General features: G+C 49.0%; 2 protein-coding genes and 1 non-coding gene across 4 annotated transcripts; 2 read left to right on the top strand and 1 right to left on the bottom strand.

Annotated features, from left to right (window-relative positions):
• Window positions 1-17,982: 17,982 nt before the first annotated feature.
• LOC144162783 (uncharacterized) lies at window positions 17,983-19,221 on the bottom strand. Its single transcript, XM_077693446.1, has 3 exons — window positions 18,666-19,221; window positions 18,185-18,440; window positions 17,983-18,115 (listed from the first exon to the last, which is right to left on the bottom strand). Exons 1-3 carry the CDS (start codon window positions 19,219-19,221, stop codon window positions 17,983-17,985), a joined length of 945 nt encoding a protein of 314 aa, XP_077549572.1.
• Window positions 19,222-65,282: 46,061 nt separating this feature from the next.
• Window positions 65,283-284,988, top strand: LOC144156309 (protein Skeletor, isoforms B/C-like). 2 transcript variants are annotated; one of them, XM_077688286.1, is made up of 22 exons: window positions 65,283-65,686; window positions 118,074-118,211; window positions 121,124-121,196; window positions 131,870-131,978; window positions 155,806-155,968; window positions 175,359-175,431; window positions 175,482-175,657; window positions 197,577-197,711; window positions 199,859-199,931; window positions 205,714-205,822; window positions 230,515-230,680; window positions 246,527-246,599; window positions 253,804-253,984; window positions 254,040-254,154; window positions 260,627-260,769; window positions 260,928-261,051; window positions 266,285-266,404; window positions 273,655-273,843; window positions 273,906-274,105; window positions 277,697-277,757; window positions 284,281-284,450; window positions 284,508-284,988. In XM_077688286.1, the coding sequence occupies exons 1-22, from the start codon at window positions 65,644-65,646 to the stop codon at window positions 284,664-284,666; spliced, it is 2,793 nt and encodes a 930-aa protein (XP_077544412.1). In that variant the 5' UTR covers window positions 65,283-65,643; the 3' UTR covers window positions 284,667-284,988. The 2 variants fall into 2 exon arrangements, with proteins under 2 accessions (XP_077544412.1, XP_077544411.1); XM_077688285.1 differs by having other exon boundaries at window positions 65,493-65,686; window positions 254,046-254,154.
• Window positions 229,080-229,152, top strand: Trnan-guu (transfer RNA asparagine (anticodon GUU)). Its single transcript has one exon. It is a non-coding gene; the product is annotated as a tRNA-Asn (tRNA).
• Window positions 284,989-288,358: the final 3,370 nt, after the last annotated feature.

Genomic DNA, 288,358 nt, shown 5'->3' with positions numbered 1-288,358 from the left:
CGACGAGACTTGCGGCTGAGATGGAGGAGGAAGAAATACTTCTGTTCAAATTTCTGAACGGCCCAGAGTGCAGCCTTGGGGAGTGATTCCTTCTTCTGTGGGGCCCATATGCACTCCGCGCGGCCTCTGTTCCGTCCACCCGCTGAAGTTGGGTAGGTAGAGAGGGGGTGGACAGCAGCATCTCCCATTGCTCTTGTTGGGTAGTTGACAGAAAGAGAGGAGGGTGCTTAGGGCTAAAGTCGCACACCCCGATTACGGGGCAGAGTGTTCCTACTTCTGAGCAAAATTTACATTCCGCGTCGTAGCGATTCGGATGCATTAAGTGAAGACGCGTAGGATGTGGGAAGGAGCCCCGATTGTATGAGTCGTTGGGTAGTTTGTTGTTCTTTGGAAAGGTCACGGTAAGGCGAAGGTACGGTCTGTCTCAGAAGGCGATAATGTTGGGTTATCTCCCTGAACGTGACAAGCGGGTGACTGTCCTCGCGCAGCTCCATAGCACGGGAGGTAAAAGCGCAGGCCTGTTGGTTGGGCGTATTTGTTGCCCATCCATTGAAGCGTGAGGGGGTGTCCAGATGAGCTGAATGTAACCGTTTGGGGAGGGGTTTTTTAGCACGCGCAGTGCAGGTCAGGACACCCAACCCGACTGGTAATTCCAGTAGGCTTGCTGGAAATCGGTGACTACCCTCCGAACCCCTGGTTGAGTGAGAGCCAAAGTGATGGCTGCCTCTTCTGCTGCCGTCATTTCTTGGGTCCTAAGCGAGGTACACGCAAGGAGGTTGGTTCTGGAGGTAGCCACGATGATGGTGTATTGCTACCCTAGATATTTGCAGGCGTCTGTGTAAATAACTGCGTTATCCCCACCGAGGGTGGTGTTTAGCGCTTGACCCCGTGCTTTTCGGTGACCCTCGTCATGTGAGGGGTTCATATTTCTAAGCAAAGGGAGCATCTTTATTTTAGTCACCAAGAGTCTGGGAGTACGTCAAGCGGAGTGACATTCTGGGCTGCCCAGCCAATCTGGTGAAGCATGCGGCTGAGTCGGACCTTCTGGTTTGAAAGATGGCCTTCTATCAGCTCTTCCACAGTGTTGTGGAGTCCCGTGCTAAGCAGCCTTTGTGTGGACGCACTCATGAGAAGACTAATGGCCTGCTCGACCGCCTTTCTAATCATTATATAAGGCATCTCTATGTCTTCCTTGTCGAGAAGAAGACATGGGGTTGACGTAAGTGACTCTCGAGAGGACAAAATTTTCAATTAATCGAAAGGTACCGGATTCCTTTAGGCCTCGCTTCTTGGTGGCAAGTCGCCTGATCATGTGTATGATTTGATTAATGCTGTTTTTGAGGCGATGCAAGGAGGCGTCCCTCTTGGTGTTAGCCTCGAGATGTAGTCCCAGGATCTTGATGCTGGGGCTTGGAGTGATGGTCTGGCCATCAAGGAGTATTTGAATGTATTCCTTGATTTGGCGTGAGGGCGGACGACAAGGAGCTGTGATTTTTTACGTAAACACTGGAGGCCACAGGCTTTAGCACATTGGCGTACTAGAAAAGAGATGCCATGCATTGGTGTGAGCTTCCTTTAATTTTTGTAACTCTTAGCACATGAGCAAGGTGCGCACAGGGCCGCTAGACGGGCATGAGTGGTCGCGTGACGCTTTCACGTGGCATTCAGCGAGAACGAAGGGGTGCTTAGTGAGTACTTGGGGTACTTAGTGAGTCCTTACTTAGTGAGTACACCACCTGTCTTCCCTCTCTTCGTGTGGGCTCGTAGCTAAATCGGTAAGACGACGGGCTCTCGCTTTGTTAGTCTGTTAGTTCCAGGTTCGATTCCCGGCGGTGGCAGTAAATTCTTTTATTTGTTCGCTGGAGTTTTCTGGTGACACCAACGGTCGCGAAAGAACCCTTGGGGGGTAGAGGTAAAAAGCTTTGCTTTGAAAAATGCCATATCACGCCGTTCGGTTGGCTGAGACGTGAAATGACGTCATTCTTCAAAGTTATTATGACAGTTGCAGGGGTGAGACAGCTGCGGATATTGCGCAGATTTTATACAAATTTGTTTTCCTGCGCCAGCCTGCTCCAAAAGCTTGAAAATTGGTAAAATTGCTCTAAACTGCTCCAAAACATACTGAGACCCAACGATTTTAACACTCCCATCAGTTTCAGTGGGGAAAAATGCTTACTGACCGCATAATGTTTCAGCACCCTCAAGGTAATGCTGTTTGTAAAAATTAATTGATTGATCATTCAATAAAAAATCCCCATAAATGGTCCCCGAAATAGTTTTTTCGGAAGCCACAATGTCGGGTTGCACATGTTATATTCTGTACGTTATATTCTGTACATGTTATATTATGCACATGTTATATTCTGTTTAAAGCTTTCCCATCGAAAATCATTGCAAAGTCCTGTATAAAAATACTAATGTTTACTGAGGTGAGAAAACGTGTTGAAGTTAATGACAAAACGGCAATATTCTGAGCGCCGTATCTCCGGAACGACATTACGTACGTATGCGGGGCGCCACCATCTTGGTATGGTGAAGATCGCAAAACATGGCCAGCGGGCGAAGCAGTTGCTCGTAGTTCAGGCTAGTTCACTCTAGTTCAAGCAGACCGCTCTTCGCAGATTTCTACCGGGCTTTTGGTTATGGGGGTGGCTAGGTTTACATTTAGTTTTTGATCTGTTACGGGAAGTTGCGCCACTCGAAAGGTGGAGTTCATAAAAAACAACGCGGTGCCCGCGAATTCGCCGCGTTTCGTGTGAGGCGCGGTGCGCGCTTGAAGTGAAATTTCGGACTCATTGCGTTATTATAAAACGCGGAGTTATTGCTGCCTTTGACAGCGAGCTTGCGAGCTGCGGGAATGGGACGGTCGACACTTCAAAAGGGTCCGGCGCAGGCTACATCGTTCATCTATCTGAAGTGAAATTTAATGCCAAAAGGGAGGTGGCTAAACATATCAACGTCACTCAAATTACGATCGATCGTAGTGAACGTGCACCTTAGTGTTTAAAATGGGAAAGCTGGTGGGGTGCGACGACTGTCACCTCGCTTTGCGCAACTTTTGCCGTGGCTCTACACTTGCGCTCAAAGCCGAGTCTGGGATTACAAAAATAATAATTTCGACATTCCCATGATAATAAAAATTCCTTACGATTGCTTAGTTTTTCAATTCGATATTTTCAACGGAACTCCATGCTATCTATACATAGAGCCTAAGAATTTAAAAATGGTTTGTTAAAAGGTACTGCAGATCGTACCTCGTGATACTCTGGTAGAAAAACTTTATTAAGAGGCTGTTCCGGTGTTATATACGTTCAAAACCGATTAAAAAGTGTTCTTTCCCTCCGAGTTGCCGAAAATTTGATTTTTTGGGCACCTAAGGTGACATAATAAATGTCGTTAACTGCTCCAAACCAAGGTTCTTCTGCTCCGAAATCGAGATTTCGCTGCTACAAAAACTTCTCCCAAACTTGATTCAGCTGTCTCACCCCTGCAGTTGCCGCGACAGTCTGAACCCGGCCTTACACAACAGTGAGATGCTTACGACGCGAGAGGGACACAGGCAGTTCCATGTTTATCGGCAAGAACAATGCTTGGATCCGCCAGAGATTAATTTAGCTAATTGGCTAGGACATATGCTCTATCGCAAATTACGATAAACGTGCTTTGTTTTGTGCACTCCGTGGACTGCATCCAGCTTTGCAGGTCATCCTTCTTCACCGAGTGGAAGGGCACTAATTTTTTGTGTGCCTTTTAAGCCACAAAGTGAGCCGCTTTTTAGAAAATGCCCGCGACGGGCCACGTTTTTTATATCGGAGCTCGCTGTCTCCCTGGAGGTCTGCCGGGATCTTGGCGACTGCCCTCTCGTTTGCGCCGATCTCGCGAGAGGCTCGTCCTTTAACGCCGCTCATAGACGGAGCATTTCCCGGCATGAGCTTGGAGGTTATGAGCTTGATCCCGCCGTCGGTCCCAGTAATTCTGTGTTATCACATCGTATTTACACCGTCACTTGCTTGACGGAGTGTTTAAGCGTTTACTGCTTCATGCACTCCGCAGTGCGGAGTAAACGCTGTGCTGCTGAAGGATTTACGGGACCATACGCCCAATGGAACTCCCCACCCGGCTTGTTTTTGTTTGCTGTGCTATTGCGACCGGTGCGTTGCCTCCAGGCCGCTGACACAGGGCCTGTAGGCATAGCTATTGCTTCGTCTTTCCCTAAAAATCCCCCTACCACCCCTAGGCTCAACCGTAGCTGTTCCCAAGCGCAGTAAAATGGAATAAACGTGTTTTCACTCACTCACCGCTGGGCCAGCAAGAAATACGCACAATAAATCTTTTTGAGCGGGTGGCTGCAGATGAATTCAGACCCGGGACTCGGGCATCTGCAACGCGTGCCGAAATTTCGGAACCGGGCCGGGCTTGCCAGTTTTTCGCCTCCGTCAAAAACACAGCCGCCACCGTCGAGGTCGCACCCGCGTCCTGTGCCTGAGCCACTGAGTGACCGCGGCAGGTGGGCGTTACGGTTGTAGCCTCTGTACAGGTCATTTTAAATTTTATCGAAACACCAAGTGTTTTGCGTTTGACGCAATGGTTCGGTCCAGCGCTCCGCAGGCCTGGCTGGTTTTATGGTTATGTTTTACGTGTGCGCTCAGGTTTTCTGCTGTAACGCAGTTTGAGTGACTGCCTGGATGGTCATTACTCATGCCGCTGATATCTAGGTACACCTCTCGCTATCGTTTTACTTTTTTTAAAGCAAAGCTTTTTACCTCTACCCCCCAAGGGTTCTTTCGCGACCGTTGCAGTGTCACCAGAAAACTCCAGCGAACAAATAAAAGAATTTACTGGCACCGCCGGGAATAGAACCTGGAACTAACAGACTAACAAAGCGAGAGCCCGTCGTCTTACCGATTTAGCTACGAGCCCACACGAAGAGAGGGAAGACAGGTGGTGTACTCACTAAGTACATCTACGGGTTTACCCCCTTCGTTCTCGCTGAATGCCACGTGAAAGCGTCACGCGACCACTCATGCCCGTCTAGCGGCCCTGTGCGCACCTTGCTCATGTGCTAAGAGTTACAAAATTAAAGGAAGCTCACACCAATGCATGGCATCTCATTTCTAGTACGCCAATGTGCTAAAGCCTGTGGCCTCCAGTGTTTACGTAAAAAATCACAGCTCCTTGTCGTCCGCCCTCACGCCAAATCAAGGAATACATTCAAATACTCCTTGATGGCCAGACCATCACTCCAAGCCCCAGCATCAAGATCCTGGGACTACATCTCGAGGCTAACACCAAAAGGGACGTCTCCTTGCATCGCCTCAAAAACAGCATTAATCAAATCATACACATGATCAGGCGACTTGCCACCAAGAAGCGAGGCCTAAAGGAATCCGGTACCTTTCGATTAATTGAAAACTTTGTCCTCTCGAGAGTCACTTACGTCAACCCCATGTCTTCTTCTCGACAAGGAAGACATAGTGATGCCTTATATAATGATTAGAAAGGCGGTCGAGCAGGCCATTGGTCTTCTCATGAGTGCGTCCACACAGAGGCTGCTTAGCACGGGACTCCACAACACTGTGGAAGAGCTGATAGAAGGCCATCTTTCAAACCAGAAGGTCCGACTCAGCCGCATGCTTCACCAGATTGGCTGGGCAGCCCAGAATGTCACTCCGCTTGACGTACTCCCAGACTCTTGGCGACTAAAATAAAGATGCTCCCTTTGCTTAGAAATATGAACCCCTCACATGACGAGGGTCACCGAAAAGCACGGGGTCAAGCGCTAAACACCACCCTCGGTGGGGATAACGCAGTTATTTACACAGACGCCTGCAAATCTAGGGTAGCAATACGCCATCATCGTGGCTACCTCCAGAACCAACCTCCTTGCGTGTACCTCGCTTAGGACCCAAGAAATGACGGCAGCAGAAGAGGCAGCCATCACTTTGGCTCTCACTCAACCAGGGGTTCGGAGGGTAGTCACCGATTTCCAGCAAGACTACTGGAATTACCAGTCGGGTTGGGTGTCCTGACCTGCACTGCGCGTGCTAAAAAACCCCTCCCCAAACGGTTACATTCAGCTCATCTGGACACCCCCTCACGCTTCAATGGAGGGCAACAAATACGCCCAACCAACAAGCCTGCGCTTTTACCTCCCGTGCTATGGAGCTGCGCGAGGACAGTCACCCGCTTGTCACGTTCAAGGAGATAACCCAGCATTATCGCCGTCTGAGACAGACCGTACCTTCGCCTTACCGTGACCTTTCCAAAGAACAACAAACTACCCAACGACTCATACAATTGGGGCTCCTTCCCACATCCTACGCGTCTTCACTTAATGAATCCGAATCGCTACGACGCTGAATGTAAATTTTGCTCAGAAGTAGGAACACTCCGCCCCGTAATCGGGGTGTGCGACTTTAGCCCTAAGCACCCTCCTTTCTTTCTGTCAACTACCCAACAAGAGCAATGGGAGATGCTGCTGTCCACCCCCTCTCTACCTACCCAACTTCAGCGGGTGGACGGAACAGAGGCCGCGCGGAGTGCATATGGGCCCCACAGAAGAAGGAATCACTCCCCAAGGCTGCACTCTGGGCCGTTCAGAAATTTGAACAGAAGTATTTCTTCCTCTTCCATCTCAGCCGCAAGTCTCGTCGCCTCCGTCCGCGGCGCAGAGGCGGAGAAGTCAGATCGTCTAACACCTGGTTGGAGCTCACTTTGATTTTATAAAAAAAAGTTTCCACTCTTGCTACACCAATACAACTCAACCAAACACCGTTCATGCATCATGCATTGATTTAACCTTACCAAGAAGATCTCTTTGAAGTAATAAATGGTGTGGTTAAGTGCATTTCACTTCTCTCTGGTTTTACTATTTGTAGAGTGATGCGAGTGATTTTAAGTGACGTCGCTTGAGTAATCGTTATGGGTGTCGTTTACAGCTTTGCTTTCCAACCACATTCACAGGATGGATTGGCGCGATTTTTTTTTGCGGCAGATTGCTTTTGCATCGCAATCTTGAATGACGCTTCGAACATGCTTGCGTTCCGGCCGAAAATGGATGTTGGCAGTTTTCTCCCTGGAAGTTTATAGCTAGAAGTCTGCTTGGCCAATGGGCCGTTGTGAATTTGTTCGGCTAACGATGACTGGCAGCAAAATTCGCATCTCCCTGCGAGTGGTATGTTTTTACCACAGCGGTGAAACGCCGCTCATAACAGCAAGAATCTCCATGTTCATCGACCTAGGCGTGCGCCAAAATGAGGGTCGCTGAACTCGCGGTACGTGACCGCTGCGTTTAAAAGGCACGCACTTTATTTAATGAACAGCGCGCCCTCCTGAAGCATGGGAGGGGCCCACTGAAACGTGCCACGCGGCCACACTGGCCCGAAGCTGTTGCTGAGCCGGTTAAAAACAAAAACTGCAATACTCCAATTGTCCAGCACCGCTAGAGCCATTTGTCATCAACTCTGCTGCTGCGACACGTGGAATCTCGAGTGGAAGCCGACGCCAGGAGGCTTTCATCGACCCAACTCCTTTTCTCGTGGGGGCGCGACGGTTTCCCCAACACCCATACGGTTAGGTGGTTAGGACACCCGGACTCGATCCCCGGCGTTGGAACGTTCGGCTCCAAATTTGGGCCGCTGCCTGGTCTAGTTAGAAGATATTACACCATTGGATATATCAGTGATGCTATGCTGAAAGGGTGCAACCGTTCTGGGACAGTTACCCGGAAAATTGATAGCCCTTCTTCACCACAACAGGGTTTGGGCGACCGTGGTGTAGTTATTGAGACAGTATTCTCGTGAAGCTTCGAACAAGAAGAGAACGATGAGAAACGATAGCGGCAAACGGACAGGGTAGAATTCTAATAATTATTTATTTATTCTATTTTATAGTGCTCCTAAAGGACACCAATGGAGGGCATTACATAGGGGCGGGGCGCATACAGAGACTGTGAACGTTCACACATGTTTAACGGCAGTACTAGAGAAGTCACAATAAAATAAACAGGGAAGAACAAATGTCACTGATACAATAAAATATGTAGCGAATGGAAAATATTTTTACAAAAAAGAATTGCGAATTTTTACAGAAACAAATTTTACAAAAACAAAACCACTCACGAAGAGCACTCTAGATAAACACAATAGAAAAGGAAGAAAGGGCGGGTGCAGTTAAATTTCTCCTCTCCATCTTCTTGGCGAACTGATGGAGACGAAATAGTGATGTTCTTTTGATGCGCGAGCCGAGAGGACGATCTCGACTCGCTCCGATGACCGACGACCGATGCTTGGAGCGGGTGAGGGATGAGGACTGCCTTCCTTGCTAGATATTAGGTTTATTTACATTATTTACAAAAACTCCAACTTTACATCAGGTCAGAGTGACGGTTACATTGTCACTCTGACAGCAGCAGCCTGTTCGGCCGAGATCTATACTGAACTAGATCTCTCGACCGACCCTCGACAAAACCCAACACTCCGGTTTTGATAGCAGAAACCCCGCCTCCAAAAAGGGGGTGTTCAAGAAAGAGAGAAAAACCTTTCAAAACAATTACAAACCATTGATTGGCCACAGGAACCAGCCAATCACACACATGTCCCCACCTGCGGTCACGTGACCTAACACTCTCTCTTACACACTCATAGTGCGTTTCCCACGAACGCCATAGCACCCGACAAGCAAATACAGGATATCTGTGGCCTAAGTGGACACACATTACGTTCAGCGGGCGGCATCTGCACAAAAGCCAAGCCGAGGGCCCGGAGCGGTCCTCGCGCGGCTGACCTCCCTCCGCGCGGCGCCTCCCGCGACGCCGTGCGTCTGCGCACGCGGCGGGACAATGAGGGTTGCTAATTCCCTCCCAGACGAAAGGCGCCGCCGCCTGCCGCCAGTCCCACCGGAAGACGCGCTCCAGGCCCACTCGGTGGTCTCCGAGGCGATTGACCTGTCAATGACCAACGCCGCCGCCGGAGTCGAAGATTTTCCAAACTTACACCGCGCGCGCTTTCAACACTAAGAGATACGATAATCTGGCTTCCCGTCAGCTTGTTATGCCGAATGACCCAGTCACCTCCGACGCGACAGAGATACTCAGGCTAATCGCCCCCGTCCTTTGACACACAAAAGGACGGGCACAACACACGCTCTCCGCGACTCCGAACTTGGCGTCCGTGCGGCTACATGAAAGGGACACGGGAAAACAGCTACCCGCGGAGGCGACGCGGATACATGATCCCCCGGCGGCCTTAATTAATTACATGCGGAGCCCGAACTTAACACCTCCGCACTAAGAATGTTGTCCGTACACTAGCTGTACGTACAACATTAACTCTCCTGCACGTTATGTCTTACTGCAGAGCCAGAACTAAAAAAAAACACTCAACCCCTTACGCGAGTACAATACAAAGTACAATACAGTACAACAATACAAAATTAACCCGGTACACACCAACCTAACCAGCACAACGCGCCGGCCAACTGCACCAGAAGCGGATACAACACGGCATGCTTACTGCCCTGGCCTGGCCGTGCCTTCCGCAACCTCAAACAATAAACAAAAGCGCTCAACTACCGGGCCCGTGAGAACAAACTCGTGAAACCCTCTACCATTAAAGGCAACCAACCCCACGAAGGGTGTAAATGTTCAAACTTGACCACTGAATGAATGACACCAGCCACTCTTAAACGTTAAGCGCATGCAGGAACATTCTTTCACTCTAAGGAAAGAAAAAAAACACCCGGACAAACCCAAACGTACCAAATGAGGCTACTCCTGTACCAATAACAAAACGTTAAAGAAAGTTCAGCGTTTCTTCACGCACTCGCGGACGCCGGTTCTTTCGGAATGCGACACAGATTGTTCGTCCTGGTTGCAGTTCACTTGCTGTCCACATGCGATGTACTGAAAGTTCACTCTTCAGTACCTCAGACACTAGTTCGCACACAAGCGCCACAAGTGGGCCCTACCTGCACATTCCATGGCCCACCATGACCACATGCCAACGAGCGCAAATAAAGGAAGGCACTCGCCATTGTACCCAGAGGTAAACTCCCTACCGTGCTGTAACCGCTGCTCGGCTCTACTTCTCAAGGAGACAGTTAAAACCGCCAAGCTGCGCTACTCGTAAATCACACGCCTAAAGACAGCTGAACACAACCAACCCATGCACAAACACACCAAAAAATACTAACTACAAGGGGAAGAACGACAGTACAGGTAAAACTAACAGTAATCCTCATCTGAGCGATCCCTGCACACCTAGAGAAAAAAAATACGCTAACAACTAAGTGTGTGACAAACAACACTGACCCGTTCTGCCTAGCACTGCACACTATTCAGCGCTAACACCCCTTTCCACGGCGGCACACACCGACCGTCGCACGGAAGCTGATTCCGTTTCATGCACCACCAGCTGATTCCGAACAAACCCTGGTGTGGCTCGCGGTGTCCCGTGCTCCGGGGAGAAAAGGAACACCCTACGCGGCGGTAACGCGTACGACGTTGTCGCACCTGCGCCGTCACACCTGCCGCCGCCTTCCGCGTTCTCGGGCCCGTCGGAATCGACCTACGCGAAAGACGCCGCGGACCCCCTGCGCATTCATGCTTTGCACACGGAAGCTCAACGATTAGGCGCGCCGTTCCGCTGCCCTTGCATGACCCTTGCGCTTCCTCTGCCTCCTCTGAGATGACCATGCTTTCTACAGCTACGCTCGATCTTTGCACCATCTCATCTAAGAGGGGCTCCTCGCGATCAGCCGCGGACTCTATGCCGGCGCATGGGGCGATGATACTCTGAACACTTCCCTGCGCGGCCACGGCAACATTGCCCGCCGCCACAGAAAGAATTGCTGCAGCTAAGACATCTGTCTCACGAGATTCCATGATCTCATCTGCAGCAGTGGAAACGTTATGGGGTTGCTCTACAACTAGAGTGGCTTCAGCCACCCCAACTGCATTCCCACTCTCCTCATCCTGTGGCGTTCGAAGCGCCCACGAGGGAACAAACACTGTGAAGACACCGGTGTCCTCTGCGAGTTTACCAATTCTGCGAAGCTTCGCTTTTTCGTAAGCGATCTCCGCTCTTCCTTGGGCTAATTGAGCACTGAGCTCCTCAGCCGTCCATCCGATCGGGCTATCCGCGCCCCGACTACCCACTAGCCTTGCTTTTTCTAAAGCGTGCTGGGCATTTTTGAGAGCTAATTCAGCTCTCAACTCCTCAGTTTCGAGCACAATGGCACTAACCTTGCGGTCGGTGCCGCGACATCCCGTTAGCATAGTGGCCATGGTAAACCTGGAGAAAGCAAGTCAGGGCCCACCTGTGCCCGCTCCAGGTTCGGCCGGGTCGCAGTGTCGCTGATGCAGCAGCTCGTCGACCCGATGCGCCGCTCTCGCCGCTGGGATGGGTCCGTGCTCCCTGGGCCGGAGCCCACGAGGCCTCCCGCTGAGGTGTCGCCCCGTTGAACTGCGGCTTACGCCGCCCTGGGCCAGAGCCCACGAGGCCTCCCGCTGAGGTGTCGCCCCGGCCCCGTTGAACCGCGGCTTACGCCGCCCTGGGCCGGAGCCCACGAGGCCTCCCGCTGAGGTGTCGCCCCGTTGAACTGCGGCTTACGCCGCCCTGGGCCGAAGCCCACGAGGCCTCCCGCTGAGGTGTCGCCCCGTTGAACTGCGGCTTACGCCGCCCTGGGCCAGAGCCCACGAGGTCGCCCGCTGAGGTGTCGCCCCGTTGCCGTTGAATCGCAGCTGCTGCCGCACTGAGCCGAAGCTCACGAGGCCTCCCGCTGAGGTGGCGCCCCGTCGATGCTTGGAGTCTGGCTCGTCGTTGGTCGGAGCCGAACCTTGCGTTGAAGGAGTCTCTCCGCAATGCCCCACCAGCTCCAGCCCATGGTCGTGGTCATCCTGTCGACTGCGCCAGTTAAATTTCGCCTCTCCATCTTCTTGGCGAACTGATGGAGACGAAATAGTGATGTTCTTTTGATGCGCGAGCCGAGAGGACGATCTCGACTCGCTCCGATGACCGACGACCGATGCTTGGAGCGGGTGAGGGATGAGGACTGCCTTCCTTGCTAGATATTAGGTTTATTTACAATATTTACAAAACTCCAACTTTACATCAGGTCAGAGTGACGGTTACATTGTCACTCTGACAGCAGCAGCCTGTTCGGCCGAGATCTATACTGAACTAGATCTCCTCTCGACCGACCCTCGACAAAACCCAACACTCCGGTTTTGATAGCAAAAACCCCGCCTCCAAAAAGGGGGTTGTCGGGCGCTTCGACGCACGAAGTGGCGCGGGCCGTGGGACGAGCAGCGCACAAATGAAACGCACGTGTCGCGCGCCGCTTTGAAACGCCGTGCATTCCGATGAAGGTCGCGCCTGCTACCACCGGATGCGCTAATGGCCACCACATGGGGTTGGACCCCCACGAAGGACTCGCTTTTCCCTCTTCCCTAGCCCCCAGCGTCAGGGTGGAGGGAGGAGGAAGACAAGGAGACGGCATCGAGAGACGCGGTCCGGGCGCAGGAGAGCTCGGCCCGCCGTCTTCGAGCTCCGCGTGAGTCCTGTTTTTTAGTCGCCCGCCGGGCTGTAAATAAATGTATACAGTTTTGATCGGAGGCTGAGTCTGTCGGTTGAGGATACCCGGGGTCAGATCCTCAGCGCTGCTGCGGCTTGGAGGAGAAGCCCCGGGGAAAAGAACATCACAAAGATAACTGGCGCAGTCGGCAGGATCTTCAACAGTGACGACTCAGCCGGCCGGCGGGCGAGACGGGCCCTCGACGGACGGGGCACGCGGAGAAATCACCGTCTGCTGAACGAGATCGGCAGGAGCAGCGTGCTCGCCACCCAGGTGGAGAAGCGGCTCGACCGGCGCTCTGCGAACTTCTCATCGGAGACCGAGGCAGTGTCTGCGGCCTGCTGAGCGGGGGAGAAGCAGCTTGACCAGCGGTCAGTGGAGGCATCAGCAGCCCACTGAACGAGGAGCGGCAGGAGCAGCGAGCTGTCGGCAGGCGAAAAGTCAGCGGGCGATTGTTTGGTGGACACCTCGGCGGAGAGAGCGGCGCACAAATGGATACCCCATCTGCACCGGTGCGGCATCTCTACAGGCGCCGAGCTAGGCAGGTCAGTGTCTCGTTTGATGCTGGGTCTGCGGTTCACCATGACATCTGGCGGCTATCTAGGTGTAGCCGCGAGATAATGATGAGGATTAGGAAGCGTGCATGAACGTTGCAGGGACAGCAAGCATTGCAATGTCGTTCGCTGAGCAGAAGGCGCTATTGCAGGCGAAATTGAGAATCGCTGAGGCAGAGTTAGCAGCGGAACGTTCGAAGAGTGAACGTTTCAAGAGAGCTAACAATGTTCCTGCCTCACCGATTGCTCAACGAGTAATGTTCGGCGCTGAGGGAGAGAGTGGACTGGGGTGCGCCAGTACGCCGAAAGATGTGCGGTGTGGAGTCCATTCACTGGGCGTGCGTGAGCCTCTTGTTTCGCGGGATTCGGCACTATCAGAGTCACGCGGGATAGGCGAAGAGAGGATAGTGGCGCGCGTTCCTTCGTGGGCGTTCAGTTTTCCTGCAACCGTGGAGCAGGATACTGAAGCATCCCGCGTAGTAAACTTCACCCACATGAAGAGGGAGGTCAAGGAAAGTGTTACGCGCGAGGCTGCATTGGGAGATGACAGGCAGTCAAAGGTGAATGAGAGTGTGCGCATGCCGGTGAAAAAGCTGGTAGCAAGAGAAACAGCCTCAGCTGCGTCGCATGTTCCCGTTCATGTGGCCGATGAGCCCTTCTCTACTCCTTGCGTCACACAACGGTGTGTGATAGAGAACGGCGCTTCGTGCGCGCACGGTGGTGTAGTAGCGGCCGAACACGAGGGTTCGCACAGGAAGGAGCGGAAGAACTGTGAAGTTCGTAAATCTGCCGTTGTGAAGGGGCTGGCTTCAGTCGAGTGTGAGCCCGTCGTCGCACCGTGCGGAGACGGAGAACATTCTGGGAGCGTGGGCGAGCGGCCCGTTGCTTTGCAGAATGCAGCAGAACGGGAATCGCGCGAGGATGCAGTTGGTGTCACGCACACTGCATCTCGTGTTTCTCGAGATACCCAGATGTCATGTCGCGGAAATGTGATTGCCATGGGAAACTCGAGCGAACTGACAGAGGAAACTGAAATAAGGGTACGGCTGCTTATGTAATGCAGCCGCAGGCCGTTGCAGGTAGGACTGTAGCCGTAGCTGAAGGGACAGCCAATGTGAGCGTTGATGTGGCCGCTAAGCAGCCCTTTGCTGCTTACGCTGACCAGCGGTGCGTAGTGGAGCACGGCGCTCCGAGCTCAGGATTGGCTGAACTTGGGTGTTCGGACAAAAAGGGGAGGAAGCGTCAGCCAGCTTCACCGCAGTGCAGCGTGGCTGCAACGCAGGCCGACGAGGCAGCAGCGGTCCCTTCACGAGCGAGAAAGCGGGGAGGAGAGGGGGCCCTGTTACTGTTGTGCGATGGGGTGCGCCGCATGGCAAGGGTCTTTTCGGACGACGACGGCCGGTGCGTACCGCCTTCTAAAGGCCGCTCGCTCTGAATGAGCTATGTGAGGATCGTGGCTACTTTGTCATGGTGACCTGCAGCCAGTGTCAAGGGGCACTGGCCGTGCTATTGTTCTGTCGTCAACTGAAGGAACGATGGTGCGCGTGCCAAAAGGGTGTGTGATGTGCGTGTGTTGTGTGTGAAACATTCCGAAAGTTATGTTTCACAGTGGCGGTGGAGGTGTCGGGCATTTCGGCACACCAACTGGTGCGGTAATGAAACGCACGTGTCGCGCGGCGCCTTGAAACGTCGCGCATTCCGAGGAAGGTCCCGCCTGCCCGCACCGGATGCGCTAAATGGCCACCACATGGGGTTGGACCCCCACGAAGGACTCGCTCTTCCCCCTTCCCCGGCCCCAGCGGCAAGACGAGGGGATGAAGACGAGAGACGCGGTCCGGGCGCGGGAGAGCTCGGTCCGCCGTCTTCGAGCTCCGCGCGAGTACTGTTTTTTAATCGCCCGCCGGGCTGTAAATAAATGTGCAGTTTTGTATCGGAGGCTGAGTTTGTCGGTTGAAGATACCCGGTGTGAGATCCTCAGCGCTACTGCGGCTTGGAGGAGAAGCCCCGGGGAAAAGAACATCACGAAGATAACTGGCGCAGTGTCGGGCGCTTCGACGCACGAAGTGGCGCGGGCCGTGGGACGAGCAGCGCACAAATGAAACGCACGTGTCGCGCGCCGCTTTGAAACGCCGTGCATTCCGATGAAGGTCGCGCCTGCTACCACCGGATGCGCTAATGGCCACCACATCGGGTTGGACCCCCACGAAGGACTCGCTTTTCCCTCTTCCCTAGCCCCCAGCGTCAGGGTGGAGGGAGGAGGAAGACAAGGAGACGGCATCGAGAGACGCGGTCCGGGCGCAGGAGAGCTCGGCCCGCCGTCTTCGAGCTCCGCGTGAGTCCTGTTTTTTAGTCGCCCGCCGGGCTGTAAATAAATGTATACAGTTTTGATCGGAGGCTGAGTCTGTCGGTTGAGGATACCCGGGGTCAGATCCTCAGCGCTGCTGCGGCTTGGAGGAGAAGCCCCGGGGAAAAGAACATCACAAAGATAACTGGGGTGTTCAAGAAAGAGAGAAAAACCTTTCAAAACAATTATTACAAACCATTGATTGGCCACAGGAACCAGCCAATCACACACATGTCCCCACCTGCGGTCACGTGACCTAACACTCTCTCTTACACACTCATAGTGCGTTTCCCACGAACGCCATAGCACCCGACAAGCAAATACAGGACATCTGTGGCCTAAGTGGACACACATTACGTTCAGCGGGCGGCATCTGCACAAAAGCCAAGCCGAGGGCCCGGAGCGGTCCTCGCACTGCTGACCTCCCTCCGCGCGGCGCCTCCCGCGATGCCGTGCGTCTGCGCACGCGGCGGGACAATGAGGGTTGCTAATTCCCTCCCAGACGAAGGGCGCCGCCGCCTGCCTCCAGTCCCACCGGAAGACGCGCTCCAGGCACACTCGGTGGTCTCCGAGGCGATTGACCCATCAACGACCAACGCCGCCGCCGGAGTCGAAGATTTTCCAAACTTACACCGCGCGCGCTTTCAACACTAAGAGATACGATAATCTGGCTTCCCGTCAGCTTGTTATGCCGAATGACCCAGCCGCCTCCGACGCGACAGAGATACTCAGGCTAATCGCCCCCGTCCTTTGACACACAAAAGGACGGGCACAACACACGCTCTCCGCGTCTCCGAACTTGGCGTCCGTGCGGCTACATGAAAGGGACACGGGAAAACAGCTACCCACGGAGGCGACGCGGATTGATGAGCCCCCAGCGGCCTTAATTAATTACATGCGGAGCCCGAACTTAACAGGTGCACAGCTAGCAATGCAATTAAACAAGCAGGGCAGTGAAGGCATCACAATGGCATGAAGCAGCGCTTGAGATTTAGTGATGTTGGTTTGCGTCGCGACAAGTGAAGGCCAGTGGTTCGGGGGATGGGGCAGGAATGAGTGCCATACAACGACGAGCAGCCTACGGGGCGTTTCACTTTGTGTCCCTGCGCAGGAAAATAGCTGATGGAGGCCGGCAAAAATCGAGTGCTGTGTTTTAATAGATTTAGTGGAATAGTGGTGGGCGGAGCTGTGCGCGACGAAGCGACAACTTATCCAGTGCTGAGCACGCTGTTTTCATGCTGCGACGCTTGAAAATGTTGAATAGATGGAACAAGGGAAGCGAACAGCACGGTTAGGCAATGACTGCTTGGTACAAGAGGTGTATGCTTGATGACATGTAGCAGCAGCTTCAGCGACATCGCTGGATCGAGCACCACTCCTCGCGCAGCAGCCCGATCGACATGGTCACAGGCTGCGCGGCCGCGCGAGCGCACGAGGACACGGGGGTCTCGCTGGTGACTGACTTTATACGCACGACGTTGTGCAGTCCGGCGGAAGCCATTATACGCACGACTAAGGTCCCTAGGGACCTACGCACGACGCGACTGACGCGCCAATGCGGCAGCCAAAACAACCAGCGGCGCGCCGTTGCTCCGGCCGTCCCAATCGCCCGGGGAGAGCGTTTTGCAGAATTCCGAAGCAGCCGTTTCGTCGTTTTCCGTCGCTCCAGGGGGCGCGGAGCCGATGATTGAAATGAGAACCGTAAAACGCTCCTCAAAATGGCTTTTCGTCAACATTCGCGCTCCGTGTGGCAATAAAAAGAAAGCGTAGCTGATGTTATGGGTGCAAAGCAAGACATAGAACCGGATAAAGCTTTTTTTTTTTACCTACGATTGCTGCTACCTGTGAACATGCGGTATGCCACATTACGCCCTTACCAGCCTTACCATTTCCCTTACCACCGATGGGAAATTTCGAGCGGCTAAAGAGCGTTCAGCTGTATATATATAAAAAAAACCTAGGTTATATTTTTCACGTATTTTTTATCCCGGCTTACGTACTCTAAACAATGTGCATAGCCAACCCAGTTCAGATGCGCGCGAGTTGCGATCGCATCAAACCCACCATGGATGGCGGTGCTCTTATATAGCCTTCCAATTAATGCTGTTGGATGTAAGCACCCGACCTATTTTTAGAATTAACACGTTTATGGAGGGCTACGTTGACTGATAGCCTAAACCAGTGGTTCTCAAATGGGGGCCGCAAACCCAAGGGGGTCCGCGAGAGCATTTCAGGGGTCCGCGAAGCCTCCCCCAAAACTCACCCCGTCATTCTTTTCTCGATTTTGTCAGCACTTGCTTACTATGCAAAAAGGTGGCTTTGCCACATTACATGTACGTTTAGGGTTCGCAAGCCTGACCCGACATGACGAAATGACGCCGACACACAAGAAATGGAAATCACCAGTTTTATTCTTTATGTGTGGCAGGGCGATGTCAGCATCTTTTTCACACCTACCAGATCAGAAACAAATTCCGGCTTTAACAAGTGTAAGCCTCCTAGCTCGGGTCTTCAAACTAAGGAGTCCCACACAGTCTGAATGAAAGTGTTGGTTCGCCCGAAATGAAATGAAGGAAGTATCCATGTGTGAGCAATGCAGAACCAGTGACGCTTTATGTCTTCCTTCTTCACTTTAACACACGGCCTGTAATAAAATGTAGAAGAGAAAAACATATAGAACGTAAATTATCAACTTACACAACCCCATACTTACCAGTGAAACCATTCCAAGCACTGATCACATGAGATCATTTTTATTTCCCCATCATCCTTCTTCTTGCACTGTGCGCAGAGCAACCGCCATGCTTCCGCGGTGAAGTATTTCTTCACCTTTCGCAATGGTACCCGGTGGTCTAGGAGAGCGCTTGGCAACTCCTCAGGTCGCACTACAATATCACTCCCGTCGAGGATTCCCCCTTCATTTAAAACACGTGCTGCAGCCTCCTTGTCAGCAATACCAGTTAGGAGCACTGAAAAAAAAATATCCAGAACATAATGTACAAACATGACAAGCCATGGCACTAAAAAACATTTCGCCAGATTAATCTTCCTGAGTAACGTAGCTAGTGCAAGTTTAAAAGAAGTTCTTAAAAATTATGCGTCTGACAAAAAGTAAGCTACAAATGTTTTTTTGCATTCCTTGTAAGTAATGATTGTGCACTTCCAGAAAACTTGCAAAAGTCATATTGTCTTACATATTTCTTGAGACTTTGTTGATAAGTCCTGGAAAGGCATAGGACCTTCCTGTTCTCTCTTCTTGTTCATTTTTCGTTGGCGAATGCGCTTGGGAGGACGTCCTCTGCTTTTCACCTCTGGAAGCTTTATCGCACAGTATTTCCCTGTTTCTTCAGCTTTCTCCTGTACGATTTCGACCGCAATGGCTTGACCAGGATTGTTAGGTTCCTGAGCGTTCTCCAGCACGTTTTCGACCACAACTGCTTGACCCGGATTTTCAGGTTCCTCAGCTTTCTCCTGCAGGTTTCCAACTTCAACGGCTTGAACATGAGGATTTTGAGCTGCTCGTGTGTCGCACTCACTGTCACTGCTGGTGGCTAAATATGTGGAGTTGTCCCTCTCTTTCTCTTCACCTCCTTTGAGCCAAGTGCTGTCCAAGTCTCCCAAGAGCCGAAGGCGTTGTGCAAAGATGTCAGGTTGACAATCGGGCAATGTGTCAGCGAGAGACTGAAGTGTTCGCATTGCGAAATTGTATTTCTGGTTACGGTTCATTCTTTTAAAATTTGGGCCAGGCATTGAAAGTATTCGCAGTTGTTCTGCGGGGGTGCTGTTCTCAGCAACGGCTTGCTGATTTGGCAAGGATGTGGTGTGGTACCAGCATGAACCCTGCCAAGTGAGGTTTTCCGGGCCACTGTCAAGCTCTCTTCAGCAGCTTTTAGCCCGGACGATCTTCCAGTTTCTTCTGGAGAAAATAAAGATTATCTTATCTTATCTTATCTTATCTTATCTTAGTTTATCTTACCATATGGGTCCGTGCCCACGCCCCATTCAAACAAGAAAAGAGAACTGCGGAACCAATAGCCAAGTCAAGATATCAGTGTATGTTGTGTCCCATGTTATGGTATGTAGGCTGTTTCTTGTTGAAAAGGCATGCTCCAGAGGATGTTAAAAACTTCTCTATCAGGCGACCTCGGGCATCCGGGAGAGATGAGCCCCAGAGAGAATTGTGCGCATTCAGGTCGCCTGTGAGGATGTATGGTTCTGGCAGCTGGTCAACCAGCGCCTTGAAGTCAGAGCTGGAAAGTGCAAGATCGGGAGAAATGGAAATGGAGCACACCGTTATCAACCTATTAAATATTGTGCCCATGGCTGCAGCTTTAAGGACAGTATTCAAAGTGCCAGAGTGGCATTCTAAGGATTTCCGGGCCACAATGGCCACACCACCCGAAGAGTGTGTGCAGCCAACCCTGTCCTTTCTGAATACCATGTACCTATTTAAGAAATTCGTTTGTTTGGAATTGCGGTGTGTTTCTTGGAGACACATGACACTTGGCTGATTAGCATGCAGCATCTCATTCACATCATCAAGATTTTGAAGGAGGCCTCTGCAGTTCCATTGAATGATGTTTTCTGAAAGGAGGTTGTATTTATACAACCTCCTTGGTTTTCTGTACACATTATTTACATTTTAAGGGGCACTGAAAGGCGTTTTGAGCACATTAAATGAACTAGCGCAATCGTTAGATTGGGTCGTCAACGTCAGCTGTGCCAAGTATTACTCTTTTACATGCAGCGGAAAGCTCACACTTTTGTTGCAAAGTTTGTCGCCCTTTTCTCACCCTTCCCTGCGTGTTTTTGGACGCCGCCATCTTCGCATGTCTACGTCATCGATTCCCAGATGTTCGTCATGAGGTAGACATCCTCCTATTGGGTGTCTTTTTCATGCACTTCCGGCAAAGAGATGTGTCGTCTGCTCAGCGTCGGCTCGCCGGCTGCTTGGACAGTTTACGACAAACGAAACGAGTGCTTGGACAGTTTACGACAAACGAAACAAGTGTAAACAAACGCTTAACCGTTTGTATTGAATGACGGCCATAACACGACATTGATATTATCTTACGTGAGTACGTACCATAAAGAAAGCGTCGAAGCCCCGTGGCACTTCTTTCGTGCAATCGCAGAGAACGCCCTGAGCCGAATGCCCGGGTTTGACGCATACATTTTATTCAACTTCAAAACAATCCAGAGATGCGTTTCGAACGAACACAACGTCACAACAAGCGTTGCAAGACTGAACCGCGATTGACAGACGATCGGTTGCTTCCTCCTGCCCGTCGTAAATTCGGCACTCACCTCGCACCCGGTTTGCGGGGACGAACAGCAAGTCACTTAACTCTAGCGCGCAAGCCGAGAAGGCCGAGAAGGTACGTGCCAGGCACACTGCACGTATCCCATGCGAGGTTGAGTAGTACGTCGCTCGAGAAAGATAATCCAGACCATGGGAAGCAATATCCACCCGCAGAAGTACGACGTCGCATTTTATCGCGAAACGAACGCGTCCACAACACAGCAGGCGATGTACACACACAGCTTCGGTCGCTGCCTTGGCTTAGCTACAAGCTTCGTTCGGACAGTCAGCGATGTTACGAAGATACAGAGCTGCGTGAGGGCGACGTGCTATCCACTTGACGTATTTAAAAAAATCGCGCCAATCCATCCTGTGAATGTGGTTGGAAAGCAAAGCTGTAAACGGCACCCATAACGATTACTCAAGCGACGTCACTTAAAATCACTCACATCGCCCTACAAATAGTAAAACCAGAGAGAAGTGAAATGCACTTAACCACACCATTTATTACTTCAAAGAGATCTTCTTGGTAAGGTTAAATCAATGCATGATGCATGAACGGTGTTTGGTTGAGTTGTATTGGTGTAGCAAGAGTGGAAACTTTGCTTTTATAAAATCAAAGTAAGCTCCAACCAGGTGTTAGACGATCTGACTTCTCCGTCTCTGCGCCGCGGACGGAGGCGACGAGACTTGCGGCTGAGATGGAAGAGGAAGAAATACTTCTGTTCAAATTTCTGAACGGCCCAGAGTGCAGCCTTGGGGAGTGATTCCTTCTTCTGTGGGGCCCATATGCACTCCGCGCGGCCTGTGTTCCGTCCACCCGCTGAAGTTGGGTAGGTAGAGAGGGGGTGGACAGCAGCATCTCCCATTGCTCTTGTTGGGTAGTTGACAGAAAGAAAGGAGGGTGCTTAGGGCTAAAGTCGCACACCCCGATTACGGGGCGGAGTGTTCCTACTTCTGAGCAAAATTTACATTCAGCGTCGTAGCGATTCGGATGCATTAAGTGAAGACGCGTAGGATGTGGGAAGGAGCCCTGATTGTATGAGTCGTTGGGTAGTTTGTTGTTCTTTGGAAAGGTCACGGTAAGGCGAAGGTACGGTCTGTCTCAGACGGCGATAATGCTGGGTTATCTCCTTGAACGTGACAAGCGGGTGACTGTCCTCGCGCAGCTCCATAGCACGGGAGGTAAAAGCGCAGGCTTGTTGGTTGGGCTAATTTGTTGCCCTTCATTGAAGCGTGAGGGGGTGTCCAGATGAGCTGAATGTAACCGTTTGGGGAGGGGTTTTTTAGCACGCGCAGTGCAGGTCAGGACACCCAACCCGACTGGTAATTCCAGTAGTCTTGCTGGAAATCGGTGACTACCCTCCGAACCCCTGGTTGAGTGAGAGCCAAAGTGATGGCTGCCTCTTCTGCTGCCGTCATTTCTTGGGTCCTAAGCGAGGTACACGCAAGGAGGTTGGTTCTGGAGGTAGCCACGATGATTGCGTATTGCTACCCTAGATTTGCAGGCGTCTGTGTAAATAACTGCGTTATCCCCACCGAGGGTGGTGTTTAGCGCTTGAGCCCGTGCTTTTCGGTGAACCTCGTCATGTGAGGGGTTCATATTTCTAAGCAAAGGGAGCATCTTTATTTTAGTCGCCAAGAGTCTGGGAGTACGTCAAGCGGAGTGACATTCTGGGCTGCCCAGCCAATCTGGTGAAGCATGCGGCTGAGTTGGACCTTCTGGTTTGAAAGATGGCCTTCTATCAGCTCTTCCACAGTGTTGTGGAGTCCCGTGCTAAGCAGCCTCTGTGTGGACGCACTCATGAGAAGACCAATGGCCTGCTCGACCACCTTTCTAATCATTATATAAGGCATCTCTATGTCTTCCTTGTCGAGAAGAAGACATGGGGTTGACGTAAGTGACTCTCGAGAGGACAAAATTTTCAATTAATCGAAAGGTACCGGATTCCTTTAGGCCTCGCTTCTTGGTGGCAAGTCGCCTGATCATGTGTATGATTTGATTAATGCTGTTTTTGAGGCGATGCAAGGAGACGTCCCTTTTGGTGTTAGCCTCGAGATGTAGTCCCAGGATCTTGATGCTGGGGCTTCGAGTGATGGTCTGGCCATCAAGGAGTATTTGAATGTATTCCTTGATTTGGCGTGAGGGCGGACGACAAGGAGCTGTGATTTTTTGCGTAAACACTGGAGGCCACAGGCTTTAGCACATTGGCGTACTAGAAATGAGATGCCATGCATTGGTGTGAGCTTCCTTTAATTTTTGTGACTCTTAGCACATGAGCAAGGTGCGCACAGGGCCGCTAGGCGGGCATGAGTGGTCGCGTGACGCTTTTACGTGGCATTCAGCGAGAACGAAGAGGGTAAACCCGTAGATGTACTTAGTGAGTACACCACCTGTCTTCCCTCTCTTCGTGTGGGCTCGTAGCTAAATCGGTAAGACGACGGGCTCTCGCTTTGTTAGTCTGTTAGTTCCAGGTTCGATTCCCGGCAGTGCCAGTAAATTCTTTTATTTGTTCGCTGGAGTTTTCTGGTGACACCAACGGTCGCGAAAGAACCCTTGGGGGGTAGAGGTAAAAAGCTTTGCTTTAAAAGACAGGGACAAAGAACTTGGTTCATCGGAAGCAAAAAATCTTTCCTCCATCTCGCGCTACTTGCCGCCATATTACGGCCTCACGTACGCACGCTATTTTGCTGCTAATAGACAGTTTTAGTACAGTGTTTGTTGGCTTTGCATGCGCTAAACGCTAAATTTTTGCGTCCCGCTACGTAAACACCGCGAGGGGAATTTTAGTACAGCGTCTCATCAGTTTTCCGTAGCGACACGCTAATGCATACGGCGCCATCTGTCGAATGTTTTGCGAAATGACTCGCCGGCTGATCTGCTAGCAGAGTGCCAGAGTGCTTGGACATATTACGACTATCCAAACGAGTGCAAACAAACGCTTTCCCGTCAGTGTTGAATGCAACACATGGGTGCAGCTTGTCAGAACACGGGTGCTTGCTGCTCGAGTGCGCCGCTGGTTTGCTCTGCGCCTTCCCGTTGATTGCCACTGATAAAGCGATCCGACCCGGCGCGTTTTGTGCACGGGTTCTGTGTCGGTTAAAAATGTCTTTTTCACACCGCCGGTAGGAATTACCACCGCCGCAAAATAAGACCCGGCACCAGCGGGGCCACATCTGAGGCGGCTTTTTGAATAAACAGTCCGCGGTGCATCAAAGGGAACGAGCGCACGATTCTCCCCGTGCGGCTGCGAGTTCGCCGCCGATAAAAAGTCACGCGCCACCGATAGCAACTGCAGCAACGTACACCGCGAAAGGGCAAGGCCAGGCCGCACACATGTGGCTAGGTCTTTCGTTCGCTTTCCCAGACTTGAGAGGAGTGCGGGATCCATGTCCATGGTGTCAAGAAAGACGAAAAGGCCGAAAGAGCTTGCCCGTAGCAGACGGCAGTCTGAGGAGCGCAATAGCGGAAGTACGTCACCGCTGAGGAGCGCAGCATCTTGGGAGGGAAGGCAATTGCGCCGACAACAGCGAAGAAAAAGTTGAAAGGAGGAGGAAATACGGCGTGACTACAATGCGTTGTTTTTTATTTACGATTTCTCAGCTAATACTCATCGATTTAACAAAATTCTTGCAGGAGGAAATTGCTAATACATTGCTTTATTTGGTTACATGTACAGTCGCCAGCAAACGTTTGCGGGATGTGCAGCGCGTGGCCGATCGGCGCAAAACTGCTTTGCTGCGCCATCTGCAGCCAGCGCGTGCCGCGTCGAGGCTCAAGGAACTGGCGTGGTAGGCGCGCTTTGCGCATGCCTGTCCTTTATTGGTTACCGGACATCTCTGATCACTCGCTTGCCCGTGATATGCTTTCGATATCCCCGGCAGCCGCTGTGGCGCCGCGTGACCATCGCCGTCGTTCTGCTATCACTGGTGCTACGAAATACGTAGCCCGCGCCCGCCGTTTGCGGGGCGGGCAAGGTTGAATAAATTGATGGAGTGATTGATTGTAGGGTTTAACGCGTTGACGGACGGAACGCAGGCCATGAGGCGCGCCGTAGTGTAGGGCTCCGGATTAATTTTGCCCACCTGAGTATCTTTAACGTGCGCCGAAATCGCGGACACGTGGGTATTTTTGCTTTTCGCCTCCACCAGAAAAGCGGCCGCCGCGGCCTGGAATCGAATGCGTCCCGTTAAATAAATGTTATCTTCCAAGTGTTGTAATGGTCGACGACTAAATTTATTTTACATGAGATATTTAGGCTACCTGTCGGAAACTGCGTCCGTCGATGGGGTGGATAGAAAGCATTCGTGTCGCCAAATTTAATCTTGCGGTAAAGGAAATTTTCCGGTACGATCTAGTTCTCAGTCTAATATTGGCATCATGTAAAAATATCATACTGAAATTGACCGCGAGGACGACGTTATAGCATTACGCCTAGTCACATGTACTTGCCATAGTTTATAGGGAAAGCGGTAAACGATACGGAATTCCTGTGTGCTGTCAATAGATGACAGTTTAAGGAGGAGGTATGGTTACAGAAAACGGCTGTAACTCTTGTTTTGTCAAAACTACCTGAAAACAAATTTTGTGATAATTAGCCGCTGAGACGACTGCAACGTTTTGCGAGCGAGGTTCAGCCCCGTTTTTGTCCTATAGAATAAAACATTAGTCCGTCTTACTTCCATTAAGCTGAATAATTAGGAATTAAGCGCAACTCTTGCACACAACCTCCTTCTTTCGTGACCTTCTTTGATTCCGCCCAGCTCGGCATGTCATCCTTCATCACAGGCTGGAATGGCTCTGAATTTTTAAAGCAAAGCTTTTTACCTCTACCCCCCAAGGGTTCTTTCGCGACCGTTGGTGTCACCAGAAAACTCCAGCGAACAAATAAAAGAATTTACTGGCACCGCCGGGAATCGAACCTGGAACTAACAGACTAACAAAGAGAGAGCCCGTCGTCTTACCAATTTAGCTACGAGCCCACACGAAGAGAGGGAAGACAGGTGGTGTACTCACTAAGTACATCTACGGGTTTACCCCCTTCGTTCTCGCTGAATGCCACGTGAAAGCGTCACGCGACCACTCATGCCCGTCTAGCGGCCCTGTGCGCACCTTGCTCATGTGCTAAGAGTTACAAAAATTAAAGGAAGCTCACACCAATGCATAGCATCTCATTTCTAGTACGCCAATGTGCTAAAGCCTGTGGCCTCCAGTGTTTACGTAAAAAATCACAGCTCCTTGTCGTCCGCCCTCACGCCAAATCAAGGAATACATTGAAATACTCCTTGATGGCCAGACCATCACTCGAAGCCCCAGCATCAAGATCCTGGAACTACATCTCGAGGCTAACACCAAAAGGGACGTCTGCTTGCATCGCCTCAAAAACAGCATTAATCAAATCATACACATGATCAGGCGACTTGCCACCAAGAAGCGAGGCCTAAAGGAATCCGGTACCTTTCGATTAATTGAAAATTTTGTCCTCTCGAGAGTCACTTACGTCAACCCCATGTCTTCTTCTCGACAAGGAAGACATAGAGATGCCTTATATAATGATTAGAAAGGCGGTCGAGCAGGCCATTGGTCTTCTCATGAGTGCGTCCACACAGAGGCTGCTTAGCACGGGACTCCACAACACTGTGGAAGAGCTGATAGAAGGCCATCTTTCAAATCTTAAGGTCCGACTCAGCCGCATGCTTCACCAGATTGGCTGGGCAGCCCAGAATGTCACTCCGCTTGACGTACTCCCAGACTCTTGGCGACTAAAATAAAGATGCTCCCTTTGCTTAGAAATATGAACCCCTCACATGACGAGGGTCACCGAAAAGCACGGGCTCAAGCGCTAAACACCACCCTCGGTGGGGATAACGCAGTTATTTACACAGACGCCTGCAAATCTAGGGTAGCAATACGCCATCATCGTGGCTACCTCCAGAACCAACCTCCTTGCGTGTACCTCGCTTAGGACCCAAGAAATGACGGCAGCAGAAGAGGCAGCCATCACTTTGGCTCTCACTCAACCAGGGGTTCGGAGGGTAGTCACCGATTTCCAGCAAGACTACTGGAATTACCAGTCGGGTCGGGTGTCCTGACCTGCACTGCGCGTTCTAAAAAACCCCTCCCCAAACGGTTACATTCAGCTCATCTGGACACCCCCTCACGCTTCAATGGAGGGCAACAAATACGCCCAACCAACAAGCCTGCGCTTTTACCTCCCGTGCTGTGGAGCTGCGCGAGGACAGTCACCCGCTTGTCACGTTCAGGGAGATAACCCAGCATTATCGCCGTCTGAGACAGACCGTACCTTCGCCTTACCGTGACCTTTCCAAAGAACAACAAACTACCCAACGACTCATACAATCGGGGCTCCTTCCCACATCCTACGCGTCTTCACTTAATGCATCCGAATCGCTACGACGCTGAATGTAAATTTTGCTCAGAAGTAGGAACACTCCGCCCCGTAATCGGGGTGTGCGACTTTAGCCCTAAGCACCCTCCTTTCTTTCTGTCAACTACCCAACAAGAGCAATGGGAGATGCTGCTGTCCACCCCCTCTCTACCTACCCAACTTCAGCGGGTGGACGGAACACAGGCCGCGCGGAGTGCATATGGGCCCCACAGAAGAAGGAATCACTCCCCAAGGCTGCACTCTGGGCCGTTCAGAAATTTGAACAGAAGTATTTCTTCCTCTTCCATCTCAGCCGCAAGTCTCGTCGCCTCCGTCCGCGGCGCAGAGACGGAGAAGTCAGATCGTCTAACACCTGGTTGGAGCTCACTTTGATTTTATAAAAAAAAGTTTCCACTCTTGCTACACCAATACAACTCAACCAAACACCGTTCATGCATCATGCATTGATTTAACCTTACCAAGAAGATCTCTTTGAAGTAATAAATGGTGTGGTTAAGTGCATTTCACTTCGCTCTGGTTTTACTATTTGTAAAGCGATGTGAGTGATTTTAAGTGACGTCGCTTGAGTAATCGTTATGGGTGCCGTTTACAGCTTTGCTTTCCAACCACATTCACAGGATGGATTGGCGCGATTTTTTTTGTTTAAGCCCAAGCCCGGGCCGGGCCCGAGAAAATGCGTGCTGCCCGGCCCGAGCACGGCCCACGGGCCGGGCACGGCTGGGGCTTTCGGGCCGTCCCGGGCCTGTGCAGGGCCCTAACTAGAGCACTACACGAGCCGCAATATCTAGGCCTCGCCCGAAACTGCCCGATAGAGACAAGGCCCGGGCCAGGCAAACTTCTAAAATTTGAGCCCAAGCCAGGCCCGAGCCCGGCAGAATTCAATAAAATAAGGCCGAGCCCGCCAGACTGTTGTTAAATGTCATCCTTAGTCCTACAGGCTATAAACATGAACTCGAAGAAGTTTGCTGTTAGCTTAGAAAGCATAAGCGCAAAATGAATACGACTAATTTGGAATTAAATTTCTGCTAAACTTGAACCGAACTTTGTACAACTTAAATATCCTCACCTAGAAACCGTGTTTTCAGTAGTCATAGAACTTCATTTGCCACTCTTCAAAATCAAGGCACACCGAGGATACTTTAAATGATTCCAAGCCAGAGGATAATTTTTTTTTAATATTGCAATTCTTCAGCAGATACTGCAGTTTTCGCTGTTCCATTACTTGCTGAAACTTGAGCAGACGATGGGGCCGGTTTCACCACTTCATTTTAGGTGCGGAGTACCTTAGGACCGCACAATGTCCGTCCGCGTCTGTGCGCAGAGCATTTACAATCGCAAAAAATCACACAGGCACCGGCAGGATTCGAGCCTGTGTCTGGTAGACCAGACAGAGTTAGTGTCATTCGTCTTACCCATTGGGCTACGACCGCGAGTTAGTACACTAGAGTCAAACGGCTTACTCCCTCACCTGTCACGGTGCGGAGTACCTTAGGACTCCCAATGTCCGTCCGCGTCCATCCGTGCGCACACCACCATCAAGCGAAAATCAAGCGAAATTCGATTTGAGCCGTGAGTTGCAGTTTAATTTAGGGAATAATCAAGGTGCAACTCACGGTTCAAATCGAATGACGGTCGGGGCGCAAATCGGATGTCACTCTAGGCGCAACTTGGATGACATTTCGAGTCCCCATACTCCGCACCCTCGCCATCATTCACGGAGTGGAGATGCTGTCATTTTTGTCTTTTCCTCTAGTTACGTTGGCAGCAGTATTTTATCTGCGCTTCTGTTCTTTCTTGCCTTCCATTATGGTTATAAAAAAATTCTTCCCCGAGGAAATCATGGGCTCTGCTTCGAAAATTGGTCCTTCAAACTCTGCACACCGTGCAAAGTCCACGTCACGTTTGTTCTGTTTGTTTTTGTTTGAAAAGCAAAGTGAAAAGACAATCATGTTGTACTATGTGGCTGGAGTGCCGTCGTTTTCTGACCCACTCTCTCCCACTATGGTGGTGCCCAGACACTATGCCCAGACATTAATTTTTATTGATGTAATGGCTTTCTAAGTGCAATCGTCGTTTTATCATATCTTTTAACAGCGCCTTAATGAATTTATACTTCACTTCTTTTTGTTGTCACTTAACCCGAAAGATCAACACAAATTTTTTTGTTGTCATCAATTTATAATCTGCTGCACATGATTGCCGGGCCTCAGGGACGGCCCGGGTGGCGCGGGGTGGGACGGCCAGAGAAAAATTTGGTTCTAGCCCGAGCCCGGCCCGGCTCCGAGAAAATGCGTGCTACGAAGCCCGAGCCCACACCGCCAGTGAACTATCCCAAGCTACCAATAGCTACGCCACCGAACCCCACTGTTTCAGTGCTCTGCCCTTGCGCTGTGCTGTTTTGTCGTGTGTTGTTTTGTCGCTGTGCTCTTCTGTCGCGTGCGCCTTTGTCGCTGGGCTATTCTGTCGCTGTGCTTTTTGGTCGTGTGCACTTCTGACGCTGTGCTCTTCTGACGCTGTGCTTTTCTGTCGCGTGGTGTTTTTTTGCGTGCCCTTTTGATGCCGTGTTGTTATGTCGGTGCTCTTATGTCGCACGCCCTTTCGTCGCGTGCTGTTTTGTCTGTATACCCCGGCTGGTCCCGACGAAGATGTTTATAGTTCATACCACAAGCTACGTGCAGTACTGTGGAGGCTACACTGTTTTCAACTGTCCGCCCACTGAGGGCGCCAAACTCACCATGAAGAGGGCCCTGAAAAGATATTTTCTTCTCCCGTCTCGGGGTCCTGAGTTCGCGGACTGTTGACAACAATGTAGCCTTCACAGCGCTGCACGTAGTTTGTGGTATGAATTGTAGGCTTACCACGTGGCGGATATTGGCGCTATCCCTAGCGGTGCGGACGATGCTTTATAGTGTCGTTTTCGAGGCATCGTCCCACTACCACGGACAGTCGCGTTACGGCGAAGAGTGCATTACGGCTGAGCATTGCATCACGGCGGCGAGTCTTGCTACGGCGAAAAGTGCGTCACGGCAGAACGCCGCAACACGGCGGAGAGTCTCTCTACGGCGAAAAGTGCGTCACGGCTGAATGTCGCAGCACGGCGGAAGGGGAACAGTTTCAGTCGTTCAGCCGTTCGAATAATCTGCAGCTAGTTTCATTCGGCATTGCCGCAGCTGTGCGTTATGTGCAAAGGCCTGCATATATATGTGGACAATGCCGGGCCACTTGTTTCAAACTGGGGCGTTACCACTGAGTCAATTGCAAGTTATGGGAAAATCGTAATGAACCAGAATGAACGGTACCTTTCGGTTTCAAGAGACGATCGTTGTTTATCCAAAGCACTATAAAAAAGAAACTTACGACTGAAGCTGTTGTGTACCACCGTCTAGTCTATTGTTCTCCAATCTTGCTGAATTCCATGCAGCTGGAAATTTTTAAATGCGTTTTTTTCGCCTGTCTTCAGTGACGCAAGCACGCTTTCTAATTCACAGAGTTCCATAACAAGGGTTTTGTTGTAACAAATATCACCTCAGTAAATTCACTTACAACGAGATTACACGACCTTTTGGAGTTAAAATACATAATGGCAGAGCTGCAGTCTACATTGAAATCAGCTTTTCTAAATTTCTGGGCCATATATGACCTGAACAGTATCTTGTTTAGTTTCAAACAAAAAATGCCGGAATTGACATCATTTTGGTCGCAGTTCCCTGCACGTGTTTTTAGCGTATTAAACGTGTGTCACACGCTATAATCTACAACATCGTTGATACACAAATTGTACCTGTGGCTTTAAAAAAGCTCCCGGCATTTCATTGTACAAAAATGGTAGGAAAAATTGCAATATGAAATACTGAAAAATTTCCATTCTTCTCACCATAGCCATTATATTAGAATAGCAGATTGCACAGTGATGCGGAGTTTTCTTGATGCGCATGATGTGATCTCGCCCAACCCATTCGCCTTCGTCCGCGGGCTCGGAACACAAAAAGCTTTCGAAGAACGTTCTGATTTTCTCAATAATGCTTTCACAATTACTGACATTAGTCTAAGTGTAGAAAAAGGAGATAATGCCAAGCGGAAGCAATCAATTCTCTGTTCTTGTCTGCCGTCTAACCCCATTTGAGGTAAAAAAAAACTGGCATGTCGGCCTTCAGAGAGGAAGTGACAGGGGGAGGGGTGGGGCTTGTTACGACGTGCTGGCGGTCGCATAATACTGCCCCGCATGCGGCCCGCGGGCTGTAGGTTTGGTTCTATCTCACTACGGCGGACCGTCGCATTACGGCGAAGGGTGCCTTACGTCTGAGCGTCGCAACACGGCGGAGAGTCTCACTACGGCGAAAAGTGCGTTACGGCTGAACGTCGCAACACGGCGGAAGTGGGACAGTTTCAGCCGCTCACCCGTTCAAATGATCTGCAGCTAGTTTCATTCGGCATTGTCGCAGCTGTGCGTTACGTGCAAGAGCCTGCATATATATTTTGACGCGTCTTTCCCGCAATTTCATTGTTTTCGGCCACTTGCTTTCTTTTTTGGCGTGTTTTGCCTGCTCATTTTTTAAGGCTGAAGTTGGTGATACGGCTAAATGTGCATTACGGCTGAACGTTGCTGTAACAAATCACCAAGAGCCCACCGGAAATGTAGAACCAAGAACAGCAAAGCGAACCTCCAAGAGAAACTCGAAACCCGAGCCAAACCGAGGAGAACCAGCGGGGGCGGAGCCAGACAGGGAGACAGCCTCTCCCTCACCTCCATGGCCCGTCGCGGCGGCCGCTTTATCGGATGGAGGCAAAATGCGAAAGGCCCGTGTGTGAGATTTCGGCACACGTTAAGATCCCCAGGTGGTCGCGCCCTCCACTGCGGCGAGCCTCATCGACTGCATAGCGTCCGCACGTTAAACCTCATAATCAATCCCTCAAGCTTCGCCCTCACCCGTGAAGCTGTTGTAGGTGAGCATGGTGTCATTGTTCATTTGCATAGTTGCGGTGTTCATAATCGTCGTCATACGCATCGGCGAGGTCGTCGTCTTCTTCGCGGTGGGTGGTGGATGCAAAGTCATGCTCGACATTGTAGACTTCATCGACTCGAGGCAGCGGTGGCGGGATCTGCAAGTCGTCTCAGGAAGGAGTGGTGCACTGTAGCCATGTCCCCAATTATCCATAACGAATTCTCGAGGACGCGGCGGGCTCGGTGGCCTCTCCCAAGCAGCATGGCTCTTCAACTTTAGCATTAGCACTGGAGCTTTTTTACAGGTGCGGTAGCGCTTGACGACAGCGCTGATTTGTCGTTTTTTTCCTGAAGCCACTGCGTGAGCAGGAGACTGGGCGGTCGCCGCGAGGTACGCGCTCAGGAGCGCTCGGCATTTTCTCGCTCCCTGGGGTTTTTGCCTGTTTTCTTACTAACGGCGGGCGCTACGAGAGAGAGAAAGAGATAGAGAGAGAGGGGGAAAACAATCTTTTTATACTATCAAAGTTACGAGGCATTCGCTAACGCGCACTCGGCCTTTCCCCGATATTTTTAGCTGCAACGGCGAATTGCCGGTTGTTAGTGAAACAGCTCCGCTGTCAAAGAGCAGAAAGCCGCGAGCAACCAATCTTTGATTGTGAAAAATGCATTAACATTGTATCAAAAGTGGACTGGTCCAGCATATTCATTAACGAATCATGATATCGCTTACAGCTATCATCTGATGCGATTATTAATTCTGTTCATTACTGCACAACATTAATGACTTCAAATAGGCGTACACCGGCCCTCGCGGCCCTTTGCTTACGAACTCCCTTCTTGTAGCCTCGCTAAAAAAGATAACAGACATAACAAATGAAGCGTAAACTTTTAAATTCCGCAATCTTGGAGCATGTTGTGAACATTACTTCCAGGCTCTGTCTTGGCTTCTCAAAGCAGCCAAACGCCGCTACAGGGACTAAATTGAATACGTCTGGTAACAACATAAAAAAATGAAATTAGTTCATGAATTCCAGAATAATTCTAACCAGCATAAGCCCCTTATATCAATTGCTCAAGGGGACTCATTGTTTACTGACTTTCAGATATTACCAATGCTTTGAGCGATCACTTTTGGACTTTCTGCGCACAGCATCCCTGGCGCCCATTTTCCTGTGAACTTTTGCCCAGCCCCCAATCTTTTCTACTGAATCCCACTTGTTGTGAATAAATCGAGGCTATTATTAAAGGATCACAGGCTACCGGACCTGGCTTAGAAGGTATTCATGGGTATTCACGCGTCGCAAGCCGGGGATCACGCGCCGGAAAAGGGAAAAAGATGGGTGGGCTGATCTTGCACGTGCCCTTGGTGCCCGGGCGGAAAGCGCTGTACTTCAGACTGGCCGAGTGGTTCAGCGGGATGCTGAACGCGGCTTTAAACAGAAATTTCAACTAGGCTATCTCCATCACATTGTTTGAAAGTTCGCAGCATCCTCCGTAATTTATTCTATTACGTTGTATTGTGCATTTTTGAACAGTGCAAGTTTGCGTTACTCAAGTGTTCGCAAGAAAAATTGCTCAACCTCCGTCATAATTTCTAACGCTCCCCTTATGGTTCGGCACTCACGCCGGGCAGCGTTTGCCCTTGTGCGTTGGTGCTTGGCTTCACACGGAAGTTGATGAAACCCGTCGGCTTTGACGAAGAGTTCGTGTGCCATTCCCACCACCCGTCACGCAGCGGCTCGCTCTCCGCCCAAATGACAAAATAACGACGCCGAGGAAACAGCGGAGAGCTGACAGACTGGGCTGCTGCCTGAGACGCCGCGTAACGCAGCAGCGGAGATCGCAGCCGCCGCGCGGTACAGCTGGAGGGGCGCTGAACTCAGTAGAGAGGGGCAAATAAATAACCGCTCCCCTACTTGCACGAGTTCTGCGGAGGAGGTGATAACCATGCCGGGGTGTGCGCGTATGCGGAGTAACCCGCTTGCGCACAAATCACTTAGCGACAAATTGGTTCTTGGCGCCCTTTAGGCGGTGCAACGGCTGACCCAAGCCCGCATTTCTGCCGGTCGTAACACGTTTACGACCTCGCACAAGTGCGATGCTTAAAAAAACAAAAAGAATTACACCATCTTCCCGTAGGGGAACCCTGAGTAGTATGCGAAGCAGGCATGGGGTCGATTCAAGTGCCCATTAGTTTTCAGTTCGTCGTCTCCGTTAGGTTGAGGTACGTAGCCACCGTTATATTTACCGTTTGGTTTCCATACCACACTTTTCACTTACCGGATCTACGAAATGGGAAATTGCGTTGACCCCATGGCTGCTGCGCATACTACTCAGGGTTCCCCTACGGGAAGATGGTGTAATTTTATTGGAGGGTGGTGGGGGATGTTAGATTGGAGAGGCATTAAAGAGAGAGAGACGTTGTACGTGGTATGACTTTGTCTTTATTTAGGCATTATCATCATCATGTTCAACGTAGGTGACATCGAGCTGTGGTCGGCGTTCCGCTTTGATTATGACCGCCTTATGGTCTGTGAAATGTAAAGTCAAGGGCTGTTGTAGTGGAGGAACCCTGAAGTTACTGAAGATGAGGTCGATGCACGTTCCCCAGATGGTTGTGAGCTGCTTGTAATCACGGCCCGCCGAGACTCGCTGACGCACGCCGCTGCCGACGACGGTGAAACGTCGAAGGCGCGTGAAGCGTGCTCGTCTCGTGCCGGCCCAGGAAGACACCGGCAACACTGTCGCTCCAGGAGCCATAGAAGGGACCGGGCGTTCAGCAAGCCGAGCATGCGCAGAAGGGGGTGTGGACGGCGCAACAAAAATGACAACGACAAGAGAGGGACATAGCCCCGGCCACTAGATGCTTCGCATCTAAATTAAGAAGCTGAGGACCTCGTGTGTGTGGGGGGGAGAGGCGATCGCCCCTTAGCCCCCCCCCCCCCCCCCCCCCGGGACCGCCACTGGCTGACCTTGGAACTTTTCCAGCGGGAAAAGAACTCCGACGAACGACGACGAAGAGGAGAAGTGTGCACAAATCAGCGCAAATGGCGCATGCCAATAAATGTGCAGAGCACCCTAAAGCATTGTGGTTGATCCCTCTTTCATTGGAATCGGTAAAAAACGAATGTGAAAAGTGCCTTCACAGGAGCGGTTGAATGTTAAAGGAACCTCCTTCATGTGGGAAGGGTTCGCGAGCCTGACCACGACAGACGAGGGGACGCCGACACGCAAGAAACTAACAAAAAATGGCTGCATCTCCACTCCGTTGATGATGGTAAGGGTGCGGAGTACGGGGGCTTGAAATGACATCCAAGTTACGCCCCGACCGTCATTCGATCTGAGCCGTGAGTAGCACCTTGATTATTCCCTAAATGAAACTGCAGCTCGCGGCTCAAATCGAATTTTGCTTGATTTTCGCTTGGTGGTGGTGGGCGCACGGATGGACGCGGACGGACATTGGGAGGTCCTAAGGTATTCCGCACCATTACAGGCGAAGGAGTAAGCCGTTTGACTCTCGTACACTAACTCGCGGTCGTAGCCCAGACACAGGCTCGAATCCAGACACAGGCTCGAATCCTGCCGGTGCCCGTGTGATTTTTTGCGATTGTAAATGCTCTGCGCACGGACGCGGACGACATTGTGCGGTCCTAAGGTACTCCGCGCCTAAAAAAAATTAGCCCCATCTTCCCGAAGGGAACGCTGAGTACATGCGGAGCATCTCGGGGTCCCGTTGTGTTCCCGTTGTGTTGTTTTTGGGGTGGTGCTGACGCTTGCTTGCGCCAACCCACTAACTGACGGGACTGTTGCTTCCATCACACTTCATCGGAAGAACAGAGTGAAGTGGAGTCAAGCGCTGAACTGAACGCGCGCAGCGCGCTACCCGATTTACATTCAAGGTTGAAGGAGAGGAGACGAGAGGAGGAGAGATGCGCAAGCGCCGAGCATGCGCCGCGTAAGCAGAAGCGAGAATGCGGGAGAAGCGAAAGCAAAGTGCACGCAGCTGGTACGAGAGAAGAAGTGGCGGGAGTATCGCGCAGCTGTGGGAGAGAGGGAAGGAGGAGAGTTGCGCATGCGCAGTGTGAGTGCGGACGCCGACGCGGGATATACCCAGACTATAAGATGCTCCGCATCTAAACAAAAAAAAACCGTTCATTCCGGGACAACAAAACTAAAAATGACATGCACTGAAACAGCAGTTTGAAACACAACAGTGATGGGAACAACGCCACAGCGGAGCCTTGCCTCGATTCATGCGCGTCCCACGTACACGGAGGCGCTGGCATCGAGACGCCAACTGTCGGCGCTCTTAGCGTCATGATGCGCTACTTCGCTTCGCTTCTGCTAGTCAGCAGCATCATCTCAATGAGTCACAGGGAAGGACATAAGGTGCGTTCGTAGAGCTGCTCATGTCGCTATTCATAGCGCAGTGGATAGAGCGCCACGTACCTCCCGTTGCGGCGAGAGGGCTCTGCAGAGCATGGGCTCAGATTCGGGCGCCGCAGCGTCAATGTAACTTTTTGTGGTGACGTCACTTCTGTGACGGATATGACGTGAGTAAGATCTTGGTGTACCCGGGCATAAAACACTTTCGTGTTAAAATCCCGGGCCATCACCTCTAACGTGAAACCTCGGGAGGGGTGAAGCATGCAGCGTATAAGCGTATTCTTGGGGCCTCGGCGTTTTTGCCCACCGAGATGAAACCCTTGAAGGGTAGAGGTATACAGCTCTGCTGTAAGTCTCGTGTCTTTAAAGCACAAAGCGTTCTAGCGCGAAGCACTGGAAAACGATTGTACCGGTGTGTTCTTTTAGTACGCGTTTCGTTCTAGCGCGAGGCGTTGGAAAACAAGTGTACCGGCGTTTTAGTACCGTGACCATGTAATACTACGACATGAGACGCCGAAAGCCCGAGCACTTAAGGGGCTTCGTACCTAAAATCCACGTAGGAAAGAAAAGCAGTTAACCTACCGATTCCGCCCGGCCTCAACCCAGTATATATAAATCATATCATTTCAATCATATCATACCCGTATATCAATCGAACTGGTGCACTTGAAAGAATCAAAAGACACGAAGAAACTGATATATTTATTTGTGCCAGCGTCACTCCATTCGTTGTCAGCATAGCCTGGACGTCCAGATCTGTCATTGCATCCCACATGCAGTTCCCGCTTGTGGCCTGGAGGTTAAACGAGACGGAAGATCCACCGAGTGAGAAGGCCCAATCAGTCACGCGTGGCCAGCGAGACGAACGATCAACCGAGACAGAAGATCCAATCGAGCCTGAATATCCAACGAGATGAAAGATCCACCGAGATGGAAGTTTCACTGTTGGATATTTCGTCATGTTGGATCGTTCGTCTCGTTAGATCTCTAGGCACTGAATCTGCTACCACGACTGAAGCAGATATTTAGCGATAACCCACGCGTTGTATTTCCTCACGTACGGCGCGAATCCGTGCCATACCCCATTCATTCGAAGCAGTGGAAACCATCAAAAGTGCCCACAAACCCACTTGCCCACAGTATCATTCACTAGATGACCGCGCTCCACCAGAACGGCTCGGACGCACGCCGCCTCTTCACCGCCGATTCGGGCAGCTCGTGCAGCTGCGTAGGGCAGTATGCGCGTCTCCGCTGTGCCCCCCTGGTCTTGGCACGATTATGCAAATCGTGGCTCTAAAACAAACAGAAAAAAAAAAAAACTGGCTGGAGTGGTCTTAAGCGCGAGGCTCAATTAGTCTGCCAAAGGTTCTTTCCTTCCTCGTGACTTATCCCTAACGCATTACTATCACCAAAGTTTTGCTGTTTTGTAAGCACGGTATCATTCACGTAATTTCATGCACTATGCCGATGTCGATTGTACCTCGCGTGAAGGTGCACAGTGCATGCAGTGCCACGCAGAGGGCAAGATTGCTCTCCCTAACCGAACACATAACTAATTATTACAATGTATAGGATGTTTGAAGTGCGTAAAGAGCTGTTAATCATAATTAGTATTTTGTTCAAGATTCAGTTCGAAAAGCCAGACCTCTCTAACAAAGCTATACATTAAAAGGGGGCGAAAAAAAGCGCGCTCTAGTTTCTACAACCACAGGATCATCATCGTCGTCATCATTTATTTGCTTTCTTTGGAGGAACATCCAGGCACCGTATTGGCCTCGAGGACATACCGTGGCGCCACCTACAAGTGACGTCACATGTAGGACGCCGAATCGTGTTGTCTGCTACAACACATTTCCCGTTCGTATGCGGAAGCGTGTTTTTTTTTTTTTGTTGTTGCTGTTGTGGCCACCGTCTCGCCCCCTCCTTGCGGATTTGATGCAAATTACCATAAAAGTTGTCTGTAAACCAAATAATTCGGACAAGCAATCAGCGACTCGCTTGTTCCCGGCGACACCACCCGCGTTTAGGTAGTTGCTACCATCGCAACCCACAGCTCTTACATACGCAGCCAGCTAACCCCACGGACGATGCAACTGATGCCGAAAAAAGTACGCTGTAAATTCATTATGAAATACTTGCGACGGGACATGTGTGTGCAAGGAAACACCTTGTAACAGCGACGGAAACGCGTCGCTCACTTATGATCTCACCGCGCGAACTGCTCGTATTGCCTGGTAAATGAATGACTACGCGAGAACGGTGATCAGATTTCTTCGCCGCACATGCTTAAAAGTATTGTTATGGTCTGCAGTTTGGCTTAATCAGCGCCTATTTCCCCTACTTTTTTTTTTTGTAGTCATGCCCGGATTTGATTAACGATCACTGCCGTAGCCTGTACTCTGCACGGCTGGTGTTTACTTTTCGCGACTTGTCCGCAATTATATATGAACGGTATGAACGGGAGTTTTTAATGCCTTCGAGCGGGTTTGGACAAGGCTATATTTAGTTTTCATTAGGTGCTCGGCGTGGTAATTTATAATTGCAGCGTGTTTTGTATGTTTACAGTGAGCCGGCCTTTCTCAAGCATCAATTTCGAAACTCACTACTGCTCACAGAAGGCGAGGCTGCGTACGAGGCGAAACACGTCGTTAATGATTTCGGATAATGGGGAGATTTAGAATAGGAGAACCGAACGTTGGGGGCCCCCAAGAAGTTAGAGGAACCCAAACGCAACACGCGCGTGCGCGACGGGAGGGCCTTCTGCAACAGCTCGCAGCCGGCATCGGATGCACGTAATCGGATGTTGGGAACTTTAGGCTTGGCGTCGCAGCAGATATTTCATCGCCGTTAGAGTTGCGAGGGGCAGTCCCTAACAGAACGTTTCACCGCTCTGGGAACTCTGTAAGCGCGGTGATTTCCGTTGAAGCGATCGACGATCAAGATACCTGCACAGCCTCGGCCGATTCTTGCGCGAAAGTATAGCCATCCTTCGGCTGCTCGCCGCACCGTGCGTGAACGGGCCGGATCTGCCGGGACCGACCTCCGCGGCCGGTCGGCGTAAATCGCGGCAGATATTTGAGCATCGCTTTGAAAACCACAGCTGATGACACTACCTATCAGAATTTTTCATCACACTAACATTAACTTTCACCAATCTGGAACTTCTTTTCCACGACTTGTAAGATTTTAAAAAGCGGCGACAAGTTGTTGCTGCCGTGACCTGCGCCGGTTCGAGCCGCACCGTCGGCCGTGCGGGCAGGCACGGCGGGTGCGTGTGCTAAGCGAGGAGTTAACGCTTCACGATTTCCTGCTTTATACATTTCTTGCAAACAACGGAAATCTAGAAACTTCCCTCGGCGATCGTCGAAGTCCACATTGTTGATCGGGGAAACAAGCCGCTGCTTACGCTTCGGTCGCATAAGTAATACATCACCACGCTCATGGTGTTTGCGGATAATCTACCACAGTTGATACGGTTATGAAGTCCCCATGAGGTCGAACTGCGCTTGACGCACTCAGAATTAACTTCAAACGAAGGAAATTAACACGAAAATACTTTTAGTGCGCGCTTCCTAAGCGAAGTGTCACGCGCTGCAAGCCAACTACGCAGCAAGATAAGAACGGTGATCCTTCAAATGACGTCAAAACGATCACAGCGCTGGCCTCTCCAGTGGTGGGCCTCGCAGCCAATGCCCTCTCTGGGAGTACGCGGGGGCTGCCGCCGCTTTGGCACGTGCTTTTTGCTCTGCGCGCGTGCTGCATTTCTCGCGCTAAGAGGAGGTCTGGGTAAAATCTTCTTTCGGCTTATGAATAGAGCTCACCAATTAATTCAACAATATTTGTAAGGCAGGAATCATACCTGAGGAATGGAAGACCGCGGAAGTCCGGCTGATCCCGAAACCAGGCAAGCCACCCAGTATAGAGAACCTCCGGCCCATATCTCTTACTTCGTGCGTAGGAAAACTCCTGGAGCACATCATCCTCAAAAGACTTCAATCCTTTCTGGACGATACGGGAAAACTGCCCCGAGAAATGGTGGGTTTCCGACCCCATTTATCAACGCAGGATTTTCTGCTCCAGCTAAAAGAGGAAGCAGTGAGACCCGCAGCCCGTAATTCCCCTACGGCTATATTGGCGCTGGATCTAAAGGGTGCTTTCGACAATGTGAAACACACGGCCATCCTGGAAAAGCTGAACACCCTAGACTGCGGAGTCAAGACCTACCAGTATGTCAAGTCTTTCCTCACAGATAGGAAAGCCACACTAAAAGTAGGGGACCACACCACGGAGCCCTTTCCAATCGGAGGACGTGGAACTCCACACGGTGCTGTACTATCTCCCCTCCTGTTTAACATCGCTCTCATAGGACTCCCTGCACTACTTAATTCTATTCAGTGTATAAATCATGGCCTCTACGCGGACGAAATTACCATCTGGTCCACCACGGGTTCACTAGGAGCAATGGAGGAGCGCCTGCAGGAAGCAGCCGACGTAGTAAATGGCTAACCAAGGTCATGCGGACTGAGCTGCGCCCCTCAAAAATTTGAACTATTACTCGCGTCTTCAACTAAAAAGCAACCTTCAGGGACACCCACCATCAACATACGCATGGATGGGCACGTTATCACCCCTGCTCAAAGTATCAAGATACTCGGTGTCACCTTTCAGGCTGACAAGAAAAATATCACGACAATCAACAAGATCAAGACTATGACGGAGCAAGTCACATACATGCTCAAGCGCATAACAACAAAGACAAGGGGCATGGTCGAATCTGATACACTCCGACTTGTACAGGTCTTCGTCATCTCGCGGATCACTTACGCAATACCCTATGCTTTGCTTTCAGCAACGTAACTGAAGAAACTGGACACCATTATAAGAAAGCGTACAAACAGGCTCAGGGTCTACCGATAAGCACTTCAGCAGACAAACTGCTTCGTCTCAGAGTCAACAACACAGCTGATGAACTCATCGATGCAGATCTATCCCACCAGGGGGCAAGCTTAGGCACTACAGAAACCGGCAGATCCATCCTTTCGAGACTAGGACTGTCGATTCCGCTTCAACACCCAACACCCCAAGTGACAGATATTCCGCATGATATCAGGAGACACAGTAAAGTGCCTGTACTCCCGCGAAACATGCACCCGGTGCACCACGCCGACCGGAGAGAAGCAGGAGATCTCAAAGCAGTATGGAAACCGTGGAATACACGGACGCGGCCCTCTATCCCGGAATGCGGGCCTCAGTAGCGACAGCTATCATCAGCCAACAGCACCGCCCCAGCGTATCGCTGGACCGAACCAACCCCTTACTCGCTGAGGAAGCGGCCATTGCCTTGGCGCTTACCCAAACTCAAGTTGAGACCGTAATTACCGACTCTCAACGGGGTTGTCGCAGCTTTTCCTGCGGTCAAATACACAAGATTGTGCTTAAAATACTGCAACAGAAGCCACTAGCGAGACCCGTTAAGATAATCTGGGCGCCTGCGCATATTGGAGTCTCAGGGAATGAGATTGCCCATCTCACAGCTCCAGAATTGACCGGCCGAGCACCTGAAGACCAAGATCTGCGTCCGCTTCCTCTGGTCTCGCATCATGAGATTACCGCGCACTATCGTCTACAGCGACAAACGTACGCCCCACCGCACAAATAACTACCCAATGGCCATGACAACATACTTCACGCCCTGCAAACTAATACTTGAACTCAATACCCTGAAGAAGGACCATATTTTATTTATTTTTCACTACTACTACTCTCCTTTTCTTCTCTACACCTGCTACCTTTTTCCCTTTCCTCCTTTCCCCGCAGAGTAGCATGCCGGCGAACTGATGTCGGCAAACCTCTCTGCACTTTCCTCTTTAATAAAGAGTTTCTCTCTCTCTCTCTCTACCCCCACCCGACCAGATTCAACTACATAGCCCCCACCGTGTATCCCCGTTCGTGCCGCTTCTGTGGGCAATCCGAGACACTCTTTCATGTGGTCGGCGGCTGTACACGAAGCCCACTTGACCCGCCCAATCCCTTCCGCACTTATGAGCTTTGGGAGAGCGCCTTGGCCAGCTCTTCCCTCGACGTCCAGCGCAAGTTGGTGGAGAGGGCAGAAGACGCGGCCCGTGCCAACGGACTCCTGGAATGAGGAGGCCACCCGAAAGACTCTTTACTAGGAAACAATAAATATGTTTAGTCTCTCTCTCGGCTTATGAAACCATATACGCGTCAGCACGTGTCCAGCAAGTTCGGTTTACGGGGGACTCACCTGTTACACTCCTGTGGGATTTAGAACTTCATGACGTAGAGCAGTTACTGAGTTGCATTTTTGTCGGCGTTTTTCCTGTCGTTTGCCCCGGCGATTTCAAGGGAGGAAACCCGCTGTTCGGCGGTCGTCGGCTGCCATCGGTTCGTCGCAAGGCGACAGCTGGTCAGCTTGTCACAGCGTATATTTCTCTTGTTTCTCACTTCCTTCGCGTATTCGCGCTTCGGACATCCGGAAATTATAGACTGCAGAAACACTGAGGCTTCCATGTAAGAAATGTGACATAAACGTGATTGATTATGGTTATGTTATTTCTGACTCTTGAAACAATCAGCTGTCTCTTATAAAAAACGCATTTAAAAGGCACACGCTATGAAATGGGTGTCGCTGACAAAACCACATTACCATTTTGCTTGTCCTTGAATGAATGTTTGTTGGCAACGTTTGTCAGAGATTGACCTGCTATGGGTTCGAGTGACAGTTCGCGGAAACAACAAAACAGCTTGTGGTGCATAACTTTTAATTACTATTAATACACCGAATGTGGTGTATAACTCTTTTATTTACCAGTATTTGTAAATGTGAAGAAAAAACGAACAAAGAGCAATCAGATCGCTTTAATTCCTCCCAGAACCCAACTTGCAATAACAAGAATGAATGCAGCTAATACAGCCAGGCAGATTGGTAGTAAATATTTTTTTATCCATACAGAATGTGAACCTATTGTGTTATATATGGACGTTGTCGAACGGCACCAGCTAAGAAACTCCCAAGTTCGTTTATCATAGCGGAAAACAATCATTGGAAGCATGCATTTTTAAGAAAATGCATGCATTTTTTAAGAAAATAATTTAGAACACTACTTCCCATTTCGAAAGACGGGGAATGTAAATTGAAAGTGCACAAATAAAAACCAAAATGTGCCAGCTTATTTCATCTTTCGAAGCGCAATGAGCCATGCTTGCCATCTTTCCTTTTGGTGCGCTTTTATAGGAATCTGCAGATGGATTCACGGATAGATTCTTTTCTTTCGCCTTCTTGTTACTATTGTGCCAGCCGACGGCGCAACAGTACTGGGGGCCCTTGGCTTCCGGTTTTACCACCTTAAGCCCGAGCCACATGGACGCGAAATCACGCGTCGCGCGAGCGTCGTTCGGACACGCTTGAGAGGGCGAATAACCGCATGAGACCGGCCAAGTCCCGCGTCAGCCGCTGCGTCGACGTGCGTTGGTGGACACGTTTGCATGAACTCTGTCTTCCCCCTAAAGTTATTTTTGACCATTTATGAGCAGTTATTTTCGATTGCTTAAACGGGGTAATCAGGACCCTAGGTTTGCCATAAAAAATACAATTGCCTGAATTCATTCATTGCTACGAATGCTTGCGGGCCAATATTTAAATCCTGCAAAATGTATTTGAAGTTATTACCGTCCAATCTGAACAAAATAAGGAAGATTGATAAACCCAAACCATTTCGAACAGTTTATTTTCTTGCAATTTGGTGTTATACCTTTATGTTATATACGGACTTCTTCATAACCGTAAGCAAAACAAATTTCAGCGCTGCCTTGCTACTGAGGTTTGAGTCGAGCGTCAGTTGTAGATTAAAAGGGAAGGTACTCTGGCACCTTTCATTTACTCTGTAAAAAAAGCTGATCAAACCCTCACCGAAAAAAAAAAAGAACCAGGTATGATCTGCCAAGATCGAACCATGGACTTTTAAAACAGAAGCCGAACTCTCAACATCTCGACCACGCCAGGATGTTTTTTTCTTTATTGCCGGTCATTTTTAAACAAACACACACGGTACAGACAAGAAAAAGTACCACCAATGAAAACTGGTACGACTCGGGCATGGCCTTGTCCTTGTTTTCACAACTGTCGTACACAACCGTTACTCTCACATTTTGTTTTTTCAGCCTGGCTTGGCCTCAGACCACACCAAAAGCCTTCAGCTTGGCACAACACCGCTGCCGAACCTTTAGTTGGCGTTTAACATTTGTGAGCTTTAATTTCGCTTAATGCAGTCATAAGTGAAAAAACCTCATCACCATATTCTTGTTTGGCGTGCACTTCCTTCAGTTTGCTAAATTTTTCTGCAAAGTAAGAATCCACTGGCCTGGTATTCTCGTCAGCCATTCTGCTACGACATATAGCATGGAGGCGAAGGAGAAAGAATACATCGTAAGGAACCTCGTCACATTCAATTTCGAGGAAACGTGTGCCTTTCGGTGTCAGAGGAAGGTCCTTTTTTAGAGTCCTCTGGAGGACGTCCCAGAAGAAGACGGCGTCCCAGCAATCGACAAAACCATGTTCCACGCTTTCTGGTTTTTTACAAAGTCGGCAATTTTTTCCCCAAGGCAAAAACAACCCCCTCTCGTCAAACCACGTTAGGACTGGTAAGGTCTCAGTGTGCAATTTAAAAAAGAATGTTTTCACTCCTGCAGGTATGATCATTTTCTTGACGCGTTTAAGCACGTCATGCTTATGACCTCCGAGATATTTCGTTCGGTTCGGGACACAGGAGTTCTACTACATCAAAGGATAACCGTTTACGCGTAACGTTTGACAAGTACTGCATTGAAAATCGCTCGCTTAAAAACCTGAAAGACATTACCACTTCGCGCAAAAACCCACTCACTGCGCATCTCATCATACTTCTCGTAGTTACAATAAAATTTGACATGGCAGAACCCAATCTGATCTACATGTACGCTCGAAGAGATGGGTCTGTCTCGTCGCGCAAATATAAGAAACTCGACACCAATTGTCTAACAAACAGGTTCGACAACCCCGGCCCCCTTTTAACCTGCGAAACAAGTTGCTGCGTTACGTTCGCTCGAAGCATGATTGCCACAGGAACATGGCAAGCAACCTATGAAACTTTTGAATGTTAGCGCTTGCATGACATACCATAACTTTGCTGTCAGAAGCGTGTTGCAAATCGTCGCTCGGGCGAAGATCAATGCATGCCGGCCGGTCCACACTTCCGTTTCCCCCTTCATTTCTCGGGCTCTCCCTTGCCAATAAAGCGTGTTCTCACGGTACCTATCAAGCGGTACTCCCAGATACTTCGTGGGCGTGGTTGTCCACTCGACCTCTTCGTACACGCCGGGCGTATTTTGCCATTCGTCATGCCACGTCCCTATGCATTTATTCAAATTTACGTTACTGCCTGCGGTTTCGCAAAATTCTTTCGTGACCGATAGCACATTCCACACACTCTCCCGAACGGCACAAAATACAGCCACATCATCCGCATACGACAAAACCTTCACCTCACATGCGCCTAGCCGGAATCCACGTATTTGCTCGCTCTGAATAATTTTTGCACACAGTGGTTCTAAGGTATAACGTGAACAACAGGGGAGAAATGGGACAACCCTGTCTGACCGACGACTTAAAGTGTGTTCGTTCTGATAACTGCTTATTAACTATGACATTCGTTGTGCAATGCTTATACGCTACTCTGATTCCCTCTGTTATTACGGACCCCAATTTCACGTATTCCAAAACCGAAAAAAGGATGTTGTGGTTAACTTTGTCAAATGCTTTTTCCATGTCGATTTGTAACATTGCCACATTCCGGTCATCAGCATCGCAACACTCGAGAACGCTCCGGGCTGTGTTAATGTTCATGTAAATACTTCTTCCTTCTATGCCACACGTTTGATGCGGGCCTACCAACTCTTGAGCGCCCGACTGCACTCGTTTTACCAAGACTTTCATTAGCCTCTTATAATCGATATTCAACAATGTTATGGGGCGATACCCCGTCACCTTTATCAGTTGTTCTTGCTCTTTGCTTTTTGGTATGAGGACCGTGTGCGCTCGATAAACAGACGGTGCCTCTCTGTGAACTGCCTTCAAAAACTACTTGCCGCAGCCCCGAAAGTTCTTTTTTGAACATTTTACAGAAAGGAGCGTTCAATCCGTCTGGTCTACGCGATTTTCCGTCATTTAGTTCGTCTGTCGCTTGCTCGATCTCAGCCTGACTGATTTGTACTTGTAGTCTTTCCGTAGTCTCATCGTTCAGTTTAGGTAAAAACTTCAACAATTCCATCTCTAATTCAACCTTCGGTGGCTCTTTGTTCCCAAAAAGTTCATTGAATGCATTCATAATAGCGTTTGGTTCTTTCTTTATCGCACCACAATATAGACGGTATTCGTTGAAAAGCTTAGCGGTCAATTTCTTTGCTTGGCAACACTGGAAACGGCCACAGACATGGCCGATGCGCCACGGACATGGACAAGTACCGTCATTCCGCGGAGCCCGACGTAACGAGTGACGGCGCACTTACACGGTTGCATGGAGGAGAAGAGGGGTGCCTGATCTGGGGGCCGTGCGCACAACGTCGCCTAGCAACAGACGCTTGGCCACAGATATGGCGTCGCACTCGCATGGTTGCCTGCATGCATTCCACGCCATTGAATACCGGCCATACTATTTGGCTAATCTCTTGCTTGCATGCGTAACTCTCCTCATCTGCCAGTGCTCGTTTAGTGGGCTGCTCCCCGGCCAATAACTTTTCCCCTCTCGCGCTCCCTTATTGCCGCTCCTTTGTACTTCTCGGCATCCTTGGCTTCTATCTCGATATTAACACTTTTGATATCCGAAGTGAAACTTCCGGGCATCTTATTTTCTTCCTTGGTGAGCTGGGCCAAGAGGTTTCGGAGCTCATTTTCCTCCTTTCTCTCTTCGCGGCAAACCTGACTAGAGCGTTCGATAGCTATCATCTTGACGTTCTGCTTAACGCGTTCCCACGCTTTGAAACAATTTTCGCTACCCTTATCATTATTGTCGAGCATCAAACATTCCTTCACTCTCTCTACAAATAAACCACCCTGAAGCAGTTTGGCATTCAGTTTCCACAGCTCCCAATTAAAATTTGACTTTTGTTTTCTTTCAGAATCCATCGACATCGTAACCAGACAATGGTCGCTGAATGACTGTGGTTCTACATCATAATTATGACATACTGGTACAAGTTCTGACGACACACTGGTACAGACGCGCATGGCTGGACCCCCAAAGTGTGTGAAAGCCAAGGTCCCTGGACCGCTCAGAATACTGTTTGCATCGTGTAGGCTCTGCTCAGCGATCCGCGGATCTGCTCCGCACTTGCATCTGTTGGTGCGTTCGAATTGGCCCTGTCACACGTACGATATACACCATTAAAGTCACCCATTACTATAATGCTTCTTTTACACTCAAAAAGCTTTGACACTTCAGCAATGAAGTCCTTGCGGGACTTAGACTTTGTTGGGGCGTACACACAAATCGCTCCGAACTCTTTTTCTCCCAACAAAAAATCACACACGACAAAGCGCCCCAATACACAAGACACAAAAGATTGAACTTTCATGTTAACAGACTTACGCAACAATAAACAACAGCCAGCGGAATGCCCTACCGCGTGACTCACGCACACTTCGAACCTATCGCAAAAAATTTGCACCATGCTATCTGTCGCCCCTTCACTTTCAATTTTTGTTTTGTGCAGAGCCACCAAATCAAGACCTCTTTCGAGCAAGAGGCGTCACACTTGGCATTCTCGGCGCCTGTTGGCTACACCTCTGACGTTGAGGGTGGCTACGCGTAATTTTGATCTGAACGTAGCGGCGCCAAAAGGAAGAAGAAGAGAGTGTTTATTGAAACTGAAAATATTTACAAGGCGAATTGGGTGAGGAGCATGCTACTCCGGGAACACCCTCACTCATTCACAGTCGGTGGTTGCCCGCCGTGTCCACCGTCCGTTTTCCGTTCGCGCGGAGACCCTGGAGACCCTGACAGCTTTCTTTTTTCTCCCCGTCACCACCTTCCAGTCACTTTCCAACCGCCGCAGCCGCTGGGCCGCAACGGCGTCGTCTCCCGCGTCGTGGGGCCGTTTCCCAGAAACCTGTGTGGCGTCCATGGCCACCTCCTGGGACATGGCGGAGGCCAAGAATTCCGTGTACCAACGCACTAGGCTGCCAACGAATACTGTGGGGCGTGTTTTGTTTTGGCCGCATTTAAGACATTTGGACAGTGATACCGCTTGCTTCTTACGCTCCGATCTCCGACGCGGGCCAATTATCTTAGTACAACAAGCGATGTAACCAAAGCACCCTTATTTAAGTCAAGAAAAGGTATCGCACATCCCCGGTCTCCCCTAGGCAAGCCATGGTAGCCGCGAATGGAATGTAATACGCCGCTATAATTCTAGCGTTGATAACGCTTGCTCCACGCACCGATCTTGCAGACAAGCCCCATTATGCTAATACTACGAGCGATGCAGCCAGAGATCCCTTATTTAACTCGCAAAAAGCTATCGGAAACCCCCGATCTCCCCGATGAAAGCCAAACAAGCCACGAATGAATGAGCGCTTTAGAACAGAAATAGCTTGCAATTTGTCTCAAGGCAACCGATTAGCGCAGGTTAAAAAGAAATTTATGGTTTTCTGTTGAAAGGAATGTCCCCAAACCATGAGACGGACAGGAAACCCGGGCGCTGCCACCAGCTTTCCGTCGCCATGCATTTTTGACGACGCGCGCTGACGCGCGTCGACGCGGGACGACGTCGACGCTTGAAAACGTCGAAAGTACGCTGCATGTGGTTGACATCACGAACCGTTTACGGGAGCGTCCGCTCGTTCCCCCTCTCCCAAACCGAGGAAGACCAACGCGTTGGGAAGACGCCCGCCGGCCCGTCTGACAACCGCACGTGCAGCTCGGTATGCGCGCTGTCGCACTCCCCCGCACCTCCTGAGGCGCCCGCCCCCTCCCACTACTCACGAATGCGAACAGAGCGGCCGCCGGCTGCACGAGCCACTTAACCGAGCACGCGGAAAGCGCCCTGACTCCCGTGAAGCGAAAAGGACGCCCCTTCGCGATACAATCAGCGCTGAACCTCGCCCCGCACGCTCTTTACAGCGACGCTGGTGACATCGGAGTGCCGGTAACGGCTCTAGCCACCCCGGCTAGAGCCGTTTGAACTACCTTTCTTTTTTTCTCTCCCCTTTTTAACTACTTTTAACTCTTTTCTTTCCTTTCTCTGAAAATAAATGTCCTCCCACCCCCTCCCCCTCTCACCAAGTTGAATGCAGGTGTGCCTAGAACAACAAAATAAGCTACGTTTAAGAGTAACGACACTGCCGCACCACGGCATCCATTTTGGTGCCTGACGCCAGGGTGCCCAGCTTTATGCGTCCTATTGCGGCTGACATTGACGGGTGGAATTGGTCCGGGCGCCGCTTGGGAACCTTGACAGCTGTGTTATAGTGCACTTATAGTGCCTAGAATATACTGGCAGTATATTCTAGGCACTGTAGTACACTAGACCCTATCGCACCGGCGCGCTGTCTCTGAATCTGCGTAAAGTAAACAGCTGTGTTTACTTTACGCAGATTCAGAGGCAGCGCGCCGATAGGGTCAGGCTCGTTTACGCTAGCGTAGTTTGTTTAGTGGCTCTAGGCTATGCTTTAAGCCACGCTTTTTAAGTGGCTATAGGTTACGCTAGGCCATTGTCGTTCTTTCCCAGCGGCAAGCCATGCAGGCGTTCTTCACCTTCCCGCCGGTTGAAACAGCCCAGTACAGAGCAGCACTGCATCGCTACTCTGTCTGGGGGCTTAAAAACTCACTCTAAACGTGTCATACAGCTGCACTGTGCTCTGCAAACCACGACTTACCGAAGAGCGCGCGGGCGGCAACACAGAGGCACCAAAATGTCAGCGCCCATGTGTCTTCCGGGGTAAACAAATGTCACGTGACGCGGTTCGACCAATGACCGCTGTCGGCGACATACAACAATGATACAAAAGAGTACCGATACTGTGAAACCTGATGTAGTGGCTCTAGGTGCGCCCTTATATGGACACAATAATATCATTGCTTGAACTTTCCGTTTCCTATTTCCGAATAAAATCACTTACTAATGCTACCGGTCGCTCCGGCGAAGGCGGCCGGCGGCATCCGTGCGGTTATGGTGGCTTGACAAAGTTCGGCCTCGCAGAAGCAATAGGACAATTTTAATCGCAGGTATACATAGTTTTCACGCACGTCACGTCCGGTACTTGCGGCTTCCGGCGGTGCCATACTGGGTAACCTGGTTTACCCATGTTAACCTGCGTGCGGGCGTCTTGCAACCTCCTCGATACGCAGGTGCGCTTCGTAAGCTGCAGTTATGACGATCTGTACAGTTTTCTGGTGCCGAAGCAGAAAAAAATCGTCAGCGAAACCGATGAACATGGCATCATGTTTAGGAATGTTCCATTTGCCGAAGGTGATTGAGAATCAGTGCGAGTGAACGAAGCTGCTATCCGAAAAGCGCCAGCATGTGTGGCTCTCCCGCATAAACCGCAATGATTTGAAGAATCTGGACCACATTCGTGTCTGCGGTCGTCACTTCATTTCAGGTAAGATTCATTTCTTCATTTCTCGTCACTTCATTTCTTCGTTCTTCGTTCTTCATTCGTCACTTCATTTCTTCGAGCAAAGGATGTTGCGAGGGATCATAACGAAATGCGGGAAATCACACGAGACCTCCCGCCGCTCGCTATCGCCGAGGCAGCCAGGAGCGGATTCGCTGTTAGTCCGTCGCTGGCTGCCGAAGTGTGGTTTGGGCAGAAGGCCTTGTTCACATTTCACTTGTATTCACAGTGTGTTTTGCTATGCCTTTTTCGCAGTAGAACTATCAGGCGCGGCTTTTGGGTTTGACTAAAATGATGCCTTTAGAGTGCGGCGAGTTTCAAGGAACGTCCTTCGGTTTGCAGGTAAACCTTCGGGTTCAGTGGATGAGGGAAACCTCGACTGGGCGCCCACCCAGCATCTCGGCTACCGACGCGGGGAGCCGCCAGCAGCGAAGCTGTCTGCTCGCTATCAGCGCAACAAAGAGCGTGGACGAGCGACGGCCAGCACCGTTGCTGCGAGAACGACCCCCAGCAATGACCCAGCGCAGCGATGTTGATGCCGAGTCGCCAACTGTGCCTAGCGTCTCTGGTGATCTTCCGAAAGGACCTTTTCGAGTTTTATGGGTGCGGTACTTCTTGCCTCTCCACTGGACCCAATAAGTGTTGTTTTCTCTCCCTCCTCTTCTACTGTTTTGTTTCATATTTATGCACGAAGAATACGTTGTTCCATTTCCTGCAGGTGCTGCCGTTCAGACTGAGCTGACGAGGCATGACTTGTAGAAAGCCGAAATCAACTGCCAGAGCCTTGTCTCCAAACTGGAAGCATCCCAACAAAACAGGAGAAGCTACAAACAGCATTGCAAGCCGTCAACTCTGACAGCCAGCAGCTCTCATTGGACATCCAGGCACTGGAAAAACAGAAGCAGCAGCTTGAAGGGACGGGGACTCACTACTAAACAATGATGCGAAAGTGTTGTTTTATGCTGGAATCACAAACTTTGCTTTACTGACGGCAATTTTTCAGTTGACTAAGGTTGTTGTGAAGCTCACGTCGCAGAATGGTCTGGCCGAATTTCAAGAATTTCTTGTTTTTTGTTAAAGTTAAAGTGGAACTTCCCTCTCCAGGATCTTTTTTTCAGGTTTGGTATCTCCGTCTCGACTGTAAGTAGGATCCTGAAGAAGTGGTTGCACGCGTCATTCTAGAGGTTGCAGTCGCAGGTTGTGTGGCCATCTAGATGCGATAGTCAGCGTATACAATGCGGCAGGCATACGTTGATTCTTTTGGAACGAAGGTAGCTGTTGTAATAAACTGTTTTGAGGTCAAGATTGAGCGGCCATCATCTTCGTTCCCAAGATGTGAGACTTGGTCGCAATACAAAGGCAGCAACACTGCCAAATTTTTAATCGGAATTTCACCCCAGGGCGTGATAACGTTTATATCTGAACGCTGGGGTGACAGGAGTAGTGACCCGCACATAAACGAGCAGTGTGGAATTCTTGACAAGTTGACGCATGGAGATGTAGTCCTTGCGGATAGGGGCTTCAACATTGCCGACAGTGTAGGTTTGTACTGTGCCACACTGCCTATTACCGAGTTTACCAAAGGGAAAGCACAGCTGTCGGCACTTGATGTGGCCCGCACCCGAAAGCTGGGTAATGCGTGCGTCCACGTTGAACGAGTAATAGGGTTAGTGCGCAACAAGTTTATCGTCACGAAGTCGGCCCAGCCGATAGACTTCTGCACTTGCACGCCGGGAGATGTGCACCCAACACTGGATAAGATGGTTGCCGCTGGTTGTGCACTGACCAACTTGTGCCCTTCTGTAGTTCATGAAAACCCAGGCATGACAGCTACACCTGCTGCTCAGATGGCAAACAATTCATAGCTACACTAGCTCTGTGCTTCTTGTCCGCCTTTTATTTTCCCATGGTTGTTTTAAGTAATTTTTTGCATATTCCCTCATTATTGTTTGTCGTGCGTTTTTGTTACCATTTTTTTATTTTTTATTACTGTACGTTGTCTGTGCCATGCTGTAAATAATGTGCATTATCTCAATTTCATTTGTTTCTGGTTTAAAAGTTTCGTATGTGTTTAACTCTAGAAAATTCACCATTTCATGCTTTGGTACTGGCACCTGGTAATAGTTTTTGTTATTAGCTTGATAAATTGCCACGAAGGCGAATTTGTAAGGCCCTTTTCTCAGCAAAATAATTTTCCATATTCCTTCATGTTTACCCTTGTTTCATATTTCTTCATTACTGCGTGTTTTATGTGCCGTGCTGCAAATAGTCTGTGCTTGTGCTCGTTTATTTATCTTCTCTGTTACCCATATCATATTTTTAATACTGTATCGTATATGCGGTGCTGTAAATAATGTGCATTAACCCAATTTTATTTGTTTCTGGTTTAAAACTTTTTTAGTATTTTGCGTGTGTTTGGCTGAAAAAAAATCACCTTGTCACGATTCAGAAGTGGCACCTGCTGCAGAGTTTTTGTATTGGCTCTTTCTTCAACAAAATTGGTTCGAGTTTTTTGCGGCCTAATTATCTGTTTTAGTCCTTGCGTGCCACTTTGTATGAATTGTAAACTGCACAGTTTCTTTTGGCGTGTTTTTATTGTTGCACAGATGGGCACAAACACTGCTGCTCTCCTTGCACGCGGTCTATATATAAGTCACAAATATTTAGAATGGTACCACAATCATAATTTTGGGTGTGTTGTCAGTTCATTGTTGGCGCCTGTTTTGTGCCGCACAATCTCGACAAAGCCACCCCTTTTGCTTTGGTGCTGGCTTGATTTCAAAACGTGTAGTGAAACCCCTTGTAGTTGCACTGATCTCCATCACAAGCTAGCATTTTCCCCGATTCTGGACCCTGGCAGCAGCAGAAGTACTCTTTGTCACTGTCACTTGTAGGCTTCACGGTATATTTCATGGTAAAACACTCTGTGAATAGTTCAGGCAGAGTCACATGGGTGAAGAACTTTCTCGGTGATGCTAGCATCTTCTGAACAAAAGTATCATCCTTAATTAAACACTGGCGTCCAGACGACAAAGTCACAGTGCGCAACACCACACACCCTCATCTAGGTTTGCACTTCGTAGAAGTGCACGTGTGCCCGTTTTAAGCGCAGGCTCCCATTAATGAACTCAAGACAAAAGTCCGAGGTTTCGCTTGCTGCTAGCATTCCTTTATTAGTAGCATAATGGGGACATTTGACTTCAAGCGTGCCTTTACCACAGCACGCGCATTGGACAGAAGTACCTGGGATCGCTGCAATGTGCGGGTGGTCACTGCAGAGCCACAAGCCAGATTTCGAGGGATCGAAACCGGCATGCTGCTTTTTCATTTCTGCGATGTAGCCTTTTATTTAATCAGCTTCGTGATCTACACCCCACGTTGTGGCAGGAGTTCAGAACGTGCATTTCTGGGTGGCAGATTTTCTTCAGCAAAGAAATGGAAGGTGTTTCAGTACTAGTGCAGCACACGCTTTTTATGACGGAAACAGTGATGCACTGAGCCCGGTACGCGACCACATTGTACAGCCACGATCAAAAGTTTACGGACCAGGGAAATCGCAATTTTAGGTTATTTATCTTCCTATAGCAGCCCGAGAAACTGTCCAATGAATGCGAGATGTCGTATAAGTACTGAACTAATAAAAAATAGCGCACATGCTACTCCGGGCGGCCGGGCGGCAGATAAAGAACTCAAAATTGCTACTTTCGTAGTCCATAAACTTCTGCTCTTGGGTGCATATTTCGACTGCTGTCGCGTGCTGCTTTCAGCATGCTGTACCATCTCTTGGCTGATTATCATTTCTTCTAGAAACTTCTCGGCACGGTGAATGAGGGAACCTAAATCTTCAGAAGACGCTTCTTGGCGCGACAAGTTGCGAAGAATCTGCGGTTCCTTGTTTTGCGGTGCCTGAATTAGCGCACGTAGTGTGGTGCACCATAAGAATTGCCGGATTTACGCCTGAGGCAGCAACTCTCAAGGGAAAAAGGTTTAGTTCCTCTTCTGTAGGAGCAGGAGGTATAGGCAGTACGGCCTGTGGCATGCTTTCACTTCTATCTTGGCCATTGGCCTCTGGCTTCATTTGGTCCATCCGTTTTTTCTTCCTTTTTGAGGAAGAACAGTCGATTTCTCTGAAGCACTTGAATTGGGCACGAGGGTTAAAGGCTGGCAGCCACATATTAGTGCGTTCCGTGCCCGTCCTGACATCCCGGATTCTTACTGCACTCTCAACAGCGAACAGCGTTGCTCCTACGTGCGAGCAAGCTTCACCCTGCCCTGACATGCACGTGCAGTGGGCTATGATGATCGTTCCGTCGGCGATTGCCAGGATCCGTGCTTTCAGTGGCGGATCTCAAAGCCGCTGTGAATGCTTCACCTGAAAAAAATAAAAATAAAAAAGTTTGAAGTGAAGTCATAGTAATAGTTTTTTTTGCAGAAAGAGTCTGCCCACCCAGAGGTGTGCACGGCTAAGCAGAAAAGTGGCTACCATTGTGCTATAGCTCCTGCTAGCCCGCCACTGGGTTGGCTATTTACATGGAATGCTTAAAATTCAAAATGCAGCACGAATAAAGGAGGCTGCTCACTTCATTAACAAATCGACTGCACGCCGATGAGACACGCTGCCACATTGTGATTGTTTGGCGGTACTGACAACAAACAAATGAGCGAGTGCAGTCGCGATGATGCTGCGCCAGTCTGCCGACACCGGCTTGCGCTACGGCCACCAGTTTGTGCACCTGTCATGAAGGTACAGCTTCGCATGCAAGAACGAGACAAGCACGCATTTTCAGTGTTCTTACCTCACTCGACATGATGACACGTTTCGACGGTAGCTGCGGCGCTGCCAGTACTTTCGCAAAGAAGCTGTGGGCCTCGAGGGACTTGAACCTTCTCATATCCTCCTGAGTTGCAGTTTGTGGTGAGGACAAGGTAGTTATAGATGTCTGGGTACACAGTGGACGAGCAGCTCCGCATCCGCGACGGCATCTTTCCCGATGCGCAGCGCGTACGGGTCAACACCCTCGCATATCTCAATCTTTGATTTGTAACGCGCACGGGCAGGGCCCACTAGGTCTGCGAAGTACGATGGATGAAAGCCAGCCATCGTGCTGCACAGGCGACTATTGCGTGCAGCCTGAGAGCAAAAGCAGCAGCAACACGCTCGGAAGTTCTTGCCGGTTGCACTGCCGCGTTTGCGTGTAGGTTCTCCAACATGGCGGGCGGCACCGGAAACCACAAGAAAACGGCGGACGTGACGTCACATTGAAACTGTGTATATAGTAATGACAATGCCGCATAAATAATAAGAAAATATGGGCTAAACAAGCGTTCATATTTTTCAACTATGTTGAAGCTATAGAAGATGCAGGTAAACGAAAGGATCTCATCGGTGCCTCCGGCAAAAAAAAAACAAAAAAAAACGCGTCTTTTGGGAACACCCATGCGTTCGAAGTGCTTAAATTATTCTCTACCGAATTACGGCTGCCACAATTAATAGTGTTTTGCTGTGAGGGCACCGCTTTTGTGGGCTTTTTAGTCTGATTTTGTGATCGTCTTCTTGAGAAACTATTTACATACATTTCCGCATGTGTCAACCTATCTTGGCTTATGTGTTGCTAAATTGGCTCAATTTCATTTTTTTCGAACATATGAGCAGCAGAGGCTGTTCTACCCGCTTTTTTATTTTCAATAAAGAAACAAATAAAATCTTTTTGCACGCGAAGGCGAGAAGCAAATGTGTTGATGCGGGTATTGATTAATGACTGAATAGTATCAATTATTGTGTTGGAACAGCATGTTTTACCAAAACAATAAATTTGCGTCTGGTAGCTCAAACGCAAGCTCTCGAATTCGTTTGTTAACCTCCATTTTTGATTTGGTGACAAGCATTGACGCACATACAAATCTTACCGGCAGTGAAATCAACATGACGTAATTTTAGCCAGGAAATTTCTCTTAGGTTAATTATCACGAGCCGCACTTGTTATCTAATGTCTATATTTTCATGTACGCTCCAGCATCACATGCCAGTGTATGCTACATGCGCGCGTAAATACGGAGGCCCATATTATATATTTTTCCTACAATGCTAACATATTGGTTTGTTTACCACTTGATACGACGTAATGGGAGCCTCGTCTTCGCGTTTTACCGCCCAAAGTCACAACCACATTTTACTACAGCCAAACAAAACACCGCAATGCGCACATAGCGCCCGCGCACGGTGCGCATGGTCTTCCGCTTAGCAGGCACACATGAAAAACATTAACTCGCCTGAAGTATAACGTACACTGCAATAATGTCCCAAAACTTAGCGTTTTACGTTTTATGGTAGTTTGTTTGCCCAGTCAGGCGGGATTATTCTCAAACCACTTCCGCGCGGCCCGAGCCGTGTACAGCGGATTTCGTCGCACGCGGCTCCTTTTACACCGCACCAGACACCCTAAAACGAACCGAATGTTGTCGCACGTTCAGAAACGTATGCCTGTGTTTATTTCTCAAGAATGCAATTGTTTCTAGCGGAACTACAGGCTTTGAGGCCGCTACTGAAGCTGGCGTGCATGTTGCTACGGGGGCCCGACCACCGTTTGGTCCGCCATTGCCGTTTTCCGCAGCGCCACCTCTAGGGGCTGGAAAGAGCGGCCCTTGTCCAAAGTCGGACTGCTGCCATGAACCAGCGTTGACCCATAACCGCTCATCTTAACGAACGCGCCGCGCCTTCAAGGCCATTGACAGGCAATCCCCGCAGAAACCACACAGTACGCGCGGATGCCGCAGTCGTCGCGATCCCGTACTACCCCGGGTTGCCAGAGGTAGGGTGCCTAGGGGTTCGGACGAGGAGGAACACCCAGGCACCCTACCAAAGGAACATCTTCGCATCTCCATTACGGTGCGCTTGGACGAACAAAGACAAACCCACCGCCCTTAGTCGGCCGCCATACAAGCACAGTTGACAGCCCCATGCTCCACCGTTTTCAGAAGCGTGTCGGGCCACTTAGTTATGCAACCGTGGCTACACGCCCACGCAGGCGGCCCCCCATGCACCACGTCCACGGAAAGCGCGCGATCGAGCATCCGACTGACGCTTTCCCACGCGCGGACTGCGCGTTGCAACACGCCGTTCGAAACAGCGTCACGACCCAGTTGAGACAATTCGTCTCCCAGAGGCCGCTTGCTCTTGCTGACAGGCTGGCTGCCGTCATTCATTCCCTATTTTGGGAACCGCCGCTTTGCACGCGCCCGACCTTGCAGCGTCGCCGCTGCTGGCGCCCGGGGGACCTCTGGAGGCACGCTCCACTTTGCTAGAACTCCGCAGGCCTAGCGTTCGGGTTTGGGGCGCCTGCTGCTTGACGTTCGCTTCGACCATGTCGAAATCGGATAGACGCCGGCTTTATAAAGCGAGCGACCCTGCTAGTTCGATTCCGGCCACAGGAAGCGTTTCTTCCTTTCACTTCACCCACGGTAATTCATCCTCCCCGTAAGGGAAAGTTGGCTTTCCTGCAGGGCGTACAAGGGCATCAGCGAGGACACAGAAGCGTCGCCCTAAAACAAGGTTGGCGGCCTACCACATTGGATGCTATCGAGTCGTGCTGGACGGGGCAGATTTTTTACGCTGGGTGGAGCAGGGAAGCACACGAAACAGCGCTTGTTAGGTGGGCTTCTCTGTTTCGCCCTGCGTCAAAGATGTGAGCTGTCTGCAGTTTCGTGGGGCGCCACCAGGTGGCCTACAGCGAACGGACGTGTTCTGCATGGGCTCCAGAGTTTTACTCAGAAGTGCTGTAATTTCGTTCCTTGGGCCAAAGCGGATATCACGGTCATCGACAGCTAGGCTTCGTGCACCGGAGGACACTATTTCACTTCCCCGTGAGTGCGAATTCAGCCAACTTACAGCAGCTTTGAACCACGGCAAGCTAGGCCTCCTCCCAGCGGGACTAGGCTTAACAACGGGTACGACCAATGCCGGGTGCGACCGCCGATGCAGGGGACCGCCCCGCCGTGCTCCCGAGCACAGACGCAAGTGAGACAGAGGACAACTTAATGCATCAAGACCCAACTGAAGGCGAATGTGATGAAACTGCGACAGATTCAAGCTCGAACGCCGATTGGATCGAAGTCGTCACCCGAGCCCAGCGGCGACGCGAGCGGAAGCCCAACCCAGCGGCAGGCCTAACGGCCGAGCCAACAACCACGACGCCCTCGCTTACACGCAAATTTGCTCCACGGCCAGCACACCTTCCCAGGGACGATTACAAGCTCGTGTTGCGACCACAGGGTGGCCTCAAGATAGCGGAATTAGACCTAGCCGAGGTCTCGCTCGCCTTGCTGAGCGCAATTCAGTCAACCTGGCGCCAAACCAACCTGCGAGTCCGCTATGACATGGTGCAGTACACCGCTACAATCAGCACCCCCCGTCGGCAGAAGCAGCAAAAGCCTTAAGTCAGGTGAAGCAGATCCGAATCAATAACATGACCTACCCAGTGCAGCTCTACGGACTCGCCCCAGATCACTCCGTCAAGGGCATCATAAGAGGGGCACCCCTCCGTTTCTCGGAGCGGGAATTGTTAGACAATATGTACGTACCCAACCACGAGATCTATGCATGCAGAAGACTAGGAAATTCAAATATCGTCGTAGTCACGTTTGCTGGTAACAAGGTCCCCTATTACGTTAACCTCTTCGGCTCGGAGTACCCGTGCTCCTTGTACAAGAAGACTGTGCCTGTGTGCGACGCATGCCATGAACTCGGACATACAGCGGCGGCATGTCCTCAGCCCAACACACGTGTGTGCCACCAGTGTGGGGTCAAAGACCCGAAACCCGGACATGACTGCAAGGCCCTCTGCTCGCTATGCGGGGGGCCCACCTTACGGCTACCAAGGGCTGCCCGAAACGCTTCCGGGAGCCTTTCGTCCTTCGTCAACGGCAGTTTGAGCGGAAGAGGACGGAAGAGCGCGCCTCTCGACCAACTAGCCCTCCAAGTGGACCAGCAAGCATCGCAGCAGGGCCATCCAGCCTCACAAGCAGACCAGCGGGGGCGGCCCCGTGACCGATCCAGAACCCCATCCGCGAGAAGGAGAGGAAATTCAAGCACCAGGTCAAAATCCGGGTCCCGCAACCTTGCACTGAAGACCGGGAACGACGAGAAACAGGTGAGCTGGGCTTGCGTTGTGTCTCCCACTGCTCGACGCGACCCCACACCCACACCAGCAAAAAACACAGATTCCCACCCATGTCCAGAATGTTCAACCTTTAAGGCACAGTTGGCGCAACAACAGATCATAATTGCGTCATTAGAAAAAAGGCTAGCAGAACTAGAAAGCTCCCATGACGATTCGCTCCCAGACAAACGCAAACGCCCTTCACGCATCGCCGGAACAAATTCGAATGCCATGGCTCTCCACAAGCTGAAGTCGAAGCGATAGGTCAAAACAACACTCCGTCGGAGCACACCACAGACCCCTTCTCGCAACAAACCCAGTCTCAAGGAGGCACAACCTCCCTCGACGACCTACTCAAGGCACTCCAGACCCAGATACAGACCCAAACTGACCAAATTAACCGACAAATACAGGCGCTATCCGCTCAGGCAGCCAAGAACGGCGTCCAAATCAATCAAGTCGTAGGTCGGGTCGACCAACTCGGAACTCGCATCGACCGGCTAGAAGGCAGAATGGAGACGGTTGAAAGCAACAGTCTCCGCAGAAGGCAAGCTCCGTATTCCCGCCCTCCAGAATCCGAAAGCAAGGATTTGGTTTCATTCCCCGATGAGTATGCTACCAAATAGGCAGGACTCCACCACAGTGCTCCAATGGAATTGCCGCGGAATCAAAGACAAGTCGGCAGCTCTACAACAGTATCTCGGCACACTCTCTCCCCCACCTGGTATCATTGCAGTCCAAGAGACGAATGGTACAACCAAGCTCCCAGGATACGTTACTTACACGGATCCTTCTGGACGATCTACGGCAACCTTGATCAAGAACAACATAGCAGCAATGCAGCACCTTACCCCCCAAAGGGAATGTGAGCACACTCTAGTGGAACTCATTCCTCGCACAGCAAAATGTAAAGAGACCATCTTTATCCTCAACGTCTACTGCCGACCCTCGAAAAAACGACCAGGTATAGAAGATACTGTGTGCGACGCCCTCCATTTCGTTGGTAGCTCTCCTCTCCTCATTTTGGGGGACCTTAATGCAGCGCACAAACTTTGGGGATACACATACAACAGTAAGAGGGGGAAAGATCTGCTCAGTGTTATAGAATCGCACAACCTCACGCTCCTAAACGATCCGCACACCCCAACTCGCACAGGGAACAGCGTTTCTCGAGACACAAGCCCAGACTTATCTCTACTGCGACGCTCACTCGACATCACGTGGACCAACACCATGGAGAATTTAGGATCCGATCATGATATCATACAAGTCCTCATCAAAGGCTTGAGCTACAGGTCATACATTGGTACAGCCAAATTAACTGATTGGGACAAATTCAGAAAAGAAAGGAAAGATCGTGATCATTCGAAGGGACAATCTTACGACCAGTGGGCGGAGAGTGTTATACAAGATGTAAAGGCCAACACAAAAACAATAGCCATAACATACCAAACACCGCATGTCGATTCCAAACTCCTGCACATCTTGGAAGCCAGACACAGCCTGACCAGACGCTGGAAGAACCAGAGGCACAACCACCGACTTAAGAAACGTATAGCACAACTAAGTAAGCAGGCGGCGGAGTACGCGGCCCACCTGTGCAAGGAGAATTGGCTTACGTTATGCGATGGCCTCCAGGGAATACTATCTACTCGCAAAACGTGGCACCTGCTTCGACACCTTATCGACCCCCTCAAGAACAAGGGAGAGACCAGTAGAAGCCTAGCACGCACTATTATGCACTTGTACCAGGGAACCACGGATGACCTCATTCAAGACTTGAAGAACAAATACCTACGTCCGGGAAAAGGAGGTGCTCCTCCCCCTTATGAAGGTGCACCCAATCTCGGGCTAGACAGAGACATTGAAGTCTACGAGGTCCGAGCCGCCATTGCAGCCTGCAAGCGCTCCAGCTCACCTGGGCAAGACCAAATCACCAACAAAGCGTTGGCTAACTTGGATGACAGGGCTGTAGAAGACCTCACAGAGCATTTCAACGTCTTCTCGCGCACAGGCAAGCTTCCCATCTCCTGGAAGACAGCCGAGGTGCGACTGATCCCGAAACCAGGCAAATCACCACATATAGATAATCTTCGGCCGATTTCGTTAACATCCTGCGTGGGGGAAATCATGGCGAGGGTAATTTTTCTACGACTTCAGCAATACCTCGATGAAACCCAGCAAATTCCCAACTCGATGTTTGGATTCAGAAAGCACCTGAGCACCCAAGACATCTCGATTCAAATCAAGGAGGACATACTCGTTCCGGCCACGAGACACTGTCCCCGGGCCATACTGACCCTTGACCTAAAGGCAGCGTTTGATAACGTGGCACACAACGCAATCCTCAATAACCTGGCAAGAACAGGCTGCGGAGAGAGGACGTACAACTATATTGCCGATTTCCTCTCCAACCGCCAAGCTGTCATAAAGATAGGGGATGTCTCCTCTGATCCAATTACTCTTGGGGACAGGGGAACTCCTCAGTGGTCTGTTCTATCCCCCCTGCTTTTTAATATAGCGCTGATAGAGCTGCCGAAACGACTAGAGAAGATCCCCAACATAAAGCATGGCCTTTACGCCGACGATATTACTATCTGGACGGGCACAGATTCGATCGGCGGCCTCCAAGACACACTCCAACAGGCAACTGATACCGTCAATCAGTATGCCAAAGAGTGCGGACTAATATGCGCTCCGCAAAAATCTGAACTTCTGGTCGTACGCAGACGACGCACAAAAAAAGACAAAGACGACATCCAAGTCACATTGGAAGGCCATCCCATCAGGCCTACAAAGGCGATACGAATACTTGGACTTGATATCCAGGCGGACACAAGGAACAACGGACTGATTCAGAAACTAAAGACTACCGCCGAACAGGTCACCCAGATGTTACGCAGGGTGCAGAACAGACAAAGAGGGATGAAAGAGGAGGACACCACCAGATTGGTCCAGGCCTTCATTCTATCGCGCATTATCTACGTGGCCCCGTATGTAACTCTGGCCAAAACTGAGGAGGAGCAGCTCAACGTCATTATACGGAAAGCCTACAAACAAGCACTGGGTATCCCCACGAGCGCTTCGACTGCTCGACTACTCAAATTAGGCATTCACAACACCGCATCAGAATTAATCGAAGGACACCTCTCCAGCCAAAAATTAAGACTCGAACTCACACTTGCAGGCAGAAAGCTCTCGACGAAACTTCAATGGACGCCTCAAGGGCAGCTACAACCCCGAACTCTTGCGCCAGATGTGAGGCAGCACATACACATTAAACCAATTCCCCGAAATATGCACCCGGAGCATCATGCAGGCAGGAGACAGGCCAGGGCCGAAGCTCTAGAGAAAATTTACGGTAAAGACGAAGGGACGGTTTACACCGACGCAGCAAGCAGTAACCATAAGGGAGCAATGGTGGCAGTAGTAACATCGAGAGACAAATGCCTCACCAGCGCAACCATCCCCAAAACTACCCCTCAAGAAGCAGAAGAAGTGGCCATAGCGCTTGCCATAACCCAGACCAAGGCAACGACGATAATTTCTGACTCGCAGCAGGCCTGCAGAAGATTTACTTTTGGATCGGTGACCATCGCAGCATACCGCATCCTGAGCACAAACCCCCCGAAACGGCACGTCGCGATAGTCTGGGCGCCGGCACACTCCTCCCTCGCGGGCAACGAATTCGCCCACGCGACGGCCTGCGCATTCGCCCACCAGGCCCTGGAAGGAGAACCTGACCCCACCCCTGTTGTGACTTACCGTAACATTACCCAGCATTACCGGCTGGGTAATGCTGGGTAAAAAACAAGGCTCGACACTTCGCTTACTTCAAACAAACACGTACCCTCACCCAGTCCGGCTCCATATGCAATTCCCCAATCAGCATCCAGCTCAATGCAAGTTCTGTGGAAAATCAGGCTCCCTATATCACGTAGTCTGGGAATGTAGCCAAAACCCGGACTTGCCACCCCCTTTCCCTAGCCCCAACCTCGAGCAGTGGGAGACAGCGCTGTCCAGCGCACACCTCGCCGACCAGGTCATGCTGACGGAGAGGGCGGAACGTGCGAAGACGACGCTTGGACTTCTGGACTAAGAAGCCATCCCCACGCATATAACTGCTCAATAAAGTTTTCCTCTCTCTCTGCAGTTTCGTACTTTGTCACCGACTAGCCCAACGTGGCATGCGCTCGTTACTTTTAGGGGCGAAGCTCCTCAGGGGCTGGGGCTGTTGGCGTCTCCTGTCGTCGTCGTCCTAATCGTCACCTCATGTAGTCACGGCGCTAAAATACCGGGAAAGTCATTTAGGTCTCGCGCTAGAACGTAACACGTACTAAAAAAAAACACCGGGACACCCGTTACGCCTCGCACTGGAGCGCTTCGTAACGCGCACTAAAAAAAAAAAAAAAAAACACCGGGACACACGTTTACGCCTCGCGCTAGAGAGCTTCGTGCTCCAAAGACAAGAGCCTTTTACAGCAAAGCTGTGTACCTCTACCCCCAACGGTTTCATCTCCTTTGGCAAAAACGCCAAGGCGCCAAGAATACACTTACACACTGCATGCTTCGCCCTCCCCATGTTTCACGTTAGTGCCCGGGATTTGTTGGTGTATAGGAGTCATTCCATCCGGCGGGGGCGCTCCCGTCGTTGCCTATTTGTGTGGCAAGCGCGTCGTTTTGAGGGGTGACCAGCCAATGGGTACAACAAACCGACGCTAGTGTGGGCGACAGCGACAAGCGAAAAAAATAATACACTGCCGCTTTCCGTCGTGGTCGCTCGTCCCTGCCGCTCGCTTGTGGGCTGTTTCTGGCCGGCAAAAAACGAGTGGCGGCGCCGGCCTGAGTAACAATTTTTTCGCTTGTCGCTGCGACCCAAACTACCTGTTCGCTGTACGTCCCGCGGTGACATACTCTATCGCTAAGATGAGCGCGTGCCCAAGCGAGCATTCACGGGAGCTGAGGGAGCCAGACTACGTTCGGCTCTGGTGTTTTTGACCCGCGCAGCTTCCGACGGCAGCCTCGTTTTCCGCGGCGACCTTAGCGACATCAAAGACGGCGTCGCTGGAACCTTTGTGACGTGGTCAGTGGCGCTTGGTGCCAGCGACCAACGTTCGAGCGGAGGCGGCGGCAGGGCACGGCTGCCGGATGCGTTCGGCATAATCTCCGGTTTTCCCTGCGGGGCAACCCGGAGTGCCGCTCATCCGGCAGAGTGCTTCGCTCCCGTGCCGTCGGCGGCGCGCACGTTTTCCGTCCGCCGCTGGTGCCTCGGAGCGGCCCGACCGCATTCGTGGTGGCGCCTGGACATGGCTCGGATACACGTGCTCTTCGCCGCCCTCGTCGTGCAAGGTAAGCCGGTCTCGTGGCGGCGGCGGCGGCGGCCAGCAGCCCACTGCCGCCGCCGCCGCCTCCTTCCCAGGCCGGAGTGCTTTTGTTTCGGCCCCAGCACCGACTCGTTTCCAATGTGTGCCGGTGCATTTCTCGTGTCTCACAGCGGCCACGGTTAAATATGTGTGCAGAGGGAAATCAGGGTTGTCCGTCCGCGAACGAGTGCGTTTCTTGAATGTTGTTGCCATCACATGCGTGATGGATCCCGCCGATGTATCGCCCAGTTCGGTGAAGCAACGCTCCTGCTTCAACATTCCGGCTGGAAAGTCGCCTTCCGCGCCTTCATTCGCGCGGCCAAGGGCGCGCATAGCTGCGCTGTCAACCAGCGGTTTTCGACTGTGAACACCCGTGAGCGCCTCGAAGCCCAAGCAAGTGTTTCAGAACCTTCCGGTTCTTGCCGCACCTTTTTCCCCTGTCAAAGGACAGTGTTTTTTAGCAGAACGCACCGCTTTTCCGGGACGTGTCCGGTTGTGAATACTTGCATCACGTGCCGTCGTCTTAATAAAGCGGTTTCTTTGTTTCTCCAAATTGCAGCTCTAGCAACTCTTAACGAGCTGTGCTGTGCCATCGAAAATTTTCATCGTCACAAACTTCTGGGGTAGTGAGAATGTTGTGTTTACAACGCTAGAGCTGCTGGCGTTTCAAGCGGCAAAGCTGCCGCGAATGTGCTGTCCCGTAACCAAGTCCGCGGGCGAAGTATCCATTCACGCGACCGCAGCCAGCAACTATAATTTTACTCTATTTATAATGAGTAAAATTACACTTGTTCTAGACAAAAATAAGTGTGTTCTAGAGGGATGTCTACCTGTTCTTGTCGCGCTAGTGTAACATATTTTTCTTTGGGTGCAAATGGTGGAAGCACCAATGAAGTCGTACAGGTCGGGTAACAGCTCCGCTCAACGCAGTCGTATCATCGGCCGTCGCAAGTACGAACACGTTTTCAAATCCCCCTCGGTCAACTCAATAGGGTTTAATTAAACGTACCTTTATTAACCCCAATTTTCAGGTCAACAAACCAGTACGATGAAAATGATATATGCGTTCTTTCACCGAGCGCTCCTCGATTCATTTCCGTCGCCGCATTACATCAAGCTTGTTGCCGAAGTCTTGTCCAGATATAGTGGAAAACATGCTGCATTTGTCACGTAGCCTTTTGCGACTCGAAGGGGGAGTGATTCGAATAGAAACTGGAAAACAAGTGCACTGGGGATATTTTGAACTCACCTGGGAGTTCAGCAGCATATTCAACTAACCTGTCTAACTAACTAGTAAATAACTAACCTGGTTGAACTGGTTCAAAACAGCTGCGCGCTTCATAACATCGTTATACACGCGTTATGAAAACCTAAATGCCTTAAGAAATAGCTTAACATGCCCTCCCTTGCGCGTCTGTCATTTTTTTACTCACTGTACCCTAGCAACTCTCCGTTTCCGCACAGTCGTACATCCTCCCTCCATCTTACATTTCAGCCCGTGTGGATCACCCTTCCAAGAACAAAAAAAGAGCCAAAACTCGCCTTTAGCCCTGTCGATAGCAGAATGGAATTCCTTGCCGATAATATTGCAACTATAACAATAATCATCCATTCTTAAAGCAGTAAATGTGTTCTTAGAAATTTCCATTGATGAGCGCCGCAATGCGGGGATGTTGCTGATGTTATTTAATTAGTTTTCGGGTGTTTGCCCCGGCATTTTGCTACCTAGGGCATATTCAGGTGTTTTGAACGTACCCGCTCTTGTGCATAGTCTGCATACATGCCTCTTTTCCCCCTATCTTTTCCGTTGTGTGAGGCTTGCCTTCGCTTTTACATTTTACGCTTTATATAATGATGCCTGGCAACATTAAGTGCGCATAATTCACTGGTTTGATATCCTCTAAATCCCCTCTCCCTTTATAGTGCCTCTCGGATCCTTACGGTATGACAATAAATTAAAAAATTGGCCGCGTATCTGCTCCTTTAGGTGCAAATGTCGTCAAAAGACGATAGTCTTTATCGACTTTTGCCAAGTGAATGCCTCCCTTTGCTTTACGGCTCACCCCTCATGTTGTTCCTCTTGCGTCGCGCTCCTCCCAAGGTAAAGACGCCAAAGGTTTGCTTAAATCATTTTAAATTTCCCGCGTTCCACTGCTCCAAACCGGGTGTCTCGATGCCAACGCTGCCGTGCGGCGAAGACGCGCGTTAATCGAGGCGCCCTACTTCAACGTTTATAGAACCGCGTTTCCCTACTCCACGTGCGTTGCAAGCAGAACGTGGAACCTCTCTAGTGGAACCTTTCGTAACTGTTGCCGGTTGATTTCTTAAAATGGCGCCAGAAGCTATAGTGGCGCGGGCGACAGCAGGCGACGGCGGTGTGAATTTTTTTTCTGCAGTGGATGGAGTATTTAATTTCGCAAAAGTCAAGCATGTATGATTTTTTATAAAGGAACACTGCAAATATCATTTCTGTACTAATTTGTTGTCTTATGATTGCGCAGTGTCTTGTTCTTCTTCAACAATGTTGACAAGTATGAACATTACACTGGACTTAGACGGGTAGATTTAGCTGTGACTATATAAGACTATTGCGCAGGCATTGTTTAACTTTGGCCGGGTGGCTGAATCGAGTCACAGACAGACAGACGGACAGACATACAGACAGACCAAAATTTCTGGGTTTGAGGAGCCCAAGAAAGACTATCGTCTTTAAAAAATTAGACCATCTTCTCGTGGGGAACCCTGATGAGGATGCGAAGCATCGTGGCGGTTCCGTGTGGTTCCATTGTGTTGCCGTTATGTTGAGTGATCTGGTTTTTACTAGCGCCAGAGGGAATTCCGCGTCCGGGTCCACACCGGTGGCAAAGGCACGCAAGTACTGTTGTGTTACGGTGAGTAGGCGGTGGTTCTCGAGGCGCCGAAACTCGTCCATCATGTTCTTCTCGTCGATGTTGTCTCAGTGGTAGAATCGGTAGTCTCGGTCAGCGTTGGTGAGGTAAAGGTTGTTGACATTGGTGCACCGGCTGAGAGCAATGTACACGCCCTCCTCTTCGCAGCTGTTGTTGTGATTGTTGTTGCGCCTTTAGGTATGGCATATACCCAATCAGGGGATCGGCCAATCAACAGAGGATGGTTAAAATGAATGGAAGTCTTATCTAATCACGAGACGCTTAAGAAAATAATTTAGACCGGTTGGAAAAAGTTTTGAAAAAAGAAATCCTGAAAAATCAAAGCGAGGGTGACCAATCGCAATCTTTGTCTTCTCCTTCTTCTTCGGCGGTTCCGACGGTGGTTGAACGCGAACCTATCTCGTGATGGATTCTTTGGTTGGCCAATCCCTAGGGGCATCCTGCCACAATCAGCATCAGAGGAGCTGCGGACGGGGCTGGTTGAGCTGCAAGGCGCGTGGCGCTTCCCGCCACAGCTTTCCCACGGGAAATTCAACATCCTCCTCTAAAGTTTTCAGTTTGTCGTTTCCGTTGACGTTCAGCTTCGCGTGCCTTCGTTGTATCAGTAGCTTCTTGACGTAGTTTGAATGAGTCAAGGACATAAGGCGCGTTCGTAGCACTTGCGCCTGTCCCGGATTTGTAGCGTAGTGGGAAGAGCACCGCGTACCTCCCGTTGCGGCCAGAGAGTCGTGGGATCGAAACCGGGCGCCGCCAACTATTTCTATTTTTTATAGTGTAGTATCGCGCAGCTGTGTGTGTAAGGAGGAGAGTTGCGCATGCGCAGTGTGAGTGCGGACGCCGACGCGGGACATGCCGAGACCATAAGATGCTCAGTATCTAAAAATATAAATAAATACAGCCCAGTCCGATAGCTCCAGGACTGAATTCCCTCGTCACGCGACGTCATCTCAAAGGAGTCTGCCAATCACGCGGCCGCAGAGTCCGCTGACGTTAGCTCGAAACAAAACGCTTGTTTACGTGCAGCTTTTCAAATGGCGGGAAGTTGCCTGCCCACGCACGGGGCCGGCACACAACTCCCTGTGCATTTCGGTGCTTTGGTCAGTGGCTTTAGCGTACACACTACAAATCAACGAACAGCGTAGGACTCACCAGTTCGGAGAAACGTGTTTGTATTGTAAACTCAAGAAATCCTCGTTTAAAGCTAGGTAGATGGATAGCGCCACGGTAGGCGGATTTGCAGCCTTGTCGTACCTCTTTTGGCAATTAGTAAACACCGTGGAATTCAAAAGCGCCAGAACTGTGTCTGTGATAAGAAGCGAACTTTGCGGGCTGGGATGCGAGTAGTGTGGTGTGAAAACAAACGCGTGTATTCCTTCCTGCAATAATATGTTCAAAAGAGTCGGCTTGAAGTCGTTATTTTCGTCTCCTCGCGCAACCCGCAATGTCTTTAGCACTGTTCCAGGTTAGTAGAGGGATTTCTACCCGTTCTTGTCACGCTGGTGTAACATATTTTTCTTTGAGTGCAAATGGTGGAAGCACCAAGGAAGTCGTACAGGCCGGGTTACAGCTTAGCTAAATGTAGTCGCAATATCGCTCGTCGCAAATGTGAACACTGCCTCATCGAGCGACACCTGTCAGGCCGATGTCACTTCTATAGTTTCAGTTCTGTTATTCTGCTCGCAAACGTAGCGGCCCTGGGGAAACAAGCCTCCTCTCACATTTTATTTCTCCCCTCACCCTGGCGCGGCTGCAGGTGCGCATACGCGATAACCATCTCCATGGCGATAACCAGGGGGGTAGAGCGAGCTCCGAGACCGTACGAATCGTGGGCGCTGACATGATACAATTTTCATGGTTGCCAGATCAATTGTATTCAGTTTTCTAAAAAGTTGTTCCGTAATTATTTAACTAAAACAAAAAACTGAGGCAAAATAGTTACAAATAATTGCTTCAGTAATTAAAACTAGCTTTATAAAAAACTTTTAGTGTAATTAAGCTCTTATTAGCGGAGAAAGAGTAAGTGTGTAGTTCAGTTTTGGTTTCGATTTTCGATGTGCTAGGAAGTGGCGAGGCCCTTGCGCCTGACTTGCGTAGTGTGTGTGTGTGTGCAGTCTTCAGCTCAGATCTGCGTGCGTGCAAAACGTGTACAACTGGTACAACTCGGATGCACGCGCTGAGCAAGTGCCTCCCCGGGCGCTTGCGATGCTGTCATTCTTTCTTCACGTTAAGCACCCTATCTGAACTGGCGCCGGAACAGCGATTCTGATCTGACCTTGACTACCGCAAGTTCACTACAGGCTACGGAGTGGCAGCCAGCGATCGTTCCCGTTGGAAAAGAAATAAAAGGAGCTTTTATAATCGTTCGGTTGCAGTTGTTTTATTCATGGAACTTCTTACAGCTCTTCGTGATTCGAACTTTCTCGCAAACGTTCGAGAAGGTAGAACGAAAAAATAGGTAACGAAATGCGGTTTCTTTTTTAATCAGTAAATGTTCTCTCCTCGCGCGCTCTGTGCGGTAAATTACTGCCCATTCAATACTGCGCATTCAGTCCCGCAAGCTTTCCCTTTGAAGTGGTGGAAAGCAGCTAGAACTTGACGAATACAGACGGAAAGGAAAACGGGACACGCCGCGGACTGTATTTCGCATACTCCCTTGGCATGCATTCTTCCACTCCGTTGGCCTGCGATCGACCGCGCTCTTTCGTTCCTGTGCTTCAAAGGGCCGCGACTCACCGGTAATATCAGCGTTGGCCCATGCGATGTCTTTTTTGTGTGTGTCAATAAAGGTTTTACATTGAGCTAAAGCCACAGTCAGTTCACTACACTTCGTTTGAAAAGCATTGAGCGACTCACAAAATGTCACAGAATGGCAAATAAAGCGGCACAGCGCAAAAATGCACGGAGATCATACGGAGATTCATTATTCTGTGCACCCAGTACGGATCAGCTGACTCCTTGGCGTCCTCGCGCATACGATCAGTCGCATTGGAGCTTGCGCGCAAGTGTTGCGTGAGCGTTGCCACATCTTGCTCAAATAGTCTCAGTACATACAAGTCGCACGTACGCTAAATCGAAAACACGTCGGTTACCTACCCACAGGAGATAAACTACGCAATGCTGTCGATGCCGCCTACACAAAATCCGCCTGGCCAGCGGTCCGCCATGTTACAATTTCTCCCGGCATGCTTCGCTAGCCGGACGCGGAAACGCCACAGTAGCACGTTGTCAGATTACAACGCATCGCTTTCGCCGTTTTTAGTAAGCAAAAGCTCAGCTGGCAACCTTCAAATCGTTGTATCATGTCTGCCACCGTGTGTCGTACGGTTCCAATGCATTGGCTCAGCGGCGCGCTTTCCCTCTAGAGTCAGTATATTATCTCTATGGCGATAACGGTCACCGGTGCTGTAAGGCAATGCGAACGCGCGGGTCTGACGTTGTGGACGCTTTCTCGTGTGTGCTTGCTCGGACATTACGGTGCAGAAAAAGAGACGCGAGAACACCAGGGCACAACGAGAAGCCTTTTTACATCGTGGTAGCGAAAGTTGAGAAACGGGTTCGTATGCCGTGAAACTGAGCTGAAGAATAGGGCTTGTGTCGTGCGTGCGCTGCGCTTGACGACAACTCTATTTTGTATTGGCGGTGAGCGCGACCACGGGCGGCACTGAGAAGCGCGTCTCCGTGACGTCGGCTTAAGGCACATTCCCACTGGCGATTTCTCTCGTCGCGCGACGGCGCGCGTCGCGCGATGAGGCGTTGAGGTGGTGTTCGCACTTGCGATGAGCGATGATGCGACTGCGTTCAGCGCAGCTGCTTCCCGACTTGTACATACGACCTCGTTGGTGCGTCAACCATTCGAAGTCAAAGAATACGGGACAAAAGCAGGTAGAAATCAAACTAAAACACATGCTACTAACCTGGAGCAATGCCGAAAGCATTTGCGGGTTGCGGGAGGAGCAGAAAATAACAAACTCACGAAGGCTCTTTTCAACATATTATTGCACGAAGAAATGCACACGCTTGCTTTCACGCCACAACACCCGCATCACGGCCCACAAATGTCGCTTCTTTTCACATGCGCAACGTTCTGACGCCTCCGAACTGTACGCGTGTTTACCAGTCGCCGATAGACGAAGAGGCTGCAAGTCAACCTACCGTCTCGCTGTCCACCTAGCTCCATTTACAATCCATACACGCTTCTCCACACTGATGAGTTCCACGCTATTCGTTGATTAGTACACGCGCACGCTGAAGCCACTGACCAAAGAACCGATGCACACGGGAAGTTGCTTGCCGGCCCGACCCGGCGGGTACAGCGATAGCGGGCCAAGCGCCTGGCCGCCTGGCCGAGCCAGCCGAGCGAGCCAGCGGCGGTGGCGGCGGCGGCTCGTCCTCGCCCGCCCGCAGCGTTTGCATACCGGATGTAAAGAAACGTTTCGTTTCCGGCTACGTCAGCCTACTCCGCGGCCATGATTGGCTTACCGGTTTTGCGGGGCCGTCGCGCGACGAGGGAATTCGGACCGAGACCGATCGGCTCCGCCGTCGCAAAACTCCGAAAAGCGACGGCCGGCTCGTCGCTTTGCGACGTCGCTTTTAGTCGCGCGACGAGGCGCATCGCCAGTGGGAATGTGCCTTTAGAGATTCTGGGATTTGTCGTCTGCTTCACTCGGGCTCGCTCTCCCGGTTGTTTTATTGCGCTCAGTTGACTTTTGATGCATGTCCGCACCAGATTTCGCGCATGCGTAACTTTTTATCATAATAAGACTGAAAATCGCATACACTAGCTCAAGGCGTGTTTTAAAGCATAGTTATTGATACCACTCCGAAAGAAACATTGCCGGCGTCGGTCCATTCCTTGCGAAGCCGGTCCTAGCTGTGCGGAGCGCGAATATATCGGAGCTAGGCGTCAGCTTCGGTATTCAGAAATCTTTCGATTAAAGGGAAAAGCCCTAGTCTAATTACCGACAACAGGGGAAAGGCAAGACCAAAACAAATTCCACGCCTTCGTGGCTGTCGGCTTTGGGAGAAGACATTACGATTTCCGGTAATCGTATGTAAGGTAAAACAGTTTTTGCAACCTACCGAACGCTCATCACATCACTTTACTTTGTCATAGCATTAAAGTATGCCGACATGCACTGGGGCTCAAAAAAATGTAGGTTGAGTTCCAAATAACCTACTGCGTGTATTGGTGCGTGCTGGTTTTAATTTATACCAGGCTTCTAAGCAGTATGGAGGCTTATTTAGCGAAACGTATAACGTGTGCGGTAAAATACAGTAAGCCTATGTTTGTTCAGACCAGGAAGGATATTTCTGTACATTTCACGCAGCCATATCTTCACAATATTCAGATATGTGTCATAGTACAAGTGCACTCAAGAGCAGGGGCAGCGGGAGGAGCAGAAAACTTTAGTTAACAGTAAAATTGAGCTGGTTGGTGGGCGGGCTCTTCAGTCCAGGGCAAGAAAGTAATAATAATTTTCTTCAATTCATGGAACGCCATCCCGAGTAGGCCAGGATGTGTTTTTTTACACCTTAAAGGTGTTGGAAAACAATAAAATGCTGCTTCGACATATTCATCGGTTTCGATTCTTGGTATACTGAAAAGAAGCACGTTTAATATTTATTGCGTTAGGTAGCGAGTATATCAAGCTTTCAACATTTTAATCATGTCATAACTGTTCAGGTTGAGAGTCGGTTCGTTACAATAACGATGCTTTCGAAAAGCCGCCTTCGAGTACTTTGGACGACGCTGTCTCCACCGTTTCGCGGGGGCATCCCCATACCTCCTAATAAGGCGATTGTGACGCTGCAGAAAAATTAAAGCGTTGGGCACAGAAAAAAAAAAACGTTCATCTGTCGCAAGTCAACAACAACGAAAGAAATATATGACAGCCATTTTATTTCCTGCTTCGCGATGCCCGCTGCTTGGTGAGCAGCATAGACTGTTGAGTCTTCATCACAGCATCTCAAAAAATACTTTAGCGAAGCCTGCGCATTTTTAATACTTACCGAGGAACTCTGAACACTGAACCTCGCAAATAACCAGAAGAGACGAGCTCCACGCCATCATCTGACCGGTGCTCTGAAGAAAGTTGGTCTCTCGCTCCTCATGTGTTGCAAACGTGTGCGCGATACAGCTTGAACTTATTCGGGGAGGTGTGACATGTTGGCAGAATAACTGAATTTCTGGAAAGACGCATTGTAATGCCATAAAGCGTCAAAGTGGTCGATTTGTAGCACAGGCACTGCTGCCCCTCGCAATCGGGAAAGAGCGGCCCGAGTACTTAAGCTGACGTCAGATCCAGGGGGCGCCACTCAAACATCTCACCGCCAATTATGCATCAGTGTTTCTCGCCGCACGTTGCGTTCGCGTACTTAGCGCGAATAAAGGGCTCAAGTGCGATTTGAGCTGGCGTCTTTACTGCCCAAGCGGGGCGTACACTGGCCTGGCCTGGCTGTGTAAGCGCAACGGAGCCCAACGGAGGCGGCGCTGGCCAAGCGTGGAGGGGGGCAGAATCAAAGGTGCCAGGAGGGCGAGAACTTCACCTTCCCCCCCATCCGCTGTGCCTCGTCGGGTGGTTGTCATGACAATTTTAACGCTTCCAAGACCAACATGGCGGTGGCATTGCTATGGAAATTACTACACGCTGTTTCCCCAGGCTCACCAGAGGAGAATGTGGCTCTAGTACCGGAATTATCCCGACCTCTGGGTTGAACTCCTGCACATGTCGCTCGCCGTCGCGCGGCGTGCCCGAACCGCAAGTGGGAATGCGCCTTTAAAGGGAATACAAATATACTAATCACAGCAATAGCAGTTCCTTATTAACGCAGAAAATGCCGATAGCGCGGAAACATGTGTCACACACTTTCCTGCACTACAATTTGTGACACATGCACAAACTGCGAACGCACGATGAAACGGGATGGAGCTTGCTTGAGCGTTCCCCTGAAACAAACGCTGATGCAGCAGGCACACGTAAAAGAGAAATAAACGTATGCGGGTGCTTTTTTTTCTCATGCCCCTTTTAAAAGGCAAACATTAGCTAGCCAACATTATAAAATGTGATGCGTCAGCCCGGCTTTGTTTCAATTTTGATTTCGTTGAAATGTTTCGCCTTGCATCTAGTGCAGTAAAAAAATATGTGCATCCGTGGGAACTAATTACTTGCGCACATACAAGCAACAGCCTTTGGTAAAAGCAGAGGCTGTTATATCTGGCTAAAAGTTAAGAACAAGTATAGCTCATGTATTGTATCACTCCGCCGAAAGCGTCGGAACAGGGACATCAACGCGCACGCGTAATGAAGGGAGATCGCGGCTCGACATCGTCTGCGCTACCCTAGTTTGTTTGTCGTCGCGGCAGTAATCTACACTCTTAACTTTTCTAACCCTTTTTGGCCGAAAAGGGTGTAAAAATCTTGTCCCATGGCGCACACCTTTGAACTATTTTGGCAAAAAAAAAGGGTTTAAGGATTAAAGGGTGTTCTTGTGAACACCCTAGAAAAGGTGTAAGGTTGTTTAACACCCTAATAAAGGGTGTGGGCAGCGCAGCTACGCGTGACAATGTGCATCGGCTGAGCACGCAGCATGACTACAGACACGTTCAACACACAAAAGTCACGCTTCCACCACAAATGATGTGAGCAAGGAAACCAACGGGATGTACAGGGAAACGAGCGCATACTTACTTCAAAATACATATGCTCCTCTTGCTTTTATAGCCAGCAGAAAGTCCTCCGATAGTCGGTGAGCGTGTTGCAAAATCAGATATTTTAGCCCCAATTTTGGAATTATGCATTTTAATGTGCGCATATACAGGTCACGCATGCGGATTCGCAAAAACTTCTTAATGATGTGGTGGTTTTATGTTCAATAAGTCATGGAATTTTATTAAATACCAAACAAATATTACACCATTTCAACACCCACCAAGAAGGGTATTCATTATTTCTACTCCCGCTTTCCCACAAGGGTGTAGAGCTACAAATTAGGGCGTTGGAAACTAAGAAAAAGGGTGTAAAAAAACTCAAACTCTACAGGTATTTTGTACACGGGTGGACGGAACATTTTCTACAAGCGGGGGATGTTTTATACCTCATAATGTTTAAAAGAATATGAATTGGCGTAATTTATTACCGGCGGAGCTGTTTAAAGTTCAGCAAGGTTCGGTGGCGTTAGCAATAAAATACCAAGAAAAAACTGCACCGCCTGTAAAGAGTGCACCACAGCAGGTATGAAACCGGCTTTCGAGCCTGTTCGAGTGCGAGCACAAGAAGCGCATGCGTATGCGCACCTGTTTAAAGGTACTAGTCTTTTTGTGGAAATAAAACGCCAAAAAACTGGCGCAGCTTGCACTAGTGGTGCAAGGCTGGAGAAACAGTGGACGTGGCGGGGTCGGCGTAGCTTGTTTCCTCCCTTGTGTCCGCTGTCAGTGTGGGGGACAGCCTAGTAACATCCGGCTAAACTTGGCCTCACCCTCAGCACTTCCTAGCAAGAACATCGCAAAACCTAACAAAACTTAGCAAAGCCTAGCAAAACTTAGCAACACCTGAGGAAGCTGCGTCGACCCCAAGCTTCGCTGTTGTTTTGCAACTGCACAGCTATTTCATACCGTTCCAACACCCTACAGAAAACCAAGGGTGTTGCAGTCGGTCGACAACCTATTCGCCACACAAAAGAGTGTAAAGCTACAAATTAGAGTGCTGGAACTTAAGAAAAAGGGTGTAATGACTTCCTAACACCCTTATTCCACTTATACTACACCTTTTTTAGGCAATAAGCGTGTAAAAAGGTTTACTGTGTATATATAGTCTTTTTAATTTTAATACTTTAAATTTACTTTTCATGTGCCAAAGCTAAACTTCGGCCATGAGGCGCACCGTATATGGAAACGAGGGATCATTGCAGACAAATTTTTCTTGCTTATGACCATTTCTTACAAGATGGAGAGGAGGGTATGAGGGGGTGTCTTGTACTTCGCAGTGCAATTATACATGCATGCATGGTCTTAATCAATCACCGTTGAGCTGAGCACCGTTTCCACACCCTTTCAACACCTAAAAACCAAGGGTGTTGAAGTTGGTCGACACCCTTTTATCCCCACAAAAAGGGTGTATAGCTACGAATAAGGGTGTTGAGATTCAAGAAAAAGGGGTAATGACCTCCCAACGCCCTTTTTCCCCTTATACTACACCCTTTATGGCCAAAAAGGGTGTAAAAAAGTTTTGTGCGTATATCTATAAAAGTCATGAAAACAACTCGGGTTAGGTCTGGTTATTGTGCGCGCGCATTGACGATGATTTCCGTTCAGTTGCGTAACTAGGGGGGTGCAAGTGACAACTTTGGATGGGCCGCCAAGCCGAGCCATTGAACATGTGTCTGTGAGTGCAAAACGGCAGCGGACCGTCGCTAAACTATGAGGGTGCAAGTGCCTCCTTGGGAGCGGGCGCCAAGCCGAGTCCGTTCAACATGTGCCTGGGGTAACAAAATTTCAGCGAGCCGGCGCTAAACTAGGGGGGGGGGGGAATGAACATGCACTCTAAGAAGGAGTTGAAATGCTTGTTCCGTATACAATTCCTTTTTCGAGCATCAGGTAACTCCCCTTACACCAGCACAACCGTACCCTTTCACCGGGAGACGCCGTACTCTCGTGGGGACTATTTTTAGAGGAATGGCGAGGTGCCGTCTGAAACAGCTAGCATCGAACTCCACACACGAGTCGGGGAATTCCACCGGCCATGGAGTTGTGGACCGCTGGACCACAGTCCTGCTGTACCTTCCCAAGGAGGGTTACCTTATTCTTTCTCAGCATCATAGTATCCCTTCAAAGCAGCATTGCTGAACTCACGGCCAGGGTTCGGAAACTATTTCTTCCTGCTTCCACTGGCAGTACGATATGGCGCATAAGGGTTCCCGCCACTGCATGCGCCTCATGGCCCAAAATCCGGGCAGGCCCGCGCGGAAAAAGGCGCCAACGTTTGCGGCATGCTGCTTGGCCGAGGGGCGGGGCGCAAAACGTGTCGCGTGAGTGGGCTCCGCAGGCCCGGAAAACACATTTTCGCTGCGGGGTGAAGGGATGGAAGCTTTAGCCTAATATACCATATGTTTCTCACGGTCACCACGAGGCCTTTTACAGTTCGGCAGTGAGCATGAAATGCAGGCGAAAATGCCATTACGAATGAAAACACGGGTATCTTTAAATAGAAGCATAAAACAGATAACGGAATGAGAAAAAAGACAGACTATAGTAATGTGCTATGTACATAAATTTGGATGAAGACCTAGAAATACAGATTACTATGCATATTTCAGGAAAAACAATGCCTGTATGGGCACATAAGGTGCGACACAGTCAAAAGCAAATAGTTGCCCGGGTAATTAGACCCAGCACATGTGGCAGGAACACAGTGGCACTGAAAATAAGTTTTCGACATGGTGCAATACATGACAAACAACGAGGAAATCTTTAAATCAAAATATGATTGATTGATTGATTTATTGCTTGATTTCGGGGTGTAACGCGCCTACGCTTCACAGGCGATGAGGTGCGCCGTAGTGGAGGGCTCCGGATTAAATTTGACCACCTGGGGTTCTTTAACGTGCGAGAAAATCTGAAACAGAAAGGCGTTTTCGCTTCTCGCCTCCATCAGAAAAGCGGCCGCCGCGGCCGGGAATCAAACCCGCATGCTTGGGCTCAGCAGCAAAACGCCGTAGCCACTAAATCAAAATTCACCTATTCCAACAATTCTAACAACGTTATCTAACAAAATGTCTAGAAAATACAGTAGTGACTTGTTTTATGATCCGCCATCTGTACATGGTTGGTATACGTTATCGGAAGCGCCGCTATAAAAAAAAATTCCGGATGGAGGGTTCTTGACACTCGGATTCCGACAGATTTGATAAAGTTCGTTCAATAAAATTTATTTAAGTTTATTTAATACTCCTCCTCTTCGGAACAACAGTGGCTGTGGTGAGTGAACAATTTGAATGCGCCAGAAACAGCACGACAGATACGAAAACACGTTGCAAGACCTTAAGAGATGTTTGGCCTCCATTCGTGCAACGTGTCAGACGCTTTGCTGCAGTGAGGAAATTGAGCACTCTTGCAGGTGGCGAGCACACGGCTGCTCGCGTCATTTAGAACCGAGAAATACTAAACTGGTACAGGTCGGACAGGCCCAATGTCATGTTTATTTAGGCAAATTGCAAAGTTTAGTTTTGCCTCTGGGTGACCAATAAACCCTTTCTCGAAAACCCTCGAACATGCGGCCAAGGGCAAAATAGTTTAAGCTTCCCGACTGTGCAAGTAGAAAGGGGGACCTGTTTTTATCATGTGGCAGAGGGCCTCTACGTACCGGTCTTAATATGTGAGACGCAGTAGGCTTACTTCGTCGTCGAGGGAGCGTTTTGGGACATTTCCCATTCATACTGTCGAGGCGATGAAGGTCAGCTTGGAGATAGACTAGGTTTTGTAGCCGCAGTGCACTGTGCAGAGAGCAGCACTTCTTTTCTTCTGAAGCGGCCTGCAGTGCGCGGAAGGCCCATGCAGCGTATTTTCATCCATTTCACGCGTCCGCGTCGCCCGGCGTTTATGCGCGCCAGCGGTAGTCGTCAAAATGCATGGAAACTCTTGCGCTTGCGGGCGATATACCAAATTTTCTTATCGACAAATACTTCGTAGCCACCGGAAGTGATGCGATCAGAAAGAAAACATCCCTAGTACGACAGCGCCTGGGTTTCCAATTCATCTCGAGATTCGGGGTCGTGTATTAAAACCTAACTTAAAGGAACAGTGAACGCAAATAGAAAGTTGCGCTCAGATGAACGTTCAACTGCCCCAAGGCCCTGTCTGCGTTTATTCAGCGGCAAAAGATGCTTTAAGTGCCGAGAAATTACCAAATGAAAAACAGTCTTCATTTCATGACGTTTTGCGTGACGTCAACGGTTTCCGGAAGCGAGTAAGGCAGCCGTGCGGCCTAGCAGGAAAACTAAAACCTACCGAGCGAACCATCGCGGCCGCAGGAGCCTGGTCGCGCACTCGGCGCATACAACAAAACAACTTGCCCGCATACACAAAGTGCGCCAATCTTGGTGCCGCACGGGATGTGAGATGGTGTTTAAACAGTGTGCATGAGTCTCGCGGCCTTTTACTTTGCCGACAAAACGTCTAGCGGACAGCGCAACCGCAGCGCGAACGAGGACAGGGCTCCTCTTTTGATTTGCATTCTCGTTATGGATAGTCGGGTTTCATCGCTTCGATGCATTCGGCATAACAGTGTGGCGCCATCTGTTAGTTTAGCTTGTAACAGTGTGCAACGCTAAATTTGTGCGGCCCGCTACGTCGGTACCGGGACGTGAGGTTTAGTGGAGCGTTTCGTCAGTTTTCCGTCGCGATATTGTAACCCTTATTGCGGCACCTGTTGAATGTTTTTGCGAAGCGAATTGCCTATTATCATATCTGCCAGAAGTGCGCCTAGAGCTTTTACAAGCGCCCAAACCACTACTAACAAACGCCTTGACTGTAGTATAGAATGAAAAACGTGCATAACATGATTAAAATGTCATTTTACCGAAGTACGCCCCGTAGTGGAAGCATAGCAGCACACAGTGCCCTGAATCGAAAGATCCGGTTTGACGCACACATTTTATTCAACTTGAAGACAAGAAAAAAGCGTGCCAATCCACCCTGTGAAGGTGGTTGGAAAGCGAAGCTGTTAACGACACTCGCAACGATTACCCATGCCACGTCACTTGAATTCACACACACGGCTCTACAAAGAGTAAAACCAGAGACAAGTGAAATGCACTTGAGTTGGTTGAATTGTATTGGTGAAGCACATGAGGGGAAGCTTTTTTATAAAATTAAAGGTCCAAACCAGGTGTTAGACGATCTCACTTCTCCTCTGTCTCTGCCGCCGCCGACGGAGGCGACGAGATCGGCGGCAGAGACGGAGAAGGGCGATGCCATGTGATGGTATGAGCTTCCTTTAATTTTTATTACTCCTAGCGCATGCGCAAGGTGCGCACATGGCCACTACCCGTGCCGTGAGTGTAGCGCACAGCGCCTCGAGAGGTCGCGTGACGCTATCACGTGCCATTCAGCGAGAAAGCAAGGGGTAAACCCGCAGATGTGCTTGGTGAGTGCACCGTCGGTCTCCCCCGTCTCCGCGTGGGCTCGTAGCTCAATGGGTAAGTCAACGGGCTCTCGCTCCGTTTCGCTATTCGTTCCCGGTTAGATTCCTGGCGGTGCCAGTTACTTTTATTTGTTTGCGGGAGTTTTCTGTTAACACCAACGGTCGCGATAGAACCCGTGGAGGGTAAAGGTTTTTAACCCTTCCAAATTGTTTTTGTCTGCGTCCAAAACTCCTAAAATATGAGTACATTTCTCTTTTTGGTCATATCACCTTCAGGCCTAACACCTTTAATGTCTTTGCGTATTGGCTTGTAGCACGACCCACCCGAATAATGGCATTCGGTTTGTCATTGTGCGTGCATGCGGGCCACGGGTATCATTCTGCTCCTTTTCCGACACTTACTAAGGTCTGCCTTATGGAATAAGTTGAGTTTGCTTTCTGAAACGGGGTAGCATGCAGAAGAGCCGCTCCATTCTTTAGAAAGAGACTTTTACTTGCCGCAATGGGCTACCTTGAACCGAATCAAGGTAAGCTATTTCTGTTGGCAAGCGCACATTCCATTCCATTCGTGGTTATTTTAGCCTGAATTGGAGAGATCGGAAATATGGGATAGCTTTTTATGAGTTACATGATTAAAGAAGCCTGGCTACATCGCTTGTAGCATGGGCATAGTGGACCTCGTCTGCAAGATAGCTGCGTGGGAAGAGACGTTACCACTGCCAGAATTTCTTAAATACGGAAAGAATTAGACACACCTAACAATATTCCTTCGCTATCTAACTTGTTGTGCTTAATTGTTGGTAGCTCTACTGTGTGCTGAACTAGTACGGTGGCTGCCCATTAGACCACAGATGTCCATCGAACATCCCCGTACATCGTGTGATGCACGTTCGGAGATCCGTCGGACCCCTGCAAAATGCCGGAAGGCGTAGCACGGATGTCCGTAGGTTGGTCCGGTGCAAAGGAATTGCTCCTCCTACGAACACCCGACGGACGTCCGCGCAGGATTTTCAGACATCCTACTGATGTTTTTAATGTGCCATTTCAGCACAGAAATGTACAGGGAACGTTCAGGGGAAAGCACGGATTTCGGACGTCCGTCCGCTTAATATTACCAAATTCGGCTCATCGCGGAGTTTTTTAGCCACCTTAGGGCATGTATTTGTGGCAAACTTATCTGTTTTGACAACAGCCCTTCAAGTACCACTCTAAATTGAAAAATGTTGATACAAAGGTCCCTTGTGTAGCTTGTTTCAGCACAACATGAATTATAAATGCTTGAAGCATGCACTGTATACAGGTAAACTACTACCATAGTGAACTGTAGCTTCAACCCCATTCATGGGGTTGAAGCTACCATACATTGAAGTGCCATACCAGGTTAAAGTGCCATACATGGCACTTCGTGAAAAGTTGTGGCTAGAATGGGCTTGCAACTTTGCACAGTACCATATTACCAACGATCGCCCCCTTGCCAATATAAATATCAGTGGGTTGACAGCTGCAGTTGTCTGCCCACAAAGTAATGGCGCAACTGCCAGCGCCGTGCTGGCCGTTCGCTGAGCCGGCCATGTGAGGTGACGTCACGACTTCCTGCCAAAAATGGGAGAATATCGGCCATGTCGCCCAGTTTCCCTACCACTGGGTGGCGACACGCCGATGCTGATTTGCTGCGCGCCGCTCCTCTACCAGTTGCGTGGGCGTGATAAATAACCTCAAATTAAAATATGTTCACGTCGCAGTCATTCATACTTCAGCCAGGGTATTCTGTTGAGTTAAGGAAGCGAACTGTGTAATAATATTATCGCTGAAAATTGTCAGTAGCCCTGTAAAAGAAGGGTCGGAGCACGTCTCTGATCTCGCAACACCAGTGGCGAGCTGGGCGCTGTGCCATCATTTTTTCTCATCTCGGTGCACGCTGGTTTTGCATCTTCAGTTGAACCAACTAGCCCAACTTGCAATCCTCCCAAAGAAATACTTGGCCCATTTGCGTATGCCACGTCGGTGAGCCCGGGGAATATTTGCAGATAATTTTTAAGAAACTGGAGAGGAAACGGACAGTCGCGCTCGGAAAGACAGATACGAAGAAATTGAAGCAGTGAACTATTAGCGGTGAGATGTTTGAGTGGCGCCCCCTGGCTCTGACGTCGGCTTAGGGACTCGCGCCGATGTCGTTTGCTACACTCCGCTTGTGAGGGGCAGCAGTGCCTGTGCTCGAAATCGCCCGTTTTGATGCTTTAGGGCATTAAAAAGCGTATTTTTAGTAATTCAGTAATTTTTGCAAGCTTCTGACACATCTGAATAAGTTCATGCTGTATCCCCCACAAGTTTGTAACACACGAGGAGAGAAAGAATAACCTTCTTCAGAGCATCGGTCGGAATCTCGTGTTAAACCCGTCCCTTCTAACTTATTCGCGAGGTTCAGCGCACAGATAAGTATTCAAAATGCGTTGGCTTCCCTACAGTATTTTTGAGATGCTCTTATGACGACTCAACAGTCTAGTGCTACGTACACGCGCATCGCACAGCAAGAAATAAAGCGGCTGTCTTCTATTTTTTTCGTTGTTGTTGTCTTGTATCAGGTGAATGTTTTTTGAGCCCAACGTAATAATTTTAATATTAATTAATTAATAATTAACTATTTAATAACAGCCACAAACGTCCTATTAGTAGGTTTGGGGATGTTTTGGAGGGTCACATAGATCGTGAGGATACTTTCTTCAGGCTGTATGCATGGCATACATTCCCTTCTTCCCAAATTGGCTTCTGTTATGGCAAGAAAGTGCATAACCGCAGCGTGCGTTGTTTACACACATGGAAATACAATGAGAAGGCTTTTGCTACGCCAGCGCGATCGTGCCCCAGGCATCGGTGTTCAGAGTACTCGAAGGCGGCTTTCATGCTCGGAATTTCTATCGTAACCATTGCTATCATAACGTACTGACTCTCAATCCGGACAATTATGACACGATTACGGTGTTTAAGGCTTGATATACTCGCTAACGAACGCAATAAATAGTGTACATGCATATATTACAAGAATCGAAACCGATGAAGGAGCTATCTTGAACTCTTTTCAACTCTTCCAGGCGTAAAGAACAAACCCGGGATGGCGATCTATGAATTGTAAAAAAAATGCTCTTACTCATTTATCCTGGACTGAGGACACGAACCACTAATCAGCTCGATAAATAGAGTTTTATCTTCCTCCCGCTTCTCCTCCTCCTCTTGAGTGCAGTTTTCCCGCAAATCTGAATACTGGGAAGACATGGCTGTGGGGAATGTACTGAAATATCCCTCCAGGTCTGAACAAACATAGTGTTACTGTACCTTTACCGTAGACGTGACTCGTTTTGCTCAATAAACCTCCATACTGGTTCGCGGTATAACACTAGCACGCGCCTATACGCACAGTGGGTTATTCGTAACTCAACCTATAGTATACAGCTTTTGCAGCCCCATAATGCATGCCGGCATGCTTTCATGCCATGACAACGTGAAGGGGTGTGATATAATACTTTCGAGCGTTCGGCAAGGTTGCAAAAACTCTTACCTTACATACGATTACCGGGAATCGCAATTCCTTTTGCCAAAGCCGACAGCCCTGAAGGCCTGGTATTTGTTTTGGTCTTGCAATTTCGCTGTTGTCGGTTATTAGCAGCTAACTGTTTCATTTGTTCGAAAGATTACTTGAAACAGATGCTGACCCCTACCTCTGACTCCTCGCGCTCCGCACAGGACCGGCTTCGCAAGGTATGGGGCGACGCCGGCAATGTTTCTTCAGTAGCGCTACCCAAAACTGCACTTTAACTCACGCCTTGAGCTAGTGTATGCGATTTTATGTCTATTATTATGATAAAAAGTTACGCACATGCCAAATCTGGTGCGGACAAGCGTCAGACGTCAACCGAGCGCAAAGAAACAGCAGGGAGAGCGAGCGCGAGTGAAGCAGACGACAAATGTGAGAATCCCTAAGCCGACGACACGGAGGCACGCTTCGCAGCGCCGCCCGCGGTCGCGCTCACCACCAATACATGGCTTCTCCTCAGCCCAGGTAAAGAAATAGCAGCATATCTAGGGGAATATTAAGGCATCCATGCTTTTTTCGTCCGACTAGCTTTTGTGGCCACAGCAAATGAATGTTTCATTACATCAACTGTCTCTTTTAAGAATTTGCCGAGGATTAGTCAGGGGTGATAAAAACTTGAGTGCAGCGCGGATGAGTACTATATTAGGTGCCCAAATGTGAAATGAAAGCGTGTACAACAATAACATTTTACGACTATAAATGCTGTCGTCAGGCTACATAACTACTTCCTGATGCGGTTTTTGTGGTCAGTTTAAGTTGTAAGATTTTGCTAATGTTTTTAGTGCCTCACACAGTAACCACCTTCGATTTCTCATGTGGTCGCTCATGGTCACACTGCCTGTTGCTAGCTTTCTGCTGAAGCCCCGCAGCTGCTTCTTTGACGTAGCAAGGGGAGCGTGTGAGCGAGGAAGTATGGGCCCATCCGAGTCTTTCACCGCGATGGTGGAGTGCGCTGGACCGGAGAAACATTTGTCCGCCTCTATTTCAGTGTCGGCGGACGGTGTTCCGCGGGGTCTCCTTCCGTCACCTCCCGACGGGTGTGGTGGCTCTGCTCCCTCGCGCACCCACTGCACCGAACCGATCTGCTCTTCGCAGCGGTCGCTGGCCATCAGTAGGTGCGTTGCTCTGCCTAGGGGTTCTTCATTTCCGGGACAGCCGTTGTCTTGGTGTGACAAAGTTCGCTTTTGATTGCGCCATGGACATCTATGTGATAGTCGAGACAATTTGCTGAATATGTTCAAGTTACAGAATCTGTCTGTCCGCAGCTGTCTCCATTCGGTGGCCCTCGCCGGGGTTCGTGTGGCCACAGGCTTCTTGTCTCATCCATCTTTAATGAGCTTTGTGGCCGAGTACTCCGTGGGAATGGCGTGGACAGTTCGGCTGTCCATTTGGCAGTACAGCCTCGAGCTACCCTCTCCGCCTCTATGTTCCCTGTTCTCCCCGCCTGCCCCGGGGCCCACGGGACAGATATCATGTTGCATCGTACTCGGGTGGTCAGGGTTTGAGTCACGCCACCTTCCGCCTCGACTATTACACGAGTTCCTTACTCTGCCGTTCAGAAAATGTCGGCAGGCCTCTTGGCAGTCGGACATTATAGTCCGCTTCTGAAGACCTCCGCTGTTCCCACCGCGGCAGCCACCTGCTCATGGGCCAGCTCCTCGAGGTGCTGGGGCGTTGCGAGCCACAGGTGATCTCATGGTGGTCTGAGTCGATGAAACACTCTGCGTCCTTTCCTGGGATCTTATTTGGCTGCGCCTACGTAGACTGCGTTTTTATTCTTGGAGGAAGCGTGTCTTGTGTTGTCTTCTAGTGCAGGCTGTCTTCCCTGACGGACGTTTCTGTGTATCCCGTTCATACTGAAGAGCCTGCGGATTTCGTCGGGAATGTCTGACATTTCTCTGATTGTTCAGCGCAAATAATGGTCCCAGCAGTGCGCTTCCAGTCGGGGTTTGCATCAACCTCCCAGTCCGGGCCTTGAGTTGAGAGCCTAACTTCTTGAAGGGTGTTGGGGACACCAGTTGCCAGTAGCTTTTCTTTTGTCGTGCATGTTCGCAGCTTGAGCGCCGTAGTGTACGCCTTTTGAAGATGGCCTGTGCTGGTCGTTCTTCGTAGAGGTTTATACTCTAGTGTAGGGCAAGCTAAATTTCACCCTGATCGGCACTAGCTTCAAGGTGCCCTCTTGTCTTCTTAACAGCGAAGCTGTTGAGCGAATCAGAAAATTCCGAGCGCTCGTGCACGCGTGCCACGAGCCCACGTTCGTCAAGCTATAAGCATACCCACATAAAGAGACTGGCCAATATTGGCAAAAAAAAAAAAAACAACAAACTGCAGCGTTCGCCGCGTGCCTCGAGCGCACATTCGCCAAGCCAAGCATACCCAGTGAGGGAGATTGGTCAATACTGGCCAGAAAATCTCCACCGTTCGCCGTATTGTGGCAGCACTTGCTCGGAATGAGAGAGAGAGAGAGAGAGTGAGTGAGTGAGTGAGTGAGTGAGTGAGTGAGTGAGTGAGTGAGTGAGTGAGTGAGTGAGTGAGAGAGAGAGAGAGAGAGAGAGAGAGAGAGAGAGAGAGAGAGAGAGAGAGAGAGAGAGAGAGAGAGAGAGAGAGAGAGAGAGAGAGAGAGAGAAACGTATATTGGGCTCAGCCCCTTGCGGGAGGCCCAGCAGCCAAAGCTCCCTCACCTCAGCGCCCCGTTTGAGAACGGACAAGTCCCCCCGGTCCCGCACGCCCCGACCCCCCGGCACCCTCGTGAGGGCGGGCCAACGGTGCCGGCGCGTCCAGAGCCATGCGAGAAAGACGCGTCATAGCGTACGCCCCTCGTTCGTCCGTACTCGTGGCGTCGTGCGCATACGCTCTGTACCATAGAAGAGCCGCGACTTCGATGTCGACGCTGCTGTAGGTCATCACTGACTCCACGTGGCGCGGCCGCGGATAGTTCGCACGGCCGAGGAAGGACGGCGCTTCGAGAGGCTCGGCGTCCAAAGCATCCGCTAGAGACGATAAGTCACGCTTGCAGATTGGCGTTCGAAAGCGTCGTCTAAAACGAAGAGCTCACTCTGGCCTGGCTCAACAAAAGGTCATTGAAATACCATGCCACCGACGTCAACCACGACACCACAACCAGAATAAAACTCAACTTTGTGTCCGTCAATGATCATTTATAACAGCTTCACCATTCAAGTCTTGCGGGTGAGTGCGAGTATCCCTGAATTTTTTTTCGATTTACTTCGTCCGGGTCGTGAGCACAGCTACGGTGCGGGTACTCCGCGTATTCGAGTGAATACACATCCCTAGTATTCGCATCATTGCTCTCTCCAGTACCTCCTTGCCCTCGAGGTTTTCCTCAATTTGGCGAGGCGGACCTGCTGAGACCGTGCTGTTCAGCTTGTGCCGCCCGGCTCGGAGTATTTAGAATTTTTCTGTTGAGAATTCCTGACAAGTGCTCGGACGCACTCTTCCACTCATGCGGCTTTGCTTCCTTTTCCCAGATCATCCGCGTATCATATCATCCGTATAGATGGTGCTGTCCAGGATCTCTTCTCACTTTCTTGCAAGGCCAATCTTCATCCGGTTAAACAGCAGGGATGATATCACAGAACCCTGTGGTGACCTTTGTTGGGGGTTGTGGATGTGTCTGTGCGGGCGTCGTTTATGCGGCAATTGGAGAGAAACGCCTGCGCACGGTTCGTGCTCGGCGCCGTGCGTACGCACTACGTTAGCTCACGCTACTCGTGGTGTGCACGTCTGTCAGCGGCGAGATCCAAAAGTGCGCGGATTGGATGAAGCATTTGCTGCTGTTTTCTAAATAGCTTGCTTGAAAGAAAAGAAGGGTGCTTGCGTCCGGTTGTGATGGGCCCGCCGCGGCGGCCCCGTTCTTGTGGGATAATCGATGCCGGAATGCGCCCTCCTTACCACCGGTTGTTTCGCTCTCCGCGCCCTGTTTCCGGTTCCGCGCGAAGTAGGCCAGCAGCCTTCTCGCCGTCCCCGGTGGGCGCTGCCTGCGCGTGGCGCCGCGGGAAACATCTGTGCATTTACCCCTTCTCGAGTCTTTTGAAACCAATTTCTTTCTCCCTCGGACATCTCGTATTCGACAGCCGGCTTCCTTCGTTATTGTAAAGCTAGCTCAGACTCGCCGCAAATGCTGGCTTCTGAAAACTGGCATGGTGGAATTTGAAAACGCCGTTTCTGGAGCTGCTGCGATGAAGTTCGTCATAAACGTTCTCTTGCCACATTAAAAAGTTCAGAATGGGTGGCCCAGGCTCTGAACCGTTTCTGGCAATATGCGGGCATTGGTGTTTCAAGAAAAGCGTGTGCCTTCACCCCGTCGGCACACACTGAGCGAAATCAGACGGGCTACGGACACGTTTTACCCTTTAAACCTGTGCGCGAACAGAAAAAGGCAGTTCATTGCCATAGAATGGGTGAATAAAAAAAAGTGTTAATACCTAAGGCAGTCCCAAAGAAATGAAGCCACCACAGGCCTGGTCACTCACGCGGCTGCCCAGTGTTTTCTTGCCAGCCGATTCGGTAAATGCAGAGTTAGTGAAATAAGTGTACACGCTTTAAATTTTACACATTACAGCCACAAAAAAACATTTATCAGTCGTCCCTTTAGTCGAGGTTCACGTTCCGGCCCATTGGCGCGCTCTTTTTCACGAGCCCTCGCACGGGGCACCTTGATCAATCTTGGTGACGGTGTTGGCGACACCGTGGACCCCGAGCCCCCATACTCACGCTGTAACCGACCGTGGTAATGAGATTTAAGGTAAAGGGTAGAAACCTCAAACGGTGGCCGTCGGAGCCCAGGTCAAGCTCCGGCGGATGGGCTCCCTGTCTGTTTACCAGGCAGGGAGCTCCGGGACCTCTTCAGCTATCAGGGTAAGGCTGACGAAGAAAGTACCCCCGTCCCCTGCTTTTATACATGCTGTATGGTTTTTCAAAATTCCCCGAACCCAATGATTGGCCCCCTAAAAGGGGCGGCACCGAAGTATCCTATCCACCCCTTCCGACCATAGGAATCTCAAAACCTGATAACTACCCACACTTTTTGGCAATTGAATCTCTTGAAGAAACCAGGCCTATTGCTTCACAGTCCGTGTTCTTGATTTCGAAGTTCTTAGAATGTGTTATAGGAGAATCTTACAAAGCTAAGAAGCAGAGAACCGGCGAGCTCTTGGTAGAGGTACACAATCAATAGCAGGCCACAAAACTCCTGAAGCAGACACGAATTGCCGATCTCGACGTCAAGGTCACGCCACACGGCAGCCTCAACAGCTCGCAGGGCGTGATCTCGGAGCCAGATCTAGCAAACGAGACAGAGGCCGATCTTCTTGAAGGCCTGAAAAGTCAAGGTGTGACGGCTGTCAGGCGCATAACCATAAGAAGAGACGATAAGGTAATACCCACAAAACATATCATCCTCACATTTGATCGATCTGTCCTTCCGGACCACATCAATTCTGGTTTCATCCGGTGCTCCGTCCGAGCGTACATCCCGAACCCGCGGCGCTGTTTCAAGTGCCAGCGGTTCGGGCATGGTACTAACTCATGTCGGGGCCAAATAACCTGTGCCAAGTGCGCCCAACATGACTATCCCACAGATAATTGTAGTTCTCAACAATTCCTCTGCATTAACTGTCAGGGCCCACACGCGGCGTACTCCAAAAAATGCGAGAAGTTCCAGCTAGAAAAGAAAATAATAAACATCAAGGTCACAGAGAACATCACCTTCCCAGAGGTACCCTGGGGAGGTACGCCGACGCAGCTCGCCGGGGGGCGGAGCGGCGTCTGGTTTCGGCGGGGACCCAGTACCGCGAGTCAGACTTGGTTCCGCCCCCCCCCCCCCCCCCCTGGGTTGGCTCGCTGAGCCAGCAGCGGCTGTGGTGGCATCAACGTCCGGTGGGGATGCTGCTGCACCCACTGTTTCCTCCTCTCCACCGGCCCGAAGCACACGCGTAGTCCCGGCGGAGATGGAGACGGAGGAAACCGCGGCAGTCCCCACCATCGCCGCACCGCCTGTGCCACCTGGGGCGCTCCTGATGCCCTCGGTGGTCGCGGCTCGAACGAAGGGCACCGGAAAGGGTGCCAAGTGCGGGGGGTCCGGTCCGCCGGGTACCCCCTCCAAATCTGATGACGACATGGATGTGGGACCTTTCATGTCTGCCTTGCAGCGGAAGGAGCGGGTCCCTTCACCCAAACCTCAAGAGAAGGTTATAAAACCCCTTCCAAGAGTCCAAGCCCTGAAAGACCCTACATAAATAGTCACGCTACAGTAGCTCTAACACATCATAATGGGAAGACAAAATATCGTTCAATGGAACTGCAGAGTCCTTCTGAATAATCTTGACGACGTGTATGAGATTCTGCATGCTAATCAGCAAAGTGTAATGTGTGTCCAAGAAACACATTTGAATTCCAAACGCAAAAACTTCTTGAATAGTTACCTGGTATACAGAAAGGACAGGGATGGCTGCACACACTCTTCTAGCGGTGTGGCCATAATCGCCAGGAAATCCTTAGCATGCCACCTTGTCACTTTGAACACTGTCCTTGAGGCTGTAACAATACGCTTAATAATATTTAGTAGGTTGATAACGGTACGCTCCATATACATTCCTCCTGATGTTGCATTTTCGAGCTGCTCTGACTTCGAGGCGCTGGTTGACCAGCTGCCCGAACCATACATCCTTACAGGCGACCTTAATGCTCACAACTCTCTTTGGGGCTCTTCTCGCACGGATGATGCCCGAGGTCGCCTGACAGAGAAATTCGTTACATCTTCAGGAGCATGCCTTTTCAACAATAAACAGCCTACATACCATAACATAGGACACAACACATACTCACATCTTGACTTGGCTATTGGTTCTGTAATTCTTTTTTCATGTCTTGGGTGGGGTGTGGGCACGGACCCATATGGTAGTGACCATTTCCCCACTTCATTAACGTATATATGTACAGGCCCGAGCAGTCCATCTTCCCACAAAAGGTTTAATGAATCAAAAGCAAACTGGAATACATTTACAGAGACATCCAAACTACACCACACAACCATTAGACACCTACACATTGAAGAAGCTTCCCAACTACTCACGACGCACATCCTCGACGCCGCCGAAAAGTCCATTCCCCACGCCTCTGGTGCCCCGCGCAACCAGCGGACGCCGTAGTGGAATGAGGACTGTAGGCGGGCGCGAGAGGCCCAGAACAAGGCGTGGGGTATCCTTCGTCGGTACCCCACGTCGGGAAACCTCCTCTTGTTCAAACGGGCCAAGGCGTTTGGAAAACGTGTGCGCCGTGAGGCAAAACGCGATAGTTGGCGTACATTCATAACATCAATTAACTCCTACACAGACACACGGAAAGTATGGACATGAATACGGAAACTCAAGGGACAACAAACACACAGCCTGCCTCTTGTCAGCACAACAGGGGACACACTCGAAGACCAGGCTGGCACACTCCCACAACACTTCCAACACGTTTCCAGTTGAGCATACTACACAAACACTTTCATGAAACACAAACTCGTGGCCGAAAAGAAGCCTTTACATGACAATGACAGGTCAGCCACTTCTTATAACTCTGGGTTCACACTTCATGAGCTGAGGGCTGCTTTGAGCACTTGTGAACCCTCAGCTCCAGGCCCAGACAACATTACATATACAATGATACAGAACTTACACACAGACACTCTTGTGACACTCCTTGACCTTTTGAACAAGATATGGCTTTCGGGGCACATTCCAGAGTCTTGGAGGGATGCCATAGCTGTAGCATTCTTGAAAGAAGGGAAGGACCCTTCTTCTCCCGCTAGCTATCGACCCATTGCCCTGACCAGCTGTCTGTGCAAGCTTCTCGAGAAGATGATAAACCGGAGGCTCGTGTACTTTGTGGAGTACAACGGCCTTCTCGAGAGCTGCCAGGGAGGCTTCAGGGTGGGGAGATCCGCTTTCGATAAACTTGTGGCACTAGAGTCATACATCAAGGATGCCTTCATTCACAAACAATTCTGTTTAACTGTGTTTTTCGACCTCGAAAAGGCCTATGACAACCGCTTGGCGTTATGGGATCCTTACTGACCTCAAGTTATTCGGTATTTCTAGTAATATGTTGAACACCCTTGCTAGTTATTTGTCGGAGAGGACCTTTCCGTCAGAGTTGGTTCTGCACTGTCAAAGGTACATGTGCACGAAAATGGCGTGCCGCAAGGTGGAGTGTTGAGCTGTACGCTCTTCATAGTTAAGATGAACTCTCTTGGAAAAGCATTGCCACCTACAATCTCTTATTCCGTGTATGTAGACGACGCTCAGATATCCTTTAAATCATGTAACATGTCCATCTGCGAACGTCAAGTCCAGCTCGGCGTCAAGAAGCTTGCCGGCTGGGCAGACAAGAATGGTTTCAAAATTAATCCCGGAAAGAGCTCTTGTGTTGTATTCTCCAGGAAGTGTGGGGTCCACCCGGACCCAGACATCACTCTTGCGAATGTGCCGATTCCTGTGAACAAGGAGCACAAGTTTTTAGGCATTTTATTCGATTAAAAACTTACATTCATTCCTCATATCAAACAGCTGAAATGCAAATGCTTAAAAACAATGAATATTCTTAAGGTCCTCTCACATCAATCTTATGAGGCCGACAAACAACTCCTGCTGCGCCTATACACAGCCTTGGTGGGGTCTTGGCTCGACTACGGCAGTGTCGTGTATGGGTCGGCGACAAAGACCGCACTGAAAATGCTCGACCCAGTGCTGCATCTTGGCCTTCGCCTCTCATGCTGCGCTTTCCGCACTAGCCCCTTCGAAAGTATTTATGTCGAGTGCGACAAATGGTGTCTAGGGCATTATCGAGAGTATGTTGACCTGGTGTATGCATCCAAGATTGTGTCTCTTACCAACCAGCCTTTTAATCCCATCATGAACAATACATCAAACTTGCAACTCTTTTTAAACAGGCCATCTATTTCCTTACCTTTCTCTCTCAGAGTTAGGGAGCAGGCTTCTGCACTCATGGTCCCTCTTTCAGACGCGTACAAGACACCCATCCATAATTTAATTCCACCATGGTATCTACATCCTATATCATGCGACCTATCATTCACATTAGTAGAAAAAAATAGGGTACCCAGGAGTGCAATTCTGCAGCACTTCCTGTTCCTGCAGGACAAGTACCGGTGCGCAGAATTCTATAGCGACGCGTCGAAAACTGGTTTTACTGTCTCTTGTGCAGCGCACGGACCCAATTTTACCGTTACTAAAACAATGAATTTTCATAGCAGTATTTACACGGCAGAAGCTTATGTCGTTTTACTCGTTTCAAATCACATCCTCGAACATAAAATTCCAAAGTCCATCGTCTACATAGATTCTCTAAGCGTTGTACAGGCACTGTCATCAGGAAAGTCATCTAGAAACTATGTGATCAATGCTCTTTTCAAGGTACTAATGACTGCATATGCCTCAAATCTTCAAATAACTATATGCTGGATACCAGGTCACTGTGGGATACCTGGCAATGAGACCGCTGATCAAATGGCTGGTGCTGGTGCTCTCATGACCACAGTTGACATAACAACAGTACCTTACACCGACCTAAAGACACACATCAGACGACGGCTTCGTAACACATGGCAACTACACTGGAGTCAACAAACAGTCAACAAAATACACGTAAAAAACCACAACTGGGACGCTACATAACTGACTCGCACAACAGATACACTGAAGTCGCCCTGGCTAGGCTGCGGATAGGCCACACACATGTGACGCACTCCCACCTGTTCACTGGAACTTCGGGACCCATGTGTAGCAGGTGTGGAAAGCGCCTATCCGTAGTCCACAAACTAAGCACATGCAAGGCACTTGACACAACACGACACAAACATTTCCCTGAATTATACAGACGACACATTCCTTTGCACCCATAATAGTTTTTAGCCGATCGAACCAATGTTTTCTAGTCAACGTGTTTTTAAGTTTTTAGCTGAGGTACACTTTCTACAACCCTTGTCATATCACCTGTAATTATCCTGGCCCTATACACTAGCCATTTCTATTGTCTTTTGTTTTGCATCACTTTTACTTTTAGTCCCATGTTTTAGTATTTAAGGTCTCGTCAAAATTCAGTTACTTCTTTTTTGGCGCTCTTTGCGCATAGTCGGCCTTGCACCGAAAAAAAAACCAACCATCATCATCATCATCATCTTTTTCACGAGCCAGGTATTTTGAATAGTCCCTTGCACTGCTCTCCAGGCAGGTAAGGTCAGGTGGAGTGGGGCATTTGCACGCTGGAATCGCTGGAGCACACGTGCACTGCCCCGTTGTCGCAACACTTCTACGTCGTCTGACCGCCAGGCCAACCAATTCAGGCGAGGCTCCTTTTTTGTGTATATAGCTAGTAATATGTCGCTTCCCTCAGTAGTTGAACCTAAGCAGTGCATAAAGAAACGAAAAGCTCCATATCAATCAAAAATAAATGAAAGGATGGCACCAGAGAACATTGCAAACAAGCGGCACGTCACTGCGATCGCTGGAGCGATCCTTGCGCGCATTTCGTTTTCGATGTTCCCGATAGATTACTCACTGCATTGCGACACAATGCAGTTAACCTAACGGATTACATAAACAACTCCATAGACGTGCAACCGTCCGCCATTATCATATTTGACGCATGTAATCCTGAGCGTAAGTGCATACTCGGCGTATGCGGGGAAGGAGAGAGCGTCCGCCTTACTGCGAGCGCACCTGTCGCGCCGAGGTGTTGCGGATCGAAGGACGTCCCTGGCAAGGGGCCCCCTTGCTGGCCCGCTGCCGGTGCAGCTCAAAGTTGTAGCCCCGCGCTTCGACGGTGCTGGTCCATACGTGAACTATATGATCGCTCCTCCTACCTGCTGAACATCAAGTCACCCCGTGGCCCTCGCTCACACGGATCGGGAAGAAAGAGACCACCCACTGGTCGTAACCGTCGTTTGCCAGTTTTTTGGTGTCTGTCTGTCTGTCTGTCTGTCTGTCTGTCTGTCTGTCTGTATGTCTGTTCAGATGCCCGGCCAAGAGATAAAAGAATTCTGAAGCGAGAAGTTTATATCGGCAACATTTTTCCAAACCACTAAATCTGAAAACACACTTCGTGCTTGCCAACATTGTTCAGGAAATCGAAAACATTAGGCACGTTTGAGGCGAAACGTCAATACATAAGTGGTATATGCATTGTTATTTTGAATAAATACACGTGGTCGCTTGAGTTTTGCGACCGGATCCGAAACAAAAAGAAATACTTTTTAAAAAGAGTACTTTGAGCCAAAATACACACCGTTCTCCCGGATTCCAAGTTCCACAGTAACGAAAGGTTCCAAAATATGGCGCGCGAGCAGTGGAGCGCGGGAAAATTGGATTCACTTGAGGAAACCTCCACTGCTTACCGCAGTCCTGAGGAGCCAGATGGGAAAGCAAGAGCGTGAGAGGTTGGCGGGAAAAGGAGAGGCATTCACGCGCTACGGGCGGCAGAACACTAGTCTTTGGACGACATTTGCATCCAAGTCAGCTGGTACGCGGTTAATTTTTTTACACGTCGAACTATAAAAGTATCGGAGAAACAATACTGCGCTTCCGCCACTTCACCGCCGCTCATTGTAACAATGCTGTTTTCATCGAGGGGCCATGATTACTTACTTTATGCCATTGCAAAGCCCATATTCTTGGTTGATTTTCAAACCGTGGAGGAAAATACCAGGTGGGGCATGCGTGTATACTCCGATGGCGGCACACCTATAGCCCGGCAGTGACCCGGAGAAGCGTACTTCTCCGCGAGGTGATCGCGTCGTTTGCTACACAGCGACCGCCTGCAGTTACTATGGGGAATGGATATCGGGCTTAACACTTTGCCATGCTGGTTAAACGAGCATATAAAACTTCACTGGACCAAACAAGTAAGGAAGGGGCTTCCTTCCTTTAGTGTCGTCACTCTGATTGGAATTCGCTTTCCTGACTAGTATAATCTGTCTACGGAGTGGAGATATCATGGCGTTCCTACAATTTTGTTTTCTCTCAGTTATAGTCGAGAGCAATCAGAGCTTATTTAACGCAGGAGATTGAAATAACGATACATGAGCCAATCGTGACACGGTAAAATTTTACTTTTAAAGTAGAAAGTTTTTTTTTGAACGCAACGATTGGGCAAAACACAGTGAACTGATGTCAATCTTGGATTTGTTGGTTTGTTTATTACAAGCTCTTCGCAACTGAAAACTCACGGTGGGGCCTTCTTACATCTTCTCAGTGGCAATTTTCCAGTTCTCGTAGGTAAATAGGAGCCTGGCACCCGCCGCGGTGGCTCAGTGGCTAAGGCGTTGCACTGCTGAGCACGAGGTCGCGGGTTCGATTCCCAGCCGCGGCAGCCGCTTTTATGATGGAGGCGAAAAGCAAAAACGCCCGTGTGTGCGAGATTTCGGCGCACGTTAAAGATCCCAGGTGGTCAAAATTAATCCGGAGCCCTACACTACGGCGCGCCTCATCGCCTGTGTTGCGTCGCCGCGTAACCTCTATACAGTCAATAAAATAGGAGCCTGGCAAGCTAAGAAAAAGCAACAACGCATAACTGAAGTCGGGCTAGGTATTTCCCAGTGTAAGCAGATTGTGGTTCTTTCTCCCGCTTAAAAAATTCAAATCAGTCCCTCTTCTTGAGATGCATAAGCAAGTACATGATTATCAGTGTCCACTCAGAATAAAGGAATTCCTTCGTAAATTCCTGTTTTTCCCGTCACAGTTAGGTGCTGAAAACGCTATGGACATCGTACAGTGCCCAGAGGGCGACACGGAGCCCACGACACCCAGCGCCACCTTCGCCAGATACGCGCGAAACTGGGTCGGTCCCCGCAAGCCACTACATTCCTGGTTGGGGCGCGCTCCTTTCTAGCCAGCACATTTGAAGCATATTGCAAAAGAAAACGTACTGCAAAAGAAAACGTAATTTATATTTTTAGACTCCACAAAAGAGGCTTTGTCTGCAAATATATCAGACGTTGCGCAGTGTTTCCGGGCGCGGTATTCCATCCATGTGAGTGCACCTGCACTTGCGACTGCGCAACTACACTGACCGGACCACATGGGGATTACATGTCCGTCTTTGGCCCGAATACGATACTCAATATATGTAACAGTATGAAATTCACATTTGTTTGTGTATAGCGGAAGCGCTGACGTCAATAAGTGGAACGTACGATAGGATACGAAGTGTCGAGGACTTCACAGTCCTCGAGATTTCGTATTCGGTACAATGCCGATTTTGAATCCATGAGTTCGATTATAACAATGGCAAAATATTGCAAAGGTGTATCAGGCTCGACATGTTATCTGCTTTTTGTGTATCGTCGTTCGGTTCTGCAGGAGCAATGCAAGACAGATATCCCCCCTTCCAGCATCACGAATAGGGGAAGATGGATAGCTTTCGGTCTATGTTACACCCTCCACCAGGAAACTTTGCAGACTTCAGGTGTAGCCCAGCACGCCAGCGGAACAAAAAAAAATGCCCTGAAAAAATCTTTCACGAGAAGAGTATCATAAGAACTTCCATTGGGCGAGGTAGGGGGAGGGGGAGAGGTAAGCAGAACATCAAGTATGCATATCGGAATAAATGACAGAATATTCATATTCGGTTATTTTTTTCTCTTTGCGCTAACGGGTCCGGCATGAAACCTGTGTTAGGAAGGAATAGTAGCTAATTATTGTCGTTAACACCGTTGCAGCAGAAGTCACGAAAAAAAACTTAGTTCACTGAGGACACCCCTAACTAGTCCGAAGTGATCGCAATCACAACGGAACGGATAGGTGTAATTTCTCCCCCCCGTCCCCCTCCTCGAAAGCGAAAATTTCGTCCGGCGTTCATAATATCCAACTTCTAATGCTGCACGCCTTATCGGAATTTTTTCAGATGCTTAGACAACAATTTAATAGTTTCTTTTGCAAGAAGAGACGATTTTGGGCTATCCAACAGTTGACGAAACATTTGGTACCAATGCCTTAAGTGTCGCTTCCTTAAGTTGTTATAGGCATTTAATACGGCGACATAAGGACACGAAATATTAGATGAACCAGAGTAGAACTGCCGAGCAATAAACTGCGCTGTTATAACTTTATTTGGGGGCCCTGTGTGAACAAATTTAATGTGCATTTTTGTGTATTTACCGCCTGCTAACCAGCCCGCAAAAAGCTGCTCGCACACTCCGCTCTCTTCATGTGGGCTTTTCAAGGTGCAGTAACCATGGCTTCCTATCTGCAAAGAGAGAGAGAGAGAGAGAGAGAGAGAGAGAGAGAGAGAGAGAGAGAGAGAGAGAGAGAGAGAGAGAGAGAGAGAGAGAGAAACGAAAAGTCTACGGTAGAATGCAAAGCCTTGAACACAATCTTCCTAGTTATGTCATCACTCTAACCCAGTAAGGACTATAATAGGGACTAAAATACAGCCGTTAGTCTTCGCGGGCAACCGTTCATCTTCAAGGGGAGTATATGTGGCAGAGTGGGCCGTGTGCACAGATTCAAGCTGTATGTTCGTCCCCGCCGAACTATAAGGAGTAACGGGAAGACGAGACGCATGCATTTAGTCTTCCTAAACGCGCGCATCCGCACCACCCCGCTTATGGAGCCTGTGGATAAATGGATAGGGGCGGGAAATAATGTGCAGCACACTCAAGACCACAGCGATCGAGACTGACGACGGAGCCGCCATAGCTCACGCAATCACTATTGTCCAAGATACGAACACCATAATTACGGACTCAGACAGATCGCTGGAAATATCAATGAGGGCACATTTCTAAACAGCAGCCGATATTATTCAAACAAGCCCTAACACTCCCGAAGTCTGGCCTCCCGGCCACGAATCCCTCGGGGGGACTGAGGTGACTTACCCCGCAGCCCGTGCTTACAAACATCGGTCCGTTCTCCTTCCTCACCCGACCATACTCCGCTGCGTCACTCTGCACTATCGACACCAATAGACCATTTTCCCTTGTCCACATCCCCAACTCACAAGAGGTGAAGCCATCACCTTCAGACGCCCATCGGCGCCGCACCCTCTTCCGGGCTAGGTATCCAACGAAGTATACGGAGCAACCTATAGCTGCTATCCATCACTCTGCACCCTATACCATCAGGTATGGGAGGGCCAGCAAACGCCGTGTCTGCAACCCATCCCTAATCCCACCATTCAACAGTGGTGGCCAGCACAGACCCTACAGTCCAGCTTCACCTGGTGAGCAACAGCCGACTATAGAACCCGGTAGGACTGAGGGTGCCCCCTCTCCACCCGTGCGAGTCTCCTAACAGCAGCACATGTTGTCCATTAAATATTTTATTCATTCATTCAAAAGAAGAAACACTTTGTTTAGCATTCAAGCTTCAAGTTATAAACGCTTAAAATTCAACAAAACGTATGTACAGGTGCATCCTTCGAACATCGAAGTAATCATTGGAACCGTAAAATATGATTACCCTTTTAAACCAATTATTACTTTGAATTAGTAAGTAAAAGTAATCCTGTCGCACGCGAAATTTATTAGTAGTGACAAGATCACAACAAAGAACTTGGTGGTTTACAGTCATCAGAAGCACGCTACCGGGAAAACTAGCCCGGAGCTTAGAGCAGGCGCTAAGACGTATTCTCTGCTCTGTTCTAAGTATGCGTTTTTTCACTGTCCAGTCGAATGTTTTTTATATGCTCAGTGGCCGTTGATCCCCCTCTTTGCGCTCAAAAGTGAATGTTTGAATCTCTGTGTCTGTTTTGCTGCATCGGCTAGATGGGTGTTGACGTAAGCTTGTACCGCGCTAGGATAGGCACCTTTTTGGCTTGCCGCAACCCAGATGGTAAATGTATCGCTCACCCTGTTCCTGCATTCGGACTGATCCTTGCGCTTGGCCCTAGACCTTCTACACTTCTTGTCTTCACACGTATCACACCGCTCTTGATTTGTGCTGGAGATGTTGAAACAAACCCACGACCAAAGATTGAGGTTGTTCTAGTGCTACTTCGGGACTTCATATCTAAAGCTGATGATCAGCTTTAGACACACAAAATATTTTATATTCTGTGTGAAATGTTCGATGCACTTCTTTTTTTCGTGCTCTTTTTCGTGCTTCCTTCTTTTTTATCCTGTTCCTTCTCGCCTTCTTTTCTGGGTATATTTCGCAACCCGCGCAATAAACCAACCAGTTGTTAGTCAGCGCCTTGTGTCGTCGTTTCCTTGTCCCGTCTTTTCGCGCTGTTTCGAATTTCAGTATGCACCACCAACTAGCCCAAACCACCGTTCTAACGCCGAAACTTATGTGGACAACTCTTTAATAAAAAATTCAGAAGAACGGCATTTGGCACGCATGCTACTTGCAAAACGTACTTCCTTAAAAAAATAACATCGACAAAACGGCAAGCGCGTATACGTTGAACTTTACGGGCTTGACATCGTTCATTCACACGATAAAAACACTGCGCGTCATGTGTGTCACTGATGTCGTTGTTGCCGCCGCTGCAGATGTGGCATGGTATTTTTTCTTTTTTCCGGCTTTATCATTTAAAGGGACAGACAACCGATTTTTTCGAGTATATTTTCTTTATTCCTAATCAAGGGCATCACTTATAACACCTTAAACCGAAACTGTTTTGCTGATAGCAGCTTAGTAGTTTTGAAATCGGAATTTATAGATCTACTGGTCATGCGTGTCCCCTCATGAGGAATGCTGGCAACCGGGAGAGGGAGCTTGCGACAACGCACTTTTAACTGCACGGGGGATGAAAAGAGGTGTTCAAAAACTTGTCCCCGGCTTAGGAAACAACAAGGTGCAACCTTTCCTATTCCTCCGTGCGGTTTTTGAATCACGCGTTTAAATCGAAGGAGTTGCTCGGACGCGTAACGTAGTGTCACGTTTAGGCACTGCGTGTCGCCACCTTTCAGACTTGAGAAATTTTAGTGCAAAATTAAAATTTTTTTTCCCGCCTGTTTACCTAGAAAATCCTTGCGGTTACCCCGGTATATAAAACGTTGGCTTTCACGTGAGCTAGACGACATGCACTCAACAAAAATCGATTATCTGTCCCTTTAAACACTGCTTTAGCGACCCCATAACCAATGAATAGTATGCTTATTTAGGCTAACACAGACACGAACAGAACTTTTAACAATTTTACTTCAGTGTAGACAGTCAATCGGCGAGACTGTAACGTCCGCAACTTGCAAGCTGTACATTTCAGAAAACACAAGTCCTTTCACAAGCGAACACAAAGGTGGCGATAGCGGTGTCGGCGCGGCAGCAACGCGTGTCGCGGAGGCTGCGTGGTTGCCACCGGTTGTCGCTTTCTTGGCCATGAGAGAGGAGCTGCAAGAAAGCGACGGCCCGCCGGTGGAGAGCGTTCGCGGAACGTGCCCTTGAGAACCGGACGAGTGCCGCGCCCACCAGGAGGTGACGCTGCCAGCCTGCGTAGTGCGCGCTGCAATGTCCCGCTCCTTTGCGGGAACCAGCTTCGTCGGCCCGTTTCTTTGGGGCGTTTCTGTTCACTGTTTTTTTTACCAAGTACGGACCAACGGGCCCGGCTTCACATGTTAGTACGACATATCACAGCTTCTAAACAGCAGAAAAAAATTGTTTAACAGATTTGACGCTCACAGCATTCTTTTTCATTACTACGTCCAGCAACTTCTTGGGAGAAGCCATATTCAACACTATAGCAGATGTCATTTCTCTCAATGCCTGAGCGCATTGAGGGAATCTGTTTCTCAATTGATTGTGCACCCACTTTCAATGCATTAAACCTGGGTTCGTTTATGTATACACAGGAGCTAAGAAAGAAGAAAGAAGCACGGACTAGAAACTGGAGCTTATGGTAGTTATAATTGTCACATTGCAAAGAAGAAATTCTGCTCATTGTCGCCGCTAATGCCAAGTTGTCTTCTGCCTCCCGCCCGCCTTAGCGGTGACTCTGTGGCTAGGGCGTTGCGCTGCTGAGCACGAGGTCGCGGGTTAGATTCCCGACCGCGGCGGCCGCTTTTCTGATGGAGGCGAAAAGCAAAAACGCCCGTGTGTACGAGATTTCGGCGCGCGTTAAAGATCCCCAGGTGGTCAAAATTAATCCGGAGCCCTCCACTACGGCGCGCCTCATCGCCTTCGTTGCGTCGGCGCGTTAAGGTAGGTCGACACCTTCAAAAACGCATTTTTTGAAAAACATGGCTTTTTTAAATTTCACATTTCCAACATGCCTGTCTATTGAAGAATATTTAGAAAAAAAAATTGTGCTCTTACCTTAATCGGTTCAAAAGTTATGATCATTTTTTCAACCCCTCCACGACGCATCTGAGACCGAAACTGAAGGTTTCCGATTCCGCAGTATCTGCTATATCGTCCTAAATGTTTCTTCGTAAATACGTTACGTAATGCTAATTTGTTTAGCTACATTCTATGCTTTTGGACACATTTCGGGATATTGTACATTTGATTTATTTCAAAATTTTCGCTCGGGGCAATGGGTGGCACACTTGTGTTCACGTTGCGCACATTTGCATTGCCTTGCGTCTGCGTCTGGTTGTCAGTGCTTTTTCGAATGCCTTTTTAAGCTCACGGATTTAGTTCTAGCCTCGCAAGCAGACAGTTATAGTACTTTATAGTCTGCAGTTAGTTATAGTACGAGGACGGCGTGCCTGACCACTGACTGTCACCGTATGACGAAGGCTGCATGTGAGTCAACTGTAAGACGCGAAACAGGCAAAAAAAAATATGTGCGCCTCAGCTCGGCCAAACGGAGATCGTGCCGGTTACAAGGAGGGAGCAAACTATCAGCCTGGTGGATTTTAGGCGCATTGACTGTTTCTTATAATCAGAGGTCGGTAAACTCACTCATGAGTCCACTCACTCAGACTCATTTGGACTCAAACTCACGCGTGAGTTTGAGTTTGAGTGAGCGCGAGGCTAGTGTGGCATGGTGAGTTTGAGCTTGAGTGAGTTTGAGCCGAGTGATCACGACTGAGTTTGAGTCCGATTGAGTTTGAGTCCATTTTGAGTTCTGAGTACATTTTGAGTTTGAGTCCATTTTGATTTCTGAGTACATTTTGAGTTTGAGTCCATTTTGAGTTTGAGTCCATTTTGAGTTCTGAGTACAATTTGAGTTTGAGTCCATTTTGAGTTCTGAGTACATTTTGAGTTTGAGTACATTTTGAGTTTGAGCACATTTTGAGTTTGATTACATATTGAGTTTTGAGTACATTTTGAGTTTTGAGTACATTTTGAGTTCTGAGTAAATAGGAGTTTTAAGTCCATTTGGAGTTTGAGTACATATGAGTAGCCTAGCAGGCAGCTATGGTTGGCTGTTAAGTTTCATGCGTCACTGTGGGCTCGGAATTCAAGTTACCTGCGGGTATGGCACCAATCGCGATCTGCATGATCGGTTGGGAGGGAGGTGGTGTCTGATTTTTTTTAGTTTCTTGTTGAATTTTTATGGCCATAAGCACTTGCTGTATACCTAATTTTCGCGGCTGGGCGCGTGAGTGATAATTGACTGGTGAGGTCATAAAAAAGGGTTGTCTTAACTTTTCCTCCTGACGGATCCACTAAGAGCGTGGGAAAGGGTGGTGGGAAAGCACACGGCGGCGCTGGCGTGCTGGTTGTTCGCCTGCTACTGTTAACGGCTTGATATACTAGGGGTCACAAAGGAAGAGGTGAGAGCCGGGGGGAAATGGGGGCGGGGGCTGTCCTTTCTACTGTTTCAAATGAATTAGCTGAATTGACTGGGCAGCGCCCCTTAAGACAGAATAATGACCACATTAGATTGGGTGAAAAGTGAAACTGATCAGGCTAAGGCGTGTAAGGTATCAAATGAAAGGTCCGGATTAACGGAATCTCGCGGGGTAAATAAAAAAAAATGCTTCCTGATTGTAGTCATCAGGCAGTCATAATGAGTCATAGATTGGATTAAAATTCAAAATGACGCTGCGAGGGCATGTGAGGAATCAAATTCAAGGTCTCGATGTGGGGAATCATTCGGGACGAACATGAGATATGGATATATCATGACGTAGTCATGGTAAATCAAAGATTCGGTTAAAATTCAGGTTCATGACGCTAGGGCGTATCAAATTAAAGGTCTCGATGAGGGTAATCACGTGCTTCCTGATTATTATCATGACATAGTCAAAATGGGTCATAAATTAGGTTAAAATTCACAATGATGCCACTGGGTGTCCGGGGTATCAAATTGAAGGTTCCGATAAGGAAAATCACGTGGGACAAAAATGTGGTAGGGCTATATCATGAGATAGTCATGGTTAGTCATTGATTGGTTTAACGTTCAAATTGATTCCGCTAGGATGTGATGGGTATCAAATCAATGGTCTTGATGAGCCGAATCACGTGGGAGAAATACAAAAATGCTTCCTGGTTATAACCATGAGATTGTCATGGCGAGTCTTATATTGGGGTAAAATTCGAAGTGACCCCGCTAGGGAGTGTAGGGTATCAAATTTACGGTCTTGAAGAGGGGAATCACGTGGTACAAATAAAAAAGGCTTCGTAGTTCGAATCATGAGATGGTCATTATGAGTCATAGATGGGGTTAAATTCAAGGTGAGGCCACTGAAGCATGTGGGGCGTCAAATTGAAGGTTCCAGTTAGGGGAATCACGTCGGACACCTAAATAATGCGTCCTGGTTACAGTCATGAGTCATGGTTAGTTTGACTGGTATGAATTCCATATGACCCTGCTAGGGTGTGTGGGGTATCAAATTAAAGGTCTCGTCGAGGGGGTCACGTGGGACAAATATGAAAATGCTTTCTGGTTATAATTATGAGGATATCGCAAAAGGTATACAGCAAAAGGTACAAACTCTCACTCACACTCTCACTCACACTCGCACTCTCACTCTCACTCTCACTCGCACTCTCACTCTCACTCTCACTCGCACTCACACTCACACTCTCACTCTCACTCTCACTCGCACTCGCACTCGCACTCACACTCACACTCACACTCACTCACTCTCACACTCTCACTCACTCTCACACACTCTCATTCAACTCACACTCAACTCACACTCACACTCTCACTCAACTCACACTCTCACTCAACTCACACTCTCACTCACACTCACACTCTCACTCACACTCACACTCAACTCACACTCAACTCACACTCTCACTCTCACTTACACTCACTATCACTCTCACTCACACTCTCACTCTCACTCTCACTCTCATACTCACAATCTCACACTCACAATCTCACACTCACAATCTCACACTCTCAAACTCTCACTCTCACTCTCTGACTGTCTCAATCTCTGTGAGGCCATGTGAGTTCTGAATTCATTTTGAGTTCTCAGCCCATTTTGAGTTCTGAGTCCATTTTGAGTTCTGAGTTCATTTTGAGTTTTGAGTTCATTTTGAGTTTTGAGTACATTTTGAGTTTTGAGTCCATTTTGAGTTGAGCACATTTTGAGTTTGAGCACATTTTGAGTTTTGAGCACATTTTGAGTTTTGAGTACATTTTGAGTTTGAGTACATTTTGAGTTTGAGTACATTTTGAGTATTGAGTTCACTTTGAGTTTGAGTACATTTTGAGTTTTGAGTCCATTTTGAGTTTTGAGTTCATTTGAGTTTGAGTACATTTTGAGTTTTGAGTCCATTTTGAGTTTGAGTTCACTTTGAGTTTGAGTACATTTTGAGTTTTGAGTCCATTTTGAGTTTTGAGTCCATTTTGAGTTTTGAGTTCGTTTTGAGTTTGAGTACATTTTGAGTTTGAGTACACTTTGAGTTTGAGTACATTTTGAGTTTTGAGTACATTTTGAGTTTTGAGTCCAAATTGAGTTTTGAGTACATTTTGAGTTTGAGTACATTTTGAGTTTTGATTACATTTTGAGTTTGAGTACATTTTGAGTTCTGAGTACATTTTGAGTTTTGAGTCCGAGTGAGTTCTGAGTTTTGAGCTCAATGTGAGTTTGAGTGAGCGCAGATGTGCTGCTCAGCATTGAGTCTGAGTTTGAGTGAGTGGTGATTCGAAAAAAAAAATTGTGAGTGAGTTTGAGTGAGCCGCGCCAACTTTCCCGAGGTATGCTTATAATACGTACAATAGGTCTAAACCTTCAAAGCCATTTTTCTCAAAACTTGATTTTTTGCAACCATCAGTTACGCGAACAGTGACAACTTTGCTTCTAGACATTATTTTCTTACGAAAATTTGTGTGCTGTGTTTTTATATATAGAGCTATGCATTGAAGCAGAATGACTGAAAAATATTGGTAACTTTTTATATTATGGCCAGTTGTGTGAAACCCAAACGTGCCGGATATCAAATTTTTGAGTCTTTTTATGATTACAAAACTTAGCTTAAAGATGTGATATTCGTGGAGGTTAGTTGCACAGGTTATTGTCATCATTATGTTCCTGCCAATTCGTGTTTGAATCGCACCTACGATTTTGTACTTATGACTGTTCGCGCAACATGCATATTTTGGCGCATTTTAATTTATATAAATTTATTGTTAGACATTTTTAGCAATTTTATCATTTTAACGTTTCTAACTGTGTAAGCTGTACAAGCCAAAAATATAATTGTAACGTTTGGGCTAAACCTGTAATTTTTTTTTTGGAAGGTGGCGACCTACCTTAAACGCTACAGTCAATCAATGTGCCTCCCACTAAAGGGAGGGCATAGTGCAAGAAGGTCCAAAAAACGCAGGAAAGGCTTTTAGTTGATGGTGTCGTGTGTGCAAATCTTTTTTATTATTAGTGTAATTCTGAGCGGCGGGTTCTGGTGTTGATACAGAAGCTAACGTCGCCGCCGTCCAGCTGTCCAGGGAGTTGCGGAGGAACGATCAATGGCCAAACAGCCGTGGAACAACTCCCACGCAACCTTGCAGCGCATAGGATTCCCTTTTTTTAACCCCCCCCCCCTCTCCAAACCCCAATAAACAAAAAACATCCTCGCGTGTTCGAGTCCGGCCCTCAACCTAGGCCCGTGACCTAGGCCAACATCGTTTCACCCGCCGTCATGCTCATCCTTCGTCTGTTTTGTTGCATTTTTATTTGATAACCACATTTGAAAGACTTGACATCAATCATGCCCGCAGTTGGGCGAATACAATAACTTTTTGCTGAAATGCAATGTTTTCACTTTGTTTACATAAAGAATATAACAGTTCTGCTGCATTTGCGCGGACTAATTCATTGAAAAATTGCCACACGCCAAATCCGAGACAGCGTGATCTGGTCGAAGCGTATAAACATCTGGCATTTTCCTAGGACATTGGTGAAGTCTTTTCGTTATTTCAAGAAAATTTTAACTCGAAGCAGGACTGTATTCTTTTTTCTCTTCTGCTACCCCTCTTGACTACACCTACTGCCTTTTTTCCCTCCCCTCCTTTCCCTGCAGAGCAGCGTGTCGCCGAACCCCTCTGCTACCATCCTCGCAGCGAAAGAAGCGGCGCTCGCACTATAGGCCATACCCAAGCTAAGATCATAATCACAGACTCGCAAGCGGCGTGTCGGAAGTACAGAGCCGGAAGGATTTCCAAAAAAGCTCTATGAATCCTGACCCAAAACCATCCTGGAAGAAGTCAAGATCATTTGCATGCCTGCCCACTCATCTCTTCGCCGCAATGCAGCGGCTCACGCTCACGCCCGAGATCTTGCTCGCCGAGCACCGCAAGAGGCCGACTAGAGGGCCAGGTACTCACTTATTACATACAGCTGTATCCCACAACACTAACACGACGCACCTTCGCGCCACCGGATGAAAAGTTCATAAAAGAGCGGAACTCATTCTCCGACAAATCCAAACGTACACATTTCCACACCCCACACGGCTGCACGCCATTCACCCCACATTATACCACCCCCTGCGCAGGTACTGCGGCAGCCCCGCAACGATCTACCATATGGTTTGGGCATGCCCTTCAAACCCAGACCTTGCACGAATTCCCAATCCAACACACGAGCAGTGGGAGAGTGAACTTGCCAGCTGGGACCTAAGTAAGCAGCTTTGGCTCGCTGAAAGGGCGAAGACGGCAGGCCGCACCAACGGAGTCCTGGGCGGAGGACCCCGCCCACTTACCATCTCGATCTCACTGTTCTCTCTGTTATTCCCAGGGGAAAAATGCTTAGCATGTACGGGTGCTGTACGACGAAGTAAAACCGAGTTTTAGGTGTGGAGCGCCTTAGGACCTCACAATGTTCGTCCGCGTCCGTGCGCATAGCATTTACAATCGCAAAAAATCGCACAGGCACCGGCAGGACTCCAGCCTGTGTCTGTCTGAGTTGAACGGAATGTCTGAGTTGAAACGAACGGATGAAACCAAACGCCGGGGTCTCCATGAAAGTACACGTGCTTCTTCTGCTTGCTTTATGCAATGAATACAACAATGCAGTGCATTATTCCACACGATGTATTGGTTAAGGCATGCACTCTGCATTTGATGCGCGCATGATCATAATAAGCTGGAGCAGGACAGGAGAGCAGGTGTGTGCGCGCATGTGCGTGCGTGCGCGCGTGCGTGCGCGCGAGCTTGTGTTGTGTGCGCATTGGGTTTCAATGCCAATTAAAATACAGCCAAAGGAGAAGGAAAGTTCTCCGGGTGAAAAAATTGATGCTTAGAGCATGATTACAGCAACCCCAAAACGCGCCGAGTATAAATAAGAGCTGTTCCTGCAATCGGACAAACCCACACACAGATGCGCGCTCACACGCGCACGCGCGGACGCACTATACCCGGTTACAAGTTAAGAACGACAACGGAAGTTGCCTCTGTGCCTCGTCACCGCGCCGGATGTTACTCCGCGCGGCGCAAGTAGTGCGTTACTGGAAATAATTTGAACGCCGCAAGAGCCGTTTTAGTTATTTTTTTGGATTTATAATGCTTATAAACCGCTGCAGCGACGACAAGAAAACTACGTGAGAAAGGGCACACGACATCGCGCATTCATAGCAGTCTCTTTCAAAACGCGCGCGGCCGTTGACATCCGGGTCTGTCGCTTAGGCGGAGTGATACCGTACATGAGCTATAGCCGTTCTTAACTTGTTCCCGAGTTTGGCACATACTTGCGCCCCCGCATCTCGCATCCTTGGTAGGACAGAATATTGAGCACGCCGGTCAGTACAGCAAATCAGGGCAAATCAACGCCAGACGGAATGATGTCCGCTATTATCCCCTGCAACACATACCGTGGCCTCACCTACGACTCACGTCACCTATATAGACGCCAGGTTGTCTGCTAGAACGGAGTTTCTGTGCGTACGCGACCGCGTGTTTTTCGCTGCTAAGCAGCAGTATAGCGAATAATAGGTCAGCACGTTGCGAGGATGCGGTCAAAACGAACGCGCTCCAACGAGGTTGCGAAGTAAATGTGTCTTTTGCATGCACTGCAGCCAGCGCTCAAAATCGCCGCAATCACGGCGCTGGCTGTTATAGTGAGGCTAACGCCATGCGTATTGACGTTTTACCTCGATTAGCTTAAGTGAGGTTTCGTTCACACGCGATCCTTGCACTACCTGACATTTTTGGCTTTGTAAAATGCATTCGTGTAGATTTCAGAGCGTGGTCAGGCACAGCCCTATAGATGCGTTGCCAACTCGGCTATGCGATTTCGTTTGGTCGTAGCTCCGTTAGTAAGGTTCAGGGTTCGTTCTATCGCCATATTGACGCAGTTGTCAGCCCAAAACCAAACGTAGTCCTGCCTCCTGCTGCGCACCGACTCGCCGGAGGAGCAAGGCTCGCGGTATTTTATCGATGTAGCGGATGCCATTCATTTGCAAGGTTGACGACCAGCAAGCGACGCTTCCTCGGAGGCGCGCAAACACGCGTGCTTGGCAACCATAACTGCCCACGCTATATCGACCGATCCTGCCAAGGAAAGCAAGGAACCGCGCTGCTGCCACGAGCAAAGCCCTGCCGGTCCGCAGAATTCGGTGTTATTTTACAAAATAGTTCTTGATGCCTGCCGTGTCTTCTGCTTGTTGCGTCTCGGAGCGTCGTTCTTAGAGAGCAGAGGCGTAGCTCTAATGCCCTCCACGAGTCCTCCGCTATCCTCCCCTGCAGCGTTGAAGGCTTTCCTCAGCATTGTTTCTACCAAGCGTAATCTTGAATAGCAGAGGGAGAGCTTTAAATCTCTCTTCTCCAGCTTCACCTCTCAACTTCCGGCATCGTTATCACATCTGGAATAAGCATTACGGATCACGTATTCACAATTCAATGGAACTGTCTTGGTTTCAATGACAAGCGTAGTGACTTTCTCATTTGCTTTAGTCACAACGTCAAGACATCCTCTCCTTCAAGAGACAGGACTAAATCCTGCTCTGCCGAGATATGTTCAGCAAACTCCCTGCCTGCCTCGCCACGCTGGTCCACTTCACTCTTGATTGATTGATTGATTGTACGGTTTAACGCGCCGACGCAACGCAGGAGATGAGGCGCACCGTAGTGGCGGGCTTCGGATTAATTTCGAACACCTGGGGATCTTTATCGTGCGCTGAAATCTCGTACACACGGGCGTTTTTGCCTTTCGCCTCCATCAGAAAAGCGGCCGCTGCGGCCGGGAATCGAACCCACGACCTTCACGGCTACTCTTGAACATGGCACCGCCAATGGCCTCACTATTTCGATTCCTTTAGAAATGTGCCCTAAACGAATCTAGAATGTAACAGCAAGAAGGCGCTTACACTAGTTTAGCGTACGAAGGTGGCCCTCGTTCTTAATGGCAGCACCGGTATCGCGAGTTGCTGAACGTTGTACAGTGGCTTCACCTTGCCATCGGCGTGCCATATGAACTTGCACCATGAGGTCTTTTCTCATTTGTTTTCGGCAGGGAGAAGCTTCCTGGAGGCAGTGGCAGCATTGTCGCTAAGAAAGACGCTAAGAAAGCAGCAGATACCCGCGCATACAAAAAAATGGGCCGCGTATCTGCTCCTTTTGTTGCAAATGTCGTCAAAAGACGATAGTCTTTATCGACTTTTGCCAAGTAAATGCCTCCCTTCACTTTCCCGCTCACCTCTCATGTTGTTCCTGTTGCGTCGCACTCCTCCCAAGGTAAAGACGCCAAAGGTTTGCTTAAATCATTTTAAATTTCCCGCGTCCCACTGCTCCAAACCGGGTGTCTCGATGCCAACGCTGCCGTACGGCGAAGAGGCGTGTGAATCGAGGCGCCCTACTTCAACGTTTGTAGAACCGCGTTTCCCTAGTCCAAGTGCGTTCCAAGCAGAACGTGGAACCTATCTAGTGGAACCTTTCGTAACTCTTGACACTTGATTTCTTCAAATGCCGCCAGAAGCTATATGGCGCGGGCGACAGCAGGCGACGGCGGAGTGATATTTTTTTCTTCAGTTGATGAAGTATTTAATCTCGCCAAAATCAAAGATGTACGATTTTTTATAAAGGAACCCTGCAAATATCACTTCTGTATTAATTTGTTGTCTTATATATGCGTAATGTCTTGTTGTTCTTCAACAATATTGACAAGTATGAACATTACACCGGACTTAGAGGGGCACATTTAGCTGTGACTATATAAGACTATTGCGCAGGCATTGTTTTACTTTGGCCGGGTGGCTGAATCGAGTCACAGACAGACAGACGGACAGACAGTCCAATGCTTCTCTGGTCATGAAACTCCCGGCCAAGTTTCGTACGGGGACAAAGGCTACCGCGAGTGGCGCCACCGCAGATCGGAGGGCATCTGCAGGACACCGCTGCTCTGTAACCAGACCGGCAGGCAGGAACGCAGTAGCAGCATGCCCGTTCGCACCAATTTTTTTCGCAACTCACAAAATGATAAGTTCATTTGAGCGGCCCACGACGCGTAAAGCGAAAGCGCACTGCTGATAAGGCGGCGAGCCTCAGTTTTATCTTACTCCTTGGTCCGTTCCCCGCCAAACGCGCTCTGACCACGCCCCCGGAGGCCTTCCGATCAACACCAGCGCCGCGGCGCGGCAGCGTACGAAGCTCTCCCATAGCGTGATGGCGAAGTTTCATGACCAGAAAGGCATTGAAGGACTCTGGTGTCGTCGTCTGGCGAAGCGCGCCGCGACCGCGTTGCGTGAAAGCACACTTCACTCACTGCAGCCCGTTGTGTAGTTTCGGCGTATGACAACCGGGCGCCTCCGCTTTTCATTGCCACGATCACAGTTAAAGGCGTGCAAATGTTTCTGGACTGTTTTGTTTTTGTTTAATGAGAGATGCTGTGGAGGAGGGCTCCGTATAATTTCGACCGTCAGGGATTCTTTACTGTGCACTGGCATTACGCAGCACATGGGTGTCCTTGTATTTCGCCTCCAGGGAATTTAGGCCGCAGCGGCCGGGTTTCAATCCCGCAACTTTGGTCTGGATGTCTGCCGGCTTTTTTCATGTTTGTGAACATCGCGCATCGTCCAGACGGTTCAAAACCAGCCAGCGGGTCTCACGCACCTAGCACGATCGTCCTACCCTCCGGCAGAGTCCCGCACTAGTCTACTGCATTGGAATGCATACCGCATTGGTTGCGCCGCCTACCTGGCTAGTCATTGGGAGGCGGTTGTTGCAACCCGCTACGCCGACCCGTGCGTCCTCGCAATGGGCGTGCGCGAGTAATATGTTCCATGCCCCGCCGTTGTCCGTTCTTGAGGTCCATAACTGCTGCATTCTGCTTTTTGCCACCCCCAAACGCATGGCCGAGTCATATTCATATTCTTGAACGTTTAGAATGCGTGGGGGAAGTAATCGGGCGCTTTTTACTAGACTGCATTATATAATATATACGTATGCATAACACATCACTGATGATTTGGTGTGCGTAAATGATAGGAGTGCATCTCCATGCTTACTCCCGCACTGGACAAGAATGAAATGGCAATTTTACTCTTCGTACTGGACAGGGGCAGACGATGCGCAGGTTTACTCTTCACTGGTGCGGGAGCGGAACTGGGGTGCACTCCGCCCCACACGAGAAGAGTACGCAATCAGTATTGCTCTTCCTCCCATGGGGAGCGAACATTGCATCCAATTCCCCGAAGCTTTCGAGGGGAGTGCGCCAACGCTTACAAGAGTAGAATGGCTGTTGGACTCTTCTAATACTTCCTCGATTTCTTAGAACGTACTGCGGAGCTCACACTAAACTTTTTACACCCTTTTTGGCCGAAAAGGGTGTACAAATCTTGTCTCATGGCTAACACCCTTAAAAGGTGTTTTGGCAAAAAAAAGGTGTACGGATAAACAAAGGTTGTTGAGCTCAACACCCTTAAAAAAGGGTATTGAGGATGCCAACACCCTTTTTTTTAAGGTGATGGTATGCCCAGTGGCAATGTGAATCGGCGGAGCGCGCAGCATTCAACACAGTCAATACGCACAAGTTACAGGTGGAACACAAATGAATTGAGCAAGAAAACCAGCGGGATGCAAGCGGTACAGGGAGTGCATACTTAGAAAAAAGTGCTCTTCTTGCTTTTATATCCAGCAGAGAAAAGCCCCCCCCCCCCCCCCCCCCCGAGCGAGTTGGTGGGCTTGTCGAAAAAACATATTTTAGCGCTAATTTTGGAAGTATGGATTTTACTATGAGAATATACAAATCAACACGCGGAGTTGCAAAAACTTTTTAATTACAAGGTAGTTTTTGTGTTCCATAACTTATAGAATTTTATTAAATACCAAACAAATCTTCCCGGCCACCTCAACACCCTTCAAAAAGGGTGTTCATTATTTCAACACCATTTTTCCAAGAAGGGTGTAAAGCTACAAATTAGGGTGTTCAAACTAAGAAAAAGGATGTGAGAAAAAGGGTGTAAGAAAAGACCGGCTACTAAGAAAAAAGGTGAAGAGACCTCCAACTTTGGAGGCAATTTGTACCTGTTTACACGGGTGGACTGAACATTTTCTAAAAGCGGGGGTTGTTTTGTACCTCACGATGTTTAAAGCAACATGAATTGGCATAATTTATTACCAGTGAAGCTCTTTAAGCTCGAGCTAGTTTCGGTGGCGTTAGCAAAAGAATACAAAGAACTGCGGCACCTGTTAAGGGTGCACCACCGCAGATAGGGTGTTGTAACAGTGAAGTCGGCTTTCGAGCTAGTTAGAGTGCGAGCACAAGGGGCGTATGCATATGCGCAGCTCTTACTGTACCATTTCAAAGGTACTAGTCTTTTTTATATTCTAAAAGGCAAGAAAATTGGCGCAGCTTGCAATAGTGGTGCAAGGCTGCAGAAACAGCATAGCTGGGGGCCGACCTAGCTCGTTTCCCCCTTGGATCCCCTGGCAGTGGGGGGGCACTGGAACAGCCTTGTAAAATCCGGTTAAACTTGACCTCACCCCTCAGCGGTCATCCTAGCTTAGCAAGAACATTGCAAAGCTTAGCAAACATAGCAAAACTTAACAACAGCGGAAGAAACTAGGTCGACCCCCAGCTCCGCTGTCCTTTTTTTGCAACTGTACACCTATTTCACACCGTTTCAACGACCTACAGAAAGCCGTGTTGCAGTCGGTAAAGACCCTTTCGCCACACGACTAGTCTTTTTTAATGTTGAAGGTTCAAATTGGTGATTCACGTGCCAAAGCTAAACTTGGGGCATTAGGTGCACCGCATATAGAAACGAACGATCATTGCATACGAGCAATTATTTTTTTTTGCGTTTGAAAATTTCTCTTTTTTTTTGCGAGTAGAGGAATATATGAGGGGATGTCTTGTTCTTTACAGTGCTATTATGCATCCAAACATGGCCTTATTCAATGAACAGCTGAATACCTTTTCCACACCCTTTCAACACCATGGAAAAACTAAGGGTGTTGAAGTTGACCAACACTCATTTTATCACACAAAAATGTAGAGCTAGGAAAAGGGTGTTGAGATTCGAGAAAAAGGGTGTAAAGGCCTCCCAACACCCTTTTTCCACTTATGCTACACCCTTTTTGGCTAAAAGGGTGTAAAAAAGTTTAGTGTGTACGCAAGGAATCTTGCGCTACAGCAGCACGGATCGCCGAAGAACGACGGCGTACCACCCCCAAACGAACGCGCTAACGGAAAGTCTCAACAAGACGATCGCGGACATGCTGTCAATGTACGTAGACGTTGAACATAAGACTTGGGACGAAGCCCATCCGTATGTCACGTTTGCGTACAACACGGCTATGCAGAAAACTACGTAGATGACACCGTTCGAGCTTGTCTGCAGAAAACGGCCGACTACGATGCTTGAAGCCATGCTTCCACACATAGAAAACGACGACCTCAACGCTGGCGTAAAGAGTACCTTGAGCGTGCGAAGAAGGCCCGCCAGCTCGCTCGAGTTCGTACAAAGGACCAGCAGCTGGTGGATGACGGACGCTGCAAGCTCCGACGCCGAGACGCCGAGTACCGCACAGGGGACCGTGTGTAGGTTTGGACTCCCATCCGACGACGCGGACTCAGTGAGAAATTTCTGCGACGGTATTTCGGACCATACCGGATTCTACAGCGTGTTGGCCAACTTATGTATACGAGGTGAACCCCGATGGTGACTCTGGAACATCACGACGACGCACGCGGCCCGAAGTCATCCACGTAGTTCGCCTGAAACCTTACTACATAAGATGACGGACTTTTTTTGGTTGTTAGGACTGTCGTTTCATTTTAGCATCGGGTCTATGCACTCTTAGAGGGGGGAGGGGTAATGCCGCGAATTATGCATTGGTTTTGTTTGTGTTTTGTTTTTACCACTCGGCTGCGCCGGGTTGTGTTATCTCTGTCTTAAGTGAAGCGCGTGTTGCATTATTTCTTTCTTATGCCGCACGGGTTATCTCATTTGATAGGAAGAATGTTTCGCCCTAACTTCATTAGCTTAGAATAGTCTTCTTTGATCTATGTACAGTGTTCTCGATGTAATACGACGGTTCGAGAAACACCCGCGCCGCAAGATAAATGCCCGCAGAGAAGATGCCGCGGGATTCGATTCGCCGACACTCGCCTGCGCACGACACTTTGTTGACTGCTGCTTCGCCGCCTCTGTATTCTTTTGAGTTGTTAGGGTAGCACAAGTTCGCTCCAATAAACTGGTTTTTCCAAGAAACTTGTTTTTCCTTCAAGACAACTGCGTCGTCTTTGGCTACGGGACAATAAATTAGAGCCCTTTGAAGTACAAATAAAAATGCTTGCAAGTATACTATTTTTTCTTATTTTCTGTTTCTTTGCTTGGTCCTGTAATTTGAAACAATGGGCTTTGCAGGTTCGTACAAATTCACCGCGCCTTCCAATTTCCTGCGAGAATTCTTTGGTCACTTTTGCTGCACCTAGTCACTGACAATAAAGCATGATTTTGCTGATGTTGAATGTCTTGCATTCTTTGTTTTGTACTACACAAGTAATATTTCTTGTTAAACTGCTCCAAATTTAGAATTTGGTGCTCCAAAATGAAGGTATTTTTTTCCGTAACCTGCTCCAAATTTGTGTTTTTCTGCTCCGAAAATTGCTGCAGTTCCTATTTTGGCTGTTGCACCCGAGAGGGAGGGAGAATGTGGTGGATGCCCAATGAAATATTCCAACACATGTTCAAAGAACTGTGCAGTCAAGTGCAAGTCTTCAAGTAGAGGAGTATTTTGGTGCCGTGAAGGTGGGGCCATTGTTCGTGAGAATCTGAAATCACGGCCCTCTTCGGATCTCGGCCCACTCTTCTTTTTCAGGGGGTGCGCTTTTGTATAGCGTTTTACAGACGTCATGTGGGGGCAGTGGGGGTGACTTTTAACGAGCCGTGTCCACGTTGCCGCTTGACACGGAGCGCGGCTGTGCAGGGGGAGCCCTCGCCGACTACCACGGAAAGTTCATCGGCCACCTCCAGACGCTCCAGCACAAGGTGTCGGGCGCAGTGTATGCGGCGAGCGAGAGCGCCTTCTATATCTACAACTTCACGTACGATGGCGCTGGGCCTGGTGAGAAAAGCTCGCGAAGTGAAGCAGTGTAGCATTATGGCTCATGTTAATACTCTCTGTGTACTGCCAGTTTACTCTTCTAGTAACGCCACCGTTACTGCGTGGCCCATTTCTTCACTGCGTCCCAAAGCTGCAGCGTAGCCTGCTCCTTTCTCAAAGAGGCTCTTCGACTAACGCGCGCGCCGTGTCGGAGAGGATAGCAACTCGGTAGTTACATTTTCCCAATAGACTATACTGAATTCCCATGCCCATTGCGTTTGAAGGTTGGGGGCGGTGCGATGAAGTTAGGCCGCTATTTCTGCCCGCCATCAGATAGCAACTCTGCTGGGAATTCTTTTCCTGTCGCAAACGTTGCAGCAGTATGACGTGGCTTTAATGCCTGCTCAAAGCACGATGACCATCAGTGTTTCACGGCACATGAAAAAAACAATTCTAAAAATGAGTCATCCCAAGGTTAACTAAAGCGCGTTTTTTTTAGTTCGCTCGTTGTTTTTTGCTGTTCTTCTTTTCGTCATCTTTTTTGTCGGTTTATTTCTTTTCCCTCCCTTTCCCCTTTGCCAATAAATTGCGGCGTACGGCCAGCTTGTAACACTTGATCATCGACAGGTGAAGGACATGTTTCTGTTTAGGGCTGGCGATATGAGTTTCAAGATTTCATGCTCAGTAGTGGTCGATCTCGAGAGTCGTTGTTGGGTTCAGGGACATCACAAAATCCTAAATTATGACAATCCACATGCACGGTAACTGAAGGCCGGTTCGGTGCCGAACGACCGAGCAACTGCCACCTCATAACAGGAATTAAATTTCGCGGCTGTGCATACAGGCTGGACACATTCATCTTGTCGGGGCCGCGTAGCAGTGCCTAGCTAGGCACTGGAAGGGGAACGCAACGGGACCGCGTGGACGTCGACAGCTGCTCGTCGCCCACCGACGCGCATGCGCAAAATGAGTGCTCACGCACATTGATCAAGTTGGAGGGGTAATCCGGGGCAGTACAATGTGTTTATGCTCAAGCGTCTACACATGCTGCAGCGACTGAAACAGACAACCATGCCAGCATACTAGCCTTGTACGGGGCGATAGAAAGGGGGGTATCTGTACGATTGTCGGCTCATTTTGAATCCAGTTGCAGGCAAGCATGTTGCATTATCATTGCGTCAGAAATAGCTGGGTCTTGTCGGCAGCAATGTGCGCAATCGATCCGTCCTCCCCGAACGAAAGAGAAAACAACGCTGTTGTCAATAAAGTATGAGATATATAGGCGCAGGCAGGGAGGGACGGCTTGGATAGTGGAACACGAGCATCAGCTGCGCTCACTGTTTCGCTCAGTTGTTATAACGCCCCCCTCTCGCAGGATATAAGTTTTCGTGAAATTTTGAGGGGCGTGAAAAAACAGGTTCTTATCTTTTCACGTTTTTTTTTTTTTCAGAAAAATAGGAAAAATTGAAAGACTATTCCGCATAGATCTATAAAAAATCGGCACAGTTCTTAAGGGGGGTGTCTCATCATATGCGAAAAGTGGCCGTAGTTGCTGGCGACTACAGTAATTAAACCAAATTACGGCCGCTGTAAAAAGAAAATAAGTAAATACAATGTACATAGAAACTTATTTGGGTTCGAATAGGACTTGAACCTGGGTCGTCTAGAGCCGTAGCCGAGCGTGACACTGACCCTGCATCGTGCCGGGACGGAACAAGAATTGTCCGGACGCGTGCCCCCGCGTGGCAGGCGAACGTGACGGCCCCGCAAGCACGCGATCCGGCAGCGAAGTAGTCTTCGATAGTCGCTCGCTTGCGGCTTCAAATCACTTAGAAGGCTCAAGTTCCCAATGAAATTTTCCGTTTACACTGACAGGAATATAACTGGTTCATGCAGCTCAGCATGCCGCGCATCACACCAGTCCCAGCAGAGCTTCCGCTCTGAAAATATCCACACGTTCTCATCTCAAAACATTGATTTCAGAAAGCGTTTCCCTCGCTGCAGATTGGTCGCATCACAACGAATTTCCCGGAGAAGTTGTTTTTTTTTAAATATTACCCTGGGTAAAAACACACGCACACACACATGAAAAACCTGTTTTTTTCTAACGCTTTTTTTTTTTTCAACTGCTTACATCTCTACCCCCGGATGCCAGCCAGACATTTGGTCCCCGCTGTCTCCGGGGGCTTCCTTCCCTAGAGGAAGTCCCCGGTTGTAGGTTAGCTTTGATGCATATAAATGCCAGGAGCATGAGAAACAAGCTAGATGACATTGGTATCTTCCTTGAAACAATGAACTCTAAACTTGATATTTTGACTTATTGGGGAACTTGGTCGACTGAAAAAATGGGCAGTTTTAGCATATCGTTACCGTGTTTGCGTTACCGTTTACCGTGTTACCGGAAGCCGCTGGCGACGGTGAAGCCTGTGCCGGTAAGTTACCGTTCGCGGTAACTCTCGCGCTGCGCAGTCGGGTCCCGCAAACACGGTAAACGGTAACGCAAACACGGTAACGATATGCTAAAACTTCCTAATGATGCGATTCCGTAGTTTAACGTTACCGCCGCACGCGTTCCAATTGCGAACGCAGTTACCGCTCTCTGACGGTATTTTTCGCACATAGGAAATCTTTCTCCGGGAGCCGGCCGCCTTTCATTGCTATTTTGCATACCTACTTTTAGACCTCGCTGGGCCGGCGCTTCGGCGCCACTGCTTTGAAGCAATAGCTGAAGGCCTATACGTTGCCCCTGAAAAACCACGTGATTCCGTCCACGGGAGTGCGCTTCTTTGAGGCATTTCTGATGGGCCAGAGTTTCCACTGTTTGCGGGTGCACCTCGACGCTAGCCAATAAGTTGGGTCGAGTAATGCGCGAGGGAATTGAAAATGCAGCCCTGGATTCTGTGGTGACCCAGCGCGTTCTCCCTGATCCGCAGACGCCTTCTTCTGGGCCGGAAGCAGCTCGAGCCCTGACTCCAGCGGAGAGATCCTGCCCGACGAGCGCGGCACGTGAGTTTCCCCCTTTCGTGTATCTGGATGGATGACCAGCTGGCAAGTCCAGCTGTTCTTATGGCTGGCTCCTGCTGTACGTGTTCACTGCACGAGGCGGCGGGACGATACTTGCAGGGACACTGAGCTGTGTTGGAATGACTGCATTGCGAGAGTAAAGTATGCAATGCGGAGGTAATGCGACCAACAACCAGAGGTGCATTTTCTCATACTCATTTACTCATTTACTCGTATATATATATATATATATATATATATATATATATATATATATATATATATATATATATATATATATATATATATATATATATATATATATATATATATATATATATATATATATATATGGTTTGGAAATGAGGGACTCGTTAGAAAATACAGAAAGAAATCGAAAGGTGTGGGTTCGGTCCCCACTCTGGGCGCGTGTTTTTCTTTCTTTATTTCTCAAGTAATTAATAAAAAAATAATGTAACGTCACTAACGGTAAAAAATAGTCTAACCATTCCCCTATGCCTTCTTTGGCGCTGTAGACTGCCTGCATGTCTTTCTATATATATATATATATATATATATATATATATATATATACGTATCAGGCACGTACGTAGCCGGGATTTTTTTTCGGGGGGGGGGGGGGGGGGGCCTAATTGTTCGAAACACTTTTTCCATGGTAAAAAAAAAAAGAAAAACAACTGCCCAGAAATATAGATGGCGCCTAATTATTAGAAGAGAACAACAAAGGGGAATGCAGCGCAAAAGGCGAGTTAATCCGAGATGGAAAGCGTTTTTGACACTGCAGTAAAGCTAGTGCGTGTGCACTTTCCACCCAATCTCCACCAAGGAGGGCCGTACAGAGCCAGTGACGAAAAGAGGAGTGTCAAAATAAGGGGGGATGCAAAGGAATCAGGCGCCTAATCAGGGAGATGTGCGGCATGTAAAAAAAATTGTCCATGTAAAAAAAAATTGTCTGACGCTTTTGCTACCCAACATGTCACTCTCTGTCTCAACAACAGGCCGACGAGAAGAACGTGAGCTATTTTATGACAGCAATTCCTAAACAAAAAAAACAGACATATTTGGGAAATCAGTTTTATTGAACACAAAGAACCAAAACACGGATGCTTTCATAATCACAAAAGATGCAAAATGCTAACATTCGTTTCTACAGCAAGCAATTTTAAAGAATGGCATTGCGATTGTTTTACTGTATAGTAAAAGTCAATGCAAAAGAAAAAAAAAACGAACATGTAGAGCTTGGTCGAAAAGAGCGGTTCACGCTGCAATTTTCAAACGTCGTGGTTTCTCCATAAACACAGCGATAACTTCGTCGACACTGACTTGCATCCGATGAATGGGCATAAGGGCTAGGCCATTAAGCCGCTCTACAGCCGTCCGGGTCCTCAAATACGTTTTCACTCTATTGAGTGTCGAGAAGCTGCGTTCTGCAGCAGCTGTAGTCACTGGGAGCGTTGCCAATATCTTGAGGAGTGTGTGAACGTTCGGGAAGAGGTCTTTGTTCGATTCAGCTAAGCGTCCGTCGCAAAGCGGGGAAGTTCTTCCTCTTGCATGGCTTGCCATTTATTTTCCTGATTTCCCATTTACCTTTTAGTGTAAGGATATGCGTTGTTGTCATATCTCTGAGGTAAAAATCGAAGGCCGGCTGCACAGATTCAAATTTGCCCTTGGAGGCGTGCTTTGGCAATACAAATTGCAAGCTTTGCAGTGTTTTCCGATGGTTTGCAAAGCGCCGTTTGAGGGAATCTTTCAGGTCATCTATGTATGGAATGAACGTGGCTCGCCTGTAGTAATCTTCCGCAAAACTACAAGGGTAGTTTGCCCAGTATCTCTGTGTTCCTACCACCCGTGGAATCTCGCACTTCACTCCAAACTCTACCGCTCTGGTCTGACATAGAGAAAATATTTTGTTGAATTCTTCCTCCGCGTTACTGCCCATCTCTTCGAGTTTGGTCAGCACCAGGTCAACCTGCTCGAAGGCGACGCTCATGTCACTAGCTGGGCTCTGCAGATACACAGACAAGTTTGTGTGTGAGGCCTAGGAATGTCTCACTAACAGCGAGGCATAAAAGAAAGTTGAGTGAACAGATTCGCTGATGGAGGCAATGAGCGGTGGACGCTGTTGCTTTATCAGGGGAGGTGTCCATGAACTCTTCAAGTGAGTGAACTATCTAAATAGGCATTTATGGCAAAACCAGTTCCATAGTATTGCTCAGAAGCTCACAAGCTGGGAATTACTAATACTAAGTTGCCCCTTGGCTGAAGCGGGCGTAACAAGCAAATGCAATAAGAAACACAGGACCCACCTTCGGAACTTTAGCGAAGGAGCTTGTTAATTTCATCGTTTGTCCTGAACCCTGAAGTTGAACCCTGGCTGGCACCTTCTGGCTGCGTGGCACCATGGCTGCGTCCTGTTGCACCGGAACGCCCCGACACAAATTTGCTTGGTCTGAAGGAGCGCCGAACAGAGGTGCCGAATCGGCTGAATCATGCCTCGCTGTGCCCTCCCGCGGCGAGCGTGACCTGGGAAGGCGCGCCGAGGAGTCGCCCTCCCTTCTCCCTCTTCGGCGGACCCTGTTCGTCGAATTCAAACTGCGGACAGCGGAGAGTCCCACTTGGAGAGATATGAACTGCTCGCGTCGACTCGCGGCTGAACCGGACCTCCGGGCGCCGAAGGCGTGTCCCAGCGGCGCGGCATTCAACGGAGTCACCCAGCTGAGAACTAATCCCGCACTTTCCTTCCTTTCGCATGTTGCGCATCCACTAAAGCTGCAATCAGCCGCGAAGTCACCGCGTATTTAGGGCATGCCCAAAGTAAGAGGAGACGACGCCGCCCGTGTACACTTACTGGAGAGTCGCTGTTACGAATCGGCCGGCGCCGCAGTACTTCCCCGCATCACTCCTCGGCTGTGCGGCGAAGCCACTCGTGCGCCTTCGAAAACAGGCGCAATCATGTCGGCAACAAGTTGCGACAAAGCCGCGTCAGACGCTTCGCTCTCAGCGCATTTCAAAACTTCGGCGGTTGGCGACGAGGCTCGTCTCCACGCTCTTCAAGGACACAGAGGCCCCGTCGATCGCAACGGAGTCCTCCTCTCTCCCCTCTCTCGGACTCAACGTGCCCGAGGATGAACGGCTTACGAACTCTGGAAAGAGTGTTGTGCGTGTTCCCGCTTGTTGCGTTTGACCGTTATCGCTTTTGGGTATAAATAGAGCTGCCCAAGCGTTGTAACTCATTCCTGTTAGAGCAGCGAATCGATGTTGTCGCTCTGCTCGAGTCCTGTATTGTAACCTCGCCCGTCGGGGCATTGTTCTTTGGCTTCGGCTCACCTCTCGCTATGAAGTAAACAGTTACGTTAGCCTACGGCTTCTGGACTTCTTCACGGCTGCAACAGCGGCTGGCCGCTCGCATCATACACGCTACCACTCGTATGTCGGAGGCCACGGAGATCGGATCGGGTGCCCCCGCCCGGTCGCAACATCGGTCTGGTGCAGCAAAAACTGTCTAATTTTAAACCCCGCTAAAACAAAGGTTGTCACGTACAGCCGGAAAACTTCGGAAAGCAAAGGGGAGGTTGAATCCCACCCGGCGGGCATTTTTTCATCACTTTCTTTCTGACTCAAACAATGCTTCATCTGTTTCTATGACCTACCGCATTCCCCCCTTTGCTTTCCGAGGTTTTCTTGACTGCGAACCCTTATTTGCTGTCTTATTTCAACGAGCCCCTCATTTCCTATTCTGATTCGCTACATGCATAGCGGGGGCCTCTGTTCTGGCAGTCTTGGTGCCATAGGGAGCTTAAGAGGGTTCAACGCTGGTCGACCACTCTCGACATGTCAGACACTCGAGTCACGGCCCGAGGGTTACAAAGAAGGTCCCCTTCACCCCAAGAAGTCGCAGTGGCGCTGACTACCACCCCCAAGCACAGGAAAAACTACATTGACGTAAATACCCCAGAAAGTGGAGGGGAAAATAGCCCCGCTGGTAGCGTAGTGGTCATCGCACCAGACCGGTATTCTGGAGGTCGTGGGTTCGGATCCCACCCGGCTGGCATTTTTACTCAGCTTTCTTTCTATCTTTCCCAATCCTTTATCTGTTTCAATGACCTACCGCATCCTCCCCTTTGCTTTCCGAGGTTTTCTTGACTGCCAACTCTTATTTCTGTCTTATATATACAGGAGCATTATTTGTCCTGCCTGGGCGGCACAGCATTTCTTCCTCCCCGTATACCGTTACGCAGTACGCAGTATGCTGCCAGCGTTTTGGTCTCGACTCCGTTTCTCGGTGTTGCGTAGACCCGCCAGGTTTGTCTCCCCAGGGATGCGTCGCACAATCCGCCTCTTTCACAACCCCACTGCGCATGCGCAATCCCCTAGCGGCCAAGTCCCTAAGCAGTCCAGTAGGGGCAGCAGACGACATTCCCCACAGCTCCCGCACAAGCGGGAAGGGGTCGTATTTGTATTTACATCGTTTGATTTTTTGTGTGCGCTCGTTGTGCGCGGAACAATGCCCACAACTTGTCATTCAGAAGAACTGCGAGCTGGGCGTGTTGGTACATGTTCCAGGTTTGGTTGTCGGTGCGCCTTGATCTTTTCAGATGGTAGATTGTGAAATTTGAAGTGATGACTGTGGCGTTTATTCTTTGTATATATGTATGTTTTGCAGTAGCGCTTTGTCCCGTGTACTCACTTGTCCTTGTTACTGTAGCGCTTATCCCACCCACAACTTGTGCTGCGTTCCGCTGTAACTCGGAGTGCCGAAAGGGGAACGGTGTCGGCTTCTATCGCTTCCCGTCGGCCGCACGCGATCGGCTACGGCGGCTTGCGTCGCTCGCGTCGGCTCGGGAGATGGGAACTGTAGGCTTAGCATCCTGGCGGATATTTGATCGCTGCTATCTGTGCAACTGCGAATGACAATCCGCAACACAACTTTTCACTACACTATCATCCCCTTTCTCGCATGTGGAACTCTATTTAAGTTATAACTGCCGTTTGAGCGATCGGTGACCAAGACCTCTGCGTAGCCTGTTTCGATGCTTCCCCGCAGGTATCGCCATCTCTCGGCTGCTCGGCGCACCGCGCGCCGCGGCGACCGGTCAGCGTAGGCTTGCATCGCGGCAGATATATCTGATCGCCGCTTTTAAAATAAGCCCTGACAACAATCCCTAGCACAATTTTTCACCACACTAACACCTACTTTCTCGCATGTGGAACTTTTTAGCGATCAGATTGATTCAGAAGAGCAGCGACAAGCGCGGTTGCTACCGTGGTCTGCGCCGGTTCGAGCCGCTGAGTGTGCCGAGCTGGCAGGCGCGGCCGGCGTGTGCGCGGACTGTTTCCGAAGGCAGAAAACGCTTCACGATTGCTTGCTTTATTCATTTCTTGCGAACAAACGCGCAGAATCTACAAATTCAGCTCAGCGATCATCGTAGTTGACCATGGAGCAAAAACAGTGGGCGGAGCGACGCCGACGACGCATCTCATGCGCGCATCGGGCCGTCTCAAATTCACGCGTACGACTAGTGGCGACAGTCGTAACGATCAGTCGCATTCGAATCGCGTGTACCAATCGTACATGTGTCCAGCGCTTAAAGGCATTTTGCGAACTGCCGGCCTTTGTTGAACTGGCGATCGCACTTCATGCCAGACGACTCCAAGTACTGCTTGCTCTGCTACTCGGACGGCACACGGATCTGTCCGAGATTTCTCTGCCAGCCCTCATTCAGTGATAAGAAGACGCCTGGTATTATATAAAGGCGTTATAACACCAACACAGAAGTAAAACTTCGGCTGCTCCTCGCCGTAATGTGGGATTGCCGTGCATACAACGAGAACACAGCCGGAGGAAACGCCGGCAAACCCTACAGCTTCAACTTCCGCTAGGCACGCTAGGTGGCAGCACACCGCAATGAAAAAGGCGGATTGTCTCGTGCGGTCACCGTTGTCTCGTGCGATCACCGCTGGTACATCACGCGTCGGCGATTGAAGTGTTTTCACTGGTATGCCGATCACTTATGGAGTCGGCACTGTGCCCTGATCGCTTGCTACGGCGGTCCATTTGTCTCATTGGACTGTGGCGAATTTTCAGTAGGATAGGCTTCTGCACCTGGCTTAATGTTGTCTAGGTGTCGACTAACCATTCCTATTTCGGACTTGATTTACCAAGATCGATTTCCAAGTCTCTTCAGTACGGTTACTTCCACCCAAGTAGGGCTTCCAGTGAAGTTGCAGAAGACCGATTGTCCTACGGCTGCTCCTCGAGGCGATTTAGCACCGCTCGGGTAAGATGCCTCATTTTCAACCGGTGTGGGCTAAGTGCGTGTAAGTGTCGTTGAGAGTTGACCAAACTGAACGCGGCTGTCCGTCGCCGCTGAGAAAGTCGTGTGCTGCTTGGGCATATATAGAGCTAAACTGCTTGCGAATGTCCCGGATTGATCCTTGGCTAATGCCTGCTTTGTCTCAAAGACTATTCTTTCTGCATGCCCGTGCCCGTTCGTATAGGGGGGATAGGGGGCACTTGTAACGTGAGTTACCCCGCTCTTCAGGAAATCTTCCATTTCAGCAGAAGCAAAGCAGGGTTCGTTGTCCGTTGCAGGCCTTTTGGGAACAACGAAAGTTGCAGAGGTTTTGTAGTTCCTCAATCAGCGTCTGTGACTGTATGTTCCGCATGCAGCGCACTTCAAGCCATTTGTTGTACGTGACTACGACAATAAGCAACATCCTCCTTTCGACGAGGACGAGCGAAGTCTGCGTGACCTGTGTTCCATGGTGTTGTCGCACGCTTCCAATCTGAAAGCGGAGGTTTAGGTGGCGTTCGCTGATACTGGCAGCAAATCGCACACCTTCTGACCCGCTGTTCTATGTCGTTGTCGACACCTGGCCACCAAATATAGCCTCGAGCGCATGCCTTCATGGGTACTACGCCCCTGTGGCCTGCATGTGCTAAGTCGAGAACGTCTTTTCTCGCTTTCGTACGCACGACGAGTCTGGTGACTCTGATAAGACAACCCTCAATAAGCGAAAGCGCCGATTCAATCTTTGTGAAAGCTGAGAACTCCTGCCTGGGCTGTTTCTTTTCACCCATAATGCCTAGGAGTGGTTGGTGATCCGTTATTACGGTCACTTGCCGGCCAGCAATGTGTAACACCATAAACTACTGCCAGGCCTTCTTTGTCAAGCCAGCTTCAGCTTCTCTCGCAAATGATGAGCCACGGATACAGCGTAACAAAAACACTTAGCCTTGCTAGCTTACTTTTCCATCGCTGTTAACAGTGCAGAAACTTTTCATTCTGCTCGCGACCCACGCACAGAAAAAAAGCCGATGCTGGGGACATCCGCATCGCTATCACACCGTTCGGCCTCCCCAATGACGTTCCGGGCATGGCGCCCTCTCTCACGCACTGCGCTCGCCTCGACAGGCGGAGGATCGCCAGTGCAGTGACGCGGGAAACACTCAGTTCAGTTTGATACTACAGGGGCCACATTGTCACCCAAGATGTTGGTTACAATAAAAAAATTACGCCCACCTCCCCTCGCGGGAACCCTGGTGTGATGCGACGCTGAAGGGGGTTTCATTGTGCGTTTCCGTTGGGTCGATTACTCGAATTGCGTGAGCAATCGTCGGGTAATGCGAGAGAGAGAGAGAGAGCAAGCATAGCGCGGGCGACCGTCGACTGAGAGACCGGCCGGAGCGCGGCACTCATATGCGCAGCGCGCCCGAAGGAGAGGAGACCGCGGAAAGAGAGGGCGCTGCACATGCGCAAAGCGCGCTTGCGCCGCGCGCAGCGCCGCCCACCGGCGGAGTGAGAGAGCGCGCCGCACTGTGCGCGCCACAGATGTTGGGGGAGAGGGCGTGCTATCACGGCGAGAGGAGGAGGGGCGCAGCGGTGCGAACAACAACGGACGCACGCAGGAAGGACAGAGCCGCCGACAAGACATGCTCCAGCGTCGCATGTAAAAAAAACGTGCAATACTTACCTTGAACCGGCTCGAAGAGGCGGACCAACATTGTTTGTAACGACGAGCCACTGTACGTTTGTGGCCACCGCATTTAGGCCTCGCGTTGCTTCGCTGGCGTGTTCCGTCGCCTCAAAAGTCGTTCACTCGGAGGAGACGTTGCAGTGCGTCGCACGTTAATCCAGGTTGCAAGGTTCCACAATGTTCACAACGAGCGTCGGTTGGCGGAAAGCACTTCGCATCCATTCGTGCGACCGCAAGTTAACATCGACACAAATTTCGACGACACTGGAGCTCACACGACACACGACACAAACTGGCAGCCATTTTGTAAGGACGTGTAGAGGTGGAAGGGGTGAAGGAGGACGAGAAGGAGGAGGCGTTTGAGCTTTTCATACTCCCATTAGGACAAACGTAGTATTCACAGCCAGATACTCCGTTTTAGGGGCAGGTACAATCGTGATAACTGCGCCTACTTACGATGGCTCTTGGCCACTGGAATAAACTGGTAGTTTATCCGTCGTCATACTACCGAACGTGGGTGTAAACCTCCTGCCGGAGGAGTTTGAAACGCGTATTTCAGCCAAAAAACTCCCATTCAAGTTAATTTGTGTTTTCGGTGTATTTATCCACTTACTGCGTGAACTTACCGCGTGACACTCAACGTTGCTGGTCCGGTGTCGGAATTTTCTTTGAATTTCTTTTTCCGAGCGATGCAAACGTTCTCGATGTGTCCCTTGTTGGAGAAATAATGGCATTGTGCTGTCCTGAACTTGCAGGTGTCCGCGTCGTGTCAGCCGACACATCATTAGCAGCGTCGTTGCTGGGGTGAAGTTTTGCCTTACTTCTTCGGTTAAGAAGCTTTGTTCACTTCGGCGATGGGTGGCGCTCCGTTAAGTCCTGGTTGCTGCCTACTTTGTGAAACAGTCTTTGCTCGAGGCATCCGCGACGAACCTCCCACGAAGCATGACGTGCTGGGGCAGCATTGTTGAGCTCGTTTAAATGGCTGTTTAGTCGTCCGCCGGTGGCCTCGACGTTCCAGACGTGCGGCGGTTTGTCCGTTGGCCGGTGGTGTGGACGTTGCAGATGTCGTTACCACCCCAAAGTTGCAGCCGGCTGTCAAACCTTTGAGGGCTGCTGATCGATTGTTCCCGCTGTTGGTCACGCAGCTGTAGAGCTCGGATGACTTCAGATCGAAGTGCTTCTGGAGAAGTATGACCATGTCGCCAAAGCTGACTTCCCCGGGAGGCTTCAGTGCCACCAGCGTGCAGGTAGTCTCGAATGTGTCGGCTCCGCATAGCGTCTGGGGATGCGGGCGTTTATTCCCCTCGCCGGAAACGTCATTTGCAGCGAAGTGGAAGGTTAGGCGCTGAATCCACGATCACCAGTTCTTGCTTGTAAAAGGCTCGATGGTACTGTGCAGACCTCCAGTAGCCATGGCTGAACCACCCGCCGCGGTGGCTCAGTGGCTAAGGCGTTGTGCTGCTGAGCACAAGAACGCGGGTTCGATTCCCGGCCGCGCCGGCCGCTTTTCTGATGGAGGCGAAAAGCAAAATCGCCCGTATGTCCGAGATTTCGGCGCACGTTAAAGATCCCCCGGTGGTCAAAATTAATCCGGAGCCCTCCGTTACGGCGTGCCTGATCGCCTGTGTAGCTTGGGCACGTTGAACCTCGTAATCAGTCAGTGCTTGGATGAGTCTTCTTCTCTCATTCTTCCTTTTCCCTGGTTAATGTGGCCCACGATTTGCCGTATTTTTTCAGCAGTGAATGCGGCTCTGCCGCTTCTCAGTAGGACCATGCCGAGATTCTTGCGTGATTGTTTACTGGGATGACATCCATAACATTTTTGGGCCATTTTTAACTTGCTCGCGTGCGGCCATCTATCGTTTACCTGGCATAGCCTGTAACTGTGACACAGCCGCGGGAAATTCGAAAAGTAAGTTGAAAATTAGCGTAATTAGCCGACTGGGTTTTATTTATTATTCGGACACGTTTGTTAGATTCTCCTCGTGCCTTGTGTGTTTTTTTAGAGGCTGGCGCTGCCCCTACTTTCTAGTTAGGCTACACAACGTTGGCTCTGGCTTCAGTTCCGGTGGGAGAGGCAATTTGTAGGGGTTTCGGGCATCGACCATGTTTGCCCAGCGCAGGAGTACCGACGGGGTGTAGAACGTGACTTCCTGCGCATGCGTGGCGCCTGCCGAAACCACGTAACCTTTTTTTCGTCTCTGCTATGGTATCACCGTCCTCCTTTGCACGTGCTCCGTATTCCAGAAGCAGGCGAGCCCTCGTATCCGGTTGCCTGAGTCGCAGTTTCAGTTTGGCAGTTACTGTGCGCTTCCGCGGATGCGCACGGCTAATGGCGGACGCCCTGCGGAAAAATCGAAAAATGAACCTTATAAATCTACTGTGCTAACAACGGCTTGTGAGCGATCGAAAATGGCTTGAAGTGGTGGACAGAATTCGGATAAGCCCGTCCAGAAACACCCATCGACGCATGACTTGGCTCGCCTTGTCCTGCGTGCGGCCGCGCTGCCGCCGAACGACGCTAGCGGAACGTGGCATTTCGGGTCGATGTGGTTGGTCCGTTGGAAAGGACTCAGAGGTAGTCGGCGCTCGCCGGGAGTTGCTGCCGGCCTACTCGTCTCTGTGCGCATGACTTCCGCACAAAGACCTATCATGAACTCCTCGCTCTCTTCTTTCAGGCGGCAACGGCTCAGAGGCTACAACGGCGAAAACATCCTTATCAAGCTGGACGACAATAAGTCGATACGAAACTACCGGTACCTGGCTGTGTTCTGTCGACAGTACTCGGTGAGTTCATTTGACGCTGGCAGCGACTACTCAGCCACGTTTTTTGCATCCAACGTTATTATTAGCGTACAGTCGGCAAAACGCTTGTCTATAACGCGTGAGCGGCGTGCTCCGGACTGCGCAGGAGACATCTAGTGATAACGCCTGGTTTGAGACCGGCGGAATGTGAGCATGCGCGACCCGCGTCAGCGCGGTGGCTGTTTTTCTTGTCGCATTGGCTTCCGTACCTTCTTTCGCCGTGAGAAGCGCTTCCTGCGCTGCCGAGCCGGGAAACAATACTGGAGATTAGCGATTGTTAGTGCAGCGATGGCTCCGTTTAATTACGTGCAACGCTTAATTTTCGCGGCGCCCTACGCAATTTAGACATGAGTTTTTTTGTGTGTGCGTATGCCAGAAAACAAACCACAATCGCTAAAAACGCATCGCTGCTGGTGTTGTACGGTGGCTAGATATCTGTCCGGGACACTTGCACAGTGCATTAAGTGTTGCGGCGTTAGCCCGTCAGCAGTGACGTGCGAAGCCGAACGCATAAACCTGATAGGGGTGCACGTGGTACTCATTCAGCGTATTGGCAGAACGATGACGCAATGAACAGCTGTACGGCAAAGCTAATACAGACGAAAGGCTCGCACAGCGCGCGCTAAGGCGGTTGGGTAATCTCCGCTTTTGTTTCCCGGCCCGGCAGCGCAGGCTTGGAGCGCGTATTACGGCCAAAAAAGGCGTGGATGCCAAGGCGACGGGCACAGCGAGGCGGGACACAGCCATCGCGCTGATACGGGCAGCATATGCCCACATTCCACCTATTTCAAACGAGGCGTTACGGCGTTACCACTAGGTGCCTCCCGCGCAGTCCGGATCACGCCGTTCGAGCGTTACAGAAAAGCCTTTTGCCTACTGTATATTTTAGTACGCTTACAATAAATTTCGAGGGTTGTTCTTTAAAAAAAAATCAGTGCCCTTCCACTGTAAGAAAACGTGTGACCTGCGAAGCTGCACGCCTTCCACGGAGTGCACAAAACAAAACACGTTTGCTTTGAATTTACGACTGAGCATACTTTGAGGCAATTACCTGAATAAAATTTGGAAAGACCCGAACTTTATCCTAGCGGACAAACGTAGACCTGTCTCTTCCCCTACCGCGTCGTATACGTATCTTACTGTTTGTGCGTGGCCTCCGAGATCGGCTGCCGGCGGCGCGCCGTTGCTCCGGCCTGGCTCCGCGGAGCCAGGCGGACCGGTGTAATTTTGTTAACTCCTATTCCCGCCGCGAGGTGGCAGCCTTCTTAGCCTAAGGTTTGTAAGGTGGCAGCAGAGACGACGAAGTGGGCACAGAGAATGGAAGCGAAAAAAAACCCTGGAGACTTATAGGCCTCCTGTATTCTAGTTCACTATACCTCCTGCGCTGGAGTTTTGGCGACATGCAGCGCCCCTAGCGGCCGACGCCTCTGGGTAGTACAAAAGCAGACGAACCTCGCCGCCCTCCATGTGTTTTCAATTACAAGCCAGAGTGAAAGTTGGTTGTGGAGCTTTGTGGCGTGTTTAAATGACTGCATACTGTATGAAATAGTCCTTAAAGTAGCTGCAGAGGCTAAACAAAATAATATCCGCTAAAAGAAGCCGATTTGTCGGCTTTCTTTTGAGCGAGCTGTCGCGGTGGTCGCGGCGTGGGACAGTATCGCCTGGTCTGGTGGTTTAACTGTTTGACGACAGTTAGTTTTTTTCTTCTTGCGTGTGGTGAACAAAGGAAAGTTCACGAGTCGCATAAACACAGAACGCTGCTCATCTTACATCCTGAGGTAACTGCAAAAGGTTGCTTCATCGGGAGCATGCAAGCGAACGCAAGAATTGCGCAGCCGACTCAGCTGACACTGCTGGCGTGGCACCGCCTTTGAAACGAGTGGAAATTTTGTTTCGTATTTTCGCAAACTAAATGATTCTTGCGTAAGGTTTTACGCCGCATGATTTACGAACGGCAGGCTACATGTATACTAGCGAATAGGTGGGGCAATAGCGCCAATTAAATAAACAAATTAAGCGCTATTAAAGGACGCAAAACCCGCACCAAATCACACGCCCGCTGCCTGCAGAGATGTGTACTTCTATAACATCACATAACACAGCATAACATAACATAACAGCATAACGCTGCATACACAGCGCGGGGCCCCGAATATTTATATACGATCATCACTGACTGTGTTGGTTTTCTAGTGCAGGGCTCGTCGAATCTGAACGCCGACACGACAGTTTTGACTTCAAATGTAGTTAAACAGCGAGACAAGAGCAGAGAATTGGCGTCCTCCAGTTGAATTGCCCCCGCCGCCCCCCCCCCTATCGTCACACTTCGCCAGATTATTGTGAAATATTATTAGAAATTCGCTGAATTTTTTTCTTTGCATTCAAAGCCCCCCCCCCCCCCCCCCCCGATTTGCCGTCCTGCCATCCACCGTGTCGGCTGCATGGAACTCGGCCGTTGCTGATCCTCATTCTAGGCTACTAAGTGTGAACTGGGAATGTATGCTGCAAGAGCATAATTAAGTAAATTGAGAGCAAACAAGGAAAGCGAGCGGCCTCTTAGTTCGCCCGACCACTTTGTTTTACGGCCACTAATTTCGGAATCGCAAAACAGATTTCACGCTTCTGACGGTCGCGGCATTTTGTCACTGAGACACGCAACAAAACGGCAAGCTAACGCTGCACCATGTATTCGTAACGGCGACGCAAACGAGCACTGTTTAATGAAAGTGCACGCATAGTGTGCAGGTACGCAAAAGAGCGGCGCACCGCAGCAGGCCAGCCTGCGGTCCGCCGGACTCGCTGGTTTTTTAAAGCGCGATCATCGCCGATTGCGTCACCCTTCTTTTTTGATCGGCTGTTTTTGAGAAGTCTTTGTCATCTAGAGTATTCGTTTAAACTAGAAATTTCACTATAAATTTCACTTCGTACGACCATCGATCGGTGAACCTGCGAGTAGCAGACGCCGTCATAATCCCGGTACTTTTGTCGGCGCTGTAAACGTGTTTAGCGCTGCAAAGCTTTTTCCCCTAATGCCAAGTTGATCGCTGAAATAGATCGGACGCGTCGGGGATGAGCTGGTGACCACGTCGCAAAATAATCGAGAAAGTCGAGCTCATTTTGCTTCTGTCAACACGGGATCCTATGGGAACCACGCAGCTTTGTACTACCCGGAAGTACTGCCCGGAAGCCGCTTGCGCAGCGCCCCCTGGGCAGCGCAGGAGGCCTATTCGCCCCGAGCGCGAACAGAGTCGGCCCCTGGCGGCGGCGGGACGAACCGCTCCTAGTGTGGATGGCGCTCTCGCGTCGTCTGCTTTTTCATATTGCGTGCGGCGCAAGACGCGTGCTGCACACGACAAAACAACCAATATGTGTGCTCGTTTGGCAGTAAGCAATGACATAGTTACCTCTGCTTGCGCATTTCCTCTAGAAACGCAATAATCAGTGGCCGTTGAGGGTTAATGCGCTGGCTTAATTCCACGAAACATCTTCGCCGTGGTCACCGCTTGAGTGTGAACATTGCTTACACACATTGCACTTTTCCTATTGCTGAGTGCAGTCGTCTGCCGTTTCGGGAACGTCGAAGGGTGCTTGAAGGTGGCGTGGTGATTATTTAAAGGATAAAAGTTTAGTACGCGAAACGGGTAAGAAGCGACAAGACCTGTGCATACGCGTGCAAATTCCACACCCTTGTAAAACTGCGCTGTGTCCTTATAGAAAGAAGAAACAAACAAAAACATTTACACTGCACACGACCCCTGAGCTATCGCCCATACATTACCGGACACGTATTTTACACCAGCAAGCGCCTGTGTGATCGTGTCCTTACCGTACCTTTTCTAAAATAAATACCATTTTCGGACAGTCGTTGTTTATACTGAGGAGGAGGAATAAACATTTATTCAACTGTATCGAGTTGCTAATTTTACGTATTATTTAAAATACGTTTCTATGGATGCCAAGACAAAGGCGATAAATGCCAAGACAAAGGCGATATTCAGTTTGCAAAACAAAGTAGTTACCGGGAACCCGTCGCGCTGATTCGCAACGAGAAATAAAAAGGAAATGTTTTACTACATCTGCAACAGCGCAACTTCGATCATTTATTGGCATCTTTAGGGTTCGCAAGCGACCTTATACGCAAGAATGCAAACACATGTCGCTGTTGCAGGCACCTGTTAGATTTTAAAAGGAACGCAAATGGTCAAAAGAGCAGCCGTAACAGAAAACTTGTGCTCACTGTGAGATCCCAGAAGCTTGGTTTGCAGACTGTAAACCTGCTTGTCACTTTAATTTGCGAAAACCTAGCTAAACATGAGATGTTGATTGTACTGTGTGCGTTGATAATTCAATTCGCAAGTTCACCCGCGACGAAAGCCGTAAATAAGTGATCTGAAACCGTTATTCATCAAACCTTCCTTCAGAGTCGCTAAAATTTAATTTAAAAGACCCGTTGGTTACATTTATATCTCTGCGCTGATCAAAATTCAGTAATTTTATGTTGCCTTTTGAACACACAAAAAATATCGTAAGCTCTTAGAAAGAATTTCGGGGCAGTTAAGTAGTGTTACCATTTCAGGGCATCCCACAAATGCAAGAATGCGTCATGCTACCAGTGAAAGCGATTGAGATTGCCGTTGTAAACTGAGTTTCAGAGATCGAGGATTCCTGATTTGTTTCTATTTATGCTTTTATTGAAGGCTCAAAGCCATAGTCTGGAAAGATCGAGGTTGCTACGAGCCACAGCGTACAAGTTCATTGTCACAATTACGGCAATTCTGAGATTCCCGATGAGCCGTCGCTTTTTTTGGCGTAGTAATGAAAACTGACTGCCGCTTCCATGCTATACATTGAACGTTGAGGAACCGAACTACAGCATACCACTCTTGTTTGCGCCTTTCGTGCGCACATACTGCGAGAAAAAAGCACGAAGCGCGCCCACAGTGTGCATTCTTACGGGCCGCTCAGCGGAGCATCCACACTAGCAGCGCGACGGTGTCGCCACCTACATGTCGAGCTCGCGGCGAATAGGGCAGAGAAACGGGAAATTAAGAAGGAGGGATTCTATGGCAATACGAGAGGCAGTGCGTTGCTCTTCGAGGCACGGGCAGGGTGCCTGAGAACCCCGGCATACACGGGTAGCTACAGGCAGCAGGATGAAACGTGTGCATGCTGCGGCAGTGATCGGGAAACTATAGACCATATTGTCAGGAGCTATACACGGTTTCGCCAGCGCTCGCCGCTCTCTGGCAACATTGTGCGTTCACCGGAAACGTGCCCTAGAAAGCTTTCTGTTTACACTGTTTTACCGTGGTTTCAGCCTGCGTTGGTGGCGGCAGCTGCTTGTGTTTCGATAATTTCGGCGGATAAAATTATTCCGATGAAGCGCTCGCGACTCAGACACTGCTGTGTTGTGCCGGGATGCAGTCTGCGTTCCGGAACAAATTTGCTATCGGAAGTCAGAACGTTCTGTTTCCCGAGAGATGAAGGCAGAAGCAGCGCCTGGCTTGCAGCTATCAAGAGGAAAAACTGGGCTCCCACAAAGAGCGCGCAGATTTGTTCCGCCCACTTCATCAAAGGGAAGTAAAGCCCAACGTGTGCTTCAATTGCACAGAAGCGATGCTCAGACGTTAGTCTAAGGTCCCCAATTACAAGGAACACGTCGGACGCCTTCGTGTTCCACCCATAACAGTAACCGCGGTGACGCTTTAGTTGGACAGCAAAGCTGCATGCTAACGCCGAAAATACACTGTAAAGGTGTTTCTTGTAGTTAGACGCTTAATTATCAGGGATGTGTGCTGTTCGAAGCAACACTCGGGACACCAAAGTAGTACAGCATGTTGTTGAGCTAGTTGGTGCAGCATCATGAAAGTAGAAAAAAATCGCGCCAATCCATCCTGTGAATGTGGTTGGAAAGCAAAGCTGTAAACGGCACCCATAACGATTACTCAAGCGACGTCACTTAAGATCACTCACATCGCCCTACAAATAGTAAAACCAGAGAGAAGTGAAATGCACTTAACCACACCATTTATTACTTCAAAGAGATCTTCTTGGTAAGGTTAAATCAATGCATGATGCATGAACGGTGTTTGGTTGAGTTGTATTGGTGTAGCAAGAGTGGAAACTTTGTTTTTATAAAATCAAAGTAAGCTCCAACCAGGTGTTAGACGATCTGACTTCTCCGTCTCTGCGCCGCGGACGGAGGCGACGAGACTTGCGGCTGAGATGGAAGAGGAAGAAATACTTCTGTTCAAATTTCTGAACGACCCAGAGTGCAGCCTTGGGGAGTGATTCCTTCTTCTGTGGGGCCCATATGCACTCCGCGCGGCCTGTGTTCCGTCCACCCGCTGAAGTTGGGTAGGTAGAGAGGGGGTGGACAGCAGCATCTCCCATTGCTCTTGTTGGGTAGTTGACAGAAAGAAAGGAGGGTGCTTAGGGCTAAAGTCGCACACCCCGATTACGGGGCGGAGTGTTCCTACTTCTGAGCAAAATTTACATTCAGCGTCGTAGCGATTCGGATGCATTAAGTGAAGACGCGTAGGATGTGGGAAGGAGCCCTGATTGTATGAGTCGTTGGGTAGTTTGTTGTTCTTTGGAAAGGTCACGGTAAGGCGAAGGTACGGTCTGTCTCAGACGGCGATAATGCTGGGTTATCTCCTTGAACGTGACAAGCGGGTGACTGTCCTCGCGCAGCTCCATAGCACGGGAGGTAAAAGCGCAGGTTTGTTGGTTGGACGAATTTGTTGCCTCCCATTGAAGCGTGAGGGGGTGTCCAGATAAGCTGAATGTAACCGTTTGGGGAGGGGTTTTTTAGCACGCGCAGTGCAGGTCAGGACACCCAACCCGACTGGTAATTCCAGTAGTCTTGCTGGAAATCGGTGACTACCCTCCGAACCCCTGGTTGAGTGAGAGCCAAAGTGATGGCTGCCTCTTCTGCTGCCGTCATTTCTTGGGTCCTAAGCGAGGTACACGCAAGGAGGTTGGTTCTGGAGGTAGCCACGATGATTGCGTATTGCTACCCTAGATTTGCAGGCGTCTGTGTAAATAACTGCGTTATCCCCACCGAGGGTGGTGTTTAGCGCTTGAGCCCGTGCTTTTCGGTGAACCTCGTCATGTGAGGGGTTCATATTTCTAAGCAAAGGGAGCATCTTTATTTTAGTCGCCAAGAGTCTGGGAGTACGTCAAGCGGAGTGACATTCTGGGCTGCCCAGCCAATCTGGTGAAGCATGCGGCTGAGTCGGACCTTCTGGTTTGAAAGATGGCCTTCTATCAGCTCTTCCACAGTGTTGTGGAGTCCCGTGCTAAGCAGCCTCTGTGTGGACGCACTCATGAGAAGACCAATGGCCTGCTCGACCGCCTTTCTAATCATTATATAAGGCATCTCTATGTCTTCCTTGTCGAGAAGAAGACATGGGGTTGACGTAAGTGACTCTCGAGAGGACAAAATTTTCAATAAATCGAAAGGTACCGGTTTCCTTTAGGCCTCGCTTCTTGGTGGCAAGTCGCCTGATCATGTGTATGATTTGATTAATGCTGTTTTTGAGGCGATGCAAGGAGACGTCCCTTTTGGTGTTAGCCTCGAGATGTAGTCCCAGGATCTTGATGCTGGGGCTTGGAGTGATGGTCTGGCCATCAAGGAGTATTTGAATGTATTCCTTGATTTGGCGTGAGGGCGGACGACAAGGAGCTGTGATTTTTTGCGTAAACACTGGAGGCCACAGGCTTTAGCACATTGGCGTACTAGAAATGAGATGCCATGCATTGGTGTGAGCTTCCTTTAATTTTTGTGACTCTTAGCACATGAGCAAGGTGCGCACAGGGCCGCTAGGCGGGCATGAGTGGTCGCGTGACGCTTTTACGTGGCATTCAGCGAGAACGAAGGGGGTAAACCCGTAGATGTACTTAGTGAGTACACCACCTGTCTTCCCTCTCTTCGTGTGGGCTCGTAGCTAAATCGGTAAGACGACGGGCTCTCGCTTTGTTAGTCTGTTAGTTCCAGGTTCGATTCCCGGCGGTGCCAGTAAATTCTTTTATTTGTTCGCTGGAGTTTTCTGGTGACGCCAACGGTCGCGAAAGAACCCTTGGGGGGTAGAGGTAAAAAGCTTTGCTTTAAAAACTGCGCGTAAAAGACAGGACAGTCCTGTCTACTTGTCACGGTCCTGTCTTTTACGCGCAGTTTTTTCTACTTTCATGACACCAAAGTAGGCGCGCTCCGCATGAATCGCCGCACAGCGTACGTCGCGTTGCCCACGTTTTGTTGCTAATTACAGTGGCGCCGTTGCATTTGCTTTTTATGAGAGCGACGCTTGCGACTGGGTTTTCATCGGTACGAACAACTGACTCGTAGTTTGTCGTGTTGCCGCCAATGGAAATCGTCGCACCCCAGCTAATTTACCTTTCCGTGTGAGCGCGGACTATATGTAGGCGGATTAACTTGAAAGTTTGATTCATGAATAGTGTACTAGTCAGTAAACCATAGTTGTTATCGTGACTCAGCCGCACCTGACGTCATCACATAATGAGTACGTTTTGTCATCTCAGTCACACTGAACACCTTAGATCGCGACCGATTCCGATCGGCGCCGATCTCTATCAACACTGCCCATTGTGACACAGGCGCAGTAGAAAGCGATTTATCGTGATGTGTGCCAAACGTTTGAGTGTGTCAACTAGCCCGTTTTATGCAGCCTAAAATACGTGTGATGAAGCGTAGGTTCCGTTTATGTGAAGTGGCGTACCGTACACACCCCTTCTTATGTGAAAAAGTGGTGTTCATTATTACAACGTTGTTAATAGTGTTGTCAGAGTAGTAGTCATGTAGTCGCTAGACATCGCTGTAAACACATCTTAAGGAATGCGCCAGAAATAATGCAGCAACAAACTCAAACACACCAGGCAAACACCGCCGCGACGGCCGCGACCATTAGAAACCATTACCGGAAGTGCCGCACCGGAAGTCTTCTGGGGCGAACCGTTCGGCGCATTCATGTTTGTTTACAAACAGCGAAGATACGGCCACCGCGGGGTGAGGGGGAAATGACGCTGGCGGAGGCTTTGGGATTTGGGGCGGGGGGAACCTCAACTTCAAGGCCATAGAGGTGACGAAGAGGCGACTGGAGTGGTGGTGGAGGAAAAGTAGGGAAGGGATGGGTACGCAGGCGGAGTAATCATACGGATGAGAATTTAGAACAGCGAGGGGAGAAAAAAAGGGGGTGGGGGAGAGGAGTTTAAAACAGAAAAGAGGGAGAGATGGGAGGGAGGAAGCAAATCTATAGGTTAGCTGGGAGTAGGGCAAGTAAACGTAATAAAACAGGCAAGTCCGTTGCTGATAACCGACGCCCCGATTCAGTGGGAAAGCCACTAATCATCATCATCATGAAGAGACGCTCGCCTGGTCGACGCTGCCTGCGCTTTGAGTTGTAAATCAGCTTTCGTTGTCGCGTCTTCGTGCGAGAAAACTCTCAATATGGGGTCTATGTATTTTGACTCGATCCTACAAGTACAAAGTTGTTTAACGCACGTTATTTAACACCCACGATTGCCTTTGCACGCAGCTTTAGTGGTCGTTTGTTTAAAAGGCGAATGCCATAGCCCAGGGTTCTGTCATCTCGGGCAGAGTGAATGCAAGCGTGCTGTATTCTTTTTTCGGTGTTACAGCATTTTCGCGGGATATCGCAGCGCGAAAATATGCTCTTTTGCCTTTGAAGTTGTTTCGAACGCTCTAGGTATCCCTTGTGGTGTCTGTGGGGGGAGGAAGGGGGGGGGAGGTGCGCGCGCGCGCGCGTGCGCGCGTGCGCGCGTGCGTGCGTGCGTGCGTGCGTGCGTGCGTGCGTGCGCGTGTGTGTGTGTGTGTGTGTGTGTGTGCGTGCGTGCGTGTGTGTGCGTGTGTGTGTGTGTGTGTGTGTGCGCGCGTGCGTGCGTGCGTGCGTGCGTGCGTGCGTGCGAGTGCACGTGCGCGAAAACAGCGTAATACCGATAAGCTCTCGTGTATTGTTTATAGGCAGGCGACTACGATAGTCAAATAATCTGTTCGGCTTCCACGGGTACGAATTAACCATTTTTTTGGGTTTTATTTTAATATGCTTAGGGGTTTCAAGTACCTACTGCAATCTCGGTACCAAATTATTTGCCGTGAGTGAAAAAGTCATGGTTTTCCGCGATGCGTTTCACACCGCTATGGATAGACTCTACATGTGTATTTTTTCGAAAGACTGTTTCTGAATTTCTAGATTTGCTCGGGTAATATTCTGCACATAATTTATTGGCATGACATATTAAGAGCATTATTTTTTTCGGTGAGCAGTTAAGGTGATCACTAATATCTGTATGCACAACATCGGCTGTAAGTAATTTGTTCGGGATATTAGTGAATAAATACATCAAGTGGAGAACTACCAATCGTAACTCGGATAAAGATTGTTATGACATTACTTAGACCACGTCCATTTATGGTAGTCTGGAAGTCTCTCTGTGCGTTTGTATATGCAAGCATGCATGCCAATAAACGGCACCAGCACATTTACCCTGCCTATTGCGGAAGAAATACCGATAGCCATTTGGACAGTATACACTGATGCTGAAGTATACCACGTCTCTGTTAATGGTATCGCGGTAAAAGTTGTGCCAAACGTTTCAAGTAATGTTGCCATGTCATCTATTTTATCTGTCAAAGACCGCACGTTTAAAGGGGAAAAAAAAGGAAACGACATAGGGGGTATTTTCGTGTTTACTAATGGTTGGATGCCGGTCGGTTGAATTCCCATGGTTCTTTCTCGGAACGCACGGAATGTGCGTTCCGACAACATGTACGAGATTTTCAGAAATAAAACCGGAAAACGTGTTGTTTTGGAGCCATGCGTGACTACAAAAACGAATACTGCTGTGCAACGAATTCACTTATGCGTCACCCCGGGCATAGTCTACGTCGAAAATTCAAAGGCACCAGCAACTACCCTAATGGCACCACTAACTACTTCTACCTTTCTCCTGCATTAGTGTGCGTTAATTTTTTTTTTTATTAAACGTCACGCACGAGCTGCGAAGGCCGACTTTTCGTCCTCTGCGCCCGCCCGCGCCAGGGAAAGCGACCTTAGGCTACGCGCGCCGCGGTACGGCGAAAAACGCGGCCACGCCCCCTTTTCAACTTACGCTCCCTCCGGGCGATTGGGACGGCCGGAGCAACGGCGCGCCGCCGGTAGCCGATCACGGAGGCCACGGTTTGTGTAACACGCCAACCCAATCCAGTCTACAACTGAGGACACCGGACCTGCCCCATTGGGCTGTTTGACGGCCACGCTTAAACCTCACGCCAACACAACGGACATGTCATCAGTAAGGGCATGAAACCTTAAGCTGCCCCTCCCTTCACTCCCAATCCGTGCATGCATAAACCGGCAACCGTTAATGAGCGGGTGCTTAGAAGTGAAACACTGAACACGTCGCTCTGAAAGCTCTTGAAGCTGAACAAGTGGTATCGGCCCACGTCAACGTTCCAAACGGGCCAGTTGCTGCTCACACGGGAGGGATCTGCAGCTACTCGACCAGCTGAAGCTTCAGGCGACAACGGAAGAGGCAACGGCTCTCCATTGTTTTCGCGCCCATTCTCTGTTCGGGCTGACGCTTCTGCAGTTTACCCTCCTCTTCCTCCAAGCGAACGGCATGAGTCCGTTCCATAGCGAGTTAGCACCTCGAAGGCCTCGACCTTTATTCTGGCGGACACGCACGGGGGTGTCCCTTTCGCTGCCCCGTCGTAGGCGTCTTCGCGTCTGCGCGACACGCCGACCCGGACCGAGACCGCTCGATTGCGGGGGGCAGCTGAGCCAGGAGACTCCGCGTTCGGACATCCCACCACCACCGCAACGGGCACGTCACCGGTGGCGGCATTAAGCCCTGCTGTGCGAGCGTGCCTCGCTCCTCAACCCCCGACCCGTGCGTGCCTAAGCGGGCAACCGGAGGTGGGCGCATAATTAGGCGTGAAATACAGCGGCGAAGGAAGAGAGAAAGACTGAGACCTATTATTATGCTTCCGCCAGAATAACTATGGCCAGCTGGTCAACGAGGGCAGCCTACGCGACAATGTTGCTCGGAATGGCTTTCAAACTAAAGAAGAATTATGTGCTCACGATGGCGTTCCAGCGGGGCAAGTTGCTTTCAACTGGCAGCTGGAAGTGACTGGAACCCGCGGCTAGTGGGCGAGGTGGAATTTGAGGCGGCTACGTTCTCGGCGGCGGCGGCGGCGGCTTTCGGGCGTTTTACGCCCACTCCCGCTTCTGTTGATTCTCCGCAATCATCTGATAACGGCGCTACGGCCGCTGTCAGCGGACTTCGCAACTTGCGAAAGAGGCATCGGTGGGGGTGAGGGGAATAACCGTTATTATAACCGTTGTGAAAAAGAGGGGTCGGCGGTGGCGAGGAGCAGCCCCGGAGCGGCGACTAGTAAATCGGCTACACCGGAATGAAAACTTGGGGAGGGGTTGGACATATACTGCTTCGCAGTAAAATTTCACCTAGCGAGCCGCCCTTGGCTTCACAGGGATGCACTTGTGGGTCACTGCTTGGTCACTGCGGCGACACCAGTGGTCCTCTGGCTGTAAACGTCTACAAAGCACTTCGAGGCTCTCGTAGATCAGCGATGCGAAGAATTCCTACTGGTAGGTGCACTCTCAGTGCGCAAATTGCACTCCGACAACTTTCCCGCACATACGCCCGCGTCAGCTCGCAAGAAAGTCGTTAGGGCCATCAGTAGCATGCATATTGAACAAATAAACAACGCACATATTATAATATAGAACGCACCTGCTCGCATCTCGACGTAGCGCTTGGTTCTGCAGTTCTTTACGTCTATAGATTGTCATGTGGGCACTAACCCGTAGGGTAGAGACCATTTTCCAACCACATTAACGCAGACAAGGGTCCAAATATTTTTTACTACAAACGTTGGAGGAAGCTGGAACGCACTGGAAGACATTCATGGAAGCATTTAAACATTCCTCAATATCCACAAGACACCCAGACATTCACGGAGCATACCCTCGACGCCACCGAAAAGTCAATTCCGCAGGCCTCTGGTCCAGGTGTAACCCGACGAGGTCCTGGTGAAATGAGCCCTGTAGGCTGCGACGAAAGCTTCCAGAACAGGGCTTGAGGTATCCGTAGTCGATACCGAACGTCAGATATCCTAGTAGCCTTGAAACGGGCGAAGGCAGGCTGTTCGGAAGCGGGTTCACCCTGAGGCAAAAAGAAAGCTGGCGTGCTTGTTAACATCGATAACTTCATACACAGATAGACACAAAATATGAACTCATATTCGGAAACTTAAAGGACAGCAGACACCTGTTAACACACTTCAAGACCATGCTTATACTCTGGCGCAACACCTCGAACACTAGCCGACTGCACGAACATTTAATGCAACGCAAATGCCTGCTGAAAGGAAGTCTTCACGCGACAACAAGTGCAATGCCTTTTCATCTCAGTTTACTCTTCGTGAGCTAATGGCTTTCTGAGCGCGTGTAAGCCTTCCGCCCCTGGTGTGCGGAACTTTCCATATGCGATCACAAACGCTTACGCACAGACACTCGTAAAACAGCTCTCCAGGTATACAGGGTGTCCCAGCTATCATGCACCAAGATTCAAAAAAGAGTAAAGGCGTAACTCGAAGAAAACCTAGTGCATAATGTTTGCAGTACTGTGAAGAAGCGGAGAGTATTTTTTTCATTAATGAGGCTTAATTAACTAATTGTAATAATTATCTAACTCGAGAAATACTGTCCTAATCACTAAAGTGTCAATGAGGCACTTGTAGGTAACCACGAGGGGCATCTAACTGCGGTATTTTCAGCGATGAACTAATTGCGTACACATTTATTTTGACTGATAAAGGAAACCCGCGAAATATGAAAAATACCACGTGACGGCGCCTCCGCGCGCACCGTAAAGCAACGCCTTCAAACAGGCTGCCTCTGAGTTAGCCAGAATGAAATGGACAAAAGAAAGAAAGAAGAAATCGCGACCGAGTTTGTTCCCTATCTGCACACGCGTCCCGCGAATCTTGCTGCTGCTGCTCCTTCCATGCATGCTATTATCAAGGTGATGCGCTGTCTCTTCGGGCGGCTAACAGGCGAAGCAGTTGCTTTCAATCAGCTTTGTTTGGGGACGCTGCTTTACAATGCGCGCGTAAGCGTCGTCACGTGGTATTTTTCATATTTCGCGGGTTTCCTTTATCAGTCAGAATAAATGAGTACGCAATTAGTTTGTCGCTGAAAATAGCGCAGTTAGATGCCCCTCGTGGTTACCTACAAGTGCCTCATTGACACTTTATTGATTAGGACAGTATTTCTCGAGTTAGAGAATTAATTACAATTAATTAATTAAGTATCATTAACGAAAAAATTACTTTCCGCTTCCTCACAGTACTGCAAACATTATGCACTAGGTTTTCTTCGAGTTACGCTATTTCTCTTTTTTTAAATCTTGGTGCATGATAGCTGGGACACCCTGTATAATATAGTACGACTGGCAGGGCACTTTCCCAGGTATTGGAGGGAGGCTGACAATTGCACTGACAAACTGCCTGTGCCAGCTTCTTGAGGAAACAAGAAATAAGAGACTCGTATACTTTAGAGAATAAGATGGTCCTCTCATCCAGGCAGTCTTTTGGGCAGGACGATCCACTAACGATCACATTGTGGAATTAGAATCCTTCGTAAAGGATGCCTTTATGCCAAAACAGTATTGCATATCGATGTTTTAAATGCGGAGCATTTCTTAGGCTCGCCTGGTCCTCCGTCGTTGATGGCGGCGCCGTCCACACGCTCACTGCGCATGCACAACTCTCTTCCTTACACCCACAGCTCCGCGATACTACACTATAAAAAAAAAGAAATAGTTAGCGGCACCCGGTTTCGATTCCACGACTCTCTGGCCGCAACGGGAGGTACGCGGTGCTCTTCCCACTACGCTACAAATCCGGGACAGGAGCAAGTTCTACGAACGCGCCTTATGTCCTTGACTCATTCAAACTACGTCAAGAAGCTACTGATACAACGAAGGCACGCGAAGCTGAACGTCAACGGAAAACGGAAACGACGAACTGAAAACTTTAGAGGGGGATGCTGAATTTCCCGTGGGAAAGCTGTGGCGGGAAGCGCCACGCGCCTTGCAGCTCAACCAGCCCCGTCCGCAGCGCCTCTGATGCTGATTGTGGCAGGATGCCCCTAGGGATTGGCCAACCAAAGAATCCATCACGAGATAGGTTCGCGTTCAACCACCGTCGTCATCTTCCCGTAGGGGAACCGCCGAAGAAGAAGAAGAACGAGAAGACAAAGCTGCGAAGAGGAGGGCGTGTACATTGCTCTCAGCCGGTGCACCAATGTCAACAACCTTTACCTCACCAAAGCTGACGGAGACTAGCGATTCTACCACAGAGACAACATCGACAAGAACATGATGGACGAGTTTCGGCGCCTCGACAACCACCGCCTACTCACCGTAACACAACAGCAATTGCGTGCCTTTGCCACCGGTGTGGACCCGGACGCGGAATTCCCTCTGGCGCTAGCAAAAACCAGATCACTCAACATAACGACAATTGCACAATGGAACCACACGGAACCGCCACGATGCTTCGCATCCTCATCAGGGTTCCCCACGGGAAGATGGTGTAATTTTTTTTTACCTTAAAAAGGTTTGCCACATTGCTTGGTGCTACGGCGTCTTCACCGACCGAGAATGTTTCGGTTTGTCGGGAATAATGGTAACCTCGCTCAGGAGCTCCCGGTCAAAAAGGACATGTCGTGTCAAAGCTGGTCCGACGCTTCTGCAGCGTGCGTGTGCAAACAATTGGCGCAAGATGTAGTTTTAAGCTGCTCATTCATTATTGTAAAGATGAACTGGATCGGTAAGAAGTTGCCGCAGAAACTTTCTATTCTGTGTGCGCCGAAGACATCCAAATCCCCTTTCAAATATTTTTTCACGTATCAAACAAAGGCAGCTGCTGAAGCAAACACATTTATCTGAAACAAAACAAACCTAAGAAAACGCAACAAACAGGAAGAAATCCCTAGAAAATATTAAAAATCAGCCCCGCAAAAAACTAAACACAGCATCCTGCATGTTCATAAACATGCATGACCTGCTCGGTCGTGCGGGAGGCGCAGCGTGCCATGAAGAGCTGGCGCCTGCGGGCTGTACGTGGTCTCCATGTAGTGCGACCGGCGTAGTGCGGCCGTGCGGCTTGGATTCGGGAGCGTCGCCGTTGTGGGAGGGATGGCGGGGAGGCGGTGGGGGGGGCGCTGCACGAAGACACTCGGCCGCTGGGGCCGCCAAAGCATGGGTGGCGCTGCGTCGAGAGGCTGCTGCAACGTCGGCCCACTCCCGTCCAGTCTTGCGTAGCGACGTACATGTCCCGGCAATCTGGCTTGGCCGTCCGGAACCTTGTCTTTCCTGTCGGTCCTTCTTGACTCCCTGTTCTGTCTTCGTTGAGCTTACGTAACCTCTTCCGGCCTACGGCGATGTTTTCCGTGGCCCTGTTGGGTGCATCTCGTGCTTCCCTTGTAGGGGCGTTTCCAGATTGGTCAGGCCATTGGTGCTACATTTAAATTTTTTCATCTTCGTCTTTTTGTGCGAGCTGCTCGTGTTTAATGTCGTATCGGGGAATTGCCCGCGGCTCACGACAATATGCAACCTGCCGGTTTTGAATGCCAAGTCTAGCTCGGTGTAAACAAACTTGCCAAGTTGGCAAAGAAGAATTACTACTGAAAAAGTGCTTGCGTAGCACTCCAAAGTGGCGCAGAATGCGCCCGTGCCCTGACATCAAATTCAACTGAATGTTCTACCAATTCCTGCCAGAAAGGAACACAGATTTTCATGTTTAGCACTCGACGAAAAACTGATATTCATCCCTGACAGAAGACGACTTCGGTGCAGTTCCGATAGTAGCAATAATGAAATTACAGTGCTACAGTATTAGTGTAGTACTGAAATTACTAAAAAACAAGTACATAGGAAGGGGTCCCAGAGTTATAAACTGTAATGGTATGTGCCCAGAGTTAACTGCACGACTGAAAACAATGATTATTCTAAAGATCCACTCAAAACACTTTTACGGTGCGGATAAACAACTTTTTTGGACGTTTTTTCCAACATGTTGGGTCACGGTTGTATTACGGGAGCGTTGTGCATAGGTTGGCACTGAAAACAGCATCTAACATTTTCGACCCGGTGCTGTATTTGAGCTCCACCTTGCGGCCGGTGCATTCCTCACTGTCCCAGTCTCAAGTATATGCTATGTGACAAATGGGGATGGTGCCTACAGCATCAGCGAATGTACGTTTTCATCAACGACTAACTATCCTTTAATTTTTTTTATTAGCAATGCCTCCGTATCAGATCTTTGTTATACCGCCCAACAATTTCTGTGGCTTTCATATTTGGGTGAAAAATTAAGCTTCTGATCTCCCGGTCTCCATTTTACACCTACAAAACACGTGTCAGTGATTGTACACCACCAAGGCATTTTCACCCTGCATCTTGTTTCTTATGCTTTGTGCGAGTGTAGAAAAACAGTGTCAGGAAATGCGATATTGCAGTACTTTCTGTTTCTTCTTGCAAAGTTCCTGTCCGTGCAATCTTATATACAGTGACGCTTCACAAATCGACCCAATTTTGAAGGGGTACAGACACCAATTTTAGTGGTTAATGTTATGACACAGTTAATATTAATTAATATTTATTAATTAATATTGTGACACTAAAATAATGCCTGGCTTAAATTAATTGTCTGCGACCCGTGGTACATATTGTCATGTAGCCAAGGATTACGCAGGCTTCTTTCAGTAAACAAGGTTCAGTGGAGGGAACTCGTGCTCCGCGAACTTCAAAAATACGCAAGCGTCGACGAATCAGTACTGCAACAGGGGGACGTGCGCAGGCGATAGTCGTCGAAATGAATGCCGCGCCGTTTGCTCCTCGAGCATTGATTTTTCCACGATATTCATTTTAGAAGCATGGAATTAGATCGAGAGCACTGGTGATCCAAGAAGAAAGTTCTTGACACAGGGCATCAAATACGATAGCGTGCGAGGCATACAAAAGGTAGGGAAGGAAACACTCGCTTCGCTTCGAACACGGCCGGGTGCGGCCACACTCTGAAAACAAAACACACGAGTCAACAAAACGTTCGTGACAACATTTTAATTCCAATCGTGTTTAATTTCCAGCCTCTTGAAATTAATTTGAAGCCTCTATATGGCGTTTTGTCTATGCCCGTCTATCATCAAGGATGATTTTGAACTAAACTGAAATAGAAATTTCAAAAAATTGGGAACATTTCCACCTGGAACAACAGTATACGCTGTGTGCGCGTAAAACGGGTTTAAAGTGGATGCAGGGGACGATGAACTGGTGCTGTTTTTCCAGTATTTTTTTGCTTTCATATTAGCCTATCAGTGGTTCCTTGTTTTCACTTATGGAGAACCTACACAAAGGTGATCATTACAGAAAAATTTGATCCCTTTGAAATAAATACAGTGGCAAAAAATGCGTGCGAAATCCAGCGAAACTACTGGCCGTGTTACGATTGAGCGCGCCGCTACCCTGTTCGAGGTGCTCAAAGTTGGTGTAATGTGGTGAAGTTCTCCTGTGCTCAGCATTCAATACAAGTTTGGATGCTTTGCTTCGAATGAATCGCACAGCCAGCAACAGCAACACTCGGCGGCTCGTCACACCACCTTTTTGCTCAAGCCAAAGTCCCTAGAGTTCTCCTAGGGAATTCAATTCCGAAATGTCTGGTCCTATCACAGCACCACAATCTCACGCACTAGGCTCCGCCATCGCGCGAAGCAGTTCTGCTTGCTTGCCCACGTGACCACGAGGGAGAGGATGCGATGGCGGCGCTGGTACGTTAAGACCTTTGAAATGCAGAGCACTTTATGAGCTCGCCTTGCATACCTCGGCAAAGTTGGCGCGGCTCACTCAAACTCACCCACAAGTTTCTTTTGCAATCTCCACTCACTCAAACTCACACTAATTGCTGAGCAGCGCATCTGCGCTCACTCAAACTCAAACTCACAGTGAGCGCAAAACTCAGAACTCACTCGGACTCAAATGTACTCAAACTCAAAATGTACTCAAACTCAAAATGTACTCAAACTCAAAATATACTCAAACTGAAAATGTACTCAAGCTCAAAATGTACTCAGAACTCAAAATGGACTGAAAACTCAAAATGAATTCCGAACTCGAATGGACTCACAACTCCCTCGTGCTAGGAATTTACTCGGGCTCAGATGGACCCAGTATTCATTAGCGTTCAGAGTTTTAAAATTCACTCGTGGTAAAAATATTACGGGTGCAAATTCGTGAGCTCGAACTCTTGCATTCGGTACGACATGATATCGTAACTCCTGTGAGGTCGGCAGCAATTTTCGTTTCAGATTTAATACAGCTATATTTGCTGGCCATGATAAGCGCTGCTTGCATGCAATTGTACGTATATATTGGATACCAAACTCTTGATGTAGGCTTCGTGTTCGTGTTCATGACAGAGGGGGTCCAAACTCGATGGCGGGTTGGGCCCTGGTGAGCGAGGGGACGTGCGCTCACGGCTCAGTTCGCTTGCACGGAAGCTGTTTAGGGTTGGGGTCCCGTGCCTTCTTGCTCTGCATCCTGAAAAAACGCCCTGTGTCAAGGCGAACTGTCCCCGCGAATCTCTGAAGCGCGAGGCGTTCATAGATATGCCTTTGCTTTTTTAATGCGTAGCATTCTTTGCCGTATACTCCCCTCCCCCTCCCCCAGTCAGGACCTTGTAACGCCCTGCATTTCCACAAAAATGCAGATATCGCGGAAGTTAAACCTGTAATCATTAGAAAAGCGTAAATGTACATAATTGATCAAACGAAATTTTAAGAAACTAAAAAATATGAAATAAAGAAAAAATATCGAAGATGGCGAACCGTGTAACGCGGGAGTCACGGATAGTCACAGATTGGGTTAAAATTCAAAGTGATGTGCCACTAGGGCATGTGGGTTATCAAATTGTAGGCCTCGAGAAGGGAAATCACGTGGGACAAACAAAAATGCTTTGTGGTCATAATCATGACTTAGTTATGGTCAGTCATAATAAACGTTGGAATTAATAATTACGACCCGTAGGTGTGTGGGGTCTCAAATTAAAGGTGTCGATTAGGGAAATAACGTTGGACAAATAAGAAATACATCGTGGTAGTAATAATGACATAGTCACGGTGAGTCATACAATGGTTTAAAATTCATTGGGATGCCGCTAGTGTGTGTGGAGTATCGAATTGAAGATCTCGGGGAGGGGATTCGCGTGGGACAAAAAAAAATGCTTCCTGGTTATAATCGTGACACTCGCATGCTGAGTCATAGATATGGTTAACATTCAAAGTGATGTGCGCTAGGGCGTGTGGGTTGTCAAATTGAAGGTCTCAATAGGTGAAATCACGTGAGACAAATAAAAATTCCTCCTGGTCATAATCATGACATAGTCATGGTGAGTCATCGATTGGGAAAGTGATGTCCGGAGCCAGAGACTCTTGGCGCACTCTACTGTATCGCTAGCCTGACTGCCTACGTGGTGGGGAGCTCGACAGCTCCTGGGGACTGAGGGTCGAAAGTTGCATTGCTCAGTCATTGGGGGTGGGGGCCGACTACAACCCAGGGGTGTACAGATCCTTCCCCGGTGAGGGAGGGCTGTTTGTGCCCCAAAGAGCCTTCCTAGCGCGATTGCACTCATTCAGTTCGCATGTGAATTTGAATTGTTGCATTTTTTAAAGGTATCCTGCAACACTCTTTGAGCAGTGCAAGTAAACCTGCGCGACGTCTAGATTACACTGCCAGGAATACCTGAGCCAAACATTACACGTGCACATGAAGCGGCGAGCTCGCAAATCGCTGTGAAAAACGCGGAAAAACCAACCGCGCTCTCTTCAATTTTCCTCATTATGCACCACTGGCATGGCCTAAAGGACGTCATTGAGGCCATCCTATTGGCTGTCGCTGGTCAACTTCGCGACTTATTTCTCGCATTTCCTGTGACGATCCGGCGTCGTCGGCGCTGTGTACCAACCTCTTCTATGCCTGAACCTGTACGCACAGTTTTTGGTGTTTCTTCTCTTTTGAGTGCGCGCGGAGTTTGAGTGACGAACTCAGCACTCCCCTTTCAACGACACCACTCGACAACAAACGTTTATTGCTTCAAAAACGCCCTACCAGTCTGAACTCGCGCTTGTGAGCAGGCAGCCATGCCTGCTTTTTTTGTGGCGCCGACCAGAAATGGACCCCTCCATGCACGTTGCGGATAAAAAGGAGAAAACTACCCGGCATGCGATATATCGAAGGCCGCCGAAGAGAACGCCCCCTCTCCTGGAGAGAGCGTGCAGCTTTCGTCGCGTTGTCCGCGGTCGAGTTGAGAGGGAACAATTATGACCGATTTCTCATCGCGCATAGTTTCGGTGATAGTGAACGGATTTTCATAATTCGTGTGGGGAAAGATTTCTGGGACCCAAAATACATTCCGAGTAGTCGATGGTAAGTGCTGCAGGCCCCCTTTTAATGTTACTCTTCGAAAACGCTGCTTCATTACATGTATTTGCGCTGAAGCAAAATGGAGAGACGAGGTAGTTGGTGAACATCTATGAGTGAAACTTAAGCGCAAACAGACACAGGGACGAGAAGGGACGCTATCACGCTTTTCCCTGTTGTGCTCATTTTGGTGCTTTGCTTATGTATAAGAGTGCGCAATTTCACAGTGTAATTTTTTATACCGATCTGTCCTTTTTTTTAACATTGTGTAAATGATTTACTACTTCGCTTTGTTATAATGCTGTGTTTCATACTTTTCTCTGTTTGCAACTCAGGGAAGCTTGTGATTGCATTATTGTAAATAAGTACTGCCGTACTTTGTTGGGCTCGGGCACATTGTCAAGCTCGCTAGAGCTTTATTTCCGAGCCCACTACTCTTTCGAATGGAAATAAACAAATTGAAATTGAAATAGTATAGCCTCGCAGGTATCCGGTATGATGGTTGCTCCCGGACCAGGCAGCACTTCATACCTGGGATGTTCTGATAGCCAGACAGAGAAAAAAATGTCGGCCGTGTTTTTCGCTCTGTCTGCTCATTTTCGCACGTTAAGATCTGAGACGCTGCTTTTCGCTTCTTGTACCTCTGCGGTTTCGCCCCTCTTCACGATTTTCGAATGGTTTGAAGTGAATTCACTTCAAACCATTCGAAAATTGTGAAGAGGGGCATTGCAATCTCAGCTCTGAGGAACGCTCTCCATCGGTCATGCCTGCATCAAATGGGCGACAGCTTTTCCGCTCAGGCTCAAAGGCTGACAAGAGCAGGATTCCCCACAGATTTGCTTTATAAATTGTGTGAATCACTGCTGAAGGGAACCCGCCGCCGCAAACCTGTGGAAGAGCACGAAGGGAAAGAAAAAAGGAAGGTAGCAGTCATTCCGTACGTTCACGGTGTCTCTCACCGACAGAAAAAAGTTGCTGCTCGAGCCGGAGTCACCGTGGTGTTTAGCGCTCCAAACAAATTAGGTGGGTTTTGCAGCATAGTGAACGGGGAAGGAACTACAGCGAGATCTTGCTAAAAAAAAAAAAAACATGACAAGCCATTCGTGGAGTGCAAGTCAGGCGTCGTTTACGACATTCCGCTGCCGTGCGGGAGGTCCTACACGGGTCAAACAGGACGTTGTTTGAATGACGTTGTTTGAAAACCGGACGACGGAAGCATGGGGTGATGGAACCCGATAATAGAGAGTTATAGCAGAGCGGTGATGGTACCCGGTAGCCGACTGGCGCCACTGCGCGTGCTCAGAGGGGGAGAGACCGGCTGGGTGCATGCGCACGTGCACTCGCCAATGACCGGGCGCGGTACCGGGACCGGTTCTCCGATCTGCCATAACTCTCTAATGTTGCATGCGGTCTCCGCAACGCCGTACGCCGATCATAACAGTGCTTGCCAAATTCACACCATCTCATTCCTATTCTGCGCGAGATTTCTTTCCCGTTCTTGGGATCAGCACTGACCATCTGGCCAAGATAGTGATATAAGTCAGCTTGTTATAGTGTAGCGTTACCTAAAAAGGGATGAAAGGGAGCGTTCAGCGTGTTTATTTATCATTTCCTTAGATTTATTCATATTTTTTTCTAGACCGTCGGCGTAGCTTTCTGATTGTAGTTCTTCAATCATTTTTACACTTGCTCTGCAGGTTCACTTGTCCAATCTTAGATACTTAGGCCTCCTCTTTAGTAGGATCAGGGAGCAAGCTCGAGTAGAAGATATGATAGTTTGAATAAATGAAAAGAAATGGACTTGAGCTGGCCATGTAGTGAGACGAACCGACAACAGGTGCATCACGATACAGAAAATGGGAAGGCCATGAACTCGATGAATAGAAGAAACAAGAAGATTCGCAAGTAGCGCAGGGGACGTGAATAGGAGAGGCCTTCGTCCTCCGGTGGACACACGTAGGCTGTTGACGAATGAAATGCCCTGAGGGTTGCAAGTGATTACCGAGTCTGTTCTCACGAGAAACTCCACCCACGTTCTGGCAGATACGTGCGTGGTCTGGCTGCATGTCCTGACAATGGAGTAGATCTACTCTGTTTCCGCCCAGTTACGGAACGCCTGCAATCGGACGCACAAAAGATTTTCCAGCCTCTGAGCTAGAACCAGGCTTACGATATTTCTTTGCCGGTACTTTTTGTGCGTAAATTGTGGACCTCCTGCATCCTTGGGGCGCTTCCAGGAGAGCTGTACGGCGGCCGCTTTTCGCAGGTGAACTTCGGCTGGGTGAGGATTAAGGACGACTTTGAGACTCCCGCGGCGCAGGACCTGGGCTTCCTGAGCGGCGCCCACAGCGTGCGCGCCGACTCTGTCGTCCTTGTCGACTCGAGGACCATCTTCCTTTCCAATTTCAAGTATGACGGGGCAGCACCCGGTAAGCCCGTTCATATGGATGAAGAATTGATTTCTACCACAATGGTAACGATATGCCATTAGAATATGAGGGACCGCGTTAAGAGTAGGTAAACATATTGCTGCTTTCCCACGACGGCATAACCGTTGATGTTGTACTGAAAAAGCTTGCGGCACTGTTTTCAGAATGCTTGAAGGACTCCAAAAGCGTCACATAAAGCGCGTTTACATGAATGCGACAGTAGCGTATCGCACTAGTTCGTCGAATCGTGTGAATTAGCGCGTTTGCGTTTACATGCATGCTCATTGGAGACTAGCGCCGCCCGGTGTCATATCTGGGAGCTGTGGGGTCGCATTTCCGGCATTACCAGTTTCTGGTAGCCGGCAAGTTGCTTGTGTTCGTTTTGGCGGCTATCGCGGCTGAAGCGAAACCAGTGGGTCGTTCCCCGGTTCACCCGATCAGCTACGACGATCGCTGAGCTAAATGTGTACATTCATTCCGCGCGTCGTTCGCGAGAAATGGATACAGCAGGCAATCGTGAAGCGTTTACTTGCCCTCGGTAATGGTCCGCGCATCCGCCGGCCGCGCCTGCCTGTACGGCCCACAAAGCAGCTCGAACCGGCGCAGGCCACCGTACCAACAGCTTGTCGCCACTCTTCCAAATCAACCTGATCGCGAAAAAGAAGTTCCACATGCGAGAAAGTAGATGATAGTGTGGTGAAAAATTGAGATAGGGATTATCAGCTCCTATATTAAAAGCGGCGATCAGATATCTGCCGCTGACCGGCCGCGGAGGTTCGAGACCCGGCACCGCGGCGCGCGGTGCGGTGAGCGGCCGAAAGATGGCGCTACCTGCGGGGAAGAATCAAGACAGGCCACGACAGATGTCTTGGACACCGATCGCTCAAACGGCAAATATCGCGGAAATAAAGTTCCACATACGAGAAGGGGGATGGTAATGTGGCGAAAAGTTGTGTTAAGGATCGTCATCCGCAGTTATACAGACAGAGGCGATCAAACATCCGCCACGGTACTAAGCCTAAAGTTCCCAACACCCGAGCCGAGCCGAGAAATGCGATGCGACTGCCGCTACATGCGCTCGGGAAGTCGCATTTGCGTTCTGGATCTACCCTGGTTTAGCGCATCAGATGCGACGCGTCTTCCAAGCGAATTGGCACATGCGATGCGACGCGGTACGGTATAATGCGACAAATCCAATGCGATACGCTGCTGTCGCATTCATGTAAACGCGCTTATCGACTGGAGAAGCGTCAACATAATTCTGATTCACCAAAAGGGCGACACCAAACACTTTAAGTACAGACCTATCAGCCTACTCTCAGTTGTGTACAAGCTGTTTGCCGTAGTAATAGTTATGGGGACGAGCACGCTAGCCCGCGATTCCCTCCCCCAGAGGGGCGAAAATAGCCCTTCGCGCCCTCCCCCTATACGCCTCGAGCGCGGCCTGTAGGGGCGCCACTGAAATCCCCCTAGCGGCCCGTTTCGAAAGCAGGCGCGGGAGTCCCCGGCCCGCTCCCCCCTGTCGCCGTTGCTTTTGGGGCTCGTTCAAGACATCGATTTACCGTTTGTCCGCGTTCGAAATACCGAATAACGTGGAGCAGGCACTCTGTTTGCAGGCCTGGTGTGTTCACGAGAGTATAAACGTTTATGACGCGATCTTAGAAAGATCTATATGAGCGCCGGGCGTGTGTCACAGGCCGGCGTCCCGAAGCCAGCATTTGCATGCAGATTGCAATTCCGCTGCCCTGAAATTTAGTGGCAGTGTCTCCGTAAGCAGTGTTTCCTCCGATGTTCATGTTGCGGCCATACACACTATGATGTAAATCGACTTTGTGCACTACAAAATCCAGCGGAGCACTCATACCTGACAGCACGCAAATTACGCCTGCCAATATCACATATCAGATATTGGTCAGTACCCTGAACAAGCCAATGCGGCGTAAATTTCGCAAACATTGTACCAAAGAAGTACGATGGATAATGCAAAATTACACTCCGGAGTCAGCACACGACGGCAAATTTAATGCTGGGTCGTCTTGTCCCGAGGTGAGCGCTCGCTAAGATTCATCTGTTACATTTATCCTCCACGAGAAGCGCGAAGATGGGCTTATAGAGTAATCCGCGTCCGCGACCAAACTCTTCTTCGAAACATCGTCGTATGACACTGGGAGACTGCAGAATCTAGCATAAACCGAAATCAGAGACCCTTATCAGATACGACACTCTTCCAACGAGCCCGTGTGTACGAGATTTCGGCGCACGTTAAGGATCTCCAGGTGGTCAAAATTAATCCGGAGCCCGCCACTACAGCGTGCCTCATCGTCTCCGTTGCGTCGGCGCGTTAAACCCTGCAATCAATCAATCAATCAATCAACTCTTTCAACGACACCTCGTATTTCTTGTGAACTGCTTACCCTGTATTCTTCAAAAAATGCGTCCGCCGAATGATCAGCCGTTCGTTGAAGGCGAAAAACAAACGAAAAGTGAACACGCAGCTTGTGTGTGTGATTAATAAAACGTGCATTTGTTGCTTACGCTCCGCATTTGTAAACAACGACAGTTGAGCGTCCTCCTCCTCCCCCCCTCCCCCCCATGTCTAGCGAAATATCAGTGCATTTCGCATCTAGTTGGTCTGGTGAATACTACCGTGCTCAAACAAACGTCTTTAGCATTTCAGAAGCTGCACTCGGTTTTTTTTTATTCCCGTATGACTATTCTATTTATTGCTCCTGACTTGCAGACCATTCATTTTCCCGTAGTCATTAACATATACCTTGGTTCTTACCATAAGGCATGAGCAGGGCCGTACCCAGAAATTTTTTTCGGAGGGGGTTATGGGTTATCGGAATGGAGGATATTTGCCGAAAGGGGCATTAAGTCTGGCTCGAGGGCTGCCTGGAAAATTTTCGGAGGGGGTTCTAACCCCCAAACCCCCCCTCTGGCTACGTCCCTGGGCATGAGTGGGCACATATCTGACAATGCACAGCCTTTGAGTGTACTTAACATTTTCGCGTGGCTTATATTCCCATAAAAGGTACAAGTTTTTGTACGCTGTTGGGTTATCACATCCCCGAAACATATTTTTCTACAACGTACATATTCGAAGCAAATCCGCATTTGTTGTCTGCGCTGCAAAACGAACCAACCTCTTACGGTGCCAATATCAGGTCTAAACGAGGTGACAATAAATAGAATTCACTTGTGCTGACGTGTTCGAAGGTGACAGCGGTGATATGCCGCTGCCGTCGCCGACGCCCGCAAGAGCGGCCAAGAAGTGCGCAGAACCGCCTCCCCGGGTAGCTTTTGTTGGCGTTCGAGCGCTCTACCAAGACGCCGCTGTTTTTTTTAAGCGCCCTAAACGTGCAGTTAGCTTACAGACGTCACCTTAACAAGTTGTTTAGTGCGCGGAAAGGCAAAGAGAAGCGAAAGAGAACCAAAACACTGCATGACCACCTATCAGCCACGCAGCGCTAATCCCGCAAACGCCGCGGAGAAGCGGCGGCAGGCGGCGCAGCGATCGCGAATCTCGAGGCGTATAAGGGGGCCACGTGCGGCGTGACGTAGGGGCCCCGCCCAAGGGCTCGCTCGCGGCAGGCGCGCGCGTCTGTCGCACCCGGGAGAGGCTGGCCGGACGCCGGCTCCGTCAAGGTACGTGTACACTAGCGTCCGTGCCGCCCTGCCGACGGCCACCAGCGGCGAAGGCTGGGTCGCGACGCCGCTGACGGCCGTCGGCATGGACGCTAGTGTGCACGTACCGCCCTGCCGACGGCCACCAGCGGCGAAGGCTGGGACGCGACGCCGCTGACGGCCGTCGGCACGGACGCTAGTGTGCACGCACCTTCAGGTACCGTGCTTGCACGCGCCCAGCTCGCTCGCTTCGGCTTGAGCGGCCACTGTTTCTTCACTAGCGCGAGGTCGGCGAACGTACCACCGGGAGTCGGATTTACATGCACCCTCTGGCTTCGCGCTCCCTGCTTGCGCAGGTGACTGGAGCTGTTATTGGTTGCTCGGTCTGTCCGGTGGTCGGTTCGGGTCCTATCCGGCACCCACCACCCGCAGCGCTTAGGTGGCTCACGCCACTGGACCAACAGCTGCCGATTAGCTGCCCTGCGAGTCGGGCTTTGTGGCTTGATGCGAACGGTCGGCAGGTGCCCCCGTCTATGCCACTGGGCTAGGAGTGTAATACCAGGGCTGGTTGCTGTACCGTGGATTTCCCGGAATTAAATCTGAGGAGATACTTCGTCTTCTCGGAGTGACTGCACACGCGTGGCGAGGGCCGCCGCTGCCGTATACGGCTTGGCTCGCTCTAACTCATGGTGGGCACCTTGGCAGGCTGTCCTTCATTGTACAGGTGCAGTGTTGCCATCGCTGGGCGTCAGATATCCGCTAAAAAGCAATGAGAAATCCGCCAGATTCCGCTAGATTCTAAGAGATAACCGCTAAATTTCCCGCTAGGGCCTATTTTATTAAAAAAAAACAGTGCAATTTCGTATGATAAATACCTTTATCATTCTTAAAACTCCCCAAAACTACGAAAGCTGAAATAACATATAAAAGAGTCTTCCAAGGAGTCTAACTGGAACACTTGCGGCTTCAGTGCTGCGGTGGTCGTCATTAGTCAACCTCATCACAGATGAGGCTAAAAGTTATAAATGTTCACACTGATGAAAAAAAAAAGAACTCGTAGGTCAACGAAAAACACATCGAGGTCTTCGTCGCCGCTGTCGTCGTCTGACACCATCTCCACAGGACCGCTGGCACTTGTTGAGGGGCCAGAAAGGTGGCTTGGTTGCACATACGTTGCAGATGTCCCGATTGCACTAACAACTAAGGCTGAAAGTTGGGCTAGTTGGTGTTGACTTAGATGCATATTACCAGCGAAAAAACAGACAGGGACGAAGAAAGAAGCAGACGGGACACTCGCTAGACTTCAACTGAAAAGTTTACACAAGAAACACGTAATATATGAAAATGCCAACAGACAAGGATGATAGACCTTGCAAGTGATAAAAACAAACAAAAGAGATAAAACCGTCCACAATCTTAAATGCGTATGACCCACACAACCAAATTACATCCCGCGCATGCGGCCTTGCAAAAAATTCAGCTCTTTTGCCGTCAGAGCGATGGAAGGCTTACTGATACAGTTTTGCTCTGATACACTTTTGCTCTGACGGCAAAAGAGCTGAATTTTTTGCAAGGCCGCATGCGCGCGATGTAATTTGGTTGTGTGGGTCATACGCATTTAAGATTGTGGACGGTTTTATCTCTTTTGTTTGTTTTTATCACTTGCAAGGTCTATCATCCTTGTCTGTTGGCATTTTCATATATTACGTGTTTCTTGTGTAAACTTTTCAGTTGAAGTCTAGCGAGTGTCCCGTCTGCTTCTTTCTTCGTCCCTGTCTGTTTTTTCGCTGGTAATATGCATCTAAGTCTGCACTAACAACTGCCGCGGAAAGTTCATAATCAAAACAACTTTTCTGGTGTCGCTTCAGCCCCGCTCTTACGACTAGGATGGCGTTTGTTGTTTCAGGCTTCAGCTTGTTCCTGAGCGCGAATTTTACTGCGTTAAGCTGACTAAACGTCCTCTTTACTTCGGCATTTGATACGGCAGCACGAGCATCGACATGGCAAATCCGGTCAGCTCGGTGAATGGGTTTTCGCCGCAGGCGTCCTTATAGGAGTGAATGACTGCGTCGACGATATTTGCTTCCAGTCCAGGAGGGTAATTTTGCTTCACTGGTTTTGAATTTTTTCGATTGTCTCAGGGGGCACTGCCATTGATTCCAGCAGAGGCTCCTTCACGACGCACAAAGCGTTTCCGACCGATAAGAGTGATGTTTTCTGGAGAACTGTCATGTTGTCTCGAAGTCACTGTCTGATTTGCTATACTAGCGTGGTAATAAAATTTATGCAGCTTTCTCGCATCACAGCTTCATCTGCGAGAGAGAACCCGTCCGTCTTCTGAGCAAATTTCACATTGTCAACGTATGTCTCAAACAGGTAGCCCAGATATGGGTTGGGGTTCAAGTGGTCCTCAAGTCTGCTCGTCAGAACGTCAATCTGTTCTGTCGGAATTACAACTTTTTAAACCAAGCTTGAAAGCAAAGTGAACAGGCGCCCTCCTATTCTCTGAAGTTAAACAATTTCTGCATTTTTAGAATACACGGAAATGGTTTCTTGCAGGGCGGTTTTGAATCGGTGCACTGCGTGAGGTATCCGCCAGAAATCCGCTATGTATTAAAATGGCCCGTGAAAAAATTCACTAGCCGCTAGACTAATTTTTTCCCCGTCAGAATAAAATGAATTCCGCCAGATTTAGCGGAAAATCCGCTAAATTGGCATCACTGTACAGGTGAGGCCCACATGTTTGGCGCCTCACATTGGGCGCCAGAAATGTGGGCATTAAGGAATAAGAGATTAACGCGCCGTCGTTATTCTCGCTACTCTCGCGCAGCGCCTAACTGCCTACGGAGAGACACTGCCCACAACGGGTTCGAGAGCGAACCACGACTCTCGCCGCGCGTGTACGTCGTCAGTCACTTCACAGGGAAGCGATATCTTTCATAGTACAGGGGTTATCACGATACAAAACACTGCACTACGCACCTTGCCCCTGTGGCATACACCCGTCAGCGTGTGCCCAGCCCGTCTTCGGGAAACAGTTACGTTGGCCGGCCGCGACGCTCGCTGAAATACGCCTCGAGATTCGCGATCGCTGCGCCGCCTGCCGCCGCTTCTCCGCGGCGTTTGCGGGATTAGCGCTGCATAACTGATAGGTGGTTATGCAGTGTTTTGGTTCTCTTTCGCTTCTCTTTGCCTTTCCGCGCACTAAGCAACTTGTTATGCTGACGTCTGTAAGCAAACTGCACGTTTAAGGCACTTAAAAAAACAGCTGCGTCTTGGTAGAGCGCTCGAACGCCAACGAGAGGTACCCGGGAGGCGGGTCTGCGCGCTTCTTGGCAGCTCTTGCGGGCGTCGGCAACGGCAGCAGCATATCACCACTGTCACCTTCGAACACGTCAGCACAAGTGAATTCTATTTATTGTCGCCTCGTTTAGACCTGATATTGGCACTATAAGAGGTTGGTGCGTTTTGCAGAGCAGTCACAAATGCGGCTTTGCTTCGAATATGTACGGCGTAGAAAAATATGTTTCGGGGATGTGATAACCCAATAGCTCACAACAACTTGTGCCTTTTACGGGAATATAAGCCACGCGAAAATGTTAAGTACACTCAAAGGCTGTGCGTTGTCAAATATGTGCCCAATTAAGCTTTATAGCAAGCACCAAGGTATAAGTTAATGAAACCACGGGAAAATGAATGGTCTGCAAGTCAGGAATAAATAGAATAGTCGTACGGGGATGAAAAAAAAACCCAGTGCAGCTTCTGAAATGCTAAAGACGTTCGTTTAAGCAAGGTAGTATTCAGACCAACAAGATGCGAAATGCAGTGATATTTCGCAAGACATTGGGGGGGGGGGGATAGGGAGGAGGGGGACGCTCAACTATCGTTGTTCACAAATGAGGAGCGAAATCAACGAACGAACGTTTTATTAATCACACACACACACACACACACAAGCTGCGTGTTCACTTTTCATTTGTTTTTCGCCTTCAAGGAACGGCTGATCACTCGGCGGACGCATTTTTTGAATACAGGGTAGGCAGTTCACAAGCTATACGAGGTGTCGTTGGAACAGTTGATTGATTGATTGTAGTTTTTAACGCGCCGACGCAACGGAGGCGATGAGGTGCACCTTAGTGCAGTGCTCCGGATTAATTTTGACCACCTGGAGATCCTTAACGTACGCTGAAATCTTGTACACACGGGCTCGTTGAAGAGTGTGGTATCAGATAAGGCTCTCTGATTTCGGTTTATGCTAGATTCTGCAGTCTCCCCGTGTCATATAACGATGTTTCGAAGTGTTTAGTCGCGGAAGCGGATTACTCTATAAGCCCGTCTCCGCGCTTCTCGTGGAGGATAAGTGTAACAGATTTATCTTTGCGAGCGCTCTCCTCGGGACAAGAGGATCCATCATTAAAATTTGCCGTCGTGTGCTGACTCCAGAGTATAATTTTGCATTATCCATCGTACTTCTTTCGTAAAATGTTTTCGAAATTTATGCCGCATTGGCTTGTTCAGGGTAGTGATCAATATAAGCGTAACTTGCGTGCTGGCAGGTATGAGTGCTCCGCTAGATTATACAAGCGCACAAAGTCGATTTACATCACAATGTGTATGGCCGCAACATGGCCATCGGAGGAAACACGGCTTACGGAGACACTGCCACTAAATTTCAGGGCAGCGGAATTGTAATCAGCTACATGCATATGCCGGCTTCGGGACGCCGGCCTGTGACACACACCTGGCGCTCATACAGACCGAATGTACCGCACTAAGATCGCGTCATGAACGTTTATACTCTCGTAAACACACCACACTTGCAAACAGAGTGCCTGCTCCACATTATTCCGTATTTCGAAGGCGTAAAAACGGTAAATCGCAGTCTTTAACGAGCCGCAAAAGCAACGGCGACAGAGGAGAGCGGGCCGGAGACTCCCGCGGCTGCTTTCGAAACGGGCCGGTAGGGGGATTTCAGTGGCGCCCCTACAGGCCGCGCTCGAGGCGTATAGGGCAAGGGGAAAGGGGGGGGGGGGGGGGGCGCTCTCTGGGGCAGTATACATTTCAAGCCACTGGGCTCGACCGGGCGGCATCGGTGCTAGCCCGCTGACCTTAGAAGGTGCAAGCGGCCACAGCGCGGACGCGGGCAACCCAGCCGTTGGAACGGGGAATGGCCGGATACTCACCGGACATCCTAGATAAACGCACTGACGCAATCAAGGCATGTGCAAATCGACACGGTGGGTGCCGCGACCACGCTGGTGGGAGACAACGGCCAATGCAAGAACGGCCAGAAGTGGCCACAAGGCATTAAAGCGGCAACCACAGGGAGCGCTTTGCTCACGTCTGGCGGCCGTTGGCGTCTCCTGGTGGTGACGCGAAAAACGTTGCAGAGCACTAGCTACCCCACCAATATCTGCCAGATTAGTTTATTACGTAAACATTAGGTATGAAGTAAACACAGACATGAAGCCACACATCAGACACCAACTTCGCAACAGATGGCAAACACACAGGAGTGAACAGACAGATAACAAGTTACACGTGATAAAACCGCGCTTGGGACCATACACCACTGACACACGCAACAGATACACAGAAGTTGATCTTGCTAGGTTACGGATAGAGCACACACATGTCACACACTCGTATCTCCTCACGGGGTTTTCAAGACCTCTGTGTGGCAGGTGTGGAGAGGCCCTATCCGTAGTTCACATACTCATTCAATGCAAAGCACTTCACGCAACGCGACGCAAACACTTCCCACAACTATACAGACTACACGTCCCACTACACCCAGCGTTTTTCCTGTCTGAGGATCCCATGTTTTCAATCAGGTGCGTTTTTAAATATTTAGAAGTTAAATTTTTAGACCTAATTTCATACCACGCATGATCACTCCCTGCCCTATACACAAGCCATGCCTATTGTCGTTTTCTGATTTTACTTTTGTTTTTGCTGACTTTTCTTGGTGTTTACGGTTTCGCCTTTCATATATACCCATTGTTTTGGCGCTCTTTGCCCCAGTTGGCCTTGCGCCACTGACATCCAACCATCATCATCAGTTTATGAGGTAAAAATGCCTAATTCGTCAAATCGGCTTTTTCGTTAGAATTTGGTCCTCTCCATCGTCCGTTTCACGTCGCCGCTTGGAGACGCCGGCGTTCGCCAAACGGCAGCAAAACGCTCCATGTGGTTGCGCTTTACGTACACGTGCTAGAGTGTACTAGAAGAATCTGAGTGGCACGAGCCGCCGGCTCTGCGCCTTCTTCGTCGCGAAGCGCACCTTGAGGAAAGTTGGCGTGGCGGCGCTGCGGTCGCAGTGGATTGGGTTGGGACGGTGAGAACTGCAAGCGCCGGCCACAGATCGCATATGCAGATGTTTGTTTTAAAACTGTGCGAAACCGCTGCTGCTGTTTATCTCTCTGTATTGAGTGTTGTGGTGTGATGAGCCTCCAGTGTTTAATTTCAACGTCCTCAAGGTGCCAAAGCTGTAAAGAGTTCCGAGAGATGAAGCTCGAAGAGATGGAACCATAAGGAACAAAACTGCGCAATGTGCGAGCTGCACTTCGAGCACTGCTAGATATACAGCGTGACTGCACGCACGTTATCGGTGGTAAAGAAGTGAGAATCGCCCGTGGTGTGCCCGGGATGACACCCGACGTAGAAGTATTTGAGCGAGGCCTGATGCGCCCCTAGCAGGAGTCGTGAAGATCGCAGTAGTTTCCAAGTGGCATCGAATTAAATTGCCATGAACAAACATGTTGACCAGCTGCCGCTTGTTCTGCTGACGTGGCGGTTCTTCTCTATCACGGGACGCTGCTGTTAATGATCAAAAAGTTGGCAGGTTAAGTCCAGTGTCAATGCTTGGGCAAAGCGCTTGTGTTTTTCGAACCTGGACGGACACATTTGCTAGACATTCCGCCGAAGTAGTCTTCCAAATCAGTAGTTTTATATGCACTCCCAACTATAAGTACGTTAGACAGAAGATTTATGTTTATTCAAAGCCCGAATAAGAGCGTAATTGTTGTAATAAAATATCAGACTGGTCTGTATGGCGTATACTTAGTGTATCTGTAAAATAGCGCGCCTTTTCGCGGTGTTCTGCGGGAAGAGCATATGCATGGTCAAATAGGATACGAAAATCTGACTAAAGTTCGGGGAGTATACGAGAAGCTGCGCATCGCTCACGGGCGTACAGTCAAATCGAAGGCGGCAACTGGGAATATGTTTAATAGAAAGTGGCACACTGATGCGGCATTCACTTCTGATTAACTGGCAGACACAGTTCAGCAATATATAGGCGTCCATCGAAGGGTTACGACCGCAACATTTTAAAAGTCATTATTTCGTAGAGAACGTGCTGGAAAGTTAGTGTACAATGAAAATATGGCCAAATTCCTGGGTGCGCTTCATTGACGCTGCATTGAAATTTCCCAGTGTCATTAAACAGACGCAGCAAAAGTTAACACAGCACTGCCCACGTTTCTTCTATTCATTGCATATTACGCCGGGAGAGTTAGGAGGGAACACGGGAAGAAAATAGTGGAAGCTGGTACTCCAACGCGTGTCCCTGTCACCTCCGTTCGTTGTCGTTCTTTTTTTCGCGTCGTAAGAACTTCGTTGAAAAAAACAGAAAAAGAAAACACGGCACGCTTTCGCCACAAAGCCTCTAAAAGTCCTTTAAATTTATTCTGACATGTTGTTTTCAACCCCGCTGTCGCTTTGGCGCTCCTGTTAAGAATAAAAATTGGGCGAAACGCGAAAAAGCGCGGCCAGCGCGATCCCGTGCGCGGGCCGGCAAGAGTCCACTTCGCCCGCTGCGCCCACTGATCTCCAGTTGCTGGATGGCGCTTCGCCGCTGTCGCGGCCGGGCGCGCGCACGGCCACCGGAAGTTCAACGGCTCGTCCCGGAAGTCGGGCGTCTGCTACGCTTCTCAACCGCGGATAAGCGTCCCCTTTGGCGCATTTTGGCATTTTGTTCTCACTTTATTGCATTTTGGCTATACACATCGCGTTCAGATCGCAACTTATGCTATACCGAAACATGCGACGTTAATATGAAGCAGAATTTAATTGCGAAGGAGAACGAAAATGTCACTTGAGTCTTGGTTTGAGAGGAGACGACGCAGCTCGAACGGGATTTATGCTAGAAATTTATGCTAGGGATTTATGCTAGAAGGAAAACAACGTGGGCACGGCGTCAGGCTGTAGCCGAGTTCGTGCGCCCGTTCTGTCAAAACAGTTGTCAGTAAAGTGGTCACTGCAGAGCCTGCTGCCTGGGGATGGAGTCCATTTGTCCCTTCTTAATGCCCTAGTTACACGAGCACAATTAACCATGGTTAAGGGAACCGCGGTTAGACAAAACCGCAGTTTGCGGTGCTACACGACAGGCGAAACTGCGCTTACGTCGCTAACCATGGTTAACGCAAACAGCTTGGCCAGGCTTGGCCAACTCAGTTCGGTCACGCTAACCGCAGTTTCCGCAGCCGCCGTGCTCAAAATCGCACAAGTCAGCTCGGACGCAAGTGGCGGCGCATTAGCGGAGGTGAAAAAAAACCACCTTTGCTTTCGGAAGAGACGAAGGCTCTCAAATAGGGGGCGCCCGAAAGCTGTCCCCAAGACGCGCTGGCGTTCTTTGCATCGCCCTCTCAATCAGCGCGACTGCCCGTCAGCAGCGGCTCGTTTCCCTATCCGCCCGATCAACTACGAGAAAAGCCGTGCTAAATTTGTAAATTCCGCGCGTCGTCCGCCAAAAATGAATATAGCAGGCAATCCTGAAGCGTTTTCAGCACCCGGAAACGATCGGCGCGCGCGTCGGCCCTCCCTGCGAACACGCCGGCGCGCCTGCCCGCACGGCACTGCTAGCGGCCCGAACCGGCCCAGACCACGGCAGCAACAGCTTATCGCCGCTTTTCGAAAACAATCTGATCGCGGAAAAGAACTTCCACATGCGAGAAAATTGTTAGTGCGGTGAAAAATTGTGCTATAGATTGCAATTCGCAGTTGTAGAGATAGCGGCGGTCAAATATCTACCACGATGCTAAGCCGAAAGTTCCCAACACCGAACAGACCTAAGCAAACCAAGCCGGTTGCGAGCTGTTGGGGAAGCCACTCTCCTCGCCGCGCGCGAGTGCGTTGCGTTTGGGTCAGAAGCGACTGCTTCAAAGATTTTTTTTTTTTTTTTTGCCGACACTGCTTCTCTTGTGTTTTTTATCGCGAAGTTAAAAGTGTGGTAATTTATTTTTGTGTAGATAGATAGATAGATAGAACTTTATTCGAGCCCTTGAGGTCACCGTTGAGGCGGCCTCCGACGGGGTGGTCCCTTATTCACAGGGCCCATAAACGGCCAACACCTCCAGGCCCCGGGCCACTAGGGCCGCGTGGGTCGTTGCGGTGGGGCTGGACCGTAGGATCTCCCATCGCTCTTTGGGGGAAGGGGGTAGGGGGGTGGTGGTTGGGAATGGGATTTGTGGGATGGGGGCTTTGAGTGACGTACACTCTGCGATGACGTGTCGCAAGGTGCCTTTTTCTTGGCGACAGAAGGGGCATGTGTCTTCATATTGTTGTGGGAACATGGTGTGTAGTAATTTTGGGTGGGCCAGCGACTCCGCTTGAATTCTTCTTAATATTGTCTGTTCTTTCCGTGTTAGTGTACAATGGGGTGCCGGCAGTGTGCGCCTATCCTCCCTGTACATCTCTGTTATCGCTTTGAAGCTAGTGACGGGAGTCGGGTCGTCTTCTCCTCCACTCGCCTCCTCTTGTGCCCGGCGTGCCATCTCTCGGGCGTAGTAGTCGGCAATTGTGTTGCTGATTAATGAGGAGTGAGCGGGTGTCCATACGATCTCGACTACCCTTTCTGGTGGCTCTCTCTTATTCATAATGTGTGCTGCCAAGGAGGAGATCGTGCCCTTCCGGTAGCTGCTGTAGGCCTTCTTGCTGTCAGTGACAACGACTTCGACGCCGGGTTGAAGCAGCGCTAGTGCCATGGCCACTTCTTCCGCTGTGGTTGGGTCTCGTGTCCTCGTAGATGCCGTGGTAATTAGTCTATTTCGAGACGTTACGGCCACTGCTGCTCTGTCGCTTCCCTGTAGTAGGGATATACACAAAAATATTACTTCCACGTAATATTTTTGTGTATCCGCTCACAATCAAGTGACCGCGGTCACCAAACTTGCAATTTCGCGTGTAACAGCCAAAACCGCAGCTTGCGATAACCGCGGTTAAAGTTTAGTAACCACGGTTAAACTTAACTGCGGTTACTTTCGCCTTGTAAGTAGGGTATAACCACCCAACGCCGGTATAAGAGCGAGGGAATCGGCGTAACAAGAGCCACAGCTTGAAAACGACACTGATATGACATTCGCGTTTCGCTGCGTATCACGCACGTCGTACAGAATATTGTAATACTTCCAAGTGGAACGTCTTCCCAGACGATTTCTCTAGTCTGCTTGTGCAGTTGACGGCAAAACAAGCAGGCATTTTTGGCGGAATGCCCGCGATACCAGCCCATACGTAGCTTGCGCTATGCTGGAACGGCGGCCATTTGCCCGACTTCCGGGACGAGCGCTCGAACTTCCGGCGGCCGCGCGCCGGAGAGCTCGAAGCGCCATCCAGCAACTCTAGTGGAGATCAGTGGCTGCGCCCTCTATTGTATAGCGCCGCTTCTGGTGGAGCGCGCCGGTTGTTTTACTCAAATCCCTATAGTACACTCTGGTGTACTAGAAGGATTTGACTATCTGGCGCGTCCCCCGTAGGGAGAGGAGGGAGGCGCGCGAGGATCACCCCAACGCATGTGGCGTTGATCACCCTCACCCCACTAAGGAAGCCAGCGCCCCCTCGCCCCGAGTGGAGTGGTTTGCTTCCCCGCATAGTTGACCGCATAATTGTGACAGCCTATATTTCCGATAACCCGGAGAGTAGGTTGGGTTTAGTAATGAATACTCGACTATTGATCACGTCCATGTCGTCAATCAAGTTCAGTTTTCCTCTCGATAAACGGAACTTCAAGGGATCGAAAAAATTAGTTCCGTTTAACAGGAGTTTCGTTTACTGAGCTAGATGTGTGAAAGTGCACATTTGTGTGCGTACACACTTGTAATAGCATTTCATGGAACTTTAGGCACTAGAAGGGGAATGTAGCTGATGGTTTTTCAGAAAGCAAGAAAACTACAAGAGGTTTGAGCACAGCATTCACAAAGTTGATTTGACAACAATGAGTCGCTGTGCACTACAAAATGCATCAATTATTTTAGATGCGACCCATCTCTTTCACTCGCCTTGTCCCTCCGGCGTCGTCCGGTGTAGTCCGCATCCCTCCCCCATTCTCCTCGCCGCGCCAGCTGCGCGCCAGCGCCGCTCTCACCGCAGCGCCATCTGCGTGTTAGCGCTCGCCGGCGCTCGCTACGTCGCCGTGCCAGCTGTGCGTGGGTGCGGGTTAGCGCGCAGCTTGCGCGCAGCTTTCGCTCGGTTAACACATGCGCATGCGCTGCTATGCGCCGCTCTCTCTCATTGCGCTACATATAAACGCGGTAACTGCGCCGCTCCGCTCAGTCGTTCCGCCGCCGCTCCGCCGCCGCTCCGCCGATGACATCCTCCGATGACCACCGATGATTTGAATTGAGACTAACAGGCCTGCTATCGCGATGGTCGGCGCAACCGTAACATGCACCGGCCACCCTGATAAAAATTTACACCATCTTCCCGCGAGGGGAACCATGAGGTAGATGCGACGCATCGGGGGTGAACATGCTGCGTAAAATATGGACAAACAACAACAATGGACACGCTAACATAACGGAAACGCAACGGAAACCCCCGATGCGTCGCATCTATCCCATGGTTCCCCTCGCGGGAAGATGCTGTAAATTTTTTGTTTGAGTCCTTGCAACTGCATCTTCATGGAGGCTAGATGCCTCAACTTCGCGAGTTCTTACGAGCCACCGAATTTAGAAGACGGCAACGCGGTAATGAAGCGCTAATAGTATCACGATGGCACGAACGAGGTGGCAGGAGCTGAGTCGCGGTAACCTCGGCGCCTTGAATCGAGACCGAACGACTGGAACAAGAATTCTGCGATGTTGCATTCATTGCGCTAATATGGCTGACCACTAACGAGACGAGGCTTACGAATCCCACGAGGCTAAACAAAAAAAAAAAAAAAACCTTGGAGAAAGAACAAGAAGAAAAAAAGAACAAAAAACAAAAACAAAAAAAAACAACCGGAATTGTAAAAAGCTGACTCTCATGCCAATGGGTTTCACAAGAAGTTCCATTTCTGGTTCCGTTTAGACGGTGACGCAGATATTTTAGTTCGGATTACCGGGAGTTTATTTTTTACATTATCTGAATACAAAACCAACAAACTTACCGGCTACTGTTCCGTTTAAGCGGCAATTCCGTTTAAGCGATTTCCGTTTATCGAGAGTCCACTGTAGTAGAAAATCTGCAGAGTTTAACAAGCCCCTCTGCATGGAATTTTTGCACTACGAAAAAGCGTTTGATTCAGTGAGCACCCCACCAGTGCTGGGTGCATTGAAAGACCAGGGAATAGAGGAGACCTACGTATGACTCCTAGACGAAATGTAGCTACGAAGGATGTACGGGAAGCGTAGTCCCTCGCAAACAAAGCGACGAATTCTTGATCCGAAAGGGCGTATACCACAGCGAGATACCATCTCGCCAAAACTGTTCACAGCATGTCTGGAGGGGATATTGAAGAACCTAAACCGGGGTAACACAGGTTTACGGATTAACGAAGAATACTTTAGCTATATGAGGTTTGCAGACGACGTAGTGTGGCTAACTGAGTCTGCAGAACCCCTGCAAATATGCTTGAGGAACTACAATCACAAAGCGTGGCCGTGGGGAGAAAAATAATTATGAATACATCTTAAGTAATGAAGAATAAACATGCCAAAAGCGCGCTGTTTAGCGGATGAACTGAAGGCTAGAACAAGTAGAATATTATAACCACCTCGATCAGGTTGTCTTTGCTGATCGCAATGACGAGAGAGAAATCCGGCGCTGAGTAGGTATAAGCTACTCGGCAAGTACTCCCAAATAAAGAAAATGTAAGCTACCTCTATCACTGAAAATAAGATTATACAACCAATGCCTCCTACCAGAGATGACATATGGAGCGGAAACTTGGTGCTTACTAAACATCTTGAAAGCAAACTTAGGTCGGCTCAACGGGACGCGTGGAGAGTTTTAGCATATCGTTACCGTGTTTACGTTGCCGTGTTTGCGTTACCGTTTGCCGTGTTACCGGATGCCGCAGTGTCCGTTAACCGCCAAAAACAGTAAAGCACGTTTTAGCACGCCCTGAGCGGTTCGCGTATTCCGGCCGCTTTGGTGCAGGCAGCGACATCTGATGAATTATACACACATACACATACACACACATACACGCACACATGCATGCACACATGCAGGCGTGCACACACGCGCGCGCGAATGCTCACTTGAGCTTTTCAGGTGTTTCAAGCAGGGACAGCAGCAAATAACACGCCTTAAGGCAAGCACTGTAACCGCCGTAGACGGATGTGTGACGCCAGGTCCACGTGAAAGCGAAGTATCATAATATAGCGCCGCCGTAACAAGTAATGACAAATACTGATAGTTTAATACGCCAATGCCTCGACATTGGGCTGCTTCTTCAACACGCAATTCGCCAATCCCAACCGTTTCGCCATCCTGATACGCGAATCGCGCGACTCTGTGACGTCGGCTCAGGGATTCTCGCATTTGTCGTCTGCTTCACTCTGGCTCGCTCTCCCTGTTGTTTCTTCGCGCTTGGTTGACTTTTGATGCTTGTCCGCACCATGCTTTGTGTGTGCGTAACTTTTATCATAGTAAAACACTTAAAATCGCATGCACTAGCTCAAGGCGTCTTTAAAGTACAGCTTTTGATACCGCTCCGGAAGGAACATTGGCGGCAATGCCCCATTCCTTGCGAAACCGGTACTGTGCGGAGCGCGATGAGTCGGAGCTAGGCGTCAGCTTCTGTATCGAGAAGTCTTTCGAACAAAGCCAGGTGCTAATAACCGACAACAGCGAAAATACTAGACGAAAACAAATTCAGGCCTTCGAAGTTCTCGGCTTTGGCAGAAGGCATTGCGACTCCCTGTAATGGTACGTGAGGAAATGGCGAAACAGTTTTTGTAACCTTGCCGGTTGCTCAAAAGTATTTTATCACATGACTTTACGTTATATGAGTGTGGCGACATGTACTATTGGGCGCAAAAAATGTAGATTGAGTTCAAATAACCTACTGGTGGATGGGCCCCTGCCGGTTTTATACGACGCTTCCAATCAGTATGGAGGTTTATTGAGCAAAACGTTAGCATTTGAGCACGATACCAATAACGTGGTCAGTTCGAACGCGGGGGATGTGCTCGTATACAGGAACTGGTGCCATAACCGCTCACCCACGAAGCAATCGTGGTTTTAACCTCGTCATATGTGTAGGTGTGAACCAAATCATAGATACTTAGGAATGACACACCCATTTTGATTGCTGCTTTCTGTCCTTGTAGAAAGTCAGTACGGAGTGTAAAAAGTCAGTACTGCGGGTGACCGAACCGTTTCGTCATAAAACGTTAACCGTTTTTTTAATTTTTTTCGGTTCAGTTCCGGTTCAGGTTCAGCGTGCACAAAAAATATTGGTTCGGGTATGTGTTCAGTTCCGGCAAAAAATACCGGTTCGGATCCGGTTCTACATCCTGATTTAAACGCTCGAAAACTATACCGAGTTTGGCTTTACATGGACGAGCTTTCTTTGTACATGAATCTCGTCTATGCATGTTGAAAAGTTCAGAGACAGCTAAAATTTGTACAAAGCAGTTGCAAGAGGGCCATTCTGTGCCTGGAAGCTCCGTCGTTTTTGCATGAAAACAGTGTTTTTCCAGCGAGGAGAGCACTAAGCGATGGCAACTTCAACGGCTGCAGCCTTTTTACTTTAACTGTAGCCACGCTTGTAGGGCCTCCCTGGGGTGGCTTAGAAGCGCCACAAATGGCAAAGTTGGGTATGACAGCCGTCTTCAGTCAGTGGCTGCAGCTAGGACCGCAGTTATCTTCGGGGTGTCTTTTTGAGGCACTGCACCGCACCCAAGCGATGGGAAAGTGGTGCAGAGAAATTCCTTTTTGTTTATTATTTCCAGATACATGCTATCGAACAAGACGGGATGAATATTTCTTTGTGACTTGTTCTTTCTGGTGTACGTACGCTATGCAACTCGTGGAACGGTATGGAACGCTTCAGCACAGGGTTGGGAGCTGTGGACGCCTATTGCGGACGATATCGGGTGGGTGCGCGTTCGGTGGACGCCAGCCTGGTGCGTGTTTTCGACAACCTAGCGAAGTAACAATTTCACCTTAAAGAGTTCTTAGTTAAGCGCACAGTCGAGCCCACAGAATGTCTGCACTTCCCTCAGGGTGGATCGGCAAAGACTAAGCGCTACCGACCGAGGAAAAGACGAAATAACAACGATGTAGGGCCGGTCAAATGCGTCTACAGTGGAGATGTGGGCATCAAGTGCAGCGCTGTCAGGTGCAGTGGCATGAGGAAGAAGTAAAAAAGCCAAACAAGCAATAACAAATTCGGCGGGGGGATCGTCGAGCCTGGGCAGGTCGCTACCTGTAAAGCCTGATCGTGGTCGTTGCTTACCTATAGCAGTGCGTTTATTTTGTGCAAGAGTGCAAGGCATAGGCACTGATATTTTCTCACCGAACCGCCGGCCCTGACAAAAATGTCCTGTTGCAGACGCCCACTTCCTGGTCGGCAAGGGCGAGATCACCGGCAGCAATGGCGTCATCGTGGCCGACGAAAAGGGCAGGTGAGAAAGTGCCTCTTTTGAAGGCCGCCACTGACTCCTGCTCTTGGCAGCTTGGACAAGCTGGCTGGCTACTTTGGCCAGAACCTGACGCTGAGGCTTCGTGAAGGAAGTAGCTGGGACCAGTACGACTGGTTCTCGGTCTACTGCCTCAAGGCGGCGCAAGACTTTGCCCACATTCGGCTTCCCACCATGCTGAGCGTCCCTGTCCACATGGCCGGCTCTCCAGGTGAGCGTCGATGTCTGGTCGTGATGGGCAGAACCGAGGACTATCCTTGCTCACGTGAACTCAGAACACAGCGTAGCTAGGAGCATGCAGAAATGTCGGTAAAAGAACGACAATGAGCCATGAACTTACAGGACAGCCCTGAGTATGACTGGAATTTCGACAGTACTGTGCCGCGTGGACTATGGATGCATTGTATACCAGTCTGCAACCACAACAGCACTGAAAATGTTGGACCCAGTATACAACTTGGGGCTTCGCTTGGCAACAGGTGCATATCGAACAAGCCCCATTCCATCCCTTCATGTTGAATCTAATCAGTGGTGCTTGGAGTACCAGCGCACTTACAGAGCTCTGATGTATGCTGCAAAGATTACTTCTATGAAGGAACACCCTTTGAACGCAATTATGAAAAATAACACTAATAATAAACTTTTTGAAAATCGACCATCCATAGCACCACCCTTCCCTTGGGCAGTGTCACGCCTCTCAAAGGACCTACAAGTTCCTCTTGCTGAAGTTTACTGCACCTCCATTCATGAGTTGGTTGCTCCGTGGGACATTTGCCCAATTCAGTGTGACATGTCTTTCAGAGAACTGCAAAAGAAAATTGTTCCAAACTTTGTTATTACTCAGCACTTTCTGTCACTCAGGAACAAATACAAGGCAGCTGAATTCTACACAGATGCCTCGAAGACTTCTGCAGCGGTGTCTTGTGCCGCAATTGGCCCCATATTCACTTTGTCCAAAACAATGAACAGGAACACTAGTATATTTACTGCAGAGGCATATGGTATCCTGCTAGCTTTGAACCACATTCTCCAAAACAAAATTAAGAGCTCAGTTATATACACAGACTCACTGAGTGTTGTTACAAAGCTTCCATCTCTGAAGGCTAGTAAAAACCCAACTTTTAATTCTGTTCTAAGAGCTCTGTACTCGGCTTATAGTCTCAAGCTTGCTGTCACAGTGTGCTGGGTTCCGGGCCACTGTGGCATTGCTGGAAATGAAGCCGCTGACCAAAGTGCTGCAGCTGCTGCCCTTCGTGAAAGCATAGATATTAAGCTGGTTCCATATGAAGACCTCAAACCTTATGTGAGGAGGAAGCTGCGAGAGCACTGGCAACAACAGTGGGATAAAGAAATAAGCAACAAATTACATGTCATTAAACCAAAAATTGAAAAACCTCCCTCTGAGAAACATGCTAGATCAATAGAAGTGGCCTTATGCAGACTTAGAATTGGCCACACACACATCACACACTCATACCTTTTAACAGACGCAAACAAGCCACAGTGCCATCGATGTGGGGGTCAGCTTTCTGTCCTTCATATGCTTATTGAGTGTGACATGTGCATCATTGAAAGGAAACGTCATTTTAATGAAGCTTACACATATAACATTCCCTTGCACCCTTCACTATTTTTATCAGACCATCCAATGTTCCCATACAAAAAAGTTTTTAGTTACCTAGCAGATGTAGACTTTTTAAAATACATATCATATAGACCATAACCTCACCTGTGTTCATTATGTGTTTTAAAACAGTGGTGGAACCTGAGACTTTACACCTTAGGTGCTTGCACTCACTGTTTTAATATGACCCTATACACCATTTATCTTAGTATACTCACTATGCTTTAATTATGGCCCTATACACCAACCCTCTGAGTAAAGTTTTTAAACTAGTGCCTCCTTTACAAATCTTTCTCATCTCTTTCATCATTGTCATGGCGCTCTTTGCCTTTGTCGGCCTTGCGCCATTAAACCCAAAATCATCATCATCATCAGTACTGTGCCGCGTGTCCTATGCCGCACTATTATGCACGAAGTAGGTTATAAGATTAGGATTTCATCGTCTGTCCATAAGGCATTAGCTAGATTCACCATGAAAGATGCACCCATTTTTCTGACATCCTCCCCCGACCTCCTGATAAAAGTGATTTGGGGTATATGGACGTCAATTTGCAAGACTGGTTGGCCGCAATAGAGAGAGAGAGAGAGAGAGAGAGAGAGAGAGAGAGAGAGAGAGAGAGAGAGAGAGAGAGAGAGAGAGAGAAAACTTTATTTTTTAAACAGCCCTAGTCCGGGCCATCGTGCCACAGTCTCTTCATTAGGAAACGGCTGGTCCGTAGAACTCCGAGAGGTCCGCACTAACACGAAGGCGGTGGGCCGCCAAAAGTTCTTGCGTCGATTTGACATCTACGCCAGGGCCCGGGTTCTACCAGTCCTCCCTGGAAGCGATGCGGGAACGCAGGTGTGGTGGTAGGTCTGGTGGATGGCACTCCCAGTAAATGTGTCGTACTGATGGGTAGGAAGGGCAGTTGGGTGTAGGGCAAGGGGGACGCGAGAGGATGCCATGCATGTAATGGATACGGGATGTAGTGATAAGAATAAGAGATGATGTCTGTGCTTTCCGGACCACAGATGCGATGTCACGGGAGCGGGCGAGGGGGGGGAGACCGGGAAACACTGCCTGCGTGCGCGTAGCGCGCAGAGATGCTGTCGGTGTGCCTGATGTTCTGAAATCTTTTGAGTGCCAGGGTGGTACACATGGGGCCACAACAATGACGGACCCGGGGAGAGTACTCGGGTAAGCTCGTGTGCTCGAGCATTGCCGTCCAAGTTGGCGTGGCCGGGGACCCACACCAGCATTGTCTTGTGGGGAGGATGGGCGCGAAGGGCGCAGTTGAGGGTGTCAGAGGTATGAGGGTGTGTGGTGTATCGGGAAATATGTCGTAGTTCCTCCTGTGAGTCACTAAACACGAAAATTGGGGTGGCAGGGGGCTCGACTTTCAAAGCGTATTCGACGGCGGCGGCTATGGAGAATTCTTCGAGGGTTGTACAACTTTAGGCGTTCTTGAAGTCGACAATGGTGTCTACAGATCGGGTAGGGCTATGGAGGGCGATAGCACCATCTCTAGAAGTGGAGTCAAAACTGGCGTCCGTGAAGTAGATTGCCGCACCATTCTGTTAAGCCAATCAATGCGCCTGTTCAATGCTTTTGTGCGTTGTTTCCTGCGGACCAAGTTGTGAGCAGGGTGCATGTGGCGAGGAATACGCTCAATTACTAGGTTTGGGAAGAAGGGAGGAGGTTCGGGAGGGATTGGAGGAAGACTCTTTTGGGTAGTTTAAGAGACTGAGAATCGTCCGACCTGAAGCCGAGAGCTTTAAGCGCTCGAGCTGGGCCTGGAGGTGAGATGCGATCCGTTCCTCGAGGGTATTATGAATGCCTAGGGCCACGGTGTAAGATATATTATTAGGTGAGGACACAGCTTACAAAACGAACGTGTGCTCTTAGTTTTGATAAAGCCGCCAAACTGGCGCCACTGAGACCGTTGATTGCAGCGCCCTCCAGCGGCAGAGAAAAGAAGCTGCCCGAGCGCCGCCCACTCGGAGGTGTTCGGATCCCTTCGGCTCCTTCTCGGGCCTTCTCGGCAACTTCCGTAACCAGCCGTCTGCTCGATTTCTGCTCGCCGCAGCTTGGCTGGTTCCGCCGGCCGGGGGTGCAGACGATAATTTGAAGAAAGCCGTGCGAAAGCCTTTGCGCTCGCCCCAGTGTTTCAACGTGTTCTAAGCATGTGTTTTGAGTCGCTAACAATTAAAAGGAGGTATAAAACACTAAACCGTAGGGAATGTGTGCCGCGGTAGCCGTTGAGCGCTCACAAAAATGAGATTTTATGCTGCGCTTTTTATGCTTGCGCAAAGAAAAAATGGGGTGCAAATGTTTTATTGAGTACGTACTGAAACGGATGGCAAGAAAACGTGACAGTAATTAACGTTACTTGCGATCCTAAACGAATGAATGCGTGCTCTGCAGCCATCCCCACCAGAAAAGGATGCTACTTGCGGTCAGCATTTTTCTGAGAGAGCGGTTGCGCGAAAGGGTTCTTTTTGGTGCTTTGAGGGGATGTACTACTGAATGTCGAAGAGGTGTGCGCTCGCAAACGATGCAGTGCTGCCGATTTTACCGTTGGCTACAGCCCCCCAAGCTACTCCGTACAAGCAGCGGCAAAAGAAAGCGTCCGCTGCCGGAACAACGCCCCGACATACAAGGAAAGTAGGCAGTATGTAAAATGGATTAAACTGGCGGCGAGTACGCTGATAATTCTTTGTCGTAAATGACGTTGCACAACTGGACGTTGCCCATGCACGAAGCAGCGGAGACGAATCGATGTTGTCAAATTCACTGCCGGTGTCCAATGTTCTGAGGAGCTGCGCGCGCGTCTTAATGAACTTAGGACGCCCGAAATTTCGCCGCTGTTTAAACAATGCAATAAATTACGCGTTAAGATCGTGTTGTGTGAGCTCACACGGTGAGCTCAAACAATGTTGTTTTACACGCATGCCGCTGGTGCCTGCGAACCACCTGGCTTCGGACAGTCGTTGTTCAAGTCATTTGAAGCCTCGGTCGCTTCGAAGCTTAGTTAAGAGTTCTGCCACCAGATGTCCTTTCAATCAAAGGTCCACGTGCGACGCCACGGCACCACCAACTCTATTTGACCGATTTTTGGGCTGCTGTGTCCGCACCTAAAAGTATATCTTACACCGTGCCTAGAGCTAAGAGGCCTTGTGTGGCGGCATAATGAGGTATCCCCAGTGCCAAACGGCACAGGGCACGGAGGGCTCCTTCATGACGGTTTGTCCGGGAAAGTGAGAGGCGGAGGTAGCGCACAGTGAACAGGACGCGAGATATCGCCAAAGAGTCCACAATGCGGAGAAGGTGAGGCTCTTTGAGGCCTTGTGTGCAGTTAGAAATGCGCTTGAGAAGATGAGATGCCTGAGATATCTGGGAGGGGAGTATTTGTTTATTGTTTATTGAACTTCTGACAATAAAATTGCCAATGTGCTGAGGCAAAAGGCGATTGAGGCATTGCAGTCACCCCAGGTGCAGCAGCTGCCGCCAAAGACGACTGCAATACTCGCCTGACTAGGCCCCTAGCACCTGACAGCACAAGCGACAGCAGAAGCAGCTATACATGCCAAAATACATACAACAAGCATGCACACTTCCGGTGTGACAACAGCAACATATGCCAAAATAAAGCATACTAAGAAGACATAACTGAAGAGAATTACACGCTTTTCTTGCGTAACAAAATGTAATAGAAATAAAATTATCGTGCCCACTCTTCGTTTTTGCGCAGAAAAAGTAATATAGCGTAAAAAATCACAAAGTCAACAGATCTACAAGAAAAATCTTACACATCATGGAGAAAATACATTTTGGTTTTCCGTTTAAAAGCGTATACCGAGAAAGTGTGTTCAACCATGTCAAATAGTACAGGGTGATTGTTCAAAAGATTAGGAATTTGCCATTTAAGTGTTTGAGTGCCATAATTAGTTCTAGTTCGTGCTTTTATAAAGTTTTTATGCCGGAAATTATATGCCACTTCAGTGTTAGTGAAATTAAAAAGAAAAAGCTATGGGTTAGTATTGAACTCTAGAAAAATCGTTTCAGCCAGTCGTTGATTATACAATGACTGAACATAAAGTATGCAATCTTGTTGAAAGTATGTATATGTATTGGTATAGTTTGAGAGATTATGAATGAACCGCAGACCCTTCTTTTGCATGCGATGCAAGCCAACCATGAGTGATTTTGACGCAACTTCCCATACAAGTAAGCAATAATGTAACCGTGCGTGCACATAGGCAAAATAAAGTTGCTTTTTTATTCTCGTAGGCAAAAGGGCTCTAAATTTACTTAACATGCCAATGTGTTGCGCAATGTTACGTTTTATAGAACTTATATGACATCCCCAACGAAGATGTTCATGAAATACTACACCTAGAAACTTATGGTCAGAGACTCGTTCCAAAGGCTTAGATTCAAAAGTAATTACATTAGTAAGAGTAACAGTTCTGTTAATAGAACAAAATACTATATACTTCGTTTTATTAATGTTCAGGTGAAGCTGATTGGAACGGAGCCATTGGGATATGCTTTCGAGCCATGAATTTGTTAAGGAAACAAGAGATGATATGTTCCGGGATGAAAAGAAGACATTTGTGTCATCTGCGTAAAGCACAATTTCTGGTGTGTGGGGGATATTAACTATGTCATTTATGTATAGAATAAATAATATCGGTCCTAATATTGACCCCTGTGGGACGCCAAATTTTATATATTCAGTATCTGAAGGCATGTTATGAAGTAATACATACTGTTTCCGATAAGATAAATAACTCCGTATCAACTCGAGTGCAAGACCTCTTATGCCGTAATACGGTAACTTAGCGTATAGGATTTCATGTTTAATCGAATCGAACGCTTTACTAAAGTCTAAAAAAATACCTAGAGTGTACAACTGTTTCTCTATGTTGTCTACAAGTTTTTCTCTAATATTTAGCAGAGCCATCTCCGTTGATTTGTTTTTCTGAAACCCATACTGATTAGCTGATATTAGATTATATTTATTTAAGTGACTTGTAATACGGGAATTAATAACTTTTTCTACTATTTCCGAAAAAAGAGGGAGTACAGATATCGGCCTATAATTGCTAATGCAATCAACGGCACCTGACTTATATAAAACAGAGACTCTCGCCACTTTCATTTTATCCGGGAAAATTCCAGTGGATAAAATAACGTTTGTTAGATGACAGACTACATCAGCTATAATGTTCGCTACAGCTTTTATGGGTGCAGCCTTAATACCATTAAATCCACAGGAACAATTATTTTTAACCTTACTTATAATGCCAACGATTTCCGTTGGTGTTCCCCGCAGGGGGCACCTTGTGTACTCAAGGTGTTATGGTGAGTAGCGCCACCATGGTCCCGAGCTCCGCAGGGGTGCCTACTGCCGTAGGCACTTGGTGTCTTGCAACACCACGGACCCGAGCACATGTGGGCTGGACCCACCCACGTCCCGGCTGTGCGTGGCTGAGCCGCGTCCGGGGAAAAGGGAATCCTGGTGGCTGAGCCAAAGCCGGGGTTGTTTTGGACCTTCACGGCCCCCCGGTAGAGGCAACACGCCACTTTGGCCCCTGCTTCTCGCAGACGGTGCCCCCGGTCTGACCCGCCCGGGGGGAACCAGCCAGTCGCCTTTTCCTGCCTCCCTCTTAGCTCTTTCACCTTCCTGTCCTCTTTGCTACCCCTGTCCTGTCATCTCTTCTTTTCCTCATCTCCACACATTTCCAGGCGGCGAGGGTTAACCCTGGGTAAGGAATCAACCTTGAGGACTTAAACAGGATTATAGCAGCTATGTATGGCTAACGCGCATTTATGGCGTTCCCAGGTTGGGCTCGGTGGTGGGCGGCCAGCATAGCTGCTGAATTGATTTCACTTGTTATGACAACAAGATTTTCTGCATCCCATGATCGTCCTCCGAAACGGGGGCGCAACGAAGCAGTCCAGCAGTTTTTCACTCCTAAAAAGCCAGAAAATTTCCTAAAGTTCCACGTCATGCACTGTGAAAAAGAAGGCATGTCAATGAGACGTCTGTCACCATTCTTGGTAGCCAAAGTTCTAACAAATGAACTAGGCGGTGGCTATAAAGTAAGCAAGTTGGGAAGCGGTGACCTTCTCTTAGAAGTACAAGACGCAGCTCAGTGTGCCAAGTTGACGAAAATAACCACTGTTGGTGACAATCCTGTGAGCATCAGTCCCCACCGATCCATGAACACTACCAGAGGTGTTATCTCTGATGAAGACTTTCTGAACTTGTCTGAGCAAGAACTCCTGGAAGGGTTCGAGGGCCAGAATGTTGTAAATGTTCAACGAATCAAAATACGTAGAGATGGGAAGGAAATTTCGACCAAGCATGTAATCCTCACATTCTCGACCAGTGTACTGCCCGAGTCTGTTGAGGCAGGCTACGTTAAAATCCCTGTCCGCTTGTATATTCCAAACCCCCGACGCTGCTATAAATGCCAAAGATTTGGCCATGGTTCATTGAGCTGCCGGGGCAAGGCAGCATGTCCTAAGTGTAGCCTCCCCGACCACTCGTCTGACACCTGTGAAGCTCCACTACACTGTGTAAACTGCAAGGCAGAGCACGCCGCGTACTCGCGGTTGTGCCCACAATGGAAGAAAGAAAAAGAAATAATTGCTCTGAAGTATAAGGAAAACATTACCTTTAGGGAAGCACGACAGAGACTGTTCCTGACACACACTAGCTTTGCCGATGTAACCCTCCCAGTGAGGCCCCAAGGGACGCCCCAAGCCCCTTCAGTGCCGGTGGCTAAGGCCACTGCACATGCCACAAAAGAAGCGTCAAGGGCTGCCCCAGCACCCCTTGATGCCAACGCTAGGCCTGGCACTGCAGTGCCGGTCCCTGCTGAGAGGCAGGCTGCCGCAACCAGCCAGCCTAGCCCTGCTGACGAGGCTTCGCAAGAAGCCATGGACACAACGCCAAGCCCTCCGTTGCGCGGTACTCCGATAGGGCGCGGCACGTCGCTTGACCGTTCAAAGCAAAAGACACCTAGGGTCACGGCTCCTGGGAAGGTGTCTTGAGCCTGGGAGGGTGACAGCATGGCACTTCCTTAATCCTTGTTCAGCATAAGCTGATGGTAACTGATAATGTAGTCCAATGGAACTGCAGAGGCCTCCTGAAAAACTTGGACGATATCTATGAATTGCTGTCACAACACCAAATAAGTATTATGTGTCTCCAGCAGACACACTTGAGGACGAACCAAACAAACTTCTTCTTAAAGAACTACTCAGTATTTAGGAAAGATAGAGATGGCTGCATGCACCCCTCTGGAGGAGTTGCGATTATCGTGCAAAAATCAGTGCCATGCCAGTTCTTACTGCTACAGACCACTTTAGAGGCTGTAGCCATACGAGCCATTATCTTTAATAAACTGGTAACAGTATGCTCACTGTACATACCTCCAGACCACAGGCTCTCCAGTATGGAGTTTGAAACATTAGTTGATCAGCTGCCAGAGCCGTATCTGCTAGTTGGGGATTGTAATGCTCACCACCCACTCTTGGGTTCTGCACGCACGGATGTTAGAGGACGCCTCTTCGAAAAGTTTCTGCTATCATCTGGAGCGTGCATACTTAACAAGAAAGACCCAACATACTATAACACGACACATGCCACGTACTCCTGCATAGATCTCGCCATAGCCTCTCCAGTTCTGTTTCCAGCACTCCAGTGGAAGGTCATTAATAACCTGTACGGAAGTGACCACTTTCCTGTAAGCCTCAAGCTTTTAGACAATAAACAAGACAACACTCCATGCCCACAAAAGTTCAAGGAGGAGGCCGCAGATTGGAAAAAATTCAAAGAGCTCTCTGAGTGTCACTATACACTTATAGACAACCTTGGTATTGACGAAGCTGCTGAAACTCTGACCACCCATATAATTGAAGCTGCAATGAAGTCCATCCCCCAGACTTCTAGTAGGATTACTAAGCCAAAACCTTGGTGGAATGATGATTGCAGGCAGGCCCGTAAGGAACAGAATAAGGCATGGGGTGTCTTGCGTAGGTGCCCAACGACTGAAAACTTGGTACTTTTCAAGCGGGCAAAGGCCAATGGCAGAAGGATACGGCGTATTGCGAAGAGAGAAAGCTGGAATCGTTTTGTGTCATCAATCACATCATATACTGACACGCGGAAAGTATGGAGGAGAATCAAAGCACTCCGAGGAAGTAACACTCTTACGCCCCCTTTGGTCAGCACAAGTGGAGACACTTTACAAGACCAAGCGAATGCCCTAGGCAAGCATTTTGAGTATGTATCAAGCTCAGCTCACTATTCAAATAACTTCCTGAGACACAAGAATGCAGAGGAACGGAAGATCGTACGTGACAAACGGCAGTCTGAGGTAGGGTATAATTGCCCCTTCACTATGCAGGAGCTTAAAGTTGCGCTCACTACTTGTGGTAAATCATCACAAGGGCGAGACCGAATAACATATACCATGATTAAGCACCTGCACCACGACACGCTAGAAGCGCTCTTACTGTTGTTTAACAAGATCTGGCGCGCAGTTTCCAAAAGTGTGGAAAGAAGCTATTGTGGTGCCGATTCTAAAGGAGGGGAAAGATCCATCACTTGCAACTAGTTTTAGACCGGTCGCTTTGACCAGTTGCTTATGCAAGGTCTTCGAAAAAATGATTAACCGTCGCCTTATCTACTTTCTTGAGTACCATGGTATTATAGACAATCGCCAGGCGGGTTTTCGCTCTGGTAGATCTACAGCAGACCACCTAGTGGCTATTGAATCCTACATCAGGGATGCATTTGTTCATAAGCAGCATTGTTTATCAGTTTTCTTTGACCTCCAGAAAGCTTATGACACAGCCTGGCGTTATGGTATTCTTTGTGATCTGCGCCGCCTTGGAGTTTGTGGAAACATGCTGAACAGTTTGAAAGATTACCTTTCGGAGCGCACCTTTCAGGTTAGGGTTGGAAACGTCCTCTCGAAGACGTTCGTCCAAGAAAATGGAGTGCCGCAGGGTGGTGTGCTTAGCTGCACCCTTTTTATTGTTAAATAGAATTCCTTAGGAACTGCACTGCCTCGCTCCATATCCTACTCACTATATGTTGATGATGTGCACATTGCCTTTAAATCATGTAATATGTCCATTTGTGAGAGGCAAATCCAACTAGCTGCAAACAAACTTACAAAATGGGCAGATGAGAATGGCTTCTGTTTTAACCCAGAAAAAAGCACGTGTGTGGTCTTTTCTAGGCAGCGTGGTATCCGCCCAGATCCCGTTATTACACTCAATGAAACACCCATAGCGGTAAAAAAGGAGCACAAGTTCCTTGGGGTTGTGCTTGATGACAAACTTTCATTCATTGCACACCTCAAACGCCTTAGAGTTAAATGTTTGGATACAGTCAGGATCCTGAAAGTCTTCTCACACCAGTCTTGGGGTACTGACACAAAGTGCCTATTATCCTTATTCAATAGCCTTGTGAGGTCCCGAATCGACTACGGGTGTCTTGTTTATCAATCCGCCGCGAGAACAGCACTAAAGATGCTAGACTCTGTCTACCATCTTGGCCTTCGTCTGGCTACAGGCGCTTTCTGAACAAGCCCTGTTTTAAGCCTGTATGTGGAAGCCAATCAGTGGTCTCTTGAAACACAGCGGAAGTACACTGGGTTGAATTATGCTCTAAAAGTGACATCCTTGACCGGATACCCTAACAGCACTCTAGGTAACCAGGCACTCAAGCTCTTTGAAAAGCGACCTGCCATGGCTGAGCCATTTCTTCTGTCGGTGAGGGCACTGGCCACAGGCCTGGGAATATCCTTCACTGACGCTCAGAAAACCAGCTTTGCTGACCTTGTCCCTCCATGGGATCTGTGCCCTATCTCTTGTGATCTCTCTTTTATGAAGATTGACAAAAGAACGGCTCCAAAGGAATTAATTATGCAGCATTTTTTTGCTTTTGCAGAACAAGTACAGAGCATCTGAGTTCTACACAGATGCTTCCAAGTCAGCTGGTGCAGTATCATGTGCTGCACATGGTCCAAACTTTTCCACGTCAAAGACTATGCCTAAAGCCACATCTATATTCACTGCTGAAACACAGGGCCTTGTATTGGCTGTAGAATATATTATTCAGAACAATGTCCAAAAGTCAGTGATATTCACTGATTATCAAAGTGCAGTGCAGGCTTTAGCGTCAGGAAAGTTACAAAAAAATCCAGTCTTTAATCAATTGCTAAAACTACTGTGCTCAGCCCACAAACAAAAACTTAAAAACTTGAAATCACAGTCTGTTGGGTCCCAGGTCACTGCGGCATAGCCGGAAATGAGCAAGCAGACAGGAATGCTGTAACTGCACCTCTTCGGAGTGACCTAGATATTCAAAGCGTCCCGTACGAGGATCTTAAAGCGTACGTACGTAAGAGGCTGCGCGACCAATGGCAGGAAGATTGGAATAGGCAAATAGCAAACAAATTGCACATGGTAAAACCCAAGTTAGGTAGATCGATCCCTGAAAAACGGGACAGGATCACAGAGGTTACTCTCTGTAGACTGCACATAGGCCATACCCATGCTACACATGCGTACCTATTGAAAGGAACAGAACAGCCACGCTGCTTGAGGTGTGGAGGGTCGCTATCAGTCATTCACGTACTGGTAGAATGCAAACTACTTGAACCGCAAAGAAAGCTCCATTTTCCAGAATTGTACACACGCATGATCCCTCAACACCCATTGCTGTTTTTATCAGACGAGCCATTTTTCTCTGTTAACCGTGTTTTTAAGTACCTCTCAGACGTAGATTTTTTAAGGTATGTGTCATATGACCCGTGACCCGAGCCACCATCGCATGCTAGAACCCGGTAGGGCCTCTCACTGCTACCGAAAAGACGGTGGCAAGGGGTGCACGTAGAAAATTCCTGACATAGTGACCATTGTTTTTTACTTGGCCCTCTACACCAATTCTTTTTTAACAGAAATTTGAGATACCTTTTATTATATATTCTGTACTTTATATTCCCACTTGAATAATCCTTCACCATAGTACTGGCGCTCTTTGGCCTTGATGCCCTTGCGCCAAGAAAACCTAACATCATCATCATTTCCGTTGGTGTTGCGGGGTGAAGAAAAATAGAATTAACGAGGTTACTATTGATATATTCCTCAGGCTGTTTAGCAGTAACTGAGTCAGTTGCTCCAAAAGACAAAAAGTGTCGGTTAAATTCATTAGAAAGTGCCTTTCCAGTGACAACTTGTTCACCTACTTTCATTTCAACAGGGATATTGGTGTGTGTTTTCCTTAGTAAATCTTTTACAATACGCCAACTTCTCCGAGGATCGTTGGATACGTCTGCAAATCGGTCAGTATAATACCGGATTCGTGATTTCTTAATATCAGCATTTAATTTATTTCTAACTTTTTTAAATTCCTTTAAAATACACAGGTCCCTGCTCACAATAAACTTGTTAAAAACCGCATTTCGAGCTTTTATTCTTTGTAAAAGCTCGCGGGTTATCCATGGTTTTCTCGCCTTCTTGCATTTCTTTATTGTAGCCGTTGGGAATGTAGCCGTTGGGCATTAGTTGAGGAACAGCAGATCCGTTGCGTGTGAGGGTGAGGCCCAAAGTTTTAGTGAATCCACTTGTGGTATGGAGGCTGCGCCAATTGATAGCTGTATTAAAGAGCGATCCGGGTCAGGGCCTCGTCGATTAGACACCACTAAAAGGCCAGATTTAGGTGCTGATATGTTTAGCCCGATGGAAGATGCATGGTCGAGAATGGTGTCGCACGCCAATTGTAAGGTTTCCTCGATATGTGCCGGACTACCGGAGTTCACCCAAAGGGTATCATCCGCGTAGATGGATTGGTTGAGGCCGGGGATCCTGGCTAGTCGCGGGGGCGGGGATGACAGCGCAAGGTTAAAAAGAGTGGGGGAGAGTATAGATCCCTGAGGGGTCCCTGGTGTGACATAAAAAGGGGTAGCTTCTGAACCGGGAATCGAATAAGCGGCAGTGCGGTTCGAGAGGAAATCTCGAATGTAATGGTACATGCAGCGGCCGCACCACGTTGATGCCAATGTGCCGCGGATGGGGGCAATAATTTTCACTCTGGATGTGCCGTTTATTCGACTCACTCTGCGAAATAGGCCATGTAAGGTATTAAAATAAACAAAACTATGCAGGGTTGCCCACCTTTCTGAGACCAAGCATTACAAACAAAAAATACATTTTCGATCATTGATGAATGCCTCGAACATCGTTATATGCTTTAACATTTTAATTCCTTGGTCTGCATTAGCCTCCAATTTCTCATCCCAATTTACCTATCGCAAGCACAGAGCGCCGCAGTTTCCATCGTGTCTTGTAAGCGCAAAGGAGCCATACTGAGTTCGAACTTCCTATTCAAATACGAGGACTCACTCGGGCAATCGGGCCGTGTAACGCTGCCTTGTAGCCCGCAATTTCAGGCGTAGTTTGGTTTGTTTGTAGGCTTCATGTGTACCGGGTTAGCAACGCCATAGGGATTTATGTCTTGCATCACCTTGCCCCAGGCTGCCTGCAAACGCTTCTTTTGGGACGAATACTTGAATCCAACAACAGGCTTGTTTCCCTGGATCAGCAGGTGTCAGCAAAGCAAGGGCTGCTTTGTTCCCGTGAATGTCGATGCAGTGAAAGCGTTGCCATGTTGGAGAATCCATTCCGCCGAAAAGCGGAGCGGGTCGGAGCCACCGACAGCCGGGCCAAAGGAACGCGACAGCTGAAGGCAGACCGCATCTACTTTTTGCCATGGCTTCAAAGTAAATTCACGCAGGCCACTTGAGGGGGCCAGCCGCAGTTGTGTCCAAACCGTGAGCCCGTCCTACGCCTCCTGGGCGTGCGCCAGCCAACCAGATGAAGGGCAACCGACGAAAGCGAACAGGCGACACGGATACTCCTCGGCACCGGCAGTCTGCCTGCAGGTCAGGTGCGAAGAGGCGCAACAACAGGCGTAGCTCTGAGTGGACAAGAAGAAGGAATACGCGGCAACTGCACAAGGGACAATTAGGTATTGAAGGAAATTACAGATACGCTTAAGAAAAAACTCAATGCTGATTAGATTAGGCATAGCATAAATATGCACAAATAGAAGAAATGTGCGTGGGCAAGGCATGTAAAGCGAATGCAAGATACAGTCAAACCCGATTATAGCTAACCCGGATAAAGCGAATTATGTTATATATCGAACAAAAGTAAAGCCGTTACGAAAATGCATGCAAAGCATATTCCTTATAAGAAAGTTGACATCGGATATGTGGAACTCGGCGCGCCTACAATTGCCACCGACATGCATGTTCTCGGAGCGGCGATTGAGATGCTGATTGGCCACGATTGAGACTTTGAGCCTCGCATGGAGCGACGTGACTCCTGACACCTTCCGTAACTGTTTCCGACGCACGGGATTCACGACGGATAACATCCAGTCAGCGAGTCCGGACCAAGACGGCATCATCGGCGAACTGCGCGAAGAGCTCGCCAACGTTCGAGATGCTGTGCCGAAAGGAGTGTCCTTTAAGGATTTCCTGTGTGTCAGCGACGACTTTGCCTGCAGGCACAGACAGCGTCACTGATGTCATGGCAGCTGGTGCTGCTGAAAGCACCGAAGAGACTGAAAATGTCACAAGAGACACCCTCAGTCTCTTCGGTGCTTTAATGAAGGTTCCGCTTTCCACAGTCGATGTGCTCTGCCAACATTCCTTCGATATTGAAGGACACTGACGTGAACTGGCGCAAACGATGCCTCCGCCAAAATGAAAGTGAAGACAAAAATCACCGCTCTTTTGTGAAATAGGCAGTTAATGCGGAAAGTAGCTTAAGTTCATGCAATAAATGGATTATTTTGTGTAAGGTAATGGCATAATTTATGCGTTTGTTTCTCTACGTGGGAATGGCAGGGGGATCCCGCGTTTTGCGAGCTCGTAACAAAAAAATTCGTTATAGACGGGTCTGGCTGTATCGAATTAGTGGATATATCGAACTAATCGCGGTGCATATTACAGTTCGCTATAACCGGGTTTGAGTGCAACTGTTGGTCATTAAAGGTAACGAATAGATCCCTAGAGAAGGCAACCGTGGCAGAGGGCGGCAGAAGGTTAGATGGGCAGATGAGATCAAGAAGTTTGCGGGGATAAATTGGTCGCAGTTAGCACAGGACCGGGATAATTGGAGATCTATGGGAGATGCCTTTGCCCTGCAGTGGGCGTAGACAGGCTGGTGATGATGCGAATGAAATATGCACGGGGGCACAAACCACGGAAAGGTTAAAATGTTCCGCCCTTACGCCCCGGGGAGATGGTGGACCAACGAAACTGAAAAGTGGCAGCCACGCTGTTTATCGTAAAGGGACACTAAAGGAAAATAGCAAATTAGGCTCAGACGAAAGTTGATTGATTTATTCTGGGGTTCAACGCGCCGAAACTACATAGGTGATGAGGCGCGCCGTAGTGGAAGGCTCCGGATTAATTTTGACCATCTGAAGGGGATCTTTAACGTGCGCCGAAATCCCCAACACACGGGCGTTTTGGCTTCTCGCCACCATCGGAAAAGCGGCCGCCGCGGTCGGGAATGGAACGTGCGACCTTGGGCTCCGTAGCACAACGCCATAGCCACTGAGCCACCGCGGCGGGTTCAGACGAAAGTTCAACTGCCCCGAAGCCCTCTCATCGTTGCGGCGGAAGATTCTTTCATAGGTGAGAAATTTCCAATTGAAAGACGTATTTCATTCCTCGCGCCGTTTCGCAGTTGTCGGAGACAGCGGTGCGGTCTAGCAGGAAAACTAAAACCTCCTGAGCGAACCCTGCTCGCGCACTCTGCGCATCGACGAAACAACTTGCCCGCCCAACACCTCAGTTACCCGCTACTCCCTGCGTCCTTGGCGCCGCACGGGACGTGAGATGGTGGTTAAGCAATGTAAACGTGCCGCGCGGCCTTCTACGTTATCTAGAAAACGTCTAGCACACAGCGCAACCGCAGCGAGGACAATGTCAGGGGCGCTCTGTTGCCTTGAAGCATGGAAGCTTTCCTTTTCTCCATGCCTTGAAGTCTCGTTATGGAGGTTTTAGTTTTAGTCGCTCGATGCACTCGGCTTTACTACGTGGCGCCATCTTTTAGTTCCACTTGAAACATTGCCCAATGCCTCAATGGGAGTATGTGTGCATTTGCGTGGTATTACTATGCAGACGTCTGTGTGCACTTACATTCGAAAACTCGAAAAAGACTTTCATATTTACGGTTCGCAGATGGGCTTAAAGGGGCCGTGCAGACAAAATGCTGGTTTCTTTTATTGGGAAGGTTTCGTGTTTTACAGTGCTTCCAGCGCTTGTCGGGCAGCAACTGATGCCGTCTTCACTGAGAAATTAATCAATTTAGGTTAAAATTTTGACTCTCCCGCCAGATCGTGTGTTTCCTTGATGTCTGCCATGAAGTCATAAGTACGCTTCTACTGCGTCATTCGGCTCTGCAGCCTTTGCTTGCAGTCAGCCCTCCCCGATGGCGATACCATACTCGGCCACGGACCGTTGTGCGCCGTTGCTTGGTTTTTGACCGTATTTGCGCCTGGGTTGTTTTTGTTACGGTATAAGTAATCGTTTCGTGAAACATGAGGTATCCTCGACAAACAGGGTCACGTAAGGCAGCGTCGCTTACGCCAATCGGCCAGTATCGTGTAAGACAACTCCAAAGCGGCGGACAGCGGTGCAGCTAAAACAAGCATAGTGCGCCCAGTACCAACAGCAGTGCGCATCGGTACTAGTATGCTTACGTGTATTTTCGCAACTTTGTTTCCCGCACCATTTTTACAGCGGTAAAATGAATATGCATTACATTTAAGCGCAAATAGCTCGCTCAGCAAGCTTATAAGCCCTGCCTAATTTGCGTGTGTTTTCCCCGGCCTCAGTCAATCGCACAGCTGGGCATATGACATCATAGGTTCTGTGCTATAGTGGGTCGCATGGCCATTCCCTTTTTCCTAATTATATAGCTTACTTAAGCGAAGTATGCGTTAAAAGTGGTGTCAGTATGATTCTCACGAGGCAATCTTCCGACTGAACCAAACTTGCGTTTTTTTCTGCATGGCCCCTTTAAGTAGCGCAGCATTGGTATACGTAGAGTTGGAGGTAAGAGGCATGTGACTGCGCCGAACCTGCAATAACCATTGCAACCTCTGCAGGCGCCGCGGCGTAGCAGCTTGTGAATGTCGGCAAGGCGTGAATTGTACCTGTACATTTGTATAATTGCTCATGACTTATGAAAGTTAACCTGCAAAGGAAGATTTTACGTGTTTCCTTGAAAGCTTGCGTGCGCGCTTCTTGTTCTGTTGTTCGTCACGTGACTCTTGGCACATCCACTCAGTCGCTGTTTACGTCCTTTCTGCTGGGCGACTGATAGCTGCTGCTTCTTATTATTTTTCAAATTATTTTAAAGGTACTGCCCCAGATGCTGGTATATTCGTTTTCTGAGGACGCAAATCTATTTATTTAGCCCAACTTCGGGCTTGTATTCAGCGTTCTCTTTAGCGCGCTTCTACGAGATCGATCTTTTTTTGTGTGTTTTGAACATTCGTAAGTTTTACGTGAGGTAATTCTTACCTAGAAACGACTATGACTATGTGTTCGGACTATTTTGTGTTCCATATATTATTAGACCGAAATTTCTGTTATCTTTTGTATACATAACCAGAAATCTATGAAAAAAGAAAGCTTCTGGTGTCAGATATTTCTTTTTGTGTTTACTACCGCGCGGCAACTAATGACGAACGACGTTTTCAAGCGCTCGCTATTCCTTTTTTTAGCAAGTACCCTGTTTTGGTGGTTTGAAAGAGGGAAAATGTCAGGATATGGGAGGTTTACTTGTCACTGCATATTTGCAGCTGTATAACTTCCTTTTTAGCGACGGACGTAGCCTGTTAATTACTACACAATTGAAAGTTGGACAAGTTGGTGCGTATGCATTTTCAAGTGTAACAGTGCGAAAAAAACGACGAGGGACGCATAAGAAATTCACAAGACGGGTGATAACTCGCCACTAGTATTTTGTTGGAAACAAGCACAAATATATGGCTGACACGCACAATGAAAACTAACACAAATTTGAAACATCAGATAAAACCGGGTAGAAGCATGTGAACCGTTATCATAGCTAGGCGGCATCCAAAAACTCCCTTTCCTCTTAGTGCAGCGTGAAGGAAGCCTGGCTTGCACAACTGACCCTGCTCTTGCTGATATGATAGGCTTCTACAACTTCTCGTGTCAGCTGATGCTTGCATCTGAACAAAACGTCGCAATCGCCAAAACGCGATGTGCACCCACATTCTCGGCAGTGCACTGATAGGTGGGAGGATGTCTTTTCTTGATTCATTTAAATGTTCCCGTTGACACATCTACCTGATTGCCCAATGTAAACTTTCCCACAATCGAGGGGCAAGCAGTAGATAATGCCCGCACGACAGGGCAAAAATCGCTCACCGTGGTTGACACTGCAGCCTCTTTTTGATTTCCCCAGCTTGTGATCGATCTTCCTTTAATGGAGGGGCAAACACGACTAAGTCTGAGGGGTGCTGAGAGGGCGACATTCACCCCGTGTCTCCCTGCTACATTTTTTATATACCATGTGATAAGCGGTGCACATATGGAATGACTGCTATTCTCCTTCTTTTTATCTTGTTTTCGCCTGTGGTCCTGTTTGCGTTTGAGAAGTTTCATTAGCCTGGCGCAGGTTAGCGCAATCCCGCACCCGAAGTCCCCGGCTGCTTTCAGCCTGCCAACCTGGGCTTCAAAACTCACCCCAAATTGATGCACACAGGACTTCGTTAAAGCCGATCGGAGCGAGCTCATTAATACGCTGTTCTTAACATTTTTTTAATGGGCGGATCCTTGATCGGTTCCCGTTGACCGCGGACTATACCAAAAACAGACATGGTCCTCTTCAAACTTTAAGTTGAGGTAAAGGTGTTGTGGGCTTCTCTTTTTGGGAACTTCAACCGTGATGTTAAGCCCTGTACAATCCACCTTCACAACTTTGATTAAGGATTACAGTGACTTCCTTGCCGTAATCCACTACGTTCGTGAGATCAGGAAATCGTCAAAATATCGAAAAAATTGTGGTTGATTCCTCCGTCATTTGAATCGGTAAAACACGAAGGGGAAATGTGCAGCGAAATCTGAAGCGGAGCATGATTTTCGGCCCAAATTGCGGGTCGGCGGCTGTCTTGTGGGTGTGCTTGGCGAGCGACGTCCTGCTGGCGGGTCGCTTCGGCAAAGGTTTACTGACGTCTTTTCCGTGACAAATGTTACGGCAGTGAAATTTTGGTGTATCCCGACATAAAACATTTTCGTGTTACACACGCTCAACCCAATGCATACCCCTGACCTCTGTATACAACCCGTTATGTCAACCCACGAAAGTGGAACGCAGCTCCAGAGAAGCTTCGATTTAAATGCCGCATTTTGATGGGAAAGCCTGTTCATCATTATCCTCAGTAATGCAGGTCTCTACCGCCTGCATGAGGGCCACCATGAGGTAACGTATAAAATAGGTCTTCTGTATCCACACTGAAGGCATAGCAATGACCGGGGGTTGCGGTCGGTCAGGAAGCTAGCCAGTGCACTTGAATGGGGAGTAACGAAAGGGTCTTTGACGCGCAAGGGGGAGAGGTGTGCCTGCAGAAATGGGGATACAGCTTTCTGCCATGTGTGGCGCTCGGGAAGAATAGGCCTAAATGGCACTTCAGCTTTGAGCGATCTCGCCCCAAAGGAGACTTCAAGGTGGGTTTCTTGGCCTTTTTAACTTGCGTGCAGTAAACCTAGCTTCAAGGTTGAGTTCGTCTAAAAGAGTAGCCCGTTGCCTTACTTTTGTATCGTTGACTGAAACCGGCGTGAAGCTTTTTTGCACAGCGGCAAGGGCTTTTTGTTGAAACATGCCCTCGGGAATAACTGTAAAAAATCCTTCTTGATCAGATTGCACAATTCGTAGTTCGTTTGCTACCATCCAGTTGACAACTGCGTTAACAGGATTCCTCTTGGCACTTCCGCCACTGGTTCGCGTTCAAACACTCGTGCACTCAACCACATAAGGTCTAACCTCCTCCTGTCCGCGCCAATTGAATTTTCGAGCGTTCCAGTGCTCGCGCGCCACCTGCTGGAACTGTTGTTAATGTTGAACTTGGAATACTGCCCCGTGGTTGAGGCTTGTCGCCTGCTCTCCTGTTATCTTTTGCGTCGAAGTAGTTTGCAACGCGTGTTTCTAAAATTTTCTATGCAAATATCAAGCAAACATTTATTTTTAATAAAAAGAGCACTGCGAGCTCCAGTTGTGTGTTGATGTTGTGCCTTAAATATGGCTGATTTTTTCATTTTGCTTAATAGTGTTGACAACTATGAACATTGTTTGCAGATTTTGTGGTTTAGAAAAGTTTTGCCTATATAAATGAATACTTAGCTATTCCTTTAACTTCTGGCTGGAAGGCTGAATTGAACGACAGATAAGCATACGGACACCATAATTTTAATAACCTTTTAAATTTTAGTAATCTTAATAATCGGTAATAATTTTAATAATTGGTTTCAATAACCCTTGTGCCCCTTTTGCTGTGTTGGGGAGTGATAGCGCCAAGGTTACTGCGGAAAACCTTTGTAGAAAATACTTCTCAGTCTTCCGAAACAGCAACGACAGCGCGGTGCGGGGTTTGGAAGGTTTTGTGATCCTTCTAAAAACCTCCGGATTCAATTTCAGTTCGTGAATGTCTCCCTGTCTGGCTTGCGTGACGTGTTTCTGCGCGCCCTGGCGTAGAAAGCCGGACATTTAGCTCGGCTGACAGCGCCAGTTTTATTGAAGATCGCTCTCCCTCACTCAATATGCCTGCCTGCCTGTCTGTCTGTCTGTCTGTCCCCTATACTTTTGCGTTTTCAATTAATTACAACAAGACCTGATGTTGCAAGCACAGAATTGCGCAGCGCTGAGCTCGACTATCGCATTGAAACGCCCTCTCTGCAGCGCGCGCTCTTTTTGTAACCACAGTTGAGGCGTTCGTCAAGAGGTCGGCTGGGTGGTAGCACGAAGTGGAGGATCATACGAATGGTCGCACGCTCCGTCCCCGCTTTTCGGCTCACTCTGCTACGTTTCTTTCCTTTGCTTTCCTCCTCTGGCTCTCTTCCCTCCTTCATACTCCGCTGTACTGCGCGTTCGCTCTATGAACCTCCCCTACGCAGACAGAGAACCCCCACGTAAGCCAGCAACGGAAGCCTGAGAGCTCCGCACTCAAGAGACACCAACTACAAGAATTCTTACATTTTAGAGCCATACCTCTTGCAATGTCGCATGTATACTGGCCCAGAGTGACAATATGCAGTTTTTGTCAGCATTTATGCTCTTCCAATGTTCACACGCGGAAATACAACCTACTTGTAGCTTCTGAAGCAGCCACCAGCCTCCTGTTAAAGATGGGGCGTACAACAATGGCGTCGGATGTGTCTACGTGCGCAGACGGTGGCCCTGATCACTTGGGACGATGGCTGGGCAACCTGAACACGGGTGTGCACGGCGTGGCCGGAAACGTTTACGCAGCCTCTGCGAACGTCTTGGTGCTGCAGGACTTCAGCTACGACGGCACGGGACCAGGTACTCTTTCCTTGCACGCTACGCGTCACGCACACAACCCGGGAGCGATGACTGCTGCTCGTTGCGTTCACGCGTGGCTGTGCACACACAGTTGGCGCTCCCGCACACACCTCTGCTACACATTAAGTGTAATTGTATGATAAATGCGCACTCCAGCAGAGACTTTTTCTTGAGGGAATAACATATACTGCTATTTTATTGCGATCATAAACGAATGTTTTATGCAGAAGGGGTAAAGTAACTGCAAGGACCAGTTCGTAGGCAGGGGTCCCGATGAGACATCTTCGATATGCAAAAGCCTTTTTTTTATCTGTTCTTAACTTTGAAAAAAAAATCGAAGCAATCCTCAGCATGTCTTCTCTTGCAAGAGGCGTGGTCATTATATCATGTTTTTGGTCATTGGCTGTTCCTCAATTAGGACACTGCAGCTGTGTGGTTGTACCCACCGGAAAGTGAATTGGTGGCGTAGACATGCATCAGCACACGAGGGGTTCTTGACTGCTCTCTTTGCTCTACGTATTTTCCTAATTCACAGGTGTCGACACGCCAGTTTTGACTTCAAATGAAGTTAGACAGCGAGACAAGAACAGAGAATTGGCGTCCTCCAGTTGAATTCCCCCCCCCCCCCCCCTATCTTCACACTTCGCCAGAATATTGTCAAATATTATTAGAAATTCGCTTAATTTTTTTCTCTGTGCATTCAATTCCCCCCTCCTCCTCCTCCTCCTCCCCCCCCCCCCCCCCCCCCCCCCGATTTGCCGTCCAGCCCTACGCCGTGTCGGCTGCATGGAACTCGGCCGTTGCTGACCCTCATTCTAGCCTATTAAGTGCGAACTGGGAATGTATGCTGCAAGAGCGTAATTAAGTAAAGTGAGAGCAAACAATTAAGGAAGGCGAGGGGCCTCTTAGTTGGCCCGACCACTTTGTTTTACGGCCACTAATTTCGGAATCGCAAAACAGATTTCATGCTGACGGTCGCGGCATTCTGTCACTGAGACACGCAACAAAACGGCAAGCTAACGCTGCACCATGTATTCGTAACGGCGACGCAAACGAGCACTGTTTAATGAAAGTGCACACATAGTGTGCAGGTACGCAAAAGAGCGGCGCACCGCAGCAGGCGAGCCTGCGGTCCGCCGGACTCGCTGGCTTTTTAAAGCGCGATCATCGCCGATTGCTTCACTCTTCTTTTTTGATCGGCTGTTTTTGAGAAGTCTTTGTCACCTGGAGTATTAGTTTAAAACTAGAAATTTTATTTAAAATTTCACTTCGTACGACCATCGATTGGTTAACCTGCGAGTAGCAGACGCCGTCACGGTCCCGGCACTTTCGTCGGCGCTGTAAACGTGTTTAGCGCTGCAAAGCTTTTTCCCCTAATGCCAAGTTGATCGCCAGAAGATATCGGATTCGTCGGGTATGGGCTGGTGTCTATGTCGAAAAACAATCGGGACCATCGAGCTCATTTTGCTTCTGTCAACACGGGATCCTATGGGACCCGCGCAGCTTTGTACTACCCGGAAGTACTGCCCGCAAGCCGCTTGCGCAGCGCCCCCTGGGCAGCGCAGGAGGCCTATAGGTAAGCTGCAGGCGGCGCAGGGACGCCCTGATTGATTGATTGATTGTAGGGTTTAACGCGCCGACGCAACGCAGGCGATGAGGCGCGCCGTAGTGGAGGGCTCCGGATTATTTTTGACCACCTGGGGATGTTTATCGTGCGCCGAAATCTCGTACACACGGGCGTTTTTGCTTTTCGCCTCCATCAGAAAAGCGGCCGGGAATCGAAGCCGCAACCTCGTGCTCAGCAGCGCAACGCCTTAGCCACTGAGCCACCACGGCGGGTGCAGGGACGCCCTTCCATCGTGCGCGAAAGTCAACCGGCGCGATAATGCGCGATAATGCGCGTTCACCCTTCGAGATAGCACGGAGTGCGCTCCTCGTGGAAGCCTCATGATCGGCAGAGATGCAGCCGCGCTGGTTGAGAAGTGGCCGAGATACGCGCGGTGAGCGCGCCGACGAAATTTAAGCCTCCTGCTTTATTAGAGCTCACTCTGTTTTCCAACCCGGTGAGCCCGCAAGGGTGAATGACATTGCGGACAATGGGCCTTTTACACAACATTGTTGTTGATACCAAGCTCCATTCTTTCCAGATGCCTACTTTCTTGTCGGCAATACAGACAAGCCGGATGAATCGGGCACGATTGTGAAAAACGAAGTGAACAGGTAAGCATTTGTGCAGCGAAATGCGCGTGAAAGCTCACAAAAGCAGCGGCCATACTAAGATGGGAAGAACTTGAGGTACAGGAAGTGTGCGCTTTGATAGAGACTGCGCACGAGACACCTGAGTCATTTTCCTCTGATAAGATAGTGCGCTTTTAATGCCGTACCGTCTTAGTTAAGAGTACTGACGAAGTTTTTGTGTTACGTTTTTCTCGCTGCTATGGATGCCTACCAGCCCTCTTATAGAATGGTACAAAATACGGTCGGTCGCAGTGTTAGTAATTACTCACAGCCTCGTTTATTCGTGTCAGTTTCGGTTTCGATAGAACGAACGCCGAGGCGACCGCCATGAGAGGAGGGCGCGTGTGGCGACGCTGTTCTTGTCGCACCCCTGCCGGGCTGGAGGCGCGCGCGGGCGCCCAGACCTGCCGTGGTTTTCACCATCCCCACGCTCTCGGGCAGCATGACGTCAGTCCCGAAACCGTGACGCTATACACGCGGCGTTGCAGCGCGCGCTAGCCGGAACCAGTGCGTCGGCCACGTCACGGGAGCCCTGACGTCGGCAGTTTGGAACCAGGAGCAGATGACGTCATGCTTTCCCGCTCTGAGCTTTCACGTGCGCGCATTTAAAATATGCCATACTGAGCGGTTACTGCTGAAACTTGCTGGGACAGACAGACAGACAAAGAACTTTATTTAAAGGTCCTGAGGGACTATCCTGGATGGCCGCTAAGGGTCCTCATCAGGTAGTCGCTGGCCACACCCGCGTAGGAGATGAAAGACTTTTGTCTTCCGCCCTGCCCTCTGGACAACCATGAGTTGCTTGTGCGGATCGTTGCTCGAGAGAGCGCTCGTCCGCCATTCGGGCTCGGTGTGGTAGTCCGTGGCCGTGCGTAACGCCGGACATTGCCAGAGCGTGTGTCTAACATTGCAGCAAGCCTCTGAGCAGTTAAAACAATGGGTTCGATGGAAGGCAGGATAAGGCTGAACCTGCTCCTAGTAGGAAACGTATTTGTCTGTAGCATTCGCAAAGCTATGGATTGTGATCGGGTGAGGTGGTGGGAGTGTCGTGCGTGATAGCCGATAGTGGCAAATGATTTCGTAGAAAGTGAGTGAATGGTCTCAGTACTCGCCCATCCTGTCACTCGGGATAGCGTTGGGACCGGCTCGTGAAACCTCGCGCACGGTCGTTAGCTAACTCATTGACGTTGGTGATTTCTGGGTGTACTCGCCTTATAAAAAGGAAACATTTTACATGGTTTTCGCAGCTTTGAAATGTCGTGTCAGTATTCCTTTAACGGGGAGAAAGGCGTGTGCCACTGCCTGCTTCGCCCAGCGCAGTATATACTTTCTCACACGTGGCCCATTGTCTTGCCATGCTCATGGTCTTGGACGGGCCCTGAAACAGGTTTCACCGATACATGGGTCTTCACATTCGCAGATACATCAGTGTGCTAGTAATCAGATACTTCAAGAATTTTTTTAAAGCGGCGAGCATTAGTGGAGTTATTGCAAATCAAAAATACCCGCGCTGCGTTTCCTCCTCGTTTCGCTTTCTCATCGCCCCGCACGAGCTCTCCGCTCGGATATTGCCCATGATGTCTCGCTTCTCGGTGACGTCTGCAACAACATCCGGTTGCGTGCATCTGCTACTGCGATAACACTGCGTCGTAAGCATCGCTTTGGGACGCGCCCATCTGACTATCTGCGTTTGCGTTCCGTTTGCGCCGTTTCTCTCTTTATCATTGCGCTTATGAATCCCGCACTCCGCTCAAGCTGACCGAAGGTCTGGGGCGACATTTTCAACCTTGCACACCACGCCGAAAGATTGCGTGAAAAGATCAGACCGCGCGGATGCGGTGATGGCGTTTTGGCACGTATATTGGGAGTCTAAAATATGTGAGCGAATGACGGAAGAATCGCCCCAAAATTTGTTAGAGTGAGCACATACGTGTGTTCCGAACCGGCGTTTGTTCATACATTGGCCGCTCGTTCGCGCCAATGTCGAGCTTGGTCGAGTTGTGCTAACGCCATGCACGCGCATGCACAGTCAGTAGTAATATTCCATTACGTTATTCCGATCAGTTGTAGACAGTTATAACCGTAATAAAAAAAAGCGGAAGGTTTGCACGATACTGCATAGGGCCTTTTTTTAGCGTTTAGCGTTTACCCTGCGTTTAGCAATTAGACCGGTACACTGTAACCGCTATTACAAGCACTCTCAGAAGAGTAGGGCGAGTTTTGGCCCGCGCCTGCCTCTTTGTTCGACCCTGCCTATGATTGCACAAAACAACTAATCCACCCTCGCTCTTCCCCTTGATGGCCTAGAGGCGTTTTCGCTCTATAAAGGCCGTTCGTTCATTTTTTACGTGCTTAGTTGCCGGCCGTGGCCCTACATTACCGCCCCTCCCCCAATCCTACCTTGTGTCTTGCTTAAGTGGATGGAAGTGAACTATGTTTACTCTACACAAATACCAATTTTTGCAAAATGTACACATCAGTATTTCTACCTCTGACAGTTCAACTCACTTTTTATATCAAAGCACAAGTTCAAAACCGAACAAATCGTGCCCATGACTTGAAGGATGTCTTGGCATTTAAAATGGTAGTTCCATAGTTAAACGAAAAAGTTTTCTTTTGAATTTGCGAATAGGATACACAAACCGCGCCATTTAAAAAAAAAACTGTCAGACAAATCAGACTAGACCCTGCCGGAATTTGAAGCGGCCACGTTGACGAAGTGCGCGCGACGCTTGAAACCACTACGCCATGGCAGAACAGGCGAGTTTGGAGAAATGATCTGTATACTAGATGGTGGCCCACGCTTCGTGTCTTGCATCAGTGTTTCGTACGTGGCATAAGGAATTCCTCGCTGGTGACCTGGTCATTTCTTGAATAGCGCCTGTGAAGTAACGCTCCCTGCAGCACCCACCATAGCTGATCACGAGCAGCTGCGCTGCTTTGGGAATGTGTAACCGGCTGCGAGTGAGATATCGCACTGCAGGAATAGTGCTTGCCGTACGTTCGTCTTACGCTTTACGCTAAATACGTAGGCCGATATTTATTCTTTATAGCCTAAATTACCTTCCGTAACTCCCCTTCTGCACTTAACTGACCATATATATTTTCTACAAGCTGCCGGTCGCACACGCGTATGCCGTTTGCAGCTCCGGGGAAACGAAGTCGCCGAAGCGCACGGCCGAATAGTCGTAAGCCAAAGTACCAAAGTACGGATCGCATTAGCGCTAGTGTTCAGTTGGGCTTCATGACCTTACTAAGTTTATTACCGTCTAAAAACTGCCAAAGCAGTGCCGCATTCATTACGGCATCGGGGCGCAATTCTCGCTTCTCGATCGATTGCCGATGACCCAGAGGCCCGGCTGGCATCGTCGGCGTCGTCGCTTGGCGAGCCAGTCATACTGCGCGGAGTTTCGATCGGCTTGCGTGTTTTTGTCACCGTCGGTGTCCTGCGACAACGCGGTCTGCCGACTCGAGCGTGCCGACTCGAGCGTTCGACTTGCCAGACCACGTTGTCACACTACGCCGACGGCGACACAATCACGTTGGGCGATGGAAAGTCCGCGTAGCATGGCTTGCTGAACGAAGACGCCGACCAAACCGATCGGCCGACGTGTCGTCGGGAATCGACCGAGAAGCGAAGACTGTGCCCCGACAGCATTCGTGTCGTAATGAAAACAGCTCTTTTGTGTTAGTTTCTAAAGTGTAATAAACTTGGTAAGATCCATGAAGCCCATGCAACTTAACACTAGCCCTAATGCGATCTGAAGCTTGGATTTACGACGCTTCGGCCTTGCTCTACCACGACGTCGCTACCCGGGACCTGCAAACTGCATATGCCTGTGCGACCGACCGGCACACTTGTAGAAAATATAGGGGCAGTTACGTGCAGAAGAGTTACAGAAGGTAATTTAGGTAATAAGTAATCAATATCGGCCAATGTACTTTTCTGTTTACCAGGCAGGAATTCTGTAAACCAGCCAGTAAGCACCCATGTGTAAGACACGAAGGGTGGGCCTCCATCTAGTACTCAGGTCATTTGTCAGACATATTCTTTCTGCAGTGGCGCAGTGGTTGCGAGCGTCGCGTGCACGTGCGCACTTTATCAGCGTGGCGGGTTGAATTCCTGTGGGGTCTGGTTCTTTTTTTTTTAGAGGGTTAAGTGGCATGACTTGTGTATCCTATTGCGATTGGCTTCTGACAGCCACACCAATCAATTTTACGTTTTTTCAACGCGTTTCCCATGCGATACCATGGTGAGAATGTAAGGCCTTCTAACAGGAAGTTGAATTTCCGCCGACGTACGCACTAATTTGTATGCATATTGTTTCTACTGGGGCCTTTTCGCCGGAGGTTCATCGAGAACATCCGAGATCATCAATCCCGCGGTAGCAGCGAACACAGCTCTTTTTTTCTCCCGTGCCTGGTGGAGGGGCCGAATGGCCAGCGTAGAGGAAACCAGGCGGGTGCCCAGGCATCAGCACCTGAGGATCGCCTAAATAAAGTTTACTCCTCCTCCGTGATCCAACATAAAGCTGCGCAGTACACACAAGTAGTACACACGCGAGTACTCACAAACGGCTGCAGCAGAGAGACGGTACTCTTAAGTTTGATCCTCGGCGGAGGGGCAAGGCGGCGTCGTCACGCGGTCGTCGTCGTGGTGTGGCAGTCGAGTCGGCCGACAGCGCGCAGACACCGACGCCGCGTAGGTTTCTCAACGACGCCGGCCGACGGTCGGCGTTGTGTGACGTGACCGCCGACACCTCGCCGTCACGGTGTTGGTCGACCGAATGGGCCGATGGTCGGGCTAGTGTGGCCACGCCTTTAGGAACAATCTGCACCAAGGGCATAACATTAAAACCCCTTCGACATGCTGCCGCTTCGAAAGGCTCTTTGCTGGGAGGTCATGCTCAGCAGTCACTAAGGAGCCATGAGGGCAAAATACAGGTTTGTTTTATTCGAAATATTTCGTGTTTTATAGTGCCCGCAGCGCTTGTCCGGCAGCAAACGATGCCATATTCACTGATAAATTAATCAATGTAGGTTAAAATTTTGATTCTCCCGCCAAATCGTGCGCAGAAATGAAGTCATAAGCGCTTGCACTGCGCGATTCGGCTGCAGCGCTGCTTGCCGTCAGTCTTCGCAGATGGCGCTACCATACTCATGCACGGACCGTTGTCTGCCGTCGCTTTGTTTTTGACCGTATTTGCACCTGGCTTGTTTTTGTTTTTTGTACTCTATAAAGTACTAATTTCGTGAAACATGGAATATCCTCAAAAAACCGGGTCACGTAAGACATCGTCGCTTACGTGAATCAGCCAGTGCATACTCGAAAGAGGCGAGCTGCTGTGCAGCTAAAACAAGCATAATGCGCGCAGTACCAACAACAGTACGCATCGGTACTTCTATGTCTCCGCGTGCTTTCGTTACTTCCACTGTTTATCCCCCCATTATTGCTGCTATAAAGAGAATGTTCCATAAATTTAAGCGCAAATAGGTCGTCCGGCAAGCTTATAAGCTCAGCCTAATTTGCGTTTGCTTACGCTGTCATCCGCCAATCGGAGAACTGGCTGGTATGGCATTAGAGGTTCTGTTGGGGGAAAGAGCTAGGGGGTCGCATGGCCATTCCCTTTTTTCCTAATTATACAGCTTAATTCAGCGAAGTGTGTGTTAAAAATGGTGTCAGTGCGATTCTAACGAGGCAATCTTTCGAATGAACCAAACTTGTGTATTGCCTTCGTGGCTTAAGTGTTTTCTTTTTCCCCAGTGCGAAACCACTGCAAGCCTATGATAAGAAGACAGTCGTTCTCAAACTTCCGGCTCAGAAGAAGCTGACAGATTTCAAGTGGTTCAGCGTCTATTGCAAGAAAGCAAAGGTAAGTGCAACGCAGCTGGGCGGAATAGAGCCGTGCGCCCGGCTCGCCTTGTTTGTTCCCCACGCAGGCGTCCCTTTCGCTGCGATCTGGCCGGCGGAGAAGCATAAGAGGTAGTTGTTTTGCCGCGCACAGTTACAAGTGGCGACTGCTTACAAGATGCAGGGGTTTTGCGCGCCCCAACTTGGTCGGTAGAAATTAGAATCAGCTTTCAATTTCAATTACGTCAGGCGGATTATCATCGTTATGTCGGGAAAGTTTTCAGCTGAGGGGTAATTTTCTCGTACTAAAACTGCGCCTGCAGGAGCAGGCCGTGGTGGACTCGCCGCCGTGGCTCAGTGGCTGAGACGTTGTGCTGCTGAGCGCGAAAACCCGGATTCGTTTCCCGGCCGCGGCGGCCGCTTTTCTGATGGAGGCGGAAAGCAAGAACGCCCGTGTGTACGAGATTTCGGTGCACGTTAAAGATCCCCTGGTGGTCAAAATTAATCCGGAGCCCTCCACTACGCCGCGCCTCATCGCCTGCGTTGCGTCGCCGCGTTAAACCTTACAATCGATCAATCAATCGAGCAGGCCGTGGTGAAGAGCGATGTGTAAGCATGATTGTTTGAAGCTGGGCTGCTTCTCCGTTCATACTGAACTGTCGCATTAAAATGGGTGCACCCAGAGTTACTTCATTTCTTACGTGCAGACCGACTTCCAACTTCACTTCAACGAAAAAGCACAGGTCTCGTGTTTTTTTTTTCGTTCAAGTTGAAGTTTGAAGTCGATATGAACCAAGTCGTTCAATCCCAGGCGATTCTTACATACAGCGGGTGAATTTAAAAAAAAAATTATCATGGCGACAAGCGCCAAAATGATTCCGCACATGCGTAGACAGGGAACCGGCCCACTCGTCGCAGCCAACTCGTCCTAGGAAAACTGGTCATAGGGAAACTGGTCGAAGAGGGCATCTCGTTCTAGGTGATCCCGTACTAGGAAAAGTGGTAGCACTGACCTTCTCGTGCTAGGAAAAGTCGTCTCGCGGTTCCATTTTTGGCCGATGTCCAGGAAATGGGTAGAGCAAGTTAGTGGCTTCTAATCTTATAATTACTCCAAGGCTGACCTCTTCAGAGTTGAAGGGGTCCTCTGCTTTTGTTAGTTTGCAGGCGGTGGTTGAAATGTTTTTACGTTTTTGACGAACTGATAAAACGCCAGGAAGCAATTATCTTTAAACAGGAATAATATGAATTGGAAAGATACGAAGATTAAAAACGGAAAATTGCGGAAAACCAAAAGGCAAAAAAATGCGAGGGAGACAAAATTTCAGTTCGCGGGGATGACGGCACTCTGATGGTGGTTGCCAAGGTGGAGGACCGGGGGGGACTACAGACTCTATGCGACTCAAAAAACAGCCTTAGGTGCTCTAACATTTTGAACGTCCCAAATAAAGAGCCCTCTCCCGCTGAGCGCAAACAATCGCATTCTAACGTTGTGAACATCTCAAGTAGGGAGCTCTCTCCAGCGGAAATCAAATTACTGTCAAAGGGCCTAAGCTTCTGTCCTTCATCGGGAAACGTTAATGAATTCGGACTATATCAGGACCTTGACAACTTTTCCAGAAACCTGCGCCTTCGGGAATACTATCACGGGCGTCCCACTGAAAGCAAAAAAATTACTTTCTGCCCCTTCATCAAAATGTGGACACCAAACGAGCAACGGGATGAGCACTTGGATCAATACATTTCGGCCGTGCAAAAAGATATAATCAGAGAGTTCGAAAAACGGTTGCCCATCCGCGGCAACCTCGCTAGGGACGAGCGTGAAGCACTGAAGTGCCTGAGGGAGGATACTGCCAGTGTAATAAAACCTGCGGACAAAGGCGGGGCTGTGGTAATTATGAACAAGACTGACTATCTAAACGAGGGACAGCGACAGCTAGCTGACGAGGCATTCTACCGCAAGCTCACAGACGACCTAACATTGCAATTTTAAGCTGAAATTGTGGATACACTGAAGTCCTTGCTGCGTGATGGGAAAATAACCGATCCGATGTATGAAGCGATGCTACCCCAAAATTCTAAGTCAGGACGTTTCTATCTCCTACCTTAAATACACAAAGAAAACAATCCTGGTCGCCCCATTGTACAGTCGGGATCAATTTGAAGGTGATCGCGGGAGCACCGACCGACCGCAACGACAGCGCCTTAGCGTGACACTTTTTAGCATCAGCCACAACGAGATTATGCTAGGTTTGCTTCTCCCATGGCTGTTACAGGCAGTGCGCGCCCTGCCGTCAAAAACGATAAAGGCCACGCTCGTTTCTTTTTTTCTTTGTCCTTTCATCGACATACTTCACACTGATACGCAACCTTCTCAGGGTAAGTATGCCGGCATGCCAGGGCATTGTTGTGTAAAAAATGTAATTTGCTTCCGCAATGCCGAGGCAAAGCCGCCTGCCGAGGTATCTTCGGTGTTATCAGGTTGCCGAGGAACGAAACGCGGATACGTCACCCAAAAAGGAATGAAGAAACAAACTGCGGCAGTCGGCCTTTCTAGAAGGGGGTGAGCGAATTATATGCAACAGCCAAGATATGAGGGAGGGCAGCATAATCTCATCTTAGCGAATGAAAAAAAGTGCCGCGGAACGGCGCTCTGGTCTTGCTTGCTCGGTGCTCCGGCGATAACCTTCAAATTGAGCCTGACTGTACCTAGCAATGAAACGGCAACAGAAAAAATATCCAGTTTCATTGATCACCTAATTAAAGACACCCCCCAGACTTTCCCCTCATACGTAAAGGCCACTTTCTCCGTGAGGTTCCAGGCCTCGAGGTCCCAACCGGCAGTTTTCTCGTCACCATGGACGTTACGTCCCTATACACTAACATTCCTCACTCTGATGGCATCCTTGCCGCAGTCTCATGCTGCGGTGACTCTAATTTCTGCTTGGACGTAACCCATGGAACATTGAAAACCCTCCTCCACATTGTCCTTGAGTACAATCACTTCGAATTCGACAATAGCCACTACCTCCAAATTAACGGCACAGCCATGGGTACCAAAATGGCACCTACATTCGCCAATATCTTTGTGGCGTCATTAGAAACAGAGTTTATTGCAAAATGTGGTCCAAAACCTATCCTTTATAAACGCTTCCTCGATGACATCTTCTTCATTTGGAATAACGATGAGGCAAGCGTCCGGGAATTTATCTCAGAAATCAACTCTCTGCATCCGTCAATAAAACTGACCTATCATATATCAACTGAAACCATACATTTTTTGGAGGCCACGCTCATATTGGACCAAAGGAGAGTCGCACCAACATTGCACAGGAAGCCCACTGACTACCAACGATATCTTCACTTCTACAGCAGCCATCCCCGCCATTGTAAAACAAGTATACCCTACTCACAAGCACACCGGTACCGCAGGATATGCTCTGAACGGGACGATTTCGAAATGTACTGCAATAGGATGGAGAGTTGGGCGAGTTGGTAAAGCGACATGGTTGGTTAGAAACAGCGCGTTAAAACGGGAGCACGAAGAAAAGAACTGGACAGGACGAGCGCTAACTATCAACTCCAAACTAAAAGAAGCAGGTTTTCCAACCAGTGCTTTGTCATCAGCGTGCAAAAACCTCGTCAAAATGATAAGAGGTGGAGATAAGACTGGCGCACATAAGGAAGTAGCTCATCAGAAAAAGTACGCCGTGGTCCCATATGTTCACCGGACCACTCATAGGCTAAAAAAAGTTGCTTCTAGATATGGGGTGCAGGTAGCCATATCGGAACCAAACAAACTAGGAAGAATATGTGCCTTAGTGGACAGAAAGAAACAAGGTAAGGAAGCCGGTAGACATAAGTGCTCGGTTAATCACAAGAACAAATATGTGCCATCCTGTGTTGGTGTTGTTTACAAAATCCCTTTGTCATGTGCTCTGTTTTATGTTGGCCAGACGGGCCGGTGCTTAAATGTGCGTTTAAGAGAGCACTTTAATTCATTAAAAGGCACACCCACATCTCATTTGTCGGTTCATTGCCGGTCATGTTCCTCGCGCGCCTGTCAGCCCCATTTCGATAAAACAGTTGTATTATTCCGTCATCACATGCAGCTTAAGCGAGAGATTATAGAGGCATTTAACATAACCAGCCTTGGGGATAAGTGTGTTAGTCATCCCTCGGTATGTCTGCACGAGAAAGAAGTGGCTTTCCTTGATTGTTAAACGTCGAAGCAAGAGTAAATCGTTCCTGTTATCTCTTTCAGCGTTTGAGTGTGATTCTCACCATTGCACATGCGCAGTTTTGAATTTTTCGTGTGTAAATGTTTCTTCTTTTTCAATAAATCTCAGTTTATAGTTAGCGCTCGTCCTGTCCAGTTCTTTTCTTCGTGCTCCCGTTTTAACGCGCTGTTTCCAACCAACCATGACGATTTCGAAAAACATGCTGAGGAACTAAAGACCTCCCTGATTCGTCAGAAATATCCCGTAGAAATTATTGACGATGCCATTAACCGAGCACGCAGTTTACAAAGAGAAGACATTCTGGCTGAAACCCCAAAAGAAACCCACCATGAGACTAACTTAGTCCTTACGTACTCGTCCAAAAATTCCAAAGTAAACAACATCTTGAGACGACATTTTAATATCATAAGGCAGAGTGAGCGCTTGTCGGCTGTTTTTCAGCCCCCTCCCCCCCCCCCTTGTTTGTACAGACGGGCCAGAAACTTGAAGGACCTTTTGGTCAGGGCAAAAACAGAAGTACCTGAGTGAACTCCACGCTGCCGACCATGCGGGAAGCCGCGCTGTAAGCTTTGTCCCCACACTAATGTTGCCCAGGCCACCAGGTCAACCTTTAAATATCAAAGACAACCTCAACTGTGACACCACTAATGTAATATACAAACTCCGTTGCCTTGTCTGCGAGGAGGAATATATTGGCCAAACAAAAACATCTTTCCTCAAAAGGTTTAACAATCACAAGTCACACGTGAAGGGCCTCCCCGACCTTCCGCTGTCTAGGCATATCCGACCCCCGAATCACTCGTTCGCAAAAATATCAAAAATATAGGCCGTCTTAATTCAGTCCGGCTTCCGCACCACGTACGAGGGGGAACAAAGATAATCATTCTTTAATCATACATTTCGGACGTTTGCCGAAGGCATAAATGAGACCACAGGGAGATTGAGTTGCTTTCGAAGATGTTTTGAGGGAGGGCAAAACGAATGGTCATGCAATATTTTTTTTTTGTTCTTTTAAGTTCGCAGAACACATGCTCCGCCCCTGAAGGGAGCCGCGTTGTGCCAGCATTTGTGAGACGAGGGGGACCGAGGGGAAGGGGGGCAGGGGGGGGGGGGGGCGGGGCGAGACGGTCCGCGCGGCAACTGCCCCTCCGGCGGCGGTGAGGTAATAAATCCTTCTCCGCCTGTGGTTATTTACGAGGCGTAAATCGGTTTCTACGCAAACATTCCGGACCATTTCACTCAGACGGACCCGTACGAGCCTCCGCGCACTGGGGACTCGCTGACCCTTTTTTTCAAGGCTGTCCACGAATGTTTCGTTTCCCTATAAGCTTCCTTCGGCCACCTACGGGCCAAGTGGCACTTGTCTTTGTCTAACGACGGTCTCAAATCGCCATTAACAAATGCTGTTTTTCGTTCTTTTTTACCATTCATCACCAGTAGGCAGAGGTTGGCATGCTTCTCTGGCATCCAGAGCCATCCAGAGCGTCGACTCTCCAAATGTTATGTCTCTCTCTCTCTCTCTCTCTCTCTCTCTCTCTCTCTCTCTCTCTCTCTCTCTCTCTCTCTCTCTCTCTCTCTCTCTCTCTCTCTCTCTCTCTCTCTCTCTCTCTCTCTCTCTCTCTCTCTCTCCTCCGCACCCAGACGCAGCACGCCGTTTTTTTCTGTAGACGTACATTGGTTGAACTTTCGGGGACACGCGCCTCCGAAGACGCCTAGCGCCCTCCTCGGCGGCAGCCGTCGACGGCGAGCGTAACTGGAAGGGAGGGAGCAAAAAAAAATCGTAGCTCTCGAACGGAAGCAGGTTTTTCAAAAGGCCTTCTTGAAATACCTAAAATTACTTAAAGCGCACTCGCGGTGAAAATTAGAGCAGTGTAAAGCATTAATTACCGGTTCCTCACGCACCTAAAGTTTTCCAACCGAGGCCCTTGATTTCTGATTTGTTTCGCAATACTAGCGGTTATACTAGTGCTGCACAGAAAGATTTTTAAAAACGCCTTCGCGAAATACCTAAAACTACTTAAAGCGCACTCACAGGTAAAATTTGAGCCCTGCAGAGCATAAATTGTTGGTTCCTCGCCCCCCTAAAGTTTTCGAATTTCCAGAGCGAGCTTCTCGATTTCTTCCTTGTGTCGCGATACTGGGGCTGCAAATGGAGATTTTTCAAATTACCTTCGGGAAATATTTAAAACCACTCAACGCGCACTCACTGGAAAAATAACCCTGACAAATCAAAAATGGATAGAGCAGGTGGGCGGATTGCGAAATTGTTCCCGGCAATCTATCCAACGCCATTTCATCGAACTCCCGGCGGCCGTTTCATCGAACATTTTAACGTTTGGACGAAGTCTTTTCGGTACAATACCTTCTGTGCCGGCCGTTTCTGCAAGTTGTATTCTGTACACGTACATTTAAAGGACTCGGAGTTGAAGGTTGGACGTACGCATGATTAGCAAACTAATCCCGGGCCATCTTCACTAACGTGAAACCTGCGGAGGGGTGAAGGGTGTACGACTCTATGTGTATTCTGGGCGGCTTGGCGGTTTTGCCCACGGATATGAAACCATTGGGAGTAGGATATAAAGCTTTGCTGTAAGTCTCGTGTCTTTGAAGCACGAAGCGTCCTAGCGCGAGGCGTTGGAAAGCGAGTGTCACGGTGTGTTTTTTAGTACAAGTTACGACGACAACGATGACACGGGACGCTGACAGCCCGACCCCCTAAGGGGCTTCAACCCCGACGGCATTTTATTAATCAAGGGGAATTTTCCCCATATCCGAATAACAACGTTTTGATTAATCAATCAAGCAAGCAAGTAATTTAATTAGTCAAATAAATTAAATGATTGATTGATGAGTCGTTTCACGATGGCAATTATTGTGTTATGTGAGAATTAGGTGGCAGTGATCTTTATTTTGCGCGAAGCTGTATATGGCTCGCCCGACTTCATTTCCTCTTGTCGCGGCCCGTAAGCGCGATCGTTCAGCAGAATATGCTTTGCGACGAAGCCAACATTCCTACGAAGCTTCTGTAGTTCTGTATCTCGGGAAAAAATCACGGTGCGACAGGATTGCTATGTCACTACGCCCCGCCCAGTTTCTTTACTTATCGTAATTACCTTGAAACGAATGAATGACGCGTGACGGATCAAGCGGCTATATAATCGCAGGCAGTTTTATCCCAATCGATATTATGAGTAATTGCCAGTCGCAGTTTTAATACAAGGAACACAAAGCCGCTCCTCCTGAAACAATCCATTAGCATCACAGTTGGTAAAGGTTGTTCTGCTCCTTACACACACGCTTAGAGTGAGTCCAGTCAATACATTCAATAAGAAGGTATCATGAAATCGCGATTCCGAGCAAATTTCTAGTTCATTTCATAATGCTATATTTATTGGTAATTTCCAGGCTTTCTCCTATTCATCTACCAGCCCCCTTGGTAAAGAGAGGGGTGTGTCAGTTGCTTTTGTCATGAAGACGACTGTCTCAGCTCTCGCCAAACCAGCCTATTCATTTTTTTTTTCCTTTTTATAATGGAAGAAAGCGATGTTTATCTGTGGTGTCTATGATATGCACGACTTGAAGAGGTAATTTCCGGTGGGGCGACAGAAGGCGAAGAAAGAGCGATTCCTGGAGGGGAGGCGCATACCGCAGGACCCCACGCGCGGAAAGGTGTAGCCAGCAAGCTTGTTCCTAGATGGGGGGGACAGGCGCCAACGATACCTGGACATTGTGTCCTCGGCGGCTTCAAGTTCAGGTGGCTTTTTGTTGCGTAATTGAGGTTGTGTGAGCTCATGGTGAACGTATAGCTTTTTCTTGCATCAATGCAGTGAGGCTTCAGAGGCCTGTAACGTTGTCAAGGGAAACCGAAAATAATATGAGTGGAAAAGGAATCCGGGAGAGATTGAAACCTAAAGACGAGGGCCCCGCACGGGGCACCTTGAGTATTCATGGTGACGGTGAAGCGGGATTCACACGACGGGGAAACCCTCTCTTTCTGGCCCGCGGGACCCGCTCACGTGACCGGTTTTAGGCTCCGCCCCTCGGTGGGGATAGCCCGCGGAGGCTCCGCGAAAGAAAATGCCTCCGCATGTTTTCGCTCGACGGCGGTGGCCCTCGGCGGGGAATGGAACCTGTTCCTCGGCGCTGTCGTCTGCTAATCACTCCGCGTAGCTCCGCACGTGTGGATGCGCCGCCAGGCCGGACAATCCGGTCACGTGCTGTTGACGTCACATATCCGTCCGCCTCCGTGAGAGGGTTCCTCCGTCGTCTGAATCCTGCTTGAGCAGCGACACCGCGGACCCCGAGCTCCCAACATAAGCCGTGGCGAGGTGTTTAAAGGTGAAGGGTAGAAGCCGTAAACGGTGGCCGTCGGAGCCTTGGTCAAGCTCCGGCCGATGGGCTCCCTGCCTGTCTACCAGGCAGGGAGCTCCGGGACCTCTTTGACTACCAGGGTAAGGTCAAAGGAGAAAGTACCCCCGTCTCCCTGCTTTCCAATGTATCACATGGCATTTTCCAAACCCCCCTCCAAACGTGATCGGCCCCCGAAAAGGGGCCGCACCGAAGCTACATTGCCACCCTTGCCAACAATTGCACCCCAAAAGCCAGATAACTATCCGCGATTCTTGATTGTTGAATCTCTTAACAAGTCGAATCCTATCTCCTCCCAGTCAGTGTTCCTTATCACCGAATTCCTTGAAGGCATCCTGGGCAAGTCTTTCAAAGCCAAGAAACTGAGAACCGGCGAAGTCCTGGTCGAGGTGAACACTCACCAGCAAGCCACAAGCCTCCTTACCCAGAATCGCATGGCAGATCTGGACCTGAGAGTCACACCCCACCGTAGCCTCAATAGCTCTCAGGGTGTGATCTCTGAGCCAGATCTGATAAATGAGACAGAAGCCGATCTGCTCGAAGGTCTGAAAGGCGAGGGCGTGACGGCAGTGAGGCGCATCACCATGCGGCGAGATGATAAGCAAATCATGACAAAGCATATAATATTAACATTTGACCGTTCCTCACTCCCCGAATCCATCAAAGCAGGTTTCATTCATTGTTCTGTCCGGCCGTACATCCCGAACCCGCGGCGCTGTTTCAAGTGCCAATGGTTCGGGCATGGCACCACCTCCTGTCGTGGAAAAACAACGTGTGCGAAACGTTCATCGCAAGATCATGAGACAGATAACTGCCAGGCTGAACAATTAATGTGTAGCAACTGTCAGGGACCTCATGCTGCGTACTCCCGCACGTGTGAAATGTTCCAGAGAGAAAAAAAGATAATCAACATCAAAGTAACAGAAAACATCACTTTCCCAGAGGCGCGGAAGAGGTTCGCGTCTTTCCCTCTGGGGAAGTACGCCAACGCAGCTCGCCGGGGGGCGGAGCGGCGTCTGGTTTCTGCGGGGACCCAGTACCGCGAGTCGGACTTGGTCCCGCCCCCCCCCCCCCCCCCTGGGTTGCCTCAGGCAGCCCAACCCGCCTCAGCACCGCTCGCTGAGCCAGCAGGGGCTGTGGGGGCAACCACGTCTGGTGGAAGCGATGCTGCATCCTCCACTTCCACTCCAGCGTCCCAAGCCACAGGCGAGGGCGCAGAGGAGATGGACTTGGGGGAGCCAGCGGCAGCTCCCACCCCCACCGCACCGCCTGCGCCATCCGAGGCGTTCCTGAATCCCTCGGTGGTTGCGGGCAAGGAAAAGCGCGCCCCAAAGGGTTCGCGGTCCAAGGAGCCTGATCCCTCAGGCGCTCCGAGGACATCAGAGGATGAAATGGACGTCGGTCCGTTCTTGTCTGCGGTGCACCGCAAGGAACGCGTCCCGACGCCAAAGCCTCCCTACAAGCCAAAAAAGACGAGAGTCACAGCCCCGAAAGACGACACATAAACAACACAGTCCAGTAGCTCCGAACACTTCATAATGGGAAGAGAGAACATAGTACAATGGAACTGCAGAGGCCTTCTGAATAATCTTGACGACGTGTATGAGATTCTGCATACCAATCAGCCAAGTGTAATGTGTGTTCAGGAAACACATTTGAATTCTAAACACACAAATTTCTTGAATAGTTACCTGGTATACAGGAAAGACAGGGATGGCTGCACACACTCTTCTGGCGGTGTGGCCATAATCGTCCGGAAATCTTTAGCATGCCACCCTGTCACTTTAAACACTATCCTTGAGGCTGTAGCAATACGCTTAATAATATTTAATAGGTTGATAACGGTATGCCCCATATACATTCCTCCTGATCTTGCACTTTCGAGCTCTGACTTCGAGGCGCTGGTTGACCAGCTGCCCGAACCGTACATTCTAACAGGCGACCTTAATGCTCACAATTCTCTTTGGGGCTCTTCTCGTACGGATGCCCGGGGTCGCCTGATAGAGAGGTTTCTTACATCCTCTGGAGCATGCCTTTTCAACAACAAACAGCCTACATACCATAACATACGTCACAACACATACTCATGTCTTGACTTGGCGATTGGCTCCGCAGTTCTCTTTCCTCTTCTCGAGTGGGGTGTGGGAACTGACCCATATGGCAGTGACCACTTCCCCACCTCACTTACATATATAGGTAAAGGCCCAAGCAGTTCATCTTCCCATAATAGGTTCAATAAAGCACGAGCTAACTGGAATACATTTACAGAGACATCCAAACTACACCACACATCCATAGGACACCTACACGTTGAAGAAGCTACCCAACTCCTCACGGCGCACATCCTCGACGCCGCCGAAAAGTCCATTCCCCACGCCTCTGGTGCCCCGCGCAACCAGCGGAGGCCGTGGTGGAATGAGGACTGTAGGCGGGCGCGAGAGGCCCAGAACAAGGCGTGGGGTGTCCTTCGTCGGTACCCTACGCCGGGAAACCTCCTCTTGTTCAAACGGGCCAAGGCATTAGGAAAACGTGTGCGCCGTGAGGTAAAACGAGAGAGTTGGCGTACATTCATAACATCAATAAACTCCTACACAGACACACGGAAAGTATGGACAAGAATACGCAAACTCAAAGGACAACAAACACACAGCCTGCCTCTGGTCAGCACAACACGGGACACACTCGAAGACCAGGCTGACACACTCGCACAACACTTCCAACGCGTTTCCAGTTCAGCACACTACACAAACACTTTCATGAAACACAAACAAATGGCCGAAAAGAAGCATTTACATGACAATGACAGGTCAGCCACTTCTTATAACTCTGAGTTCACCCTTCATGAGCTGAGGGGTGCTCTGAGCACGTGTAAACCCTCAGCTCCAGGCCCAGACAACATCACATACATAATGACACAACACCTGCACGCAGACACTCTTCTAACACTCTTACACCTATATAACAAGATTTGGCTTTCGGGGCGCATTCCAAACTCTTGGAAGGAGGCTATAGTTGTAGCTTTCCTGAAGGAGGGAAAGGACCCGTCGTCCCCCTCAAGTTACCGTCCTATTGCCCTGACGAGCTGCCTGTGCAAGCTCTTCGAGAAGATGATAAATCGCAGGCTCGTGTACTTCCTCGAGTACAACGGTCTTCTCGAGAGCTGCCAGGCAGGCTTCAGGGCGGGGCGATCCACGAATGATCAACTCGTAGCTCTTGAATCGTATATTAAGGATGCCTTCGTGCATAAACAGTATGTCGTAACTGTGTTTTTCGACCTCGAGAAGGCCTACGACACCGCTTGGCGCTACGGGATCCTCAGTGACCTGAAGTCTTTCGGTGTTTCGGGCCATATGCTCAACACTCTGGCTAGTTGTCTGTCCCACAGAACGTTTCGCGTGAGAGTTGGTAGCGCACTGTCAAGGATTCATGTGCAAGAAAACGGCGTGCCGCTAGGTGGAGTTCTAAGCTGTACTCTTATAATTAAAATGAACTCTCTTGGGAAGGCATTGCCACCTACCATTTCTTACTCTATGTATGTAGACGACGTACGGATATCTTTTAAATCTTGTAATATGTCAATATGTGAACGTCAGGTCCAGCTTGGTGTTAAAAAACTTGCCAGCTGGGCAGACAAGAATGGTTTTAAACTCAATCCAGGAAAAAGTTCTTGTGTTGTGTTCTCCAAAAAGCGCGTGATCCATCCGGACCCAGATATTACTCTGAATGGCGTTTCAATTCCTGTTAAAAAGGAGCACAAGTTTTTAGGCATAATATTCGATAACAAGCTAACATTTGTCCCACACTTGAAACATCTTAAGCAAAAATGCCTAAAAACTATGAATATTCTCAAAGTTCTCTCCCACCAGTCATATGGTGCAGACAGGCAACTCCTTCTGCGGGTTTATAGCGCCCTAGTGGGATCCCGCTTGGACTACGGCAGTGTTGTATATGGGTGCGCAACAAAAACGGCACTAAAAATGCTGGACCCGGTGCTGCATTTAGGGCTACGCCTCGCATGCGGTGCTTTTCGCACTAGCCCTGTCCAAAGTCTCTATGTAGAATGCAATAAATGGTCCCTAGATCACCAGAGGGTGTACATGGACGTTTTATATGCCTCAAAAATCATGTCTATGACAAATCATCCTTTTACTCCGACCATTAATGATGCATCCTCACAGCAACTCTTTTTAAATCGTCCATCAATCTCCATGCCGTTTCATCTAAGAGTGCGAGAAGAAGCCTCTGAGCTAGAAGTCTCGTTTTCAGGCATTCACAAGACGCCCATCATTGATTCAATTCCACCATGGCATCTCCGCCCTGTGTCGTGTGACCTGTCTTTTATGCAGTTTAGCAAGAACAGGTCACCAAGGATTGCGATTCTGCAGCATTTCTTGTTTGTGCAGCATAAGTACCGCTGTGAAGAGTTTTACAGCGATGCGTCCAAGACTGCAACTGCTGTGGCTTGTGCTGCGCATGGGCCAAACTTTAACGTCAGTAAAACAATGAACCTTTGTAGCAGCATATTCACAGCGGAAGCATACGGTATTTTAATGGTAATAAATCACATAGTCCAACATCAAATCCTAAAATCCATCGTGTACACGGACTCTCTTAGCGTAGTACAAGCACTTGCATCAGGAAAGCATTCTAAAAACTTTGTCATCAATCATGTTTTTAAGGCTATCATGTCTGCATATGCATCAAACCTTCAAATAACTTTCTGTTGGGTTCCAGGGCACTCTGGAATTGCCGGGAACGAAACCGCAGATCGAATGGCCACTGCAGCTACACTCTTGAATACAATGGACATAGCAACAGTGCCATACACAGACATGAAGCCACACATCAGGCACCAACTTCGCAACAGATGGCAAACACACTGGAGTGAACAAACAGATAACAAGTTACACGTTATAAAACCACGCTTGGGACCATACACCACTGACACACGCAACAGATACACAGAAGTTGCCCTTGCTAGGCTACGGATAGGGCACACACATGTCACACACTCGTATCTCCTCACGGGGTCTTCAAGACCCCAGTGTGGCAGGTGTGGAGAGGCCCTATCCGTAGTTCACATACTCATTCAATGCAAAGCACTTCACACAACACGACGCAAACACTTCCCACAGCTATACAGACTACACGTCCCACTACACCCAGCGTTTTTCCTCTCTGACGATCCCATGTTTTCTATCAAGTGCGTTTTTACATATTTAAAAGAAGTTCAATTTTTAGACCTCATTTCATACCACGCGTGATCACTCCCTGGCCCTATACACCAGCCATGCTCATTGTCGTTTTGTGATTTTACTTTTGTTTTTGCTGACTTTTCGTAGTGTTTAAGGTTTCACCCCTCATATATGACTATTGTTTTGGCGCTCTTTGCCCCAGTTGGCCTTGCGCCATAAACATCCAACCATCATCATCATCTAAAGACGAGGGTGGGGAGGGAATGGGTGAAGGCTTGGGCGAAGAATTAAAATGAGATGGAAATACGCGTGCAAACAGAAAGACCTAATACGGGAATGAGTGGTATGTGTGAGCACAACCCGTACGAGCTTTAACAGCTGTTTCCAAAAAGGGCCGTTTTTCCTCCACGACAATATCCTATAGGCTTGTCTGTGAAAAAGCGAGCGACAACAGCGTTTGCAAATTCATTTTAGCGTGACCGTCCAGCCTACATAAATCTTTTCGTAAGATTTTTTGCATTTTTTCAGGCAACCGAATGTTTGTGAAGATCATTTAGAGAAAACTACATAACAATACATTACCACACCTTAAACACTGGCTAATGGACCTTTTACCAATAGCGATCTGCGCATGCGCGGACTGCCGGTACGCCATTTTTGGCAGTAGCCTCAGGTGAAATAAACAAAAGGGCGCCCCTCAGCTTGCTGCTTACGGAGCGGTTATGCTTCCTAGGGCTGCACGTTTTTATTTCCTCTTTTCGGACAGTTCCCAGCGAATCCGTACATGCACACAAAAAAGGCGTTCAAAAGAAAGGGGCGAAAATGTTTGAGGCTGACCACCCTGTGATCACTTGGTTACCATCGAGGGAGCAACGAAAATGAAAAAAAGAAAAAAATGGAAGAAAAATCACGCCATATCCACGGAATGAATGATGATAAGTGGGGCGAAGCTCGAGAGGGGGAGATCATCGGTAACCGTAACTCTCCCGTGAAAGTTCGCCCATTACATCATTAAGAAAGACGTAAGACTGTGTGCGTACATTGTACAAATCAACTTTTATTTTCGGAGTCAATGCTCCCAGGCCCAGACCTGGTGAAAGACCCCGCACCATCGAGGACTACCCCGCACCTCCACCACAATTTGTCACGTAGGATGGGACACAACGGTAAAGAAAGAACTTTTATTTAGGGCGAACTTGTGCCCGAACAAGACGAGAGGAAACGAGCAAAGGTCCTTGCGTCTCGTTCGATCTCCGAGAACGACTGCCTGCGTTCGTGGCGTGATCTCTTGCGTGATCTCCCCCTCGCAGTGCACGTGCGCTCGCGCCTCCGTTGGCGAACACAGACAAGCTCGCGCTCCCGGTGCCGAGTTTGCGCTGCCGGTTGCAGGCAGTTCTTGCGCGTGCAACGCGGCCTACTTTGCGAGATCTCCGAAAGCATGCGGCGGTCACGTACCACGAGACACAAGGGATGGACAGACCCATGGCTTTAGGAGCTTCGCCCCTAAAAGGGGCGCTCCGGCCACTGCAGATTGGTCACGCGAGCGTGCGCCTGCTACATTCACGTGAATAGCGCAGGTGACGCGTGGGTGCGGGAGGCACTGCAGGCCGAAGATATCTCGCGCACAGGTTCAGCGAAAGCCCGACTTCGGGGGGAAGTGTCTTACGACTAATTTCAGTTCGCCGTGGCGGCCGCTTGGAGGACCAGTACTAGAAAAAGATCCATTTAACCTTATAACCCAGGAGTCTTTGTCGGTTCTCTGCTTATTATTTTTTACATCTTCAGATTTAATTGTAATTTTCGCAGCTCAGGTTAGTTTTCGGTGTCTTAATTTCATTTCTGTTCGTTAGGTTGTGTTAGATTCGTTTCCCTTAGGTGCGTTAATGGAAGGCGAAGCAGTGCCAAACTACAGTGCCTAGTACATTCTAGGCACTACAGCCAGACGGGGCATTTTTCATCGAAAGAACGCCGGTGGGCGCTCTTCAGTGGAGGGCTTACAATACTGTCGGACGGCAAATAAACACAGCCTAATATAAATGCACTCGATTTCCTTGAAACGATTTCTCCTGTCATTGTTTATTGAGAATCATTCCTTCGATCATATTGTAGTCATTTTATGATTTTTTTCCATTTTGACTGGAAAAAAATATTTGTTGATCATGTAGTAAAGTCTGCAAGCATACTTCAGACCAGTCTTGTGCACGTTACTCTAAAACAGGAACGAAACCTCGTTCCTCGTTCCTTCCTAATTTGGAAACGAGTTACCATTATACAAGTTCCTTTATTGCGAAAGGCACGCGTTCAAGCTCCACTTCGAATATTGAAACGTGTCGTTACATTAACGTTACATTTCATTTTTTTAATTTAAGTGTGGTGTCGGATTATTCCGAGGCGAAATAAAGTGTGTAGTTTAAAACTCACACCGAACTACGTATATTATACGAATAGGAATCCCGCCGGCAGCAGATAATCTTGAAATAAAAAGGATGCACAGAAACGCCCCTAGACAAATTTTTTCGGGGAGAACGGGACAAACTCCAGACATGTCTAACTGGGATTTTGGTACTCGTCTATTATGGATGCAGCACATATGGCACTTTCAACTTCGGTCTTACGAATGCGCAGTAAGGTTACTGCGCTTGAGATGTGCAAATAGAAAGTTACATGCAGGCACATAATTAAAATGCTTGCATAAAGAACTGTGTCGAAAGGAACAATACATAGGCGTTTAATGAATGGTTATTACAATAGTGCACGGTTATTACAATAGTGCACGTTATCTAAAATGCCTTACAGGCCCTGCGCAGGGAATTGACTAAAGGGGTAAGCTTTGAGTAAGCTTTGAGTAAGCTTTGTAAGAGTAATTGAGTAAGCTTTGCAGATCATACAGCAGAAATTTGCGAGAAACAAGACAAAACAGAACAAGTAATGGCTGCAAGGTTCACAATACAAGTTTAAGTCAAGAAAAATAAAAAAAAATAAATGTCAGCAGTGTAGTCACACATGAAATCTACGCGCAAGAATTACAAAGTATATCGAACCCAATCAGGTTAGTAGATAAAGTAAACAACCAAAAATAGCCAAATATGTTGACTCGACGGACACATCGGTTGCTGTGGTTAGAAATACGCATAAGGGAAAAGCACAAGAAATAACGCGGGGCCTAATCGCGTGCGTAAAAAATATTTACACTATAAAAAATCAAAGCACAGGTTGGAACTGACCAACTAAAGTAACTCTGAACGCTGGCCGTCCACGTTCCGGCGGCCTCTCTCAGGTATTGTCCATACCGCATGCGACTAAAGTATGCCCAACAATGACGAAATTCCTGTCCTTTGTCAACACGACGCGTGCAATACAAAAGGTCCTGGCACTCCCTTCGACCCATTCCCGTCGACCCCCAGACCGCGCCGTGACGAACTGCATGCGTACTCTAACTTTGAGCAGTACAGCATACCGAGACATTGCGGGGCGCCCAGCCCTATTCATAGCCGGTGACACTTCGGATGAACCCGCCGCGGTGGCTCAGTGGCTAAGAAGTTGCGCTGCTGAGCACGACGTCGCGGGTTCGATCATCGGCCGCCGCGGCTGCTTTTCTGATGGAGGCGAAAAGCGAACATGCCCGTGCGTACGAGATTTCGGCGAACGTTAAAGATGCCCAGGCGGTCAAAATTATACCGGAGCCCTCCACTACGGCGCGCCTCATCGTCTGCGTTGCGCCGGCGCGTTAAACCCTACAATCAATCAATCGGCATTTCGAATGACCTCACAGCGAGCGCAACTCCCCCGTCGGCAACACCACGCCAGGCAGTTTCTTCCAACAGCCTTTACCCGGCAGGGAACAATTCTATCGGCCAGACGCGCATCCTGGCCGTTCCAGAGAAACGATGAAAGGTGAAAAGCATTCTCGCGGCTGCGCTATTCCTCCATCGAACGCTGAGTAGGTAAGCTCCGCCGGGGATCCGGACATTTCGGTGTATAGGACATTTCGGTGCAGGACGTTTCGGTGCGGACATTTCGGTGCACAGACGTTCGGCCTTCCAAGGAACGCCGTTCCGTACAATACTGCTTCAGACGTGGCCTACATCGTCATCCTGACCCCAACCACGGCCGGAGCCCCGCTAGCCGTTCCCGGCCCGCCTAGGCAGGGGTCTCAAAGACGCGGCCGGCGGACCTTTTGATTCGGACTTAGTATACGAACCTGTTTATTACAGATGTTCTTGTTCGCAATCCTGCGTTAGGTTAGGCCAGGGGTTGGTTGTGCGGCATTGCCAAAAACGTGTTTATTTGTTGAATATTTGCTGGAATATTTGAACCTTTCTGAAGTTTCGCTTTAAAAACGCCGAAAGCCAAAATGAACAACTTCAACAGCGTTGCGCATGGTTGGTACAAAAATACGGAATCTTCATATAAAAACTGACCATTACTCCTGCTCAGCTGATCAGACAGCTAAGCTGTTAGCTATTAATGAAAATGATGTTACGAAATGAGTTACAAAAGCGCTTCGAATTGCAATTTCGCAATACAGTTGACTCCTACTAATATGAACTCCATGTGGACCGTACAAAGCTTCGAACTAACACAACTCTCAAACAAACAGAATCCCGCCGTGGCTATGGCGTTGAGCCACTGAGCCCAGAGACGCGGGGTCGATTACCAGCCGCGGCGGCCGCTTTTCCGATGGAAGCGAGAAGTGAAAACGCCCAGGTATTCGCGATTTCGGCACACGTTAAAGATTTCCAGGTTTTATTTTATTTATTTTATTTATTTATTCAATACTGCCAGCCGCCCTTTGGCAGCCAGAGCAGGAGTGGTACAGTGCAGAGTACGAACACACAGTTTACACGCGACCAGTAACACGGCCCGCGGTTCACAGGACAATAATGCAGTAACTTACAGTGTTACGATACACAAGCGCACGCAATCAGTACACGGCCCACGATTCGCAAAGCAGCAGTAATTATCGATACAAATGAAATGCCTACATGAGTATACAATAAAACCGGCAGTGCTAGTCTAATGCAAAACACAACAAAGTACACTACGCGCATTGCCCAGGAAGTGCGGAAAAAAAATCTGACGTTGCCTTGTAAAGATAGGAAAACACTGCGAAAAAAAAAAAACCAGCAGTGTGCGTTAGTGGCATGGTTGCAAGCTAACACGTGTAATACATTAGTTCAACAGAACAGAAGGGGAACAAGACTAGCACTTCAATCATACACAATTTTGAACAGCCGTTGAAAAAACGTTTTGATTAGTTAAGTTAGTAACGTCGCGTGGCAAAGTGTTTCATTCTGCTATCGTTCTCGGGAAAAAGGATAGACGGTGAGCGTTTGTTCTCGTGAAAGGCATTAGGTTTGTTTTGTTGTGCTTGTTCCGGGTGGGGAGTGTCATCTTGAATTTCAGGTAGGTATTGAAGTCAAGCTTTGCATAACCATTGAGTATGCTGTGTAATAATTTAAGTCGATGTAATTTGCGGTGGGACTCTAGTGTTGGTAGGTCAGAACGCCTGCGCAGTTCTGTCACGGATACTCGCCTGCTGTATGCGTGGTGAATAAATCGCAACGCTTTCTTTTGTACCCGTTCGGGAATCGCTGAATCCGTCTTTGTGTGTGGGTCCCAAACAACGTCTGCATATTCGAGCAAGGGGCGGACCAGCGTAGTATCGCAACGGTCTTCGTTCTGCTTGTACAGTGCTGAAGTCGGTGTCTTAGTAGCCAAAGTCTGTATATATTGTATAAATTAATCCTCCACTGCAGCACCCTCCTAGGCTGTGTAGCGTCGGAGCGTTAACCTCATAATCAATCAATCAATGAAACAGAAAGCACAATGAGAGCAATGCCATATCTACGCTACACGTCTTCCTTCTTGATTTTGGTCACAACTCCGACTTTCCTTGCCAATACAAGCGCCCGACATGGTTTGTCCTGAGTGTGAAGACTTATCGCTAAAGTTGAAGCCTGAAGCCTTTACCACCCAAATGCTTACACGGAGTTGTGTGCAGCCAGGTAACTACAAAGAACGTAGACATGCGTACGCTGTCGCGAGTTTCAAGTGAACTGGCTGCGCGCAGCCTCAGTTGCGAGGGCGCCGACATAACACATGCACGGTGTTGTTTTGACGCCGAAAAATTTGAATTTCCTCGAGAAATGACTGCTACCTGTATGTTTTTATTCAAAATACCTCCCAATTAACCGACAAAATAGGTCTTTGCTTCGAATTATCAGGCAATTTTTTAAACGAATTGCACGTAAAATTTCCGGAACCAAAACATCACTTCAAGTTAACCGAAAATTCTAACTAAGCGACTTTTAATTGCCGGGAGTCGATTGTATTTTGTTTGCGAGCGTATTGACCGGACGTAGTCCGAACGAGCACAAGGAACACGACACGATTGTTGTTTGCGGTTTAAAGCTATTCTTCAGTTCAATATAGTAGTCAAATTTGAAAAGCCTGCAGTTTTATTCTAGCAGACAAACAGGAGGCTGTATGTGGTATGGTGTTTTCGACACGCTAATGGAATGTCTGAGGGGCAGCGGCTTCATGTTCTTTGTGTTAAAACTGTGACACGTAATTACCCGCGCGTGATATCGCCTATGATAAAATTACACGAACATGTAGCCTCCTGAGCAGTCAGACTTGATTAATATGCTTCGAGGTCTCTTCAGCAAAACAAGAGTTACAGCCATTTTCTGTAACCATTCTCATCCCGTAGACGTTCATATGTTTACAACAATTCCTCAACGTTTACTATTTCACTGTGGCCCACCTAATTACGACAAGTAAATGAACTCGCCGTGATGAAAGATCTGTCAGGTCACACCATAATTTTTCCCGAGATAATATACGCTATAAACATCGCACCTTTCCGGCAGCTAAAGTTGCCCACGAAGTAAAAAACCGTCAGCAACGCCTCACCTAAAATGTTCAGTAGCGATGTCTAAACACAATTCTAAACACAAGCCTTTGAATAATAATTTTACTGTAGACCACTCCCTGAATATTTACTACGTTAAAACGCATGGAGAAGTGCAGTTAATTGCTGTTAGCGCTTGCTTCCAACACATATGTACAGCTGCAGCCCCTCGCAGGCACACTGCTGAAATATTTTACAGCGCTAAGAGCATAAAACAGCTACATCTCTAGAGGTAAGAAGTCGCATTCACGGCACCGAAGACACCCACTCGTGCGCGGCCCACGAGCGCCCATCCGTGTTTTCTTGTATGTTTAGAAATGGTGGAGACCCGAAGAGCACAAAAGAGCACGGCCTTTTGTGCACGTCCCGACCCTCCTATTTGCTTCTTTTAATAATTCGGCAAGAGCGGCTTCGGGCCTCCCGAGTAGGGGCGAAGGAAGGAAAAAAAAAAAAGAAAAAGTCTCCGCCTTGGAACGCCACGTGGTGTCAGATTTTCGAAGCTTTCGGGATGTCCCCGAAAGTTGGCCTCGTTTCTGTCTATCAAGTCGCAACTGTGCCTCCTTCCCATTTACAACTTCCCTCTCTCCCCTCCTCTTTTCTTCCTTTTTTCCCACCGTCTGTAGTGCAGTTACGACATGTGATTGTTACTCTCCCGCTCTTTTACTCTCCCGAGGGTTCTCATTGGCGAGGGCGAGGAGAAAGGGAAGCCCTCGGAGGAAAAGTGTGTATAAGCGTTTTTCTCTCTATTCTAAGGTAACCCCCGAAGAAGAAAGGTCCAGCTTTCGAAACTGTTGGGAACCATAAAACCCTTGTTCAGTGTTCTCCAAGTGTATGCACCCAAGTTTTGATCTATACGCCTCGAGCGCGGCCTGTAGGGGCGCCACTGAAATCCCCCTAGCGGCCCGTTTCGAAAGCAGTTGCGGTAGTCTCCAGCCCGCTCACCACTGTCGCCGTTGCTTTTGCGGCATGTTCGCGACTGATATTTTCCGTTTGTATGCGTTGGAAATAAATATTTAAGTGGAGCAGTCACTCTGTTCGCAAATGTGGTGTATTTACGAGAGTGCAAACGCTTCGGACGCGATCTTAGTGTGTTACATTCGGTCCGCACGGTCCGCATAAGCGCCAGGTGTGTGTCACAGCCCGGCGTCGCAAAACCGGAATATGCATTGAGCCGATTGCAATTCCGCTGCCCTGGAATTTACTAACAGTACCTCCGCAAGCAGCGTCCGTTCAGATGCTCATGCTACGGCTATACACTACGATGTAAATCGGTTTCGTGTGCTTGCATAATCTAGCGGACCACTCATATCTGACAGCACGCCAGTTACGCTTCATATCTCAGATTTTGATCACTACCCTGAACAAGCCAATGTGGCATAAATTTCACGGAAATTCTACGTAATAAGCACGATGGATAATGCAAAATCAGATGCGGGAGTCAACACACGACAAAGAATTTACTGCTGGGTCGTGTTGTCGCGAGGTGAGCCCTCGCAAATATTCATCTGCTACATATATCCTCTGCTTATATCCGCGTCCGCGACTAAACGCTTCCTCGAAACATCGTCATATGACACAGGGAGTCTGGAGAATCTAGCGCAAAAGTGAAATCAGAGCGCTTTATCAGACACCACACTCTTCCAACGACACCCTTGATCGCTTGTGAACTTACCTACTGTACATCAAAGAATGTGTCCGCCGAGTGATCAGCCGTTCGTTAAAGTCGAAAAACAAAATAAAAGTGAACGCGCAGCTTGTGCGTGAGGTTACTAAAACGGTCATTACTTGATTTCGCTCCGCATTTGTACACGATAGTTAAGCGCCCCCCTCCCCTCCCCCCACCTGTCTTTGAAAATATCAGTGCATTTCGCATCTAGATGGTCTAGTGAATCCTAAAAGGCGTAAGTTAAGACGAACGTCTCTAGCATTTCCGAAGCTGCACTGGGTTTTTTTCATTCCCGTACGAGCTATTGTTTCTTCCAGACTTGCAGACCATTTATTTTTCAGTGGTTTCATTAAATTTCCTAGATTCTTGCTATAAGGCACGAGTGGCTCACATTTCCCGACGCAGAGGCTTGTAATATACTTAACATTTTCGCGTGGCTTATACTTCTATAAAAGGCGCAAGTTATTGTGAGGTATTGGTTAATCACATCCCCGAAACATATTTTTTACGACGTATATATGTTCGAAACAAAGCCGCATTCGTTGTCCGCGCTGCAAAACGAAACCAACCTCTCACTCTGCCAGTATTAGGTCTAAACGAGGCGACAATAGAATGCACTTGTGCCTGGCGTATTCAATGGTGAGAGTGGTAATACGCTGCTGCCGTCTGCTGAAAGCGCCACCCGAGCGCCACTCGGACTACTCGGGGTGAAGGGGACCTTTTTTTTAACCCCCGGGCCGTGACTCGAGTGTCTACCACATGTCGAGAGTGGTCGACCACCATTGAACCCTTTGGCACCAAGACTGCCAGAGCAGAGTCCCTCACTATGCAGGTAGCGCATCAGAAAATGGGAAATGAGGGAAATAAATACCCGAGAAATTGGTGGGGATACAGCCCCGCCGGTAGCGTAGTGGTTATCGCACCAGACCGTTATTCTGGAGTTCGTGGGTTCGGATCCCACCCGGCGGGCATTTTTCACCCCTTTCTTTCTGACTCACAAAATTCTTCATCTGTTTCTATGACCTACCGCATTCCCCCCTTTGCTTTCCGAGGTTTTTCTTGACTGCCAACCCGTATTCTGTCTACATGTATATATATATATATATATATATATATATATATATATATATATATATATATATATATATATATATATATATAAATATATATATATATATATATATATATATATATATATATATATATATATATATATATATATATATATATATATATATATATATATATATATATATATATAGAGAGAGAGAGAGAGAGAGAGATAGAGAGATACGATGTGGCATCGATAGACGGGTGTCATTGAAAATTTTCCTCAGCAAACCGCCCCTCCGTTCGCGCTCAAACTTTACACGAAGGTGTTAATTTGTAGTCTATTTTGTTAAGCACAAAGAACAATGACGGCACTTACCTGCTTATCCAGAAAACCAATCAAAACGACTTTCGCTTGTGGGAAACCCGGGTGCAATCTTGGCAATTGTGATCGGAGTTGTAGCGCGGCGCTGCCTCTGGTGTCCAGAACAATACGGCGGGCATCGCGTGTTCTGTTTTGCATACCCGATGTGGCGCCGCACTACAACTGCGGTCAAGATACCAAATCACCGTACATAGCTCAATATAGTTAGTCGACAATACAGCTTGCAGATTTTCCACCTCCACAGTAGGGGAAGGGCTCTAAATTATTTTGTCATTTATCTTCTTTTCTGAGCCTAACTAAACTTGTGCTTACTTCAAAAGCAGAAGAAAACATTACCTAGGATCGTTTTGTCGCTGCAATGGCAAATGCAAAATATTCCAAAGCCAGCCAATAGGACACCGCACTTTCTTTTTATATCCGGAGGCCTCGGTAGTGGCGGCGTCAGTGCCACGTTTGCTTGTATTTTTCGAATTAAAAATTGAATCACTTTGTCACGCCTCTTCCGATCTTGGGCAGTCTACTGGCGGGAAGAAAAGCGTTGCTTTAATAACCCTGTAGGTAGTATTGTTAAGGCGGGATCCGGCCTGTCTTCAGGACTGCCTAATTTTGTGAACTTGCTCCAAGGGCGACGCTGAAATGTCGTGCCTTGAAATACCTCTGGTCAACGGCCACTTGCAGCGCTTGAATTTCAGCTCCACCGGCCTGCGCGCACGATAATCGAATCCGCCCTGGCCTGGCTATCTAGTATATGCCGGCGGGTACTACAGGAACCAGATTCTGTTCCTTCGAAGTGAATCAAGTTTCGCTACGGCGGGGCATGTATTATAGCAGAGCCAGTATTGTAACGTGCCCAATGGACTTGTTTACATGCAGCGCTGTTTTATATTTTTTTCCAGACGAGCTTCGCGCACGTGGACATCCCCAGTGACCTGGATTACCCGAAGCCTATTGCTGTTACGGGCCACATCCGAGGCGCACACAACACCGAGGCAGAAGCCATCATCGTCGAGGACAAGAAAACACTGCTGCTCAAGAGCTTCCGCTACGACGGCTCGGCTCCAGGTCGGTTGGGCCGTCAAACCGGCCGAGCTTCTTCTTTCGGCGCCACATGCGCCCATTCGTTGCAACTGATCGTAGGGCTAGCTCAGCAGGCACAAGACACACCACCTTGTCGAGGCAAATTCCTGTGGCGTTAGAAGGGGCAGTCGTGTCAGCGACCGTGGGCGCACGCTGGACGCAGTGTGGCAGCACACCAGTGGCTGAGTTCGACCTGATCGGTGTGGCAATGTTATGGATAGTGGCGTGGAGGTGAGTCGTGGTGTTCTGGAGTTACCACTCCGGAAACGGAATGACTCCAAATTCATTCCATCTTTTCGCGTCCCCGGAAGGAAATTGCAGTGGAGTGGGGAGCGGGTGTGTAATTCGGAAATTGCAGTGGAGCGGGTGTGTAATTCGGCGCCCTTTGCCAGAAGTGGAATAGGAATAAAGTGGGCTGGATTTTTAAGGGGAGCTGTGGTTATCTTCAGCTTGGCTCTAAAGCGAAGCCGGCTATTGAACCAGTCGAGTTTGAATAGACCTTGCAAAAATTTTCTAGAGAGGTGTTTCAGGGTTGCGAGGAACCCGTGGGGGGATTCCTGAAGGTGTTGAAGAGTGAGATTTTTGCTTGGCGGTTGTTTTGTGCACTGCAAAAGTGGGTCGGAGGAAACCACGCATGCAGGATATGAGAGACATTCTCGGGCAGCCATGTGCGCTAACTGGTTACCTGTGACTCCCTCTCTGTGCACCGGGGTTCAAACTAAACGCATTATTACATTTGTGCGGTTCGAAGCCCTAGAGTTTGTTCCGAAACCGTCCGCTGAGGGATCGCAGAATGCATTGTTTAAAGCATTGCATGAGCCTCAGAGACACACGCAGAAAGATATGTCAACTTCTGTTCTGCTAACGCGAGGCATCCTAAACAGCCTCTTGCATTCAACGGGTAGTGTTAAAGGGAAGGTGAAGCGGTTTTAGAATTAAAAGAAAAGTTGACTAGCAGCAAGTACACATTGAATAGTTCATGTGTACGAAATATTTTTGCAATACATGCAATAAAAGCGGCGCAATGAGCAAACAAAAGTGGCCCGATGCCCCGCCCCCATCTCGCGCGCGATGCCGAAAGACCAAAGAGCGCGGGCGAAAACCGGCTGAAAAACGTCATACCTGGACTTCCGGCCGGATCGGCCGCCTCGGCCATGCTCTTTTAGCCGTGTTTCCTTGTGAATGATACTTGTTGTTGTTGTGGTTGATAGCACTCATTTGTACAATTTTCGTGTTCAAAAAGTATGCACGAACGGCAAACGAGGCATACGTTATCATGCCGTATTCCTAAGCAGAATAATGCCACGCCGGGATGCTTGATAACATACGGAAGCGACAGCCGAGGTGGCTGTGCTTGGTGACAGAGAATATACTACACTACGTTAAATACTTTGTAAACCGCTACAATTCGTTTTTTTTTTAAGTGCGAATGCACTTTATAAGCGACCCCAAACCTTCCTCCGCCGGCGGCGGCAGAGGCGGCGTCGGCGGCGGCGGCGTCCGCAGTCCTCCGCTCTATATATAAAAAAAAACAGCATCCGGCGCCAGGTTTCGATCCGAGGACTTCGCGGCCGCAGCGCGACGCTCTACCGACTAAGCCACGGACGCGACGCTGATATCAGTGTTAGTAACGCGCCTTATATCTTTAACGCAGTCCTCCTCTCTATATAAAAAAAAAACAGCATCCGGCGCCAGGTTTCGATCCGAGGACTTTGCGGCCGCAGCGCAACGCTCTACCGACTAAGCCACGGACGCGACACTGATATCAGTGTTAGTAACGCGCCTTATATCTTTAACGCATTCAAACTACGTCGTCAGCGGCGTGCGTTGGCGACTCAGCGGCGTTATAGCGGCTTGATAACTGCGTGGTGTACACGTGATACTACAAACCCGATGGAAGAGATGGAAGAGAAGGCGGCGAGGCGGTGGGCTGCGGGGGCCGAGCGCAAGCGCCGCAAGCGGGCCGACAACCGTGCATTCGCACTTTCACATTCTCCCCCTCGGGGAAATGCGGGGGAATTTTTTTATGCGACGGACGTGAATGTTCACATTAGATTCTAGATTTAGGAAGGATGGGGAATACTGCTGTACTTTGGCGGGGGATGTTTCGTTCCATTCCAGAAACCAAGTCACATTTGTTCAGGAAATACTTGTTTCGTTAAACGCGTCGGTTTCCTTTCCCTATGGGCTCGGGACAGTGTTCAAAAAAACAATTTTTTGGCGAAACTAAAACAAGGGGCCAATCCTGATAGAAGTTCTCTCCCGGCTAAGAGGTAAACAGTATTTCTACAAAGTAAAAGAACCAAGACAACCAGATTACTTATTTCGCAAGTATACATGTCACGATAAGGTGATGTTTGTCTGGAATTAAAAAAAAAAACACCACTCCGAACCACCACCGTGCCATAATTTGTGTTGACTGCGGGGGCCTAATTTTTTGCCCAAGATTCCGTGTGGCTGCATATTATAACCTCGCAAGCACTTGTTGTCACTGAACCTCAAGTGTGCTCCAGTCATAGTCGGTGATATATATAATGATGATACTAAAAAAATTAGGAGCTAAGAGTAAATATACGGCCTCTGTCCGACTAGCGCGGTAAATGCTTAAATCTAGAAATGCTGAAACAGGCCAACGATTCATTATCACAAACGTTTGGTGATTGTTACCTGAAGTAACGTAACTACAACGTAACTGTCTTGTCCGACTGGTCTGTTAATTATAACGAGGTGGCCGTAATATTGTAGCAGAATGCGCAACGCACAAGCGAAAATCAAGCCCTACTACAGCCAATAATGCTGAGCAGGCACTAGTATGCTGCAGTGTTTTCAGAATAAATGCATGTGAAGCAGTAAGACGCCACTCATTGAAGTGCAGCTAGCAATCGCGGAGGCGCCGTAGTGCCGCTGCCGAAATGGCGCGCGCGTGTGGGTCTGTGTACGGGGATGAGTAAAGGGGCTGGGGTGGGCGACAACGAACCAGGGAAATGCGGAAGCAGAGTCTGCTTGTTGGTTTATGCGTGTACCGGCAAGATGTGTCTCGCATATACGTTTACAGCGCATGAACGCTATTTTTTCGCGCAGTGCACGTACGTGCTTTTCGCTGGTAGATTGTTTATAAAACGCCCATTAATCTTCGGCATAAATGGTTTTGTGTATAAGAAACATTTAAGGCAGTAGCTAATATTAACATAAGGTATAAAATCCCCCTATGCTGGTTGCCTAATTCAAAAATATTTTGATGGAACCCACTAGTCGACGTCACAGTCACTGCTTTGGGGTTCTCTGTCGTGTAAAGCAAATTTAAGCTCCAAGATAATTGAACCAACAGCACGGGACATTGCAAAACAAACTTCCAGTCATGTGCGAAAATTAAACTGCAAGCTAAATTGCCGCAAAGGCAACCGTGCGATCGTTCGCAATGCTTCCGACAACCCGCGCGGCCGAAGGGTGTCCTTCTTTGACGTCATGACGGCCGCAACCAATCAGGGGCGTCAAAAGACGAAAAACGCGCGTCTTTCAAACGGGGCCGCGCTTTTTGCAAGATAAATGCCACTTGGACTCATGTACGATAAATTTAAATGTGATATTCGGAATCAGCGCGCAAGAAACTATATAACTGTTAATCTAACTCAATTTTTTTGGAAAGCGCTTCAGCTTCCCTTTAAGGTAATCCCAAGACATTGAACGAGCGAAATGAGGTTAATGTGGAGGAACTACCGGCTTTCATACGGGGAATGCCAAACTACGCAGTTTCCTGAAGCTTCCGTATACTGCCCCTGGCGCTGGCACGACAGCAGTTCTGCTCAGCGCTCTGCAAAACTAAGGATTACAAGTGGAGGTGATGAGGGCAAGTTACGGACGATGTACTTAGCTACAGCAGTGTAATGGCGCTGGTGTGATGATACGCGAAACATATAGCCAGGTTAAACGTGACAGGCTGTGAAAAACGAAACAAGCGCAGAGCAACGCATTCTTCCTCTAACCCCGCGCAAAAGTAAGTCATTACAACACGCTGATCATCATCATCATCATCATCGCCGTCGTCGTCACCAGTCGATCATGCTATTCTACCAGCTTATGCTGATCATGCAAATATTATAAGAGGATCGGGAATGGGGCCGTTCGTGAATTAGAAGGGTGCCTGTTCAGCACGATGTCACCAAGCTGCTACCATCTGTCGAATGAGGCGACGCGTGCGCATATTTTGGCAGTTCTCAACTCGTCTAATAAGGTCAATTCAATGTTGCCTTCATAGGTAACTCGATATAGCCACCAGGAGCTAATATCCACGTTAAGGAATCCGTTGGACTTCACGGCCATTACAGGAGTTGGAGTGGGCTAAATGGCGACATTCCGCAGAATTCAAAGGAATGGCATTGCACACTGCTGCAGAGAGTTTTAGTTCCTCGGAATGAAGTTCGAATGGAATCGCGCTGCCTTCCGCAACACTGGCTCGCCAATAAACGAAGGGCCGAAGGCATTGCACTCGGACGCGGATTAAGTAAAGGCAGAGAGGAAGAGAGAAAGAAAGATAGAGAGCAGGAAAGAAAGAAAAAAAGAAAGAGAGAGAGAAAGAAAGAGAAAAGAACGAAGGAAAGAAAGAAATGAAGAAAGGAACATGAAGGAGTATATAAATGAATAAATAGCGAAAGAAGTAATGACATGCCTAGCAGAGGGCACATGCGCAATTCTTTTTAAAATGTTGGTCACCGTTTCTGAAAGTCCGGTCAGGTCACTCCGAACTGAGACTATGGCGGTATGTCCTGCCACAGGCGGTTACAAGTTGAGCGCCCGCCGTTGCTGTGGAAGTCACCATGTGCTATAGTGTGCCTTGGTGGCGCCGGGCATACCGGTAAAATAGGTACAAGCGACTCCCCGGCCTGGCGCTCGGCCTTTGTGTGGGACTGCAACGCTTGAGAAGTTCACGCGGCTTGCACGGGAAATCTCCCCTATGGAATGGGGCGGCAGCAAAAATGCAGGAACTTTTTTTTAATGCGATGAGAATAATGTTCCGATTAATTCTACAACCCCGTTCACCGTGCAGCGTAAGTCACCACAAATCTTCCGACGTATGCCGTCCTTTTCAGGTACGATCACTAGTGGTGTGGCCCAAGAACAGTGCCTGACCGTATATATGCTTCCTGTTTTTTCCAGCTTTGCCAGTTCCTGTTCAACCCGTCTATTTATTTATTTATTTATTTATTTATTTATTTATTTATTTATTTATTTATTTATTATTATTATTGTTGTTATTTATTTATTTATTTATTTATTTATTTATTTATTTATTTATTTATTTATTTATTTATTTATTTATTGGTACTGCAATCCCCTGGAGGGATTTTAGCACGTGGGTACAAAAGACGAAAATATTAGCATATAACACCAGGCAAACAGATGGAACAGCCACTCACATTTCACATAGTAGGCAGCCATATAACACAAGGCAAACAAAGAACCATCACTTGCGTTTTACAAACGTAAACAAACATAACAAAATAGCACAGATGAAACATCACTCTCATTTTACGAAAAGAAAACAAAGCTAGCACACAAGTAAAATTATTTTCTCTGCTATTCTAGACCAGCGGCAAAGGATGCTAAAGATTGCTTTGTGACATGATGGTTATTTAAACTATTCCAATCCTGCACAGTTCTGGGGAAAAAAGAATATTTGAAGCAATTATTGCGGGTACGGAATGGAGTTATTGTACGATCATGGCGTTGTCTAGGGGCGTAACCTGAAGAAAATGAAATAATTTTTCCAATATCTATCTTGTAATGTCCATTAATTAATTGATATAGATATTTTAATCGGGATATGCGGTTTCTTTCTGAAAGTGAGGGTAAGTTAGCTCTGACTAACAGTTCAGTTACCGAGGTTCGTCCATAACTGTTATATATGAAGCGAACTGCTCTTCTTTGTATTTTTTATACTTTATGAATGTTAATTTGAGTAAATGGGTCCCAGATTACCGCGGCATAATCAAGTATGGGCAGGACTACCGATTTGTAAGCGAGAATACGGACGGATGGAGATGAAAGTTTCAAAGTCGTCCGTAAAAAGAATACTTTTTGGTTAGCCTTGGAAGTTACTATGTCAATGTGTTTTGTCCAGTTAAGATCGCTTGTTATCCACAACCCAAGATATTTGTAGGATTAAACCTCGGAAAGAATGGCATTGTTTGTAAAGTATTGAAAATTTAATTTGTTTTTCTTGTGAGAAATGGACATGTACACCGTTTTTTTTTTTTCAAAATTGATTGACATTTGCCAAGCCTCGCACCAGGAAATATTGTGTAGCGAGTCGTTTAACAAAACTTGGTCCTTCGGGGATTCGATTTCAGAGTAAATAACGCAATCGTCCGCATAAGCCTAATATTTACAGGGATATCATTTACTTTGTCGTTAATAGACAAAATAAATAGAAGGGGACCCAGAACCGACCCTTGGGGGACGCCAGAGTCAACGGCAACCCTGTGAGAGGAATGATTGTTAAAAACTGCAAATTGTTCCCTGTTTTTCAAGTAAGCTGATATCCGTTTAATAAGTTGATCATTCCCGATATTTTTTTCTAATTTGTATACTAATTTATTGTGCGAAACCTTGTCAAAAGCTTTTGAAAAATCCATAAAAATTGCGTCTGTCTGTTTGCCATTATTAATTGAAGTAGTGAAGTCGTGTATTGTTGATACCAATTGTGTCGTTGTTGAAAATCCCTTCCTGAATCCATGCTGATGCTGATTTAAGATGTTATGTTCGTCCAGAAAATGTGAAATACTATTGTGGATCAGAATAATGTGTTTGAGAAGCTTCCAAACGGTTGAAGTTAGCGAGACAGGACGATGATGTTTGACACTCTGCTTGTTTCCTGATTTATGGATAGGCTTTACTCTGGCTGTTTTCCAGTCGTCCGGAACCTGGCTCTCGCGCAACGATTTTGTAAAAAGAACATGGAGGTACTTCGACATCCATTCAGCGTATCTCTTTAAGAACGCGCTAGGGATATTGTCCGGTCCAGAAGATTTTCTGATATCAAGGTTCACAAGCATGTTCAATGTGCCCTGTTCACTAACAACAATATCGGGCATTCGCGGCGAAATAGTTTCAAAGAGCGGTAATACAGAGTTGTCACAAGAAAAAACTGAATTGAAATGATCGTTGAAAGCATTTGCAATCCGAGCAATGTCGTGCGTGAGAATACCGCCGACATTAAAGACGTCACACTCTTTCGACGTGGGCGAAATGCTCCTCCAAAATTTTTCGGGACACGAGGTCAAGTAATTCGACAAGTACTCCCCAAAATAACGCTGCTTATCTGTTTGAATATGATTTTTCAATTTTACTGCAAGCTTGGCGATATGTTCTGAATACGTTACGTTGAGACTTCGTTTTTTTCTTTAGACGCTTTATTTGCCTTCTTAACCTCAGTGTCATCCGAGAACCACGGATTTTTTCGCTTCTGTTTTTTAGTTACCAGAGGCACAAATGATTCTATGCATTCTTTGACAATGTCCTTAAACCAGTTCCATAAATTATGTATATCAGTTTCATTATTCGCAAAATCGTCAAAGTTGAATGAAAGGAGATCTATAATAGAAGTATAGCGCGAGCAAAATGGCCGTCCCTACTCGTGCTAAGCCTTGCCCGCCTCAAATAGCTCCGATAAGTTTCTGAGCTCTCAAAGTGCGTTTAGGCCTCCACAATTGTGCTGGGCAAGGTAGTGTAGGTTATTTAGCGCGGGGGCAAATTCTATTTTACCTTGATTTTAACTTTGCTCAGTAGATGGCGCCACCAATGTTTTATTTTTAAAGCTCTACATGTGATGGCTACAGTATGCCAGACTTCAACCGGCGGCCACCACGTATCGCTAACCCACAGATCTCAATAAAAGTGTTTCTCTCTCTCTCTCAAAACAACTACAGTTAGTGTGAATGCTTCACCCGAAAAGTGAAATATTCAAGTTACTTTAAACGAATGCAAATAGATATGAGCAACAAAATTATGCGTGAATTGCTTTGAGACTAATTGATCAGATGTCGCTACCTGCGCCACGGCGGCCGGAATACGCAAACCGCAAAGGGAGCGCTAAAATGCGTTTTAGCGTTTCCAGCGGTGAACGGAAACTCCAGATTCCGGTAACACGGTAACCGGTAATGCAAACACGGTAACGATATGCTAAAACTTCCTATTAGGGGATTGCATACTATCAGAAGAAGTGCGAATGGGCATTATAACGACGAAAGACGCTGCCGTTGAACATGAGGCCGCCGCCTTTGCTGTGTAAAATTCAACCTCGTCGAGTAGCTGCGACTCCCTACTGGATGAAGAGCAACTTCCCGCTTGGAACGCCAACGTGAGGCCATAATTCGCCAGCTTGAAAAGCTTTCCAAGCGACATTTTCGCCCGTGTAATTCACGCCTAAGCGCACGCCCATCCCCGGTTCCCTGTTTATGGGTGCACGTGTTCGAGATGGAAGGACAGATGAGTGCACGCACAGCTAGGCTTCATGCCGCTACCGATGGCACGCCCGCTGTGCTGGTGAGAGATTTAAACGTAGAAGTCTCATGGCTCGAGCCATGAGACTTCCACATTGATCAATGTTACCTGTCGGCTGTCTTCCCTGGTCGAGCGGTTTCGCTTTGGTTTGGTGTGTTACAGAGACAGTAAGGTGCGTACGACGCAGGAAAAAAATGGACAGCCACATGTTCGTCCACTAGAAAAAAGCTGCAGTCCTTACAGGTTTAACTTTCTATGGGACGGACGAATGTCGTTCGCTCAGAGGAAGAGTGGGAATTGAAGGAGCGTCGGCCGGAATAGAAGCGTGAATGTGCGCGAAAATCACAGAAAGCCGCTGCTGCCGCCGTTGCCATCGCAAGTTCCAGCTTTTCGAGTAGCTGCGAATCCCTTCCGGATGTATAGCAACTGGCTCGCTTGGACATCGCCTCCTGTATTTTTTTTTTGTGCCAAACCCATCGCCCGCTTCACAATGGATGTGAATGGGACGCCTGTTTTTGCTACATGTCGTAAGGTGGGTCCCTGAACTTAACCCGGATCACTCGAGCATAACTGAGCTCGAGAGCGGCTTGTGGCTGGTTGTCGAGGAAACTGATGTTTGAGATTGCCGAAGTAGCGGCGCTCTGGCCAGCGATAGAAAACTCAGCGCCGTGTCGGAGCCCGTTTTGTCAACGTTGCCGCTTTCCACCACGCGTCACTCCGAAATTAACCGTCACGTGACTAAAGCACTGGAAAGCCTAGCAATTGGGGGAGAGGGGCAAGAGTAGCAGGAAAGGGCTTGGTTGGTGGCGGGGCGCTTATGTGTTTGGCGTTGAAAAAATACAGGAGGCGATGGCTTGGAACGCCGACGTGAGCCTATACTAATGCTTGTTCTTCTTGAAGGGCTTTCAGAGGGGCATTTTCGATGGTATCTTTTAATTGTAGGCACGCGCACATAACCGGTGGCCGGTTTTGCGAGCACGGGTTGGGAGTAAATGGAAGCGGGAGGGGGGGTGCACGCAGAGCTATAGGTTTTATTCATTCACTGATTACAGTCAGTTCTGCTTGGTGGCGGGAGATTTACACGTGACCGTCAAATAGCCCAATCCGCTTCTCTCTGTCGAGCTGGATTTTCTGTACTCGCTTCTTTTCCTCCAGTTGGAGTTTCTCAGGCTGGCGCTCTGCCTCTGCAGCCTGACGTTTAGCGGTCTACCGATCATAGATCAGCTCAGTGCACTCTGACATCTCGTCATTGTCAGTCCTAACAGCGATAGCCTGTATCACCTCTGGCTTTCTCAGCGCTTCCGAAATATCCAAGCGCAACTGTTTTAGCGCTTTTCTGGGTGATTTCAAATTCATGATTGTCTGAAGTACTCTTTCCCCACTGAACCAAAATAGTATTGTGCGAATAACCCAAGCGTCGAAGACATACGCCCTGCCAGCTATCCTCTGAAGCCTGGCAAAACTCAGTGAAGGTCCCGCACTCACCATTGACCGCCGTGAATTTTGCGAAATCCGGAGAGGCCTTAACGTCCGTGAAGTTGGATCCGCACTGCTGCCACCAGTTGTTACATTTGCGGAGGCCTCCCAGTACCGAGTTCCGTCGCCGCTTCCATCATGCAGTGGTAACTTGGTGAACGAGCGGCGAGGGAACGAGCGTCATTGTAACTAGCTTAAATGTTGTTGCTTGATCGACAACGTTGTCCATCTAATTTGGCGGTTCGTTCTGCAGAGGAGAGCTTTCTAAAATAAACGCATGCAGAGCAAACGCCGCGGCATTTATTTGCTGACGTTCGGATAAGCAAGTCACTTCGTTGCCTGCTTCAATCACAGAAACTAATATTTCTTAAAATGCCTGTATAATTACTTAACAGAAAATAAAAGTTTATTGCGGGACGCAATATCCACGTCGCTGTTTTGTACGTGATATTTAGAGCGGAAAATTCAAGGTTACAAACACTTTCAACAAGCTTTTACATTTGCGAAGGCGTCCCCGTGCCGAGCTCCGCCACCGCCGTCATGTAATGGTATTGTGGTGAACGAGCGGCGAGCAGGGGAGCTGCCTCGGTGTTGACGACAAAAAGCTGAAAGCAAAGCTTAGCTGCTCTACTGCAGAGCGAAAGATGAGATACGATACAGGGGAACAGCAGCCCTGTGGGTGAGCTTACAGCATGCTTCGGGCACAGCCACGGGGCGGCCTCTGTAGCATCCACCGTGGTCCCGCGTAATTCGCACCAACAGCGCCAAACCCTGCCCTAGTTGCACGTGGTGTCTGAAAAACGTTGCATTTATCGTCATGGCAACGAGTGGCGAGGGGAGAAAGGGTGTTGGTGACATCGCGGACGCTGCTGACGTCATTTTTCCGCAGCAGCCGGGCCGGCCCGCCGCGCGCAGCAACACACGCTCGCCCAACTTTCGCGCTTGCCATCGGTCGCTGCTGCCTCATGGACCGCTCGGGAATGGCACCAGGCGCGAAAGTTGGACGAGCGGCGGTCGATTCCTCGGGATTTCCGTCGCCCGTCGTTTGGTATGTGTGTGCAGTAGCGTGTTTAATAATTGAAAGAAGAAAGCATGCAGGTAATAGTCGGTTTTTTGGTGTCGAATTGTTGTCGTTGCCGTGATAATGATTTGAGCGTTACAAAAACATTTTTTTGCTTTTCTTTTCAACATTTATATGAGGACGTCTTTGATTCGAAGTCCTGAAAACACATGTACTACAGTACATTACATATACATTTTATGTGCACACTATTAGAGTCAAAGCAAAACAATAACATACGCAAATTGAGGCATACAATATTGCACAGTATAGAAAAAAAGAACGTGCTACATACACATTTAGGTACACAATAATTGATTACGAAAGAAGAACCTCGAAAGTTCTAGTCACTACGCAGATTTTTCTTCGCGCACGCCTCGGCGGGAGAACAAAAGAACTTGAAAGTTCCACTCAGTGCATTGTTGGGCTCGCCTCGAGAAAGGAATGCTCCTTAGACGTTCAAAAAATTCGTTTCAGTTCAGGGACACAATAAACGATAACCTATAATTTTTAAAAAGAGCATGCCTAGGTATGGTATGCTTCAATGCCTGCGTTTTGGGCCAGTTAACGTAAAATCTGAAATACAGCGTTGATTCGACCCTTAACCTGCACACTTCCGAGAAATCATGTTCACACCAACAAAATGCAGGGAGAAAAGGTGTTTCAACGCAATACCCGCACTATTGACCACTCATTGCTTGTTTCTATCTACGTACAAGAATAATGCGCAACCAGGTCGTATTTTCGGACGACACAAATCGAACGCACCCGTCTTTTCTTCTAATGGCGCGTGAGCAGACTGCTTACCGGGAGAGGCGGGGGGGGGGGGGGGGAGCGTATTGTTAGCCCCATGTACAGAGCTCATTACTTGCAGATATCGGCTAGTTTGTCACAAGCTACCACCCAGCTCGTGTCTGGGCAGCGCCTCTTATCTCATCCTATCCGATAGGGCATGACGATTCTAACTTTAAAACTATGTAACAACTGCAAACCCACTCGCGATTAGATGACAAGGCGCGGCCGCGCAGGTTAGATTAGACATCAAACCGGGCAATGCTTCTTTTTTTTTTAATGAGCGAAACACTTGCAATGGCGGCTTGATTGATTGATTGTGGGGTATAACGCGCCGACGCAAGGCAGGCGATGAGGCGCGCCGTAGTGGAGTGCTCCGGATTAATTTTGACCACCTGGGGGTCTTTAACATGCACCGACATCTCGTTCACACGGGCGTTTTTGCTTTTCGCCGCCGTCAGAAAAGCGGCCGCCGCGGCCGGGTGCAATTGCGGCTGCAGCAAGTCGGGCGCCCAGCCTCGCTGACCCAGCTTGCCCATTAAAAATGTTTCTTTCTCTCAGACAACGCATCTATTTCGGGTTGGTCTTCCACTGCTCCCGGTGCTAATCGACTTGCATTGCACAGCGCGGTATTACGTCAGATTTTTTTTAGCACTGAAGCAACGCTTGGCAACAGTTTCGCCGCAAATATCCGTTTTGGAGCAAGATGGCGCAGGAAAAATTGGTTAGGGTGCAGCACCTCGTACGCCACCAATCGCCGTGGTAGTAGGTACTCAGTGAACGACAAGAAGCGCGGTCAGATGAGCTTGTCATCTTTGTGAGCATGTGCGGCGAGGTGACTTTGGAGGGGTTGAGGAGAGTCACCAGAGGAAGCGTCCAATGATGTCGCAAACCGTCCTCGACTTGGGGCCCTAACCAAGCCTCAAACCTCCTGCACGAAACAACAACAAAAAATACATTGATAAGAATCCTGAATCGACGTTCAAGCAGTTGCTAAAGCAGTCATAAAACGACAGTGCCGCCACATATTCCCCCTATGAGCAAGAGCGTGCGCGCCGAAGGCGCGTTCACATATATAAAACTTCGTGCACCTGCAGAGCTGGGATATATTTGCGCATTAGTTTCTACTCCTAGACGACTGACATGTCTCATTAACTTCACGTTACATGTGCGAAGTATTTTGAAAACAGAATGCAGTCGGTCAGGTTTTTTGGAATTCCCTAGAACTTGTACAAAGCTAATTTGCTTACCTGTCATGTTCGGAGAAGACGAGAAACTTGGCAGAACCCTCGCCCGGTGTGGCTGCACCACAGAGCTGCGCTGGACAGGTGACGCTCCTTCATCCGTGGCCCCACGTTTACAATACATTCTAATATATTTTATAATGCAGCAAAACTTTCAACCCGTGGGCGTTCAAGCAACCCGCGCAACCCTTCGCGCGTCGGCTCGCTCACGCACGCACCAAACTGACCCGCCGTGTGCGCCGAGAGATTAAAAAAAATATTGGCGCCGGTGAGCCGTTGCACATGCGTGGGGAGGCGCGGAAGCATGGACGGTGTGGTAAGAAAGAAACGCCGAGGGACAGGGAAGGGCCACGCCGCAGCACCCTGCCGCTAGGATCGCCCCAATTTTCGAAACCGAAACTAGCCAAAGTCGCCGACCAGTGGCACAGCGACGCTCCTTACGGAAGTCCGAAGCGATCTTAAATGGGTCACTGAAAGGGCGGAATTTATGCACAGAAGTGTCAACGGCTCCACCGCCTTCAGCGCTTTGCTCACGACCCGAACAAAGTACTAACACACAAGAAAACCCTTCCCCGGTCTCGTAATAGCCGGCGCACAGTGAGTCTGAGAGGAAAAGGAGAGATCTCCGCGCTTGCGTTCGTTCTGAACCACGAGTCACAACGAGTCCCTGCTTGAACCAGTTCTGGATTTTGCAACTGCCGCGAGCGTGAATCATCTCCAACGAGGGTTACCGCGACCGCACGCTCCGGTTTGTCGTAACTTGTTTTTGTAGGGCGGGTTTTACCGCAACACCCAAAACTTCACCGCACTGCACTCAACTTGTATTACGTGCGCACAGGGTAGCAGCGCGCTGAATCGTAACAGTGGACAAAAATTGGCCGCGTATCTATACGCACTTCGTTGCAAATGTCGGCTAAGGACGATAGTCCGTCTGCCGCCCGTGCCAAGTAAGTCCATTCAATTTTGCCGCGTTCCACGTCTCCACGCGCGTTCCACGTGCCCCTGTGCGCACAGTGTGTGCAGTAATGCACGACTGAGTACAATTTGAGTACAGTACAACTTGAGTAAAACTACAATACGAACCGCAGAACGCACGAGTGAAGACTGCCAACACTTGAGTAAAACTACAATACGAACCGCAGAACGCACGAGTGAAGACTGCCAACACTGGTGGCGTTGCCTGGCACTAGCCGTGGGAAACACACGAACATGCGTTTCCAGCGCCTTTGCCAGGTGGCATCAGCAGTACCGCAGCGGAACGGTCCCCGTTGCCGCTGAGGTCGCTGAGGTGCGGTCGGCGTTGCGGTTTTCTCCACTGGCAATTTTTTATACTGTAGTTGCAGTGTTTCGTTTGGTATCGCAAAAATCAAACGTCCAGGCGGCTGAATCGCGGGACAGACAGACAGACAGAGCAGAATTTCCGCTTCCAAGCAGCCCAATAAAAACTATCGTCTTTAAAAAATAATTGCCGCTCTCCGCGTGATTGGTCCAGGCCGCCTGGATTTTCCTATGGCGTGTTATCCGTGTCGCCGCTTCGTTCCCCGCATACTATTGCTGCGTTCCAATTCGCAGACAGCTTGGTAGACAGTCTACGAAGCAGTCTAACTAGACGTCTAAAGGAATGAAATTGGAACGGCGCCTCGGTCGCAAACGCAACACCAGCGCAGACGACCAGCAGACGACAGCGTCGTTGCAGACATGTTGAGTTGAGCAAGCCGCAAGTTTCGTAACTAATATTACCGTTGTTATTACAAACGTTACGTAATTTAAAAACTAGGCAAAGTCACCTTCATGACTAATAAATTTTACTAAATATTTAAATAAAGGAACAAGTGCTTCTGGTTCAACATAAAAACGCAAAAAGGTGGCGCTGGCGTCGCTTTTCAGTTTAGACAGGAAGGTAGCCTGCATCGTTGCTGACTTCGATGCTGTCTCCTCGAAGCAGTCTTCGTTGACTGCTTCGTTCGAATTGGAACGGGGCTTAACATGGCGTACTGTCCGCGAAGACGGCAACGAAGCTGTCTAAACGGTAAATTGGAACGCACCCTATGTCACTTGCAACCCACTGTGTCTGCTGGCCGCACCACACGCTTTTAGATGCGACGCATCTCTTTCACTCGCCTTGTCCCTCCGGCGTCGTCCGGCGTAGTCCGCATCCCTCTCCCATTCTCCTCGCCGCGCCAGCTTCGCGCTAGCGCCGCTCTCACCGCAGCGCCATCTGCGTGTTAGCGCTCGCCGGCGCTCGCTCTGTCGCCGTGCCAGCTGTGCGTGGGGGCGGGTTAGCGCGCAGCTTGCGCTCGGTTAACACATGCGCATGCGCTGCTATGCGCTGCTCTCTCTCATTCCGCTGCATATAAACGCGGTAACTGCGCCGCTCCGTTCAGTCGTTCCGCCGCCGCTCCGCCGATGACATCCTCCGATGACCACCGATGATTTGAATGGAGACTAACAGGCCTGCCATCGCGATGGTCGGCGCAACCGTAACAAGCACCGGCCACCCCGATAAAAATTTACACCATCTTCCCGCGAGGGGAACAATGGGGTAGATGCAACGCATCGGGGGTGAACATGCTGCGTAAAATATATGGACACACGACAACAATGTACACGCTAACATAACGGAAACGCAACGGAAACCCCCGATGCGTCGCATCTACCCCATGATTCCCCTCGCGGGAAGATGGTGTAAATTTTGTGCAGCTCAAGGTCGTCCACAAATCTGCATTACGCGTCTAATGAATCTGCTTCTTGCTGTTTCAGATGCGTTCTTTCTGGCTGGAAAGGGAGCGAGACCAGGACGACATGGAACCAAGATACCAGACGAGACTGGAACGTACGTACTCCGTTAATCGAAAAAAAAAAAACTTCCTCGGGAACTAGCAGGGGAATCACCCGATCGGGTGGGTCCCCCTTCAGTTCCTTGGGCGGCCGTTGTATGGCACCACTGTCGCTTCAGCTAACAGCGCCGCCCGTGGCTGACAGCTCGTCGGTGGAATGCCGGGGGCGGTCAGCGCAGCGTTGTTGTGCACGGCTTTCTGTCGTTCTGCTCTGGTGCGGTTTGAAGAGCGTAGATAATCACGAGGACAAATTTTTCTGATCGGCATATCTCGAAAGTAGAGGCGACCTTTACGAGGCATGTCATGTGTGTGATTTGCGCCCACACTCAGTAATTACAAATAGCAACTCTCTTCGTGGCAATTAGCGAGCTAACGCTGTCGCCCGAGCCCATGCCTCCCGGGCGGCACTCGAGGATTATTACACGGAGCCTACGATGCTGCCGTACAACTCAATTCTACAGCACCAGCGGCTCACCCGACAAGCCCTGTCCTCCTCTTCCGCACAAATCCTCAACCAGGGAAGAGGCGACATTCTTGCGTGAACCACAAACAAATCCCTTCCCGCACCTAGGAAGGGATCCCGCACCATGTACCCTATACACAATGCACCATTCAAACAAATGCCCCCCTCCTGCACCACTTAGTACGTCTTCCTTCACCACATCACGGGGGCCTTCCCCGACATTCCAAACGTTCCCCGAATACCCAACCCAGCTCTTGAGCAGTGGAAAGCTGCGTTGCTCAGCTCTGACCCGGGAGGTCAGCGACAGCTGGTACGACGTGCCGCGAGCGCAGCCAGAGCTACAGGGTCCCTGCTATAGGGGCCCCTCTGCTCCTCAAGCAAACGACACCCTTTTCTAATAACCAGTTGAAGAAATGAATTTATTCCTCCTCCTCGCTGCTGTTCCGCCCATTCATGCAGTTCCACCAGGTAAAACCCCAAGTACATCAAAATGATTCGGTACCGACACAAGTTTCAACCCTTGTGTGCCTCAAGTACGCGCGGCGGCACCGAACGCCTCCCGCAACACCCGCATTACGGCCTCCACAGCTCGTCGACTGGAGAGGCCTGCGGGAAAGCCGCCCGTCGTGACTGTGGGAGCCTCGCCGCATGGAGAAAAGAAAAGCCTCGCCGCCACGCTTCCGACGGCGGCCGACGAGCGGTGGGGGCGCTTCGGTTGGCGGCGCGAGCAACTCCGAAGCGACCATGCAATATCGTCGGTCGGCAGCGCAGGTTAAGCTAAGAACATTCAAGAGTTAAACGCTCTTTGTGTATTTATTTTGTAACGCTGCACACCCGACATTTTAAAAATAATGCTTCTTTATCGGTCGCTATACAGTTTTATATGTGACCGACCGCTTCAGTTGTCTGGCTACCATTGTAGCAGAACTTGAACCCACTGGCTGTTTGTACGGCCCGTTTGTACTCAGTTTCGCTGCTGAAGTTCAAAAAAGTTGGTTTGCCGAATTCTCTTCGGAAGCTTGCCTTTTTCATACCAGGTGGCACAACGCCACTGAAGCAAAAAAAGTGCCTCCGGCCCGGATGCATTGAAGTCAGGCACTTTACCCATTCGACCGCTGGCGTGAAGAGCGCGCTCGGCAGAAAACTGGGCAATAAAAGCTCCTCCGTATTTGTAGCCCAGCACTCCGGTTCGTTTTCATAAATTACAATCTACCGTATGCTTTAACCACCATCTTACTGTTGAGCGCTTCTTCAGGCCATAAGGGAGCATACGCAATTAACGAAACAACGTTAACAGCAGTGTTCATTGCATGAAAGCAACCGAACTGCGCGATGCTGGGACTCGGCGACGCGCTGTATTGGCGGTGAGCGCGACCACGGGCGGCGCTGCGAAGCGCGCCTCCGTGACGTCGGGTTAGGGATTCGTGCGTTTGTCGTCTGCTTCACTCGGGCTTGCTCCTCCTGGTGTTTCTTTGCGCCCGGTTGACGTCTGGTGCTTGTGCGCACCATATTTTGCGTGTTCGTAACGTTTTATCATAAGAATAGACTTAAAATCGCATCCACTAGATCAAGGCGTGAGTTAAAGCATAGTTTTACGCCAGTGACCTGTGTAGTGTGTGCGGGCAACATCGCGCAACTCTGGCCCACATCCTGTGGAACTGTGCAGTGCACCCCGTGGAAGCTGCTGACCTCTACGGCCGGCTGCCGGACACCATAACGAGTGCCGTATATTCGACGGACCTGGACGCACAAACTCTAGCCGTCCAGCAGCTCGAGGCTGCTCTCGCCAGGCAGAAGCGGAGCGAGTCGCAGACGGGGGGGAAAGGGACGAACTCCCGAGTACATTTCGCGCACCGCTCACGCCGACGCCGGTGGGGCCTAGTCCCGAAGACGTCGTGAACGTGGGTGGAAAGTGGAGGCTCTGCGCATCCCGACCTCCCACTCCTTGCTGGCCATAAATAAAGTCTCTCTCTCTCTCTCTTGGATACGGCTAGAAAAGACACATTGCCGGCGTCGCCCCATTCCTTGGAAAGCCGGTCCTGTGCGAGCGTGAAGAGTCGGAGCTAGGCGTCAGCTTCTGTAGTGAGCAATCTTTCGAACAAAGGGAACAGCCAGCTGCTAGTAACCGACAACAGCGAAAATACAAGACCAAAACAAACTCAAGGCCTTCGGGGCTGTCGGCTTTGGCAGAAGGCATTACGATTCCCCGCAATGATATGTAAGGTGAAACAGTTTTTGCAACCTTGTCGAACGCTCGAAAGTTTTGTATCACATCACTTTACGTTGTCATGGTATGAAAGTATGCCGACATGCACTATGTGCTGCAAAAACTGTAGGTTGAGTTCCAAATAACCCACTGTGTGTATAGGGGCGTGCTGGGCTTATACCAGGCTTATGACCAGTATGGAGGTTTATTGAGCAAAACGAGTCACGTCTACGGTAAAGATGCAGTAACACTATGTTTGCTCCGATCTGGAAGGATATTTCGGTACATTTTCCACAGCCATATCTTCAAAATATTCAGATATTCGTTAAAGGAAAACTGCACTCAAAACTAGGAGGAGGAGGAGTAGCAGGAGGAGACAACTTTAACAGTAAAATCCAGCTGATTAGTGGGCGGAGTCCTCAGTCTAGGACAATAAAGTAAAAGTAGCTTTCTTCAATTTATAGAACGCCATAGAGAAGGCCACGATTTGTTCTTTACGCCTAGAAGGGTTTGAAAACAATAAAGAGCTGCTTGGAAATATCGATCGATTTTCATTCTTGTAATATATGCACGTATACTATCTATTGCGCTCGTTAGCGAGTATATCAAGGCTTCAACACCGTAATCATGTCATAATTGTTCGGGTTGAGCATCAGTTTGGTATGATAACGATAGCTACGATAAAAATTTGGAGCACGATATCGAAGCCGCCTTTTAGTACTTTGTGCAACGTTGTCTTGGGCGCGATCGCGGTGGCGTAGCCCAGACCTTCTCATTGTATTTGCATGTGAATAAACAACGCACGGTGCGGATATGCACCTTCTTGCACGCAACCATAACGAAAGCTGATTTTTGAAGCAGGGGATGTCTGCCACGCTACCTGAAGAAATTGTCCACAAAATTTGCGAGCCTCCCAAACATTCCCGAGTCTCCTAACAAAACGTTCGTGACGGCAAAGAAATATTAAAGCGTTGTGAACAGAAACATTCATCTGATGCAAGTCAACAACAATAGAAATAAATAGAGGGCAGCCGCTTTATTTCCTGCTGTGCGATGCGCGTGTAGGGGCCGCTGCTTGGTACGTAGCTTTAGACTGTTGAGTCTTCATAAGAGTATCTAAAAAATAGTGTAGGGAAGCCTACGCATTTTGAATACTTTCGAGGAGCTCTGAGCGCTAAACCTCGCGAATAAGCTAGAAAGGACAAGTTACGCACGATCTTCTGACCGATGCTTGAAGAAAGTTGTTCTCTCTCTCCTCGTGAGCTGCAAACTTGTAGTGGATACAGCTTGATATAATTCAGATATGTCATAAACTGGCGAAAATAAGTGAATTACCAGAAATACGCTTTTTAATGCACTAAAGCATCAAATCGGCGATTTCTACCGCAAGCACTGCTGACCCTCACAAGCGGAGTGTAAGACGACAGCGGCGCGAGTCCCTAAGCCGACGTCAGAGCCAGGGGGCGCCACTCAAACATCTCACCGCCAATACCACTGCTTCTCGCTCGTTATTTTGGCGCCTCAAGAGTAAAAGATGTTTTGGCTTTCCTTTCCGATTACTCGAAATTTCTTCAATAAACGTATCCATGCTGTAAATTCCCATTTTAAGCTTTCAGTCATTTATCTCGTCAGGTCTGGAAGTTTACGTTCGCGTAACTCACATCAGAGGCTATGTGAGACAGACGTCGACAAGCTTGAACAAGAATACGGGCTAGCAGACCAACGTTTTAGGCTAGTCCGAAACGGCGTAAACTCACCCGCGTTGTTGACTGGGGGTTCGACCATGTTGATCAGCCGTTTCAGAGATCAGACATCTCCTGTACAGTAGCGGGCGAATTTGATCATGCGCCGATGCTGTAGCTGTATGTGACCCTTTGCGATCCCGCTCTGTGCCGACATGTTGGGCAGACAAGGGGTAGCTGACGTCACTTCACGACTCGGGGAGGCAAGCCTAGGTGAAACTGCATTTTTTTTTTTACCTATTTGCCGATACGTGCAACGACACAGATATGCATAGTTTGTTTTTGAAGCTTGCGAGGTTCTAATTACCCGCGCGACAATTTTTTCGAAAATCTCTTCACGGCCCCTTTGAGTAAAACAGATAAAAATTCTGCCCCCGTTTGGTGCCGCAACCGGCACCAAACACAAGACAAGCGAAGCATAAAGGAGAAGAGGCTTCCTGGTGCTGTTGGCTCTAGCGGCACCTAGCAGTGCATTCGGCCAGTTTAAACCGCACATATCCGGGCAACTCCGCCAGGCGGCAGATAATTTGGGCACACACTCGCCATTCCGGCCATGCGAAAGTGGGTGACCAGCGAAGCTCTTAGCAGATGACAGAATTTGGGCGCGGCGGTGCGAGAAAATTTTAGTCCTCTTGAGCGGCTGTCTCTAAGAAAAGCACACATACACGCACACACTTTTGTTTTCAGCGGTGTACGTTCGACTTTGCCGGTGACCGCGTTATATAGCACACACACAGGGATGTTCGTTTTGCAGCTGCGCACGCATACAACAATACCAATCTTTTATTGATAAACAAGACTTTGATGTCGCTGATTGGTGGGGTCCAGGACTCACTTTGAGTCTGTCCTTATCCAGGGCCAGGTTGACCAGATGGAGCTGGTCTTCCAGGCTCGAGCTGGCCAGGGCTGCCTCCCATAGCTCAAGTTTTTCCTCTGGTGTTACGTCTGCGCGCCAGTTGCTGTTGCACTCCCAGGTGACGCGGCAGTGCTGCTGCAGGTTGGACAATGTGGGCGGTATACATTTTCCAGGGTAAATGAGGCTATACCTGTGGAGGTTTCGCTAAGTACTTCTCTGTCTCCAGGAGGTGGCTTCCATGGCGTTTAGCTTTTTTTGTGAGGGGACAGGAGGAGTGCTCTGCGTGCCCCCCTGGATGCTTCCAGCCTTTCCTCCCCACAGCCGTTGCTGCCACTCCTTCCTTTAACGAAGCTTGCTTGGAGTTTGTAATTATGTGCACGCTCTTCTGCTGTCTCTCTCCGGGCAAGGCCTGCTACTGCCCCCCCCCCCCCCGGCCTCCGCTTTCTTGGGATTCGTGTTCTTGACACTCTATTAGGTTGTGGTCAGAATCTATGACCATCGCGGTTGTTTTTTTACATCGATGCTTCGGTGTAGACTGTGTAAGGGTCTCCGTGGAGTTATGCTATTGCTGCTTTTCTTCTTCCTTGGTGGGCTGTCTTGTCCATGTGTTTTGGTATCGGTGATATAAATAGTTTTCTGCGTATGTCTTTGTCATGGTCGAAACTTTGCTTGCGATGTTGGTTTTATCCGCGGGCGTGCGTATACTCTTTCGACTATGATCGGCCTGTTCTAGTGTATATTGGCTTTGTTTTTGAGCGATCAGCGTGACTTCTTTGATCTCCTCGAAGGTGTTTGCTATGTTTTTTTAGCTTACTCGTGGCTGTGCATTGGGGGAGTCTGATATTGCATAACTCCTCTGCTGTATGGTCTACTTGAGCATCTGTATAGTGTAGTTGGCCTTTAGGTCGCTCTGTATCCAGAGTCAAAGTCGACTTTGATTTTTTGTCCTTCCAGCATGACGTTTAGGTCTCCCGGGCTTTTGCATCTGCTGTTGGAGATCCTGATTATTTCTGACTTCTCTGGAGGCCGCTGTCTTTGGCAGGGTTCCGACGCAGTTCGCCGCGAAGGGCTTCAGCCTTTTAGCCTTTGGTAGTCCGTATGTTTATATCATCTTCAATGACAAAGCTAGCAAAAATAAAAAACTCCAGGAAATTCCAAACATTAACCATACCCCCACGCTTGGCCTTATCATGCAGGCGCACAGTACGCCGCGAGCATATTTCTTAGGAAATGTAGTAGTAAAATCTGTGGACGCCGGCGGCTTTGAGTGGACTTCGCAGAGTTTCGCGTCTGATTTACACTGGCTCGCTTTCAGTGCTGCACCCTGTTAAGTTGTGGGCACGGGGGCCGCTGCAGACGGCGGTCCCCGTGAGCGCGTCGCCTCTGCACAGCCGCCTGCGCCGCGTTTCCTATATATGCCTCCCGGCTGGCTATGCCGCGGGCAGCGCCAATTTTTAACTGAAGATGGCAGATGGATGCCCAAAGCTGCTCCCCTAGCGGAGCTACATACAGGCACTCTAGATTAGATGATACTGAACAAGAGTGCGAAGCTGGGCGAGTCGGTACGGATCCATGATTGAAACAGCGCAAGGGACGGGACGAGAAAGGCTGCCAAGGACAGCGCCCGTCCTTGTCAGCCTTTCTCGTCCTGTCCCTCGCGCTGTTTTAATCTTAGACGATATGCGTTTGCTGTTGTTGTTAACTCTTGCATTGTCACTTTTAAAAGAGAGTTTGCGCTCCGACGCGGTCGGCGCCTTGGTCTCTGTACGTTGGCGTTTCTACGCTGCGCCACAAAATCCCGGATGCGGTCTGCTCACCCATGCGGCCTCGTCTGGGCGCAAATCGAAGCTCCAACTGCATTCATGTCCCAGTTGTACGAGATCTGTGGTTAAGTGGGTCATTACAAACTGCGTTTTCTTCTCATTCTCTGCAGAGTTCAAAGACTGAAAGGTTACGCCACCATGGACTTGCGCCTCACTTTACCGGGCGAGCTCACAGTGGACGACATTGACTGGTTCTCGGTGTACTGCATAAGCTACACAGAGTCTTTTATCCAAGCCAAGATCCCGAAAAACCTCAACGTCCCTCCGCACATTGAGTCTCTGAGTAAGCAGGTGAGATACTTGGCGAGTTTGCCATTGTCATCGTCTAACACACTGGCTGTCGCAGTTGCAGAAAGGTGGGTCGAGTTTCGACAACTGCGAAGCTATCATCCCTGACATGATACAAGTGGGCTGGCGTCTTGAGACAGACACCGTCACCTTTCGCCTGCGTGCTAAAGCCAGTAAGTTCACCTCGCTTGCTACGACGTGAGCGGCACAGTAGGTGCGTATCGCAGTTTAAAGCAGAACAGGACCAAGATGCAAGTATATCTAGCTACTGTTTGCTTTCTCAAATTGAGGGTCAAGATAGCGCCGTTGCATTACGACGTCGCCTCGTCAAGAGGGGAATCCAAGCGGAGGTGGATCCATTTCTGCGCCGACTGTGATCGCTCCGGCAAGCAGGCTGCGACCGATTTCACTTTTCTAACAGAACTAGGGCTGTTTAGGCCGACACCGATTCGTCTTGCGAAACCAAAAACCTCGAAACGTAAAGAAAATGTTGGTGCGGAGGTCCCGGGAATTCAACCCGGGATCTTTACGCCGTGAAACCGACAAACTAACCACTGGGCCACCCCTGAGGCCCGAGGGGCATGACAGGGTTAGCGGCGGCGGGGAACAATAACATGTGCAGCCAATTGGAAACAAAACAAATGCTCCCCGTGGTCGAAATCGAACCTCGGTTCCTCGCGCTATGCAACCGGCGTCTATCCGATTGAGCTATCATGGCTTTTTTTTGCTTGTTTTCCACGTGGTATTTATTGCATTACAGGTAAATGTAGAAGAGTATATTTGCAACACATATTTATAACTATGTACGCATAAAAATTACAAATGAGTTGATTACAAGCTGAAAGACAAAACTAACTACAATGAACAATTATGTACGCTTGGTTTAAGACCTTCGTTCATAACCGTGGATCTTTTGAAGGAGGGAGTAGATATTGTACTGGAAAAGCTTGCTGTACTATTTTCAGAAGGCTTGAAGACTCAAAAAGTGTCCATAGCCTAGAAAAACGCCAACAGTATTCTGGTTCATAAGAAGGGAGATCCTAAGGACCTCAAGAACTACAGACACATCAGCCTACTTTCAGTTTTTCACTAGCTGTTTACCAAAGTTATAGTTAGGCGCATAGGGGACAGCCCCAGAGAGCAGGCGGGGTTTAGAAAAGGGTACTAAACCATGGATCACATCCATGTCGTCAATCAAGTGATAGAAAAATCCGCAGAGTACACTAAACTCCTTTACATGGAATTTATAGACTAAAGCGTTTGATTTGGTCCTCGCGGCAGCCGGGCTGGAAGCACCCAAAGACCAAATCGAGGAAATCTACATAAGACTTAAGACATAGTAGACAATTTTCTGAATGTTTGCAGATTTTCAATTCTTTTCTGTTTATAATTCACCCCACAGCCGTTCTTAACAACCCCTTATTTTCATCTTATAGAATAGCTCTAGCCGGTAAAATGTCCTAGTAATATTTTGTCATGTAATTTATGCAGGTCTATATTTCGATTGATGGCTGCATGTGATGGTTTATGACTTCTCTATCTATTTTGACAATTCTAGACAAGACATACAACTGCATTGTTATCGGTGAAAAGTACGCAGATACTGTTTGGCACAATGAATGGTTTTATTGCTATTAATGACTTCTGGTGACGATTATTGACTGCTTGAGCGACATATTTCGGACTTTCAGAATCTGGTATCTGCATTCCAGTGTACGAGTTCCATACTCGGGTGCAAGTTGCGAATTACACACTAAACTTTTTTACACCCTTTTGGGCCGAAAAGGGTGTAAAAATCTTGTCCCATGGCTAACACCCTTAAAAGGTGTTTTGGCATAAAAAGGGTGTATGGATGAAAAAAGGGTGATGAGCTCAACACCCTAAAAAAAGGGTGTTGAGGATGCTCAACACCCTAAAAAAAGGGTGTGGAGTCACACCCTTTTTTTGAGGTGATGGCATGCGCAGAGGCAATGTCAAACGGCGGAGCGCGCAGCATTCAACACAAACAGCCAATACGTACAAGTTACAGTTGGAACACGGGATGCAAGCGGTACAGGGAGTGCATACTTACTTAGCAATACATGTGCTGTTCTTGCTTTTATACCCAGCAGAGGAAAGCCTCCAGATGGAGTCGGTGGGCTTGTCGCAAAAAACTGATATTTTAGCGCTAATTTTGGAAGTATGGATTTTACTACGAGAATATACAAAGCAACACGTGAATTTGCAAAAACTTTTTAATTACGCGGTAGTTTTTCTGATCCGTAACTTAAAGAATTTTATTAAATATCATACAAATCTTCCCTGCCACCTCAACACCCTTCAGAAAGGGTGTTCATTATTTCAACACCATTTTTCCCAGAAGGGTGTAAAGCTACAAATTAGGGTGTTCGAAACTAAGAAACAGGGCGTAAAGAAAAAAAGGGTGTGAGAAAAGACCGCCAACGAAGAAAAAATGTGGAGAGACCTCCAATTTTGGAGGCATTTTGTACATGTTTACACGGGTGGACTGAACATTCTCTACAAGCAGGCGGGGGGGGGGTTGTGCCTCACGATGTTTACAGCAATATGAATTGGCATAATTTATTACCAGTGAAGCTCTTTAAGCTTCAGGAGGTAGTTTCGGCAACATTAGCAAAAACACACAAAGAAAAAACTGGGGCGCCTGTAAAGGGTGCACCACCGCAGATAGGGTATTATGACAGTGAAGTCGGCTTTCGAGCTTGTTAGAGTGTGAGCACAAGGGGCGTATGCGTATCCGCACCTCTTACTCTACCATTTCAAAGGTACTAGTCTTTTTTGGATTCTAAAAGGTAAAAAAATTCGGGCAGCTTGCAATAGTGGTGCAAGACTGGAGAAACAGCAACGCTGGGGGCCGACCTACCTTGTTTCCCTCTTGGATCTCCTGGAAATGGGGAGGGGGGGGGGGAAGGCGGGCACACTGGAACAGCCTTGTAAAATCTGGTTAAATTTGGCCTCATACCTGAGCGGTCATCCTGGCTTAGCAAGAACATTGTAAACCTTAGCAAACATAACAAAACCTAGCAACACCGGAAGAAACTAGGTCGACCCCCAGCTCCGCTGTTCTTTTTTTGCAACTGAACACCTATTTCACACCGTTTCAACAACCTACAGAAAGCCAAGCGTGTTGCAGTTCGTAAACATCCTTTTCGCCACACGACTACAGTCTTCTTAATTTTGAAGGTTCAAATTGGTGTTTCACGTGCCAAAGCTAAACTTGGGGCATGAGGTGCACCCAATAAGGAAACGAGCGATCATTGCATAAGAGCAATTATTTTTTTTGTTGCGTTTGGAAATTTCTTGCGAGTAGAGGAGTATATGAGGGGATGTCTTCTTCTTTACAGTGCTATTATGCATCCGAACATGGCCTTATTCAATGAACAGCTGAACACCTTTTCCACACCTTTTCAACACCCTAAGAAAAACCAAGGGTGTTGAAGTTGATCAACACCCTTATTTTCAAACAAAAAGGGCGTAGAGCTAGAAAAAGGGTGTTGAGACTCAAGAAAAAGGGTGTAAAGGCCTCCCAACACCCTTTTTCCACCTATGCTACGCCCTTTTTGGCTAAAAGGGTGTAAAAAAGTTTAGTGTGTACGATAGCTCATGTATTGTATCGCCCCACTAAAGTGGCCCGCGACGTCGATTCGCGCTTGCGTTTTGAAAAGTGGATGACATAGCCTTTTTTTTTTTTTTTGCCACCTAGTTTGTTTGTTGTCGCTGCAGTGGTTTACAAGCAGGTGAAGTGCGAAAAACCAAGCAAACGTCTCGTGTCACGCCCAAACTACTCGCAGCAGCGCGCTCTTGCGCCGCACGGAGAAGCAGCCGGCTACGGGGATGAGGCGCAGGGGCCGCTTCCGTTGTTGTTTCAAAACTGTACCCGAGTATAGGACGCATTTTATATCAATTCTATGGAAGTTTGCCTCAGCAATCCACGTTTAACCTTCCCTTTTATGAATCTCAGTATTCGTAATGACGAATATTTCCATGGGTAAGTTATTCAGCATTTGGATCTGGCGTGTTATACTGGTTTTTTAAATCGTAACTAGCAGTCAGGGCCCCTTCAAAAGGTTGCCGAATGCTATAGTCTCCTGACCTAACTAATCTTCTTTCAGCGCATAACACAGAATTCGCGTTTCCTCGTGTCTGTAGAGCAAAATCATTCAGTCTCCGCCAATGTCTGACAACGCAGACACGCCCTGTCAGTTACTGTTTAAGCGCTGTGGTTGTTATTTGACATAAGAAAGGTGTTATGAGATATTTATTCAAACATAAACGCACTGTTACAGCTGTATCATTTGATGATCAGGGGAACTACATATAGGAAACAACTTATGCCACAAGTTGTTCGTGCCACTGGCACAACTTATGCCAGTGGCACATGTATATATTTTAACATTGCCGAGAAATGTGCAAGGTTCTTTCAGTAAGCAAAGTTTATTGGAGCGAAGATGTGCTCAGCAGGAATCAAAAAGTAAATTCAAGCGGCGAAAAGGCCGCCAACAAAGCGACATGCACAGTTGAGCGTCGTCAAATGGGATGCTATAGCGTTTGCCCGGCGAGCATTTATTTCTCAGCGCTATTCTTTCCTGAACCATTGAATTAGATCGACAACATTCTTGATCAAAGGAGAGAAGTCTAGGCCAGTGAGGACAGGGAGAAACCCTCTTCCTATTAAACAAGGTTGCATGGCGTAGCATACAACAAAAAGAGCAAACCCAGGCTCAGCTCGAAAAAGCTAAGATAGCACGGCGCGGTCAGGCGCTGGTAAAAGTAAAGCAATACATGTTCTCATCAATATATACACCACTGACACATTACTTGTATACATACACAACTTTTATATACAGAAGCATTATAATTTCAACTGTTCGAAATTACACCGCGACTAGAATCTCGGTGAGGGCGAAGCGGTCGCCCTGCCTGGGTCCGACCTCCGCAGGCGCTCCACGGTGAGTTTCGGGTTTCCGAGCTTGACTGTCTGCTCTTGGTTCTTTTTTCTTTGGCGGTGGGCTTAACATGATTTGTTACAATGTGGACCTCTTGACTCGCCTTACCCGCGTCAAAAGGTCCACGGTGAGTCAAGAGGTCCAACGAGTCAAGAGATCCAACGAGTCGAGAGATCCAACGAGTCAAAAAGTCCATATTGGTTTTTTGACTCGTTGGATCTTCTGACACGTTGAACCTCTTGACTCGGAATTCGTGGAAAGCAAGGGGGAACTCCCCAGACTTCCGCGAAACGATAAGGGCACCTCTTCGCGATACAATCAGCGCTGCCCTCACCCGGTGAACTTTAGTTTCGCCTCCATATTCCGTGTTAGCGGGATATCGCGGTCTCACGTGACCAGTCAGTCGCCCACCCGGTCTTGGTGCGTACACCTCCTGTGTCGGTTTCCGTAGACGCAAGAGATCGTCCCGATCACTGACGACGTCTTTCGCACGCATGCATGTTTGGCATGCACGGGGCCACGCGCAACGCGAGTCGAAATTGCCATCAGCTCCGCTGAAATCGGGGCGCACCTTTTATGATGCATGGTCTGCCGACTTTTTAAATGTCGATAGCGAACCCATGGCTGAGGAAAAACAAAAAAAAAAACAATTGACACATGCGCTTTTTTAGTTTTGTCAAGCTTGCTGCATTCATATCACTGAAGGCTGCGTGCAATCGTTAGACGAATTCATATGCTTGCACGTTTAACCCGCCGTGGTGGCTCAGTGGCTAAGGCGTTGTGCTGCTGAGCATGAGGTCGCGGGTTCTATTCCCGGCCGTGGCGGCCGCTTTTCTGATGGAGCAGAAAAGCAAAAACGCCCGTGTGTACGAGATTTCGGCGCATGGTAAAGATCCCCAGGTGGTCAAAATTAATCCGGAGCCTTCCACTACCGCGCGCCTCATCGCCTGCGTTACGCCGGCGCGTTAAACCCAACAATCAATCAATGCTTGCACGTTTCGAATGCACGGCGGAAGTAATCGGGCGCTTTTTATACAACTGCATTATATATTATGCAAATACATAAGCAAATAAAACATCGCTGATGAATTGGTGGCCGTGCATAGCAGGAGTGCATCTCCATGCTTACTCCCACACTGAACAAGAATAAAATTGCAATTTTACTCGTCCTACTGGGGAGAGGGAGACGATGCGAAGGTGCACTCTTTTCTGGTGCAGGAGTGGAACTGGGGCTGCAGTCCGCCCCAAACGAGAAGAGTACGGAGTTAGTTTTACTCTTCCTCCTCATGGGGAGCAAACATAGCATCCAACAGCCCCCCAGCTTTTGAGAGGAATACGCCAACGCTCACAATAGTGCAATGACTGTTGAACTCTTCAAATCCTTCCCCGATTTATTAGTGTCTAGGTGGCCTAATAACACTTCGCAATATGTGTGACTTCGGTCTGTGCGGGTGCTACACTCGACTAGTGCTGCTCGCTTGCGTAGGCCTTAACATGCACTGCCTGTGGGAAAACGGAGCGTTGCTACGAAGCAGTTAGTCGAGCCCGCTACGTGAGGCAACAAGGATCGGCCACTCCAGCTGGCTTAATTGCTGTTTACTCGAAATGTGTGAGCCGAAGTGCATGTTGCGCGAGTGAATTACCGACGAGCATGTGCTTCTCGCCGTCCAAATGTGCGCAGTGCCGGGCCAGTGGACCGCGTTTGGCATCAGCGGTGACAAATCCCGAAGCCTGATGGTTGGCGCGGATGTGGCGGTGGTCTTCATTCGTGGACCGAGTAATCAAGTCTCCATTGTCGACTACTATCTTTCGTCCAAGGCACAGGTGACGTGTTCTGGTGGTGGAGGGTTAAAGAGTGCACGCACATTATAGGGGCTGAGCAGAGGTGCTTGACCTGTGCGCATTATTATGAGCTATGCCTTGGGCCATTTCGCTGGATGACGCTTGCGTTGAGCCACTGACCGCCCCGCCTGCCGTCGCAGTGTTCGAGCAACGGCGGCGTGTGTCCAGACACCAGGGTTGGTGGAACCGACGACCTCAAGCTCAGCGCTTCTAGCTACACCGACGGCATCGTTGATGTGGTCTACACACGCAAGCTGGCTACGTGTACGTTGGTGCCTGTGATTCGCTGCTCAAAAGTGCAGTGCGCAGTGCTGCATTGCGTTACTGGTTGTTATGTAGTGGTCGCTAGCGAAGGAGGACGCAGACAAGCTCAGCTGAGGGACCCATTGATGTGGCCGCCGGCACAAGTGTTTTCCTTTGGGGCTTTTCAAGGCGGGGAAAAATCTTGGTAATTGTCATTGCAGTGCCGCCGCCCAAGGGCTGTTTTTGCGGAAATCGTCGTGCTCCCTCAGCGTGAGGAGCGACACGCCGCATGCTAGTGGGATTCGTGCATGGCATGCCGGTGGAGGTTAGACATCTCTCTCGCAGTGCGAGTTGACGGTGGCTGCACCTAGAAGAGCCCTCCCGGCGATCTGATGAACAGCATGCGTATTTACACTGTATTTGCACCGTATTTACACCGCTTAGGTAAATGGCGTTTTTACGGGCCCAACTGAGGAGCCTCTCCTTCAAATAAACAGAGTTTATTTTCGCCAACCTAATCTTCATCCTAAAATAATCACAGTTATGTCCTCACTTCTCTAAGCGAAAGTATTGTGTCTGAAGAATTTGGAGAAGAGAGGCAAAATACTTGGCTCGTATACCTTTTTGACGGAAACAAATCGATGTGGCACTTAGCGGGTGGTGCATGATAGATTTGGGTCATTTTACAGCGCCAACTTTTAGTGCCCCGGCCGATCCTGCGGCCGCCGTCGCAATAAACGGCGCAACTCCGCAGTAATAATGCATTACCGTAAAGTTCCGAAAGAACGCCCACCCAAATTTCAGATATCAAGGGAAAAATACGGGGTGGCCATCTTTCGGGTCAAGTGCTTCAAGAACAAATAAGGGACCGAATTGGAACATGAATGAATTATTCGCCTTTATTTTGTTCACTCATCGTCGCCAAAGGCATCTATGCGTCGCTGCCAGAGTGGAACACGAGCTGCATCGCTTTGCCCACCATGCTGTCCCGAGTTTCGAGACCCCTCGCCAGTTCCGTGCTCGCAGAGGCCAAGCAGTTGGTTGGACTCATCGTCTTCAGAACCGACATAACTTGTGTTGATGCCGCAACGCTTGGACGATTCCAAGACGGCATCTCCCCGCACTTTTAAATGCAGAGCATTTGTTAGTCGCACGATGTCCCGCGTCGGCGTCGGCGCCGTCCACACGCTCACTGCGCATGCGCGTCGCGTCGAGGCGATAGCGAACACTCTCGCGAGGGGCACTGGATTGGATTCGATTGGATTGGCTTGGCTTGGATTCGGTTGGATTGGATTTGGATTGGATTGGATTAAAGTGGATTGTGTTGGATTGCGTTGCGTCATAGCCGCGGCACGTTGCGTCATAGCCGCGGCAGACGCGCTGGGGCCGGCGCATGTGCAGTACTCTCTCTTCCGCGGTTTCCTCTCCTTCGGGCGCGCTGCGCATATAACCGGTGTGCCGTTCTCTGGCGAAGCAACATCCGCGCTTGGCTCAAACACCTAGAGTCCACGCCGCTTTAAAAGTACGCCAACGTCGTCATCGACTGGGACCGGCTTATGCAGTCCCCTCAACGTTATGCGCGCTATAAAATGCGGTCCCTTCGGCGCTCCGCCCATGCGTCGCATCTACACAGGGGTTCCCGCGAGGGGAGGTGGGAGCGGCAGGGCGTGTACACGTGATAACGGCGTGGTGGGTGCGTGGAAAGTTCGCGCGCTTGTGTACGGAAGTGTGCGCATGCGCGTCTCTCCCCCGTACTCCTCTCCCTCGAACGCGGGCGGTGTGTATATAAGCGGCGGAGCGCGCGTTCGGAATTCAGTCAAGGGCGTCTTTGCTTGGCTTTCGCTTGACGTGACGCTTTGCTTGACTCGAGTAGATGCGACGCATTTACTCGAGTTCCCCCCGTGGGAAGATGCGGGCGGGTTTTTTTCTCTCCCCGTCTACTACCGCTCCCTCCTTTCGTTGCCAGTCAAACTGGGCACGTTGTGTCTCTTTTGTTCAAAATAGAGACATCGGCGCTGTTCGTGGCCGAGGGACGTTTTCGCAGAGGGAGCTTTTAAAGGCGTCGACGCTAGCGCTATTTTAGAAGGCGGGTGATCTTTCGGGTAAACTAAATATTTCACTTTTAAAGGGAGGTGGGTGATGTTTCGGGAGGAGGCATTCTCTTGGCGCTATATGGTACTACTGCAAACAGTTCTGTGCATACGTGCCCGCGTACGTGTGAACTGGAAACCTAAGAAGCGAGCGGTGAGCTACACCCCAACGGGGCGGTAAAGGCAATTAACGCTTTGAATACATCACTGGGAGAACACTACGTGAAGTCCCAGAAACCAAAATAGTGCTGAATAGCCCTTGAAAACGGATTGTAGTTTAATAATAATGATAATAGTTTTAAAATAACGACACCTTGCGTCAGGCATCAGGATATTTTTTCAAGAAGGAAGTAGGGGGGGGGGGGCTAAGGTTGTTCTCGAGCCCCCCCCCCCTTCCCTATCCGAAAGAAAAAAAAATTACACCATCTTCCCGTGGGGAACCCTGATGAGGATGCGAAGCATCGTGGCGGTTCCGTGTGGTTCCATTGCGTTGCCGTTATGTTGAGTGATCTGGTTTTTACTAGCGCCAGAGGGAATGCCGCGTCCGGGTCCACACCGGTGGCAAAGGCACGCAAGTGCTGTTGTGTTACGGTGAGTAGGCGGTGGTTCTCGAGGCGCCGAAACTCGTCCATCATGTTCTTGTCGATGTTGTCTCTGTGGTAGAATCGGTAGTCTCCGTCAGCTTTGGTGAGGTAAAGGTTGTTGACATTGGTGCACCGGCTGAGAGCAATGTACACGCCCTCCTCTTCGCAGCTTTGTCTTCTCGTTATTCTTCTTCTTCGGCGGTTCCCCTACGGGAAGATGACGACGGTGGTTGAACGCGAACCTATCTCGTGATGGATTCTTTGGTTGGCCAATCCCTAGGAGCATCCTGCCACAATCAGCATCAGAGGCGCTGCGGACGGGGCTGGTTGAGCTGCAAGGCGCGTGGCGCTTCCCGCCACAGCTTTCCAACGGGAAATTCAGCATCCCGCTCTAAAGTTTTCAGTTCGTCGTTTCCGTTGACGTTCAGCTTCGCGTGCCTTCGTTGTATCAGTATCTTCTTGACGTAGTTTGAATGAGTCAAGGACATAAGGCGCGTTCGTAGCACTTGCTCCTGTCCCGGATTTGTAGCGTAGTGGGAAGAGCACCGCGTACCTCCCGTTGCGGCCAGAGAGTCGCGGGATCGAAACCGGGCGCCGCTAACTATTTCTTTTTTTTATAGTGTAGTATCGCGGAGCTGTGGGTGTAAGGAGGAGAGTTGCGCATGCGCAGTGTGGACGGCGCCGCCATCAACGACGGAGGACCAGGCGAGCCTAAGAAATGCTCCGCATTTAAAAGCGCAGTAGTTTGCAAGCGCCTTTATAGGCTATGAAAATAAAATGCGTGTTTGGTTCATTCAAAAGACTGCATTGTCCCAATAACAATGATACCAGTTTTATCGCAAACTTAAGTGGAATAATCGAGATACTAAATAAAACATGAAGCAGAGGCCAATCCCCGCCCACTTTCCGACGATTTCTCTATGACATCACAGAATCGTGTTGTGCGATTGGCACCCAACGACCCAATTAGCCACCGCCACGGAACATGATTGCGCGAGTGTAGAGGGGCCTCCATTGATCACATCATTTGAATTCTAACGCGCACTCATAACTACTTTTTATTGCTGGCCTATATACATCACTCCTGCCCATATTACGTCCCTGCCGCGCTAAATATGAAAGTGTTTTATATTTGTTGCATTGCTTCGGTTGAAAAACGTCTGTGACTGGGAGGTACCGTGTGAGTTACCAAAGCTAGTTTTGTCAAATTGAACAATGTTGTATTTTGTCTTCATATGGCCCCTTTAGGGTCTCTCTCATGGTATTGGTGTTGATTTTGATAGTATTTTAGGGCCAGGTGAAGTTATAAACTGGGCGAAAATCCGCAGACCACGGGGTGCAAATCTGTGCTCGTGACATTACACTGCACGAACGGGTACCTTGTGCTGGGATCGCATTAAATAGCCATCGTTTCATGTGATTACTTGCTTTAATGCAACGTGCGGAGTATGATGAGTGCGACATCTGCAATAAAATGACGTAGGCCGTAAGAATGAGATTTTTTTATTTAGTTTTTGTCCAAAATGCAGCAGAAAATTTGTTGCGTATAAGCATTCTACGGCCGTACAGCAACTTTCAGTGTAAGTCCAATGGAGCTCATTCTGTGCAGTCTACATCGAATCTATGCTGGTGCTGGTGCTCTTGAGAGGCCTGTGGTCTGTAGCCTGTTTATTTAATTACGAAATTCTGTTGTCATGCCAGACCAATTGAGCATTGAAAAAACAGTACTCCTGCGCCCACAGAACTTCAAAGAAGGCCAGGAACCGTTAAAGAAAATTCTTCCACAACCGCACGTTCGTTTCTGCACCACCAGTGCGAAGTTCCTTCACTTGCGCACGCTGATATGATGATTTTAAAATTGGGTGCAGCATTGGATACGCGCGTGAAACACGGTAACAAAAGTCCAGATAACAGGCACACCATGCGACAGCGGCTACATCACAAACCTCAAAATGCCTGTAAAAGGAAATACTGAAACTGCAGCGAGAACCAATAATTTTTAACTGTTCATGTACTGATACTGATGCTGTCCCAATACACTCTGAGTAACCCTCTACAACTTTGTGCATAATGAAATAGGCGTTTATACGAGTTGACTTCACATATTCCCACACTCATCCGCTTCAACGTGGGCACTTCTTTCAACGACCAATTCAAACGCAAATATTGTATTCGGAATAAAACGAGATTCACATTTTTTAGCTCGCAGACAAAAAGGTATGGTGACATCGTGAGAAAATAAGGAAGTGATCAATGGATCTACACCGCACAGCTTAAGGCACAATGCAACCTCCATCGTAAAAAGATATTAGTGATCATACATTGATAAATAAATGGGAGAAAATGACACAATTCGAGGCCTCTTTTGTGTATTGGCACTTACAACATGAGCTTCTCAAAGCCATGGGCGCTTCTGTCCTTGCAGGCTATTGCCGTTGTTGTGGCTCGAGCCTCTGAATATACACTTCTCCGGGTAGCTGCCGCACAGGGAAAAAGTGAAAGCCGTTACACTCACTGTGGAAGCGGTCAGAAACGTAGAGCAGTGACGGAGAAAATCCGAAGGCACGTCTCTTCCCGCAGCGGATGCCTACGACAAGACCATCGCGACAACCGGGAAAGTGGCGGTGGTTGCTGCCCAGGGACCCACGAACGCTGACGAACCGGACACAGTGCTCTACCATACGGCAGTGGTCAACAGGCGTAAGCTGTTATTTTTCTTGCTTTTTTAATGCGAAATCTATGTCCAGCCCGTTAAGTTCGTGAGCAATTCTACTCTGTGAAGCTGGAGGACCAGCGAAGCTTTGGAGACATAGAAGTGACACGGAATTTAAGTGGAACGTATCAGCGAAATTAATTTCTCTTGAGCATTGACCGCGGGCAATCGTAAGGTGGGCACACACAGTTACAGCCATTTTATTGTGAGCATTAGCAATAATCTTGCTTTGGCGCAGGGCGTTTTTCGCAGTCCGAGCAGACATTCCTCGGGGCACTTAAATCTGCTCGGGTGCCTCGAAGGCGGAAGCCTGGCGATGCTCACTTCTTTACTTCTCTGTCTTCGCTTCCGTTTCTTCGTCTGTTGGCGCGATTACTTGGACCTTTTAGGCTACTCCGTGTTTGCGCCTGTTCGCTTTCATTTCATCGTCTTACTGCGCGAGGCACGCCACTGCAGCTTCCCTAGAATCACGGTTTAGCGCGTCTGGTGTGCACCTGTCCTACTCTCGTGCCATCACGTTCGGGGTTCACGCGACACGCACTTGAACGTTTACATTTTCAATCCAGAGTTTTGTATAGCTGCCACATTACGCACTCATAGTTCCACGCCATTCCCCCTAGCGTTCGTGTGCTGAAAGGGACAACAACGCCAACTTTTGTTCTACCGCTTGAAACGCGCATGGATAGCACAGTCGGCGTGGCTGCTGCAGTGGAGAGAAAGAGAGAAACACGTCTGTGATCTAAGGGGCCCCCAGCTTGTGTTCACCAGGGCGCTTTGCACAACCAAGTCTGAGCTTTCCCGCACCTCCTCCCACTGCTTTTTGCAGGAAAGGACCCCCAAGGTGTGGGAAGAACTGAGGTGGCGCATGCCGGACATTCCGCGGAGGGGCGTAGTGGATTAGGTTCAGTTTTGCGGGATTGGGGAAGGCGTTTTTCTGGAGAAGAGGCCATGCGTGTTTTTGGGCATGGGGGAGTTCGGTGTGACCCCGGTTCGAGTCCCACCGGATCACGCAAGTGTTTTTCATTCACTCTTCACAGCGACGGCCATTTTCTCAACCGGACAACACCAGTGGCGCTTTGTCGAAGAATGGGGCACTTGAAGTGCCAATGAAGACAAAATGCAAGTTTGGTTCATTCGAAAGATTGCCTCGTTAGAATAGCACTGACATCACTTTTACGCAAACTTCACTCAATAGGCTGCGCAATGAGGAAAACAGAATGGGCGTGCGACACCCTAGCTTCTTTTCCGCCATGAAGTTATGGCGTAGTATGGGCAGCTCGTTGCGATTGGCTGAGGCCAACAAAATCCAACGCAAATTACACAGGGATAACGCTATGCAAGGCGTTTCGCCGTTCGCTGCGTATTTATGTTCATTTAAGCATTCGCCCTGGATACGTCATCGCAGACCTCGCAAAACCAACGATGCCGCAGAATAATTGAAAATTTGGCTTAAACTGTTTAATTCCTCAATGAATGAAGCATCGTTTGCTTCCGGACAAGTGCTGGGGGCACTATAAAACACCAAATCTTTCGAATAAAACAAACTTGCATGTTGTCTTCATGGCCCCTTTAAAGGGGCCATGCAGCAGATAAAATGAAAGTTTGGTTCATTCGAAGGATTTCCTTGTTAGAACAACACTGGCACCACTTTTAATGCAAACTTCGCTGAAATAAGCTTTATAATTAGAGAAAAAGAGAACGGCCATGCGACCCAGTAGCTCATTTCCCGCACTAGCCCGTCCTGATTGGTATGGTGGCGGGATCTAGAAGTACTGAGAGCAAACAAGGCGTTCGTTAGTTCTCTGTAGCCCTAGCCCGCATACTTACGTTCGCTTCAGTAGTTGTTCTTGATACGTCATCGCAGACGACAAGTAACACATGATTCAGCGGGAGAATCAAAATAATGACTTAAATTGCTTAATTTCTCAGTGAATGAAGCATCGTTTGGTGCCGGGCAAGCGCTGGGGCCGTATAAAACGCCAAGTTTTCGAATAAAACAAACTTGCATTTTGTCTGTACGGCCGCTTTAAGGCTTTTGTCTGAAAATGCATAGGCCGTATTCCGGACTTGGTGTATTCTCCGTGAATTCGCCATCTCGAGCGGACGCTTGTTTGACGGCACAGCTGTTAAAGCTCGAGTTCTGGCTCTGACAGACGTTAACGGAAAACTCCGCTCGACGAAGAGGACAGGGCAGAAATGCTAGCTGTCAAGCGGTGGGAGGGACAGCGGCGGGGAGGCGAGGATTAAGTATTGTGAGTGCGCGCCTCGAGACAAAAAAACGGGCCATCTCCACCAACGTGAAACGTATAAGGAGGGGCAAAGATACGTATTCTTGGCGCCTGGGCGTTTTTGCCCACGGAGATCAAACCGTTGTTATGTAGGTAGCTCTGCTGTAAAAGTCTCGTGTCTTTGAAGCGCCAAGTACTCTATCGCGAGGCGTTAGAAAACGAGTGTTCCGGTGTGTTCTTTTAGTACGCGTTACGATATAAAGTGACGCGTTAGAAAACGAGTGTCCCGGTGTTTTAGTACCGTGACTAGATGAGACGACGACGACACGAGACGTCGACAGCCCAAGTTCTAACTTTTACCGTCTTTCTCGCTACTGAAGGTGCATAATTCTTGGCTGGCATTGAAAAACTACACGAAATCCTACAAACATGATAACGTAGGCCTGTTTTTGCTGTTCAACACGAATATGACTTATAGGACATGCCCTCTTTGTGATTAGGCTGAGAAGACGTGACGTATTATAAACAGTTGGCGGGGACGTGTGGTCACACATTGGCAGCTTCAGTCTTAGTAGAAATAACCCGATTTTCCTTTAAGTTTGCAAATGGCGGCTGCCATCGCCCTGAAATAGGGCAGAACATTTCACGGATATTCGGTGCCATAAAATGCCCGTAAATTTGCAATACGCGCAGTTTCACACAACCCGCGGTTGAGAACTAACTGCACCAGCAGCAAACGGCTTAGCCACTGAGCAGCTCCTGCGGTCACACTTGTCAAGTATTAACAATTTGCAGGTGTCGGACCTTTTAAAATTACGAAATGCAAAAAGTTTGCACACATCGGGTGTGGGCTTTCGCTGTTGCGCAGTGGAGCACCACAGCAGCCTGATTTTTCGAATAAAGTCGCAGCTAGGGAATGGCGAAGTCGCTTTATATCCCTTGCAAGCTGCCGAGAATGACATTTAGTTTGGTCAGCTTGCAATACGCTCGCGCTTCCAGCAGCAACAGACCATTGCTACATTGGTGCTCATTCATTTCCCCTGTTGTTACATAGAGCGTGATAGTGTGCAATTCTGGAGGGGAAAGTGCGCGAGCGGAAAGAATGTGGAGAAAAAATGCCCGCCGGGTGGGAACCGAACTTACGACCTCCAGAATACGCGTCTGGTGCGATGACCACTACGCTACCGGCGGGGCTATTTTCCTCTCCACTTTATGGGGTATTTATATTAAGGTATTTTTGTTTCCTGCGCTTGGGGTGGTAGCCAGCGCCACTCGGACTACTCGGGGTGAAGGGGACCTTCTTTTTAACCCCCGGGCCGTGACTCGAGCGTCTACGACATGTCGAGAGTGGTCGACCAGCGTTGAACCCTCTTAAGCTCCCTCTGGCACCAAGACTGCCAGAACAGAGACCCTCGCTATCCATGTAGCGAATCATAATGTGAAATGAGGGGCTTGTTGAATTAAAGGGCTAGTGAAGCGCTTTTAAAACCGGGCAAAACTCTACTTTTTACAATTATTACATTGGCCAGTTTATGCCTATACTTTTTTGGGGCATTTTTAGCTTGGGGACAGCGGTATTCGTCGATAAAGCTGACCCTGCGCCCCGCCCACTGCTCCCTGTCGCATCGCCGGAAGAGCGAGAAACCGAGAGGCAGCGACCGGAAGTAGCGTCATATTCGGAAGCCGGCCAGCGACGTACGCCGCCGCTTCGCAAGGCTAGCCAGGCCTCTCAAGCTTGGACGTTCCCTGTTTTCCCTTTAGGCGGCGTAAAAATCGACGCCCCACGTGACCAACCTACATCGCAGTTTTCGACCGTCAAGTCCACCAGACGGCGCAACTGAAAGGTTACTTTTGATAGAGAATATACAAAACATTCATTCCGCGACTCAGAGAGCCAATAAAGTTCGCTTACAATGTGTTGTTTAAAAATATTATTAACAAGTTCCGCATCAAACATCCGTAGAGCAAAAATGTACGCAACTTTTTACAAAAATCCCACTGGTGCACCACCTTGCTTCTGAATTCGCAACCACAAAGTCGCCAATTCAGATTGAAACCGCTGCAACGGCCCACCGTTTTTATGTGCGCGGAGCACTGGTTTCGGGACTGTTATTGCTGTTATGTGCTTTTGCTTTCATCAGTTGTTGAGAGGACTGGCAAAACACGGGAATTGAGTGCTTGTGGAGTGACAAATGTGGGAAATTCCGCATCGGAAGACAGCTGTCGAGGCCGGAATATTTGATTCTTCCAACAGAAGGTGAGTGTTATGCACTCCGCTAGAAAGACGGTGCAAACGAAACCGTTGTCGCCGTCAATACCTCATTTGTGCATGACTTCCTCTAGAATATTTTCTTATTACATGATTCAAATATAAAATCTGCATTCCTCGGAGTTTTTCGTTAGAGTGCATGCGGAGTTAGCAAAAAAAAAACTTGAAAAAAAGAGAAAAACCCTTAAGGAACAGCCTCTCAACTCTCCTGGCCGCTCTCGAACATTTCTGACTATCTAGAACCCGAAAAGTTGTAGGCGAATTTACCTCAAAAGGTGCGGCATTATTTCGGATGGAAGTTTTGAGGCTACCAAAAGACAGTAATTCGTCGTTATTCGACAGTAATTCGCTGCCGTCCAGAATCAAGGCCGTCGCGATAAGCAAGTGAACTTGCAAGAGAGTCGATGATAGTGTGGTGAAAATATGTGCTAGAGATTGACATCCAAGGTGATTTTGAAAGAGGTGATCGAATTTGCATCGCGATGCGGAGCGCCGACCGGTCGCGGAGCTCGTGGACGGCAGCAAATGAACCTGCCCGAGCACGAGATGCGGCGATAGGCCGATGGATGGCGTTACCGGCGCGCAAGAATGAACACAGCACCGATCGCTAGAACGACTATCAACGTGAAAATAAGGTTCCACATGCGAGAAAGGGGAGGATAGTGCGGTGAAAAACTGTTGAGGATAGTCATTCGCAATTGTAGAGATAGCAGCGATCAACTATCTGCCCTGGTGCTAAGCCTAAAGTTCCCAACATCCGAGGCGATCCGTGCAACACCTGCCTGCTCTAGCTGTTGGGGAAGGCGTTCTTCTAAAGCTTCTTATTTGTATTATTCATGTAAGCATATAACCCTCATCACATGTTCACCAACCATCTGAAGTAGCAAGCCCAGCATTATGCAGGGCTGACCTCTTCGGTCTCATTGAAGAATTTTCTCTCTCTCTCTCTCTCGTCGGGGACGCTGCGTTTTGGTTCCTCTACCTTTTGGGGGACCACCAGCGGTCGGTTCTTCTGTTCTAGAACTGCGTATGTGCAGCAATGCCACGTTCCGCTGACCGGCCGAGCAGCGACCTGGCACCAGCACCTCAGCGCGACCCGGCGGCCGCATCGCTAGCTGCTGCCTGTGAGCATCGCAGGCCGCTGCACAGAGCTTGTTGCCGCCTGTCCAAATGTAAAAACAAAGTTCCACTTTCGAGGATGGGGATGATGGTGTGTTGAAAAATTGTGCTAGGAATTGTGACTAGCGCTGGTAGTGAAAGCGGCAAACCAATATCTGCACAAATCCCGTGCACCCGAGAAACAGAAGTCGGCCATGAGTCGTCGGGGGAGAACCCCTTTCCAAAGCTCGCCGCGAGATAACTTGTGGCGTTTATACTTCCCTCAGGCTGTCCTATTCTAAGGAAATATTGTGGGAGCCCTCCATTCACCAGAGGACCTTCTGGCCTGTATCTGAACGGGAACAGAATGAGATCTGCAGGCCGAGCGGTCACCACAGCGCCAGCACTTCCGAATATGACGTCATCTGCAGCCGGCCAATCGCTAAAGGCAGCCAGGGCTCTGACCACGCTGCCGGGCAGGGGTTGTTTATTTTTACGAAAAAATATGGTTTGCGTGTATTTACACATAAAATAAACATGTTTTTCGAATTCAGCATCAAGAAAACCATCATGTAATGCCCCCAACAAAATCTTTTTGAAAAGCTCTCCACCAGACCTTTAAAACAGAAGTAAGGGTTGGCAGTCAAGAAAACCTCGGAAAGCAAAGGGAAGAATGTTGTAGGTCATAGAAACAGATAAAGAATTTTGAAAGATAGAAAGAAAGTGGGTTCGGTTCCCACCCGGCGGGCATTTTTCCTCCACTTTCTTTCTATCTTTCCAAATTCTTTATCTGTTTCTGTGACCTACCACATTCTCCCCTTTGCTTACCCGCCGCGGTGGCTCAGTGGCTAAGGCGTTGCGCTGCTGAGCACGAGGTCGCGGGTTCGATTCCCGGCCGCGGCGGCCGCTTTTCTGATGGAGGCGAAAAGCAAAAACGCCCGTGTGTACGAGATTTCGGCGCACGTTAAAGATCCCCAGGTGGTCAAAATTAATCCGGAGCCCTCCACTACGGCGCGCCTCATCGCCTGCGTTGCGTCGGCGCGTTAAACCCTACGATCAATCAATCAAATCATCCCCTTTGCTTTCCGAGTTTCTTGACTGTCAACCCTTATTTCTGTCTTAATTCAACGAGCCCCTCATTTAACATTCTGATTCGCTTTATATATATATATATATATATATATATATATATATATATATATATATATATATATATATAGACTGAAAAGATAAAAACTCACACAGAGCGCGAAAAAAATAAGGTTAGTAGAGACAGAGACAAACGAGAAAGACGTAGAAAATAAAAATAAGTTTACTGACGTTTCAGGGAGAGGACTCTGAAGAAAGGGAGTCCTCTCCCTGAAACGTCAGTAAACTTATTTTTATTTTCTACGTCTTTCTCGTTTGTCTCTGTCTCTACTAACCTTATTTATATATATATATAAATAAGGTTAGTAGCTATATATATATATATATATATATATATATATATATATATATATATATATATATATAGCAGAACCCACGGCCTTCTTTTTGTGTGCAACATAGCAGCAGAAAGGTGCCGTGGTGGTGGCGTCGGGAAGGCGATGACCGCGTTCACGCCCGGCACTAATCTCAGCCCATTTGAACTGTTGCGCAGAAGACGTGCTGCTGCAGTTGAACCGAGACGCGGTTGAGAACTGTCCGCCGCTGACTCCGGCGCTTCTGGCTCCCGAGCCCAGTCGGACAGCGTTCGGCGGCCTCGACATTCTGAAGCGCTTCGGTGTGCGCACCTTCCGGGCCCAGATTGGCCCCACGGCAGGGAGCCGCGGCTACGAGAGAGTCACAGGTGAGCCACTGCCTGCTTCCTCAGCGCGGCAGCTGGCTCACAGGCGGTGGCGTCTGACGCAGGGCAATCGGGCTGGGGCATTGCGTGGTGGATCAACGAGGAGCTCATCCCCGTGCTGCACGTGGAACGAGGCACTGAGTACACCTTTCACGTCGAGGGCGGCACGGACCCGGAAAACTCGGCGCACTACCACCCCTTCTACATCACCGACAGCAGCAAGGGCGGAGGCTCAAAGGAGGACCCGGACGTTCTTGGAAAGCCGGTACTGTTTTGCTGATCAATGAAGCGCAGGTCTTCCTATGGTGCGGTGACAAAGACCCACATGGCAGCGACGGGAGCCCTGCTCCTTTTGTCGCGGTACCTGACATGGCGAATATGACACAGCAAAGCCTCCATGGGGCAACTTGCCGCGGTTTGCTTGTAAATGTTATTCCTTCTCCCTGTAGAAGCTGTCTACGGCTTCATCATCGCAGCTATAGGCTTCTGCTATCCTCAATATATCGCTTGTTTAACTTGTTCACAGGAACTATTTTCTTAATGCTGAAGAATTCCCCCACATTCCACACTATCTCGCTGTAAATCGTTCTCCCCCATGCTCCTCCTTGTCTTCTAGTTTTCGGTAGCACGGAATGTTCCCGCTCCTCAGCCATGTGAAACCTTCTCCTGCTCTAAGCTCGCTTTGTACTATGATGTGCCAGTTCATGTCTGGGATCTCCTCTACTAGCACAGCCAAGCTTCCCTCCGTCTAGACAGCGTTCGCACGTTGAACATTGCCAAGTTTAAAGTTCCACAGGCGGCCTGTGGGAAAGCACTATTTTCGCAGGCTCGCTTCTGTCTATATTGCCTGCTTGATCGAAGGTGATATGACACACCAGTGCGGTGAGAAGAAGCGTCGCATCTGTATTGCGGCGGGCTTTATATACCGTGCAAAACGAGAGAGTGTGCGTATATACCCTCTCAGCACTACCGTATCAGGAAGAGTCGGGTTTGACACGAGGCGCACGCTGCGGAAGATGCGATAAAACCGTCCTTGATGCATTAAATAATTGAAACCTTCGAGTGGTACGCTCATAAAATGTTAAGGATTCCTCCACGCAACTGGAGCAAAGTTTTTACTGTAGATGGTATTCACATAAAAGTTTAGTGGGCGATTCCTTCTGTTGGCAACACTTAGAACGCCCACTACAGGTCCCGCCTTGTTGCGTATGCGTATCACATCTCGCAGAAAAAGAAAAAACTGGCCACGGCGTCCGTCGTCTCCGCCGAATCTCGGCCGTGGCGTCAACAGATGATGACAGTCGCTGTGACATTGCGCGAGGATGCTCCACTTGCCCTCGAGAACTCCGCACCACCGCCGGAGAATGGAGCTGTGCTTGCGAAAGGAAGCGGCACGACGCATGAAATGCCCGCTGCAGCACAGTTGCCTGCAAACACGTATATCGACACAGGCGCGTCTGCATCTTCCCACGGAGTCGTTCTGCACAAAAGTCAAATAATGCGTCCAAAGAAATCATGACCGTTCACGCACTCTCCGATTGAGATACGACAGTAGCGTACCAGTGAGTGCATTGTTGGCTAGGAGACTAGCCACATATATATCGGCAGGTGGCCGAACATACCACGTCGCCAGAGTAAATCGGCATGCGCAGGCACCGGCACGGCGGCACACACACCCGGTTGCCGGCGTGCGCGCCACCCCGATGAATACAACCTGTAAGCAGGATGCATGTGGAACTGGAACTGGAACCAAACCGGTGTTTTTGCCAGAACTGAACCCGAGAGCGAGGGACAATCATTTATTATACGTCGCATCACCGGAACGTTGCGCCTAACCAGGGTAGAAAAAAAAAAATACTCGTTGAAAGCAATGTTCTGACCCGAAAATGCAAAACGCGCTCGCTCCCACGGCTTGTGCCTCGCGGCGGCATTCCGAGAAATCCCAAAGTGGCGAAAGCTTCCCGTAGATTAGCTGATTGAAATTCAAAACAGCGCAAAAAGTCGGGGCAAGAAACAACGACACAGTAGATGGCGTGCGAGCAGTGGGGCGCGGGAAAATTCAATTGACTGGGGCAAATCCCAACGGAAGAGAGAGAGAGAGAGAGAGAGAGAGAGAGAGAGAGAGAGAGAGAGAGAGAGAGAGAGAGAGAGAGAGAGAGAGAGAGAGAGAGAGAGAGAGAGAGAGAGAGAGAGAGAGAGAGAGAGAGAGAGAGAGAGAGAGAGAGAGAGAGGAAGAGCTTAAAAGTGGCAGGGGCGGCAGAAGACTACCGCCTTTCGACGACACTTGCAGCGAACTAAGCAGATACGCTGCCAATTTTTTGCCCTACAAGTACATTCGCAGACGGTGTTAACAGTCTCCCTCGTAGTTTGACATTGGTGCATGCGCTTCTACCAGCCTTAACATAACTTTTCGCTCAGCTTTAAATCAAAAGCCGCGATCCTATTGCTAGCGCTGGATAATGTCTTCGCAGTCTCTGCATCTCTTTGCGGATGGAAGATGGGATCCTTCCATTCTAGATGCCCTCGATGGCATTCAGTATGCCCGCTATTTAACACGTCAAGACCTTCACCTGTCGTTCTTACCTCTTTTAACTGTATGATGTACCATTTAAACGGGTTATGCAGATAAAACACGAATTGGATTCATTGGAAAGATTGCCTCGTTAGAATCATACTGATATCACTTTTAACGCACACTTCGCTCAAATAAGCTTTATAATTAGGGAAAAAAGGAATTACCATGCGACCCACTAGCTCATTTCCCGAAACAGAAGCTATGATGTCATAAGCCCAGCTATGCGATTGGCTGAGGCCAGCGAAAGCAAACGCAAGTTAGGCAGGGCTTGTAAGCTTTCCAAACGAGCCATTTGCGCCGAAATGTAGCGCATATTCATTTCGCAGCAGTAAAAATTGTGCGGTAAACAATAAAAGCTTCGAAAATACACGTAAGCATAGAAGCGATGCGCACTGCTGTTGGTACTGCGCGCACTGTGCTTGTTTTAGCTGCACAGCAGGGGCCCAATTCTCTTAAACGACGGGCCGTCGCCTTGAAACGACGGGGTAGCGCCATGCAAATGCATGTGTTCCGGGGTTGGGGCCGTCGCTTTGGGGGGCGAGAAAGCAGCAAAATGACACTGCGGCGCACCGGCAGTAGGGCGCAAAGTACCAAGGAAAACGACGGGGGGCAGCGCGTGTCGCTTTGCGCCCTGCTACCGCTGCGCCCTGCTGCCCTGCTGCCTGTACTACGGCGCGCCTCATCGCCTGCTTTGCGTCGGCGCGTTAAACCCTACAATCAATCAAATATTTCGAATAAAACAATCAATCAATCAATCAATCTGTTTATTTGGCATCTACACACTTACAGATGCCGGGAGCACAGACAAAAAGCCAACCAAAACAAAAACAAACTTTCTTTTGTCTGCATGGCCCCTTTAAGGTCTTAAAGCTCGCCTAAGAGCGCAGCTAAGTTGGCCTCGCTTGTCAAGTTGTATGGTTGAACGTTGCAAAGTTCAAATTCCAGCGCTCGTATGTGTCAAGTACTCTTCCCTGTGTCCGTGTGTAAACCGCGCTGTCTTCTCCTAATCATGTTAAAACAACACGCCCAGATAGCCACGTTAGTGCATTTCATTTCCAGTGGGGCCTCGTGGACCCGAAAATGCGCCGGTCCACAGAAAAAACGTCCGGAGTTAGCTATTCCGATAATGAGCCCCAGAAAATAAATGGTCCATGGCTGCTAAAGCTCGAGTCTCATCCCACGCTCACGGGCTCGTCCTTGTCCTCCTGCTGGGGGAGAAGGAGAACCAAATATCTAAGGAAAGGCAGTCGTCATCTAAAAGCCTGTGCTTCTTTTTCCCAGGGCCACCAACTGTTTGCGGGGGTCGTCCTCAATTCTCAAAAGCAGCCAGATGTGTCGAAAGGTAAGGGCATCCTTTTTTTCGCGCGACTATGTTTTTTGTATGCTCCAAGTCCTTCAGGAAATTTGTGAAGTTGTGTGAATGCATATTTCAGGTCGATTTGAGTCTATTGCATATCTCAAAGAAGGTCCTCAACCCTTGCATGTGTTGCCATCTGGAGCGAATATTGTTACAAAAGGGAAACACGTACTACTGCTGCCTTCCACGCACCTGGTTGAGATGCTGCAGGCTGCGGTGGCACGAGGGCAACAGGGCAACTACGAGAAAACAAATTCCGATGCCAGATATCGGCGGCTCGTACCTGCGTAGGGAAGCAGGCCAGAGCACGAATCACTAGAAGGGACCACAGAAAATCGCGGTGCTTTTAAGGGTTAGCGTACACAAAATGGCAAGTTGAAAATATACGCAGCACAACTGGAGCTGTGGAGCCGAGTGCGATTCTTTCTGCTAAGCGAAGGTGAACCTTCTCTGAGATTCCTGTGCACGTTAAAGGAGCCATGAAGACAAAATACAAGTTGGGTTTATTAGAAAGACTGCTTAGTCCCGATAACAGTGATACCAATATCATCGCAATCTTCAAACAAATAACGGAGATATTAAAGAAAACGTTTCAAGCAGTCGCAACCCCCTACCAAATTTCCCGCAAATTTTCTATGACGTCACGGAACCTTGTTTGTGCGATTGGCGGCCGCCTAACTGACCTGTCGCGACGACACATGACTGTACGTCTGTAATGGGGCCTCTAGTTCCATTTGACCGCACCACTTGAATGCTAACGTGCAGTTAACGCACTGAAAATTATGTTTTATTGTTGGCCCGTATGACGTCATTCTTGCTCCTAACACGTCACTGTGGCGCAAAATATGAAAGTTTTTAAAAACTTCTTGCTTTTTCTTTCGTTAAAAAACACCTTTTGGGGCTGTGATGGAGCTGAGTGAGATACTTAATCCTTGTTCTTTCAAATTAAACGAAGTTGTATTTTCTCTTCATGGCTCATTTCAACAAGTTTGTAGCAATACCTTGCAACGCGTCTTATAGCCCAGTCACGGTGCGCGAAGGAGCAACGGCGTGTGAGCGTTTTGAGTACGCTGTTGTCGCAATTAACTGGGGAGTACGGGCAGCAAAATTAACGGGAAATGCCCAAGGTAACCGCGCACGTACGATTAGCACTTAAAGGGACAGACAACCGATTTTTGTCGAGTATATATTCTCTATCCCAAATGAAAGGGCATCACTTAAAACACCTTGACGAGAAACGGTTTTGCTGATAACGCTTTAGAACTTTTTAAATCGAATTGTTTGATCTACGAGCCGTATGTGTCCCTCCCAAAACTAATGCTGGCAACCATGACATAGAGTAGCTAGGCAACATACTTTTGTCTGCATGCGAAATAAAAAACGATATTTAAAAACTTGTTCCCAGCTAAAAAAGTTTGAATCGCAGGTTTTTCTGTTCCTTTATGTGTTTTTTTAATGCAAGGGTCTATTTTGCACGAATGCGCCATCTGTTTGGATAGACGATAGGTAGAATCTGGCGGGAGTTCGATTCTCCCCGGGCGCGAATTTTTTTTTTTTTTTTTAAGCTGCCGTTGGCGTATTTGGAGACTGAAATCACATATTTTGGCAGAACAAACGCCCCTGACTCAGACAGAATCGTCAAAGCTCCTTCGCTGGGTCTGTTTACTGAACGCTGCCGTTGATTCTGGGCATAGTGGCTCAGTTATAGCGTCCTCGATAAACACGCACCGGTGTTGCCCCCAAAACCGGCGTGGTGCACTGTGCCCCACGACGGTGCGTACCGGCACGGAGCGTTGATCTAGGGCAAACGGGGCGGTTCTACCCAGGCGCCATCTCTTAATCTAAGAAATAAACTATTAAAAACGTTCACAAGTAGCAATACAGCACTGTAATGAGACACAGCGCTATTAGAAAGTGGTATTTATTGAAGGCCAATGATTATATGTACGCACAACTTAAATCCGTCACACATGCGGAACAACGTACCAGCACCACTTCCACTAAACAGCTACATACAAGCTGCTTCTTATCTTCGTTTGAGCCATAATGCGAGTGCCTGCTTTGTTCCGCCCTTCCGTTACAGCAAAACAAGTTGGTCTTCATCGTCTAGGCACTCCGGTGACAGTTCATGATAATTCGATCGAACGAAACGAATGTCAATCCCCAACTGTCTGGCAATGCATGCAGCCGTCTTTGAAGTACACGAAGTTCGCGTCCTCATTTACAATCTCTGGCCGTTGTTACCGCCCGTTAGGAGCCTGTCGCATCGTTGCCCGATGAATTCAGAAGCACGCCATTCTTGTCAGCAACAATACACAGCTCCTGCCGCCTTGACACGAGTGCGGCGATGCGCCGTCGCTGCAGCAGACGGCGGAGGAAGCCCCTTCGCCGGCGTCGTCCGCGATGCATCTCGGGATTGCGCCCCGGCGTACCGTCGACTCTCTTGGTGCGCGGCGGTGCAACTGAAAATTGCCCCGCGACGGTGCGCCCCGGTTTATCGAGGACGGACGGTGCACACCGGTGCGGTTTATCGAGGATGAAAAGGCGCACCGGTGTGCCCCGGTGTGCACCGGTGCGGTTAATCGAGGATGCTATTAGTCACACTGAGAGCAACCTAGCGGCGGCGGGCGGCGTGTCTTTAGAATTTTCACAAAGTAATGTTTAGAAATACATATACTATTTAAGCTTGTACAAATACTTGTATTAAAAGGTTTTCAGTACGTAAATAAACGTTTCAGCAGTTACAGTAGCTGCTAGGTTTGCAGGTCACGTGACAGGGACACATATGGTAGTGTCAAGTTTCGACACTACGAACCGCCACCCTTCCGATTTCAGGAAGTTTGCTGCCAAATTAAAATTATTTCCGCCAGTTTGTTTAAAAATTGCTTGTGGTTACCGGGATAATAAAACGCTGGCTTTCATATGAGCCAGAGAACATATACGCGACACAAAAATCGGTTGTCTGTCCCTTTAAAGGAGTGCTGACACAAAATTTTCGTGTTTTTTTTTTCTCTCTGGTATGGGTGACTACCAGCGCACTAATCATAGAAGGGCACATTAGATGGTCGATCGAAGCGTAAATAATTGTTTACAGCCTCGGTTATTCCTGTCAGTTTCGGTTTCAATGAAACAAACACCGAGGCAGCTGCGATGACAGGAGGCCGCACTTTACGTCACTGTTCCCGTCGCACACCACGGCCGGTCTGGGTGCGCGTGCGTCCAGACTGCCGTGGTCCCACGCGCCCGGGCAGCATGACGTCAGTCTTAAAATTGTGACGTGGGCACAAGGCGAAGCAGTGCGCGCCAACAGGAGCCAGCGCTTTGGCTTCGTCACGGTAGCCCTGACGTCGGCAGTTTGGGTCGAGGAGTGGATGGCGTCACGCTGATGCCGGTGTCGAAAGGGTATCCATTCTGAGCTTTCTGCAGCGCACAAATATTAAAATGGTTTTAAATTACGTTATACTTAATGGTTACGGTTGAAACATCGTGGGAGTTATCTCCATATACAAAGGAAGCGCATTACACAGTTAACTGAGCTTTGAAATTTCGTGTCAGTACTCCTTTCAGAGAAAGAAGCACGAACTCTCTTCTCTGCATGAGCGGTACATAACTTCTATAGGGGACCTGTGGTACAGGAACGTCCCACCCTGAAAAGCTTCGGACCAATCCGCACTGCTACCTCGCTCGCGGCCACGTGTAGACTAACGACTTATCCGGCACTAGCCGCCGGTCACAAAGCCGCACGTCAGTGTATTGTGGGTGCCTGACCTTGTATGTGCAGTCACTATGCATTTACTTATACTAATCGTCTAATAAAGCCTATTGTTTCTATCGGCCCTTCAACGGCTGTCTTCGCCATGTGGGTGAGTCGAACCCGTCACGGCATCCCCACGTAATGCCGGGAGCTTTGGGGGGATTTTGGTGGATTCTGTTGCCTACCATAGCTAGCTAGCAGGGGTTTCAGCGATGTCATGATCGGCGGAAAGGATCGGGTCAACGCCTGTGACATGTGCTGTCGTATTCGCTCAAAACACAGCCTGTTAACAGCCCCGGTCTTTTTTTTTGACGGATGCCGCCGTAAGGGACCCTGCGAGCAGACCATGACGCGGCGTACTGCGACATCTCTTTGTGGGTTTGAAAGTCCCACTTGTCCCTCCGTTAATGCAATATTCACTCGTAACGCTTTGACTCCGTGGACATCCGGGTGCGCAGGTGGGGGTAGTAATCTTCGGAATATGTGATGGCCTTTGACACCTGGACGACAGGGTCGTTTGAGCCACCGAGCCATCACCCGTGTGTGAGGGAAGAGTGCCCTCTCAATGCGATTATGTTTCGTTTGCTTGACTGAGAGATCCTACCTTTTATTAGTGCACTCCGGCTTACGGAGGAGGGGGAGAGGGGAGGGTCATTTAATCTCATGCACGCAGGGGCTCAACCCTTGTTCACTGAGACTTGAGCGTATTGCATAAGTGTTAGCTTTTGTGGAGTCTGGGCATGACCACAATGCAAAAAGCGCAGATTGCGGCAGTTTCGCGAGGCGCTGAACGGAACGACGCGCGGCCATCAAGCTGCCATCTTGTTTAATGAATGGTAATACGCGCGAGCGCGCGGGTGTAAGGTAATACACCTGTACGAACCAAGACGAAGGCGCAGACGGTGAGGGACGGAGTCTCTTGCGCAGGCGTAAGCGCTGCAGCACACCTGGCGCTGGTGGTCCTTAACTACACAGCTCTCTTCGTCCTCCTTGGTTTGCGATGTTGGCCCCACCTCCATCATCGGCCACACACCAAGTTCCGTGACAAGCCCTTTGTAGCACACATTGGAAATTGCGGTGTGCGGTTGGCCCACAGCAACTCATCGAGGGTTGGCCTTTTGGGCCCAAGCCTTCGCCGATAGCCGCTCATGGAGCCTGGAAATTTTTGTTTACTGTGCGTTGCAAATATACGGTGTAGCGCTAGAACTTTTGTTAGCTCGTGTGGCTAGAAAGTGGCAGTCGGCTTTATTGAAGGGTGGATGTCAAGACGCACTTCAAAGAGCCCTGGAGTCGGCGTAATAAAAAAACGAACGCACCGACAGCGGCTGAACGTTGCTGTCGTTTCTGCACATGCATATCGGAAGGCAATCCAAGCTTCCATCCAGGCGTGGTGTTCCGTGTGGGGCAACGGTGAAGGCACTTCCTAACCTTGCTCTGATGTATAGTTGCAAGGACTCTTTCGTTCTGCTTAGTGTTCTTACCTTGTAATAGTGTAGAGCTCTTATGTTGCAACCTTCAAAAAAGCGCAACACAGAATAAACGCGACGCAAACGAAGGGAACACAGGACGAGCGCTTACTCGCAAGTGAAGTTTAATCAGGAAAGATGAAGAACGTATACCCTCCTTGTCACCAGGCCACGCATGCGTCTCCAATAATCAGATGGGAAACGCCCTAAAAGCAACAAACAACAATTAAAAACCCCAAAACAAAAACAAAACAACTGCATCATCAACTGCCACAAGGTGTGCAACTCAATAACGACCAAGATACGCAATCTCTTCCGCGTGTAAGGAAACAGATGCCTCACTGACACAATCGTCCCCCCTCCGGCTTATCTGAAACGCCTCAGCTATTTCCCATGTCATCTGGCCCGCATGCTTGAACACAATCTTTGTATCACAGAAAAGTGGCCTGCAACCACCACGGTACCGGCATTTGCTGCAGTTCTCCGTGAGATGTGACAATATAGCCCCTTTCAGAGACAGTTCATGCTCTCTGAGGCGCACGTTGACGCATCTGCCTGTTTTTCCTACGTACTCATTACCGCAAGACAGTGGAAGCACATGCACACAGCCAACATTGCGCGTGACATACCTCGTTTCATGTTTCACACTGCATTCATTCCTGCCTGCACGATGGTCACCGGAGGATCTTTTTTCAACCTAAGAACAAATCCTGACAACTTTGTTTCGTGCTGTAAACAGAACCTTCATATTGTACCTGGAACCAGCTTTTTTCAACGCATGTGACATTTTGCGCAGATAGGTAATTACTGCTGACCTTCTATTCCTACCGTTCAATACTGCAAACGTACCAACGTCATCCTTCCTTACTTTTAGTTCTCTAATCATTCTTTCATATACTGAACTCAAAACATTGCTTGTGAAACCAGTATCTCGGAGGCGACACACTTGACCTTCAAAAGACTGTTCTAAGCAATGCACACATGACCTATCCAAAGCGGCACCCAACGCAGACTTTGCAATTCCACGTTTTACCAACTTGGAATGCCCTTGCGCCCTTGGAATGCCCTTACAAAGTCTGTGTTGGGTGCCGCTTTAGATAGGTCATGTGTGCATTGCTTAGACCAGTCTTTTAAATTGGTACCATCAACAGGACTTTTATGCGACCCAGGTGCTGAGCCTGGAACTGTTTACACTGTGTTGTCGACATGTGGTGCAGCGCTAGCTCGCCTGCTGCTCCACACTGACACCGGTAAAGGGTGCCTTGAGGAATGTTCCAACTGGCTGCAGGCACTGGCCGCTACTGCGAGTGGAAGTACAGGAGCACGGCGGAAGACGGGGACGCGGCTCGCACCTGGGCCGACTACAAGCGGACGCTGAAGCTGGAGTGTGACAGCGGCCAACCCGGCACCTTCACGTGGACGCCCGACGAGAAGACGCCCGATCTCGTCTACTATCAGGTGCGTCCCGCAACGGGGCTGCCCGGCCGCCGCAGCTGACCTGAACCTCGTTCGCAGTGCTTCACCCACTACTACCTGGGCTGGAAGATCCTGGTCACGGACCCTAGGCAGCCGGACAGGGCGCTCAGCGAAGAACCGAGTGGTGGCGGCAAAGCGGCCACTGCGGCGGCCGTCCTCGTCGTCGCTCTTGGTGCCATCGCGTCCCGGGCAGCCTGAGTGCGCTTTTTGCCCCGAGAAAACGACCCCATCTGGGGGAAGGACTCATTAACGCATCATCAGGAGGAACGTGTGGTGCGGTTCAGAAAACAACAGATTCGTTACTACACTTTATCCGCCAAATCTAGCTGCGTTGCTATTGCACAGTCAAAAAGTTGTATAAAGCAGCTGTACAGCTTACCGAGCTTCTCTCCGGGTGTCATTCATGTTTAATTCGAATCCACTATGCAGTCGAATCTCGTTAACGCGACAAAAACTGGGAAATTAGTTGCAAATAATGGGTACTTGTATCAGCCTCATTAAATGGAGTTAACTGCAAACAGCGCTGACCTAACACTGGAGAGGCCATTTATTTACTTAACACCTGTTCCCCCCAGGCTCAAGGGCTTGCAGACGACGCCGTGGCCACTAGGTGGGACGCCGCAGGACCTGACGACCTGTGGAGGGAATACGCTGTGACCAATGTCCACCCCAATGTCGGGGCCCGACTAACAGGGCCCGGTTCGAGGAAACCTTCTCACCATTCTTGAAACGCTTGCGACAGTTCTCTATCTCCAGAGTGACCGCATGAGGGTCTACTTTTTAGCCGAGCACGTGGAGAGATGTTCATCGGAATTAAACTATATACCAGGAGACGAAGAGACATCGCATTAACATTTGTGTGAATAGCTATTTCATACTAACACAAGGGTAAGCTCTGCAACAAGTTAGGACGAAAGGAAGAAATACAGACGCCCCTTAGAAGTGAAGTCCAAGTGTCGTATGCCTTCCTTCCATTCGTCAACCTTTAGTGCAGTTTCCCATTGTTTCACTAGAGAACATGTTCCCTCAAAAAATAAGGAAGCGCATTCGTGGAAAATGGCTTCCTCTATTTGCTTCACTAATTCGGCAGCGCACACTGGTTGCCTGCGTGTGAGCACTGCATGTGAGTAGATGGGCTGGCCTTTTTCAGAAACTGTTCGCCTATCCTTACAGTAAATCGTCTGGCTATTTTGTAGTTTCATCCGCCAGCGCAAATTTAAGCTCTCCTACGGCAGCGTTTCCGTACAAAGAGGGATATTATGTTTATTGTATATGCCGACTCGGCACAGCAAATAACTTAAATGTTTCTATGCAAATGTGTTCATTGTGCGGGCGCTAAATCTTCTAGAAAAGGCGACGCCTGTAGAAAATGCGATCGATACCGAACTTTCACAAAATCTTGTTAACACCCCTCTCGAATGACAATCATACATGCTGTTGTGTGGCGGCAGGGCAGAAATGAGAGGAACCATGGTAGATGAGGGGGGGGGGGGGAGAGGCGATCTATTTACACACTATTTACAAGTCAGCCATCACAGAACGCGCGCCGGCTATGCTCCCCTTATCTTCTTCTTCAACATTAGCGTTAGGATAACGGCGGTATGTTCTATGCTCCACTGGCTACTTCATCATATCGTGCCAATATTTTCATTTATGCAGAGATAGTTCATTCTTAAACAGGCAATGCATTAAGATTTTTGCAGGCAATAACCACTTTTATAAGAGAAGGAAACACATTCATACCGCACACGCCTTTTCTGCTATTACATTGCGGAATAAATTCACATTTTCGTAAAATTTTCTTCTTCAAAACAGTGTAGAAAATAGGTTATGATTTTCGCAGAAATTCGACCTTGAAATGGGGCTGTTGTCTCCTTTCATTGATACTTTAAGAAAAGAAAGAAAGGTATGTACATTTCTGCAAGCGTTTTCGGGCCTTTGGCTGGGACAATTGGTGAGATCTTTATCATTGACCCTCCTAAGAATCTCCGTCTCCACGCTCAGCAGCGACAAATCGATGAGGCAGCTGTCAGTCATCGTTGTTTGAAGCCTATTCTTAAAGGAACCATGAAGAGAAAACACAAGTTTGGTTCATTCAAAAGATTGCCTCGTTAGAATCGTACTGACACCACTTTTCACGTAAACTTCGCTCAAATAAGCTACATAATTAGGAAAAAAATTGAATGGCCATGCGACGCACTAGCTCATTTCCGCAACAGAACCTATGATGTCATATGCGGCAGCTCTGCGATTGGCCGAAACCGCAAAAAGCAAACGCAAATTAGACAGGGCTTACAAGCTTGCCGAACGAGCTATTCGCGCTTAAATTTAAGGCACATTCTTTTTAAAGCCCTAAGAATGGTGGGACAAACAGTGGAAGTTACGAAGGCACATGTAAACATAGAAGTACCGATGCGTACTGCTGTTGGTACTGCTTGCACTATGCTTGGTTTAGTTGCACAGGACTGCGGGGCTTTGGGGTTGTTTCAGACGACACTGGCCGATTGACGCAAGCGGCGATGTCTTACGTGACCGTATTTGTCGAGCGAGCACCATGTTTCACGGAATGATTGTCTCCATGAACAAAACAAGCCAAGTACAAATACGTTCACAAATCAAAGGCAGAAAGTGGCTTGCCGCGGTGTGGTGGCGCCATCTTGGTTAACGAACGGTAAACAAAACCTTGTGATGTCATTGCAGACCACAAAAAACGCACAATTTAGCGGGAAAATCAAAATTTTAACTTAATATAATTTATTTCTCAGTGACTAAAGCATCGTTTGCATTCTTACAAGCGCTGGGGGCACTATAAAACACGAACTCTTTCGAATAACACAAACTTGTGTTTTGTCTTCACGGCTCTTTTAAAGGAGCCACGAAGAGAAAACACAAGTTTGGTTCATTCAAAAGATTGCCTCGTTAGAATCATACTGACACCACTTTTAACGTAAACTTCGCTCAAATAAGCTACATAATTAGAAAAAAAGGGAATGGCCATGCGACCCACTAGCTCATTTCCCGCAGCAGAACATGTCATACCAGACAGCTCTGCCATTGGCAGAGGGCGGCAAAAGCAAACGCAAATTAGGCAGAGCTTATAAGCTTGCCGAACGAGCTATTTGTGCTGAAATTTAGGGCACATTCTTTTTAAAGCCCTAAGAATGGTGGGACAAACAGTGGAAGTTACGAAATCACACGTAAACATAGAAGTACCGATGCGTATACTGCTGTTGGTACTGCGGGCACTATGCTTGGTTTAGCTGCACAGGGCTGCGGGGCTTTGGGGTTGTTTTACACGACACTGGCCGATTGACGCAAGCGACGATATCTTAAGTGACCATATTTGTCGAGCGAGCACCATCTTTTACGAAACGATTGTCTCCATGAACAAAACAAGCCAAGTACAAATACGTTCACAAGCAAACCAAAGGCAAAAAATGGCTTGCCGCGGTTGGGTGTTGACATCTAGGTTCACTATCGGTAAACAAGGCCCTGTGATGCCATCGCAGACCACGAAAACGCACGATTTAGCGGTAAAATCAAAATTTTAACTAAAATTAATCAATTTCTCAGTGAATAAAGCATCGTTTTCATTCGGACAAGCGCTGGGGGCACTATAAATTGCGAAATCTTTCGAATAACACACACTTGTGTTTTGTCTTCATGGCTTCTTTAAAGGGAGCCTGCAACAATTACCATCGACTACTAGGAATGTATTTTTGGGTAAGCCCTATTGTCCCAGCAATCTCCTCCCTCAAGAATTACGAAAATCCCTTCATTATCACCGAAACTATGCGCGATGAGAAATCGCGCATAATGGTTCCCTCTGAACTCGACCGCGGACAACGCGACAAAAGCTGCGCGCTCTCTCCCGGAGAACAGCGCGGCTC

The sequence above is a fragment of the Haemaphysalis longicornis genome, unplaced genomic scaffold (assembly GCF_048455015.1).
Source record: "Haemaphysalis longicornis isolate Haplotype H1 unplaced genomic scaffold, Haemaphysalis longicornis Haplotype H1 scaffold_1, whole genome shotgun sequence".
NCBI lineage: Eukaryota > Metazoa > Arthropoda > Arachnida > Ixodida > Ixodidae > Haemaphysalis > Haemaphysalis longicornis.
This window is presented reverse-complemented; position numbering and strand designations above follow the sequence as displayed.

Excerpts from the sequence above, each read along its gene's own strand:
- LOC144162783 (XM_077693446.1), bottom strand. The coding sequence starts at position 19,221 with ATGCCTGGCCCAAATTTTAAAAGAATGAACCGTAACCAGAAATACAAT. Across the intron at positions 18,441-18,665 it reads AACAAAGTCTCAAGAAATAT|TGCTCCTAACTGGTATTGCT; the intron begins GTAAGACAATAT and ends TTTTTTTTTCAG. Across the intron at positions 18,116-18,184 it reads TGCTTGGAATGGTTTCACTG|GCCGTGTGTTAAAGTGAAGA; the intron begins GTAAGTATGGGG and ends ATTTTATTACAG.
- LOC144156309 (XM_077688286.1), top strand. The coding sequence starts at position 65,644 with ATGGCTCGGATACACGTGCTCTTCGCCGCCCTCGTCGTGCAAG. Across the intron at positions 260,770-260,927 it reads ATCTTTCGTCCAAGGCACAG|TGTTCGAGCAACGGCGGCGT; the intron begins GTGACGTGTTCT and ends CTGCCGTCGCAG. Across the intron at positions 273,844-273,905 it reads CGGCTACGAGAGAGTCACAG|GGCAATCGGGCTGGGGCATT; the intron begins GTGAGCCACTGC and ends CGTCTGACGCAG.